The sequence below is a fragment of the Phoca vitulina genome, unplaced genomic scaffold, assembly GCF_004348235.1.
Source record: "Phoca vitulina isolate PV1807 unplaced genomic scaffold, GSC_HSeal_1.0 scaffold26, whole genome shotgun sequence".
NCBI classification, from domain to species: domain Eukaryota; kingdom Metazoa; phylum Chordata; class Mammalia; order Carnivora; family Phocidae; genus Phoca; species Phoca vitulina.
This window is the reverse complement of record NW_022589729.1, coordinates 25,916,625-26,173,472: the sequence shown is the minus strand read 5'-3', so window position 1 is coordinate 26,173,472 and position 256,848 is coordinate 25,916,625. Positions and strand designations below refer to the sequence as shown.

General features: G+C 37.6%; 1 protein-coding gene and 1 pseudogene across 1 annotated transcript; both read left to right on the top strand.

The window, feature by feature from the left end:
- The first annotated feature begins 22,475 nt into the window (after positions 1-22,475).
- Positions 22,476-25,148, top strand: LOC116643510 (annotated as a pseudogene).
- A 15,538-nt stretch (positions 25,149-40,686) lies between these two features.
- On the top strand, positions 40,687-255,428 carry CRB1 (crumbs cell polarity complex component 1). The gene is made up of 12 exons (XM_032422495.1): positions 40,687-40,891; positions 100,430-101,011; positions 120,461-120,656; positions 123,589-123,728; positions 129,453-129,635; positions 202,525-203,481; positions 209,017-209,564; positions 211,226-211,391; positions 215,910-216,816; positions 220,075-220,203; positions 223,644-223,770; positions 254,847-255,428. The coding sequence occupies exons 1-12, from the start codon at positions 40,822-40,824 to the stop codon at positions 255,060-255,062; spliced, it is 4,221 nt and encodes a 1,406-aa protein (XP_032278386.1). The 5' UTR covers positions 40,687-40,821; the 3' UTR covers positions 255,063-255,428.
- Positions 255,429-256,848: the final 1,420 nt, after the last annotated feature.

The window sequence follows — 256,848 nt, the reverse complement described above, 5'->3', positions numbered from 1 at the left end:
TCAACATAGGTGGCTTAAATCCATGGCCCAGTCTTAATCACTGTTTAATAACTATGTGAAATTAATTGGTGCCAACCACTGCTACTTCGATAGTAATGTCTTGATTTTTATTTTAGATACTTGCAGATAGGCACTTTCCATTGTGGGGTTACTATCTCAAAAATATCAATCAAATTTGTGTGTGGTTTTTTTTTTTACTTGGCCTACACCGTTAGAACTCCTGTTAATTATGATTTAGATAAATTATCTTGTGGTACAGACTCTTAATTGCCTACCTTGGCAGCCCATCTTCCCTGTCAGTAACAGAAGAGCAGGATTGTGTTGGCACATGTCACTCAGTAAAAGATGTGGCATTGCCAAATCTCATGCAGTCTCAGAGATGCATGGCTGCACAGCTAAGTGGGTAATGAAGTGTTATGTAAGTGTTGTGTAGGATATCTAGGGAGTCTCCTTAAAAAATGAGTTCTGTGTCTTATAATACGTAGTCCTCCTTACTCTTTCCTACTCCCTGCAACACTGGCATGAAGGCAACTGGAGCTTAAGCAGCCACTTTGAACCTTGGGGCAAGATGAATGACAGAACGACAGAGCAAGACGGAAGGAATTCTGTCGCCTCTAAGCCTCTATTTTGAACTTTTCTGTTATATGCAACTGTATTTAATTGTATTAACAGTTAATAGATTTTGATAGGTTTTAAGAGCCCGTTTTATCTTTTAATCTCGTCAACACCAGGCCCCTGACTTACTCAACAGATGTGACTCTACCATGAGGTCATCAATGATCTTTTCAGACTATATTAATTTTTAATATTTTATTAAGCTAGTAATATAGGTTTACTTATTTTTTATACCATAATTATCTTAAAGATCATTTCTACCTGTAGTTCAAAATTTATTGTACAAATTGTTCTACTCAGGTTAACAGTTTGTGACCTACTTTTAAGTTGTCAATTATTTAAAATGTTTTAATTCATGCCAGGTTATATTTCCCTTTTTTATAACCAGGAAGAATACTATGGCATACTTTTCTTGAGGTCAAATAAATTAAAAAGTATTTTGTGAGATTAGTATCATGGCTTGGCAGTAAAGAATAAGTATGACACAGTCATTTTCTATAAAGGAACTCATAAACTTTATTTTCTGGCATTTCCTCTCTGCTCAGACACAAGCCTAGCTTCTGCTGTCTTCTCTTTAAACTTGCTGCTTTCCTCTTACTTAAGGGAAAAGAATAATGAAGTTTGTCTCAAGGCCCTTTCCTTGTGGTTTAATCAAAGTTTGGGGGGAAAACCCCATAAAATTCACTCTAGATTGGATGACCAAAGGTCTATGGGAGTTATGAAGATCGTACAGGCTTTAAGATTTTGCCCTATGTAATAATAACAGTAGCAATATACTATGCTTGTTAATGATACCATATTACTTATGTCGTACTTATGTATTTGGCACAGTACTAAGTGATCTGTATGTAATGTCATTTAATCTTCACAATACCCTGAGAGGTACTATACTTTACAGCCGAGGGAACTGAATCACAATGATACTAAATAACTTGCTCAAGATCACTCAGCTATAGTGGAAATATCAAGACTTGAACCCATGCTTTTTGACTGCAATATTATTAAGAAGTATTAATACATTCCGGGGTGCCTGGGTGGGCTCAGTTGGTTAAGCATCTGACTCTTGATTTTAGCTCAGGTTATGATCTCAGGGTCATGGGGTCGAACCTTATATCAGGCTCCACCCTCAGCACGGAATCTGCTTCAGATTCTTTCCCCCCTCCCTCCCCAGCTGCCCGTCGCCCAGCTCATTCTCTCTCTCTCTCTCTCTCTCATAAATAAATAAATAAATAAAATCTTTTTTAAAAAAGTATTAATACATTCAGAGAATTGTTGTAATTATTGCATTAAATTAGCTGAATTAAATTAAAAATACAATTGGAGAAATATAAAAACTATTAAATACAGTTTTTGATCTATGCTTTTCAGATCCTCTTTCTTGGTATTGAAATGTAAATGTATGTACATCATCATTTGAATATTTATTGCATTAATAACTTAACATTTTTAACTTTTTTTTACTAAATTAAATAATTTCCAAAGGAAACAGTCATAGCATTCATTCAAATTCTTCATATTTTTTTTATTTTTCTATGACCTCACCATATATAGGTATTAGGATAAATGTTTTAACTCGGGTTTAGATTCAATCCTGGGGAAGAATCACCAGGCGGAAATTACTCAGTTTCATAAGGTGCTGATTATGTTTAGTTCTCTTTACTTATACTTGGCCCAGTAGGTAAATAAAATTATCCACCTCCACATCTACCAAGAATATACAAAACAAATGATATGTAGAGCTGGAAAGATCCTTTAAAATAAATTAAATATTCCCTATATTTTGTAGAGGGAAATAAGGTCCAGATTCATCAAAAAACTTGACCAAGATAATTTACTCAAGCAAAAGTTAACAGTAAAATATAAAGAGCATGTACTTCAGTGTCAGGAGATATAGGTCAAATCTTGGTTCTGCAATTCTTTAATCAAGAAAATTTGGCTATGTTGTTGAACCTCTGGGAGGGATCAAGTTTTTAACTAATGGAATTAGCTAATGATAATATCTTCTATAAAATTGTCATGAAGATCAAATGATAAGATACAAATGTTAGTGTTTTACAAACCAAGTGTGATATAAATGTTGGCTGTTATTAATTGGGTTTTGCGTTCTATTATAGAGAAGAGATACTATAAAATGTATACATCATCAGCAATTTAGAAATGATTCCCATACCAAGGCAAACACCTAGTAGCTTCTTTAAAAAATTTTTGTGAAGAGTTGTAGACATTAGGTTTCTGAAAGAGAAAAATCTGCAGCCAAGAATATTCTATCCAGCAAGATTACTATTCAGAATAGAAGGAGAGAAAAAGAGTTTCCCAGACAAACAAAAGTTAAAGGAATTCATGACCTCTAAATAAGCCCTACAGGAAATGTTAAAGGGGACTCTTTGAATGGAAAGGAAAGACCACACATAAGGACTAAGAAAGGTAGGAAGCACAAAAGCAGTAAAAATAAGGATATCTATCAAAATTTGTCAAGGGATTCACAAAATAAAACGATGTAAGTTACGACACCATGTTAAGTATGATACCTAAAGCATGGGGGGTGAGGAATAAGTCACTTCAAACTTAAGGGACCATCAACAACATAGACTGCTATATGCATAGGATATTATATACAAATATAATGGTTACCATAAGTCAAAACCCACTAATAAATATGCAAAAAATAAACAGCAAGAAATCCAGTATATCACTAAAAAAAGCCAGCAAACAGTGAGAGTAGAGAACAAAAGAAAGGAACAGAAAAGAACTAAAAAAACAAAACAAAACCATAACATAAGTAACAAAATGGAAATAAGTACATACCTATAAATAAATGAATGTAAATGGACTAAATGCTCCAATCAAAAGACATAAGGTGGGGCACTTGGGTGGCTCAGTTGTTGGGGCTTTGGCTCAGGTCATGATCCCAGGGGTCCTGGGATGGAACCCCACATTGGGCTCCCTGCTCAGCAGGAAGCCTGCTTCTCCCTCTCCCAGCACCCCCACCCCCACCTGCTTGTGTTCCCTCGCTCGCTGTGTCTCTCGCTGTCAAATAAATAAATAAAATCTTAAAAAAAAAAAGACATAAGGTGATGGAATGGATAAAAAAGCAAGACCAATTGACATACTACCTACAAGAGACTCATTTCAGACCTAAAAACAAATGCAGATTAAAAGTGAAATGGCAAAAAATGAAGGATGGAAAAGTATTTATCATGCAAATGGAAGGAAAAAGAAAGAAAAGGTAATATAATACTCATGTTGAACAAAATAGACTTTAAAACAAAAACTGTAACAAGAGACAAAAAGGACACCATATAACTATAAAGGGAACAATACAATAAGAAGATAAAACAATTGTAAATATTATGCACCCAACATGGGAACACCCAAATATATAAAGTAGCTAATACAAACATAAGAGAAGTAATTGATAGTAATACAGTAATAGGAGGGGACTTTAACACCCCACTTACATCAATGGAAAGATCATTCAAACAGAAAATTACAAGGTAGCAGTGGTTTTGAATGATACATTGGACCAGATGGATCTGATATATTCAGAACATTCCATCCCCAAAGAGCAGAATACACATTCTTTGTAAGAATATTCTCTGGCATTGATCACATATTAGACCACAAAACAAGTCTCCAAAAATTCAAAAGATCGAAGTCATACAATGCATCCTTCTGACCACAATGGTATAAAACTAGAAATCAACCACAGGAAAAAATCTGGAATGAACACAAATACATGCAGGTTAAAAAAATGCTACTAAATGCTAATGAAACTAGAAATCAACCAAGAAGTCAAAGAGGAAATAAAAAAATACATGGAGATGAATGAAATGAATACACAATGGTCCAAAATCTTTGAGATGCAGCAAAAGTTGTACTAAAAGGGAAGTTTATAGCAATACAGGCATACCTCAAAAAAACCCAAAAAACAAAAAACAAGAAAAATCTCAAACAACCTAACCTTATACCTAACGGAACTAGAAAAAGGAGGAACAAACCAGCCCCAAACCAGTAGAAGGAAGGAAATAATAAAGATTAGAGCAGAAATAAGTGAAACAGAAACTAAAAAAGCCACAATAAAACAGGTCAATGAAACCAGGAGAATGGTTCTTTGAAGAGATCACCAAAATTAAAACTTTAGCCAGACTTATTTAAAAAAAGGAGAAAGAAGACTCAAATAAATAAAATCATAAATGAAAGAAGAGAAATAACAACCAACACCACAGAAATACAAAGGACTATAAGAGAATATTATGAGTAATTATAAGCCAACAAATTGGACAACCTAGAAGAAATGGATAAATTCCTAGAAAAAAATAACCTTCCAAAACTGAATCAGAAGAAATAGAAAATTTGAATAGACCAATTACTAGCTTTGAAATTAAATCAGTAATCAAAGAAACTCCCAAACAACAAAAAGTCCAGGACCAGATAGCTTCATAGGTAAATTCTACCAAACAATTGAAGAAGACTTAATACCTATTCTTCTCAAACTACTCACAAAAATAGAAAAGGAAAGTAAGCTTCCAAATTCATTCTATGAGGCCAGCATTACCCTGATACCAAAAGCAGATAAAGTCACTACAAAAAAGAAAACTACAGACCAGTATCTCTGATGAACATAGATGCAAAGATCCTCAACAAAACATTAACCAACTGCATATAACAATATATTTAAAAAAAATCATTCACCATGATCAAGTGGGATTTATTCCTGGAATGCAAGCATGGTTCAATATTCAGAAATCAATCAATGTGCTACATCACATCAACAAGAGAAAGGATAAAAACCATATGATGATTTGAATAGATGCAGAAAAAGCATATGACAAAGTACAACACCCATTCATGATAGAAACCCTCAATAAAGCAGGCTTAGGGAGTATATCTCAACAGAATAAGGGGAATATATGAAAAACCCACAGCTAACATTATCCTCAAGGGTAAAAAAACTAACAGTTTTCCCCTAAGATCAAGAACAAGACAAGGAAGGACATCCACTCTCACACTTTCATTCAGCATAGTACTGGAAATCTGAGGCATGGCAATCAAATAAGAAAAAGAAATAAAAGGCATCTAAATTGCTAAGGACGAAGTAAAACTTTCACTATTTGTGGACGACATGATACTATATATAGAAAACCCTAAAGACTTCACCAAAAAACTACTAGAACTGGTAAATAAATTCAATAAAGTAGTAGGTTACAAAATTAATATACAGAAATTGATTGCATTTCTATACACTAATGATGAAGTAACAGAGAGAGAAGTTAAGAAAACAATCTCATTTACAATTGTGCCAAAAATAACAAGATACCTAGGAATAAACCTAACCAAAGAGGTGAAAGATCTGTACTCTGAAAACTATAAAACAATGATGAAAGTAATTGAAGATGACACAAACAAATGAAAAGATATTCCATGCTCATTGACTGGGAGAACAAATATTGTTAAAATGTCCATACTATCCAAAGCAATTTACAGATTTAATGCAATCCCTATCAAAATACCAACAGCATTTTTCACAGAACTAGACCAAATAACCCTAAAATTTGTATGGAACCACAACCACAAAAGACCTCAAATAGGCAAAACAATCTTGAAAAAGAAGATCAAAACTGGAGGATCACAATCCCAGACTTCAAGATATATTGAAAAACTGCAGTAATCAAAGGAACATGATACTGACACAAAAATGGACACATAAACCAATGAAATAGAAAAGAAAATTTAGAAATAAATCCACTCTTATATGATCAATTAATCTATGACAAAGAAGGCAAGAATATACAATGGGAAACTGGAAATGGTGCTTGGAAAACTGGATAGCTACATGAAGAAGAATGAAACTGGACCACTTTCTTACACCATACACAAAAATAAACTCAAAATGGATTAGAGACCTAAATGTGAGACCTGAAACCATAAAATTCCCAGAGCACAGACCATAATATCTCTGGCATTGGCCATAGCAACATTTTTCTAGATATGTCTCCTTTGGCAAAGGAAAGAGAAGCAAAATTAAACTATTGGGAGTACACCAATAAAAAGCTTTTGTGCAGTGAAGGAAACCATTAACAAAACAGAAAGACAACTTACTGAATGGAAGAAGATATTTGCAAATGACATATCTGATAAGGGGTTAGTATCAAAATACATAAAGAAGTTATATAACTCAACACCAAAAAAACAAATAATCTAATTAATAAATGGGCAGAAGACACAACTAAACATTTTTCCAAAGAAGACATTCAGATGGCCAACAGACACATGAAAAGATCCTTAACATCACTCATTGTCAGGGAAAAACAAACCACAATGAGCTATCACCTTACACCTGTCACAATGGCTAAATTAAAAACACAGGAAACAAGTGTTGGCAAGGATGCAGAGAAAAAGGAACTCTTGTGCACTGCTGGCAGGAGTTCAAGCTAGTGCAGCCACTGTGGAACACAGTATGGAGGTTCCTCAAAATTTTAAAAATAGAACTACCATATGATGAGTAATTCCACATCTGGGTATTTATCACACACAAAAAATACTAATTCAAAAAGATATATGCACCACATGTTTATTGCAGCCAAGATATGAAAGCGGCCCAAGTGCCCATTGACAGATGAATGGATAAAAAAGTGTCATATATATACAATGGAATAGTAGTTAGCTAAAAAAGGAATGCAATCTTGCCATTTGCAAAAACGTAGGTGGATCTAGAGGGTATAATGCTAAGTGAAATAAGTCAGTCAGAGAAAGACAAGTATGATTTCACTCATATGTGAAACTTAAGAGACAAGACAGATGACAAAGAAAAAAAGAGACAAACAAAAAACCCAGACTCTTTTTTTGAGTTTTTTTTTTTAAGATGTTATGTTAATCACCATACATTACATCATTAGTTTTTGATGTAGTGTTCCATGATTCATTGTTTGCGTATAACACCCAGTGCTCCATTCAATACGTGCCCTCTTTAATACCCACCACCAGGCTAACCCATCCCCCCACCGCCCTCCCCTCTAGAACCCTCAGTTTGTTTCTCAGAGTCCATAGTCTCTTAAACATAGAGAACAAACTGGTGGCTGCCAGAGTTGAGATGGGCAGGGGGTGGGGGGATTAGTAAAACAGATAAAGGGGATTAAGAGTACACTTGTGATGAGGAGCAAGATGGCAGAGGAGTAGGAGACCTGGATTTCGTCTCCTCTCAGGAATTCAGCTGGATAGGGATCAAACCATTCTGAACACCTACAAACTCAACAGGAGATCGAAGAAAAGAATAGCAACAACTCTCTGAACACAAAAGCGACCAGTCTCTGGAAGGTAGGATGTGTGGAGAAGTGAATCCGAGGCGATATTTGGGAGGATAGATGGCGGGGGAGGGGCCTCCGTTGGCTGCTTCTGGCAAGTGATAGAGCCCCGGAGCACAAAATCGGAACTTTTAGAAGTCGGCTCCGCTGAGGGACATCACTCCAGTGGCTAAGCGGGGGGTGGAACCCTCGTGGGACAGTGTGGTCTCAGGACCCTCGGGGTCACAGAAAGACCAGGGGTGCCTGAGTGCGGCAGAGCTCCCAGGTATTGGAGCGGGGAAGCCGGCTGCAGAGATGGAGCCGAGGAGCAGGCTCTCAGCTCGGGGTTGCCGTAAACTGTGATCTGAGGCACAGTCGAGCCACTGCTCCTCCAGCAGGGACCCAACAAGTGGCAGATCCGGGGAGACTCACCTGCTTCCCCCGGGAGGAGAGGTGCGGGAGTGCACCGCAGGGATCTGCTGGGTTTGGAGACTCCACCCGGGGTCGGGTGCCAGAGATAGAAACGTGCAGTCACAGGCCGGGTGAGCACGGAGTGCGGCCGAAGACCGGGGAGATGGGAGTGACTGACTGCTTTTCTCTGGGGGCTCACTGAGGAGCGGGGCCCCAAATTCTCGGCTCCTCCGGGGGCGGAGATTGGGAGGCCGCCATTTTCACTCTCCGCCTCCAAAGCTGTACGGAAAGCTTGCAGGGAACAAAAGCTCCCAAGAGCAAACCGGAGCAGATTACTTAGCCCCACCCGGCAAGGGCGGGGCAATTCCGCCTCCGGCAAAGACATTTGGAAACCACGGCAACAGGCCCCTCCCCCAGAAGATCAGCGAGAACAGCCAGCCAAGACGAAGATTACCGATCAATGAGAATGGCAGAACTCCAGCGCTAGGGGAATAATGCACATAGAATTCATGGCTTTTTTACCATGATTCTTTAGTCTTTCGAAGTTAATTTTTTTTTTTAACTGTCTTTTTTTTTTTTTTAATTTTTCTTTTTCCCTTTTTCATCCAACATCTTATCAATCCCTTTTTTAAAAAACATTTTTATTTTTCATTTTTAGAGTCATATTCTATCCCCTCATAGTAGTTACCCGTATTTTTGGCATATATATATAAGTTGTTCTCTCTTTAAAATTTTGAGATAGTTTCTTCTAACAGATCAAAATACACCCTAAATATCTAGTGTATGGTTTTTTTTCTACTCCCCTGCCTGATCACATTCTCTCCCTTTTTTTTCTTTTTTTTTTTAAATCCTCTTCTTTCTTTTTTCAAACAACTTCTTATCAATTCCTTTTATAAAATTTTCTATAATTTCCATCTTTACAGTCATATTCCATCCCTTCATCATATCAACCCTTATTTTTGTACATATATAAGTTTTTCTTTCTTTAAAATTTTGGGAGGCACTTTCTTCTAACAGACCAAAATACACCCAAAATCTAGTGTGTGGCACTGATCTATATACCACCCTGATCATATTTGATCACATTCTGGTTTTTTTGTCTTGTTCTGTTTTTGTTTGTCTTTATCTTTTTCTTTTTCTTTTTCTTTTTCTTTTTCTTTTTTCTCTCTTTCCCTTTCTTTTCCCACTGCTTCAGGTCTTTTCTGATTTGTTTAGAGTATATTTTCTGGGGACGTTGTTACCCTGTTAGCATTTTGTTCTCTCATTAATCTATTCTCCTCTGGACAAAATGACAAGACGAAAAAAATCACCTCAACAAAAAGAACAAGAGGTAGTACTGACTGCCAGGGACCTACTCAATATGGACATTAGTATGATGTCAGATCTAGAGATCAGAATCATCACTTTAAAGATACTAGCTGGGCTTGAAAAAACCATGGAAGTTATTAGAGAAATCCTTTCTGGAGAAGTAAAAGAGCTAAAATCTAACCAAGTAGAAATCAAAAAGGCTATTAATGAGGTGCAATCAAATATGGGGGCGCTAACTGCTAGGATAAATGAGGCAGAAGAGAGAATCAGTAATATAGAAGACCAAATGATGGAAAATAAAGAAGCTGAGAAAAAGAGAGATAAACAACTACTGGATCACGAGGGCAGAATTCGAGAGATTAGCAATACCGTAAGACGAAACAACATTAGAATAATTGGGATCCCAGAAGACGAAGAAAGAGAGAGAGGGACAGAAGGTATAATGGAGCAAATTATAGCGGAGAACTTCCCTAATTTGGGGAAGGAAACAGGCATCAAAATCCAGGAGGCACAGAGAACCCCTCTCAAAATCAATAAAAATAGGTCAACACCCCAACATCTAATAGCAAAACTTACGAGTCTCAGAGACAAAGAGAAAATCCTGAAAGCAGCTCGGGAGAAGAGATATGTAACCTACAATGGTAGAAACATTAGATTGGCAACAGACCTATCCACACAGACCTGGCAGGCCAGAAAGGACTGGCAGGATATATTCAGAGCACTAAATGAGAAAAATATGCAGCCAAGAATACTATATCCAGCTAGGCTGTCACTGAAAATAGAAGGAGAGATAAAAAGCTTCCAGGACAAACAAAAACTAAAGGAATTTGCAAACACGAAACCAGCCCTACAAGAAATCTTGAAAGGGGTCCTCTAAGCAAAGAGAGAGCCTAAAAGCAACATAGACCAGAAAGGAACACAGACAATATACAGTAACGGTCACCTTACAGGCAATACAATGGCACTAAATTCCTATCTTTCAATAGTTACCCTGAATGTAAATGGGCTAAATGCTCCAATCAAAAGACACAGGCTATCAGATTGGATTAAAAAACAAGACCCATCGATATGCTGTCTGCAAGAGACTCATTTTAGACCCAAAGACACCCCCAGATTGAAAGTGAGGGGGTGGAAAACCATTTACCATGCTAATGGACACCAAAAGAAAGCTGGGGTGGCAATCCTTCTATCAGACAAATTAGATTTTAAACCGAAGACTGTAATAAGAGATGAGGAAGGACACTATATCTTACTTAAAGGTTCTATCCAACAAGAAGATCTAACAATTGTAAATATCTATGCCCCTAACATGGGAGCAGCCAATTATATAAGGCAATTAATAACAAAAGCAAAGAAACACATCAACAACAATACAATAATAGTGGGGGACTTTAACACTCCCCTCACTGAAATGGACAGGTCGTCTAAGCAAAAGATCAACAAGGAAATAAAGACTTTAAATGACACATTGGACCAAATGGACTTCACAGATCTATTCAGAACATTCCATCCCAAAGCAACGGAATACACATTCTTCTCTAGTGCCCATGGAACATTCTCCAGAATCGATCACATCCTAGGTCATAAATCAGGTCTCAACCGGTACCAAATGATTGGGAACATTCCCTGCCTATTTTCAGACCACAATGCTTTGAAACTTGAACTCAATCACAAGAATAAAGTCAGAAAGAATTCAAATACATGGAGGCTAAAGAGCATCCTACTAAAGAATGAATGGGTCAACCAGGAAATAAAGAAGAATTTAAAAAATTCATGGAAACCAATGAAAATGAAAACACAACTATTCAAAATCTTTGGGATGCAGCAAAGGCAGTCCTAAGAGGAAAGTATATAGCAATACAAGCCTTTCTCAAGAAACAAGAAAGGTCTCAAGTACACAACCTAACCCTACACCTAAAGGAGCTGGAGAAAGAACAGCAAATAAAGCCTAAACCCAGCAGAAGAAGAGAAATAATAAAGATCGAGCAAAAATCAATGAAATAGAAACTAAAAGAAAGTAGAACAGGTCAACGAAACTAGGAGCTGGTTCTTTGAAAGAATTAACAAGATTGATAAACCCCTGGCCAGACTTATCAAAAAGAAAAGAGATATTATCCAAATCAACAAAATCATGAATGAAAGAGGAGAGATCACAACCAACACCAAAGAAATACAAACAATTATAAGAACATATTATGAGCAACTCTATGCCAGCAAATTAGATAACCTGGAAGAAATGGATGCATTCCTAGAGATGTATCAACTACCAAAACTGAACCAGGAAGAAATAGAAAACCTGAACAGACCTATAACCACTAAGGAAATTGAAGCAGTCATCAAAAATCTCCCAACAAACAAAAGCCCAGGGCCAGATGGCTTCCCAGGGGAATTCTACCAAACATTTCAAGAGGAATTAATACCTATTCTTCTGAAACTGTTCCAAAAAATAGAAATGGAAGGAAAACTTCCAAACTCATTTTATGAGGCCACCATTACCTTGATCCCAAAACCAGACAAAGACCCCATCAAAAAGGAGAATTACAGACCAATATCCCTGATGAACATGGATGCAAAAATTCTCACCAAAATACTAGCCAATAGGATCCAACAGTACATTAAAAGGATTCTTCACCACGACCAAGTGGGATTTATCCCTGGGCTGCAAGGTTGGTTCAACACCCGCAAATAAATCAATATGATACAATACATTAACAAAAGAAAGAACAAGAATCATATGATCCTCTCAATAGATGCAGAAAAAGCATTTGACAAAGTACAGCATCCTTTCTTGAACAAAACTCTTCCGAGTATAGGGATAGAGGGTACATACCTCAATATCATAAAAGCCATCTATGAAAAACCTACAGCAAATATCATTCTCAATGGGGAAAAACTGAGAGCTTTCCCCCTAAGGTCAGGAACGTGGCAGGGATGTCCACTATCACCACTGCTATTCAACATAGTATTAGAAGTCCTAACCACAGCAATCAGACAACAAAAAGAAATCAAAGGCATCCAAATCGGCAAAGAAGAAGCCAAACTCTCACTCTTTGCAGATGATATGATACTTTATGTGGAAAACCCCAAAGACTCCACCTCCAAACTGTTAGAACTCATACAGGAATTCAGTAAAGTGGCAGGATATAAAATCAATGCACAGAAGTCAGTGGCATTCCTATACACCAACAACAAGACAGAAGAAAAAGAAATTAAGGAGTCGATCCCATTTACAATTGCACCCAAAACCATAAGATACCTAGGAATAAATCTAACCAAAGAGGCAAAGGATCTGTACTCAGAAAACTATAAAATACTCATGAAAGAAATGGAGGAAGACACAAAGAAATGGAAAAACGTTCCATGCTCATGGATTGGAAGAACAAATATTGTGAATATGTCAATGCTACCTAGAGCAATCTACACATTCAATGCAATCCCCATCAAAATACCATCCACTTTTTTCAAAGAAATGGAACAAATAATCCTAAAATTTGTATGGAACCAGAAAAGACCCCGAATAGCCAGAGGAATGTTGAAAAAGAAAAGCAAAGCTGGCGGAATCACAATTCCGGACTTCCAGCTCTATTACAAAGCTGTCATCATCAAGACAGTATGGTACTGGCACAAAAACAGACACATAGATCAATGGAACAGAATAGAGAGCCCAGAAATGGAGCCTCAACTCTATGGTCAACTAATCTTTGACAAAGCAGGAAAGAATATCCAATGGAAAAAAGACAGTCTCTTCAACAAATGGTGTTGGGAAAATTGGACAACCACATGCAGAAGAATGAAACTGGACCATTTCCTTATACCACACACAAAAATAGACTCCAAATGGTTGAAAGACCTCAATGTGAGACAGGAGTCCATCAAAATCCTAAAGGAGAACACAGGCAGCAACCTCTTCGACCTCAGCCACAGCAACTTCTTCCTAGAAACATCGCCAAAGGCAAGGGAAGCAAGGGCAAAAATGAACTATTGGGACTTCATCAAGATAAAAAGCTTTTGCAAAGCAAAGGAAACAGTCAACAAAACCAAAAGACAACCGACAGAATGGGAGAAGATATTTGCAAATGACATATCAGATACAGGGCTAGTATCCAAAATCTATAAAGAACTTATCAAACTCAACACCCAAAGAACAAAGAATCCAATCAAGAATTGGGCAGAAGCCATGAACAGACATGTTTCCAAAGAAGACATCCAAATGGCCAACAGACACATGAAAAAGTGCTCAACATCGCTCGGCATCAGGGAAATCCAAATCAAAACCTCAATGAGATAGCACCTCACACCAGTCAGAATGGCTAAAATTAACAAGTCAGGAAATGACAGATGTTGGCGGGGATGCGGAGAAAGGGGAACCCTCCTACACTGTTGGTGGGAATGCAAGCTGGTGTAGCCACTCTGGAAAACAGTATGGAGGTTCCTCAAAAAGTTGAAAATAGAGCTACCATATGATCCAGCAATTGCACTACTGGGTATTTACCCCAAAGATACAAAAGTAGGGATCTGAAAGGGTACGTGTACCCCGATGTTTATAGCAGCAATGTCTACAATAGCCAAACTGTGGAAAGAGCCAAGATGTCCATCGACAGATGAATGGATAAAGAAGAGGTGGTATATATATATACAATGGAATATTACGCAGCCATCAAAAGGAATGAGATCTTGCCATTTGCAACGACGTGGATGGAACTGGAGGGTATTATGCTGAGTGAAATAAGTCAATCAGAGAAAGACATGTATCATATGACCTCACTGATATGAGGAATTCTTAATCTCAGGAAACAAACTGAGGGTTGCTGGAGTGGGGGGTGGGGTGGGAGGGATGGGGTGACTGGGTGATAGACACTGGGGAGGGTATGTGCTCGGGTAAGCGCTGTGAATTGTGCAAGACTGTTGAGTCTCAGATCTGTACCTCTGAAACAAATAATGCAATATATGTTAAGAAAAAAAAAAAAGAAGAAGATAGCAGGAGGGGAAGAATGAAGGGGGGGAAATCGGAGGGGTAGACGAACCATGAGAGACGATGGACTCTGAAAAACAAACTGAGGGTTCTAGAGGGGAGGGGGTTGGGAGGATGGGTTAGCCTGGTGATGGGTATTGAGGAGGGCACGTTCTGCATGGAGCACTGGGTGTTATGCACAAACAATGAATCATGGAACACTACATCTAAAATTAATGATGTAATGTATGGGGATTAACATAACAATAAAAAAATTTTAAAAAAAAGAGTACACTTGTGATGAGCACTGAGGCTGTATAGAATTGTTGAATCATTATATTGTATATCTGAAACTAATATAACGCTGTATGCTAATTATACACTGTATGTGGAATAAAAATGATAATAAAAAGAAAGTTTTAAAAAAGATTTGAAACAGGGAAAAAAAAGAAATTAGGTAGATTTATTGGGCAAATGCATTTTTTTCATCCTTCATAGAAAAGTGGATCAGAAACAGTTCATATTCATTTGGAATGGACAAAAGTATGCATTTACAATCTTGATTGAAGACTATATTAACTCTCGTACCATCTATCAACATATAATCCCAAAAGACCTGAACTGTGGGGATACACCGGTACACTAAATTGAGGACACTATGCTAATCATATTGGATGAGCAAGAAATGGTAAGTATCTTAGATACATCGATAAGGTACATTTACTTAAGAGGGAGATAAATGGGGGCGCCTGGGTGGCTCAATCTTTAAGTGTCTGCCTTCAGCTCAGGTCAAGATCCCAGGGTCCTGGGATCGAGCCCTGCATAGGGCTCCCTGCTTTGCAGGAAGCCTGCTTCTCCCTCTCCCACTCCCCCTGCTTGAGTTCCCTCTCTAGCTGTGCCTCTCTCTGTCAAATAAATAAATAAAATCTATTTTTTTTTAAAAAAGAGGGAGATAAATGTTATGAGATTTAAGGGACCTGCTACATCAGTAATATTTTAGAGGTCCAGTCATATGAGGCATGTCAAGTTCAAGATATCTTCTCCACAGTAAAGGACAAATTCCTGAATCTTGTATCTTCCATTATGAAGAATAAAATGCAATGCATGGGGCACCTCCCTGGGTTCTGAGGGCAGACTATTTGACACATGGGAATACTGCTCCAGCCCATATATTAAGTGACGTGAAAGGCTGACACTTTTGAGTGGGACCCAGAGCAGAAAAGAGTTCTGAAGCAAGCCCAGCAAATATGCAACTGACTCTGCAGCTTGGGTCAAAAACTCAGAGACCATGTTATTTTGGATGTATCTGTGGAATACACAATGGGAAAAAACGCAATATGGACTCTATGGTAAAGTCCACTCTAAGAATCACAGTACAAGCCTTTGGAATTCTGGAGCAAGTTTACGCCATCTGCAGTGGAGAATTACACACTCTTGGAAGATAAATCTTGATGGGCTACTCGGCTTGGTAGAGAGAGAGAGACAGAGAACCTAGCTATGAATCATTAGATGATCATGCTGCCAGGGCTGCTCATCATGAGCAAGATTTCACCAGAAACACCATGTCACAAGGTCTGGGGGTGAGCTGGGGTAGGCAGCAGTAACCCATTTTGAAATGGAAATGTTACCTTGTGGATTAGATATAAACAGGGCCAGAGGGCACAGATACTCTAAAAACCTCATGTCATTTGTAATTCATCTTTCATGAGACTTGGGATTATATCCTTGTCTTCACATAAATTCCAGGAGCAGTTTCTCCAGGATGCTAGAGGGCCTCTTCTGGAGGAATCTTTAAGGAGAACAGAAGTGCACTAACCACAGCACTTTCCATTGAAGCTAATCACAGGGATAGAGCTCATCGTCCTAATCTCTCTCCTCTACTATGAATTTTAGATGACCCTCATCCTCAGCACCTCTAGATGGATTAATGGTGGTATGACCCAGATCCTCATCTGTGAGGGCTCTGAGCCCTTGGTTCACCATGCCCTTCTTAAGACATAGCTGTTACACTTGCCCATTTACTATCGAGATAGGTTGTATCAGGAGCCACCCAGGTGGGAGTGAAACATATTCCTTTTGACGCTACTAGGATATGGTTAGCTGACAACTTATAGCTGTTTACTTATTCAATATCCGCCTCACCTTTTGAGCCAAGATGATGCTCTTCTCAGGGAAGCTAATGACTGAGTAAAATGGATCTAGTCATTTCTGCCCAGAGTAAGATCACTCTTACTTACTTTCTTATCGGTTTTTCTAATGAGTTATTTCCTCCAGAACTCCCCACTGAGTTGGCAATTTGTCAGTCCTGCATCATGATTTGGTCAATCCCCTGCCAAATTTTGTCTCTTCCTTTTCTCTTTCACAGATGTTATCTCCCCTCCCCCAACAATTTTTTTTTTCCTCTTAACTCCTTCTCTGTGTGTCTGTTTCCCAGAGAATCTCACTGACCTGCACAAAAAGGTAGTGCTGGTTAGAGACATGAGCACCTATGAAAGTGGGCACATGGTATAAAGACCTTTGTACTATAAAGACCTTTGTACCACTTGTGGTAGTGGTTTTAAATGTCCAAAAATTCTTTGATTCTTCTCTCTTCAAGAGGTAGAACCTTGTTTCCCTGTCCTTGAGTTTGGGCTGGACTTAATTCAAATGAATAGAATAAAGGAAAAGTAATGATGTGCAACTTTGGAGACTAGTTTATAAAAGGCACTATAGCTTTCTGCTTCTTCTCTCTTGGATCACTCTCTCTCCAGGAAGCCAGCTGCCATATCATGAGGACACAGGAAACAATGGAGAGTCCCATGTGGTGAGGAAAAAGGCTTTCTTCCAACAACAATGTGAATGCAGTACCCAAACTTCAACCATAGGCAATAAGTTTATTGCAATCTCTCCAGGGACCCTTAACCAGAACCAGCTGCTTTTGGATTTCTAAACATAAGCTGATACAAGGTAATAAATGTTTGTTGTTTTAAGCTGCCAAGTATTGGAAGACTTTGTTACATAACAGATTATCGATATACTTGTAAATCACCATCTAAAAGTATCCACTATTGAAGAAGCACTAAATAGACAAATGACAACTCACTTGTCATCAATCAGCCTCTGTCATCAGCCACTCCAGTGCTAGTAAAATGATTGCAGGAATAGAGAAGCCATGGGCACAGGATTGAAAGCTATTCACAGTCCCAACAACATGAGCTCCCATTCACTAAAGTTTATCTATCCAGTTACTGCTGCTCCTGGAACTCCAAACTGATAGCAATGGAGAACAACACTGAAACATTCTATGAGGAAACTAACCAGCCTGCTGGTAAGATAGCAACATTAGATGTTTTTCAGTGTCCAAGTTTAGAGAATTTCCTGTTATCCCTATGTTATTGATTTTTTGTTTGATTTTTTTTTTTTTGGTTTATGGTTAGAGAATAAGCTGTTTCAATTGTTTTCAATTTATTGAGGTTTGTTTTTAGTGTAGGTTATGGTCTATCTTGATATGTGTTCCATGTGAGCTTGTGAAGAATGTGTATTCTGCTGTTGTTGGGTAAAGTGTTCTATAAATGTAGATTAGATAACACTGGTTTATTGTATTTTTGAGTTCTCCTATTTCTTTGCTGATTTTCTGTCCATATTTTTGCCTCGATTTTTAATAAAGGGGTGATGAAGTCTCTAACTATAATTACAGACTTGTCTATTTGTCTTTTCAGTTTTACCAGCTTTTGCTTTACTTATTTTGCAGCTCTGATTTTTGGTATGTGCACATTTAAGATTGTATTTTTATTTCTGGTATGTATAATGTTTCTCTCTCAGGGAATTTTCTTTTCTTTGAAGTCAAATTAAAAGAATATTAATATAGCCACTTCTGCTTTCCTTTAAGTTTGCATTATATATCCTTTTACATCTTTTGCTTTCAATCTGCCTATATTGTTATATATAGAGAGAATATAATTAGCCCATGATTTTAGATTCACTTTGTGAATCTCAGTCTCTTAATTGGTGTATTTTGTCTATTCACATTTAATTATTGATACATTAGGGTGTAAGTCTGCCATTATAGTTTTTGTTTTCTGTTTGTTATTTCTCTATTTTTTTTGTCTTGGTGTGGGTCATAATTCCATTTTGATTTATCTATAGTGGTTTTTTTTGTTTAAGTTATTGTATTTTTAGTTCTAAAATTTCCATTTGGATCTTCTTACATTTTCTACTTCTTTACTGAGACCTTTTCTTTCTTTCCTGAGGATTTATGTTCTTTCATTTGCTTCAAGATGTTTGTAATTGCTCAATGAAGCATTTTTGTTATGGCTGCTTTGACTATTTGTCAGAGAATTCTAACATTTCTTTCATCTTGGTGTTCGCATTCATTGATTAGTATTATTATTTTGCTCATTCAGTTTGAGATCTTTCTGGTTCTTGCTATGAGAGTAATTTTTTTTTATGGAAACCCAGAAATTTGCATATTATGTTAAGAGATTCTGGGTCTTATTTAAGCCTTCTGTGTTAGTTGGCTTCCTCTGACACTTCTGCATGGGAATGGGACAGGTGTATTATAATTACTGTCAGGTGGGTAGAAATCTAGGTAACTCACTCAGTCTCTGTTGACACCCAAGAGTGGTGTGTCTTTTTTGGCGAGAGAGGAAGAAATGTGTTATTGCTCTCATGTGGCCTTCACTTACATGATAGCAGTGGAAGTGATCTCATTAATTCTGGGTAGTGGCAAACGTTCCAACTTTTCTATAAAGCTCCTATGATACCATCCCAGTGGGGAGGGATGCTTCATAACTGCTGAATGGGGTTGGAAACACAAGCAGTGTTTCCCCCCCTAGTCTCCATTGGCAATATGGGGTAGGGCCTGTTACGACTGCATGGGTATAAATCCTAGTTCTCTGCTTAGCCTTCTCTGACAATACCCCAGCAGGAGAGTTGGGGTGACTTGTTACAGCCTGATGGAATGAAAGTCTGGGGTCCTCACTTGACCTTTGCTGGAATCAGTAGAAATGGGACCACAGTTTTTTCCTATGGTATTTGACTAGAGTTGAGTGGTTGTTTAAAAGTTTTCTGTCTTGCTAGTTTGCCTCTTTCCTGGTCTTTTGGCTACAGAGGGCAGGTTTTTGCTGGAGCTCTGTTTTTCTGCATCCATTGGCATTTCTGAGCTGCCGGTTTTTTCCATTTCAAATCTGGGATATATAATGACAAACAAAACAAAACAAAACACCCAAGGAACTTAATCATTTTCATTTCTTGAGCCCTGAGTACACCAGCCAGTCTGCTTTCTTCTATCTCTCAGAGTCTCTTTCTGTTTGCTTTACATATAATGCCCAGGGTTTTAAGTTGTAATTAGCAGAAGGAATAGGGGAAAGTATGTGTACTCCATTTTCCCAGAAAGGTCCCAGGACTATTTTTATATTTTTAAGTGATTTAAAAAAAAAACACTAGAAGAATAAAATTCCATGATCCATGAGAATTATATGCAATTTCATTGTCTATAGCTGCTTTTGTGCTATCCTGGCTAAGTTTGAGGAGCTGCATTAGGGACTATGGTTCACAAACCGCAAAACATTTACTATCTGATCCTTTATAGAAATTTGCTGACCCTTGGATCACCTAATGGAATGAATTACTAGCATTTTATTAACAGAACTGAGTAGAGTACCACCTCAAACAAAAATAATAGAGAGGGATGTGTAAATTCAGATAGACTCTACTCAGTGTTATGCTCTGGTGAATACATCTTTGGTTGAAATGTTGGTCAGGAAAGATGATGCTATCAGAGAAGGTTTCCTGCACTCCTACTCCCTAGTATCCATATTTTTTATAACAATCCTTATTCCACCAATTCTGAGAAGTGCTTTTTCTCACAATTTGAACATCTCTGATGTGACTTACAAACCAGTATCTTGTCATAGTTTAATTGGCAGTATTTTTTCTTTCTTAGTCATGTATAAAATAATGATGCACCTTACAACTGATGATATCTTAGATTTATTGAAATATGCAAATGATCTGGAGCTATTACAAATAAATCCTTGTGTAGTTAAGAAAACATACCTTTTGAGTTTAAGCCAAAAGCTACTCAGGTTATACTGAATGAGTTTTCCTTACACATTGACCTCAAAGTCACTTTTTAAATTCTCCTTGGAGCAAAACATTTTTCACCTATAATTTTTTTCCAATTAGATGTTTTTCTAGCAAAGTCTGGTATAAATATTCCTATATTTTTTTTTTCTACTGTCAAAATGTTCTCCAAGAAGTTTGAATGTCTCCAGAAAACATTTTTTTCTATGATTGTACATGTTTTTGTGTGTTTGTAATTCTGTTTTCATGTTGTAATTGTATAACCAAGGCTGTCACTGTCATAATGTTGACCAATTCTTATCCTAGGAGTCATAAATAGTAAGTCCAAAACTAATTTGGAAAGGCATGATGTAAAGGAAAAAAAAAAACCCAATGGTACTCTTTCCCACTTATCTAACCTTTCAAGGGCACTTAGCAGTTAGAAGAACATTATAAGTACAGACAGATTTCATGATTAGAAGGTTCATTAGTAAGAAGGTACAGAATACTAATCACAAGACTTTCATTTGCACTGACAAGGTCTGACCTAGCTAGCATTCATCAGTGACAGTGGAATTGCTCCCTGGTGGTATCAACCACAGGCAAGGCGGGGAAAACATGTTCTTCATGGAGGAATTCATCAAAAGTAAGCAGAGCTGTATCACACACCATTGCTTTCAGGAACTCCCTAGAGAGTAGCCAGCATCTTATCTGAGTCAGTTTGTTTGGTCTATAAAATGCAAAGTGCTCAGAGGAAGTTCGCATGTGAAAGAAAAACAGTTTGAACTTTGGAACTCTGGACAAACAACCATCACATGAATCTGTATCTTAAATAATCTAATTGACCATGAGTAGGTGCTTTAGTCAATATTAAATCCATAAGCGTAGGAGTATACTCTGCGTTTAACCCTGTAGTAATTATAAATGTTATATACTCTTATAAATATTTCCCTTTTAAAGTACTGTGACACCAAAAAGACATTAATTACATTAATATCAATCAAAATTGCATATTTTAAGCTGGAAAGTATATTTTGATATTTTAATTATAAATGTATATTTAATGGCTCTTTTCCCAAATGTCACAACTTTCAACAAAATATGTCCTTATTATGTAAAAGCATTTTATGAATAATGATTAAGTTCTCACAGCTGTGCTTGGTGCTATGAAGGACAAAACTGACACTGTTAGTATTTCCATCTATAAAGAGCTTATTCCTAATTTGCTATAAAATTACCAAATGAAATAATTAGAAATTATACAAAACAAAATATAACTGAGTGGGAAGTATCCAGGCTCCAGTGCTTTGAATTTTTTTAATTACCTGACTCCCCTGGGCCTGTTTCCTTATCTACAAAATAAGACAATATTACCTAACATACAGGGTTGGGATAAGTGTTAGGTAAATGGTGATTACCGTAAACAACTCCAAATAATACAGTAAATATCTCAAATGCAGGCATACCTCATTTTATTGTACTTTGCTTTATTGTGCTTTACAGATACTGCATTTCTTTTTTAACAAACTGAAGGTTTGTGCCAACCCTGTGTTGAACAAGTCTATTAGCATCATTTTTCCAACAGCGTTTGTTCACTTCATGTCTCTGTGTCACACTTTGGTAATTCTCGCAAATATTTCAAACTTTTTCATTATTATCATATCTGTTATGGTGATCTGTGATTAGTGATCTTTGATGTTACTATTACAATTGTTTTGGGGTGCCACAAATCACATCCCGTTTAAAATGATGTGTATTCTCACTGCTCTACTGGCCATTACCCCATTTCTCCCCCTCTCCTCAGGCCTCCCTATTCCCTGAGACACAACAATATTGAGTTGAGGCCAATTAATAACCCTCCACTGGCCTCTAAGTGTTCAAGTGAAATGGAGAGTCACACATCTCTCACTTTAAATCAAAAGCTAGAAATAATTAAGTTTAGTGAGGAAGCCATGTCACAAGCTGAGATAGGCTGAAAGCTAGGTCTTTTGCAGAAAACAGTTAACTAAGTTGTAAATGCAAAGGAAAAGTTTTTGAAGGCAATTAAAAGTGCGGCCTCAGCAAACACACAAATGACAGAGTGAAAGAGCCTTATTGCTGCTGTGGAGAACGTTCTAGTGGTCTGGGTAGAGGATCAAAGCAGCTACACACTCTCTTCAGCCAAGTCTAATTCAGAACAACCCCTACCTCTACTTCAATTCTGTGATGGCTGAGAGAGGTCAAGAAGCTGCAGAAACAAAGTTCAAAGCTAGCAGAGGTTGGGTCATGAGGTTTAAGGAGAGAAGCCATCTCTGTAACACAAAGGTGCGAGGTGAAGCAGCAAATGCTGATGGAGAAGCTGCAGCAAGTTACCTAGAAGTTCTAGCTAAGAGACTTAATGAAGGTGGCTACCCTAAACAACAGATTTTCAGTGTAGAAGAAACAGTCTTATATTGGAAGAAGACACCATCTAGGACTTTCAGGGCTAGAGGAGAAATCAATGCCTGGCTTCAAAGCTTCCAAGGACAAGCTGACTCTCCTGTTAGGGGTAATGCACTGATGACTTTCTCTAAAAGCCAGTGCTCATTTACCATTCTGACAATCCTGGGGCCCTTAACAGTTATGCTTAATCTACTCTGTCTGTGCTCTATAAATGGAACCACAAAACCTAAATGATAGCATGTCTGTTTACAACATGGTTTACTGAATATTTTAAGCTCACTGTTGAGACCTGCTGCTCAGAAAAAAATTCCTTTTTAATTTAAGAGTACTGCTCCAATGTCCACAATAGCCAAACTATGGAAAGAGCCAAGATGTCCATCAACAGATGAATGGAGAAAGAAGATGTGGTATATATATACAATGGAATATTATGCAGCCATCAAAACCCCCCCAAAATCTTGCCATTTGCAACGACCTGGATGGAACTAGAGGGTATTATGCTGAGCAAAATAAGTCAATCAGAGAAAGACAAGTATCATATGATCTCACTGATATGAGGAATTCTTAATCTCAGGAAACAAACTGAGGGTTGCTGGAGTGGAGGGGGGTGGGAGGGATGGGGTGGCTGCGTGATGGACATTGGGGAGAGTATGTGCTATGGTGAGCACTGTTAATTGTGTAAGACTGATGAATCACAGACCTGTACCTCTGAGACAAATAATACATTATATGTCAAAAAAAAAAAAAAAAAAAAGAAGATAGTAGGAAGGGAAAAATGAAGGGGGGTAAATCGGAGGGGGAGACAAACCATGAGAGATTATGGACTCTGAGAAACAAACTGAGGGTTTTAGAGGAGAGGGGGGTGGGGGGATGGGTTAGTCCAGTGATGGGTATTAAGGAAGGCACGTATTGGATGGAGCACTGGGTGTTATATGCAAACAATGAATCATGGAACACTACATCAAAAACTAATGATATGGGGCGCCTGAGTGGCTCAGTCATTAAGCGTCTGCCTTTGGCTCAGGTCATGATCCCAGTGTCCTGGGATCCAGCTCCGCATCGGACTCCCTGCTCCGCGGGAAGCCTGCTTCTCCCTCTCCACTCCCCCTGCTTGTGTTCCCTCTCTCGCTATCTCTCTCTGTCAAATAAATAAATAAAATCTTAAAAAAAAATAAAATAAAATCTTAAAAAAAACTAATGATGTATGTTGACTAACATAACATAATAAAATAAAATTAAAAAAAAAAGAGTACTGCTCATTGACAATGTATTTGGTCACCCAAATCTGTGCTGGAGCTGTACAATGAAATTAATGTTGTTTTCACACATGCTAACGCAAATCCATGCTGCAGCACATGGATCAAGGAGTAATGTTGACTTTTAAGTCTTATTATTTAAGAAATACATTTCATAAGGCTATAGCTATTATAGATAGTGATGCTTCTAATGGATCTGGGCAAAGTAGTAAAGTGAAAATTTTCTGGAAAGGATTCACTATTCTAGATGCTATTAAGAACATTTGTGATTCATGGGAGGAGGTCCAAATGGCAACATTAACAGGAGTTTGGGAAAGGTTGATTCTGACCCTGATGGATGACTTTGAGGGGTTCAGGACTTCAGTGGAGGAAGTAACCACAGATGTGGTGGAAATAGCAAGAGAACTAGAATTAGAAGTGGAGCCCAAAGATGTGACTGAACTGGTGCATCCTTATGATAAAACTTAAACAGACAAGGAGTTGCTTTTTATGGATGAATGAAGAAAGTGGTTTCTTGAGATGGAATCTACTCCTGTTGAAGATGCTGTGAAGATTGTTGAAATGACAGAAAAACATTTTAAGTATCACCTACACATAGTTGATAAAGCAGCAGCAGGGTTTGAGAGGATTGACTCCAATTTGAAAGAAGTTCTTCTGTGGGTAAGATGCCATCAAACAGCATTGCATGCTCCAGAGAAATCACTCATGAAGGGAGTCAGTTGATGTGGCAAACTTCATTGTTGTCTCATTTTAAAAATTACCACAGCTGCCCCAGTCTTCAGCACCACCGACCTGATCTGTCAGCAGCCATCCACACTGAGGCAAGACCCTCCACCCGCAAAAAGATTATGACTCGCTGAAAGCTCAGATGATGATTAGCATTTTTTAGCAATAAAGCATTTTTAAAATAAAAGTATGTACATTGTTTTTTAAAGACATGTTCCTACTGTGCACTTGATAGGCTACAGCACTGTGGAAACGTAACTTTAATGTGCACTGAGAAGCCAAGAAATTCTTTTGACTCACTTTATCGTGATACTCACTTTATTGCAATGGTCTGAAATTAAACCCGCAATAGCTCTGAGGCATGCCTGTGCAGGAAGACACCAAAAGAGAAAAAAGAGATCCATGAGATGAGTGAAAGATGAGCCTACTGGTGTCAAGCTAGGGCTGAGCCTTAAAAAGTCTATTTCATATACTAATAAAATTATTATTTTCTTACATTGGAAGTTTTCTGAAATTGATGTTAAAACAAATGGTGAAAAAACTAGCTAAGAATTAAATTATGATATGATTAACATTGACTACATGTCTGTCGATTTATGAGATACCCACAGGTGGGTGATTTTAACTCTAATTTGGATCTTACTACCGACTGAAATGGCTTCACAACAATTAAACTCTGGTTCAGGATTAAAACAAAACGTTATTTTCTAAACAAAATATAATTAAATGCCACAGATTTGTCAGAATAAATCATGAAAAATTAAGAAAAAATTTTCTTAATTTTTAAAGAAGTGATATAGTTATAAATTTAAAAATGGGAAGTATAAAAAGGCATGTTATGAATAATATCCCACTCACTCTTGTCCGTCAGCCACCCAGGTGTTCTTTCCAAAGTGAAAGTTAGTAAAAGTAGTTGGTATATTTTGATCCTAGGCAACAAGCTATGAGATCTTTTCCCTGTGTATACACTGTTCTGAATTTGGGTGGCCCTGGGAATATTTACAGCTAAGATGTCATCAATATGTACAAGCACCTTGCATTTCCATCTCTCTAGAGGAACAAATATCTATCTCTGGTTTTTCTCCGTTTAGTACAGTTCTAGTGTGCTGGGTTTCCACGGCTTTGGGGCAAGGGTTTTCAGGTAGAGTTTCTGTGCTCTTAACAACCACAGTAAAAAAGGCAGTCCCAAAAGGAAAATGCAAGAAAATTAGGAATCTGGTGCAAGAGCAGCCAGGAAGTTTGGCCGTAATATTACTAATGTTTTAAGATTCCTTATTATGTGGCATATTAGTATAGTAAGCAGTTTACATAATTAATATTTAATTTTTATAATCCTCACAAATGAGTACTATTACCATTTAAAGATGAGGAGACATAGATTTAGTAACTTTCCCTAGGCTATACAAAAAGACAGAGCTAGTGTTAAAAGCAGAGTGGTCTGGCCCCAGAGCTCACACTTTTAAATCTAAGCAAAACCACCACTTGTGCACCTGAGTGTAGACAGGAGGCTGGAGCTCCATGTTTCAGCATCATTTCCTACACCAGAGATTGAATGTAGTAGCTATAAACTAGCTCTGGATCTCACTACGTAGTGGCGGTGGGGGCGAAGAGAGAGAGAACTTCCAATGTACAGATAAACTTAGCTTTCGTTGCTTACTGTTAATTAGAGACTAAGACTGCACTGAATGATGGCTGGAGGAGCCAGGAATGGAACTTTTTCAGGGGAAAAGGAAAAATTGGGGTAAAAAGTAAAATGGACTTGCTAGCATTGACTGTTCAGCAGTGCATCTCTCTCATCTATCTATCATCTATCTATCTATCTATCTATCTATCTATCTATCATCTATTTCTCTATTAAAGTGCACGGTCAATGAGGGTAAGGATGGTGTCTGCCTCATATACTACTGTATACTTGACGCCCAATCCAGGACTTTGCACAGAGAAACTATTTCTTGAGTGAACAAATCAATGTTGTTCCATTTGTTATTGAAGTAATTTCAACTTTGATTGTGCTTATAGTTTTATGGAGAAGACTGATATTAATAAGACAATAATACAAACAAATGTAAAAGTACATCTCTCATTCATGGTACAAAGGGAAGGAATATTTTTCCTGGTATTTAAAGAATGAATATAAAAAGGGGGCTTTGATTTATGTTGGTATTATGGGTTGAATTATGTTTCCCCAGATTCATATGTTGAAGTCCCAACCTCCAATACCTCAGAACTTGACCTTATTTGGAAATAGGATCATTGCAGATGTAATTAGTTAAGATGAGGACATACTGGAGTAGGATAGGCCCCTAATCCAATATGATTGGTATGGTTACAAAAAGGGGAGATTTGGAAAGAGACAGGCACACAGGGAGAAAGCAATGTAAAGAATAAGGTAGAGATTGGGGTGGCATGGCAGAAGCCAAGGAACATCAAAACTTGCCAGCAAACCACTAGAAGTTAGGAGAGAGGTATGGAACAGATTCCTCTCTCATGGCCCTCAGAAGGAACCAACACTGTCAACACGTTGATCCTGTTCTTGTAGCCTCCAGAACAATACATTACTCTTGTTAAGTTACTCAGTTGTGGAACTTTGTTATGGTAGGCCCACGAAACAAATATAGTAGGCCATGAAAGACTTCCTGAGGAAATAACACTTGGTAATGACACTGAGCACTGAAGGATGATAAACCAGAGCATTTACAGGCAGAGAGAACAGCATGTGCAAAGGCCCTGTAGTAGGAAGAAGCCTATGCGACTTACCACTATTTTTCTCATTTATCCATTTGTTTTTCAATTGTTTCAAATACAAAATGTTTCTTTATGGTGTTTGTTTTGGTATTAGTGATAGAAAGTTTTCCCCATTCCAAAACGATGTTATTGCATCTATATTGTTATGCATTATTTATTGTTTTACCTTTTTCATTTAAATCATTCTTCCATTATAAATTTATCTTGACGCATAGTGTTAAGCAGGGAAAAATATTTTGAAAACTATTTTCAATTCTCCTGTGGCATTTTCTTATTCTGTCTCCTTTATTCAGTCAATTTCTCTCATTGCTTAGTTCTTGTTTTTTATTTTTTTAAAAGATTTTATTTATTTGACAGAGAGAGACACAGCAAGAGAGGGAACACAAGCACGGGGAGTGGGAGAGGGAGAAGCAAGCTTCCCGCAGAGCAGGGAGCCCGATGTGGGGCTCGATCCCAGGACCCCGGGATCATGACCCGAGCTGAAGGCAGACGCTTAACGACTGAGCCACCCAGGCGCCCCACTTAGTTCTTGTTTAATAAAGTAAATGTTTTCTTTAATTTCTAAGACAGTACAAAGCTCCTTTTCTCCTCTTTATTCATTTTTGAATATGGAGACTAGTATTTTCCAAAAAACTCCACGGTTAGATTCTTTCCAGACTCCCTTACTGTCTACCTACATTCTGTTAATGGCCCCTTTCAGATTTTACTTTGAAGGGTTGCTTGATGTAAATTATACCAGTTCAGCAATGTAATATATATTATTATATGTAATATATGTAATAATGTAATATATATATTATATATATTAAACATTAAAATGATATCCACATTAAAATGACATTAAAATGATATCCACAAAATATAGTTATAGCCACCATTTACTGAACAACAAAGCATAAACTTCATGCTGCTCTGTATATTTTATTTTATTTGGAGCAATAGAAGAGTGCAGTAGTTAAGAGCAGGACTACACACAGACTGATTCCCACTCACAGCTCTGCGGTCACAAGCTGTGGACACTTGTGCAATTTCCTTAACTTCTCTGAACTTTGATTTCTTCATCTATGAAATGGTGTCATGAGGATTAAAAGGAATACTTACAGTAGTCCTCCCTTAGTCTATGGTTTTGCTTTCCCTGGTTTCGCTTTCCCTGGGGTCAGCCACAGCCTGGAAGAAAATGATCCTCTTTCTGATAAACCATCAGAAGGTCAACAGTAGCCCAACAGGATGGCACAGTGCTATGTCATTCCCCCCACTTCATCTCATCATGAAGGCATTTGATCATCTCGCTTCATCACATCACCGAGTACAGCACAGTAAGATATTTTAAGAGAGAGAGAGAGAGACCACATTTGCATAACTTTTATTACAGTGTATTGTTATAATAATTCTACTTATTATCATTGCTGTTAATCTCTTACTGTGCCTCATTTATAAATTAAACTTTAGTATAGGTATGTATGTATGGGAAAGAACTTCGTATATATAGAGTTAGGTACTCTGTGTGGTTTCAGGTATCCCCTGCAGATAAGGGGGGGACCACTGTATACAAAGTGCTTAGAAAAATGCTAAGCACACAGCCACTGTCCGACAGTGAGCTATCTGTTGTTCTTTTTGCAGAGTGGTGGTGGTGGTGATTTGACTTTTACACAGTATAAGGTACTGGTTTAAACAGGTTCAGAGATGTTAAGCTCGTAAAATATCACGTAATTGCCTAGCATATAGTTGGTACTCATTAAATACACATTTAATGAGTGAAGTTACAGAGATAAACTTATATTGTGAAGATAGAGCTGACATCAAACTTGTGCTTTTAATCACTATTCTTCGAAATATCTCTCCTACTTACTTCCCACCAATTAATATTACTTTTTCCCAAAGCAGTTGCATGATGACTCTCTCTGGCTTCTTTCAGTCTCATTTTCAAAATATTCTGTCAAAAATGCCTCGAAATTTGTCCCATAGAGCTAGCTTCCTCCCCAAGTTTTCAGTGCAATATGGGATTTTCCAATATTTTAATGTTGTTTTCTAAAAAATCATTCCAGTTGGTGGTGTGGTGTTAGAAAGAAAAAGGAGAGTTAGATTATCTGCTTATTACCAGTTTACTCAATATTCTACTGTAGTAATATTTTTTCTATTTAGGATTTTTATCAGTTACCAGAACTTGAACTGGGTTAATATTTAGAGAAATTAATATTTTTAGGTGATGCTGATACTTTACTAATGGTGGTAGAATCTTTCTGAATGTAACTCATATTGGACCCAGCCATCCAGCTTGTTTATATCCTAGATTAGCAGTCAGCAAACTTTTCTGGTAAAGGGCTGGGTAATAAATATTTTAGACTTTGTGGACTACATGGTCTCAGTCACAGATATTCAATTCTGTCATTGTAGTGTGAATACAGACATAGACTTTATGAATGCAAATGAACATGGCTGTGCTCTAATAAAATTTTACTTATGGACACAGATACTTGAATTTCATATAACTTTTGCATTTTACACGTCATGAAACATTCTATTCAATTTTTTTCAGCTATTTAAAAATGTAGAAACCCCTTCTTAGCTTGCATGTTACATAAAAATAGGCAACTGTTTAGAGTTGGTCTGCAAACCATAGTTTGTATTCGCCCTCCTCCTGCCCTAGATGACCACAATCCCTATTATCCAGAGGATCCCACTTTATCCATCATGCCAGCTGGAATTATCATTCTTAAGTTTAAACTACTACTCTGATTTTATCATTTCCTTCCTATGATACTTTGCTGATTATCCAAACTCCTTGGCATGTCATTCCAGGTCACAGAATCTGCTGTTAGTTTACTTCTTTTAGACTATCTTTCAATATTTTCTCTTAGCATCCCTTGGTCAAGCCAATCCCAGTTATTTGCCAATTCCACAAATATGTTAATATATTCTACTCTCTCCTGGGCCTTGAATACCTTTATCACCCTTTGCTACTTGGCATATTTTTACTTATTCTTTAAAAGTCTATTTAAAATAGCATCTCAAAAATAAAAAATAAAAATAAATAAATAAAATGGAATCTCTTCCATGAAGTTGTTTCTAAATATTCAGGCAGAATTACTGTTGCATTCATGCTTTCATAGCACTTTGAACGTGTTTTAAAACATTTATCTCATGATGTTATAATGCATTGTATTCATGATTATCTACAACAATTTTAGTATGAGCTCTTAATATAAGAGACTTTATTTTTATTTTCTCATAACATGGTATATATTTGCAACTTGATGAATGACTTTGAATGCTACTACAAAAGCATTAGATTTGAATGTCCATGTCTGCCATACTTCACACAAAATGTGTTTTATAATGAAGAAACAAAAAGATACGCAGAACATTTTGGAAGGAAGGTAGTGTATGGGTTTGTCATTTTGCAAAGCAAAGAATCACTTGGCAAATTAAAATTCACTCTAAAATTTGTTTTGAATTTTTTTTCTTAGTGGGTTTGAATTTTTAAGGCTATACTTTCAGTTGCTAAAACGATCTAGGCTTTAAAGAAATAACAGCTCTTTGTGCTGATAGTTTCTACTACCACTTACAGGGAGGCCCGGTGAGATGAAAATTCTAAATCTGAGGTTTGGGGTTTTTTTTTTTCAGTAATAAGTACTTGGGCACAGAAATATTCTCAGAGCTCATCCCAAATGTCCTAGGGCTGCTAATGATGAAAAAGCTTCAGGCGGCTATTGATCCAAACTCTGAGCCTCCTTTCTACTCTCTTCAGCTTCCAATTCATACATCCCCTCTTCTGCTCCACAGAAAGGCTAGATAAATTTATTTATAGATATAAGCATCATTCCAGGGAAGAAAGCCACAACACATGCATTTGATAAAAAGCTTCCTGGAGATTCTACAGGCCCAAGCACCTTGTGATTATTCACCTTGGATGGCAACTTAGGCTCCTCAAAGACCAGGGTCAGCACATGAATCCCTCTATGTCCCTTTGCCCTCCTTTGTCATGAGCAATGCACACAAAACTCTGTTTAATCATTATTCATATCAAGATCTAAGAAAAAATTACTATAGGGTGCTAAAGTTTTTAGTCCACTAAGGATTTTAGAAATTAATATTTATACCATTAATGACAACTACTCAGAATTGTTCATGTTCTTAATAATGTCACAATGATTTATGATGTGAACAGAATTTTTTTTTTCATATTGTCTCTCCTACCTGAATCCCAGGTTCTGTTGCTATTTCTACTTTTCTGTAGTGGTGATAACTGAATGAACAGAGAGAGCAAAAAAGGCCTCAGCTGTTTGAATTTCTGAGTAGATTTCTGACATAGATTAACTAGAACCAGGACTGCCTCCTGAACTCAGTAAATCAGCTTTTAAAAAGGTGTCTTTATATATCTTTAAATGAAATACAGTAATTTCTCAAGGCAGTTACAGGGTTTGAAAGAAGTAAGTTCATATATGCCAATAAATTAATCAAATAATTGCTTTATCTTATTATGTGACTTTTTACATTCATAATATTTGTGCTCTCCCTGTAATTCTAACAAATATCTCAATTAAACTTCCACAGAATTCAGTAACACAAATGAGGACATTTAAAAAATATCCAATACATTTGCAGTGAGACTTTTCTTCAACGGGGACTAATTTTTTTTTACATGTCATAGTGTACAATGATTTATTCATTGGATTTTGTTGTTGTTTAAATTTAAAAGCCTCTTAAGGATTCTCAAGCTTCCCAAACTTTGTAGGACTTAGCACTTTGCCATTTGCTGCAGTGTGGCAGTATTACGTGCACATCAACATGCACTGTCCTACCTTAGGTATGCTACTCTGACTCTCTCTCTGGACTTTGACAGATGGGAAAATGAAATTCATTTGAGTGATAGTAACCCTGATAAAATTATGTGATTTTTATTGCCTTTGAGTCTGCACTACCATGGTTCCATTCTATTCAAACCTGTTCTCCTGAGTTCATATCAATTCTATGAGGCATTAAATACTCTGCCAATAAATTCTTTGTTTCTTAAGGTAATCTGTTCCTTATAATCTAAGAACTCTTTCTCAGATATGAATATAGCCAGGGAAAATATTTATTGAGTCAATACCTTTCAATGGTTCACATCCTGGCTAAAAACGAGCATTAAGAATTGAAAGGAGGAGCCCACAACTGAATGTATCTCGATGACTGTCACACGTACCTGTTTTGGAGAAACAGACTCTCTTTCCTGTCCATCAGTTGCTTTATTCTAGCTTGCTCAGCTGTAGTCACAAGAGAACTTCCAACTCTAGGCTAAGCCTTATAGAGATGCTGACATTTTTGTCAAAGCAGTAGACACTGGGAACTGGAATTAGTCTGGTTGCCCTTAGAATATTCTCTCAATGATTATACTCAAGGCAGATTTACAATGGCTTAAAGGGCCTGCCAAGAACCAGTCCCTTCTTGCCTTCCTGACATCTTCAACCAGTCTTCTCCTTACTCAGTCTGCAAGCAAGTGGACTCCTTGCGGTTCCTCAAACCCATCAAGCATGCTCCTACCTCAGATGCCTTGATGATATCCCTACCTGGAAGTCTCCTCATAAAGGGTTAGGGTTAGGAATAGGGTTACTTCCCAAACCCACATGGCTTATTTCTCTACTTCTTTCAGGTTTCTGCTCATATCTCATCTATTGGCAGGTCTTCCCTGACTACTCTATATAAAATAGTAATCCTCCACCTGCCTGGCACATGCTGTTCCTCATATTCCAGTTAATTTCTTTCTATAGGGTTTACCACCTGAAATACATTTCATATTTATTTTTATTATCTTTTTCCTACTTCTATGAGAGCAGTAATTTTGTCTGTTTCATTTGCTGCTGTATTTCCAGCACCTATGACCATGTGAGCCAGGTAATCAATGTTCATTTTTTTTTTTTTTTTTAAGAAAATCTGTTGGATTAATGAAAAGGATCAGGCTAGTAACAAGGAGACTGTTCTGTATAAATCAAGTCTAGATCTAGTCAACTAAAACAATGACTTCATTATGAACTAAAAAGGAGATTGCAACTAGAATGAATTAGAGGCATTTACTTTTCTAAACTATTACATGAACAATTTGTCTTCCATATTTAATGTGTCATGATAACTAAAGTATTGATGCAGTGCATTCTTGAAGTTGATATTGGTCTTTTTAAAGCAAAGAAGTTGAATTGTTATCTACCATTTATGTATCTGTCTATCACCTATCTACCATATATCTATCATCTATCAACTATATTATTTAAGTATATAGTTATATATTCTAGAGAAAATATATTTTTTACAAACATTCTACAAAAATTTTTGAAATTTCAACTTTATCCACTATTTTGGATGTTACTGAGCACCTGAGTTAATCACACCTTTTTATTTTCTGTATTTCCAATGCTTTGACATCTAGGATTTTTCTGACCTTGGAGAGACTGAGGGACTGTTCTGCCCAGGAATAGCCAATTCCTAGAGACGTTAAGACTCCCCTGCAAGCATGTCTTTCATATGTAAACTAATTAATTCAGACCACACACACCCCCACTTGCTTTATCAGACTCTCATACTCCAGACCACCATTCTTTTGCCCAAATCGCCCCTGGGTCAGTTATCAGACAACTAGAGACAGCCTCTATACCCCAGAGCCTGCTAAAATTATTCAGATTAAACCTGCTTACACTGTCTCACCTGTTCCTTCCTGCAGAAATCACAATAATTGCCCACATTTTCCTCCCTCTCCCTCTGTGTCTTGACTGACCATGGTGCTTCCCTGTCTGTCCCTGCATAGCTTGGTGTTTCTCCTGCTCTTGGACACTGTGAATAACAAACTATCTTTTCAGTGGCAATCATCTACTAATCTATTGGCCTCACCATACATGAATAATAATAAAGCTTACATTTCAAAACAGTGTCTTTTTAACATGCTACATGTTTATGTGTCTTTGCTTGGATTTCCTACAATGATGCAAGGCTTAAGGGCTAATTTTTGTTTTAAGATTTTATTTATTTATTTGACAGAGAGAGACACAGCAAGAGAGGGAACACAAGCAGGGGGAGTGGGAGGGAAGAAACAGGCCTCCCGCCAAGCAGGGAGCCTGATACAGGGCTCATTCCCAGGACCCTGGGATCATGACCTGAGCCAAAGGCAGACGCTTAACGACTGAGCCACCCAGGTGCCCCATTAAGTGCTAATGTTTTATTGTAGGTTTAATTCCAGAGCAGAAGGAATAAGGAAAGAGGTAAATGAGAAAGAGAAAAGGATGGGAGAAAATATAAAGTTGTACTTTCCTTAATTGTCCCTTCATCAGTCACACACAAAAAAAGCATTATTTTATTCTACTGGGTTCAGATTTGGTAATTAGTATTTTTCTACAAAATTATGCACTGAATCTAGATTTCCATATTTATTTGCATAGAATTATAAAAAGTAATCTCTTAAAATTTAACAACATTCTTCTTTTCAATCATTGTATCTCTCTTATCATTTATAATTTTGTTATTTGTGCTTTTTGATCTTTTCCTTGATTGATATATATATATATTTGTATTTGTAGTATGTTGGGCTCTGTAAAATAGGAGACTTAGGATCCACCCTAAGGGATTATTAGATGAGGGTCAACTGATCTGGAGGAATAGAGAGGTGGTAATAGAGCTTGACTCTGGAGAAGTCAGTGACAGGAGACAAAAGAGTAAGTTGGACCTGGTTGAGGGTGGGAGAGGTGGGGGTAGATTAGAAATAGATGAGTCAGCTTGGGAAGACTATGGTTAATCACCAAAGAGACATGGGGATGTTGAACCAAAGCCTGAAATCATTCTTATCCATTCTTGTGAGCATATATTATCGTTTGTATGAAAGAAGTGGCCAGTTGTTCTCCTGGTTATTGCAGAAGACTTTTCTCTGACAACTTCCTATGGCCTGTGGATCATCCAACAGAAAATTCCCTTTCATTCCCAGTTGCTCTGGTCTACACTTGTCCTAAGTGTCCCATGTGTCCTCAACTCCTTGTTGTTAAAAGACCGGGTTTCTTGGACGGTTTCCCCAAAACAGAGGGTGGAGCCCTTTACTCCTTGTAGGGCTATGATATTGTAAAAGAGAAAGCCCTAGCACGGGTACTAGGTACTCCCGGTTCAGTATTTAATAGAATGTCTTGTTTTCCTTTATATTGTTTCTCTTATACTTGTAAGAAACATACCTACTCTTATGGACTATAGATAGACTATAGATAATGTTCATATCAAATTAATGCTAATTTTATTTAGTTGAAGATCGACTTGAACAAGCACTTAAAATCCATTCATGAAACCTAGCTTTCTTTTTTGTTTTTATAGTCTACAATTTTTTCAAATCTAAAACAAAGTTCAGAAACCAATGAAAAACTCTTTAAGTCAATACTATGGGAAAATGCCATTATAAACATTGGTAGTATATAATCAGAAAACAGTAAGATGAATGGAAAAGAATTAAGGTTAAAAGATTTCTCTGGATTAAAAAGTAGCTCTCCCATTTTGAATACATAGATTTTAAACTCTTGATACGAAATGTATTTTTGGATAATGTTTACATATAACCCTTACTTAGAAAAATAATTGATATTTGGGAAGAAGATTACTGAGATCTTCATGAACCTAATTATAACAGAGATCAGTTGCATAAACAAAAAGAATGAAAAATGGAAATATTAGATTATAGGAACCCAAAATAGAATCATAACCATACGGTTAAAATGAAGTGAGTACAAATATCTCTTGTAGGTATTTTATCAAAACTCAGTTTTAAGATTATCATTAAGCAAGGGCACCTGGGTGGCTCAGATGGTTAAGGGTCTGCCTTCGGCTCAGGTCATGATCCCAGGGTCCTTGGATCAAGCCCCAGGTCTGGTTCCTGTCTTGGCGGGGAGCCTGCTTCTCCCTCTCCCTCTGCCTCTTCCCCTGCTCATGCTCTCTCCCTCTCTGTGTCTCTCTGTCACAAACGAATAAATAAAATCTTAAAAAAAAATAAGATTATCATTAAGCTCTTTGTCTTTTTACAATTTATGACATTAAAATTATTCAGAGAATTAGACATTACATCTAAAATTGTCCTAGGCAATTTGGTATAGATATCAACCATCTGGAAGAAATATTGACCATTTAAATTTATGTTAGTTGAGACAATATTCAACCTTATTTTCAAATGACAAGATCTTACCAGATCTAGGAAAAGGGAATTCATATAAAGCAGAAATGTATGTGCCAGGAAATACCCACTGATTTCAAAATTTAAGAATTTTTATATTTTGTTAAGGATTTACAAATCAAATCTAGAAGCAAAAGGGCTCCAGTAGTGTAAAGCTACCTGAAAAGAGATTCTACCTCTTTTGAGGAAATTTTTAATATATATTTTTTTACATTCTCTAAGCAAGAGAAAACTACTTTTCTCACTTTCTCTATTCTACTTCTTCCTAGGTCACAGAATATGAAATTAAAAAGATTTGGGAGGCATATTAGAAGTCCTTGAGGAGAAAGCTCTACTTAGTTCCCCTCTCAAATGGTCATAAGCTTCTTAAATACCTGCATATCAAGGTAAACTTTATTAACCCATCATTTCCTTAGGCTAACCCCAAATCTACTTTCTTGTAATTTCCACCAATTGTTTTCAATATAACCTAGATCAGGTCTGATCAGCAATCTCTTTTGTATTTACAGACTTCAATATCCCACTGCCGGAATTCAACCTCAGTCCCACATCATCTGTTCCTCTATCAGATCAAGACCATCAATCCAATGGGACCTTGTTTCTTTTTTGTCCGTTAATCACTTTCCTCATTACACAGCTCAGCACCCATTGTTTCTTGCAACCACTTAGGAGTCCCTCCATCACTTACTTACTCTTCCATTCTGAAAACTCCTATCTCTGGAGGAATCCCCTGGTTTGCCAGCTATGCTTCCACATTGGCAGTCCTTTTGCTGCTGCAAGATCATGCCAGTGTGTTTATTAGCAGCATTACGAATGACTGAGACTGCGATTCAGTGGGACCCTTCCCTTCCTGCTGTTATTGTACCTGGCAGGTGACATGTTCAGTGATTCTTCAATTCTCACTACTGAAGTACTTAGTATCCTATTTCTTCGGTTTGAGGCTTACTCTCATTGGAATCCCATTTTCCCCATCACCTCAGGACGCTTGCTCCATTAAGTATCCCTTATCTTTTCCCTACCTTTAACTTTACTGGTTCCTTCTGTATTTCTCATGTATTTCAGTGTTAAAAAGAAAAACTTCTGCCATACATCTCCTTTTAACATTGCCTCTCCTACCCTATGTTTTCTTCACAACTAATTTTTGGGAAAGTGTAGTTTGCATTCACTGTTTCTACATTCTAACCTTCAAATCATTCATAAAAATAACTGAAGTTTGAATTCCATCCTAACACTCCATTGATACTCTTCTCACAAATCTCCTTACTGCTAAATCCGACTGACAATTTTTAGTCCTTATCAAACTTAACTTTCCTGTAACATTTTCATTGTCTATAACTCTCCTTCCTGATCCTTTTTCCTTTCTTTGCTTCCATGATACCACATTCTCCTCATTCTTCCTCTTCAACCTCTGACTTATTATCCTCTTATTAAGTACTGGAGTACTGGTGTTCTCTAGAATGTGGCTATTGTCTTTTCCCCCTTCTTAGTCTCTTCCCTTCCAAAGTGACACCCTCCAGTCTGTGACACCTGAGACAAATTACTGAATGTGTGTGTTTTTATCATCTTCATAATGGAAAAAATTAGAACCTACCTCATGGTGTTATGGTGATTAAATGAGAGAATGCATACAAAGACCTTAGAAAGTGTCTGACATGTAAGTGACTCAATATGTATACTATTCAGATATGGGAAGATTCAACATCGAAAATACATGAAATTATCCCCAAATTAAGTTATATAATGACTCTTCTGTAGAGTCTTTCTTCAATAAGACAAAAAGCAAAGGTCATAAAATAAGTAAATGTGTGTAAGATAGTAAATTTTTAAATAAAAACTTAAAACTTTATAAAGAAAAACTACAGGAAATTTAAAGGACAATGAATCTATTGGGAGCAAACAAATATTTTCCATACTTACATCTGACTAAGAATCAAGATCTAACATTTATAAAGAAATGCTATGACTATATTATATAAGTAAAATGAGAAAAAGAGCTAACAGAAAAGTAAACAGGATATGAGTTGCAAATCACTGAAGAGAAAATACAAATGTCAAAAAGATGCTCAATCTTTCTAAATATGAAAAATATGCAAATTAAAAATCTTAAGTTTTATTATTAATTTTAAAAATCCATACAAAAGCAGAATAAATAGTATGATGAACCTCTGCATGCCCAATAGCCAGCTTCAAAAATTATCAACAAATGGCCAATCTTGTTTCATATATTCATTCCCCTCTCCACTGAAATTTAGATATACCTTTTACCCTTTGATATTACTGAATGTTGAGGAAAGTATAGAGAAATAGTTTCCTACACACATAGCTGAGAAGAGTTGAAATTTTGTGAAGTATCTATTAAACTAAAAAATGAACACAATGTAAAACCCCAAATTTCTGCTTTTTTGGCATTTGCCATAGAGAAATTCTTGTTTAAAAGATTTATTTATTTAGGGGCGCCTGGGTGGCTCAGTTGTTAAGTGTCTGCCTTCGGCTCAGGTCATGATCCCAGAGTCCTGGGATCCAGCCCCGCATCAGGCTCCCCGCTCAGCAGGAAACCTGCTTCTCCCTCTCCCACTCCCCCTGCTTGTGTTCCCTCTCTCGCTGTCTCTCTCTCTCTGTCAAATAAATAAATAAAATCTTTAAAAAAAAGATTTTATTTATTTATTAGAGAGTGAGTGCTTTCAAGAGAGTGAGACGTGGATGGGACCCCAGGATCATGATCTGAGCCGAAGGCAGATGCTTAAGCAACTGAGCCACCCAGGCGTCCCTAGAGAAACTCTTTTAAAAAACTCTTCTGCATTTGTACAAACAAGTGTGTAAAATAACTCTTATTGAATTATTATTTGCATAAAGAAAGTTGGAAACAACATTGGTGCCCAGAAAAAGGATAAATAAGCTATGGTATAACATATGTTAAAACAAATAAACTATGGTATGGTACATCCATACTATAGGATGCCACGTGGCATTAAAAAGTGTGAGCTATCAAAGAAAAAAAAAGAATGAAATCTTGCCATTTGCAATGACGTGGATGGAACTAGAGGATATTATGCTAAGCAAAATAAGTCAATCAGAGAAAGAGAAGTATCATATGATCTCACTGATATGAGGAATTTGAGAAACAAGACAGAGGATCATAGGGGAACAGAGGGAAAAATGAAACAAGATGAAACCAGAGAGGGAGACAAACCATAAAAGACTCTTAATCTCAGGAAACAAACTGAAGGTTGCTGGAGTGGAGGGGGGTGGGAGGGATGGGGTGGCTGGGTGATGGACATTGGGGAGGGTATGGGCTATGGTGAGCACTGTGAACTATGTAAGACTGTTGAATCACAGACCTGTACCCCTGAAACAAATAGTACATTATATGTTAATAAAAAAATTTTTAAAAAAAGTGTGAGCTAGATAGATTTTATAATGTGTCAAAATATCTGAGAAACATTGTTGAGTGAGAAAAGCAAGCTGCATGATAACACACATAGTATGATATCATTATTTAAAAAAAAACATGAGAAGAAAAATGATTTTTACATCTATCAACTATCATCTGTATATCTATCAAACTATGTTTGAGAATGGTATAAAGCAATCTTCACAAACAATAACAATGGAAGAAAACTATTAGAAAAGACCCAAGAGGGGTCGATGAATCCAGTCCAGCCTGAAAAAAATCTGTACCAGGTTTGAAAAATCACTCCATTCTCCCGTGTAAGATGCTTAGAAGCTTTTTGAATCTAAGTCCCTGTGTTTTCCAGTGAAGCAGCTGTAAGAGGCGCAGAGGCAGGGATGGCATCCGGAGACTCTGGGGCATCCGCTCATTTCTGAGTCAGACAGGGGTCACGAGCGGACTTGGACCAGAACCACCAGCAACACATCAGAGTATGTCCTCTGAATAAGACCATGGCGCTTATGAAAATTAACTACTTTCTCATCTTCTACCTCAGTTTCTCACTGCTCACCTACATAAAAAGTAAGCTTTTTCCATTTATTGAACTTTTGGCACCTTTCCTGACTTAAATATTTCTAGCAAATAGCTGATAATGTTGCATGTTCTACAGAACACAACACTTAAAAAAGATGTACAAAGAATTTGATATAAGCAAGTGTCCTGTGTTAAGTCAGTGGTACCAGCCAGTGTGAATAATATTGATTCTATGGTTTCCAATAACTAGACATAGAAAATGTTCTTTTTTAACCCTTACAGTGGCAGTGAGCAGGGGGTTGAAATGGCCACATAGAAAAGAAGGTATTTTATTGTGTTTACACTTTTACAAAATAGATTTGGCACTTGATAATTGGTATCCTTTAAAAGGAAGTTCATCATAAGCTATATTGCATTTTATTCCCAATACGACGTATTTATCTTCACTTTTAAAGAACTTTGTATTGCCACCTTTGCTCTCATAATCAAGCGGATAATCTCAATTTTCCCCAAAGGATAATGGTTCAAAGCACCAGAGAGAAATGGGCTTCTTTTCTATTGTGTTTGCTTCTGTTTTATAAATGAAGATACTATATTCCACAAACTTCCCCAAATAAAAAGAGAAGTAATGTTTCTAGGGTATCTTGTCAGATGTATCACAGTGTGGAAAATCAAAGGAGACTGAATGGCCTCAACTGTGTGTTTATGAAGGACAGTAGCTACTGAATACATTTAAAATGAAGACAGGCAGAGTGTGTGCTTGTCAAAGGGGCTATGTGATTTGTGTCTGTTGAATTTGAATATCAATAAGGCAAAGCATAGAGCAGCAGCCATTGAACAAGACAACTTGGCATTAATGCACAGTGTTGTATAATCTGGGTCACCTTCTGTAGCCAGTGCGATTGTTACTTGTACAGTTTACATCTGAGCATGTATCAGAGGTTGGGCAAAGATAGGAGTAGATTCTATAGGTAGGTAGCGCAAGGCAATTACAGAAAATCCAGGTCAACTTTAAATAAATGAACAGTAAAATTTTACCTGATTGCAATACACACACACACACGGGATTTTGTTTTTTTGGTGATGTATTTGTTGAAAAGCGTTGTTATTTAAAGATTTTTTATTTCTTTCTTTTACTTATTTGACAGAGAGAGACACAGTGAGAGAGGGAACACAAGCAGGGGGAGTGGGAGAGGGAGAAGCAGGCTTCCCGCTGAGCAGGGAGCCCGATGCGGGGCTCGATCCCAGGACCCCGGGACCATGACCTGAGCCGAAGGCAGACGCTTAACTACTGAGTCACCCAGGTGCCCAAAAAGGGCTGTTATTTAAATAGCTATTCATCCTCCTTGAAACTTCAAGTGGGCCCCGTGCAATGGGAAGTGAGGAAGGGAAGTGTTATGTTGAGATATACAGGTGGGGAAGAAAGGAAGCAAAAGAAAGGACACATGAAATGCAAGGTGAAGTGAGTTTACAGTACATTTTATAACAAAGAACTTGTAATGTTAATGCAATATGTATTAAAATTCCTAGCATTTGATGCAGTTAGCTTTTACGGAGATGAATATATAACCTCTAAAGCAAGCATCTCTTTTTTTAAGGGTCTTATAATTATGAACCTATAATTATATACAAATAATTCTGAGTGGGTGATTTTATTGCTACACTCTAAGTACTTTGTAATTATTTGATTTATTCTCTAGCACACTATTTCTAGAGTTTAAAAAAATCTGAAGCTTCGCTTGAATTTTTAAGCAGGCCAACTTTTACCTGTGTTAATATATTTGCTGGCAAGACATGATGATATTGCCTTCCGTGTTAAAACACTTACTTTAGATTTTTTTTTTGTACCTGACTTTAAAACTTTTACAACCTGGCCTTAGCCCTCTTTTCTACCCTTATCTTTTAGTACTCTTGAAAACGTTCCAGTCAAATGAATAAAATAATAGCTAGTTGTATAAGTTTTTAATGTGTTAACAATATATATATGCTATATTCCATTTAATTCTTATAACAACTCTATAAATAGATACTATTATAATCAATGGCATTTTATAGAATGAGACCAAGACTCAGATCGCTATATCAGTATATCTCAGCCTTTGGTGCACCTCAGAGAGCTGAAATGTTCACTGGAGATTCGGTCTCTCAAGTACAGCCCCAGATACTTAGTATGCCTGGGTAGATCCTAGGAGCCTATAATTGATCAAGCTCTCCATTTCAAATGCAGGTGATCACAAGTTCTGCATGACCCAATAAATTTTTCTTGAGAACTTTATTGAGAACATGATGGTGCTAGGAATCATTAAAATAGTAAAATATAAACATATCTCTCTCCTCAAAGGGATTATTTAAGAGAGAAGGTTGCAAGCATTATTCCCATTTAATATACTTAACCTACATATCAAGTAGAATTTGTGATTAATTCTGTTTTATAGCTAAAGAACCTGAGGCATGTACAAGTTCATTTACTTGCTCAAGGCCATACTGCTAGTGAATGGAGGAACTGGGACTAGAATCCAGTGGTCAGCTCTGCATTCTGTGCTCTTAATTCATGTGTAGCGATTCCCTTGAAGTGATAATGTGGAAGACCCTTAATACGCTGCTCAGAATATAATAAACACACAGAAAATTTTAGCTATTAAGATCATATTAGTTGAATGAATCAATGATTTTTTCCTCTTGAATTTTGAAATATATTCCCTTAAATTTGAGAGAAAAGAGTCACCTTTGGCTACAAACTATATATATATATATATATTTTATAAAAGTGGTACCTTGCTCTCCTACCAGTGGCGTGCCATTTATATTGTTTGTCCAATGTCCTACACTCTTTATTTCCTTCTGGATGAGCACATGGGACATGAAGAATATTAGAGCAGGGTTCAGGAAGTGATGTTCACTTCCGCTTCCTGAGCTTGTAGATATTCCCCTTTACCTGGAGTGGCAATGAATTTGCTATTACTCTCCCAGTTGTTTTCTTCTATGTTCCACAATTTGCAAAACTGGTTCTCATATATGGAGTCAACTGAATTTTAACAATTCAGGAAGATCTATTATTTTTTGCTTTTGCTGTATGAAGAGAGAATTTTATTGGCGTAAGACTTTCCTTTAGTCCATTACTGGGGGCTGCTTTAAATAATAATAGCACCTTGTAATAACTCTCTATGCAACCTTAACATATGAACCTGTTGAGAAGGGGTTTAAAGAAACTATCACAATAAAGCAACCATGAAAAGTCATTTATGGCTATATTTCACTAGTCTTTTATACATTTGGAGGTAAATTGAATATTTTCTATGTAAATGCCACATTTAGACTAATTTAAAAGTCATTGTTTTAATCCACCTTCAAAGCATGGTCTTAGTATATAAATAAAACATGGTTTGATGGAACTATTATTAAAGTTATTTAAATAACTTCAGTGACTTTGGGGTACTATCTAGTCTTCTAGAACCCTTCAGCAATTATTAAGTAACTGAATTCGAACAGAGTTATTTTAAAGAATATTTTCTTTTCAATCTGTCTCAAGTATAAAGAATAGAATCTATAAAGAGATGGTCTGATTTATCCAATCTTAATGCCATTATCAAGAAAGACGAGTTTGCTCAATGAGTTACAGAAGGTTGATGTTATTCATTAGGGAGTAATCACCCACTCTCCTTTAAAATTCTACAAGTATGGAGACATTTAAAAGTTTGGTATTCACTGTGCTAGTTAATATCCTTGCAACAGCAGGTTGTAAATTGCCTACATAATTATTAGAGAAAAAGATATATTTGCTTCTTCATAAAATAATTATCTCATCAGCTTATAATAAAATAGTTTCTACTTCATGAAGGTTACTCACTATTCCCTAAATAATATAGCAGAATTAATTTTAGCTTCTTTTTTTTTTTAAGATTTTTTAAAATTTTTTGTTTGACAGAGAGAGAGAAAGAGAGCACAAGCGGGGGGGCAGCAGGCAGAGGGAGAGGGAGACAGAGAAGCAGGCTCCCTGCTGAGCAGGGAGCCTGATGCGGGGCTCGATCCCAGGACCCCAGGATCATGACCTGAGCCGAAGGAAGACGCCTAACCATCTGAGCCACCCAGGTGCCCCAGAATTAATTTTAGCTTCTATTTTTGGATACTTATCTAAGGTGAATCAGATTTTTCTGAAGAATTGCATTTTTTCATTTTTTTTTTTTTAAGAAAGGATGGAGGGGCTGAGGGAGAGGGAGACTCTTATGCAGGCTCCATGCCCAGGGTGGAGCCCCACACAGGGCTCAATCTCACAGCCCTGAGATCACGGCCTGAGCCGAAATCAAGAGTCAGATGCTTAACCGACTAAGCCACCCAGGTGCTCTGCATTCTTTTTTTCATTTTTGGTGATTTTAAAAATTATCATTAATGGTATTAAAATATCGTATTTTGAAATTCAAGTGGACAAGAAAAATCAGTTTTTAGTTACCTTTTAAATGTTACCGCTGATTTCAAATAAATAAAATCTTTAAAAAAAAAAAAAAAAAGGCGGCGCCTGGGTGGCTTAGTCAGTTAAGCGTCTGCCTTCAGCTCAAGTCATGATCCGAATGTCCTGGGATGGAGCCCCGCATCAGGCTCCCTGCTCTGTGGGGAGCTTGCTTCTCCCTCTGCCTGCCGCTCCCCCTGCTTGTGCTCTTTCTCTGTCAAATAAATAAATAAAATCTTTAAAAAAATGTTACTACTGATTTATCAGGAAATCTGAGATGTCCAATTTTCTCCATTTAGAAAATGAAAATTAAAGTATATCTCTTTCCCATTCACACCATCTCTGTTCATTCTAGGTTCAGCTTTGTGATCTATACTTACATTGCACGCTGTATTTATCTTCCATGGTATCAAAATTTGGAATTATTATTTTTGTGTTGATTCATTTCTTTTTTACCTATGAGATTATACTACATGACTCTAAGGAACATGGGTGTTTTGCTAACTTATGTATCCTAAACCAGTGGGAGGCAACTGTGTAACTCAGGGTAGTCACTCATGGAACAGTTACTAAATAAATAAATGAGGGAATTTTTATAATATTTGCTATAAGAATTGAATATCTTCCCTTTTCATGACACTTTTGCATGATTTTTAAAATTCTTACATTAACTTTTTTATAATAGACTTAATTATTTTAGAATAATTTTAAGTTCACAGAAATACTGAGAGGATGGTACAGAGGGGTCCCCTCTATCTCACACCCAGTTTCCCCTATTCTTAACATCTTACATCTGTATGGTTGATTTGTAGCAATTAATGAACCAATATTGATACATTATTAACTAAAGTCCACGGTTTATTCAGATTTCCTTAGATTTTACCAAATATCTTTTTTCTATTCCAGTGTCCCATCCAGGATACCATGTTACATTTAGTTGTCCTGTATCCTTAGGTTCCTCCTGGCAGTGACACTTCAGGACTTTCTTGTTTTTGATGACCTTGACAATTGGGAGTACTGATTAGGTATTTTATAGGATCCTCCAGTATTGGAATTTATTTGATGTTCTTTTCATGGTAAGACTGGAGTTATCGGTCATTGAGAGGAAGACCACAGAGGTAAAATATCATTCCCATTACATCATATCAAGGATACATACGATCAACATGATTTGACTATTGATGTTGACCTCAGTCACCTGGGAGGTGGTATTTGTCTGTACGCTACTCTTAAAAAGGAAGTCACTATGCCATCCCACACCTAATGAGTGGGGATTTATGTCCCCCCACTCTTGGAGGGCAGAATATCTACATAAATTATTTGGGATTCTTCTGCATGAGAGATTTGATTCTTCTTGTCCATTTATTAATTTATTCAAGTATTTATTGATATCAGCATGGACTCATGGTTATTTATTTTATACTCTGGGCTATAATCTAATACTACTTTATTTTGTTACTCAAATTGTTCCAGCTTTGGCCACTCAGAGTTCTTTCAGTTGGCTCCTGTCCTCTTTTAACTTACCCCCTGTCAATGTGAGGTGCTTTTTTTTTTTTCCTTTGAAAACTACCTTACTTTCTGGCTCTACAAGATGTTCCAGACTTATCTTGTGTATTTCCTGCCCCAGCCCTAGCCTAAGCCCTCATTCCAACAGGCCCTGGTTCCCTTGTACTAGAGAATGGCAAACTAAACCAAGATCTAAATGTAAGGTATGCTTGTTGCCACTGGGGTGTCATTTGTTTTAGGCCACCTTAGTTGACAGAGCATAGAAATAAATGTGTGTATGTTAATATGTGTATATATATATATGTACATCAGTACATATTAAGCTAGATATGAGTTAATACTAATACCTCTAACTTTATTATCACATGGGTTGGATTGTCCTAGCTTCCTCCCCTGCTTATCTGTAAATTCCCACTCTAACAGTAAGAAATTTGGTTTCTACCATCTGCCATCCATTTATTTATTTAAATTCAGTAAATATAGTTTTAAAAGTACATAAAATATATAACAGCATCAAATTCTTCACCCATAATTCTGAAGAAATAACTATGAGTTTGAGTATAGCACGTATGTGTATTTCCTTTTGTCTTTAATCTTAACACTCTGTCTGTTTCTAATGCTACTTAAGTCAGTGCCTTTTCCCTCACCCCCTTCTGTGTGATTGTCTCATGCATTTATAATACAGTTAGATTGTTGTGTCACAGTCAACATTCCTTCCTGGAATCCCTTGACTTTCGAAATGATTTTTAAAATTTGCATACAATAAGGTTCTCCCATTGTGCCCTAAAGTTCTGTAGGTTTTGACAATATGATACATTGCAGTATTATACAGAATAGTTTTCCTACATTAAAATTACCTGTGCTTTACTTTTTTTTGACCTTCCTTTCCTTCCCAACCCCCAGGCAATCCCTGATCATTTTATTGCCTGTAGAATTTTGTCTTTTACAGGATGTCATATGATTGGAATCATAAAATCAGACTAGCTTCTTCCAAGTTGCAATATTCGTTTTTAGGTCCTCCATGTCTTTTTGTGACTTGACTCATTTCTTTTTATCACTGAATAATATCCTGTTGTATAGATGTACCAGTTTGTTTATTCATTTACCTATTGAAAGTTATCTTGGTTTCCTCTAGTTTTTGGCTATGGTATCAATTTCCTTAGGCAACTGTGACAAAGTACCATAAACTGGGTGGCTTAAACAACAGACCTTTATTCTCCCATAGTTCTGGAGGCTAGAAGTCTGAAATCCAGGTGTCAGCAGGGCCATGCTCCCTCTAAGACTCTTGTATAAAATATTTGCCTCCTCCTAGCGTTTGGTGGTGGTCTTCAGTCCTTTGCATTCCTTGGCTTGCAGATGCATCACTTCAATCTTTAATTACCTGGTGTTCTCCTACTGTCTGTCTTTTCTTCTTCTTACAAAGACATCAGTCATAAAAAAAAAAAAAGATATCAGTCCTATCGGATTAGGACCCATCCTACAAACATCACCTTAACTTGATTGCAGCTACAAAGACCTTGTTTACAAAAAAGTTATAACCACAAGTTCTAGGAGTTAGGATTTCAACATATCTTCTTGCAAGGGGGCACCTGGGTGGCTCAGTTGGTTAAGCATTTGCCTTCAGCTCAGGTCATGATCCCAGGGTCCTGGAATTGAGTCCCCCATTGGGCTCCCTGCTCAGCAGAGTCTGCTTCTCCCTCTCCCTCTCCCCCTTCCCCCTGCTTATGAACACACACACACACACACACACACACACACACATACACTCTTTCTCTCTCTAAAATAAATAAAATCTTTTTAAAAAATATATCTTCTTGGGAGATACAATTCAGCCTATAATATCTACTCAATATAACTCTGATATATGATGAAACTGCTTGATTAATACCTCTTTTATTGGGCAAAATTAACTTCATATGCAAACTGAATTATAAAAAGATTTTTAAAACATGTAAGTGGTCAATACAGTGTGCTCATATTTTGCTCCTATTTTTCATCTTTCTTTACACTATTCCCACCTTTTACATGTTCAACCCTCTGGCTTGAATTGAGTGCTCAGAAATCTTCTCCTTTATAGATTTGCCCTATGAAATTAAGTTAGCATCTGATTAATATTGAGAGTTGGCACTAGAATTGGGCATAAATGTGTTTCCATATTTTCTTGGGACAAATAGCTTAGCTCTTTACCTAAATAAATGTTCATTACTTTAAGCTGCTTTTCTTTCAGAAATTGTATTTGTTACTTGGGGCACCAAAAGATTACTGTGTCTTTCATTATCAATCTAAAACACTGATTATAAATTACTATGCATGCATTATTTGTTGTGTTTATTAATATGACTTTCTTTATTTTCCTCTTATGTTTTTGTCATAACAGTGAAATTAGAGAAGGAAAGTAACTCAGTCATCTAGCACTAGATCCTATTTGTTGATATTGTTAATATTTTTTAATCAATCTTCTAGAGTTTCTTTCCCAATTTAATAAAAAGCAGCGATTTTTCCAAAGTTTTACAGCAATATGTTAGGTAGATTGTCTTATATTCGCTAGCTTTTCCTTTGTTCTCAGCAAAGTTCTGTTAAATGGAAAATTCAAGCCAAAAACAACACTAAGGGACACAGAATGAGAGAAGACACTGTGGTAGGAATGGGAAGGACTATTTAGAGCTGAATGGTTTTGGCTGCAACTGAAAGTTTCTTGGTTCTAGAGGGAAATCAAGATAAGATTAGTTGTCCCTAGCCTCAAGACAGGATAATTAATCAATGTTCAAAGTTTTTTATTCAATCACTTTATTTATTCCACAAATATCTACTAAGTCCATATGGCTGATACTGTTCAAGGCTCTGAGGATGCAGTAGTCAAAAAAGAGACCATAATCCTTGCTATTGTAAAGCTTATACTTTAATGGGGTGAGAGAGACAAAAACCAAGTAAATAAGCACAATATGTAATTGTGAGCTGGCAACAGTGCTTTGGAGAAAAGCAAAGGATGAGAGAAAGAAAGCAGGTGAGATGTGAGGATATCTGGGTGAATAATATTTTGGCAAAGAAAATAGCAAGTACAAAGGTCTTGAGGCAGGAATGTGCCCATAGTGTTTGAGATATTGCAAGGTGTTCAACATAGCTGGAGGAGATTAAGCAAAATAAAGCAAAGTCATAGGAGAGGTGTCAGTTATATGTATCTATTCTTACAGTGATCCTACACAGCAGCTATTATGAAGCCAATTAAGACACCTAAGGCCAAGATAGCTTATGTAAAATATTTAAAACACAGTTCAAATATTAAATATATTTTAGGTGATAAAATAAACATTTAAACTCAGGTCTGTCAGGTTCTAAGCCTCATACTAGCTCACAAAAGCCAAAAGGTAAACATTCAGGAATTTTGCATGTCTGTTATTAAACTACTCTAGTTTGCAGGGGTGAAAGTAATTGCATCACAGAAATTTTGGCAAACACAACAAATCAGAAGGCTTTTTTAAAAATTATTATTCCTAGATCACTAAGTATCTATTTCACCTTTAAAACTTTTCCAAATTAAAAATGTTTACAGTTTCAACTGCTATCCCACTCTTGTGACTAATTTCTGCAGAGGCAGGAATTGCTCATCTGTAACCTAGATTACTCTCACTGTAGTCTTTTTGGTTCTTTACATAATTGTCCTGATAATTCCTAATGAATAGTTCTTTTCTCTAAATTCAAAATTCTTTGACCCTTTAAAATAAGCCTACTTTAGGCAAATTAGTGAGAGCAGGCGGCTAATGAGGTTGCGTTTATGGTTCAATCTCAGGACATTTCAGTCTGCTTCACGCAGAGACCAAGTCTATTCAACAAGTAATGGTCTGTCCAGTCAGTGTCAGATTTGTAGTTCTGAGCACAAGGACAGAGAATGAAAAGAACTCTTAGAAAACTGAGTTTTCAACTACTGGAAAAATCAACTGCAAGTTAGCAGCAATAGGTAGATGAATTATTGTGATTTCTTATCTTTCTATAATTTTAGTTATCTTTCCTTCTAAATGTAGTTGAAGAACAATTACTTATATTTTTAAATATGTAGCACCAACTTTTAAATACATAGAGTCAGGACATTCAGATTCAGGCCCTGGTCCATCATTATTTAGTTGCCTGTCCATAAATGCATCATTTAAGCTCACAGGTCTCTAATTTTCCTCACTTGTAAAATGAGGGGGTTAGATTATATAATTACCAAGTTTCCTTTGAGATCTACATTTTATGATTCCATGATTATTTTAAATAATTGAATCATAGAGTTTCATAAGTAAAGGGTATTTTTAGTAATCTCACCCTGTATGAACTACCTTTCACTAGGTTATGTTGCAGCAACAAACAAAGTCAATATTTGAATGGTTTAAAACAACAAAGGTTTATATTGTGTTTCCATAGTACAGTTTGACTACAACTCTACTTTGTGTCTTTTTCATTTAGGGACATAAGTGGAAGGGACGGTCCCTTCCCAGAAAATGGTGTTTTTATGGCAGAGGGAAAAGAGCAATGGTAGAACCATGTAAAGGCTCTTAAATCTTTAGCTCATATGTGACTTACATCACTTTGGCTCACATTTCATAGTCCAAAGCAGGTCAGGTAGCTAAGCCTGATGTCACTGCACAAGGGATGTATTAAGACAGAAAATATTTAAAACAAATAATATAGTCTGCTCCATTTTTTCTGTTGTTTCCAACTTCCAGGAAGATATTTCTAAACAAATTTATTTAAGTAACCATGAATATCCAAAATGAATGAATAATAAAAATTTAAATGACACTGACAAACATTTCAACAAATACTTATTAAGCAGTTAATATGAATATGGTATTGACTATAAAAAAGACCATTATCCTCTGGGCATATCCATACTATAGTGGAGTGAACAGATGTATAAAGGCTGTTCACACATTGCCAAAGAGAATAATCACACTCTGAGATATTGCCAGATGTCTGTGCACTGATCTGGGCATTCTTTCCAGATGTAGAGATAGAAAATTTAGTCCAAAAAAGGTCAAACTAGTCTTGTGATATGAAGAAATATTTTCTTTTTTTTTAAAAAAAATTTTTATTTATTTGACAGAGAGAGAGACAGCAGGAGAGGGAATACAAGCAGGGGGAGTGGGAGAGGAAGAAGCAGGCTTCCCGCAGAGCAGGGAGCCCAATGTGGGACTCGATCCCAGGACCCTGGGACCATGACCTGAGCCAAAGGCAGACGCTTAACAACTGAGCCACCCAGGCGCCCCCGAAGAAATGTTTTCTGAAAGGAAATGTAACCAAACTTGCCTTGAAATCACTGGCCCTAATAAAATTATACTTTGATTTTAATTTCAACTCAAATTTAGGGAATAGCTTATCTAGTTTGTATGTTATAAATTCCTATTTCTCTTTATCTTCATTTCTTTTTTTTTAAGATTTTATTTATTTATTTGAGAGAGAGCTCAAGCGGGGGTGGGGAGGAGCAGAGGGAGAGGGAGGAGGAAGCTCCCCACTGAGCAGGGAGCCCCACGACACTGACAGCGGGCTCAATCCCAGGACTCTGGGATTATGACCTGAGCCGAAGGCCGATGCTTAACTGACTGAGCCACCCAGGCATCCCTTCATCTTCATTTCATTTATCATTTGAACCTTGAAAGGAAAAACAGTTTCTCCCTCTACTCACTACCTTACTCATATCCAACACTTCAACACTTCTAGCCACCAAATGTGTGGGTTTTCCCAATTCTCTGTGGATACCAACTCGGTGTCCTATAATTTAGTTCAATTCTGACACTATTTACCTGGGGTCAGTGCAAACCCCACAGGTTAAGGGCTCTGTCCCACCAGACCACCCACCCCCACCTTTCCCACTTCATTTACCAATTGCAAGTCCAGGTTGTCACTCATGCTTCTGACAGACTGACTATAAACCAGAGGTTCCCACAACCACTTTCTCAGGCTTGATAAGTTGCTAGAGTGGTTCACAGAACTCAGAAAAAAACAGTTTACTTACCAGATTATGGACGTATTGTAAAAGGATACAGCTCTGGAACAGTTAAAGGGAAGAGATGCATAGGGCAAGGCATGGAAAATGGAAAAGGGTGCAGAGTTTTTGTACCCTTTCCAGACACCTCCACGTGTTCACCAACCCGGAAGCTCTCCAAACCCCTTCAGTTAGGATTTTTTTTTAATCAAGGCTTCATTACATTGTCATGATTGATTAAGTCATTGACCATTGGTGACTAACTCAACCTCCAGCTCTTTTCCCCTCCCCAGAGATCAGGTGATGGGGCTAAAAGTTCCAACCATCTAATTACAGGGTTGGTTCCCCAGGCAACTAGCCCCCACCCTGTGGCTATCTAGGGGCTTTCCAAAAATCACCTAATTAACAAATACTGGTGTGCTTAGAGGGCTCACTATGATTAACAAGACACTCCTTTCACCTTTATCACTCTGGAACTATTTCAGGAACTAAGGACAAAAGACCAAATATTATAAAAATGATGCTCCAATGGCTCTTAGGAAATTAGAAGAGTTTTAGTTGCTGTGTGCCAGGAACTATGGATGAAGACTTACATCACAATATCACACACCTCTACCAGAGGTTGGGTTTAAAAAAAAAAAAAAAGAAAGAAAAAGAAAAAGCAAAGCTTTACATTTTAGGTGTCATCGCCTAAAAATTACATCAAACGCACTATTATAAGAAGCTATAGTTAAGAGATAAACTGAGGCAAATTACACATATTAAGTTTATTTGAACAAAAAATCTATTCGAATCAGGCCGTGCCAAATGGGAAATGGAGCATTTCCCTGACAAGAGCTAGGGGAAGGACTGTTACAGAGAGAAGGCGGAAGCAAAGTAAGGCAATTATTTGGCCAATGCTTAAGCTGTTGCTTTTATTTAGGAAAGCCTACTTGGCTGTTTGTGATTGGTTGTCCTTAGGTTTTGATTCCTTAACCTTGAGGCTTTCCAGGTATAGGTCTTGGTTTGTTTACGAAGGCTTGCTAAGGCATTAGGGGCACCTCAGTGTAGTCGCCTCCATGTTTAATTAATACTTTCTGGACTAAAAGCCTTAAGAAAAGTCTCTTCAATATGCCTGTTATATTACTGACTGTATCTCTACATTTTCTCCTAAGCTAATCATAAAATAATTAAAGAATTATTTTCTCTATTTATAAACTTAAATAATTATAGAAATAAACAGAAATCTCCTAACTAACCTCATTATATCTAATTTATTTTGCCTCCTGGCTTCCTTTATGCAACCCTCTATGGATGGAGCACTGAAAACAGGGTATGTATGTGCATTTAATTTTCTGCTCAGCTGCAGCAGCTGGCTGACTAGCTGTTGAACTGTTTGAGGTTCTGAACAAACCCTAGAACTAAGGCAAAGTTTGTATAAACTTGCGGCTTTCTCTAGGCTTAGAAGAGCAAGAAGAGATGAGATGTGTCCATATCGAGGGACTCAGTGTCAAAAGTAGAAGCAACCCAATAAGCCCTACTCTTACCTAAAAAATTTTTTTGTTTAATGTACTTTTCAATATAGGCATATCACACATTCAGAATTTGGAAATATTGATTCCAGTATTCACGAGACCTCTTAAACATTGCACAATTTAAAACTTTTGGTCCCTCAGAATTATATAGCCCTTATAAAGATATACTAAGAGAGTTCTGCCTCCAGACTTTTGGCTTTATGAAGGAAAACATTAATATAAAATAACTGGCAATCATAAATCAGAAAACATAATCAAGGGAGGGAGATGCAAGGGGAAGATCATCAATTAAGCCTGTAAATAGTTTCCACCTGTGAGTAATGAGCTACTGCTTAAGTTATGAGAAAGAAAGGGATTAAATAAAAATTATTTATTGTGTATTCATTGATGTGAGATGGTGGGATCTGGGAGTGAATAATCAAGAAAGAATTCTTGAGCCATCTTTGGTGGTTTTATTAAAGCACGAGGACAGGACCTATGGGCAGAAAGAGTTGCACTGGGATTGTGAGGAATGGTTGATTATATACTTTCAAACTGGGAGGGGGTTAGGGATAGTGTAAGTCTCTAAGGAATTTGGAAGCAAGGTTTCCAGGACCTAAAGGGGCTAGCTGTTGTTAGGAAAAAGTCAATTACTACAGTCTAGTAAAACCTGAGTCATGAGACCCTTCAGATGTAGATCAGTGGGTCATATGCTTGGAGGATGATTGCTAACATCTATCTAAGGTTGCCTTTTGCCCTTAGCAAAGTATTAACATTGTAGCAGTTGAGTTCCTGGAGGAAGGTCACTCTGCCTGTCTGAAGTACTTATCAATGGGCTGTTAAGTTGTAAGGAAATTTAATTTTTTTCTACATTTCTTTTGCCTTTGTTATCCACGTCATTCATTACCAGTGAATGTGCTACAAGGATAATTCCAAATATCAACATACTGTATATCCTCAAAGGGAAATTTGTTGTGAGACAGATGATAGACTTTCAAAGAACCATGAACTTGGGGAATAAACTGGCTTTTAAAAAATCCAAATATCATACTGACCATGTTTTCTACCAGGCACATTTCTCTAAGGCATTTTTATTTACTCTAATAGGTAATCATTTTTTCACTTTAATATTGGAACTGCTTAGAGTATAGATTATCATAGAGATATAGCTTATTAATTCTTAGGGTCAATTATAGCCCTACCATCAATATAACCATTTATTTTTTAAATGAAGGGTAGTTTTCATGTTCTTTTTCTTGCAAACATTTCACTGAATTTTCTTACTTAACTCTTATTTGTTTTTGTTGTTTTATGGCATATCTTAACCATGATTTGTAAACTATATCAGTCAGTGAGGTTTTGTGTATAGTAATGTTTTACACAATTTAATGTGTAAAATAAACACATGGGAGGTGATTTAAGTGGTGGATTTTTATGGGTTCCAAGTCCAAATGTTATGATTCAGTTATTCCTGGGTGGGACCCAGGAATCAGTTGTTTGTTTGTTTTTTTTTTTTAAACAAGCCTCATGTGATTCTGATGCATGTTATTCACAGACCAGACGTGTAAGAGACACTGATACATAGTTTAACAAAACAGGACCTGGGAGATTATTAATTCTCAAAGTGTGGCAAAGGCTGGTGTGAGGGAAGAAGTGGGGAGAGTAGGGGAGTAACGGGTAAGAAAAAGGCAAGAAGCAACCAAGGGTGTGGTGCGTTTGGGACCTATTAACAGAAAAATGCACCAGTGGGGCAGTGATGTGAGATAAGGGGGTGTGGGTGGGGTCCAGGTAGAAACAGGCTTTAAAGGCTATAATGAAGAGTTATCTTCTTGTCAGAGTTGCTCAAGTGTTTTCACATCAAGGCCCACAGAGAAAGGGTAATACATGCTTATCACACTTGCCCACACTGTCAAGACTGTTGACAGCCAAGGATGACCACCTGGGGCCTCCTATAGCTCTGGCATTCCTGTAACCTCTCTTTGCACACATACTGGGGAGAGCCACTAAAGAAGATGGGAAGACACTGAAGGGCTTTAAACAGGAGTGTTGAATGCTCAGCCTTGGCCTCAGTGAGGATGTACTAAGGAGGGGAAAGGCTGTAGGTAGAGAGGCTTAGCATAAAGTGATGGGGACCTGAAACAGTGTGGTCATAGCAAAGAGGAGGAAACGGGGAGGACTTAGAATACTTAGGGGGAAATCAGCTTAGCATTTGGTGAGAAATGAGTGAGAGGGAAAGGGAGTATAGTGAATGATGACTTCCAGGCTTCTAAATCTTAAATGGTATGACATCATCTCAAATAGTAAATGCAAGGAAGAGTGCAGGCTAAATACCTACAATTGAAATTTTTATTTTGAAATATAATGGGGACATTCAGGTGAAGATGTCCCTTAGGCAGTTGGAGATGCCCTTCCAAAGTTCAAGGGAGAAAGCCAATTAGGAGATGAAGATTTGAGTCCTCACTTGCTAATAACTATCACTGAGCCCATACTGTAGACGATTTACCATGATAGGAACAGAAAAAGTCTAGAGAGAAAATCTATAAAATTTTTTTACATTATGGATCAAAGCCTTAAATATGAATGTTCATACCTAATGACCCAGTAACTCTTCTAGGAAAATAATAATTGAAAATGAGGTCAAAGATTAACATGCCAAGGTAGCTGTAACATTTGTATATACTGAGAAATTAGAAATAGCCCTAATGAAATCAAACACATTCGTACTAAGAAAATATTTGAAACATAAATTGTGTTGCTTTATGTTCTAGTATCTAGAGTTGCTTTCAAAAGATAGAAACACAATCCAGTAACCAAAATTAAATTAAAGCAATTTAAATATTTTGTGGCATCTCTCAAACACATGGAAATACAGAATATAATGCACAGAAAAAAACTTCAAAAGAAATACTCTTTCTCCATTTTTATGTTTTCAACATCTCTCACTACTTCCCCAGGTCCAATCTCTCAGCCTTCCCAGAGATCCTTCCTCTTGAAGGCCTTATAGGTTCCCCCTTCTTTTTCCCTCTTTGAAACAAATCTCAACCCTTTCTTATATAAGTCCCCTGTCTTGGATTCTCAAATCCGTTTCTCTCTTTCCTCATTATATTAATTTTGCATCAGAAAAACTCACGGATAAAGCTGGCAAGGATAAAATGATTCATAGAGGTTGGAAGAGGGGTAGGGAAGATGAGCAAATAAAACCAAATTTACTCTAGAGGGCAAGGAAAGGGGGAAAGAATGTCAACACTTATGCAAAAGTTAACTTTTGTCTCCCCAAAAATATAAGTGAAAAAAAAAAAAAACCACGCAGAATGTCAAATTGTGTGTCATGCACAACATATATGTGATGTAAAAAAATAGGTAGGCAAAAAATCTTTAATAATCATAAAATAGAATATAATTTATACTATCTTTTATTTAAAAATAATATAGATATTCTAACAATAAACTTTAAGCCACAGAACTCCTGCTAAGAGGAGCTATTTATAGACAAAAATATTAAGTAAATATTTCCTATTTTTAAGATGCTGAAAATATATGCTTATTAGAGAGAAATCAGTTTTGAAAATGTGTAAGAAATGAGAAATACTTTATTTCAATCATAAGCTGTATGACCTTGACCTGTTTTACTTAAAATCTATATTTTCTCAGCAGCAAAATGGAAATGGTGATTATTTCTAACTGCATTGGAGTACTGTGAGGATTAAATAAAATAATGTATGTGTGACACCTTCTGCTTTACCAGGAATTGTGGTCTTAACTTCAGATTGAGAAGCTCAAGATTCACAGTAGGCTTCAAGCACTAAGGTTGGTTATCTTTAAGACAGTTTACAGGCACCTGGGTGGCTCAGTCATTAAGCGTCTGCCTTCGGCTCAGGTCATGATCCCAGGGTCCTGGGATCGAGCCCCGCATCGGGCTCCCTGCTCGGCGGGAAGCCTGCTTCTCCCTCTCCCACTCCCCCTGCTTGTGTTCCCTCTCTCGCTGTCTCTCTCTGTCAAAATAAATACATACAATCTTTAAAAAAAAAAAGAAAGAAAGTTTACAGGACAAGCATTGTGGCACATACAACATAGCAGTGGTCTCATGATTCCTAGGTACAGCTTTGGATGTCCCAAACATCCTGCACACTGGGTGTGTGTAGTCACAAGAAACAAAGTTGATGGGATACAACTTCAAGCTCTGCGAAGCCATCAGCTCTGAGGGCCCTTCAGCTTTTATATTGAGCCATATGCATATAACTGTCTCGTCTAATCTCCTCAGGTTACGCGAATAGCTCCCACACTGCAGGGCAGCTCCATTTCATTAGTTCCCAATCACTCATTAAACAGACTGGACAATGAGTTTCAAGTGCTTGGTCCAGCACACAGCACTTTCGTTTATCTTATATGCAACATAGGTAATTTATAACCATTCCTGAGTTGCTGCTGCAAGACTAAAGGTCAAACCTTCAGGCATGCCTGACTCTAGGGAAAAGGCCAAAGAAACAGCTGTTAACCCTTCTTTTCCAGTATGTAAAGTGCTGAGACACAGTAAGCAAATAAAAACCTTAGTCATTGCATTTATCTTTTAAAAGCTGATAGATCAAATGTTCATTATAATACTATAATTGTTTTAGAAGGAGAACAAGGGAATCCACTGCTTAGTTGGAATCATTTCCTCTTTGATAGTTTTTTGAAATGATCATTGCTAAAATCATTGCTAAAACCTATGCCTCTGTCACAATCCTTTCACTTTTAATAAAATTTAAACTTATTCTGTCCTTCAAATCGCATTGTGTTGCAGGTTAATGATAATCATAGAAGACTTTAAAAATTCAGTGTCAAGAGATTGAGGGATGATGACAAGCTGTGGTCTTGAGAGCTGGTTGCTGAAACAGGATGGGGATGAAGGCTACTGAAGTGTGAGGTAGTCATTAAACTGGGAAGGATTGTTCCTACCCGCACTGAAGTCCCTCTGGAGTGGGAAGTTACTATATGGTAGTTGGGATAATTGTTTGGAGGGAGTGAAAAGGTGAAGCTCCATCTCCCCTAAGGGCACGGCTTCTAAGAAGATCATGCAAGAAAATGATAGTTAAACCACCTTTAATAATAAATGGTCATGAATGTGGGGGTCAGAGAGTAAAAAAAGAGACTGTGGAGAAAATGAAGAATGAGGGAAGAGACTGGTCAACTTGGCAGAAAGTTGATACCTCCAGAGAAAAACAGCCAGTGAAATATTCCTCTCTGAGGGATGTACAAGGGACTAGGGACAAAAATGTCAAATTCCAATTTTAACTCATCTGTATTACTGCATTTTAAAGCCACTCTGTGTCTCCAAAACTTCTGTGAGATTTTATGACTTTTATGGCCTTGGGGAGTGGAATGGTGAATAATGGTGAAATTGAGCTATAAACAAACAGGTATAGTGTGACTCAGGTTTGCCTCTCTGCCAAGGCCAGTGTGATGGGAACAAGAGTTTTTTGAGAGATCACAGTCCAGAAGTTTGAGGTGGTGACTGACAGCAAAGTGAGGAGTAGCCCATGGTGGTAAAACATTCTATGCACAGGTAGAGCGCAGATGCATTACTCAGGAGACAAGGCTTTTCCCATTTTCACTACAGGAAGGTCATGCCAGGGGAAAGACACATGCTGATTAAATAATGAGGAGAATCATCTAGATAGAATTGAAACTTTCTCAGTAAATTATAATTTTTAATAATTACAAATTTAATTTTGCTTATTCTCTGAATTAGAGGAGAATATTTTTTATATATATAAAGTTTTCTTGGGTCTTTGTGTACTTCTAGGACTTCTTAGCCAGCACTGTAAAGTCATAGTGTTTTGTTAGAATTAATTTTCTAACTCTGAAAATTATAATAATATAATATATTATATTATATATAATATAATAAATATAATAACCTAACTTCATAGGTTATTAGTGCCTGAAGACCACTGCATACCTTGGATGACCTCTTAATGCACCATATGGCCTTATAAAGAAATCACTGATACAGCTCTCATTTTTTTGCATTATAATTTGATAAATATTTTGTTTATATCTGTAATTTAAAGAAAAGCCATATGGTCATCAAAAATAATTAAAATTTGATTCGATTATTTAAGCATGTGAATCATTTTCTCTGGTTCAAGGGTAAAAGGAAAACTACTTTGAATTCTATTAATTTTCTTCTTAGAGTATTAGACATTTATGAATAAAAGTTCATAAATATCAGAAAATTCTCAAAGTAAACTTAGGTTGATAGATTAGTTCATTGTGTAGTATTTGTATGCTTCTGGAATTCCAAAAATTCAAATTGTATCACGTTGTATTAACATTCATAGGTCACAGGACAAGTAAAATGAATTTCTGGAATATAGCCTGAATAAGTAGGAGTTAATTAAGAAATAAAATAATATATTATGTTATATATTATATTTTAGAATCAGAAAGGCAGAACTTGATAATAAAGAGGCTGAATTTGATAAACCCCAAATTGGGAAGGTATCACATAGGTGGTTCTAGCCCTTGGAACTACAGAATATCTTCATTCTACTGTAACTAGCCTAATATATCCAAATAGTCTGCTGCAATACCTGAAATTTTCTCCTCAGAGTTTATTGCTTTTGTTAGTTAAGACTCCACAGAAGGCTCATTTATTAAAAGGCAATTCTATATTAATCCATCAATTCATCAACATAGATTTACTTTCAGTTTATTAACTTAGAGACTTGAAGCAAGAAGACCTAAATAGATCACCTGTGGAAGAGTTTGGAAAAGTTTTCAAGCACATGAAATTGGTTATAGTGGCCCCCATAATGGGGATCCCGATTGATCCCAGTGCAGAATGTGTACGCTGACCTCTTACTGTGAGGAACAGAGGTGCTAAAGAAAGATGTTAGAGGCAGTAACAAGGCAACATTCACTCATGCTCACTTTACCTATGGCTTGCCTGGAAAAAGGAATCACTCTGCTCATGAAGGAGGAAGAAATACAACTAATCAATTTATCTACCTGGAATTGCCTTCCTTCTTAGCTATACAAACTTAGGTAAAAATGAGCAAGAAATCCATTGCCTTTAAAGGTCATAGTCTGAAGGGCACTTCTTCTTCTGAGCAAATGGAGTAACAGGGACTGGAATTACCCTCCTGCCTGAAGCAATAAAAAAACTGACAAAATATATGAAACAATGGTTTTCAAGACATGGGCTATTAGGTAATGGACAATCCTCCCCAAGTACTGGGAAACAAAGAAAGTGAGCCCTACCCGTTGCTTGAGCTTACTATGTTGACAGAGTTTCCAGGCAACAGCATAGGAAGGGGCACCTGGGCTGAACCCAGTAAATCACTGAACTGAAGGGGAAGTTGAATGTTTGAGGACACTCAGACAGAAAGAATTCACAGTACAGAATACTAGAGAAGATTTCTGCACAGAGACAGAATACCAGAGATCTGCAGAAGCTTCCCCTTGAGTATTCAGCTGAGTTCTGATCAGCTCATACATGTGATGAAACTACCCAAGACCTGGGAAAGGATAGGACCTGAAATGATTAGAGGTTATAGTGGCCAGCACTTACAGAGTGCTGATAGCAGCAACTGTCCTCACTGGCCAGATCAGATAACCTCATGATTTATAGGACATTGGATAGAGTAAACAGGGTCTTGCTCAATATTGGTGAATAATTAGCTCTAGACTCGGCCTACTCTTGTCATGCTTAACAAATCTTAAAAATAAATAGGAAACAGATCAAACTATTTCCAAATAACTGCATCCCAGAACACACTTCAAGAATATTTATAGGAATATAAAAATAACCAGCACCTAACAATGTAAAATTCACAATCAAGTAAAAAAGGCATGCAAAGAAATAGGAAAATAAGAACCAAATGAGGATAAAAATCAATCAAAAGTAATCATAAACTGACACAGAAGTTAGGATTATCAGATAAAGACATTAAAGCAGGTATTACAACTGTATTACAGATGTTTAAAAAAGCTAAGTAGAAACATGGTAGATATAAAAAAAGATTCAAATCAAACTTAGATGAAAACAACAGTATGTGAGATGGAAAGTACGTTGGATGGGATTAATGACAAATTAGACATTGAAGGAAAGATTAGTGAAATGAAGACAGCAATAGAGACTATCCAAAATTAAACACACAGAGAAATTATGATTAAAACCAAAACAAAGTAAAACAAACAAATAAGCAAAAAAACCCACCATAAAACAGAGCAAGTGAGCTGTGGAACAACTTTAAGAGGTCTAATATATGTGTAATAGGAGTCCTTGAGCAAGGGAATAAGGAGAAAAAATATCTGAAGAAATGATGGGCAAACTTCTGCAGGGGACAAATCACAAATCAAACAAAACAAAAGAAAAGAAAAAACAAAAACAAAAAACCCTCAAAGAACTCAACATCCCCTTCCCCCACAAAAACAAAACCCCCAAAACACATCCCAAGGATAAAGAAAACTACAGAAAAATACATCATAATCAAATTGCTCCAAATAAATGGCACAGAGACAATCTTAAAGGCAGCCAGAGGAAAAAAAGATATATGACATACAGAGGAACAAAGACAAGAATGAGAGCATTTCCCCCAGTTCAATATATAACTGGTGAGGCATCTCCTGGCAGATTGATTATAGCACATTTAATGTGGAGGGGAAGTGACTAATTCCAACTGAAATGGACAATTATTCTACATTTGGATTTGTTTCTCCTACCCACCATAGTTATCAAAGCAACACAATCCATAGACTCCTAAACGCTATAGTCACATCATGCTATTCCACACAAAATCATTTCTGTCTTTTCCTATTGCTATTGTATCTTATATTGGGAATATTGTTGATGTTTAATATTATAGTTTAGTTCATAGGTTATAAAATGTCAGGATAAAATTTTGACTAGATGTGGAAAGAAATGTAGTAGGCATCCCTAAGATGGCCCACAATGATCTTCCCTACCCCACCATGGTATTCATGCCCTTGTGAAACTCCTCCTCCTTGAGTAGAGACTGAACCTAGTTCTTAAGGAACAAATAATACAAAAGTAATAGGAGGTCTCTTTCAATATTAGATTATAAAAAACTGTAGCTTCCACCTGGGGTGCTTACTCTTGTTCTCTTGTTTGCTTGCCCTGAGGGAAGCTAGCTGTTGTACTCTGATCTTCCCTATGGAGGGGATCACATGGCAAAGAATTGCCCAAGGTAACAGCCAGTGAGGAACTCAGGCCCTCAATCCAAAGATGTAAGGAACTAAACTCTGCCAAAAACTACACTGGTGACTTTGGAAGCAGATTGTCCCCTTAAGCCTCCAGATGAGACTGCAGGGCAGCCCCAGCCAACAGGATAACTGTCACCACATGAAGGACCTTGAGTCGGGGGTTTCCAGCTAAGCTGCCTAGATTTCAGACACACAGAAACTACACATTAATAGATGTTTGATGTTCTAAGCCACTAAGTTTTGAAAGTGATCTGTTATACAACAATAGATAACTACTACACTCAGAGATCCTAGAATTGGAGAATGTTGTGTCAAAAATGCAGAAATAGGAAAATTAAAACCACCAAAATCAATAAATAGTATTTAGTAAGAGTTCATGGTACATATAAGAACAGTTCATGGACTGGGAGCTTTTAAATTTAAAGACTGATATGAATCTCAAAGGTATGATTTTACAAGAAGGCTTATAAAGTGAAAATGAGGATGTTGTTTAACCTTTACAATGATTGATTATTACAATGGGGGTTTCCAGATTGCAGGGGATTGGTTAAAAATGGTAAAAATGGTAATCTTATACCATTTTTAGGAAGATGACTTAGTTTTCTTGTATGATTATCAGAGACATTTACAAGAAATATCCTGAGTTTCATTTGTTTTGCAGAATGAGTTAAATTAAGTTTCACTTACGTGGTTTTCTTGCTCAGGGAATTTCCAAGTCTGGTCTCCATTCTGTATTTAACATCTATGAATGATGAGCATATGAGGGGAGAGGGTTCTAGTGCTTTCTTTTTTTAGAGGAAGGATTTTATTATATTAGGGTGGAGTCTACTATTTTATTTTATTTTTGAAGTTTACATATGGAGCAATGGTGCATGTTGATGACCAGTAGGCATGCATAGAATTACATGATTTTTGTTATCTCACAATTTTTTAAAAACCATTTTTGTATTTAGGCAATTTCCCACTTTGTTTTATCTTCTCAAGATAAAAGCCAGACTTCTTGATAACTAGAACACAGGCATGAAATCTAGATTCTGCCAATCAGATAGACATGCATGAAACTTGGATTTGGAAGTAGGCAGATGAGGTGGCAGATCTGCCCAGTGGAACTGGTATAATAATATTCTGGCAAGCATGATGATAGAACTGTTTGTTTTTCTTCAAAGCCAAGTTGGTGGAATTCTGGCATCTGGTACTGAATGTTACTGAGGCCAAGCTGCAGTAGCAGTGGAGTTTCCTTTAGAGAAGTCCCTGTGGTAGGACTGCCATTTTTCTTGGCTGCACACTTCAGAGCCAGGATGTCTGACTTTCAAGTGAGGCTCTGGGCTATACAATACTCTTCTATAAAATTCTTTTCTGTTTAAAATACTCAGACAGGGGGGCGCCTGGGTGGCTCAGTCGTTAAGTGTCATGATCCTGGGGTCCTGGGATCGAGCCCCGCATCAGGCTCCCTACTCAGCAGGAAGCCTGCTTCTCCCTCTCCCACTCCCCCAGCTTGTGTTCCCTCTCTTGCTGTGTCTCTCTCTGTCAAATAAATAAAGAAAATCTTTAAAAATAAAATAAAATACTCAGAGAGGACTCTGTGGTTGGCAACTAAAATCATTTTTCCCATAGATTATAACTTACTGAATGGCCCATTATTTTCCCGGCAACTTGTCATTATACTTCTACGTATGTATATATGGTTCTAAATGAAGGCTCTTCGTGGTTCCACTCTTCTTTTATCTACCCCTGTACCAGTACCACATCATATTATTAGAAATTTTTAAAATGCTTTGCCTATCAATTTTTAAGATTACTGAACTAAAACTTTTTTTCATGGTTGGCAAAGGATATGGAAAATTATCTTTGTAATTTCATTGACTTCTGGTCTTTCTAAGCTTTTTTTATGTGCATACAGTATGTTCATGATTATTGTATCTTTCCAGTGAGTTGTCTCACTTGTAATTATTCCTTTTTATTCCTGATAATATATTTTCTATAAAGTGTTTGGTATTAATTTAGGTATAACAATTTTATTTGGGTTTATAATTTTTCTGGAGTGACCTCTTTATTCTTTCATTTCAACCTTTCTGTATCATCACATTTTAGGGTAATTTCTTGCACATGAACTATAGCTAAATTTTGTTTTTATATCTCATTTGAAATTTTTCATCATTTAAGTGGTGATTTTTTTAGTTCATTTATATGTATCATGATTATTAAAGATTTGAATTTGCTTGTATCATCTTATTTTGTGCTTTCTGTTTACCATGCTTTTTCATATTCTGATTTCCTTCTTACTCCTTTCATGTTGGGGTTGATGCAATTTTCTTTATTCCTTCCCCACCTCCATCTCCTGATTTGATATTATTTGTTTCTCTTCTTTTAGTGTTATTCTTATAAATTTAACAGGCACAATCTGATTTTTAAAAGTCTAAAGATAGGGGTGCCTGGGTGGCTCAGTCAGTTCATTAACCGACTCTTGATTTCAGCTCCGGTCATGATCCCAGGGTTGTGGGATCGCCCGTGTCAGGCTCCGCACTCAGTGGGGAGTCTGCTTCTCTCTCTCTCTCTCCCTCTGCCCCTCCCCCCACTCATGTGCTCTCTCTCTCTCTCTCAAATAAATATTTTTTAAAAAGTCTAAAGATAAAAAATAGCCCTGCACTCCTGTTGAATGAGTGTCTTATTTGCTTTACTTTTGACCATGCTGTTCATATATTTGTTGTGTTACTGTATATTTTCTTTGCATCTCCTGTTTTATACTCATAAGTTTATTTATGTATTAATGATTTCTTTGCCTGTAAGTTTTAACATATTATCTTTTCCATCCAATTTCAGTTTTTCTCTTTCTTAAGTATATGTCTTAGTCTTCCATACTACTGTCAATAAGTGGGAAATGTCCTCCTGATAAATCATTATTTTCTCCTTAACTCTTGAATGGTATCTTTGAAGGTATTATGTCTTTGTCTTTAAGCCAATATTGTTTCTGTGGAGAATTGTGATCTCACCCTAATTTTGGTTCCATTGGTGTCTCTGTTTTCTCTCTGGTTGCTTACTAAAATCTTTTCATCTTCTGTATACTGTGATGTGCCTTGGTTGGGAATTTATTTATTTTTATTAATTTTATTTTATTTTATTTATCATGTTCAAAACTTTTTGAGCTTTTTTTTTTTTTTTCTGAAACTTCACAACTCTCATGGGTTTTGAGGAATCTGAGCCTTTTATCACCTGAGTACTATCGCTTTCCCATTCTTTCTGTTCTCTCTGTATACCCCTTTCAGATGACTATGGAGCTTTCTCTTCTATCCTTGTTATCTGTTAACCTTGCTAACATATTTCCTCTTTTTCTCTTCAGCTGTGTTTAATTTATTGAGTTTTAAATGGCTACATATATATTTATTTTTATCCAGTTATATAAAAGTTGCATTTGTCAGCCTATTATCTCAAGGATTGGGGTTCAGTCTCCTGTTTATTGCTTCTGTTAACTCGTTGCTTTTGTTTCTTTTATGACTTGTGATTTTTTTTTATTGTGATCTTTTCTTTGAGAGCTTTCTTTAAAATTTTTAATTTATTCTGTGAGAACATTTTGTGATCAGAATTATGGGAGCTTCCCTCTGAATACTTTTTTATTTGCTTTTGCCAAGAAGCCAAGTGTACCATTGATGCAGGAGCAATTTTTATGTTTCCTTTCTTTGTGTGTGTGTGTGTGTGTGTGTGTGTGCAGGGGAGGGGGACCTCAGGTCATATGCACACTATAAATGGGACCGATACAGTCTCACAGTTTTGATTCCTTGGAGATCTGAGGTGCAAAGGCTAGGAAGTCATTAGCTTCATGGTTGCTCCCCCATACACTTGATAGTGGGAAGATTGTTAGTCCTTCTTTTCACTGAACGCCTTAATTCCAAATCCCCCAGCCCCTTTCCGTGGGCATAAAAAACAAGCTCCTGATATGCAAGATCCATATTCCGCTCTTCATTTCTCCCCCCTGTTGATGAACACCCACACAATGTTGATATACATAATTATCCTGCCGATTTGCCGCTCCTTCTTTGTGTCACCTGGTGATCTCTCTTTCCTTCACTTACACATTTGTTTTATTTGATTTAGTATTCCTGAGTATTTGTAATGGGGGAATTTTAGGTTTATATACATTGCAATCTTGCTAAAAAATGTTAATTATCCATTCATTGAAGTAAAAATATCTGTTGAAATGGCAGGCTGTTACTGTTTCTTGTGCCTGTCCCCTGGTAGTAAATGTAAATACATTTTTAATTGTAATGGACTCTTATCAAGACAGAAGCCTTCTTTAAAATAAATACCTTTCAAAATAAAAGATGAAACTAAATACACCATGAACATTAACCATCTCTATTTTTACATATGCCAATCTCAAAATTGGCTACTTCTGTAAGTTTGCATTTAGTAGGTTCTAAGTAAAGGTAATAATTTCAAGAACCAGAATCACTTAACATCTTAAACATTAATACTTAATACTTCAATATCTGTACAAGATTAACTCATTTCTTAAACAATATACTCTTTAAAAACTCCATTTGAATGGTGCTATTAATAACAAAAAAATTAAAATATGTAAGAGGGTGGATATGTATGTCTTTTTCTTCCATTCTAATGAACTGAGTTTTACTTTTTTTTTTAAAGATTTTATTTATTTGAGAGAGAGAGTACAACCAGGGCAGGGAGGAGCCGAGGGAGAGGGAGAAGCAGACTCCCCGCTGAGCAGGGAGCCCAACAAAGGTGATCCCAGGACCCTGGGATCATGACCTGAGCCTAAGGCAGACGTTTAACAAGCTGAGCCACCCAGGTGCCCCTGAGTTTTACTTTTCTATCACCGTGGGCTAGCAATCATAAGACACTTTCCAATTAGTTTATTGTAGCTTTTCATTACATGAGATAATTTAATATTAATATTAATATTGTTATAATTGATATTAGTCATCCTAATATTAATAAATAAAATTATTTTTCCAATATTATCCGATTTTATGGGATTTTTTAAAGTTAATGTTCTTGGTTATTGCAAATATTCCACACTCAAAATAACCTCAAATTACATGGTAAAATCCCATTTGATTGACTTTTATATCAATTCAATCATTAAAAATATATAAAATTGTCAGATATTAGTTCATGCTATTATATTTCTATAGTAAAATCAGAATTAGCCAGAGATTTTATATCTATTTCAAGAGGCCTCAATTATTGGTCTTTTCTGTTCCCAGACTCTTTAGTGCTAAATTCCCAGACAGCTGGTCTTTATCCATTTAAATTTTAAATTACACATATTACATTATTTAGATATTATATTTAATAATATATGTATGCATACGTAATAGTGCAAGTTTCATTATGTACCACTCTTTTCTTTCCAATCTATATTCTCCTGGGAGGTGTGTGTTAGATCAAGACCTCAGATTATTTTACTTGAGTATTTGGGTGGGGAGTAATTTTTTCATATTTGATATGAGTGATATCCTAATTCTTATAAAACTACAAACATTTGTCAACCTACTGGCAGGGTATAGGATTCTTGATTTTAATCTTTTTCAGTGGTCTGTAAATGCGGTTCTGTTGCCCTCTGGCTACTAGTCAGTCCAAGGTTTGCATGAATGTCACACTGGATGGTGTCGTCTGAATATCTGAGTATCTGAGGACCAGAGCTGGAAGTCAAAGTAATGTGTTAAATCCAAAGAGGCAGGTAAGAGCATGGATCAGATGTAGAAGTAGGGACAACTGAGAGGAGCTTGGGATGTCCAGGTTAGAGCAGCTAAACCTGGAGAAGTCACTTGGGGCTGAAGGAAGTGTTTTGTTATAGGACAGAGATGTCTCAGGATACAGAATTTTTGAGCCAAAGCCTGGGACCGACCACTCAAGGACTCTACGATCTCACTGGGTTTGTGTCTCATCATGGTACATTTTGTAGGTTGTATTTCACTGATAATGGAATGGCCCCATCCCAAGCCTTCATATCTGTGGCACTGCAACATTTCCTACCTGCTCTATATTTCAGTAGCTTTAATTTAGTCACTCTCCCTTCTTCCAGCCACATGATTAAGATTTGTTAATGGAGATATTTGTCGGACAGAACAAGATTGTGAATTAGATTTTCTTTTAAGTGTGACACATGGCTGAGGAACTAATCTCATTTCTGAGACCCAGTGTACCTAGGATGACCCTAATAATGTATTGTGTCTTCATAAAGACAAAAGCCAGGCATATTGTAAAGTGTGGCATCACATAGCTGGAAGGGAGCTCCTTTTGTTTCTGCCTGCTGGCTCTAAGAAAGATGGCAGCTGAAATCTTTTGAGATTTTTGGTTTTCTCTTCAGACAAGACAAAATATATTCCTTCATGAATGCATTTTATGGGAATAATGGGGCTTTGAGATTATGAACACCAGACTGGGAGATCTGAGTTCTAGAACTGACTAAACTATAAAATACAAACTGCTTGATCTTCTGGGATTGTTTTTTCCGTATGCAAAACAGAGGTATAAGTAATGTCCAAAGCTGTAGTAAAAGAAAACATTTTTTCATAGAAGAGTAGAGTCTTTAGACCAGACTGTGGGGGTTGAGTCCTGCCTCCACCACTTATTAGATGTTTGGCTGGAGAAAATTATCTTACCAAGCCTCAGTTTTTTTCCATCTGTAAAATAGGAATAATAATTATATTTACACAAAGCAGTTTTTATAAAGCTTAATTGATATCATAAGAGTAAATGATTTAAGACCGTGCTGAACAGTGCCTGGCACATAGTAATCAAAGTGATTTACTATTGAGACCCCGCTTAGCTGACACTGGAACCCCAGGCTTTCAGGAACCGGTTTCTCCTGGTAACCAAGTCTCTCACCATTGATTGATTTACATTCTTTGTTCTTCATTCCCAACAGGTGAGTTTGGTTCCATTAACTTGGTCTCGCCAGCACCTGGATTTTCTCATTTTAATATGTAGTTTCTCTATGATTGGATGGCTGAATCCTGTAGTGAGATTCTCTACCGTGAGCACTTGGGCCATCTGAAACATCTCCAGTTACTTACCATGATCTCAACTATGTTCTTTATTTGGACCTTGCCCAGCAGTCTTGCTATTCAAACTGTGCTTTTTCTCTTTTAAATGATTTTCTTAATGATTATCATCTGATCCTGTGTCCCTTTCTAGACTAAGAGAATACTGGTTGTGCTATTCATAGGTATGAGATGTCTTTGAGGTTACAGTCTACAAGATTTGATGATTAATTGAATGTGTTGGTAAAAGGGAGGAAAGAGTCAAAAATGACACTCCAGATTCTGGCTTGGTCAATCATGTGGCCAGTGCTTCCATAAACTTCTAGGTGAGATTTGGAATATGGCAGGAGGAGAACTGTTGGGTGGAAGTGCAGGGATAAGTGATGGTCAGGAATGTTTGCTTGTCTGTAAACTGAATTAGGATGGAGGTGTCGAATAGGATGTTAGATCCACAAGCCTCAAGCTAAAGAAGGAGAGGTGCCCTGGAGATTCAGATTTGGGAGACATCAACTTATACTTAACAAGTGAAGACAGGATGGTTGAGGATTGCATAGGCAGAGAGAGGGTACCGGGGGGAGGAGAAGAGGGCCGTCCAGAAATATTCATTTTAAACGATAGATTGAGAGAAGAAAAGAATTCACGAAAGAGCCTTCAGGGCTTATAGGGGTTCAGACAGAAGTCAGATAAGTGCGGAATTATGAAATACTCGAGGGGGGAGCTTTCAAGAAGGAGAGACCAGAGAATTCAAATGTCAGGAATTCAAGTAAGAAAATGACTCCAACTGCATTACCCATGACTCTGGCTTTGGTAGGTTCACGGAGGGGTAAGGACAGTAGTTAGATAGCAGTTGACTGGGTACTGAGTAAAAGCTGAGTAAGAATCACTGGTGGGCACAGACAACTGTTTTGAGAGGTTGGCTGTGAAGAGGGAAAGACATACTATAGTAGCTATGGGGAAATGAAGGATAGATAAAGAGGGTTATAATACATATTTTACTTCTTTGTAAAATATAAAACTAATTTTCTGGAAAGCAGTTTGACATTAGTTTATAAATCTGACCATGGTATCATCTAGTAATTCCTAGGAATACATGCCAAAGGAAAAATCCTCAAAGTGTATGTGCAGTGGGAAATGTGTATAAAAATGTTCATACAGTATTGTTCCTAACAACAAAATATCTTGAAAAAAATGTGGACCAGAAAAGGAATAAATAAACTATATTTATATAACAGAGAATATTGAAATGAGTGAACTACTGTTATATGCAACTACATGCACGAATCTCAAAAATCTAACACTGAATAAAAGAAGCATGACTCCATAGACTATATGATATAGTCATGAAGCTCAAAATTAACCAAAAACTAAGTAAAATAAAGGCCTAAAAAGGGCCCGAAGCACACAAGATGAGGGCAAAAGTGGCTGCTATTGAGTTAAAATATTGAGAGTCAAGTCTGAGTCAGCTGCTCTGTCTCAGACTGACTAACAGACAGAATAAAAAATCCAGGAGAAGCTGGAGAGAGAAGTGAACACGTCACAGGCCATAGTAAGAAAGTCTAAGATAAAATCTCATGGCAGAAAGCGGAGGATATGAACTAGGGGCGTGGGCGCCTCTTTCGGTCAGCTGGAACTAAAATCTGTCAGTGTTAGAAACCGCATCAAATTAAAATCAGCAGAACTGAACAGGTTACTGAAATTAAATACCCCTCTAAGCAACAGAAGCAAAGTAGGAAGCTATGTCAAGTTCTTAATGGTTAAAGATACATTCTCAAGGCATACCTAAAATCACACGCATTTTCTAAATTTCTCATCTTTAATGAGGCTGCACTAAATACAAGCATTTTGGGTGTTATTAACTTGGTCTCCAGCATCCTACTTGCTCATTATCAGTCATTTGCTAAAATGAATCCCAAATCCAGACAGCTAGGCCAATTATGCCTAATGAAGAGAAAACCTCGTTCATTTTTTTCTGTTTTTACTCTGAAGTAAAAGACTTATGACTCCTAACATTAAATAGAATATAAAATAACAAGAGTGCCAACTTATATTTTTATATAGCTCTGGATATTGTTTAAAAGTATCTATTATCTAGCTTTATTCTCTCAACACCTCCATTAAGTGGCAAGTCAGGTGTTATCATCCCAAGGTTAAACATGAAGAAATTCAGACACTGGGAAAATAAGTCACTTATCCTGGGGAGGTTAATGATAGGACCCAAACTAAAATTTTAGATCTTTAGTTTCATGTCCTCCTTGGATAAAGTCTAAATAGGTCACTTTAGGGGCGCCTGGGTGGCTCAGTCGTTAAGCGTCTGCCTTCGGCTCAGGTCATGATCCCAGGGTCCTGAGATCAAGCCCCACTTTGGGCTCCCTGCTTGGCGGAAAGCTGGTTTCTCCCTCTCCCACTCCCCCTGCTTGTGTTCCCTCTCTCCCTGTGTCTCTCTCCACCAAACAAATAAATAAAATCTTTTTTTTTTTTTAAGATTTTATTTATTTGCGAGAGAGAGAATGAGAGACAGAGAGCATGAGAGGGAGGAGGGTCAGAGGGAGAAGCAGACTCCCTGCCAAGCAGGGAGCCCGATGTGGGACTCGATCCCGGGACTCCAGGATAATGACCTGAGCCGAAGGCAGTTGCTTAACCAACTGAGCCACCCAGGTGCCCTAAATAAATAAAATCTTAAAAAAAACATTAAGACACTTTAGATTTCCCATGTCTATTCACCTTCATATAGTAGGTAAGTTTATTTTTATTGTAACATTAAAAAAGAATATCATATACTTGGGAAAAATACTGTTTGAGAATATTTAAAATTAGACATTATGTTTTAGAAAAATAATAAAGTCATACTCTAGAGATCTTTCAACAAATCTTCAGCATGCCTTTAAAAATAGAAGTTATGTGTTGACATGTGGTTATGCTATTGGTGGATCAGGAAATACCAGGAACTCTGGTTCCTATTATATAGAAGCACCAAGTAAGATAATCCTGTCCCAAAATACTCGAAGCACAGCTCTCAAAAATGGAATATAATATACTCCTTAATAATATTATCTAATTTTTAAAATTCAAGTTCAATTTGGTATTTGCTTTTCTAATGGCCACATTAAAAAATATATTGATATGAATTTCAAATGACATTAAATGTTTAAGCAGGGCAAATGGAATTAGCCATTACAGCTCAGTAGAATGTTCTGTGTTCTAGCCACATCGTGTTGTCAGTTACGCTTCTTTGCATCACATTAATAAAAGAAATTTGATTTGTAGAGTCTGACAGTTTTCTCCCTATAACTGTGAAATGTCAAAATGAAGGACTTCTTAGCTTTATTTTATTTGGTTCAAGTTTCTTTTGAATCCACGTGGTAGCTGGAGGCCAGAAAAATAATAGCTAGCATTTATTAAGCACATTTTATTTGCCTTGGACTTTACATACAATATTTAATGCAATAGTCTTCATGGAACTCAGTAAGTGCTCCTAGAGCTGAGGAGTAGTGAAGGGTTTAGACCCATGGTCAGAATTATGGGTTCAAGTTTCAGACCTATCTCTAAGTGGCAGAAACCTCGAGCAAATTACTTCCCCAGTAACCAATCTTCACAGTTATAAATGAGGATTATGAAAACTGTTTTACAAAATTGACAGGATAAAAGGGTTTTATATGTGCATATAGGTTTTTTAAATATATGTTTATATTAACACAATACAGTGTGCTAAACAGCATGCAAGTCCCTGGGAATACAAAGGAAAATAAGCTGTGGTTTCTGTCATTGAGATCTTGAGTCTGAAGGAGACAAATACACCTAAGTAACCTTAGAGAAAACAGCAGGAACTACGAGGGAAGAGAGGAGAAGCTTGCATGACGGTGGCTAAATAATATCCCTACCTAGACCACAGCTGGTGCTCAATAAATGCTGATTTTTTGTTGTTTGTTTAAAATGTTTTAAAATTTAAAAACAATGGGGGTGCCTGGGTGGCTCAGTCAGTTAAGTGTCTGACCCCTGGTTTTGGCTCAGGTCATGATCTTGCAGTTGTGGGATTGAGCTCCACATTGGGCTCTGCTCAGTGAGGAGTCTGCTTCAGATTCTCTCTCCCTCTCCCTCACTTTCTCCCTCTCTCTCAAATAAATAAATAAAATTTAAAAAATTAAAAACAATGAACAGAAATGTCCAAAAATGATCACTGATGGGTAAGCTGATTTACAGTAAGGGATGATGGGTTACTCAGTCTAATAGTATTAGAAGCTTTATGGTGCAGTGGGCGAGAGCCCCCAGCTTTATGTCAGGCTCTGGGCCATCTTACCTTAACTACCTGACCTCGGGAATATTTCTTATCCTCTCTACCTGGTTCTTCCATTTACCAGCTACACAATCTTGAGCAAGTTACTTAAACTCTCCGGTCTGCTATTTCTTATCTAAAAATGGGGGATAACAACAGATGTTACATCATAAGATTTTTGTGAAGTTTAAATGAGCTAATCTATATAATAAACTGCTTAGAAAAATACCGGCAAACAGTTTAGATTCAATAAAAGTTATCTAGTATTGCTAATGTTATTTTCAATATGATGATGGTGATGATACTTTGGCGTATTTGTTTGTAAAATAGGGAGAATAGTAAGATTTACCTCTTATTTGTGTTATAAAGATTAAATTTTAAAATGCCTGATATGGGGGCGCCTGGGTGGCTCAGTCAGTCACACGTCTGCCTTTGGCTCAGGTCATGATCCTGGGGTTCTGGGATTGAGCCCCACTTTGGGCTCCCTGCTCAGTGGGGAGCCTGCTTCTCCCTCTCCTTTTGCTGCTCCCCCTGCTTGGGCATTCTCTCTCTCTCTCTCCTGCTCTCTGTCAAATAAATGGATAAAATCTTTAAAAATAATGCCTGATATGATAGGTCCTCAATAAATGTGAGCTATCATGATAGTGATTTTTAAGAAAAGTAATTCCCTACCTGTGTTTAACACTTCGTATTACACCAAATGCTTTTATAGAAATATATAAATCTAAAAAATGTACAAATATATATAAATAAATATAGATGTTATAATATACAGATGTATATTCAGTGATGTTCGTAATAACACAAAGAGATAAACAGGACAGATTGTTCTGTTCCCATTATTACTCACATTTCGTTGTTCATTTGTTAGAATAGTTTGGACTTCCATGAAGATCTTTGAATGTCATAGTGTGCCTTTGCTGAAACAGACATAAAAGTGATAGTTGGTATCTGCACTGACATGAGCTCTTCTATGCAAAGGTATTCTGCATTCTTTTCTCCTTCTGCTTCTTCCATTGCTTCCCTACCTCCAAAAGAATAACACCTCAATCCTTATATTTAAAGAATTTTACTTCTTGACTCTAGTGGTTCAAAGTGGGACTACAGGGAGCTTTCGAAGCAGAGCATGATATTTATAAGCACACTTGCATCAGTGTAGGATCCTGAATGTAGTTTTCAACACTCTTCTAGCCCAATGTACACGTGCTGGTCTAACATTATATTTAAAAAGAAGAAAATGAAAGAAATCCACACTTGTCACATTGGTTGATAAAACGAAAACAGGTTAAACTAGTGATTTTAGCACATAGCTTTCTTTTAACTTTTTCATTTGGCCTGAGAAACATGTGTGCAATGGCATGGTGTTTATATGGTTTTGAACGATGTATTTCCCTGCCCACAGAGGTGACCCCACAGTGTGGGGTTACAAGAAGTCACTGCCCTATTGAAAGCAAAATAATTAAATTTTCCAAGTCAAACTTCAAGTAAGACCCTACTCTTGAGAAACTCCTTCTCTCCTCAAGGAATGAGAGGAGCCCAACTGGTTTGGCAATTTTCAGAGTAGGAAAATATAAAGGAAAAATTGAGAATTTGGGAGCTAAGGAGAACACATTCTCTTCCTATTGTCTTTCCCATTACAAAATCTTAGGAGAATGTTGTAGTATCTCAGTTGTTTTCCCTTTATGAAGTTGGAGACTGGGAGTTGTCTCCCGTCTGGAAGTTGTCAGACCCCTGCCATCTGTAAACTGCTGTTTTTGCTGCTGATTAGACCTCAGGCAACAGGGAAAGGGAATTCCCAAGATAGTGGTGAAAGGAAGCCCCAGGGTAACAGCTATATAATTAGCTTGTTGAGTAGACAGTCTAAGAGGAGAATGGATTCATAAATTTTTAAAATATGTTTTTACTATATATTGAGACGTGCTTTAGAATTCTACCAAAAAACCTCTAGATCAATGAATTAATAGATATACAGAAAACCCAGTGAATGAAAAAGAAGTTATATATATATTTACTGTGGTTCACCTGAGAACAATATTTGCATAATTTTGATAATTACATAGTGACTTTTAACAAAAAATAATAATATAAATGTTTAGGGTGACTGGAGGTGGTAGGAAACATTATGTGCTTCTATTTGCATTATGTCTGTTAATATTCCCTTGGCCAAAGCAAGTAACATAGCCAAACATGTCATGTATAGAGTAGGGAAATATATTCTACCCATGGAGGGAGGAGAAAAGTGAATATTTTGCTAAATAATAATCTTTATCTACAACACCTATCCTACATCTGGCACAGAAATAAGTTTCAGATGAATTAAAGATCCAAACATGAAATATAAAATATTCTTTCATTTTAATTTTAAAATTTTGACATAATTTCAGACTTCTAAAGTAGTTGCAATAATAGTAAAAACCATAAAATATCTGAATAAAATATTAGAGAATATTTTTTATAATCTTGGAAAGAAAATGATTTTCCTAAGCAAGACAAAAAACCCTGAATTCATAAAAGGAAAATACTATCAGAATATTGGTCAAGATACTTTTGCCTGCAAGTTTCCAAAATGTGACTCAAATTTGGAAATTATGAATTGGCTGCTGGCAATAAGACCTTGGGCAAGCTACTTAATTAAGTAACTTAAACTTTTAGTTTTCTCATCTGCAAATGAGAAGGCTCAGAGGTCATATGTCTGGACCATGTGCAGAGATAAGGGTTCAAATGCAGATCTTTCTTAACTCCCTAGAGTACATCCTTCCATGTAATCCAGTTTGATTATTGGCTGTTCAACTTAGCAAACATCTCTGAAATAACTCATATGATATCCAGTGTACTGCCTTGGCTAATTTCAGATAAGGAACAAATATGTCTTTCCTCCTTCAAAACAATTATGAAACAAATATCCTTAAAGTAATTTTTGGTTCTCCTTAAGTAAGGAGCCTTAGTTGTATTATCTAGGATGTACGGTTAGCTGTAAGTAAGCTGTCAACCCCTGTTAACACTAACTGGATTACCAAAGCATCTTTAATCTCTCATGCCAGTTTCAGTAATAGACTGCAATATTGTGTAAAAATAAGTACAGTTATTTAGAAAACGAGCAGATTTTTAAATACTTGGGGTTATTTTAGATGACGTTGCTTTAATGACTAGAAGCTTTAAAGATATTTTGTTGTTGTTGACTCTGTCAGATAGTAAAGTTTCTTTCCCACTGAAATTTAAAAAAAATAAGTTTAAAATTATTTATGTAGTGATGTTCAGTGCAAGTTTGCGTAAAACCTAAGGATTTTCTCATACTGTCTGCTGTTCTTTTCTGTAAATTACAGTTAAATGATCATATCCTAGATTTCCCATAAACAATATATTTAGGCACGTTGCTCCAGATTTGGCAAGATAAAAAAAATTTTAATTTCTCTGAAAAAAAAATACAAAACTATAAAAATAAACTTTAGGATGTAAGGATACTGTTTATTAGTTGCTATTCAATAAAACACACACACAAAAAAAACCCACCACAGAAACCAAAGTATGCAAATTTTGTCATTCAGAACACACTATTCGGGTAGGGAAAACACAGTACACCTACAAAATAGGGGTCATTATCCATTCAAATATAAGAAATGAAAGTGCTTTTATACCGTACTTCTTCAAAAATTACATATAGCAACATTTAATAGTATTCTTGTATTTTTCATTCTCTTCAGTATATCAATTAATGGAATTAAGGGAATTGCCCCATGTACAGTCGTACACGTGGTAAGTCCGTGGGAGGAGGGGTGTTCAGGAGATTTCTATGTCACCATCTTGGCCCAAAATTCTTATTTCTTAAATTGGGCATAGGGACACAATTTTTTTTAAGCATCATGTTTACATATTCTATAAGTATATTATTATTTATATATATATGAAATATACCGAAAACCCCACTAAATTTTATATTCATTTTTATCTTAAATACTATAAAAATGTTTGTATAAAAAGTAAAAGAATCATATGGCATGAAAAGGGTCCTGAAATAGAGATCTAATTTGACTCTAAAACACTACACGGTTTTAATAAAATGCCCACTAATATTGATACCACTTTTTTATAGACTTTAGAAGCTACTTGTCAACTCTGGCTTAAACTGAGAACATGAAATCATTTAGAGAAGAAAATGTTGTATTTCAACTTAATATTGAGTGTCAAACAGAAATAGAGTAAATCAATAGCATTTAAAAAAATTACTTATGTATTCCTTGGTCAATATTTAGATGTATTAAAATCTTCTTATTCTTTTAACAAGGTAAAATTTACTTACAGTGAAATACACAAATTTTAAGTGTATAATTTTTTTTTAAAGATTTTATTTATTTGACAGAGACAGCACAAGCAGAGGGAGAGAGAGGGAGAAGCAGGTTCCCTGCTGAGCAAGGAGCCCGATGTGGGACTCAATCCCAGGACCCTGGGATCATGACCTGGGCCGAAGGTATCTGCTTAACCGACTGAGCCACCCAGTCGTCCCTTAAGTGTATAATTTGATGAATCTTTACAACTATATACCTTTAGATAAGCAACACCACAATAAAGATAATAGATGTTTCCATCACTCCAAAAATATCCCACACACTACCTTCCAGTCAGTCCCTACATCCAAAGGTGATCATTGTTCTGATTAGTTTTGTCTGGTTGTAAACTTTCAGTGCAAATAATGCAGGGCAAAAGGAAATTAACATGTTATTTATATTACGAAAATAACTTTTACTTCACAAATTCCCTAAAAAAAGGTTTCCAGACCCCAGAGGTCCATGTACCACACTTTGAAAATTGCTGCTCTTATAATAACAGCATGTATCATTAACTTATCACTCTCAACTTAGATTTAATATTGTTCCACATAAAATGTGATAACAACAGTAAAATTCTATTTACCTTCTCTGTCCTTTGTGTTATTTCTGACACGCATTTTACATTTGTGTATGTGTATACCCCACAACACAATGATTAATTTTGGTTTAAACAGTAAGTTTTCTTTCAATAAAATCAAGAGCAAAGCATATGAAGCCTTTTGTATTTACCGAAATATATTCTAATTCCAGTGCTCCTCATTCCTTCCTATAGATGTAGGTTTTCTTCTTTTTTAAAAAAGATTTTATTCATTTATTTTTGAGAGAGAGCAAGAGAAAGGGAGCGCATGAGCTGGGGGAAGGGGCAGAGGGAGAGCAGACTCCCCGCTGAGCAAGGAGCCCGATACGGGACTTGATCCCAGGACCCTGGAATCATGACCTCAGCTGAAGGCAGATAACCGACTGGGCCACCCAGGCACCTGATGCAAGTTTTCTTCTGATGTCATTTCCCTTCAGCCTGAGGAATGAAATATGCTGCTGACTGATGAATTCTTTCAGCTTTTGCTTATCTGAAAATGTTTTTATTTCATCCTCATTTTTAAAGGATGTTTTCACTGGTAGAGAACTCTAGCTTGACAGTTCTTTTCCAACTTCAAAGATTCCATTCTATCGTCTGCTGACCTCCATATATTTCTAATGAGAAATTAGTCATCAATCCGTTCATCTGTATGCAATGTGGTTCTTCTCCTCTCCCCAATCCTTAAGGATCTTGTAAGATTTTTTAATTTATATTTTTTGTAAGTAGTTTTATTATAATGTGCTTAGGTATAATTTTCCTTGTATTAACTTTGATTAGGATTTGCTAAAATTCTTAGATCTCTAAGTTGTTGCTTCCTACCAAATTTGGGGAAATTTTGGTCATTATTAATTCAAATATTTTTTTCCTTGTTCTTTTTTCTGTCCTTCTAGAACTTCAACTACACAAATGAGAGCCTTTTGGAATTATCCTATGGTTCACTGCAACTCTGTTCATTTTTTAAAATATTTTTTCTATTTCCCAGATTGTGTAACTTCTGTTAATTGTGTTCAGATTCATGGATCCTTCCTTCTCTGGCCCCAATATGCTGTTAAGACCATCAAGAGTATTCATCATTTCAGATAATATACTTTTTAGGTTTAGAAATTCCGTTTGGCCTTCTTCATAGTTTTCATTTCTCTTTTGAGATTTCTTATTTGTTTACTCATGTTCATTCTTTTCTTTAAGTCCTTGAAAATATTGTCTACTAATTTCAACATTTGAGTCATCTCAGTATCTATTTCTAATATTTTTTCATGATTATCGGTCACATTTTTCTGCTTTTCACATGTCTACTAATTTTTTATCAGATGCTGGATATTCAAATGATAAGTATAGGGCTTCTTGATTTATATGAATTTCCTCGGAAAGATTTGGATTTTTGTCTGGCAGGCAGTTAAAAAAGGTTTTTCCTTTAAATCTTGCATTCTATTTTGGTTTTGAACAGCTTCCTTCTCCTATGACATCTTCCTTCCCCTATGGTGTGGTCCTTACTCCTAAAGCAAGGGCTTTCTGGCTTCTAAATGCTTGAGATGTTCAGTTAAGTGTCTCTACTCTAGCTGGATTAGAACCCCAACTGTCCAATTTTTGGTGTTTTAATTTATCTCAGTCTCTCAGCAGATGATCTCTGGTAAGATTCCCAAAAACTGTGATGAATAATGGATCTTTTGGCTCATCCTTTTGTTCTTTGGTGCTCTGACCTGCAAACTCTAATTGTTTCTGCAGCCTATGACTCTGATCTCATCCTCTGGAGCTCGAAAACATTGCTACTTCTCTGATTATACTTCTATCACAACATTGAAGTCATTCTATATATAAATCCCAGGAGACCATAGGTGTCTTTATTTCATTTCTAACAAAAATTATAGTTTTACACTGTGCTCAATGCCTGAAAATAGTTAGCTCATATATTTCTCCCTTTTTTTAATTGTTTACAGAAAGAGGATAGGTCCTATGCTAGCTACTCTGTCTTGGGCAGAAGTGGACGTTGGTGAAAGGCACTTGTCCCTTAAAATTATTAGACACTCAGTAGCAGCTTAATAAACAACGACAACAAACCAAATTGGTTTAATGATGTGTTCAGGTGTAAGAAGAATGCAATTCAAGACTAGATAAGAAAGATATATGCACTGGCACCTGGGTGGCTCCATTGGTTAAGGGTCTGTCTTCGGCTCAGGTCATGATCTCAGGGGCCTGGGACTGAGCACTGCATTGGGCTCCCCACTCACCGGGGACTCTGCTTTTCCTTCCCCCTCTGTCCCTTACCCCTACTTATGCTCTCTCTCTAATAAATAAATAAAATCTTTTAAAAAGAAAGATATATGCACTATGATCACAGTGAGTATGATCTCTTAAGTCAGTTTGAATAATCACAGAAAAGCATTTGGTACCTGACTCTATTGAAATGGCCAAAGTGGCCTTTGATCACACACAAAGTTGTATTAAATATTTCCTGTGTGTCTGTGTGTTACCTACTTTTCGACACCTACACACTGTTGATTATCGTATTGTAACTACTTTGGAAAAAGCCTGGAGTTGACTATAAATACCATTTCAACACAATTCAGCCAGACACAGTTTTAGAGAATTCCCTTCTTTCAGCTCCAAAGCTATGCCTGAACAAAGTTAAAATAAACAGAATGGAAGCACAAAGTGCCGAGGGTTACAAAAATTCACAAGTGTGAAGAAAAGTATCATAAACAACATTTATTTTTCCATTCGTATAGACTGAGTTGAATTATACTTCATGAATATAAATACCCAAAGACAACCAGATGAATCAGTAACATATTTGAATCAACGCCCATATATTTGCTTAGACTTTTCTAAAAAATGTATTTAATTAAAAATCACCTTCAAGTGCAATGAGTTAGGTTGGTTGGTTTGTACAAAGTATCTTGCTCTTATCCGAGAAATAATTAGATGCATTTTTGTGTTTGTTTTGGGTATACTCTGATATACTGAAAATGGCCAACACTCCTTTGAATGCTTGAAATTATTCCTTTTCAAATAACATGTTTAGAAAATGATAGCAATTGTTCCTTGTACTAGACATTCTAAAAGGATAATCTTAGAGGTGAACTGAGGTTCCTAGCAGTACATTGAGTTGAATAGTGTACAATATTTATCTTGACTTCATGTACTTGAATATTAGCCTTTGATTTGGCAACAATCTTTTCCTACTGAATACATCATTGCTTCAGGTCTTGATCTAAGATGGAATCCTAATTTCTAAGACATTAACTGGGGTGACAGGTTTTAAACATTATCGCCATCATCAATTTGTCACTTTCTCAGCACAGGAGTTTTGTTCCAAAAAACTCTGACTGCAAACTATTTCAAAGTCAGTTTTATGTATGTGTCTGCTAGAATTTTAAAACTTAAAACCCATAAAATCCAACTAAGATTTCATACTTATTAACAGACAAGGCAATTCAATATGGTAAGATGAAGTCTGAGGCAAGAAGGTAAAGAAATCTTTCAGTTGGTTTTATTTATTTAGAGCAGTTTTTCACAAAACACTGCCAACATTTAGTATCACATTGGAATTTTAAAATTCATTTCATGCTTATGGAGAAAGAAGCAAATTAAATTATGGTTATCAAAATATGACTTTTTAAATATTATATACCGTATTAGAACCTAATAATATAAGAAACTTAAAATAAATTTATATTATGTATTTAATTTGATTTAAACTAGGACAAAAAACACTAGGCAAAGGCATATATTCAATTGGGAAATTCTCTGAAATGTTCAATGATGGCTTTAAAATATGAGAACAGCAATATTTTACATCTAATTTTCATTACTTTGAGTCTGAAAAGATGGAAATAAAGAAATTTGATTTCCAATTTAAAATCTGATTTGGGGGCACCTAGGTGGCTCAGTCGGTTAAGCATCCGACTGTTGATTTTGGATCAAGTCATGATCTCATGGGTCATGGGATTGAGCCCCACGTCAGGCTCTGTGCTCAGCACAGAGGCTGCTTGGGATTCTCTGCCTCTCCCTCTCCCTCTGCCCCTCCCCCAGCTTGTGTTCTCTCTCTCTCTGAAATAAATAAATGATCTTTAAAAGCTGATTTGGTTGTCTAATTAATAATTTCTTTTCTCTATAAAGTATAAATGAAATAAACTGAATCTCTATTGCTTGTAGTGTTGCCCTCATTTCTCTCTCCCTCCCTCCCTCTCTCTTTCCCTTCCTCCCTCTTTCTCTCTCTCTCCCTCCCTCATTCCCTCCCTCTCTTTCCCTCCCTCATTCCCTCCCTCTCTCTCTCTCTTCCCCACTAAATTTATTTACTCTTTTTTTCTGTTTCATTTCCAGCAACAGAGGAACATCTAAAAGCAAAACTATTTGGGGAGGGGAGATGATAGCAATGAATGAAAAACTAGCTTCTTGTCTTCTGGTGGTTACTATAGCAATAATCATGATGGGAGATTTTCAGCCTCAAGTGGTTTCTATAACAACATGATAGGGTGCTTTAGAAATAGTCCTGAGGTAAATAGATTCTTTAAGGGTCTCTTAATCCTTTTTATTCCATAGATTAGCATCCTCTTGAAGGATAAATATTAGTTGGCTTATTTGATGGAAGCCTTAAAAATATTGTTTTTATTTTGTAAAGATTAAACATTTAATATTATTTATTTTTTAAGATTTTATTTATTTATTTGACAGAGAGACACAGCGAGAGAGGGAACACAAGCAGGGGGAGTGGGAGAGGGAGAAGCAGGCTTCCCGCTGAGTAGGGAGCCCGATGCGGGGCTCGATCCCAGGACCCTGGGATCATGACCTGAGCCGATGGCAGACACCTAATGACTGGGGAGCCACCCAGGCACCCCAATATTTAATTTTTTTTAAAGTTCTGGCTTTAGCTGATAGGATCTTAGGCTCCTTCATTTCAGAAAATAACTGATAGCACCCTTATTCTATGTCTACATGATGACATCTAGTCTTAAAGCTATTCCTTTCATTGTATTACCCTAAAATGTGGAAAGCAGTAAACATTTCTCATTATAACATATATTAATTCTCTCATGGATTACCTGAAGGCTCTTGCTTTAGTGAAACCTTGTCCACACTATTACTACACCTGTTAGGTTCCCTGACAGGTGGTGATCTTTCTGCTCTAACAAATGGAGCCTGCTTACTCATCCAAAGTAAAGATACTTTGTGTTAGTAAACAAAACATTAATTGACTTTTAAAATTCACCAGTTTGAAATTAATGAATTATTTGCTTGCATTCATCTTCCCTTTTTCGCCACTTAACCCCCAAATATTTTAAATGTAAAGGCATATCCATACCTTCCTAAAAGAAATGATTATTGGCATATTTGAGCAAGGGTGATTTCATCTAAGGGACAATACTTTATGTCTTCACATCAAGTTTCACTTCCATGCATTTTCGCAACAGAGCTATATCCTTATACTTATCTACTATTTTCTGTTTAGTGAAGCTGCCAGTTCCAAATATGACATATTCTACTTCAACTCTCAGAAAGATGTCAGCAACCATGCAACTCCCTCTGAGTTTTCAAACAATGCTGCAGTATTCTCATTTCCCTGGTGTTCTGTGCTCAGTAATGAAGCCTCAGAATTCGTTACGTATGTACTTGCCATAGCCTTCTGGGATAGAGTTTGCCAAATAGGTCCCTGGGAGATCAAGACCCATTCTCCATGTGTGTCATGGGGCTGTGCAGATGAGCTGAGGCATATCTTATACATCAAGGCCCTGCTCAGAACAGCATGTTCCAGAACACACCGGGCAGGGAGCCATTCATAAACTCTTCAAATCCAGACCAAAGGCACAATGGCATTGTACTTGCAGCGCTCAGGACCATGGAGCTTTTAGCTGAATAAAAAGCGAATGAAATATATTCACAATGTCTTCCAAGTTATCCAGTAACCACAGTAACCTGGGTTTTCCCCAAATAGAGTCCACAACGTAGAGTGACCTGGCAGAAACAAATCATTCTCTCCCTGTTCAAGTGTAGTGAGCCATAAACTGAGCAGAATAAATTTCCTTGGGGTAAAACCAATTAATCAGCAAACAATCAGTACGTATTTATTGCACCACTCAGGAGCTGGTATTCAGACCCAGTACACAAAGCGTATATGCAGACATACTAAAGAAGCATGTATTGTAGTTCCTGAACTTAAAGAGTTCATTTGCTAATTGTAAAGACAAGTGTCCATACATGAAATGGAGAACAATTAAGGAAATACATAGATAAGTGTAAAGTTGTGTCTTAACAATGATAAGCTGCTCAGGCTAAGAGATCAACAAGAAGGCAAAGATCTGGAAAAAATTCATGAAAAAATTACTTCTAAGGATATGCACAATTTGGATATACATCATAATTAATAAACCCCTAAAAAGTACTTTGAAATGTCTTTATTTGTGGTTATTACTATAATCATGTCATAAAAGAAGATAATTTAAATTCTCAAGGACTAATGTCTTACTCATAGTTGTACCACACATTATTTTTGTACAGGGAAATATGTGCAAAATATGTACAAAAATATGAAAAAACTGTTCAGATCTACATTGTCCAATATAGTAGCCATTAGTTGTGTGTGGCTCTGAGCACTTAAAATGTGAATAGTTGGAACTGCGATATGCTGTAAGTGTAAAAGACACACAGGATTTCAAAGACTTGTATGAAAAAAGTAACTGTCTCATTAATTTTTTTTTAAAGATTTTATTTATTTATTTGACAGAGACAGACACAGCGAGAGAGGGAACACAAGCAGAGGGAGTGGGAGAGGGAGAAGCAGGTTCCCCGTGGAGCAGGAGCCCGATGTGGCACTCGATCCCGGAACCCTGGGATCATGACCTGAGCCGAAGGCAGATGCTTAATGACTGAGCCACCCAGGCGCCCCTGTCTCATTAATTTTTAACACTGATTACATAATGAAATGATACTGTTTTAGTTATATTTGGTTAAAAATGTATTATTTGAGTTAATTTTACCTGTTTATCTTTGCTTTTTAATTTAATTTTTAATTACACATTTTACTAGAAGACTTAACATTGTGTGTGTTAATACATAACATTACATACACATTACATTTCTGTTAAACACTTGCTATTCAAAATGTAGTCTATGAACCAGCAGCATCAGCATCAGCATCCTCTGGGAGCTTATTGGAAATACCTAATCCCAGGCCCACCACAGACCTGCTGAATCAGAATTGGCAATTTCATGAGATCCTCAGTGGTTCATATGAATGATAAAGTTGGGAAGTGCTGATCTAGATACTTGCAAGGTGTTTCTTTTTCATGATTCTATTGTCTTCCTTTTTGTTTTGATTTTTTTTCAAATAGATGTTTTGAGGTCTTCTTGGCCCCCTAATCTACCACATATTAACTGCATAACCCAGGGGAAGTTATTTAACAGTCCTGAACCTCAGTTCTTATAAAATGGATATAATACCTCCAACCCTGTAAGTTTTCTATAGGCATTAAATGAGACACTAAGGGTTATGCACTTATCCCCAGGAACCAGTAGATTGGAGACATTTGTATAATATCAATAATAAAATTGAAAAATTATTCAATTTTGTTTCATTCTCTTATTGTCTATACTATTTTGGTACACAGTGCAATGGGCTAAAGTTTGAAGGGCAGTTTTCAGTTATTTTACCAATTTTGTGTATTTTTTTTCTTTAACCTTAATTGTCTATAATATACTTACTTAACATTCTGGTACAAATCTAATGGAAAATATTGGAACTTTCAGGCCCCTTTTTAGAATTAAAATGCCATGTGGCTAAATTATTCTGCACAATGGGGGCACCTGGGTGGCTCAGTCGGTTAAGCATTTGCCTTCGGCTCAGGTCATGATCCCAGGGTCCTGGGATGAGTCCGGCATCGGGCTCCTTGTTCAGCAGGGAGTCTGCTTCTCCCTCTGCCTGCCCCTCCCCCTGCCTGTTTGTGCTCTCTCTCATTCTCTCTCTGACAAATAAATAAATAAAATCTTTCTAAAAAATTATTCTACAAAATGGTTTTAGAGTTAATGTTGAAATTATATTTGTTAATCATTGATCACTTAAAAAAGTGATGGCTTCATAGAGTGGGAAAAAACTTTTTTCTTTTTATTTAGAACATTTTTAGCTCTGCAGTGAGATCTTCAATTTGCTAGAGGCAAAGGAGCTAGTAAAATGTAAGTCTATTCCATAAGTAAAATAGGTCACTGAAAAGTCTGTCATTATTAAGGTATACATGGGTTATAATAAGGTCAGAGAGTCTAGGCCTGATTAGCTTTAAATGAATTTAATGTCAAAGGAACAAAATTAGACCCTTATTAACATTTTCAATGATTGACATTTAGTAAAAATGACCTTCACAATTTGCATTATTTAGTTATGTTGTAAGGATGACAAAGGGCAGGGCATCTTCTCTAAGTGTGTGTGGTTGCAGTGTGCATTTGGTTCATCATTCTAGCCCTGAGGACAGACACCAAATCCAATCTTGACCCTGTGCTTAGGTGTGTGGGCTATGTAGATGAGGACCCAGAAGGTTTGATTCTCATGAAAAAGCTTTGAAGGCAAAAGAAATCTTTAGAGAAGCAGGCCCCTGATTTCATCAGTGATAATGCTGATGATCAAAAGTTTTATGTAAAAGCACCTAGCAAAATGGTGGTCTTGTACAGCAGATTTAAAATATCTTCATGGAAAAGTTTCTCAGTGAGTCCATGGACTCTATAGAGGAGATAATAGAAGAAGTATGTTGAAATACAGGTGACACCAATGAAATCTGGCCACAGTCTTCTCAACTGGAGCAGGAAGTTTCAGAGTTTGCATGTGAGTTAACTGTTGGCAATATTGGGCTCCTGCCTAGATTAGGAGACAAGATTATCAGAGAATGTGTGCTGACAATAGTATTGTACATCCTGGAACTACAAAACTAAACACTCTCTTTACAATATTGTATAGTCTCACTTTCCTTGGATTTATTCCTTTATTAAACATGCATTTACAAAGCATCAAGTGTGTGCATGGTACTTTGCTAGACAATAGAAGGGTCCCAAGCTTTGGATCCTGCATTGAAAGGAAATAATACTGATTAAATAATTATTTTATTCCATACTTTTACAGGGAACTTTATGTATGGTATTTTTTTACCCCTCATGATAATAATAATAATAATAATAATAATAATAATAATAATGGCTCCTAATATTCACTCTGTGCCAAGCATTATTAGGCATTTTATGTACATTAACTCATTTAATCTCCACAATAAACCTATGGGGTATCATTTTTACAGAAATGGAAACTGAGGCACAGAAATGTTAAGTATTTTAATAAAACCCATACAGTTAGAAAGTGGCAGAGCCAAGATTTAAACCCCAGCTCCAAAGTCCATGCTCTTAAGCACTATGCATCTCCTTCCCAAATGAGGAAACTGAGGCTCAGTGACAGTGGTTTGGCAAGGAGCAGAACTAAAATTTAAACCTCTGTCTGTGTGACCATAAAATTATACTCTTGACATTACATGAAATTGGCCTCAGGTTAGTAATTAGACCACTATATGATAATGATTGCCTCATTTTCCAGAGGCCATAGGAAAGCAAAAGAAAGGAATGGTCTTATAGAGCTCATCTACTTATTTTAACTGTTTCATGTGGATCCTATCACACCATACATCAAAGTCAGTGATTTACCCGATGATTTCCTTGATTTTATCAAAAGAGGTGAAAGTAAGAACTTTACAGCAAGGCTTAAATGAGAATTCAGGTTTTTTTGCTCACTCATTCATTATTCAACAAATTTCTATTGACTACATACCACATGTAAGCCATTTTGGCTACGTCCTGAATAAAGATGTGTGTCTCCTGCACTCACTTCTTCTGCTACCTGGCCCCAACCCTGGGATGAAATTTTGTTCTCTGCAGAATGTCTGGCTAAGGAAAATTCAACAAGCTACTTTCCCCTTATAAATTGAAATTCTTAGATCTGGAAATTTCTATTCTATCTCCAATAGTATTATTTATCCCTTCTATTTTAGCAACTCATTATGGATGTGATTTAAAACCTGACACACACCAAATATTTGCTGTTTCAAGTCCAAACTATGATTGAAAGTGTTCGGTGGTTCACCAAAATGTCAAGGGCCATCCAATCTGTCAAATTTCTGAATGTAATTGAGGAGACAGTAAATCTTGAATAAAGAATAATTTTTTCTTTGACAGCTCAGTTAAGTCCTTTCTATTAAGTCGATGGTGTGTCAGTGTATAGAAATCAATTGTGGCTTTCGAAAGGTAGTTTAATAAAATATAGAGAAGTGCATTCTAAAAATATCAAGGATATAAACAAGAACCTATGTAAAGACATGAGTTTGTTGTTTTAATAAAAGCAAATCAAAAGTGAAAATAAAATAAAATAAAAGCAACTCATTAGCAAATGTTTACTTATTAATTCATCTATAGGAGAAAATCTTTTATACGGAAGAACATCAGAAACCATTCAATAGATGCTGCTGGAAATATCAAATTTTATGTTCACAATTCCTCTCTTCCCTTTCCCATTTTTATTTAAATGAAATTAGATTAAATGTATATTAAAAATAGAATTAAAATAGAAAAAAACCTGTGCCTTTGCATGTTTAAAACATCACTCCATACCACAGCTAACATATCCTTTTCCCATCCCAGTCACCTGCTTCCCCAAGTCCCTACCCATCTCTCAATAGTTTAAGGGAAAAACACAGTAAAATATGTGCCCAGAGCAGTGAGAGCAAACAGCTTTATTTGTACTGTTGGGAGTACATTGGCGAGTGTTTACTCTAACTCATATGAGGCATATTAAAAATTGCCATTTTAATTTGGTATGAGCATTAACAACTGTTCCTTCCAACACTTCTGCTGATGGAGGATAGATCTGACTTTTAAGGTTAGTATCAATAAAAATGAGAACTAGAGACAGAGGTGGTTAGAGAGTCATATGGGGATAATTATGTTAGTAAATCCTAAGAAAACACTAAGGATAGTTGTGATAAGAAGGTATTTAAATGAAAAAAAATAAAAAAATAAAAACAACCCAACGGTCAATAGTTACTCGTGTGCGTGTGTGTGTGTGTGTACATATGCATATGCAAAGTTTATACAGCAGGGGAAATCTTTAAGGTAAGGATTGTGGCTTTGACAATTAATACCCCAGAAATACTCATTGAGCATTTGTTGCAGATAAACAGGCACTGAGGAGGGCACAAATATAGAGCAGATCTTCTGACAGTGAAAGCCTTTCACAATTTTCACTTTGTGCAATATTTCTTTTAGCCAAAATTTTACGTGGTACTCAAAATACAGAGTCAGATGTTAAATATTTTCTTGTGAAAACCAAACCCTGGAGAACAGATCTTTTCTATGATGTTTATCTTCATTTGATCCTAAGCAAGTCTGGATACTTTATGGGAAAAATGTCTGGCATGTTGAATTAGCTCATCAACAGGTTCCCTACGTAAGGATATACTTGGGCTTGTTTGTTTTCCATAATAAATTTCCTGCAGTGAAAATGGGGGGGTTATTATTGTTATTGCTATATTTTGTACTAATCTAGTAAATTTTCTATTAAGAAAGCAGAACTATCTCTAAACATCTTAAAACAATAAGAACTAACATTTATCGAGCACTTACGATATGTCCACCAACCATTTAAATCTAGTGACATCATCCTCACAAAAACCCTAAGGAGTAGGTTTTACTATCCTTTCCCTTTTTTTGCAGCTGAGGAAACTGGGTGTGAGTGGCAGAGCTAGACCGGTTACTGCAGGGACTTTGCTCCTCACCACTACACTGTCCTTTTTCCCACTGGGGCAAATCTCCCATGGTCGGCAAATACAAAAGTTACCAAAAATAGTGATAACAACAACAACAAAACACTTGACAAAAATTTCAGATTCTTGACTGATGATTTTTAAATCAGAGAATTACGCACTTGTTTCATAGGTAAGTGCATGAAAACCATCAAGGACAAAGGAACAAATATTATTTATAATAATCTCTGGGAAACTAAAATGCTCTTCCCTGAGATCACCTTGTAGTGTTTCTTTGCTCTGAATAAATATATTCCACCCTATAACTGAGCTAGATTACCAATATGGCTGTTTTCCAAGTACATTGAATTATTAGAAAATACACACACACACACACACACACACACACAATAAATACGTTTAATGCTTGGGCATTTATCTTCTTTGAAACTGGTCAAGTTAGTTTTTTACTTCTCTGAAAAATATTTATATGTATATATAAATATATACATATAAATAATTACATAGTGCATATATACATGTATGTGCATATATACACGTATGTACATATATATGCCCAAACAATACCAAAAGAGCAAATACAATAAGCATTATAAAAACCATAGAAAATATTGTGTTTTCTCCTGAACAGAGATTTTTAAATTGCTATTCTCAGCCCCTGGGCTCCTTGGAGGTATCTCCTTAAAGAGCAGGAGGCCACGTGACTGGGCTGCAGGGTCTCCTTCCCTTCTTCAACCTGAGCTGGTTCACATTCTGATTTTGTATACTGGGATTATTCATGATATTTTCCTTGAAGGAGAACTGCTGTACTTACAGAAAGAAAAGAAAAAGTCTGAAACCCACAATTCTAGAACTTCTTATAATATCCAGTAGGTGGCAAACTTTACTGCAAGGAAACAGTTTGACAGACTATAAATTGGTCTGAAAATATCAATTACACTTCACATCCAGGAAAGTTTCTTGCTCTGGATCTAAGTCTCAAATGCAAGCTGGGAACAAAATTCTCAATGGTCATTTCCCTTGGAATTAAATTCCTCCAATTATAGTTTTAATTAGTCCTATAAGGTTTTGTGTGTGTGTTCATGTAAGTTTTGTTCTCAAGGTACTATTACTACGAAAATTATTTTACTGTTGACGGTTTGCCCAATATACTAGGTACAATATAATAGCATAGATGACAGATTTTTTCAATTAGGTGCACAAAACTGGAATAATTACAATCCTTACTTCAAGACATCATTGGTCTGTGCGTAGTTTGCTTTTATTTCCTTAGTGGCTGTTTAGTTATTTTTTATTAAAGATTTATTTATTTATTTGAGAGAGCTAGCGAACAAGCACAAGCCAGGGGAGGGGCAGAGGAAGAGGGAGAGAGAGAATCTCAAGCAGACTCTGGCCTAGCGGGGAGCCCCGTGAGGCCAATCCCAGGTCCCCAAGATCATGACCTAAGCCTAAATCAAGAGTCCGACACCTAACCAACTGAGCCACTCAAGTGCCCCTGGTTGTTTTTAATACAGCGATAAATTGCAATTCATTTATATGTTTGAAAAATATAATTTTCTTTTTGAGAGGCAGTTGTCTTTGCTCATTTACTACAGTCAGCTGAAGTGTCAGTTAATAATGCCTAGGTCCATGGGCTGCATTTCTAAGATGGCCAGTTAGCATCTTGCCCATGGACACACCATAAACCCAGGAAGTAAACGTGCAAATGGTGCAAATGTCACCATTCACCCCGGAGGAGATCCAGTAAAAGAATGTGCTTCATAGATGGTTTTGTCCAGAACCAGTACTGAAAACATAATTCAAAGTGTATGTGTAAACAAAGTGAAGGGGGGCAGTGTGTGTGACCAGATTATAAATTTACCTGTTTTGTTTTAAAAATATTTTTATCAAATGTGTTCAGTAATACTTTAAAAGTCTCTAAGGGTTATAAAGGAAACAATAGTCCACTTTTTACCATCCCCATTCCTCCTTCTTACTCCTACTGTGCACTCCCCAGAAGCAACTATTTAAAACTCTCAGTCATTTCTTACAGTTTTTATTTGTAAACTTGTAAATAATAAGCTGAGTTTTTCCCTCGTTTTATTTCATTGATTTATCTATCTATTTATTTATTTAGAGCATGGGTGGGGGTGGGCAGAGGGAAAGGGAGAGACTCTTAAGCAGGCTCCATACCCAGGGTACAGCGGGAGGCAGGGCTCGATTTCACAACCCTGAGTTCATAACCTGAACCCAGATCAAGAGTCAGAAGCTTAACCGACTGAGCCACCCAGGCTCCCCTCCCTTGTTTTAGATACTAGCATAATCTATTGGAATCCTGCTACAGTAAAAGTAGATTTAATTTTCCTGTAGTTCTCAACCACACACACCCACGGCCCCCAGCACACATGCAACTCCACTGCTTTAGTTAAATCATAATTATCATTATTGTTATTTATAAAGAACAATGCAACCACATAGTATATTACGATTCGTTTCCCTTTTTGCACAGGCTTTTCCCTAGAATTAATACTAGTAAGAGTTTAAAAACCTTGTTCTATTTCATTTTCCTTTACCTCTCTATATGGTACTCTGCATTTTTCTTCTCTGAGCTCCACCTTCTTTTTTTGCCTTCAGCACTAGTGAATCTCTATGCTGACAGCATATCTGTAGTCCAGCGAGTGATTTTTGGTAAAATGTTTCTCTTCTTTCCTTTATTAGATCCCTTGTATGCTAGATTCCATGTCTCTCATTTTCTTGGTTATACTCTCACTTTCATAGAGCTTATCTTTTAGAATCTTCCTGAAAAGTGAGCATGAAAGCTGAAAATTTAAATTTCTGAATTTCTGCAAATATTTGTCTTCCCCTGCCAACGTTTGATTGATAGTTTAGCTGGGCATAGAATTCTAATTTAGGAATTATTTTCTTTCAGGATTTTTAAGGCATTTTTCTAATATCCCCTAGCTTTCAATATTTCTGTGGAGAAATCAAATGTTACTCTGATTTCTGATGCTTTGTAAATGAGTGGTTCCCTGTCCTGCTTCAGGGAAATGATGTGCTTTGCTGTGGATCTATTTTTTAATTCTTTGTGTAGGGCACTTAGTAGAAGCTTTAAATCTATAAACTTGTTTGTTTTGGGGGGCGCCTGGGTGGTTCAGCCGGTTAAGTGGCTGCCTTCGGCTCAGGTCATGATCCCAGGGTCCTGGGATCGAGCCCCGCATCGGGCTCCCTGCTCAGCGGGGAGCCTGCTTCTCCCTCTGCCTGTCTCTCTGCCTACTTGTTCTCTCTCTCTCTGTCAGATAAATAAATAAAATCTTTAAAAAAAAAACTTGTTTGTTTTTAATTATAGGAACAATTTTTATATTTTTGTCATAATTTTAAGTTCCTTCTCCCTCCTCTCCTTGCCTACTTCACCCCCACCCCATTTCCTTTCTTCTCTTACTTTGAAACGCCTCCTTGACTGATCCTCTAGTCCCCTATTGTTTCTACCTCTCATTTCCAATCTCTTAGTATTTTTTTCTAGTGTCTGGTCGATTTTCCTTAACATTATTTTTCAATCACTTAACTGGATTTTTTATTTCTACCACTGTATTTTTCATTTTCTTTGTGTGTGTGTGTGTGTAGTTTTTTTTTATTATGTTCAATTAGCCAGCATATAGTACATCATTAGTTTTTGTTGTAGTGTTCAACGATTCATTAGTTGCATATAACATCCAGTGCTCATCACCACACGTGCCCTCCTTAATACCCACCACCTGGTTACCCCATCCCCCCACCCCCCTCCCTTCTGTAACCCTTGGTTTGTTTCCCAGAGTCCATAGTCTCTCATGGTTTGTCTCCCTCTCTGATTTCTTCCTATTCAGTTTTCCCTCACTTCCGCTATGATCCTCTGTGCTATTCCTTATGTTCCACATATGAGTGAAACCATATAATTGTCTTTCTCTGCTTGACAAATAAGTCAAGCAGAGAAAGACGATTATTGTTAAGCAGAGAAAGACATCTACCACTGTATTTTTAATTTTAAAGCCTCTTTTGTTCTCTAGAAGTTTATTTTAATAAACACCTATACTTACTTCATTGCTGCACTATCCTTTCTTAACTCTGAATCTATTAATGCTCAAATTTTCATAAATTGTTGTCCACTCCTTAAATTGTCTTTGTCTCTTCCAAGTTACTTAAAAAAATTTTTTTTGTGCATTTGGTGTTAGTGTTTTATCTTAGAGGTTTTCCTCCATGTGGTAATCTGATACAATCTGTTCATATTTAATAAAGAGGTACTATTGTTTCTTAAGCTTATTAATGGGTACAAGGATGTTTATTTATCATTATTCTTTAGAGTATAATTGTAATATAATTCAAAGTATAATTAAAGGACAGTAATGCCATATATATATATATATATATATATATATATATATATATATGCCTGTGTTTGTTTAAAAGAGCTATTTGAAAGCACTTTTATTTCATGTTACAGAGCTTTCTAGCTTATTAAGATTTATTCTGCAGTGATTGGGCTGGCTCATTTCAATGGGTGACACCCAATATCAGCATCTGTAAATATTTTCTCTCGGGCTGGTTAAGAGAAGTAATTGTTTCCTGCTTGGGGAGTAAATCTGGCTGCTGGCATTTTTAGAACTGAATTGAAAATGAGGTTGGGGAGTGTCTCACAATTCTTTATGTAGACATTCACTTCATCCCCCTGTTATCAAATCAGACCCGGTCACTCCCACTAGTTGTGCTTGTGCCTTTGAATCCCCTTCATGCGAGAAGGGCCATCACATAGTTTCCTGGGGTAAAAATGGGATATGAGAATCTAACTGTGCTTTTGGTAAGTTTTCCAAACAACCTCTCCATTTTCAGCACCACTTGAGTACATGGAGCCTCTAATTCCTGAAATTTTGAGGGTTCTACTGCTTCAACTGTCTTGCTTTTAGGTTTCTCTCAGCTGGGGTTTTGCTTATTCTGGTAAGTTAAGTCTATTACAACTCACCCATCTGCAGCCTAGCTTCCCTCTATGTATGAGTGTATGTATATGGGTATTTATTGCTGTCCCCTCAACCTCTCTTCTGGCTCTTGTGAATATGATAATTTCATCCCTTTTTGTCCTTTTTTTCTAGGGCTTTTTTTTTTTTTTTGTCTGATTTATTGAGGTATAATTTACATACAATAACATTAACCCAATTTCATTGGCAAACGCTTATGGTCAGTAACTATTACCACAATCATGACACAGAATATTTCCATAAAAACTCCTTCATCCCCTTTACAGTTAATTCCCTTCACCCACCTCCATTTCCTGGTGACAACTGAGCTGCTTTCCATCATTATAACTTTGCCTTCTCTAGAATGTCATAAAATTGAATCATACAGCCAACAGTCTTTGTGTCTGGTTTCTCTTACTTAACATAATACTTTAAAGATTCCTCCATGTTGTTCACTGGGTCAGTAATTTGCCCATTTTATTCCTGAGTAGTAGCCCAGTGTGTGATATATTAAAATTTATTTCCCAGCTGATGAATATTTGGATTTTTTTCCAGTGTTGGGCATTATGAATAAAGCCACTATGAATTTTGAAAGCAAGTTTTTGTGTGGACATTATGTTTTCATTTTCTTGGGGGAAATATCTAGGTGTGGAGTTGCTGAATAAGTGTATGTTTAAATTAATAAGACACTTGGAAACTGTTTTCCAAGGTGGGTGTGCCATTTTGCATTCCCACCAGCCATGTATGAGATATATGACTGATACATGACTGATATAGCAGTACAACAACAGGAAAAGTAGTCTTTTAAGGTATGAGGCATTACTAAAGATAAAAAGGATATTGTATGAATATATGAGGGTCAAACCAGCAGGACAATATAACCATTTTAAATTTCTATGAACATAAGAACACAGCTTCAGAATATAGAAGTGAAAATTGTCAGAACTAAAAGAAGAAATAGGAAATTCATATTCACTATAGGAGATTTCAGTGCATCAATCTCAATGAAGAGAAATAGTAGGAAAAAACCCCAATGCTATAGAAGTTCTGAATAACACAGTTAACAATAATGTAATTGATTTTTATAGATTTTTTCCATAGGTCAAAGAAGAAATCACCATGAAAATTAGAAAATATTTTTATTTGAATGATACCGAAAATAAATTTATAAGAAATGCAATAAAGCTGTGCTTACACAGAAATTTTTAGTCCTAAATTAATAAATTAGGAATACCTGAAAGAATAAATAACAATTAAACCCAAAGCAAGTAGAATTAAGAAAATAAAAAGGCAAAACCAGAAATCTAGGATAGAAAACAAAGGTATTATAGGTAAACTATATAAAGTCAAAGGCCAATATTTGAAAACACTAATACAACTGGTAGCGTATAGGCAAGAATGATTAGTTAGAGAGAGAGAGAGAGAGGGCACGAAGGAGACTTCCATTTCTCCACTTCCTGTCAAACCCGGTATTGCCAATTTTGTCATTTGGCCATTCTAGTGGCCATTCTAGATATTGTTTCTAATTTCTGTTTCCCTAATAGTAAATGATGTTGAGCATTTTTCAATATGCTTACTTGCTATCCTTTATGTCTTTCACAGAATTTTGGAAAGGAAGAGAATTAAACATTTAATGTGAATATCATCAGGTTTACATAAGAAACTACCCAATAAGTACCCTAACTTCTAAAAGAATGCAGTAAAAAGAAATGGACAAACCAGAGGTTCAAATCCTACCTCTCTTTGACACTATGCAAATGACTTAGTCCTTATAAAACTTAGCTTTCTATCTGGTAAAATGCTTTACACAAATATTATAAGAAATCCATTTTAAAAGTTGCATTGGAGGGGCCTTGGGTATAAATGCTAATTTCCTTTGCTGTCTGTCTTTCCACACAAATGCTTCATTTCATAGCTTAAATGATAATGCTTGATTATTAAAGGAAGGAAAAAACCATCACCATCATCACTAACAAAACAAAAATAAATGGAAAGCCTAAATTCATAAATACCCTTACTGGTGAAGAGGGCAACTATAGTATTTAATTGAATTTTCTCAGTTTGGACACGAACTTTAAACGCTGAAAAGTTTGAACTTATTAAATATTTCTTCCTATTCCTCCCCATTTGCTGCCCCACACCCTCTCATGCTTTTCTTATTTTTGACAGAGAATGCCAAAACTCTCATGCTTTAGTTCTTTCTTTTGCAAATACTATCCTTCCTTCACTTGCATTCACTGAAAAACACATCTCAAGGCCTTTTCTTCATTGAGACTCTTCCTGGTAACACTTTTCCTGGCCCCCGTGATTGCACAGCACCCTTCCATGTTTCTGTTGTGACATTTCCCCTCTTCCTTCCGATGATAAGTATGTATTGAGCACCTGCAATGGGACAGGTGATGTTGTAGACCCAGGACATATGGAGACACAGGTCTCTTTTCCTCCATGATAACATTCTAATGAAGAAAACAGAAAACAAACAAACATATACACAAAGAAATAACAGCATATATAAGATAGCAAATAAAACTTAGAAAAGGAGTTCAGAGAAAGCTCTCAGGAAGTGACACGAAGACATCACATCTGAAGATGTGATAGGAAAGCCAGCATCTGAGAAAAAAAAAAAAAAGCTAAAGTATAAGGATGATTAGTTGAATTTTCTCATAGGGAGAAGAAAATGTTTGGTCTCTGATCAACCCTCCTGATAATATAGAAGCATATGTTAACTTTCTATGCGTAGGCACTAGAGGAAAATTGTTGGCTGCCAGGAAGACTCCACAGAAGATAATTATGAAAATCTTCTCACTCTTGTATGATGCACCAATTAGTCATTTATTTTCAGTATCTTCCCATTACCCTGTTGGTGGCCACACCGAGTTATGAGAACCACCTCTTTTTTTTACAGGAAGAGGGAAAGATTTACCGTTACATATTTCTCAAAGTTTATACACTGTTTTCTTCTGACAATAGTTGATTTATGTCTCATGTCCTAAGAGCAAACTCTCCATTTTGTACCTTTTTTTTTTATTACAAGCCTGTACTGTTGCCCGCTACTATGTTTGTGAGCAATATTGTGAGAAAGGAAATAAAAATAAGAGAATGATACAGTAGATGAATCCACACGCAAGACAGTGTTTTGTGGGATAATACAATTGAGCTGACAAATCATAAAGCTTCTCCGTATACATGACTAAGAAAATAACAATGCTGCGATCATAATGTATATATATTTGGGGAAAACTTCCATACATACAAATATCCAAAGAGTTTGGCAAAAAATTAAAGAATTATTGTTTTTCTGTTGGTTATTATTCCAATTAGAATTTCAAAAATGTATCCGCTAGAACAGAGATGCTTTTAGAAAAACAAATTCCATAAACTTTACTACATCTATTTCCTTGCAGAGGGATTTAATTTGTCATCTGTAAGATGTACATAATAACACTGTGTTGCTGTGAGGATTAGAAATAATATATGTGCAATACCTGGCAAGCTTGGTACAAAGAGTAGAGCTTCAACAAATAGTTGGTATTTTATTTTGTTTTAATATTTTCATTTTTCTATGCTTTTTTTTAAAGAACATAAATGGTAATTGTGATAAAGCAGTTATAAACCAAGTTATAACATTCACTTAAATATTAGTTTCAGTTAGACTATATTCAGAGACAATTTTGTTATCTCATTTCCCAGTATACTCCAAAATCCTCCACGAGAGAATGTGAATTTCAAAAATGTATGTGTACAGGACAATTTAACAGTTGCTTCAATTCACCCCATTGCTCAGTGGCACTTGGCCCTGAGAAAGGGAAGTGGAGAAGCAAAGAATCTCAAATCAGCTATTTTTGTTTCTTATTAGCAACTACATGAAAAGATTTGACAAATCATCATTAATGAAAAACCTCATCATTAGACATCATTTGATAAAGCTCATCAAAAGAATGCAGCCAACTGTATTTCATTAATGAGTTTGAGATGGCATAGGAGCAGAAGGATCTTTAATTTTATCCTTAGCCATTTATTTGTAAACTTCATCTTGATATTTTTTATTTCCTTGTAGGTTCCTTTTGCAATAAAAATGACACCACGTGCCTCTCAAATTCTTGCCAAAACAATTCTACATGCAATGATTATTCAAAAGACAACAACTGCCATTGTTCAGACGTGGCCATTAATTTGGACAAAGACTGTGACAACATGAGAGATCCATGCTTCTCCAATCCCTGTCAAAGAAATGCCACTTGCGTGAACACCCCTGGAGGAAGGAGCTTTCTCTGCAAATGTCCTCCTGGTTTTAGTGGGACAACCTGTGAAACCGCTATTGTTTTCTGCGGCACAAACGCCTGCCAACACGGAGGTATCTGCCATCAGGACCCTGTTCACCCTGTCTGCATCTGCCCTGATGGATATGCTGGAAGGTTCTGTGAAAAGGATCTTGATGAGTGTGCTTCGAGCCCTTGCCACAATGGGGCCATGTGCCAGGATGGAATCAATGGCTATTTCTGCTTCTGTGTCCCAGGATATCAAGGCAGGCACTGTGACCTGGAAGTGGATGAGTGTGTCTCAGATCCCTGTAAGAATGAAGCTACATGCCTCAATGAGATAGGAAGATACACTTGTATTTGTCCCCACGATTATTCTGGTAAGTGTTATCACATATGAAGACCAGAGGATGTATTTAGCTTTCCCTTTTTTTAATAGGACAGAAGCAGAGGTGACTCTTTAGGTCTCATCCAATTGCTTATGAAAATGGTCTTGGCAGGAATTAATCACTAGATAGAAAGCTTCCTAAACCACTAAATCCACAGAGCCTAAATGTTTGCCAACTGTCACTGTTGTTGTTTTAAATGGAGCCCTTATATTATTTAAATCTTAGATTCCGTCTAGAATTAGTGGGCTCTATGGGGCCTCATTTTCCAGGTCAGGGCCCTTCAAGTTTCCTCATGAGAAGACGCCTTTTGTCTTAGCTAAAGTGTACCTGCGAACACCCAATGCCTGCCACTGCAGCCTCCTGGGAAGGACAGACATGGAATGGACAGACCTTAGTGGGTTCCAAAGTGCAAGCAACAGACTAATGATAGCAAGGCTGATGGAGCATGGTAAATAAGATAAACCACAATTTTATTAATAAAGAAGTCACTTTTTAAAATAAAGAAGTCACTTTAATTTCTTGGAAATAGCAAATAGTAGTACCTCCTATCTATTCACCAAGTTTTTATTGACATGGTATTTTAGTACAGAGTAACAAGTTGACCATTCATTCACTAAAAGGGTACATGCTATTTATTATCCTCGTGCTCAGTGTCTATGCTCCCCATCCTCCTGAACCGGTTCCCCAGTTAGATCATTTCTTCATGGGGCCCACCTTTCTTGCACTGTTTTACTCTTCGGATTCTCTACGATGAGGGGGCAACTCATGTATTCTATGCTTCCTCACATTCATTCATTCATTCTAACCTGCTCACCACTTTCCTGTGCTTCCTGACTCACATCTGTGACATTATTCACATTTTAATGCCACTTTTCCCTGATCTCTTGCCACTTTTATAACCTCTTGTGGTATCTGGCTTTCAACTTACCTTCTGCTCTCAACCCTTTCACACTTACTTCTTTGTCTTGTCATTCTTTTCCCGAGTATGTTAAGCAACATAATTATTTGGAAAGTACCTCTCTTCAAAATTTATACCAGAACCCTCCAATATCATCTTGCTAATATTACACATTCTGGAAATACCTCTTTTATAAAATAGCTATATCCCTAGTTGTTCTGACATGAAATTTGCTCCCTTTCCCTCAATCCTCACCAACAACCAATCACCAACAACCAATCTTCAAAATCTATTTGGACAAGCAAGATGTCTTCCAAATTCAGCTCCTCCACTCTCTTACCAGTGCCTTGGCTCATGTCCTCATCATCTTGTGCATACTTACGATACAACCTCCTAAACCCCCAGCCTCTACCTTCTTCAAGTTGTTCCGAACAGTGCCTCTGAAATAATCCCTCTAAAATAGATCTGACTGTGCCATTCCTTCTGAAGAATCTTGAGAGCTTCCTACCACACAGAAAAATTTTAACTTCTCATTGAAAACCCCCTTACATATTAGTCGTATCTCCACAACCCCTTCCACCAAAGTATTTCCTTTCCCTGAACTGTCTTCATTTTTTATTCAAGTGATTTGCCTCCCTCTGGGATGTCCTTCCTCAATTCAATTCTACTCTGTGAAGTTCTGTACTTTCAGTACTTTGTTCACCTCTCGCCTAACTCAAGAAGCATTTCGGATTTACTATCTGCTGAAATAATACTTCTAAGCTGCTATAGTAATTATTTATTACTTCCCTAGTGGTTTGCCCCTCCATTAAAGAACTCTGTCCTATTCTTCAGATATCTGTGTTTTTGTCTCCTCCCACTGAAGTATTAGTTCCTAAAGGACAGAAGTCATGTCTTATATTTATTCTTTAATTCATCAATATTTTGGGGGTATTTATTATATGTCATTCATTGTATTATGAGGAGGCACTATTCCCAAGGTGCCCAGCATAGTGAATAATGGGTGCTTAATAAACTGTTTCTGAATTGTTCTAATTGCCTAAATTCTTCCATATATTTCTGGGCACCCTTTGTGGTAATGAACCTGAGGTAAACAGATATTAGAGTTTACCTTCTCTATGTATACATTATGATGGTAGAATGATGTGTTAGGATGAAAATTATTTTATTGGTTGCCTTTAATTACCAATACTAAGCTAAAAGTTATAAGGAACAGTGAAGGGGTTTATGAAAGAGTACTTATACATGAAAATCTCCTTATTTATATGCCAAATCATCATGTCCATTGTTTAAAATCATCATGTCCATTGCTCTCAACAGCAATTCAATTTCAGTTTTTAAAATTTTTGAGTAAAAATAAGAAATAAATTTTTGTGGGGCTGGTGTGGGATTGCTTTTGTTTATAATGGACACATTATTTATTTATTTATTTATTTATTTATTTATTTATTTATTTATATTTTATTTTATTTTTTTGTTTTTTTTATTATGTTAATCACCATACATTACATCATTAGTTTTTGATGTAGTGTTCCATGATTCATTGTTTGCGTATAACACCGGGTGCTCCATTCAATACGTGCCCTCTTTAATACCCATCACCAGGCTAACCCATCCTCCTACCCCCCTCCCCTCTAGAACCCTCAGTTTGTTTTTCAGAGTCCATAGTCTCTGATGGTTCGTCTCCCCCTCTGATTTCCCCCCCTTCATTTCTCCCTTCCTACTATCTTTTTTTTTTTAACATATAATGTATTATTTGTTTCAGAGGTACAGGTCTTTGATTCATCAGTCTTACACAATTCACAGCGCTCACCATAGCACATACCCTCCCCCATGTCTATCACCCAGCCACCCCATCCCTCCAACCCCCCACCATAATGGACACATTTAACAACCACTATGGTTTATTAAGATAGTATCTTCTATTTCCTGCTGCTAGTACAATATTGTGAATGGTGACTAAAAGAAACAGACATGACATCAGAGAAATGTTTCAGCCATTTTTGCTAGTGTTCTGAAATAGTCTTCTAATTGCAAAACACAGCTTGAAAAATGATGTTTTACAATGCATGTGTTTTTATTTTTTTACATTTCAATGAACTGGATTATAATGAATCCTTTCAGTGGTATAAATTTAGGCAAAAAAGATGTCAAGGGTATATTCCAAATGTAGTAAAGTACCTCCATAATAAGGTACTTTACTCTACAATGAATTAATTGATACTGTGGATATATCGTATCCCTGCTGGGCCCAATGAAAATCAATGTCTTTTTCTCACTATAACGTTAGCTCAAAGCCCACAGTGAGGACACTTCCCTTGCTCAAACCCTGGTATAATAGAGTTGTTCCCTATTTGACTATGTTCTTCTCTTGTTTTCTAAGAAATCAGCTAAATTTTATTTTTTAGCTCTGCTGACATAAATATAACTTGTTTACAGAAAGAGTTTAAATGACACTCATCAGGCGGTAAGAATCATGTCTGTTATTAGCTAGTTAGGCTTATTTGGACACAAAGGTGCAATTTTAGGCTTGATCACCAATCTCCACAAGTAAAATAGCCCACATTCTGGGAGCTCATCCGTGGTTCCCAGCCCTGACTAGACATTAGTCATTACCCAGAGAGATCTGAAACAGAGATGCTCAAACTCCACCTTCAGAGAGTCAAATTTAATTGACAATTCTAATGTGTAGCTAGGGCTGGGAGGCAGAAATTGGGTTTATGTGAACTTAATTTAGAAACTTTTCTTGCAATATCCCATCATCTGGACCCACAAGGAGGCTTGCTTACCTCGGTGCCATCCCCTGGCTACCGTATTTGTGGCAATTAAAGAGAAACCCAAAGAAAGTCTATAGGACCAAGGCCAATTAATGAGAAATCCAAAGAAGGTCTATAGGACCAAGGGAAAAGCTGGAGCTGGGAAGGGAAGAAAAAGACTATTAGTAATCAGCATGGATGCTTAGATACTCTGGCTCAACCTAGACCTCCCAATGAATCCTGGAAGCTATTACAATAACCTAGCTGCTGTGTGCTACATCCAAATTTAGAGGCTCATAAAGAACCTAGCTTACAGGAAAAAGCCTGTGCTCCTCAGAGCAGCAAAGTAAGAAAATGTAATAAATTTTAAAAGACAGAGAGGTAGGAGAGGAAAAAGAGCGGTAGCACATGGAGAGAGGGTTCACACTGCGGGAATCCTGCTCTGTGCACTCCGCTGGGCTTCCTAAGTGGTGATTCATGAACTACAGAAATAGGCTCAGAGAGAGCCACTGAAGATGCTGGTAAGAATATGCCAGGCATAAGCAAAAACTCCAATTTAAGCTGAAAATAAACAGCTGCAAACTTTTTTAATGAAAAGAATATTAGCCTTGAGCATGTGACTGCTTTGAGTTCAAGTTTATGCAATGCATCATTCTTTCACTGAGGTCTTTCTTAAAATTAGCAGATTGATGAATGAACGTTTTTCACATTAAGATGCCTGAAGTATGAGAAAAATGGGGCCACAAGAGGGCAGGAAAAGGGCAATCAGATGCATGATGAAGCAAAACACTATTGGAAAAGATCTTATTTCCGCCATTATAAAATAGGTCTTTGGTATAAAAACAATCTTGTGGAAAATAAGAAAAAAAACCCATTTCATCAAATTTACTTATTGACTGTAAGATGCATCTTCATTTCAGAAATGAAAACATATGAAAAAAATTCATTTTATAGTCAAGAAAATGTGTTAGCGTATGGATACTAGTTAGACTAGTTAGTGACTAGTTAGTTAGAAAGCCACTACAATACCAGGGGTAAGACATTAGGACCTGGCCTGGAAGACTGATTGTAGGGATGAAGGGGAAGGTAGGTGTAGGGCTCACTAAGAAGAAGACTCACTTGTCATTTATTAAAGCCAGAATATTCCCAAACTTAACTGTACCCAAGAAAAACTTGCAATCTCTAATATGCAAAATAAGAATGCATTAAAAGTTCAATTTCCATTTCCAACTTAATAAACTTATCTCTATCAGTGGTTCTCAAAGTTTAGCATGCATCAGACTCACCCAGAGAGCTTATTAAAATACAATTTCTGATTTAGTAGATTTCTGGTGGGGTCTGTGCATTGATAACAAGTTCCCATATGATACTGATGCTGATGCTGCTAGTGTGGGGACCACACTTCGAGAAACCACTGCTGTAGACAATTATGTGGATTTTCATGTGACAACACAAAGTAGTGTGTGTGTGTATGCGTGTGTGTGTGTAGTATTTATTGATAGTAACAGTTCTGGATAAATGATATGAATAAAAATAAGTATCTGTTGAATTCATTCAGTTGTTACTTTTGTCAAAACACAAACACACTCATGTATGCATATATACTGAGCTAGGCATTATTATAGGTTTTGTAACTATAAGAATAAAGAAAAGTGATGAAAAAGTCCTCTTACAATCTAGTGGGAAGAGACAGACATTATAAAATAAGTAATAAATAAAATATATAGTAGCTTAAATGGTGATAAATACAGTGGAGAAAAGCAAAAGCAAAACAAAAAGGGGGAATTAGGAATTTAAGTTGAATGAACAGGGAAGGGCGTACTTAGAAGGTGACACATGAATAAAATTCTACAGAGGTAAGGAAGGGAATGAGGCAAATGTCTTGTGGAAAGCATTCCAGGCAGAGGAACAGCAGATGCAAAGGCCCTGAGGTCAACGGTACTAGAATGTTTGAGAAGCAGCAATGAAGATGATGTGACTGGAGTGGAGTGAACAAGGAGAAAGAGACATAATAGGACTATTGGGACTTGTGCACCATTAAGGACTTTGCCTTTTGCTCTTAATAAGATGGGAAGTTGTTGGATAGTTTTGAGCAGAGGACTGAAATGATTTGACTTACATTTTAAGAAAATCACTCTCCTTGTTACGTTGACGATATACTGAAGTGGGTGGTTAAGGTAGAACTAGGTGCCCAGTAACACAATAATCCAAGTCAATGGACTATTATTAAATGGAAAAAAGCAAAAGAAAAGTACCAAGTTTTAACAACAACATCTTTTTTCCTCCTTTAAAATTTAAGGTAAGAATTAACACAGAAGGATCATGGATCATGCAAACGAAATGTGAGCATACCTTTCCTGACCTGCTGTCTATTGCCCTCTGGTGGGAGGTCTAGATTATGCAGGACAGGTCTATCCTTAAAATAGTTCAGGAAGTGTGGTTTTCCTTACTAGTTTATATCAACCCCGTTGTCATATGGTCTTTCACATGCACACCTGAAATTTATTCTACCTCTCTGCATTACATGGTTACTCATTTATAATTTCCTATCAGACCTTCTTCCTTTAAAATTTTTTATGTTGGGGCGCCTGGGTGGCTCAGTCGTTAAGCGTCTGCCTTTGGCTCAGGTCATGATCCCAGGGTCCTGGGATCAAGCCCAACATCAGGCTCCCTGCTCAGCGGGGAGCCTGCTTCTCCCTCTCCCTCTGCCCCTCCCCCTGCTTGTGCTCTCTTGCTCTCAAATAAATAAATAAATATTTTAAAAAAACAAAATGGGAGGCTAAAAATTCATCTCTCATCATCAGTTCTAAACCTCACTCAGGGGGTGCCCGGGTGGCTCAGTCGTTAAGCGTCTGCCTTCGGCTCAGGTCATGATCCCAGGATCCTGGGATCGAGCCCCGCATCGGGCTCCCTGCTCGACGGGAGACCTGCTTCTCCCTCTCCCACTCCCCCTGCTTGTGTTCCCTCTCTCCCTGTGTCTCTCTCTATCAAATAAATAAAAATCTTTAAAAAAAATTTTTTTTTATGTTCCTTTCTGTGCCTTCTCCAATAGTCCTCATCCATTCTGATGAATAAGACTAACAGGTATGATGTCACTAACTCTGATGCTGCCATTACAGTGGCATTTATCAATAGCATAATTTGAATTTCAGTCAATGTGGAGATTTGAATCTAGGCTTAATGCTCCATCTTTTCTAAATATATTTTTGATCAACTACATCACTTTTCTAATATCATTTTTCTATGACAGATCATACAGATAATTTAATGGTCATGAACATAATTTGGGGATATAAAAGTATTATATATTATAAAATCTAAGCTTATTTCATGAGAAAAATTGTTATTATCATTATGATTACCATCATTATGAAAGTTTTTTACTGATTACTGATTTACTGATTACTGATTTATTGATTAAAGTTTTTCCATAAACTTAATACATAAGTTAATACAAAGTTAATACATAAACCATTTAATAAACTTAAATAAATTTATTGGGAATAATTATTAATAGTCCATATTTATATAAAGATATACAATATGTAAAACATGAGTTTAAAGAACATTTAAATATTGTTTCTATGAGCATCAACCAAAATACCTCACATTTCACTCACCACCTAATATATATGCCCATAGCAAATATCTTTCACACCCAAAAGGCAAGTAATGTATGCCAGCCAAAAAAGAATATTTGAATTTCACAGGTTGTATCTTCATGTTCAAAGGAAAATGACTGTTTTTCTGTATGCTCTTAACTATGAAATTGATCATTTTTTTGTAGTGTCATATAAAAAAACTAAACCTTGTTCAGGCTTTTGCTCAGAACGGGAGTCCTGTGAAATACTTTTATGAAGAAATGAAGTTGCTGGCTTTGGCAAATGTTTGCTGAATGAGTAAACAAAATAACACATGTTATTCACTCAGCAATTATTTATGATATACTTGCATGGCACCGGACATTGTGCCAGACCGTGGAGACGTAAGGATGACTACGACAAAATTTATGCCTGACAAATACTCACAGTTTATTCTGGGAGGAGGTGTGCAAACAAAACTCACAGTCTCTCTCTGAACAGAATGCTGAGGAAGCACAAAGAAAGGAGCCGATGACACTGCTTAGGGTCAGGAAGATCTTCATAGATCAAGTGGCCTATGAGCAGAGCAAAAACGCATTTCTTTCAGGATGTTGAACTGAAACTTATGTCCTCTGACTACATTTGTTAGTATTATTATTGTATGAGTAATAATGAGCTGAATAGCAAGGGGGGAAGGACTGTAGAGGTTTTAGAAAGGGGTGAATGTCAGGGCGCCTGGGTGGCTCAGTCAGCTAAGCATCTGCCTTCAGCTCAGGTCATGATCTCAGGGTCCTGGGATCGAGTCCCGCATCGGGCTCCCTGCTCAGCAGGGAGTCTGCTTCTCCCTCTCCCTCTGCCTGCTGTTCCCCCTGCTTGTGCTTGCTCTCTGTCAAATAAAATCTTAAAAAAAAAAAAAAGGGGGTGGATATCTCTTCTGTCATCTTTGCTTTGACACCTGGTTTGTGGTTTAGCTAGCAGATGTGAATGGCATGCTCCATTTTAAACTCTGAGTACTTCTCCTAGTGACTTCCTAGCTATCAGCAGGGTGTGTATGCAGGTCTGAGTGAGGAGGGGATGAGCTAAAAAATATGCAGTAATATGAAGCATGGGTGGAATGGGAAGACTGCGGAATTTGAAAGCAGAAGACAGGGCTTCCAGTCCCACCTTTGATGTGTTCTAGTGGTTTCTAGTGGTTTGACATTGATAAATAGTTCTAAGCTTCTGTGTCCTCATTCTAACATACATACATAACTCTCAGGGTCATGGCGACAATGAAATGACTTGCTGAAAGTTTTTCTGTGAACTATAAGAAGCCACAAAAATGCTGGTTGTCACTAATTTAATATCTTCAAATATTGCTGCTAGCATTTAACAATATTTACCTATACTTTTTACAGGTATCCTTTTCTTATACTGAATTGCTTTCTTTTTTGAATATATTAGAACCATACTCAGGGATAAATTAACTGAGGTCATAATCTCTGCACTCTATTTATAAGTTTAAACTGGAAAATTATGATATGTGAAGGCAAGAATTTATTGTCTGAAGCTGCCATATCATAAAACAAAGGATTTAGGAATGTTATTAGTATTGTAACATTTCAAATATTCAGGAATAACAATTCTCCTAATGAACAAAAACACAAGAAAGATATTTGTTATGATTAAAACATTATAATTACGTGTGAAATGTATAACATTGGCATAAAATGCAAATATTACAATTTTCCTATTATCTTCCCAAGAAACTCACAAAATTAAGCAAGATAGAAACCATTTATAAAAGTAGAGTGTTTTACAAACATAGCATCTTGGAGACTTGGAAATGGGTTACTCCGAATTAAACTTCATATATATTTTACCAACTTTATATATTAAAAATATACATACACATACATATTAAATATAGGCAGTAGATTGAGGAAGTCATGCATGTTAATTAGGAATATAATATTTTAAAATCAAATAACGCCTTCATAAATGTTACGATATTTATGATAGGAGTAAAGTGGGAGGAAGAGCATACAGACTTTGAGAAGAAGGAAGGAAGGGTGAGTTTGTTAGCGCTGGGAGAAGCAGTAGGGCGTGGGGGACTAGAATATTTAATATTTCCACAGACAACCGTACCCCTGAAAGTATCATTAGATTCAAGAAAGCACAAGAATCCCCTCCCTTTTCTCTGCTCTTAGGGCTGACCAACAGGAGCCAGTCTTCCTATCCCTAGAACTAGTTCTAGCCTCCATGATTCTTCTAGAAAGATGAGAATACTGCAGTAGCGTCAAGAACATTCTTCAACCCGCACCGACGGTAGGAGGAGAAGACGGGAGGACAAATAATGAGGATTAAGAAAACCAGCAAAAATCAAATTTTTTAAGATTGAAAGCTGAGGTTATTCCAGTTATGTCTCTCTGTGAAAGCAAATCCTGTAGAAACGAAAAAGATTTCCATATCTATAATGACAAATAATAAAATCAGTTCATAAAGAAAACAGTACATACTGCGCACGAGCGTGTCTTGCCATTAACAGTACCCAGAGACTGGGGAGAGTTCGAGGGTCGTGGAGACACAAGGCAACCCCCCAACTGCAGACCCCACCATACCCAATGGCGCCTATTTCCCCAAAGGCAGGCGTGCGGGGACCTGACTGCCTGGCCGGGCGGGGCGCGCGGGCCTGGGGAGCCCTGGAGGCCGGCGTGGTGGCTGCGGTCTCCGGGCCCGGAGAGCTAACTGCGCATGCGGGACCCGCTCCGCGCTCGGGAGCAAGCGGGAATCCAGCCCATCCCAGTTCCTGTTCTGGGCCAGGACCGGTTCAGGGGAGGCCCGTCCCTATTCTGGGCTTAGGGGGAAGGGCAGGCATCTGGCCACGTTCAGGCCTGCACCTACAGAAAGGACCCTGACATCCAGGAGCCAGTTCTGTGAGGAACTCTGAAGCCTTGCTTCGTGGCACCTGGATGCCCTGGAATAAAAGACATCTGGGATCCGTTGTTCTTGGAGAGGCCTGGGTCCGTATCAGGCAGCACATTCAGATGGGGACTGTCGCCAATTTGCGGCCACCGCCTCAGAGTGATTCACAGGGTTGGGGCACCCCTGCACCCAAGAGGATATGCAGGTGGTTGGCGCCAGACCCTAGCTCCACAGTCCTGGAGGAGTACTAGCTGCTCAAGACTTGCTGAAGGGGTATGTACTGGGCTTGCCCAGGGTGAGGTTCAGGGAAGTCCGGGATCTGGAAGCCGCCCCGGGTCTGCAGAGGCCAGGTCACTGGAGGGGGCTCTTACAGGAAATAAGCATCTGCCTAATTCCAAGTCACAAACAACCTAATGTTGACTATTCCCCTTGAAGGCAGATCTGGGGGATTTGACCGTCTTGCCAGGGCCAGGTGGGGCAGGCTTGCCTGGGGATCTTCCAGCTGGAGACACCAGGGAGTCCTAGTACCTGGAGAGGACTGGCTGCTGGGATCTTGGTGCCGGAGAGCTCACTGGACATATTGGTCTGGCACAGTTCTCAGGAGTAAGCAGGAATCTGGTCCAGCTCCGGTCCCTAAACCAGGCGAGGACTGGTTCAGGAGAGGCTGGGTCCCTATGGTGTTCTATGTGGGAAACCAGGCGTCTGCACACGTCTAAGGCGCATCTTCACAAAGGGACCCTATCACCCCGAACCAGATATCTTGGGAATTCTGAAGCCTTGCTGGGAGGGACCAGGGCGCCATGGAATGAGAGACATCTGGGATCTCTGGTTCCTGGAGAGGCCTGGGTCCCCATCAGGCAGCACGTCCAAATGGGCAGTGACTGTTGCCATCTTTGTAGCCATAGTATCAAATTGTATTGTGGGGGAGGGGCGCCCTCCACCCACGAGGCTCTCCAGAATGTGAGGCTGGGCCGTAGACCTCAGGCCTGAAGGGCTCCAGATGCCGGAGGCCTGGAGAGAAGACCATACTGCACATGCTGTGCAGTGCCGTTCCGGGTAGCCAGAGATTGCAGTAGGACCCCAGTCGAGAGATGCCAGTTCCCTGGAGTGAGAGTTTAGGGAACAAACATGGAATTCCATCCCTAACCTAGCTATAGGCACCTGTTCCCTGAAGGCAATCTAATGAGAATATGACTGCCTTCCTTGGCTAGGTGGGTAGGCTGACGTGGGGATCATCCAATGAGAGGCCAGGGAGCCCTGGTCCATGGGTAGAGAGAGGCCAGGTCACTGGAGTGGACTCTTGCGATAATAATAAAATATTAATAATACTAATAAAAATAATAATAAAATAAATACAGTAAGCAAATGCTATAAAATAATATAAAATATGAACCAATTTTCATATTTCATCAGAATTAATCACTGATAGTTACCTTGATTTCATCTACATCAAGAGAGGAAAAATTTACAACTAATATATAACACAACACCAAGACACTATTGATTATGAAGTGCATCATAATTCCTAGATTTAAACCTATGACAGAGAAAAAAGCAGTCTTTAAATTGATAAAATTCAGTCATCTTTCAGAGATGAATCCTAGGCTTATAAAGTCTACTTTAAGTGACTATTTTGTAAAAGATATTTGTTACTTTTTGGTGTCCTTAGAAAAGGTATATCTAAATGCACAAGCTAGAAATCTTACTGGGTAAAAACTCAAAGATGGTCCCACTGAAAATAAAAAATCTGCCTTTAATCTTTCATAGTATCTTGCTAATCAATATTATGCTTGTTTTACACTATTAATCAGAGCACGAAGTCATCAGCCTCTTTGCTCTAGGATGTTAAAAATATTATAGCTATGATATAGAGGAGGAAAAGGTAGTATAAATTTATAGCTGTAATGGTAAGTGGTGCTAGAGTACCTCTTTGCAGTGATACTTGGTTCAGACTTGCACTGATAAGTGTTGTAATAGAAACACCATGCATCATTCTTTAAAGAACCCAGGAATAGTGTATATAATTCTTATTCGAAAGGAAATATTATGCATAGAGGTCTGTTAGATATTAAATATATTGAGCGGACTCTGAAACTTAGGATGATAACTAAAAGCTAGAGTATAATTATTTCCAAAGCATGGGCTCTGCAGATAATGAGAAAGGTGTTTAGAGTGGTCTGTCAATGACATTGTGCATTCTCTCCCCACTGTAATGAGTGATGAGCACAACATCAGTGACAAGACCTGCTCCAGGCTGATAACACACGATGTGCGCTATCTTGTGGCACAGAATGTTAACATTGATCTGTAATTGCTGAAAGATGCATATTGAGGTGGAAAATCTAAATTCTGGTCAGAAGTTTAAGGCACAATCATTTGGAAACAATGTTTCATTTTAAACACTTGCCAAAGCCATAAATTTACCTTTATGGCTTTTGATTTAGAGTGGGCCCAGGCTCGCAGAAGCATGAGGACCTCCGTCCTGGCAGACCAGATTGCCTTCTGAGACAGATGATGGATTAATCCATAGCTATGACTGGATCATTCATTCAAAGTTCATTGAGCATTTTCCTTTTTTTTTTTTTTTGAGCATTTTTTATATTCAAGAATATGTGCTAAATGCTGTAGATCTCAGTGTTAAAAGACAAAAAATTCACATTGATGGTTTTGTAGATAAAATGAACAGATAAGTATTTGTGGTAAAATGTAATACATACTTTTATATTACAGGGGATTATAAGAGAACTGTGGAGTGGAACCTAAGGCAGATATAAGTAGTTAAGTATAGTGTCCCGCATCATGTGATACTCAAACTCAGTTTTTCAGAACGAATTAGAACTAGCTGGGGGGAAGTGGGAATGAGGAGTGGGACATGGCAAGCAAGGGAAAGCCCTATGTGCAGCCCAAAGACATGAGGCGGTACCAATCGAGTCCACAGCTTTTTGAATCTTCTACCACATTCGAAGGCTTTATCCTGGAGAGAAGAGGAGCTATTTATAAATTTTGCACAGACAATGATACAATCAGATTTGTATTTTATAATGATCACTCTCAGAAATGTAGAGAATGACTTGAAAGAGAGATGTCAGTAGCAGTAAGACAAGAAGAGAGATGGTGAGCCTCTGAATAAGGTTGGAGCAATGGGGATGGCCCTTTAGATCCATTTCCGTGGGGGAAATGGCAGGATTTGGTGACTAATTGGAATGTGGGAAATAAAAACAAGATGATGATAACTCCTAGAAATCTGGCTTGGGTGATTTAGAGATAATCCCATTCACTGAGACGTTTGGAAGGGGTAGGGGTGTAGGGGATCAGTGAGGGTGGATTGAGGAGAGTTTATATTTGGAATTGTAGAATGATGTCTGTTGGAATAGTTGGAGAAGACATCCTATGATAGTTGGAATCAGAAGAGTAATGTGGCCTAGAGTACAGACTGCTAATGTATAGCTTATGTGAAGAAAGCACAGGAAAAACTTCCTGATACTCATTAGAATGGTCACCTGCTTCTAGATCCATAGTCTTTTCTTAAACACAAGTTAAGTAAACACAACACTTTAATCTTTTCCGAAGTGCCTTTAATTCCTTCGCCTTTGCTGGAATTTGGCATTTATCTGATGAAACCACTTTCTATGCAACCCTCCTTAAAGATTTTTTTTTTTTCTCGATTCTCAAGGCCAGGAGAGAAGGTTAGCTTTCTCTAACTAACCCCCCTACTCCTGAAAGACCACTGGTTCATCATTCACTTACCGCTTACACTACTCTTTTCTTTTCTTCACAAGCCATTATTTCCTAACCTCCAGGATACTCCCAGTATTCTCAATAACTTCTGCTCTTTCCCAGTCAACTTCTTCACATTTGGTTCAATTCAGCAAAATGTGCTAAACACCTGTCACGGGGCAGGTGTTTGCTAGACACTGAGGATATAGATCCTTGAAGAACATAAAGCACTGGGCTGTGATGTAGCCTCATGGCTAATATTCAGACTGCCTGTAATCTAATCCCGGCTCTAGCACTTTCTAGCCTTTTGGTCTCATCAGGTTTCTTAACTTTTCTGTGCTTCAGTTTCATAACACCTCATGGATAATTTTTTGAAGATCAAATAAAATCAAATAATGTACACAAAATGCTTAGCACAATACCCGATGTGAAATAAGCTCTTGATGAGTCTCAGCTATTACTATTGATAATAAGGAAGGATCCTTGTCCTTAAAGCAGTTACTAGAGATAAGGAAGTAACAAATAATAAAACATAATGCTGTAAATGCTATGAAAACACAAGAGGGTGGAACCAGTAAGGAAACCAGGGAATATACTTCATTGAGGATGCGGCATTTAACATAAGTCTTAAAGGATGACTTCATCAGATGGACAAGTAAGAAAAAAACCTTCGAGAGAGAGAATCAGTGTGTCCAAACTCTTGGAGGTAGGGGTATATGGTGGGTTTGAGACAAAGAAAATGATCTGATACGACTGGCATGTAGAATGATGATAGCATTGTGATATGAAACCAGAGGTATTACCAAGGTGTTTAGATGTCAAAATGAGAAGTTTTCACTTTATCCAAATCCAGTTAGGAGCTATTGCAGAATTTTATGGACCATACTTTTCGCATTTCTTGAGCTTCCTATTTTCAGTGACCTGCATCTCTATTCTACTACAGCCATACACTGATGCAGTTTCAAGTTGGACTCTCTCATCGTTCCAAACTGCTTTCCAGCCAAAGTCCTCACCACAACCAGAGCTTCCAGTGTCCTTGCTTCTGTTGAATTCTTACCTCATCTTTAGCAGAGTATCAACCACCTGGCTTCTCTATACTCATACTGTCCGAAGCTTCTTCTCTATCTTGATATCTCCTTATGAGCCTGGACTTTGTAGAGAGTAGAGCTATTCTACTGATGTGCCTGTATTGTTCTCTGAACCTTCTTGTTCTTGACCTGCAATTATTTCCTTGCAGATTTCCAGTTCTGGAGAGCCCCTCGTTGTCTACTCTTTTCTCGTAATTTAAAGTCGATTAATCTACCTCAGATATTTACTACCTAATTTGGGCTATATATTTACTATTGCTCACTAGCTACTTATATGTCCATTGTAGCCCTTTTTTAAAAATCATATTTAGTATAGTGGCTGCTCCAAATTTGTCCAGTCTCTAGCTCTTATACTCATAGTATGCCATCTATATTTGTTTCAGTGGAATTGGAAGCTATTCCAAATTCCCTTCCAGGAATATGTTTGCTTCCAAAGACTTTTCAAAAAAAATTTTTTTTTATCCTATCTACCCTGAGGAATTGAAGAAGGAATAGGAAAGAACAAATAGATTGTAGGTAATACCTACCATTCACTGAGCATTTACTATAATCCAACCTCGGTGTTAGCAATGGCAGAGCAGAGCTAATCCTGAGTCATCTGTCTACAAAATTCATGTTCTCTCTACTCTTCCATGATGAATGGCAAAGGAAAAGGGGAAGAAGGAAAATAATAATAGCAGGTACAGTTTTTATAATTTCCTAACTCAGCATGATACAAAAATACTTGTTGGACTCATTTGAGAAAGCATTTGTTTGCCTTGCATGCTTCAATAAGCATTCTCTATAAAACCATCTAATTTCCATCTACCCAGGTCCTACACAGTTTTCTCTGCTCTATCATTATGTACTATGGTGGCTCGGAAATTATGTGTGTCCTGATGTCTTTCCAAAGTTCTTTAAAGGAAGTGGAAACAACTTCTCTCCTGGGATCCCAACACTTATCTGGGGTGGTATCAAATTCCCAACTCACTGAGGGTGAGGCTGAAGAGTCTGGGACTTCTGCTCCTCCTTCATTTTTGGTACATCTTTCACTTTCTGCTTGTCTCTCACCTGAGGTAGACCAAAAACTGAGCAGTTCTGCTTATTTGAATATTCTACTCAAATCTTTCCTATCTCGGGTCTGTGTATCAATCAGGTTTTGATCAGGAAAAAAAGAACTCATTCTATGTATATCAGTTATAAAAAGCTCAAATGGGAATTAAGGGCTTATACACGGAAAGGCTCCATAATTTGTGGGTTCTGCTGCAAAATAAAAAATGTGGGGCCCCTTGTTCAAAAATTATTAAGAATTTCAAGATGGTGACAGAAAAACAAACCAAGCAGGAGTCTGTTAGGATTTAATTTTGACCTCTCCCAACACACAAATTCCTCTGTTGAAGTTCTAGACCCTATGTCGAAGTACCTCAGACTGTGACCTTATTTGAAAACAGGTTGTTGCAGATACTAGTTAAATATTTGGCTGTGAGAAACTTTCTGAACTTCTTTTGACAGTTAATGCAAATTGAGTAGTTAGAGTGAAACTATCCCTTACTGTCAGGAATTAATGATCTGACACCTTAGGTCATCTATATTTATGTAGGGATGCCTTTGTGGATATTGACACAGTATTCGTTATAGTGAGTTACCAAAGCTAATGATGTCAGATTTTTTTTTTTTCCTGTCCTATACTTTCTTCTTTTGGTGCAGAGTTCTCCTTGTCCTGTATTTTTTTTTTTTAATATACCCTTTCTATTTTCTTGTTTCATACTATTAGCTATTAATGAATTCCAACAGATTGGTTTGGTTCCTGGGTGGATTTTTGTGAAAGAACTCTACAATTATGAATTTTCTATTTCTTAGACAATGAACCACAGAAATACTACTCACTGTGACTCTATTCAATTTCTGTTACCACATATAGTTATAATAACATGGTGCTGTACTTACTAACACTAGGCATAAAATGAGTGTTTCCAGATAGAATGGACCACACAGTTCAGGTATATTTTTGAAGGTTGATTACCTGTATATTTAATGGATGTAAGCATGTGACTGACAGTAAGTATCCAAATGAAAAATGCAAATCATAGTTAGTTATCCAGATGTTTTATCTATGAAGCCAGCATCTGGGAATACAAAGACATCTGGATGACTGACTATACTTACCACATTTCATCTGGCTATTTTGGCATCAAGCAGACATTGATCCAGTCATTTTTGTCTATATCAGCAGCAGTGATAAGCTGCAATAAAAATCATATAGTTAAGTAATATCAAGGTAGTACAAATAAATTACCCCAAAGTAACTAGCTGAATTGAAATTGTATCTAAACTATGAAACACATCAGGATCACTTTAAAGCTAAAGTAGTTGAGCTAAAACATATAAGTGGAGCTTCAGAATTTAAAATAATGGTTTATAATGTATTTCTTAAGCACTAGGAAGTAATCTGGGTGTATATCAGATGAATATATGAATTTTGAGTTAAAAAATAAAATTTAGAAAAGCTTTAACAAGTTCTAAACCACTGATTTGGCTTGATATGTTAATATTTTCCAGCAAATATAGATGACTAAAATACCAAAGGACATAGTCTAATATCACATGGGCAAAGGCACTATGGACAACTGGATTGACAAGAACGGGAATATGTAGTGATAGGAATTGCACAAAGGCAGTCATTGACGAGCATGGGACACAGGCAAGAATGCATGTGAAATCACCATGCCCTGACTCTGCATATGGCAGGTGTTGAGTAAGTGCCAGTTGCCCTCTGCTCAGAGAGCACTATGGGAACCTATAATGACTAAACATTCCTAGGTGGACACAGTTCACTCTGCTTAAAGTTGTGATTGATCATTGTCACTTCAGGGGAGGTAATTTTGTACCTTGTAATTACCGAAAACTGACCCATTACCATTTGAGTTGCTATATATGTTACAAAATAATTATAAGAAAAAATATTTTAAAGAACTTATGGTTTTTGCCTTACACACAATCTTGGAAAATAGAGATCTCTATTATCATATTATTTTGCATGGCAGAAATAGAGATACTAAAATATTACTGAAAAGCCATTTCAGAGGGAGAATGAGAACCGCAGGTCTTCTGCTAGCCAGTTCAGCGTTTTTTCCCTTCACCTTACTAATGCCAACTAAAACAGATATGATTGATCTCATTCCCAGACTGGGTAAGAAATAGCCAGGCCTCAAATAGTGCAACCCATTTACCATGCAACAAATACTGTTCCACAGCTTTCTATTTTTATTGACGTAAAACTTAATTTTTAAGTTTATTTCTTATCAAAAAACAATCAAATTTAATATGCTGGCCTCCCTTTTCAACTTAGGTATTTATGGAATCTAGTCACAGTTGTAAATGGTCAGCAGTGTTAGAATATTCTACTGCTTTTTCTGTCAGGAAAGGCGGCACATAAACTACTAACAACTTCTGAGTCCTTTGAAAATCCTTCAATATCATTTTAATACATAATTTATTATCCTGGCTTATAGGCATAGAAATAAAGATATGTAAATATAGATATTCCCCCTCTTGTGTCTTTTAAAACGTATGCAAATTTGATTATTGTATATCAGATATTATTTTGATAGATTAGGTAGGGTAATTTGTCTCCATGTGACTACTTTTGTTAACCTTAAACTTCTTTTGCTTACTCAATAATCTTCACTTACTATTTTGAGGGGAATAAATACAGATTTTTTTTATGTAACATTACCTTAAAATGAAGTAGCTCCTAATAATGCCACTAATTATATTAAGTTTAAATCACAAACTGATTTCCTAATTAAAAGTAGTATTTTACAACACTAAGAAAATTTAAATTAAAAAAAAAGTCTATGCAGAAAGAGCACTTAAGGAAATAATTGCACGTTGTATTTGAACAATAAATGTAAAAGGAACAAGTATTGTTTTTTTTTCTCCTCTAGCAACATTTAATATGTTCCACCTACTATCATAAGCACATTGTAATTTTAATAATAATCCTGTGAGGTAATTACAAGTATTGGTCCCATTTTTCAAGTGCAGAAACTGAGATATGGAAAGGTTAAGGAATTGCCCGAGGTCACACAGCTAAGTGGCTGTGCCAAGATCCCAACCCAGCTCATTTGGCTTTGGAGTTTGAGCTGTTACCCACTTCTCTATATGATGCCGAACTAACTGTTTAAAAATAATTTAAAAACATTGACCAGTCCCTTTTAAGCTTCCAACAAAAGTGCAGTTAACAATAACTTTGTTCTAAAAATGACTTGTTTCAACAGACTAAAAAGCCACAAGCTGTTGTACGCAACAGTTCTTTGTAAGGAACAGCTGCTCTGCATTGTGCAGCTTCCCACAAGCATGCCAGAAAGTTAGTATCAATTACAGTTAAGGAGGAAAATTATTTTGGGTAACATAACATCTGACAAGAGCTTTGGTAAATAAAGCACTGGCAAAGAGCTAAAATACGAATGCTGTGCTAAAACTTTTCCTTTTTTCTGTGCTGACTCTCTTAAAAGGTGTGAACTGTGAAATGGAAGTTGATGAATGTGGGTCCCAGCCCTGCCGAAATGGTGCAACTTGTCGGGATGCTCTGGGGGCTTATTTCTGTGACTGTCCCCCTGGATTCGTAGGTGATCACTGTGAACTCAACAGTGATGAATGCGCCAGCCAGCCGTGCCTCCATGGAGGGCTGTGTGTAGATGAGCACAGCAGGTACGTTTTCTCCTATGTTTGGGTGGTTAGCTTGGAGAGAACTCACAGACCAACAGCTATTGTACCACTCTGGGGAATTTGGAGAGCTCATGTCCTTAGCTTAAAATGTTCATGTTGCTTTACACTTTAAGTGACAACAAGAGTAACATTCAGATATTACTTAGAAATGCATCCTTCGGAGGTCACTTGTCCCAAGAGTGAAGATTTTCTGAGTCACTCTTGTAATCGTTTAGAACTTTATGTTACAGAAAAGTACCAGCTTTTCAATTCCATGAAATAAACCTGTTGTAGATAGGGGCAGTGCAAAAACAAAGCTAGAGATAATTCTATACGTAAATATTAGGTTGTATTTACATAATAACAAGCATATGAATCAAGTGGTGAAAAATACATCCTTTAGGAATTTTATATAAACAGTGTTGGAAAGGCAGTGATATTAAATTCATTATATCTTGAATTTTCAGGTTTTCGGGGAACTGGGTGAATACTTTTGAAAGAGTAGAATGGCGAGAAGTAGCCATGTGGTTCTGCTCCAAAGTAGATTCTACCATTGGCTTTTCAGTAAAACAATAAACAAACAGACAAATAAATAAATAACACCTTAATATGATATATATAATAAATGTAGGTTATGGTAGCTGAATTCATATAAAATATTTTATAGACCTTTCTGATACCTATTTTTTTTAAATAGGCTCCACATCCAGCATGGAGCCCAACATGGTGCTTGAACTCATGACCCTGAGATCATGACCTGAGCTGAGATCAAGAGTCAGAGGCTTAACCAACTGAGCCACCCAGATGCCCCTGATACCTATTTTAACCACAAATATTGAGTTATTAAGTGCATAACGATTTGAACAGCATTACTACTTAATGTCTTATTGGGTCCTTCAACAGCTCAGTGGAAGGCAAGGTGAGCATTAATATTCTCCCATTACATTAAGGTGTCTAAAGTTCAGGGAAGTTAGGTGACTCCCACAAGTTCACACAGTTAATTCTTGGGAAAGGAAGGACTAGAATCCAATTCTCCTTTATTTAATAAGTAAGATAGAATTTATCCCAAATCTGAGTTTCAAAGAGAATCGGACTCAAAAGGGGAACAGTAAAAGGCACATGTACTACAACTATCAGCAAAATGATATAATTCTAAATAGAACAATGTGGGGTGCCTGGGTGGCATGGTTAGTTAAGTGACCGACTCTTGGTTTTGGCTCAGGTCATGATTTCAGGGTCATGGGATTGAGCCCCAAGTTGGGCTCTGCACTAAGTGTGGGGTCTGCTTAAGATTTTCTCTCTCCTTCTGCCCCTCCCCTTCTCTCAAATAAATAAATAGAACAATGTAGTCATGTATTTCTTTTGTAAAGTATAAAGCCTAACTTCTGATCACATTCCACATCTTGCCTCTGACTTTCAGTTTTACCCAAATCATTCTCCAGGGGCAAGAATCTACATTCCTGAAGGCAGTTACTGACCGACATGCAGACACACCAGAATGCAAGTTTCCATACATGCACTCCAGAGGAAGAGCAGGAGGTCTTCCCATCCAGGCTTTGCTGTCTGCAGAAAGCATTAGACAGAAAATACACAAAGCTTTTGCTTCCTATGGAAATGCAAGCAGAACAAGGCTGACTCCTGCCACCTTTCATTTCTCCAACTCACGTGCCATGAATAATTTTTCTTTTACCCTTATTTCTCTTACTACCTAAATTTTGAGAAGATAATCACAAGGTCAATAACTACAACTTGATTTTAATTTCCCACAACAAAAAATTAACACATTTGCTATGAGGTTTATGGGAGTTAGAAACTACATACACGCACACACACACACACACATACACACACACATACACACACACACACAAAATAGGTTCTTGCAGACCAAAGGAATCTGTACATAGAGTCTCTAATTCTAGGAATTGAGATCCACTAGCCAGCCTCAAGTACATGGTTCTTGTCTCTAACGTCTCATATATAGTAGATTTTTAGTAAATGTTTTTAATTAGTAAGAAGATTTCTCACTAGCAATACATATAAAAATTATAGTAACTTAGTACATTTGTTAATATTTCAGTTTCCTTAGTGAAATCTTAATATCTGTGTTTGGTGGTAAATATACAGACAAGCCATCGTGAACAGGATTCCAACTCTTTATAAATTCATAGGTGTTCTTTCCGCCAGACTTTCATTTTATCTAAATTGAGTGTGCAAGCCCCTCTTTTTACAATACTAACTCCTTGAGGAGATCCCATCTAAATTAAAAGACTCCTCTTAATAAAGTCAACAAGTTTTTCCATCAGATTTGCGTTTTGAATCTGTCAGATAATCTCACTCAACCAATGAATGGTTAGGAATAGCAAGACTCAAATATTTCTGTAATCTAAAAAGAGAACATAAGTCACAATTCATATAATGAGAGCTTTTCCTGTTTTTTAAATGATTTATTGTTTCGTTTTCCATAAGGGACCTTATTAATGGGCTGTATATGTAAAAGAGTGACACAGTGGTATAAATCATTCTGTACTGCCTTCACAAATATTAACAACTTTATTTAGTACTACTTAGTAGTAATTCAATATTTTCTGATGCTTCAGATACTGTGTCTATTCTTTATATGCACATTTATCACAATAACCCTTGACGTAGGTATTATTATCTTCAATTATGAATGAGAAAACTGAAGGACATAATCGTGGTTTCCCAATAATTTTGTATGAAGCCATACTATAAATTTAAAAAGATAATCAGATATTAGTATGGAAATACATAATGTTTTCAGACTTATAGGGATAATTCCCCAGAGTTTCTGAGATAAGTATTAAAACCATGCCCTGGGTCTCAGATTGATGGACAGGGGAAGAGACAGAATAAAGATATTTGATCTCAATATGACCAAGAGTTGATGTGAAAATTTCATTTTACTCTCCAGCTATAGCTGTAACTGCACGGGTAGTGGATTCACAGGGACACATTGTGAGACCTTGATGCCTCTATGTTGGTCAAAACCCTGTCATAATAACGCTGCATGTGAGGACAGTGCTGACAATTACACTTGTCACTGCTGGCCTGGTAAGTGACAAAGATCTTCCACAGTTTTTTTTTTTTTTTTTTTTGCTTAGAATAGAAAAAAATCACAGCAAACACAGACTAAAAATTCTTATTGTTAAAAGTTTAAAACCAGCTCCTTCTTCTACTTATCATTGTTTAATTTAATTGTATTCTTCATTGCTCACACATACCTACTGCTACACTATGCATTGTCTAAAGTAGGTTACCAAGCTGCCCAATTATCAGAACTTTCTTGAAGAAACAGAGAGGAAAAAATGAATAGAAAAATTAATTCCAGCATGGTCTTCATGCAGAAAAATTCACTTGAAGATGCCTCTTTTTCTTCCAAGAAGTTTTCTATAATACGTAGAATATATTGAGAGTCATGAAACAATATTAAAATCCTAGGAGATTGTATTATAACTCATGGAGTCAGTCAACATAATTCCGATGGTCCCCATAGAGGATATAGAATGGTATTCCAGAAATGGGTGTATTCTCCTAGGCATTTATAATATAAATGAGATTACGAGTTTAATATACATAAACCGTAACTAAAAATTACACATGAAGGGTAATTAGACAGGAGTGTAAAGGTGATACCAGAATGAGTAGAAAACATTATATACCACTTGAAGTCAACAAGTCATCTGTAAATATTGATGTTAATTTTGGCAAAAAATCTGCTTGACATATCTTTAACCTAATTCTCACTAGGATTTCATTGATAGAAATAAAAGAGCATGTCTCCTCTTTCTTGATCCACTGGTAAAAAATGATAAGCTTATGATTATTTAAAATCTAGTTGTTAAAAGCTTACTGATCATCTCTCCCTTTTTTCCTTTCATTTTACTGTCTAAAGAAAAAATAATCCTGTGGTTGGGGAGGAAATATGGAGACTGGGGTCAATCCAATTTTTAGTAGCTTCCCGTTGAAAGACATCTCATTGTCTAAGGGACATTTAGCATGCTTTGGTTACATATATTTTGTAGGTAAAAAACAAACAATGTGAAAGTGTAAAAGGAAGCTCTGAATTCTGTGGCTCAGAAATCTTTGTGAGTCATATGTCTACCCACTTCCAGATAACGAATAGGGCATGTTAGTTATCCTTTGGTCATTAGCTTGACTTAAATACTGAACATATTCCAAAATGTGTGTTTTCACATTCTTGTCATCAATCAGCACTCAACATTCAATCAACACTCTGTACAGGATCTCTATCTGGAAACAGGGGTATGGTAGACAGTTTGGGAGTAGAACAATTCCATCACTTATTAACTGAGTGAACTAGGATGGTTACCTCTTATTCCTAAGTTCCTCATCTGCAAATGAGGGGTGAAAAAAATGACTTGTATTATTATGAAGAATAAAATTATAAAAATAGGGCCTGGAACATATTAGGTACTCAAAAAAGCAACTGTTGTTATATACCAGGTTCTACAACAGGAGGTAGGAATTACATATGAGAATGGTTTCTGTTCTCTAAAGGGTTTGTAATGAAGTTAGGCAGTTAAGAAGACCTACCTTAAAAAAGACAAATCAATATGTATTCCATTCATTCATGGATTCAATCATTTAAGCCACATGGATTTCAGTGCCAATTATATATAGATCAGGGGTCTGGGAATCAAAAAGACATGGTCCCTTCTTCCAAGGAATTTAAATTCTAGTAGAGAGACAGTGTGAAAAGAAAATGTGCATAGTACAATTTTTGGTACAGTAAAAAGGTATAATAGATTCTATAACAGGGAATAAGGGGAGAAGAAGTACAGAGATTGCCTGATCCAGTAGGCACCATTTTAGAAGATTTGAAAGATCACTAAGCATATCCCAGGAATGTACTCACTAGCTGTGTGACTTTGGACAAGTTACTTTACTGCTCTGAGCCTCAGTTTCCTCATCTATAAAGCAAAGATGATAATAATATCCACCTCGTAGAATTACTTTAGAGAGAGATCCAGTAATATATATAAAGTTCCTAGCTCAGCCTAGACCATAGTAAGCACTCAGTAAATGTTAACTAGGTACCAAAATTAGGAGACTGACCATTCTAGACCCTCTGGCTAGCACATAGCAGCTCATAATTTATTCAAGGAAAGAAGAGAGGAAGGAAAAGGAGGATAGAAGGAAGAAAGGGCTATAGGCACACATGGAAAAGAGCATATCCAGTTGTAGAAATTTGATTGTTCCAAAATGCTGGACTACACAGGGCTGGTGGTGGAGAGTTGAGGCTGGGGAACAAGACAAGACTCAAGCCAGATCACAACACTGTTTGTCTGCCCTGAACACTATGGAGCAGAGAGGTAGCATAATCTGACCTGTTGATTTACTAAGAACAGTTTAGCACTTTAGTGGAAGATGATTGAGAGAAATAAAACAAAAGGCAGAGATTCTAATAAAAAAAAAAAAAGTTCTGCAATAGTTTAAACAAGAGATAAGGCTATTTGCCAGAACTATGACTACAGTGTTAAGGGTGGGGATGGGGAAATGGACAACCATGAGACTCATTTAGGAGGCAGATATGATGTGGGCATTAAGAAAGGGGCACAGACTAAGGACAGTTCTGCTTGAGTTTCTTTCTTGGGTTACTGGATGATGGTAATTTTGCCTAGATAGAAAATTTCAGAACGTCTGTGTATCCTATTCTTACTGTTATACATAAAGAGAAGATTTAATGCTACAAACTACCCTGTATCTAAGAAAAAGAGACCATTCCTTTGGATTACAAGACCACCATGACTGAAGGTAATGGCAAGAATCCACCACCATAATTGCCTGGGGTCCTCATTTCAAAAATAATTAATTACAAGAAGTGTCAGTCATCTTAAATGCTTATCTTAAAAGTTTTCTTGTTACCCAGGTAAGATTGGATTTGTTTAAAAAAAGAAAAACGTAAGAACCCTAGGGACTTGACTCAATATCATATTGTTTCTTTATACAAAGTTTTGTATAAAAACTTGTTAAAACTATTGAATATAGCCTTGACTGAAGGAGTCTATTAATATACATGGTTAAAGGGAGCAGCAAACAAAATTCCCACAAGGCCCCAGTGGTGGGGACAGGACTGGGAAGTCCATAAATCAGAACCTTCCTAATGTTCACTATAGGAATAGGATAATGCATGAGTCAGAAAGCAAAAAAAGGATTTATGAAAGTTTTAAATTACTTCCTAGCCTGGCCTGTGTATGAGTCTTGAGACTTAAACTGAGAAGAAAATTGAAAATAGTTGGAGCTTTCTTCAATAAGTTCAGTGTAGCACAATGAATACCACTTTATAAAAACTTGGGAAAAGTAGATATTTGGGTTTAAGAGACCTTGGGTTCTTGGCTGGGGGAGGGTTACCACAAAAGATTGTGGGATTTGATCTGACATGTGCTTTTAGTTTCCTGTTCCTCTCTAAGTTTCTTCTTCAGTTGGTTGAGAAAGACCTCAAGGGTCATATGTGACAAATGTATTATACTGTTGAGCAACAGAATTTATGTTGTGGTTATGATTTGACATATGACCCCATTCAGGTTTTTATTTAAATTACAAAATGAGTAATCATATCATATTCTCATTATTTGCTTATTAATAGTCAATTCTCCAATTTACTTGCTAAACTAGAATTGTAAACTAAATTATTGATTATTACTCTTTGAATCTCATTCAGTCATTGATTGAAAGCCTACTATTTATGCATTGTTCAGAATTGGAGCGGTGAATAAAATAAAAAACAGTCCCTGCTTTTGTGGAGCTTATAGTCTATTGAGGGAAGCAACTATACATAAAAATAATAAAAATTATTTTAAGAGCGATGAAAGAAATAACTGGGTGATATGAGAGAAAACAAAGGGATCTTATTTAGATCTATTCATGAGAAAAAGCCACTCCAAGAGAGTCATACAAGATTAAATCTCAAAGCTAAGATTTAGCCAAGCACAGCCTTGGAGGAGCATATTCTAGGAGAGGGAACCCTGTCATGAAGGCCCCGGGGGAGAAAACATTCCAGGGAAGGAATGTAGAGATGGGAATGGGGCCAGATAATAAAGGGCATTTTAGGTTAAGGATTTTGAATTTTATTTTGTATGAAAGCAGAAGCCATTCAATGATTTTAAAGTAAAGAAGTACCATGATCAGATTTATAAGTTTTATAATTTTGGATTGTAAATTTCATTTTAAGAACATATTTCTCAGCAGAGTTACGTGACATTGCAAAGATCTTTAGTTGACTGTGAAGTCACTTGTATTATAAGTCAAATTATGTTCTTTAAGAACTTCATATTTCAGCTTATGTATATATTGTGCTATATAAATCATAAATTAATCAGAAAGACAGTCTAATGGGAAAAACAGGAAAAAGATAGGAAATGATTTTTTAAAAATCCAAAAACATGTTAAATTCAATAGTAACTGGGGAAAATGTAAACCCAAACAACAATGAAGTACTATTTTTTTTTTAATCTAACCAACTGGTAAAACATTTTATTTGGTATAGCAATTGTTGACAAGGGTTTGGAGCTATATGCACATTCATCCAGTGCTAGTAAGTATATAGATGGTACAACTACTCCCAGAGGTGTTTATCAGTATCTATTAAAATAAAAAATGGGGGCACCTGGGTGGCTCAGTCGGTTAAGCGTCTGCCATCGGCTCAGGTCATGGTCCCAGGGTCCTGGGATCGAGCCCCACATCGGGCTCCCTGCTCAGTGGGAAGCCTGCTTCTCCCTCTCCCACTCTCCCTGCTTGTGTTCCCTCTCTCGCTGTGTCTCTCTCTGTCAAATAAATAAATAAAAATCTTAAAAAAATAAAATAAAATAAAATATGTACATAATCTATAACCCAGAAATTCCGCTCTAGGCATAGACCCCGGTGTTATACCCAGACATTTACATAAACATGCATATATACATAATGCTATTCACTGCAACATTGTTTGTAATAGTAAAATGTATATCAATTCATTAAGAGATAGGTTAACCTATGGTACTTCCATGTTACAGAATACTTGGCAGTAGTTAAAAATTATGAGTTAGATCTATATTACTAACATGGATAGATTGTGCAAGGGACTGAAAAAAGCAAGTTATAGAAGGATGCATATAGTGCAATTTCAGTTATGTTAATATACACACAATAAGACTCTACAAGTGCACTTGTATGTAAAGCCAAAGAAATAGTTCTGGCAAGGACGGTCTTCTATATTTAATATTCAAATTTTTTTATAAAGTACTAAATCATTCATGTTTTATTGTCCTTAATAAAATGACCCAATTAAATCCATTTAAATACAAAATAATTTTTTATTCTGTCTTATTCAGTGTGAAGAAGTAATCATTTACCTTTGCTTTGAGTTCTGAGAAAAGAATTTAGGGCTGGCTGTGTAGTTTCTGCTGACTTTTTGGCTATTTTCTTTTTGGCTATTTTCTTAAAAAATATTTTTTTCTTGCTAAAAATTCAATTGGAGTATCTGAGGAGATGGAGTCTTTAAAATAATCAGGAAATCAAAGTTATCCTGAAGTCCCAATTTATTTCAAGCCTTCTTAATCAAATATTTTTTAAAATATTGGTCAATATTGTACAAGTGTTTCCTTTGCTACTGCTGTTTTCAAGGAAACTTCTCTTATCAGCTTTTCCTTGCTAGCTCCTTGAGGACAGCACATCGTCTTGTTAATTGGTGCCAGCACAGTGGTCAGCCTCCTTTCAGGCATAAACTCTGGTTGAGGAGTTTTGACTCAGCTGCTTCTCTGAACTTTTATCCTGCAGGATACACTGGTGCCCAATGTGAGACCCACATCAACGAATGCAACATGAACCCCTGCCAGTCTGGTGGGACATGTGTAGAGCTGTCCCCAGAAAAACAATATGGACGCCTTGCTCAGCTGCCTTCCTCATTCAGCCACCCTGAAGCCTCAGGTTATGTTTGTATCTGTCCGCCTGGACTCACAGGTGAGGGCAAAGAGGAGAGATGACTTGACTTTCTAGCACCTTATGGCAGATCATGCACTCAATCAAATGGTGTATTAGCAATAAGATCTGTGCAGTATAAACTCCGTTGCTATGGTGCAAAGGGTCCCCCTTGTGGGCATGAAAAATACCATGTTTCATATATCATAATTCTTCAAATCGTGAGGAAAATGTTAAAAATAAAGATAAAAGAGCTGTAGGAAGGGGAAATATTTTTATACATTATGCTGGGAATTGGAACTCAACTCCAATTCTTTATTTTATAAACAGAAAATGTTAGAATTTTTATTTTATAGTGATATCAAACTTTTATGTTATTCAAATTTGCTCTAAAAAAAGTTAATGCACTTACTTATATTTATACTGAGAACAATTATATAGTCTCAAGTAATCTTCCTCAACTACTTTATAGCTAAAGTTGTTCTGTATGTCAAATTTAAGTGACTCTTGTCTTTTTCTACAGCATTCTTACTCTGAAACCCAGAGGAAATTTGCATGTATATTTTCCAATGAGCAGTTGTGTTTGTCTGCTTCCATGTTCTGAAAATTTTCAGAAGTTTGGAGATAAAAAAATAAATAAATTTGGAGACAGTCCCCATATTTGGTAATGAGTAGTAACTGACCTACAACTGCATAGATACCACTGAGAAAACGAATTACAATCTACCTTTCCACCTTATTTCTTTCTCCATAGATTAATTGATACCTGAGGAAAATATTTCAGTTGTTATTGAAGATTTCTGAGAAAAGTAAATGAGGAATAAGAAAAAAAGGGGAGGGTGGGTGTCTCTCTCCATTTACTATTCCTTTTCTTTTAGTGTTTCAGTTGTGAAATTTAATGATCTTTGATTCATGGCAGGGTTTGCTAGAGAAGATATTTTCTTATTCACTGTCCTCTCTATCAGAACACATAGGAGAAAAATCTCCCCATTGTCAATGTCAGGATAAGTAGTATTTTTCCTGAACAACTTCTATCTTGCATGCTTTTTCCTTTAATAAAAGGCATGCAAATAAATCTTGATAAATGATACAAAGCATGAAATAAATTCATGGAATACATCATATTTCCCAATTATGTAGGTGGCTAGAAATCTTACTGGTTAATGTGGGTTCTATAGCATTAGCTTTTTTCTGGAACATATTTATGTATTTATCTTACCTGAGATTATTTAAATTTCCTGTTTCTGTTTCTTATGGTTGCCCTTTTTTCCTCTGATTTTTTTCTAAATTATTTGATCTTGGTATAGTGTATGTATTTTTGTCAGCTACTCTAAATTCTCCTTGAAACAAGGCAGGAGAGTTATAAATGTTTTTAAATGTCAGATTTTAGGTTATAAAGAGGAAATTATATCAAACCCAGAGGCCATTGCAGATATTGCCTCATTGGACAAAAGGACATAGTTGACCAATGAATCTGCAGGTCCAAACAGGAGAGGCAGTCGAATATTCTGGAAAAGTGTGTTGGCCTCAATATCTGAGGAGCTGCCAAGAATGACTGTATGAGTTCAGAAGTCCTAGCTGCCCCACATCACTATGGCTTAATGAAATAATCACTTATTTTTCACTGATGTCAATTCCAAAAATAGGTTCTTATGATCAGTTGTCCTCTGAATAGTGATTCAGGGTCACAAGCTCTTCTCTCTCTCTCTTTTTCTTTTTTCCATCTTCAAAAGCGGTTTCCAAGTTTATCATGCTCTTCTGCAGCAAGCCACTGGAGGAGGAAAGAGAATGGAGCATGGCATCTAGAAGGTTTTTATGGGCCAATACCAAAAGTAGTGGCTATCTCTTCTATTCACATTCCATTGGTCAAATTTAGTCATATGGCCACATTTAACTACAGCAAAGACTGAGAAATCTAGTTTTGTTGTGTCCCTAAAATAAAGAGAAAAGAGTTTTTATGAATAATTATCCCCTTTGTCTTCTCATTCTCTTGACATTGTCTTTTATAAAGCAAAAGTTTTAAATTTTAATGAGATTCAGTTTGTCACTATTTCTTTCATGGATCATGCCTTCAGTGTTATATCTAAAAAGTCATCAGCTTACCCAAAGTTATCTAGGTTTGCTCCCATGTTAGCTTCTAGACATTTTATAGTTTTGCATTTTACATTTAGGTCTGCAATCAGTCCATTTTGAGTTAATTTTCATGAAGGATGTAAGGTTTGTATGAAGATTCATTTTTCTGCATGTAGATATCCAGTTTTTCCACTGCCAGGTATTGGAAAGACTCTCTTTGTTCCACCATGTACTGAAAAGACATTGTTTTGCTCCTTTGTCCATGATCAGTTAATTATATTTACATAAGTCTGTTTCCAGGCCATTTATTCTGTTCTAATTATCTATTTGTGTATGTTTTGCCAATACCACACATGATTACTGTCTGGAAGTCTTGAAGTTGGGTCGTGTCAGTTCTCCGACTTTGTTCTCTTTCAATATCATGTTGCTATTCTGGGTCCTTTGCCTGTCCATATAAACTTTAGAATCAGTTTGTTGATATCTATGAAATTATTTGGTGGGATTTTGATTGGGATTGCATTGAATCTATAGATCAGATTGGAGAGAACTAATATCTTGACAATATTGAATCTTCCTATCCATGAACATGGGATATTTCTCCACTTATTTAATTCTTTCATATCTTTCATCAGAGATTTGTAGTTTTCCTCATATACATCTGGTATATATATTGTTAGATTTATACCTAAGTATTTCATTTTTGGAGTTCTAATATAAATGTGTTGTTAATTTCTAATTCCATTTGTTCATTGCTGTTATATAGGAAAGCAATTGACTTTTGTATATCAACTTTATCCCTTGCAACATTGGTATAATCTTTTATTAGTTCCAGGAAAGTTTTTATGAATTCTTTCAGATTTTCTACGTAGACAGTCATGCTAAAAAAATTAGTTTGCATGGTATATCTTTTTCCATCCTTACACTTTCAACCTACTTGTCATTGAATTTGAAGTGAGTTTCTTGTAAACAGCATATTAAACAACATATTATTGGGTCATGCTTTTTAAAAAAATTATCCTGTTAATTTCTGCCTTTTAATTAGTGTGTTTAGACCATTAACATTTAAGTAATTATTGATATTTTCAGGTTGAACTCTGTCATTTTATTTTTTGTTTTCTGTTGGATTCCTTTGTTTTTCTTTTCTTACCTTCTTATTGGTTACTTGACCATTTTTCAGGATTTCATCTTGATTTATTTATAGCACTTTGGATATTTTGTGTAGTTTTCATAGTGGTTGTTCTGGGTATTACAGTATACACATGTGATCTATTAAGCCTATTGGTATTAACATTTTACCACTCTGAGTGAAGTAGAGGGACCTTACTTCCATTTAGCTCCCTTTATCTTCTCCATCATTGTCTTGAAGATCAGATGGTATTGTAATTCTTATGTTAATCACTACATATAATTTAGAAAACTCATGAAGAGAAATGACAATTCTTTCAGCATTTGAAAACCTATACACACTTTTTTTTTTTTTTTTTTTTTTTTTAGAGATAGAGCAGCAGGGGAGGGGCAGAGAGAGAGAGAGAATCCCAAGCAGGCTCCATGCCCAGCACAGAGCCCAATGAGGGGCTCAATCCACAATCCTGAGATCATGACCTGAGCCAAAATCAAGAGTTGGATGCCCGACCAGCTGAGCCACCTAGGTGCTCCTCTATTTTTAACTTTTTGAGGAACCTCCATACTCTTTTCCGGAGTGGCTGCACCAGTTTGCATTCCCACCAACAGTATAAGAAAGTTCCCCTTTCCCCTCATCCTCACCAACATCTGTTGTTTACTTGTTAATTTTAGCCATTCTGACAGGTGTGAGGTGATATCTCATTTTTGTTTTGATTTGTTTTTCCCTGATGATGAGTGATGTTGAGCATCTTTTCATGTATCTGTTAGTCATCTGTATGTCTTCTTTGGAAAAAATGTCTATTCATATCTTCAGCTCATTTCTACACTGAATTATTTGTTTTTTGGGTGTTGAGTTTGATAAGTTCTTTATAGATTTTGGATACTAACCCTTAATCAGATATGTCATTTGCAAATATCTTCTCCCATTCTGTAGGCTGCCTTTTAGTTTTTGAAGTCCCAATAGTTCATTTTTGCTTTTGTTTCCCTTGCCTCAGGAGATGTATCTAGTAAGAAGTTGCTATGGCCACAGTCAAAGTTACTGCCTGTGTTCTTCTCTAGGATTTTGATGGTTTCCTGTCTCACATTTAGATCTTTCATCCATTTTGAATTTGTTTTCATGTATGGTGTAAGAAGGTGGTCTCTTGCATGTCGTTGTCCAGTTTTCCCAACCATTTGTTGAAGAGACTGTTTTTTTTCCATTGGATATTCTTTCCTGCTCTGTCAAAGATTAGTTGACCATATAGTTGTGGGTCCATTTCTGGGTTTTCTATTCTGTTCCATTGATCCATGAATCTGTTTCTGTGCCAGTACCATACAGTCTTGATGACTACAACTTTGTAATATAGCTTGAAGTCCGGAATTGTGATGCCTCTAGTTTTGCTTTTCTTTCTCAAGATTGCTTTGGCTATTTGGGGTCTTTTGTGGTTCCATACAAATATTAGGATGGTTTCTTCTAGCTCTGTGAAAAATACTGGTGGTATTCTGATAGGGATTGCCTTATATATGTAGATTGCTTTGGGTAGTATAGACATTTTCATAATATTTGTTCTTCCAATCCATGAGCATGGAATGTATTCCCATTTCTTTGTGTCATCTTCAATTTCTTTCATAAGTGTTCTATAGTTTTCAGAGTACAGATATTTTACCTCTTTGGTTAGGTTTATTCCTAAGTATCTTACAGTTTTCAGTGCAATTGTAAATGGGATCAATTCATTGATTTCCCTTTCTGCTGCTTCATTATTGGTGTATAGAAATGCAACAGATTTCTGTATGTTGATATTGTAACCTGTGACTTTACTGAATTCATGTATCAGTTCTAGAAAATTTTTTGGTGGAGTCTTTCTGGTTTTCTACATAGAGTATCATGTCATCTGTGAATGGTGAATGTTTGACTTCTTCTTGCTGATTTGGATGCCTTTATTTCTTTTTGTTGTCTGATTGTTGAGGCTAGGACTTCCACTACTATGTTAAACAGCAGCAGTGAGAGTGGACATCCCTGTCTTGTTCCTGACTGTAGGGGAAAAGCTCTCAGTTTTTTCCCATTGAAGATTATATTAGCTGTAGGTCTTTTGTATATGGCCTTTATGATGTTGAGGTATGTTTCCTCTATCCCTGCTTTGTTGAGAGTTTTTATCAAAAATGGATATTGGTTGTACTTTGTCAAATGCTTTTTCTGCATCTATTGAGAGGATCATATGGTTCTTTATCCTTTCTTATATTAATGTGGTGTATCACATTGATTGATTTGCATATATTGAGCCACCCTTGCAACCCAGGAATAAATCCCACTTGATCATGGTGAATGATTCTTTTAATGTACTATTGGATTAGATTTGCTAGTATTTTGTTGAGAATTTTTGCATCCATGTTCATCAGGGATATTGGCCTATAATTCTCTTGTTTAATGGGGTCTTTGTCTGGTTTTGGAACCAAGGTAATGCTGGCTTCATAGAATGAGTTTGGAAGTTTTCCTTCCATTTCTATTTTTTTTGGAACAGTTTGAAAAGAATAGGTATTAACTCTTTTTTAAATGTTTGGTAGAATTCCTCTGAGAAGGCATCTGGCCCTGGACTTCTGTCTATTGGGAGATTTTTGATTACTGGTTCCATTTCTTTGCTGGTTTTAGGTCTGTTCAAATTTTCTATTTTCTTCCTTTTTCAGTTTTGCTAGTTTATATGCTTCTAGGAATTTATCCATTTCTTCCAGATTGTCCAATTTGTTGGCATATAATTTTTCATACTATTCTCTTATAATTGTTTGTATTTCTGTGGTGTTGGTTGTGATCTCTCCTCTCTCATTTATGATTTTACTTTTGGGGGTCTTTTTTCTTTTCTTTGGTGTAAGTCTGACTAGGGGTTTATCAGTTTCCTTAATTTTTTCAAAGAACCAACTCCTGGTTTCATTGATTTGCCCTACTGCTCTTTGTTTTTTGTTTTTAAAGATTTTATTTATTTATTTGACAGAGAGACACAGCGAAAGAGGGAACACAAGCAGGAGGGGTGGGAGAGGGAGAAGCAGGCTTCCCGCTGAGCAGGGAGCCCGATGCGGGGCTCGATTCCAGGACCCTGGGATAATGACCTGAGCTGAAGGCAGACGCTTAACCAACTGAGCCACCCAGGTGCCCCTCCCTACTGTTTTTTGTTTGTTTGTTTCTATATCATTTATTTCTGTTCTAATGTTTATTATTTCCCTTCTTCTGCTGGCTTTAGGCTTCATTTGTTGTTCTTTTCCTAGCTTCTTTAGGTGTAGGTTAGGTTGCATATTTGAGATTTTTCTTGCTTCTTGAGGTAGGCCTGCATTGCTATCTACTTCCCTCTTTTGACTGCTTTCGCTGCTTCCCAAAGGTTTTGGACCATCATGTTCATTTGTTTCCATGTATTTGTTTATTTCTTCTTTAATTTCCTGGTTGACCCTTTCATTCTTTAGCAGGATATTATTTAACCTCCATGTATTTGTGGTCTTTCCAAATTTTTTTTTGTGGTTGACTTCAAATTTCATAGCATTATGGTCAGAAAATATGCATGGTATGATCTCATTCTTTTTGTATATGTTGAGGCTTGGTTTGTGACCTAGTATGTGATCTATTCTGGAAAATGTCCCATGTGCACTCAAAAAGAATGTGTATTCTGCTGCTTTAGGATAAAATGTTCTGAATAGATTTGTTAAATCCATCTGGTCCAATGTGTCATTCAAAGCTATTGTTTCCTTGCTGATGTTCTGCTTAGATGATCTGTCCATTTTTGTGAGTGGGGTGTTCAGGTCCTCTACTATTTTTGTATTATTATCAATGAGTTTCTTTATGTTTGTTATTAATTGTTTTATATATTTGGGTGCTCCCAACTAAGGGGCATAAATATTTACAATTGTTAAATCGTCTTGCAGGATAGAGCACTTATTATGATATAGTGCCCTTCTTCATCTCTTGTTACGGTTTGGTTTAAAATCTAGTTTGTCTGATATAAGTATGGCTGCTCCAGCTTTCTTTTGACATCCATTAGCATGATAAATGGTTCTTCATTCCCTCACTTTCAATCTGCAGGTGTCTTTAGGTCTAAAATGAGTCTCTTGTAGACAGCATATAGATGGGTCTTATTTTTTTATTCATTCTGATACCTTATGTCTTTTGATTGGACCATTTAGTCCATTTGTATTCAGAGTAATTATTGATAGATATGAATTTAATGCCATGTTATTACTAGTTTTGTCATTGTTTCTGGAGATTTTCTCTGTTCCTTTCTAGTCTTTGTCCCTTTTGGTCTTTGTTTTCCAAAAAGTTCCCTTTAATATTTCTTGCAGGGCTGGCTTAGGGGTCACAAATTCCTTTAGTTTTTGTTTGTCTGGGAAGCTCTTTATCTCTTCTTCTATTCTGAATGACAGCCTTGCTGGATAGAATATTCTTGGCTGAGTATTTTTCCCATTCAGCACGTTGAATACATCATGCCACTCACTTCTGGCCTGCTAAGTTTCTATGGAAAGGTCTGCTGCTAACCTTGTAGGTTAGGGACTTCTTTTCTCTTCCTGCTTTTAGGATTTTTTCCTTATCTCTATATTTTGCTAATTTTACTATGGTATGTGTTGGTGCTGGCCTGCTTTTGTTGATTTTGATGGGAGTCTCTATGCCTCCTGGATTTGGATGTCTGTCTCCTTCCCCTGATTAGGGAAGCCCAGCTAGTATCCTTATTATTCTTGCTTTAAATTTGGATTAGGCATATTATTTATATCTGTTTCAATTAGATCCCTAGCCATGACCTTTTCTTCTTCTTTCTTTTGGGATGAATTCTTCCATCTTGGCATTTTGTCTAGGTTTCTGTCTTCTTCTCTGTGTTAGGAAAGTCTATTATGCTTCCTGATCCTGAGAGTAATGGCTTTATTAAGAAGAGGTTATATACTGTTGAGGGCCTGGTGCTTCAGGAAGTGTCTCTGGTGCGTGCTGTGTGCACTCTGCTGTTGTGTTTTGGCTGCTCTTTCCCTCAGGTCAGTTCTCTGCAGTTTCTCCTTGCCTGCAATGGGGAGTATTTGTACCTTGGCCAGAGTGTGGTGAGTTTTAACTAGGTGTGCTCTGGTCTGCTTGTTAAAAGAGACCCGATGCTATTTCCACTAGAGCTGAAGCTTTGCAGAACTCTGTGGTCAATAGATATGGGGTGTGTGTGTGGAGGGGGGAGGTTGTTCTGGTCTTCTGGGGGAGGGGCCTGCTGCTTTGGGTTTTAGGTACACTTGCCCAAAAAAGCAGCACCAGCAGCACACGGGGCGGGGGGGGGGGGGGGGGGGGGGGGGGGCTTAGTGGTTTAGACTGCCAGTGTTGGTTCTGTGCTATTTACTGAAGTTAGTTTATGCTGAGGGGCCAGGGAGGCAAATGGTGCCAGCCCCCTCCCTTGACCCTAGAGAGGGGAGTTTGCGCCTACACCTGTCCAGGATGCCCTCCCAGAAGAGCAAACAATCTCTCCTTGTGTTTCCCAAGTGTCCTCCAGATCACCACCTTCACCCTGACTGTGTCCAGGCTGTCTGCCCACCTGGCAGTGCAATACACCTGTGTTCTATCCCAGGCAGGCCTGCTGAGTTTTAAAACTCCAAACTTTAGGGACCTGGCCTGGCAGGGACCCATACTGGTCCTCTAGGAGAGGGTCTTACCATGCTGGGACTGATGCAAGTTTGTCCCAGAAGGGCAGTTGCACCAAAGCATGGGGGTGTAAAGTTTGGAGTAAAACACTGCAAAGAACCAGTGTCTAGGTTAGCTGCCCTCAACAGATGTCTCTGTGCCCATGCTGAAGGGTGGGGAGTGAAGTGGTGCCAGCTAGCTCTTTTGTTCCTGGAGAAGCAATGCCACCTCTCCCAGATGTGCTCCAAAAAGGGGGAACCATCTCTCCCAGTGTCCCAGGGGATCCTCAGATTACATCCTCTGCCCCCAAGCTATATGCCATCCTTCTCCACAGGAGCACTGTGGAGCCCACTGGGTTCTACACCATCCATATCTGGGACCTCTCTAGTCTTTGAGGGGCACCTGGGTGGCTTAGTCGGTTAAGTGTCCAACTCTTGATTTCAGCTCAGGTCATGGTCTCAGGATCATGAGATCGAGCCATGTGTGGGGCTCTGTCCTGGGCATGGAACCTGCTTAAGATTCTCTTTCTGCCCTCCCCCACCCCACCCTGTGTGTGCACATGTGTGTGTGCGCTCTCTCTCTATAAGAAAAAATTTTAAAAAAACAAACTCTAGTCTTTGAGATCTGCTGGTTGTAAAAATTCACAAAAATCAGCCCCTCTTGTTTTCCCAGTCAGTGGCTTTGGGGAAGTGTTTTCCTTGTGCCATTCCCTGTGCACTCCCTTTCTCTCTCTCTCTCCTCTCTCCGTGAGCAGGGCTCCCTCCCTTCCATAGCACCCCCAATCAGTTTCACTCCCAAACCACGTCTCCTCACCTCCTACCTTCCATGATGTGGCTTCTTCTCTCCCTCTAGTTGTGCAGTTTGTTCTGTCAGTCCTCAGATTGATTTCTTGGGTATTCAGTATGATTTGATATTTATCTAGCTGTGTTCAAGGGACGAGGCAAGCCTAGGGTCCTCCTACTGCTCTGCCACTTTAGCTCCTCCTCCCTATACCACTTCTTTCTTTTTTTTTTAAATTTTTTATTGTTATGTTAATCCCCATACATTACATCATTAGTTTTAGATGTAGTGTTCCATGATTCATTGTTTGTGCATAACACCCAGTGCTCCATGCAGAATGTGCCCTCTTTAATACCCATCACCAGGCTAACCCATCCTCCCCCCCCCAGAACCCTCAGTTTGTTTTTCAGAGTCCATCGTCTCTCATGGTTCGTCTACCCCTCCAATTTCCCCCCCTTCATTCTTCCCCTTCTGCTATCTTCTTCTTTTTTTTTTTTCTTAACATATATTGCATTATTTGTTTCAGAGGTACAGATCTGAGATTCAACAGTCTTGCACAATTCACAGCGCTTACCAGAGCACATACCTCCCCAGTGTCTATCACCCAGTCACCCCATCCCTCCCACCCCACCCCCCACTCCAGCAACCCTCAGTTTGTTTCCTGAGATTAAGAATTCCTCATATCAGTGAGGTCATATGATACATGTCTTTCTCTGTTTGACTTATTTCGCTCAGCATAATACTCTCCAGTTCCATCCACGTCGTTGCAAATGGCAAGATCTCATTCCTTTTGATGGCTGCATAATATTCCATTGTATATATATATCACCTCTTCTTTATCCATTCATCTGTCGATGGACATCTGGGCTCTTTCCACAGTTTGGCTATTGTAGACATTGCTGCTATAAACATCAGGGTGCACCTACCCTTTCGGATCCCTACTTTTGTATCTTTGGGGTAAATACCCAGTAGTGCAATTGCTGGATCGTATGGTAGCTCTATTTTCAACTTTTTGAGGAACCTCCATACTGTTTTCCAGAGTGGCTGCACCAGCTTGCATTCCCACCAACAGTGTAGGAGGGTTCCCCTTTCTCCGCATCCCCGCCAACATCTGTCGTTTCCTGACTTGTTAATTTTAGCCATTCTGACTGGTGTGAGGTGGTATCTCATTGAGGTTTTGATTTGGATTTCCCTGATGCCGAGCGATGTTGAGCACTTTTTCATGTGTCTGTTGGCCATTTGGATGTCTTCTTTGGAAAAATGTCTGTTCATGTCTTCTGCCCATTTCTTGATTGGATTCTTTGTTCTTTGGGTGTTGAGTTTGATAAGTTCTTTATAGATTTTGGATACTAGCCCTTTATCTGATATGTCATTTGCAAATATCTTCTCCCATTCTGTCGGTTGTCTTTTGGTTTTGTTGACTGTTTCCTTTGCTTTGCAAAAGCTTTTTATCTTGATGAAGTCCCAATAGTTCATTTTTGCTCTTGCTTCCCTTGCCTTTGGCGATGTTTCTAGGAAGAAGTTGCTGCGACTGAGGTCGAAGAGGTTGCTGCCTGTGTTCTCCTTTAGGATTTTGATGGACTCCTGTCTCACATTGAGGTCTTTCAACCATTTGGAGTCTATTTTTGTGTGTGGTGTAAGGAATTGGTCCAGTTTCATTCTTCTGCACGTGGCTGTCCAATTTTCGCAACACCATTTGTTGAAGAGACTGTCTTTTTTCCATTGGACATTCTTTCCTGCTTTGTCAAAGATGAGTTAACCATAGAGTTGAGGGTCCATTTCTGGGCTCTCTATTCTGTTCCATTGATCTATGTGTCTGTTTTTGTGCCAGTACCATACTGTCTTGATGATCACAGCTTTGTAATAGAGCTGGAAGTCAGGAATTGTGATGCCGCCAGTTTTGCTTTTCTTTTTCAACCTTCCTCTGGCTATTCGGGGTCTTTTCTGGTTCCATACAAATTTTAGGATTATTTGCTCCATTTCTTTGAAAAAAGTGGATGGTATTTTGATGGGGATTGCATTGAATGTGTAGATTGCTCTAGGTAGCATTGACATCTTCACAATATTTGTTCTTCCAATCCATGAGCATGGAACGTTTTTCCATTTCTTTGTGTCTTCCGCCATTTCTTTCATGGGTATTTTATAGTTTTCTGAGTACAGATCCTTTGCCTCTTTGGTTAGATTTATTCTTGGTATCTTATGGTTTTGGGTGCAATTGTAAATAGGATCGACTCCTTCATTTCTCTTTCTTCTGTCTTGTTGTTGGAGTATAGGAATGCCACTGATTTCTGTGCATTGATTTTATATCCTGCCACTTTACTGAATTCCTGTATGAGTTCTAGCAGTTTTGGGGTGGAGTCTTTGGGGTTTTCCACATAAAGTATCATATCATCTGCAAAGAGTGAGAGTTTGACTTCTTCTTTGCTGATTTGGATGCCTTTGATTTCTTTTTGTTGTCTGATTGCTGTGGCTAGGATTTCTAATACTATGTTGAATAGCAGTGGTGATAGTGGACATCCCTGCCGCGTTCCTGACCTTAGGGGGAAAGCTCTCAGTTTTTCCCCATTGAGAATGATATTCGCTGTAGGTTTTTCATAGATGGCTTTTATGATATTGAGGTATGTACCCTCTATGCCTATACTCTGAAGAGTTTTGATCAAGAAAGGATGCTGTACTTTGTCAAATGCTTTTTCTGCATCTATTGAGAGGGTCATATGATTCTTGTTCTTTCTTTTGTTAATGTATTGTATCACGTTGATTGATTTGCAGATGTTGAAGCAACCTTGCAGCCCAGGGATAAATCCCACTTGGTCGTGGTGAAGAATCCTTTTAATGTACTGTTGGATCTTATTGGCTAGTATTTTGGTGAGAATTTTTGCATCCATGTTCATCAGGGATATTGGTCTGTAATTCTCCTTTTTGATGGGGTCTTTGTCTGGTTTTGGGATCAAGGTAATGGTGGCCTCATAAAATGAGTTTGGAAGTTTTCCTTCCATTTCTATTTTTTGGAACACCTTCAGAAGAATAGATATTAATTCTTCTTGAAATGTTTGGTAGAATTCCCCTGGGAAGCCATCTGGCCCTGGGCTTTTGTTTGTTGGGAGATTTTTGATGACTGCTTCAATTTCCTTAGTGGTTATAGGTCTGTTCAGGTTTTCTATTTCTTCCTGGTTCAGTTTTGGTAGTTGATACATCTCTAGGAATGCATCCATTTCTTCCAGGTTATCTAATTTTCTGGCAGAGAGTTGCTCATAATATGTTCTTATAATTGTTTGTATTTCTTTGGTGTTGGTTGTGATCTCTCCTCTTTCATTCATGATTTTATTTATTTGGGTCATTTCTCTTTTCTTTTTGATAAGTCTGGCCAGGGGTTTATCAATCTTGTTAATTCTTTCAAAGAACCAGCTCCTAGCTTCGTTGATCTGTTCTACTGTTCTTTTAGTTTCTATTTCATTGATTTCTGCTCTGATCTTTATTATTTCTCTTCTCCTGCTGGGTTTAGGCTTTATTTGCTGTTCTTTCTCCAGCTCCTTTAGATGTAGGGTTAGGTTGTGTACTTGAGACCTTTCTTGTTTCTTGAGAAAGGCTTGTATTGCTATATACTTTCCTCTTAGGACTGCCTTTGCTGCATCCCAAAGATTTTGAATAGTTGTGTTTTCATTTTCATTGGTTTCTATGAATTTTTTTATTCTTCTTTAATTTCCTGGTTGACCCATTCATTCTTTAGTAGGATGCTCTTTAGCCTCCATGTATTTGAGTTCTTTCTGACTTTCCTCTTGTGATTGAGTTCTAGTTTCAAAGCATTGTGGTCTGAAAATAGGCAGGGAATGATCCCAATCTTTTGGTACTGGTTGAGACCTGATTTATGACCTATGATGTGATCTATTCTGGAGAATGTTCCATGGGCACTAGAGAAGAATGTGTATTCCGTTGCTTTGGGATGGAATGTTCTGAATATGTCTGTGAAGTCCATTTGGTCCAGTGTGTCATTTAAAGTCTTTATTTCCTTGTTGATCTTTTGCTTAGATGATCTGTCCATTTCAGTGAGGGGGGTGTTAAAGTCCCCCACTATTATTGTATTGTTGTCGATGTGTTTCTTTGCTTTTGTTATTAATTGCCTTATATAATTGGCTGCTCCCATGTTAGGGGCATAGATATTTACAATTGTTAGATCTTCTTGTTGGATAGACCCTTTAAGTAGGATATAGTGTCCTTCCTCATCTCTTATTACAGTCTTCGGTTTAAAATCCTATTTGTCTGATAGAAGGATTGCCACCCCATCTTTCTTTTGGTGTCCATTAGCATGGTAAATGGTTTTCCACCCCCTCACTTTCAATCTGGGGGTGTCTTTGGGTCTAAAAGGAGTCTCTTGCAGACAGCATATTGATGGGTCTTGTTTTTTAATCCAATCTGATAGCCTGTGTCTTTTGATTGGGGCATTTAGCCCATTTACATTCAGGGTAACTATTGAAAGATAGGAATTTAGTGCCATTGTATTGCCTGTAAGGTGACTGTTACTGTATATTGTCTGTGTTCCTTTCTGGTCTATGTCGCTTTTAGGCTCTCTCTTTGCTTAGAGGACCCCTTTCAAGATTTCTTGTAGGGCTGGTTTCATGTTTGCAAATTCCTTTATTTTTTGTTTGTCCTGGAAGCTTTTTATCTCTCCTTCTATTTTCAGTGACAGCCTAGCTGGATATAGTATTCTTGGCTGCATATTTTTCTCATTTAGTGCTCTGAATATATCGTGCCAGTCCGTTCTGGCCTGCCAGGTCTCTGTGGATAGGTCTGTTGCCAATCTAATGTTTCTACCATTGTAGGTTACATATCTCTTCTCCCGAGCTGCTTTCAGGATTTTCTCTTTGTCTCTGAGACTCGTAAGTTTTACTATTAGATGTTGGGGTGTTGACCTATTTTTATTGATTTTGAGAGGGGTTCTCTGTGCTTCCTGGATTTTGATGCCTGTTTCCTTTCCCAAATTAGGGAAGTTCTCTGCCATAATTTGCTCCATTATACCTTCTGCCCCTCTCTCTCTTTCTTCTTCTTCTGGGATCCCAATTATTCTAATGTTGTTTCGTCTTATGGTATCGCTTATCTCTCGAATTCTGCCCTCGTGATCCAGTAGTTGTTTATCTCTCTTTTTCTCAGCTTCTTTATTTTCCATCATTTGGTCTTCTATATTACTGATTCTCTCTTCTGCCTCATTTATCGTAGCAGTTAGTGCCCCATTTTTGATTGCACCTCATTAATAGTTGTTTTGATATCAACTTGGTTAGATTTTAGTTCTTTTATTTCTCCAGAAAGGGTTTCTCTAATAACTTCCATGCTTTTTTCAAGCCCAGCTTGTATCTTTAAAGTGATGATTCTGAACTCTAGATCCAACATCGTACTAATGTCCGTATTGAGTAGGTCCCTGGCAGTCGGTACTACCTCTTGTTCTTTTTGTTGAGGTGATTTTTTCCGTCTTGTCATTTTGTCCAGAGGAGAATAGATTAATGAGAGAACAAAATGCTAACAGGGTAACAACGTCCCCAGGAAATATACTCTAAACAAATCAGAAAAGACCTCAAGCAGTATACCACTTCTTTCTACACTCCATGGTTTAAAATCAGAAATCTGGTGTCATTGAAATTGGTGTTGCCATAGAAGTAATGCATCATTTCTCTGGCTGCTTGAAAAGAAAACACATGGTAGTGATAATACATTCGACTTTGTATTTAGTTTTCAAAATTTTATTTATGACGTGTCTTGGTGTAAATTTACTTGGTTTTGTTCTATTTGGGTTTCATTCAGCTTTTCAAATCTGGATTTATGTCTTTTGCCAAATTTAGGAAGTCTTTTTCTCAAGAGAATTTGTAATCGCTTATTGAATTATTTTATGATGGTTTCTTTAAAATCCTTGTCAGGTAATTCCAACATCTGATGTAACTCAGTGTTGATTTTAGTTTATTTTCTTTTCTCACTCAAATCGTGGTTTTCTAGTTCTTGGTATGATGAGTCATTTTCAATTGAACCCTGGACATTTGGGATGTTACTTTAGGAGACTCCAAGTCCTACCAGAATGTTTTTAAATTTTAGCAGTCGGTTAAGTGTCCAACTCACCTGCTTAGTTTTGATAAATAGGTCCTGGCCTATTTTGATGGGCTATGGTCCAATGACCAGTCAAATTGCTGAGTTGTTGCAGTGTTGTTTTGGTCTGCTCAGTTCATCTGGTGCCACTGGGGCTCCCACTGTTCTCTGCTAATGATATAAATGCCACACAGTTTATTTTTTACAAGCCATGCATTTTTGAAATTCTATCCCTTGTTAGATTAAATAAAATTTCCATCATGATAAAAAATGTAAGTGTTTTAATACATTTAATGAGAGAATTCCATTCAAAGAAACCACTAGAGCTGTTAAATATAGCTACAAACTATTCTTTTTTATTATAATTAAGGATGTATTTATTACTCCTCACTACAATTAGAATTACCTTCTATATTGAAAATGGTTGTGGTTGCATATGCAATATAATTTTCTAACTTTTTATAATTAAAAGTGAACTATACTAGAGTAGAAAGTAACTCAGAGTCCTGGAAGACATACTGAGAGAGATAGAAATAAAGAAAGCTTGAGGTTACAGAAAGTGAGAAATAGTGAAAACAAGGAGGCAGAGTATTCTGGTGAGAAGATCCAAGCCCCTCTGAAGAAGGACTAGCTTTTATTCAGGGTTTCTTCTGGGAATTACAACAAGTAAAGCAAGTTATCATGGCCCAGAGAAACCAAAAGTCTCATTCAATGAGATAATTGAGAAAAATATGAAGATCCATTTAGGTATTTTAATGACTTGGAAGCTCATGGGTCTAGTTGCAGTAATGGTTGCTATTCTCTAATTCCCCAAAATCATTAAATAAAATTTCTTTGGCAAAATATCTTCACATACTGTCATAACTGTTTTGTGCCCATAGCTGCAGTGCTCAAACTGACATAATAATGGTGCATAAACACTTGATTTAAAGGTCGATACATTTATTTAAACCCACATATTCACATAATTTTAATGGAAAGTTAAATAAATGTATAATTAAAGAAGGCCTGTAGTTGAATAATACTGTTCAGTCCATTCCAAAATCAGTAAATTAGCTTTATTTTGTATGACCATCCTTGACCGTTACTGGAAGGAATGTTGGCTGCTTCTTCCTATTATGTTTTAGCTTTCCAGTTTGGGGCAATGGACTCAGTTCTATGGATATAGTGATGAAAATACATGATGTCTTCCTGAAGGAAACTGAAAAACCATGAGGAAGAAGATGCACAAAAATACAAGATACAATATAATAACTGCCACAGTGAAGCCATAAAAAAGCAGTCAGTCAAATCAGAAGAGGACCTATTCATGCTATTTATGCCAGATGGAATTTATTGGAAATTATAAGAATCCAAACGACTTGATAAGTTAGCCTTTTTTAATACGAAGGACCATGTTACTTCTAAAAATTAAGACAGGATCTCATGACCCGTGTGCTTACCCTCGAAGCATCCTGTTCTAACCAACCAAGCTTAATTGTCTCTGTTTATCAAAATATGGTAGTGATAATACCTTTCACAAGTTTCCCAACTGTCTCATAAACCAAGTCCAATTTTCAATTCTAGCTTTCACTCCCAACTCCAATTAGCATTTACTCCAACTAAAAGCAACACCATCACTGGTCTCTGGAATGCTACATTGTTGCCTCTGAGGCTGGGATTTATTCGCCTTCACCCATCTGCTCTCTGCATGGAAAGAATTGAGTGCAGCAGGGGATCTTGTGAAGTCCTGGCTTCAAACCTCAGGCAGAAATAGCGGGGTTTTTAACAATAAACACCCCGATGAGAGCCACCTGGCAAAGTGACTGTACTCAGGAGCTCTCAATTCTCAGGTTCATCTGCTTCCAGTACAATGTTACTAAAAATGAAGCATTCACTTTTTCTTAAAAATGAAATCCTCTCCCTTTACCTAAATCCGACTGAAACAGCCATATAGGGCCAAACATATAATGTTGAAAGTGTCATCTATTCATGAAGCATTGAGGGATATGGGACAGTCAACATCTCCTGCCTAAAGAGAGATGTTCAATAGAACTTGTTCATTTGCTGGCTTTATGTTTTAGGCTTATTGTTGTTCTTAGAGATGTACTGTTTTTCTTACTTACAATTTCATGTTTGAGAGTATAGATCCTAAATAACTTGAACAGATATTAGATATACATATAAAACTATTGCTCTGAAAGATCAAATGTTGCTTCAATCTTTATATACTTAATAAAACATGCATTAGTATTTCCAATAGATGCATCTAATTCGCTTCCTTTGCCTTTGTTATGCATATTCTATACACAAAACTATTCGTAGTGTGTATGAGCACATTTCTGCTTGTACTACTTTTGGTTTTGCCATGGTCGCTACAACAATTAGGAAAAGTGTGCCACCTACTTGTACATAGGTTAATTCTGAAAATCATGTTTATTGTGCTTACTATCTGCTATCTACGAAGATATTATAGCCAGTAGGAAAATATAATGGTCATGATTTGGTAGACTAAATATAGAACAAATACAAAGAATGGGCATGTCTGTGATACCCTAATGACAATAATAGATAACCATGACATCAAGGGTCTTGGCTATTTATCAGGTTAGTGTCGTTTTGTTGACTTGAAATCAAAAGACCTAAGGAAAAGCTCTCAAATGAATAATCAGCAGAGAGATGCCAGCTCTCCAAATCAAATATTTCGGCCAACATGCATTAGAAAAAGACTAGTTTTCTGAAACAAAAGAATAACACAATTATAAATTCTTCACTAGGAAATTAATAATTAAATTCTCAGTAATCCACATTGCCATTCCATAGGTGCTGTCCTTGCAACTTCGAGGACCTGAATAGCACATTTTCATATCAAGATCCTATTTTCATGTGAGAGATGTGGGCCACCACCATTTGAAAGAGCTGTAAGAGCAGTAGCAGTTTCTAATAATATGCAGGTGTTTATTAGTGCAAGAAATTGAACAAAACATTCAGAGAAGAGGTTGAAGATATGAGGAATTATGTTTGCAGTAAACAATACTGCAAACCTTCATATGACCTGGTCACCTGCATACGTATATTTACTGCTTGTGAGGATGGCCATTTTGACACCATTTCTAGCTGCCCAAGATCCCCAAAAGTTTCCCTACACATGCTAATCATTAAGAAGAACAGTATCAGTGACCTTCACCTGACCTAATCAATGGTTACAGCTTTTATGCCCAAGTTCGCTGCTGTGGTTGTTGAGAGGGTCTATCTTCTGACATTAACACAGAAGACACTTCAGAAATACCTTTGTTCCCCATATCCTCCTCCCAACCACCTCCACGTCACATTCGCTTGGAGTTTTACTTAAGTCCTGATCAGCTGAGGTCCCAGTTCTAGGGAAGATATTCAAAGCCTTAGATTAACTAAATCTCTTATAGAAGAGTTGGATCTCTTTTGCCATGACCTACAGGTGGGCTTACCTCAGTCATCCCTAGATGCCCAGGCATCTCAGGTCCTTTCATGCCAGGTCCATTGAGCCTCGGTCTCTTGTCTCTTATGCCAAAATGCTCTGTGTATGGCTTAATTTTATCCAATTTCCCACCCTTTTCTGGACTGCCCACTATGTGCTAAAGATCTCAAGCTTTACTCTAAGCTCGATTACTAATATCCTTAACCTCTTATCAAAACGTTTCTTTCACCTAAGCTCAATAAGCAATATCCTTAACCTCTTACCCAAACATTTCTTTCACCTACTTGGTTTAGCTGAAATCTGGCTATTTTCTCAGGATCCTATTTCTTCTGCAACCCTTTCAAATGGGGGCAGTTTTCTATTCTTCCAAATCCCGTGTTCTGAAAATAAACTAACTGTCCTTCTCATTTCATTGCTACTTCTAGGCAGTTACTCCTCTTTCTTCACTCGAAATCTCAATTTATTTTATTTTATTTTTCCTTCCCTCCCCTTATGTTCATCTGTTTAAAATAAGATGAAAATTGAGAGGGACGCTATATGTTACTGAAAATGAAGCATTCGCTTTTCCTTCATAAGAGGTGCTGAACTCTAGGAAACAAACTGAGGGTTGCTGGAGGAGAGGTGGGTGGGGGGAAGGATAACTGGGTGATGGGCATTAAGGAGGACACTTGGTGTAATGAGCACTGGGTGTTATATGCAACTGATGAATCACTAAATTCTACTTCTAAAACTAATTTTAAAAATCTCAATTTATTTTAAAGCATGTGTCTTTAGACGATGCCACCCACTATCTCTCCTTGCTGCAACCTTCTTTCTACCTCCTGGTACCTTCCCCTCTGTCACTGAAGATCTTAAAATCATACTCCTTTCATCATTCTTGGAAGCTTCAACACCCATGCAGAAAGTCCATGCACCCATTATCTCCCACTGGCCTACTTATTTCTAATGACTATGACTGCCACCCCACAGCTTCTACCCACTCTGGTCACAGCTTTATTATCACCAATAACCTCACTAACATAACGCACGTTCAATCATTCTATTGTCTAACCATAACCTCTATTTTTCCAGTTCTCTTAACTCCAAGATTTTTTTAATTGTTCCTAGTCAATTGTTTTAACCATTTTTTTTTCTTACTAATTGCCTCATCCTTTATCTCAGCTTGAATTTCATGGTCTAATACTATATTCCCTTGCATCTACTGTCAGCAACCCTGATCCTGTCTCTCTCTATTGTACTTACCTGGCAAAAGTACACTTATGGTTAAACCTAACACTCTACCTTCTCCACACCTACAAGCAATTTGAATGGGGCTAGAGAAAAACTGACAAGTCACCCACTGTACTGATGAGTATCACTTTAAGTTTATGACCCCCATCTCAAAGAAGCTCTTAGCACTAGACAACAATCCTTTTGGAGTTCTACTTCCCAAGATGACCATTTGTACTTTCTCTTTCTTCAAACCTCCAATACTCCTCCCTCTTTGTTACTGGATTTTCAAGTTTCTGATTTCACTTGAGAAGAACTACCTCATCTCCCCTCTACTAAACCTATTGTTGGATTTGATTTTACCCTAATTACAAGCTCATAACTTAGTGTGGTAATGCTTCATGGATGTTGGTAGACGACATAAGATTTTTGAGTCATGAAAAAGGCCCACACAGCAAGCAGCATAAGCATAAGATTGACCTCGATTGCTCTTGCACCCAAGCCCCACAGAGTTGACATTATACATATGGGCCAGATGAGTACTACACAGATACAACCAAAGAATACTGAGTTGGGGAATTCACTGTTTTTATAGCAAGCAGTATGAAACTTACTCTTTGTCTGAGAGGGAGACATTAATTACTTCATCCCTCAAATTTGCTTGCTACCAAACCAACCCCAAGAAATGGCCTGGGCATGGAGCAGTCAGGGCCTTGCATTCTTGGCATTCTTAGCAAGAGCCTGCAAGGACGCACAAAGCCCAAAATTGATTGTTTCTTCCAGCAAACCATCCCGTTGCTGTACACGTTCCTGGCTAAACTTGAATTTTCATATGAAATATGCCACTCCATTAGCCACCCTGATTAATCTGACTGTCAGAGATTGGGACCAAATCTGTTTTATTTGCCTCATACAGCATTTAATTAAGGATACTGTCAACAAGACTCTAAGAAATAGGATGAGGTCAGCATGTAATATTGACTTCAACTCTACTCCCCAAGGTCCTGGACTCAGCAACTGAATAAATCCCAGGGGTACCAGCGGGTCTTATTTCAGATAGCCATGATGTAGTCTAAAGCCAGTCTGTGACCTATGCAAGGGCATTGAGACCCACCTGCTGATTCTTTGATGTCATTACTAATAATTACAGGGACAAAAGATGAGTAAACCTCACCCTCAAAAGAAGGACATTCTTTCACATACAAATATATAATACAAAGGAACACACTTCACTCCGGTTTGGAATTTGTTGTTGAACTTGATTTAGATGATGGTTATGTTGGTTTGGTTAATGTGGTACATTGGGCAGTGTCACTGAATAGTTGCAGCCTTGATTTCTATGTGTGGCAACCCAAAGCTACTTGGGCATCAGGAGAAGCATATAAATTTGTATCATTAGGATTGACACAAGATTATAGAGGCCCATCCATTGTACGCATACAAGATTGAAAAGAGGACAGGTTCAGAAACTGCCACTGATGGTGTCAGGATGGCAGAGCAGTTTAGGATCTGCTGTGTCCTCAGAGTTTTTATAGCATGTAGACAAATCCAGTAGTGAGTTAAATTGTCAGCTGCAGATGCTGCTAGATTCAGTTAGACCATATGACGGTTTGCCAGTCTGCAATGCTGAGTCTAGGGGACAAGGAGAATATGAATTGCTCCCTTCCCCTGAACCATCTTGGGGTATAAAGTGTCCTGTCCTCAGGCACTAAGATTGTTGTTCTCCTTCCGTGGCCTTGAAACTGGTGTGTCCCAACCCAGGAGCTGTAACTTTACCTTTTCCCCAGTCATCTGTTTGAACCAATACCTGTCAGTGAGAGGAGTCAGATATAAGTAGGAAAAAGCGATTTTAAAAATTTACAGCAATCCCCATTATATTTTCCAACTTGGTCCACCTGAGTCATTGTAAGTAGAATTGGTGGGCAATATTTTCAACCAAGTGGTCATTGTCTTAATGATCTAGGACCATGTTAATTCAATAAAAGAATCCACGTAACCTAATCAGAGTTAAGTCTAAATCCCTTAGTCTCTCCTTTAGGTGGGCTGCCACTCAGAGCGTATACAAACCAAGCTGGCCTGGTATTGTCATTAGGGGAAAGAAAGAAACTTCAGGCTCGTTAATGGTAAGGGCAGAATTATGAATTTTCAGAATAATCTGTATGAGCCTTCTCTCCTTTCATCCTGATCATTACCCAGGAGGCGGCCTACACAAGATATTTATCTGGTGATGGCTATGTTTTGTGCCCTAACTACCTCAATAAGGGGTGTGGACCAGAAAGAGGTGAAGGAGATAGAGTCAAAAATCTTTTGGGATTGGGGCACCTGGGTGGCTCAGTGGGTTGGGCGTCAGACTCTTGATGTTGGCTCAGGTCATGATCTTGGGGTCGTGAGACCGAGACCCCTTCAGGCTCTGTGTTCAGCGTGGAGTCTGCTTGTTCTTCTCCCTCTGCTCCTTCTCTCTTTCTCTCTCTCAAATAAATAAATAAAATCTTTTAAAAAATATTTGGGGGTTGATTTTTCAAAAGTCTGCCCTGCATCCCTCAAAGTTGCTTGCTATAAAAAACCACCCTGAATATTGGCCCAGGTAAAGAATGTTTAGGGTCTTGCATTCTTGGCACACCCAGCAAGAATTTGCAGGGATGCTGAGTGCTCAGGGCAGTTTGACTCTCTGAGACATGCCCATTTACCTGTTTTTCATTACTCACCACCTCTGCCCACGTTTGGACTACCTTCCCATACTACACTCTCACCCAAGGCCCTCTAGTTATGCATTGGATCCTCAGTGACTCAAGGACTCCCCTTTACCAGTTATTTCTTCTAAATTTTACATCATTGATTTCTACTCTATTCTAAATCACTCTCATCAACTTGCTTATCTCCCATCCGAAAAAAAAAAAAAAAGGTCTCTAGAATGCATCTCCAGTACCATCCTACTTCTCTATGCCAACCTCCTCCAGAGAGATGTCTATACTTACTCTACTTTCTCACTCTCTTAACCCTTTCTGGTCAGGCTGTCCCCATAGCTTCAGTGAAAACTTTGTCAACAATTCCCATTTTGCCAATTCAAAGTTTAATTTTTGGTTCTCATCTTACTTGACCTCTCAGTACCATTTTACAGTTGCTCTCCCCCATCTTCTGGATACAATTTATTTAACATCTCTTTCCTTTAGCTTTTCCCCTTAGAAAATGAAAATGATTTTTAAACATAATGTACTCCAAATGAAACCTTTTTTATTTTCTTCCTCCATGCATTCCAAAACAAGAAAATCAAACTAAAGCAAACAAGCAACAACAAAACTAACAACCACAACATTGATAATAATAGCAAAAATACTTTTTCTTCCCCATTTTGATAATGTTAACAACATTCACCCAGTTTGGCCAAAAATCTAAGAAGTCATATTTGATTTCTCTCTTTCTTTAACTTCACATTCAATTCATCTTCAAGTTTTATAGGCTTCTCCTTCAAGATGTATCCCAAGCATGACCATGCTTTCCCACCTCTCCCATTTCTACTTGAGAACAAGCCCCTGTCATCTCTTACCTTGACTAATGCAATAGCTATCTAGCTTTTTTGGATGTTTCTATTCTTAACTTCCTAAATTCGTTTTCTATGCAGCCGTTGAAGTAACTTTTAATGTACAATAGATCATATAAGTCTTTCATTCAAACAATCCAATGGCTCCCATTACACTGAGTAAAACCCATATTCCTTAACATGTTCTACAAGCCCCTGTATGATCTCACCTTGGCCTTCCTCTCCAAACTCACTTCCTGACTTCTCACTCTATTTTCTCAAACTAGACTGGATTCTCTGAGTTACTTGATTAGGCCAAACTTAGTCCTGAATGGCAGCTTTACATTTACTTTTCTCTCTTTTTGGAAGATTCCAAGTCACCATGATGGTGTTTCATTTACAATTTTAGATCTTTGTTCAAATGCCACTTCTCCAGAGAGGTCTTTCTGGACTTCACTAAATAAGATGACCCCACTCTACACCCCAACATATACATACACATACTCTATTTCCTTACCTGCATTACTTTCTTCATATTATTTATTACTACATGATCAATGCACACGTGCTTGCGTGAATGCACACACACATGCACACACACACGCGTGCGCGCACGCACACACACACACTTCTATTTATATTTTAGCTCCCTCCTCCCAGCCCTGACTAGAATTGTCCACCATGAAAGAGGCTTTGAATGTCTTGCTGATTATATAGCTCCAGGCCCGAGCACAGTGCCTGGCCATAATAGGAGGCCCAACAAATATTTGTTGGATATAAGAGCTGAAACCATTCAGTGGAAGCTTCAATCAAATCTCAGGACTCTCAGGGCAAGTATTGATCATCAGTCCACATATCAGGTAAAATTTTGCTCTCAGCAGCTGAAAACAGTAATGAATCCTCGGAAGATTCTTTCATTCTCCTAAACCAAATATAATTCATTGAGGTTCAGAATTCTTGCCCCAATTATGGTCTATGCCAATTTTGATAAATTAAGTTTTCCATGCCAGTTGACATATCATAATTTGAAAAATGTGTTCTGTATATTTCTGATTGATCTTCAATAAAACATCTTTAAGTTTCTCAGTTCCAACTTTCTTCTTGTCAAGAATGTAAATATTTGCAAAGAAAAACTCAAATGCGTTATAAGAGCTTGTATTTTTGTGAGAAATCCTTTTATTAAAAATGAAATCTTTTGGGGCGCCTGGGTGGCTCAGTCATTAAGCGTCTGCCTTCGGCTCAGATCATGATCCCAGGGTCCTGGGATCGAGCCCCGCATCGGGCTCGCTGCTCAGTGGGAAGCCTGCTTCTCCCATTCCCACTCCCCCTGCTTGTTTTCCCTCTCTCCCTGTGTCTTTCTCTGTCAAATAAATAAAATCTTTAAAAAAAAATTAAATCTTTTAAAATTTGATTGAACTCTTTTTTATAATTTCATGATCTCTTTTTTTAATGGATCATGCCAACTCTGTACAAGTTATTGGGAATGTGACTACAAGCACTTCATAGCTTAAAATAAGGTGGCCCTGTCTCTGTGCCTAGTGTTTCCCTCTGGCATTATCTTTGAGTCAAATGAGTATTTTTAGTTCATTGGTTTGCGACAAAAGTAACTTTACCAGTTAGATGTTGTCATATAGCTATCCTTGTTGAGTTGGCTTCTCAAGGCAGGGCACAAGGTTTTGTTGACATATAACAATGTTTTTGAATTGTTTTTTCCATTTTGACTTCCCCGGTTTATCTCCCATAATATGTGAGGAGGGAAAAAAAGGATAGGATAAGGCTGAGTGTGGGTAGGCCCTTTTTGGCACATATGAAAACTTCAGGACTTTCCAAGTATCACACAATGATGAAGATACTAGGCAATCGCTTAAGATTTTTAAAGTCCAACCAAGCAAAATAATCTGCTCTCTACAAAGAAGTCTATTTTTATTTAAGTTGGACTCACAGTTTAGATCAAGATCTCTTTATTATTTTTTAATTTTTCCAGGTAGTTATTAGATCGCTGCTCTATAGGTAGAGATTAACCTAATTTACTCTCATCTTTCTTTATGCTTAATCTCTCTTTCCCTCTCTCTTCATTCTTGCTCACATCTCACTCTCAGTTACAATGATTTTTATATGAAGGATTCCTCAATCCAAAACTCTGTCAAAACTTCTTGACAAAAGTGGATGCATCTTTTGATGCATCTGAGAGGCATCTTTGTAAATTTCAGGCTTGTTGTTAACTTCTCTGATGTTCATCTGACCCCAAAAAGGAAGGTCTGAATGAAACATTTCATAAGTGTCACAGATATTCAACTGGTTAAAAGCTATCTGTGTTTTTTTGCTTTCCTCAATGGGTTTTATTTAAAAACATCTCTCTCAAAGCTGCGATTTACCTCCTACGGAAAAACTGCAGTAATTCAGATATAGTGATTTCACTTCTTTTTTTTTTTTTTGCTTTTGTCTCCTGTAAGCAATTTATTGAAGTATAACACACAAGCAGAAAAGTGTACACTTCATACATTTGTAGCTCAGTAAATTTGTTAGCTACTTTCCTCTGAAGGAGACAACTAGAACCTGTGTGGGTAGTAACAGAGGCAAAATTCAGCTCAATAAAAGGAATGACTTTCAAATAACTAAAGCCATATACAAATGGGACAAGCACCATTGTGAGGAAACAAGGTTCTGCATGATTGGAATTATTTTTCATAGGTAGGAAAGAAGAGGTCCTGCACTGAGTGGTAAGTTGGACTAGATGACCTCTTTGATTCTTTCCAATTCTAAGAATATATGTAAAAACAAATTGAAAAACAATGTCCTAGAGGTAGCATCAAAACAATTATAAATGTGCATAATGAAATTCTATTTTCTAATTATCAGTGAAGATGATATTTAGAAGATCCTTAAAAATAACTTAAGTCCATTCAGTAAGTACATTGAAAGAAAAGTGGGATGGGTTTTTTGTTTTCCACATTCATAGAATATTTTATTTTAAGTTAAGAATATTATCACTGAGGTCTGGGGTTAAAGGTTAGAGTAAGTTTCATAAGATGAAAGATATATATCTAATCCTGTTATTTGGGTGAATTTTGACCAATAGTGAAATTTGTAGGTCTCCTCTTATTAAAGCTAACATAATTTTATTTTAACACAAAAATGTTACCTATATGATGACTATAAAACTTTTTCATAGCCATGCATCCCAAATTCAACAAGAGAATTAAGATTTCATTTTTGTGTACTTTTCCATGATGAGGACATTTGTTTCTTTAATATTCTTCCATACGCTGACCCTTTCATTTTGTGATTTAAATGTTTTAATATGCTATTTTGTTTCAGTGATTTAATAAATAAGAAAAGAGGAAATAAAGATAAAAATTATCTAACTTTCTCCTTAACACCTGGGTTCTACAGAGTCCAAGGTGATTAAATTGAAGGCAGCATTGCTTTGGAGTTACCTATTAAACAATATTCTGGAATATCATCAAAAGTTTTGGCAAAGAAGAATCATTTTTTGGATGGGAGGTTAAACAAAGGCCCAGGCCTCAAATTTATCTATGTCTTTGAGTGAGTTTTAACACCATTGACCTGGCCAAACTCCAATACCATTCATTATATCTTGGCTGTCTCAATCGACCTTGAAATTTTAATAAGGCCCTATATTTCTTGTCTTAACCCACTTTCATAATATTGCTTGGAGCAGCCATCCAGCTGTGGTTTTTCACTTAAGTAGCCAGATTTATCTAGCAGTTAAGGGCATCCCTGTATCTCTTATTCCCCCACAGAAGCAGGAAGAGGCTCAGTGAATTTGTTCCAGTGAAAAGATTTGAAGAGCTTAGACAAATAGGTAAGAAAATCCAAGTAAGATAATCCAATTTCTCATACTGCATTCATTAGGAAAAATGATAGAAGCAGACACCCAGCTGAGCACTTAACTTCAACCATAGTTAAATTCTGCAAAGCCCCAAAAGGTAAAATGTTACAAGAAATTAAAACACCGGGAAGCTTTACACCAAGATACATTCCAGATCATCTGAAGCCTTTTGCCTTTGAATTCTCACAGTTGGCTCTTGGGCGCTTTGATCCATCCTGTCTGAACACATCACCATGCCAAGTTACACAAAGCAGCCCAGCAGGACTGACAAGGCCCAGGAGCCAGCACAAGTGTTATCTGGCGCATCTCTCCTAGTTGAACTGTCCTCATTGGTGAGGATTTTTAGCATGCAAATCATGCACCTAAAAGCAGGAAAATGGAAGAGATTCCTCGGCTCCTCCCTGTGTCTAGGGAAGGATATATTTCCTTTCATGACCGCACTATCTCATCTGACAGCCATTCCCATTTGAATTACTACTCTTAGATCCTGAAAGATCATTCATTAATATCAGCTTTATGAGTCTTCATCTAAGCAATACCTCACTAGGACCTTTAATCAATTTCCATTAAATGGGTTCCTCATTCTGGTTTTCTCTCATTCTCCCCCTTTTCATATTTTAGCCTATTCAAGCAATATATATTAGAGAAATTAGAGGATTTTTCAGCAATTTTAAGGAATATATTGTAGTAGAGAAATAAGAGGAACTTAGAGTGTGACTATACTTGAGTCACTCAGCTTGCCTGCGTAATCCCCATTTACTCCATATTTCATAGGCAAGTATAGATCGCAAAAAGCATGCTGAGAAAATAAATACAGTATTCTTTCAGTTGCACAGAATAAGTGCAGTTAACCCTTCAACAGGTCAACCCCACGTGCAGTCGAAAAACCTACATATAACTTTTGACTCCCCCCACCCACAAAACTTAACTATTAAATAGCCTACGGTTGACTAGAAGTCTTACCTATAACATAAATAGTTGATTAACACATATTTTCTATGTTATATTTATTACACACTGTCTTCTTACAATAAAGTAAGCTAGAGAAAAGAAAATGTTATTAAGGAAATCACAAGGAAGAAAAAAGACATTCACAGTGCTGTGCTGTATTTATCGAAAAACATCCTCATGTAAATGGACCTGCACAGTTCAAACCCATGTTGTTCAAGGGTCAAATGTAATGATTGTCTTTAGGGCCTTACAGTGATGTCTTACAAAGGTTTTCTATATGGAGAATTTAGGCATAAATTTAATTTGTATATGTGCAACTAAAAGGGTCTCCCCAATGAATCTAATTCCGTTTTGTCCTTTGTAGTAAATTCTCTAGCTGTAATGTATAAAATTGATTTGGTCAAACCCAGAACCCCTAAAAAATGATTAAAAAACAAGAGGTGATACATACAGCCTTTGATTTGTCAGATGACAGTACAACTCATTGCAATAGTAATAATGAGCATTGTTCCTGTCTTAATATAAAAACTTTCCACAGCCACTTAATGCACATGAAAAATTTTAGATATTTACACACTGATTGGCAAAGTCAAGTACATACTGACCAGTGAGATAGTTGGACTGCTTAAAAATGTTTTGCACTCTTTAATGTGAGGGAGCCAAATAATTTATGGGCTTTGAGGAGTAAACTCTTCTCTGCAGATGTGCTTGATGCTTTCCAAACAACCTCTCCTCCTTTAGGCCATAAGAGATTTGACTCAATATGTCATGTTCAAATACATACAGTGTGCCTAGCACTGCGCTCGGCATTCCTTATTGAGCAAAATGAACTGAAACTGTGATGTGATGGTGGTTGGAAGCAGGGGCTGTGGAGCCAGACTTCCTTTGTGGGAAGGCAAATTATGCTCTGTGTCCTTCTATTTCCTCACTTACAAAATATAGATAATAATAGTAACCTAATTTACAGAGTGGTTGTAAGGAATAAATGATGATAATATGTACAAAAAGCGAAGAACAGCTTCTGGTGCACAGAAAGCCCTATATAAGTATTTTCCATCATGGCATATCCCCCTTGAGCCCAGGGATTTGTGGGCTCACAGTTTTCTCTCCAATACTTTGCACCATGCCTGGTGCAGACTGAATAACCACTAAAGTATGTGATAGATGAATGATGAATGAACAGATGAATGAATTGAAAAAGTCTTACTTCTTTTAATGATAGATAGACATTTCAAATTTGTTAATTCATTCAATATTTTATGCATTTGTTAGTATAAGAAAGTAAATCTCAGATCATTGATACTATAATGATCGTTCTAAGATGATAAAACATTTTCTAAAGAGCCATCTGTGTATAAAGCAGCTTATTTTCAGTATCCAATGAACCTGTTTCTCAGTTGTATTCGGCCAAAGCTACAAAGTAGAAAATATGCCAAAACAAAAATTGTCATTAAAAAAAAAATCATATGTGGGGGCGCCTGGGTGGCTCAGTCTGTTAAAAGTCTGCCTTTGGCTCAGGTCATGGTCCCAGGTCCTGGGATGGAGTCCCCCTTTCCACCACCCCCCACCCCCCGCCGTGTCGTAGGGCTCCTTGCTCAGCAGGGAGCCTGCTTCTGTCTCTCCCTATGCCTTTCCCCCTGCTTGTGCTCTCTGTCTCTTTTTGTCAAATAAATAAATAAAATCATTTAAAAAATAAATAAAAAATCATATGTGTATGTATCTGAATGTACAATAACAAACAATTCTGATCATGCACTCAACAAATATTTATTAAGAGCAGACTTTGTGCCAGACACTGTTGCATGCCCTGAAAATACTAAACAGACAATAATCTCTGCGATCATGTAGCTTATATTCTAGGGGAGGAGAAAGACAATAAAGGTACACTTACTAGAACTCATTTTCAGGGTGTATTTTGTTGCTCTTTTAAACCTCGCTGACCTGTCAAGATGCAGGCCTGTTCCAAATCAACCATTCTACAGGAGTTAGATTAAAGTTCTTCTGTAATAGAAGTAGAAAATTGGTAACTGCCCTCAAAAAATCTCCTAGGATAAGGTTATCTGTGCTGTTTTTGCTGCAGAATTCTGGAGCTCTGTTCCAGAATCTTTCAAGGACTTGAATGGGCTCACAGTTACAGTTTGAGAATTCTTCGCCTCCTATGCATTCTCCACTCCTACTTGCTTACCCCTCTATCCCCCAATCCACACACATCCTTGCCTTGTGGGGTAAACGGATCTTTTTTTAGTCAAAACATATCTATATTGCTTTAGCATTTCCATATGGACCCATACTAAAATTGTTGATACTTGGGAAAGCTGAAAAATGGGGATTATACTAACAATTCTTACCTCAAAATTTTCTAAGCTTCATCTCTGTGTGGTCCAGATATATCTGGACAGGTTTACCCTCTCTTTCTGCCTCTTGCAAATATCGCTACATGGCTAGGAATAAGCATGCTCAGAGGGCTGAATTAAGGAGCTGCTACATATGGAAATTCTCTACTTTTTCAACACAACTGCTACTTAAGTCCCTCTTTGTTAAATTGTCCAATGCTCCTTTTACAAAGACCCATTTTAGAAATTTTAGAGTTCAAAGTTGAAAGAAGTCTCTTTTGACAATGTGATATGCTACCTCCTTTTATTAAAGGACAATGTGGTCCCTACCATTTCTGACACTTCCCTTTTTGTGTTGGCTGCCATGAAGCTCAGGGGTCATTTTCTCTTCAGTGTCAACAAGTTTTCCAAGCTTTAGTTTTCTGGGACACTTACTCTCCTCTTTATACATTTTCATGCTATTAAAATAACCTGTGCATTCTTTGTTTTACTGACTACCAGTTTAGTTGAAAAGATGGCTTTTAGTGTCAGCTAGCAAAAGTCTAAGTCCTTTTGCAAATGGAAAGAGAATATACAAGCAAATAAATAATTCCGAACAATGGCTATTAAACCTTAAAACCAGCAGAAATTCATAAGAGCTTTTTCAGCAGGCTCAAATAAGCTAAGTGCAGAAGTCACAGACTGAGGGCCTTGGGCCAGATTTTCACTTTGGATGTGGTTTATTTATAGCAGACCCAATAATTTTAAAAGAAAAACAAGTTATTAGCATTTAAAAGTTAGGAAATTCCAAATACAAAACTGGATTTCTGACTTCTTTTAAATGGTAATAATGGCTCATAGTAATCACGTTCTCTCTGTGCCAGATGCTGTTCTAATATTTAATCTTCCAAAAAGTCCTCTGAAGTGCTACCCATATTACTGTCTACATTTCACAAATGAGGAAATTAAGGCATAGAGAGATTCAGTAACTTATTTTCCAGGATTGCACAGCTCACAACCAGCACAGCTGGGACCTGAACGGGCTGCCCCCCACCCCCCCACCCTGGGCTCCATACACTCCCAGATAGATCATGCTGTTACCTGAAAAGAGAAATCCAAAGGCCCAGACCCACATCCCCACTTGACAACCTGGTATCAGTAGCCAGAACTGAAAACAGCCTTGTCTCTTCAGATGATCCCCTGGTGTTTGTAGGCATTTCAGTTTATGACCCTTGCCTTAATTCTAACTAAGTTTAGAGCCTATAGGCTTGGGAAGGGAGCTGCATTTTGAATGCGTTTTCTGCATTCGTAGGTATAGTCTTTGCTTGAGGTTAATTAACATTCATGAGTCCCACAGGCCTTGAGAGTTCCTGTGAAGTCCTCAACACTGACACTAAAATGGGTAAATGAGAACCAAAATACATCTCACTGTGGCCCAGCACATAAAAGCCATTTTACCTCAATTATTCCCCGAAGCATTTCACGCTTAATTGTTTCACATTTACGGATAATAAGGACATGAATGACATTTGCATATTTATGTTGCTCATTTGCCCTGTATGCAGTAGTCACTGCTTTAGAAGGATTTGTATACCACCTGTTCTCTGTCAGTTATCTTTTCTCTGTGGTAAAGATTCGTGGATAGAAAAAAAGTGAAAGTAAAACTAATCTCCTTCATTAAAGGTGGAGAGACTTTTAATAAAATGGGACTTGCTCTGCACTTCAGAGGATAAGCAGAAACCTTTGAAGGATTTTCTGTCTGAGGAGTTTCCAGGGAGGAAAGGATATGATTTAGTCAGCGAGTCAACTAAGCTCATTAATTCAGGTAACTTGTTTCTAAAAAGGGAATTTTCCTCTGAAATGCTGCTATTGCAGACCTTTTTTTCCCTCTATATCACAACTTCTAGCCCCTGAGACAAACCACTATTGTTAATTAGCTGAATTAGTTGTACAATTGTACATTATCATTTGTTAAAATTGTGTTCCTGATTCCCAAATTGTAATTTAAATAAAAAAGCAATCGAAAATTGCTTTTCCCAAAATAATGGTTTTTTAAAAAATGCAAATAGATAAAGGAGGCATTTCTTGAAACTGCTCTTTGTTATTCTCTTTGATATTCTATCAGGAAAGGATATTTCTATAATATAGGACATAAAATTGTGAAATAGGAAGTAAGTTTTCAGATTTCTCTCCTTTCTTTAGTTTTTTTCCTCTTATCACCCCAACTCTTCATGGTGCTAAGTTCAACAGGTTATTTCTAACAGTAGTAATAGCAATAATATATGAGAATGTATTATACTATAATAATATGTATTCTATACATAAAATATTAGTATTAATAGAATATGTAAATATTAACATATGGTATTATTATACTAATTGTTATATTAATTCTAATATATATAGTATTAATTATCAATTATATGCTACCATAAATATACCATTGTTATCATTAGTTTTATTATTCTATTATAATTTTAGGCAACTTTTAATTCTCTTGTATTGACTGAAGGTGATCAAAGGGCACAAACTTTCAGTTATAAGATGGATAAGTTCTGAGCATCATACGTAGAGCATGGTGACTGCAGTTAACAACAGGGTATTGAATACTTGACGGTTGCTAAGAAAATAGATATTAAAAGTTCTAAAAAAAAATTCTTACACAAAAGTAAATATGCAAGGTGCTGGATATGTTAACTAACCTTCTTGTGGTCATCATTTCACAATACATTCGTGTATCAAATCATCACGTTGTACACCTTAAACTTATACCAAGTTATATGTCCTTTATATCTCAGTAAAGCTGGAAAAAAAGAAAGAAAATAAGCTAATTAAAATATTTAAACCTCCTTTTTTTTCTCACGAAAAAGACAACCCAGGGGATTCTCTCCTTGATTCTCAGTGATCAAGTGTCTTTCTAGACAGACATTTCCTGTTAAAACTATCCTTTTCTAGCCTGAGGCCTTTAAGAATATTTTGTGATAGGATTTAATAATAAGGTTATGCAAACATAGTCACTTATCCATTGCAGATTCATATATTTTAGAGCAAAATTAAAAAAAAAAAAGTCTTAGGAATTATTGAAATACTTTCCCAAGAAACTATTTCCCCAGGCAAGAGTTGAAGGCAGAAACAGTTCTGTGGTAGACAGCACAAGGGATTACATGCCAATTGCAATTAAAAGAAGCAAGAGAATTCACCTAGAGACCAGAAACACAATTCCTTTTATGGCATATTAGAAACATCCCAGTCTCTCTCAATAGTAGTATTCATCAAACAACTAACATTCTGAAATTCCCTTAAGAGGTTGTTGGAGTGAAAACAAATTTGTTTTTAGTGTGGTATCCTCAGGAAAGAAGCCTTATAAAATCATTTGCCTTGTTGGCCTGTCCACCTCCTATAATAACTATTGATCCCATAGGCTAACTTCACCCAACTTTGAAGAGGGGCAGAGGGTCTACAGCTGGACAGAGTCTCATAAATTTCTTGTAGTTTCTTTTGATCCCTTCAGAAGAGTTGTTTAATGATATCATTTCGAAGAGAATAAAAAAGCAAACCAAGTTTCTGCTGTGAAGTTGTCACTGTAATGGAAGATGATTACATCAGAAGAAGTTCAAATGGAAAAGAATGTTTGTAGTTGCCTTGTAGTTTCCTGTTAACAAGCAAAGTGAGCATGATATGTAACTCCACAGACTAGCAGGCATCTTTGCTTCTGATCGTTGCATCCTGAAACTTTATAATAAATTCCACTCTTGGGTTTTGCCCATCTGAGTGGCTGACTTCTTGTTTATTACAGTTGAACTTAACCAGTGCCCAGAAGTGTATTGCCATAATGGAAGGGCTTTCTAAGAGATGCTCGTGAGTCACACTGTGGATGGCACAAACAAGAATTAAGAAAAGTGTCAGGAAGGAAGCAGTACACTTTCCTACAATAATATATACCAACATGACAAGTCAAGTTCAAGTCTTGGGTAGAGCAGTATCTGAGAGGACCCAGGTCTGAGTATGCTGGGGATCTGCTTATAGAGTTTGCTGCTGAAATTTGGGGCTCCCAAAGGCACAATTTATTATGAGGAATGTATTCACGAAGTTAGGGATGAGCCAGGGGAGGTCTTCCAAGGCTGGTACAGGATACAGCATCATGCGGTGCTCAAACCCCATGGAGTAAGGAACTCAAGAATCCTGCTAGCACCTCATCACATTCAATTAGAGCTACCAAGATGGTGTGGCTAACACCTGAGGGCCTTCCCCTACTCTTACTCTACACCTGTGGTTCTAATTTTTCTCTCTGATGACAACCAAAAATACATGCATACAATTTTATGTATATAAATTTTAATATAAAATTTAATATAAAATCTATTTTGGGGTTTTATACTTCAATTTATATATGATATGTACATAATTTTACCACTTGCAAGTGAGGAAAATCGCACCTAATATCTTGCTCTAGCTGAGACCTCAGAGATTGTATAACTGGATGAGAAGTCCTACAGGTTAACAGGATCCTAATTACAGACAGCTGGAATAAGGCTTGGGCTGGATAGGAAATGAAGTTATGAAGGTGGTTCAAATAATTTGCTTTCATAATTTCCATATTTCAACCCTTTCTACTTGAACTTTACACTCTAAGTGGTAAAGAAATAGGTTATATAGAAAATACACAGAATTATTTGCTAAAGCACAATGTAAAAAGTAATACCAACTTGGGAGTTGGCCAGATTGGAAAGTGTATATTTAAATTTTGTTGAAAATAGTCCAAATGGCAACAAATACCCTTCACACTGATATTTTGAAGGTTAGCTTCTCTTAGGTATAATAATGATTTCTCCTGGTACCATTACTAGATACTCATTTTCCGAACTCTGTGAGCAATATTGTCGAATGCCAAGAAAAGACCCAAGGAAGTACAAGGGAAGAAGGAAATGGGATGAATTGTTTCCATGAAACTACTGCTTCAGAAAATGTGGAAGAGCAGAGCTCTAAATCCTCACTTAAATGAATCATTATGACTACATAGAGCTTGTAATAAAACACAACTTTAAGAAATGCTGTGGAACAGATATAAGATGGGCAACTGGATAGAAATTCGACAGGCCCTCAGTGGACCAGGGAAGTTGCCCTCACAAGGATATTAAGTCCTATTGGAAATGAGAAAGTGTAACTGCATATGTGGAAATTTCATTTTCTGGAGCTGCCACCACAGTAGCCAAGTAGGGAGTCAAGTTACAAAGTCTTTAAACTTGGCACTTGATGACATAAGGCCCAAGGAGAAGATGCATCCTGGCTCTCAGAGAATATATATGTGTGTGTATATACACACACACACACACATATATATATATGCATAAATGCTGTGTAAATAAAGCAGGTGATTAAGTTGAGTGTCTCTATTACAACATAAATACAATTAGGACTGTAAATCAAGTTACAGTTTTCTCATGGCATTAAAAATACAATTAAAAAATAGATTAAAATTTAAAAGTGCATGCAAAAGAAGCACAAGAATGAACATAAGACCAAAAAGATAGGATTGCTCTCTCAATGTTTTATTATCCTTTCTAGAAGTCGTCATGGGAACTAACATAAACCACTGTTTCTTAAAAGCAAGGCTTGCTGATGCTAAATTAACAGGATCCCAACCTCTGCAGTGTGCTAAGTGGAGAATCCTCAGTAAAGAGCAGGGAGCCTAGCAACAGCATAGCAAGAGAAGGGGTGGCTAGAGTTGCTCAGTAGCTAATATTTGCAGTTAAATTGCTGGGCTGTTTTCAATTTTCCTTTGCAAATCTAGATGACTGTACCAGGTACCCGCAGCACTACTAATTGCTTAAAAAGTGTTCATTTTTTTCAAAGGGTAAAAATTCATTATTTAAGAGGTGAAACCGGTGGGGAAAAAATACTATTATTTTACTTAAAAAAAGGTCTAAGGATTTAGGGATTTTAGTAATCAAACTCTTACAAGAAAATATTGCCCAAATAGTCCAAACTAGTACCACAGATCATGTTTCACCCAATGGAATTTAAAATGTTTGGGTTATGACATATTATTCTAATCATAGTCCTTTATAAACTCTACTTCCATTAGCAAGAATGGAATTTTTATGAAGATTAGGTCATATTGGTGTGTTTTTTCACTTTATTTTTTTCCAAACTACTTACCTTGACAAAATGCTTTGGAAAACAGAATAAAGGGAGGTGAGTATATAGTAATAAAAGATGCTTCTGTTAAAATATTTTTCTTTCAAAATTACAATAAAGGTCTCAAGACCAATTTTAAAATCTCACTATATATAAATAGTGTTCATGCATCCTTTAAAAAATTTCCTACAAAACTTATGAAGTTTTGAGTGGTATTATATATATCTAATATCTACATATTATAGATAATATAAAAGTGCTTATTTTGTACCAATTAAAACAAATTATAACTGCATACATTAATTTATATACTTATAGATTATAATTTCTTTTATCCAAAAATCCTAATAGTCTTAATCTTCAATTTGCTTTTTGGTATTTCCTTTCAAGGAATCTTTCTCTCTTTTGTTTTTTTTTTTTTTAAGATTTTATTTATTTATTTGACAGAGAGAGAGACAGCGAGAGCAGGAACACAAGCAGGGGGAGTGAGAGAGGGCGAAGCAGGCTTCCCGCTGAGCAGGGAGCCCGATGCGGGTCTTGATCCCAGGATCCTGGGACCATGACCTGAGCCGAAGGCAGACGCTTAACGACTGAGCCACCCAGGTGCCCCTCAAGGAATCTTTCATATTTCACTTTTATTAAAGTCACTTTTAATTCAGGGTCATCATTCTGGTCAATGATAGGATTAGCTGTCACTCTATTTCTGTAGATTTGGTGATAACATCTTAATTCAGCGAGTTATCTAAACCATTCACAGGATCTCTATTTTATACCAGAGCACCTATATTAGGTTGTGCTCAAATGAGACAGAGTATCTCCAAGTTATATCTCTGTGTTTTATGCCTTCATTAGTTCCTAAGGCAACAAGAGAAATAAATAAGTCTGACTTACTCTAAAATCAAAGAGCATTGTTTACACCATTTTGTTTTCATATCAGCCCTGACCTGTACTTGTTATTACCAGCCTTGTAGAGAGAAGAAAGGTTGGGCCTCAGTGGTTAAGTGACTTTCCTGAAGTTAGAGTTTCCACAGAAAGTTAGAATTTGAAGAGCTACTAATGGATGTCTCCAGAGCATATACAGCAGGAAAACTATTTGAAAGAAATAACTATTTCTACTCCATAAATGAAAATTATCTATTTGTTATATTCCAACATTATTCAGAGTGATAGTTGAATGAAATAACTTTCTAAAAAGGTTTCTTCTGACTGTAAGTTAGGTACGTTATGGCTGAAGCTATTTGAAACTCTGAAATTTTCTACAAATGGAAACAAGAAACACATTAATTATAAGCCAGAAATATTTTCCCACCTTAGGTGCCTGCCTTTGGTGAGTTGCTTAGGAGATTGCATAATATTCACTAGGGAACTGTAAAAATAGAGATGACTACCTCAAATAAAGTTGGAGCATGAGAGAAATGCTGTATAAAAATAAGTTAGGTTGTGTTTCTATATACCCCCTGCCTTTTTTCAACCTTAAGAATCCCCAGATCTTCCCTGTGTTCTGATCCTCCTTTATTACCCCATCTACTTAACACCCCCTCTCTGCCGGCATCAACTCTCCAGGCTAAACACACACACACACACACAGCTTGTGTGAATTTTCTCTTCTTTAATAGATGTCAAATAACTGCCTTGAGTAAATCAGGATATTGCTGATGGTCCAAAGACTAGGTAAAGTGATCCTGTGTGCCTGCTTCCTCCTAGCTGGGATATACAGAACTGAACAGGTGAGGAAACAGTATGGATGTTGCTTGCCTTTGTGTTCTAGTGCAGGGACCTGAAGGAGATGTTAGTAGTTTTTGAAAGGTAGTCAACAACCCAAAGGGAACTAGGCATATAAGGAAATTCTGGAAAGAAAACAAATCAGACAAAAATTGAGAGACAACAAAAAGATTATTTCCAACAAATGGGGAAGGGCAAGTTCTAAAGCTTAGAATGATAAACTATGAAGTTATACACAGGTAGATGGGTGATAAAATAGGTAAAATAGGACCAGGGGTGTGTGTCAGGAACATCTGTTTCTCCTGCCCCCCTTAGCCTATAAGCAGAATTTCTCAATGTTCAGTCAGTTCAACATCAAGGGGTTACAGATGTCTTTTTTCTTTTTCTTTTTTTTTTTTTTTTTTAAGATTTTATTTATTTATTTGAGAGAGAGAATGAGAGAGAGAGCATGAGAGGGGGGAGGGTCAGAGGGAGAAGCAGACACCCTGCCGAGCAGGGAGCCCGATGCGGGACTCGATCCAGGGACTCCAGGATCATGACCTGAGCCGAAGGCAGTCGCTTAACCAACTGAGCCACCCAGGCGCCCTTTCTTTTTTTTTAATTTCAATTTTTTATTTAAGTTCTAGTTAGTTAACATATATGGTAAAATTGGTTTCAGGTATAGAATTTAGTGATTCATTACTTACATATAACACCCAGTGCTCATCACAATAAGTGCCCTCATTAATAGCCATCACCCATTTAACCCACCTCCCTCCATCAACCCTGAGTTTGTTCTCTATAGTTAAGAGTCTCTTATGGTTTGCTTCCCTCTCTTTTTTCCCCCTTCCCCTATGTTCATCTGTTTGTTTCTTAAATTCCGCATCTGAATGAAATCATACAGTATTTGTCTTTCTTTGACAGACTTATTTCACTTAGCATAATACACTCTTGATACATCTAAACAGATTTTTGGGGGCGCCTGGGTGACTCAGTTGTTAAGCTTCTGCCTTTGGCTCAGGTCATGATCCCAGGGTCCTACAATCAAGCCCCACATGGAGCTCCCTGCTCAGTCTGTTTCTCCCTCTCCCTCTGCTGCTCCCCCCGCTCATGTGCTCTCACTCTCAAATAAATAAACAAAATCTTTTTTAAAAGTATTAAACAGGTTTTTCCAAGCATGAAGTTAAGAACTTAACCAGATCTTAGAAATTCTGTGGCCTAAGAGCCAGCTGGGTCTTGAGAAAAATTTAGAGACAACTGTGTGTTTTCTGGGCTCAACCATATCTATCAGAGTCCCTGATAGAGTTTGGTCAGAGAATTTCAAGAGATCAGTGCCATGATATACCTAGACAAACTGAACAAATGGTTAATACCCCTGGAGAGAAAAATTAATTGCCCTTTGCCAATTAAAAATGTACTTTATAATTATACTATGCTAAGTACTAAAGAGTATCTAAATAATAATGGGACTTTTCTTCTCCTCTCATAAAGCCTTTATTCCAATTAAAAAGGTAAGGCTCATGTAAACATAATGCTAACCATCAGTGAGGGTCATGTGATATGCCACAAGAGAAAAGTTCTAGGGAGTGAAAGGTTAACTTATGCTGGGGTAATCAGGGAAGACTTGTGATAAAGGAAAGAAATAATAATCTGTGTTAGGCACTCGTTCATAGACCAGCATTTGAAAAATCTGCCTTTCTTAAGAACTCTCACTTAAACAAGGGCTTTGGTTATATCTATAGTTTCTTCTCCTAAAGTTGCATTATCATTCAGTTCCTCTCTTTTTCCCATCTCCCATGCTGTAAAGCAACAGCAATAACAACAAAACTTTATCAGGTATACAGTTCTTCTGGCTACTCTCCCTTTTTCTCTCTTTTCCAGTTTCCCACATTTTGGATCTCTAGTGACAATACAGCAGAGACCTAGCCTCACATTCAAGAAAGCTTTAAATTTAAATTTTTAAATTTACCACCAAGAGTCTGCTGTTTGTATGGGTTGGTCCTGAACTATTAATTTAATTAATATAAACATTTAATTCATAATCCAGTTCTTGAACTCTGTTTTTGTTGTTCTTCATTTTAATAATATAATGGCAATTTCAGAAGTTAAAAGTAGCTCTGGTTTTGTCTAGAATGCAGAATTCTGGAAAGAACATCACTTCTACCCTAACTATAAGACAAACACAAATAAAATACAAAATCATAACTCTTCTTGGACTCATAAAAGAATTTAGATAAAAGACAACCAAATAGATTGAATTCAAAGGAGGGACAGGTTGAGGAGAGTCACACATATTGATTCAACTATGGCATAACATGGGAGAAAGAGACACCAATCATCATGCAAAAGAGTAAAAAGAAATCAGTTTTGTTAAATTGCTAAAGGCCAAATGTAGGCTACTATGACAACATAGAAGTGACACAATGGGAATTTGCACTCAGTTGTAGTCCCTTTCCACAGACTTTCAGTGGGAACTCCCTAGAAAGATTGCCGGAAATAAGGCTACAGACCAGAGAAAACTGCCCTCTTGTGCAGGAAATGATCAGCAACCACTGCAGAAAAGGAAAAAAACTCACCCCTCTACTCAGATCCTTCTCTCATATGGAGCAAAAATCTTAAGCCACTGGGGAAGGGACAGTAAACCTTGTCATTGTCAGAGCACAGGAAAGACCCATTGCTGCTGGGAGAAGAGTAGAAGAAAAACCTCTTATCTTTTGGGAGAGATGGAAAAGAATCCTGTATTCAGTTTCCTATACTTACAACATTGGAAGCCTTCCACCACTGGAAGAGAGATCAGAAATTCTCTCTTGTACACGATTAGCTGCAGACACAAGACAGAATCACTCCATGAGAAGGAGGGACAGGAGTGCTGAAAAGCCCCAACCTCAAGACCTAAGCACATGAAGCCTACCTAACACTGAGGCTCTGCTAGCACAACAGAGCATACACCTGCCCTAGCAAGCATTTGACAAACAACAGTTTACCACCAGAGGAGACAAGAATAGACAGAGAAATGACTTCTGTGCTGCAGGCATATGGGAACAACTAAAAGCTAAGGCCCAAAAATGGCCCAGATGTTGGCGCTAGCAGATAGGATCTTTAAAATAACTATGATCAATATGTTAAAATACCTAGAGAAAAAAAGATGAAATATACATACACAGATTGTTAATTTCAGCAATGAGGTCAAAATTCCTCTAAGTGTCAAATATAACTGGAATAAATTGCTTAAAAATACAGTATCAGAAATGAAGTATTATTTTTACAACTTCAACTAAGGAAAGAATCAGTGAACTTGAAGATAAGTAAATAGAAGTTATCCAAACTGAATATGAAGAGAAAAAAAGTGAAAATTAAAAAAAAATAAATAAAAGACAGTACATCCAAGAGCTGTGGGACATCAAACAGTTTAACATATCTGTAATTGAAGTACCAGCTAGAGAGGAGATGAAACAAACAAAATATTCAAAGAGAAAGTAGCTTAGAATTCTCTAAAAGTAATCATAACAAAAGACATCAAATCCCAAACTAAAGAATCTGAGAGAACCCTAAGAAGAAATACACACACACACACACTCCTGAATACATCATTTGAAACTGCAGAAAACCAAAGATAAAGAGAAAATCTTGTAGTTAGCCAAAGAAAAGAGATATATTACATACAGAGGAGCAAAGATAGGAATTTTAGCAGACATCAGGTACTGTGTCTGATATGACATCTTTTTTTAAAAATTTTTTTATTGATATGTTAATCACCATACATTACATCATTAGTTTTTGATGTAGTGTTCCATGATTCATTGTTTGTGCATAACACCCAGTGCTCCATGCAGAACGTGCCCTCTTTAATACCCATCACCAGGCTAACCCATCCTCCCACCCCCCTTCCCTCTAGAACCCTCAGTTTGTTTTTCAGAGTCCATTGTCTCTAATGGTTCATCTCCCCCTCCGATTTCCACCCCCTTCATTCTTCCCCTCCTGCTATCTTCTTCTTCTTCTTCTTTTTTTTTAACATATATTGCATTATTTGTTTCAGAGGTACAGATCTGTGATTCGACAGTCTTGCACAATTCACAGCGCTCACCATAGCACACACCCTCCCCAGTGTCTATCACCCAGCCACCCCATCCCTCCCACCCCACCCCCCACTCCAGCAACCCTCAGTTTGTTTCCTGAGATTAAGAATTCCTCATATCAGTGAGGTCATATGATACATGTCTTTCTCTGATTGACTTATTTCGCTCAGCATAACACCCTCCAGTTCCATCCACGTCGTTGCAAATGGCAAGCTCTCATTCCTTTTGATGGCTGCATAATATTCCATTGTATATATATACCACCTCTTCTTTATCCATTCATCTGTCGATGGACATCTTGGCTCTTTCCACAGTTTGGCTATTGTGGACATTGCTGCTATAAATGATGTGACATCTTTAAAATATTTTTTAAAAAGTCATCCCAGAGACTTTATGCCCAGTGAAAATATCTTTCAAAAATGAAGGCAAAACAGAGACTGTTTTTAGACAAACAAAAGCTAAGAGAATGCATTACTGGCAGTCTAGTGCTACTATAACTATTATGTGAAGTCTTTCAAGCAGAAGGAATAGAATACCAGAGAGAAATTCAGATCTATCCAAGGAAATGAAGATCTTGAGAAATTGCATGAAAAAAAGTAGACTCAAGCAAGGTAAGTATAAAAGACACTTGGTCTTGCATCATGCAAGCTTGTGTTAACTTATCTATTGAATGGGAACAATAATATTTATTACCAGGGGTTGTTGTGGACATGAAGTGAGATAATGTCTGTATGGATGGATTTATTTATGTCTGTACCAAAAAGTAAAATGGACACTTGCTGGGAAAAAAAAAAAAGACACTTGGAAGACTGAATATTTTCTCTCTAAGACCAAGAATAACGCAAAGGTGCCCACTATCAACCATTTCTATTCTATATTGTATTGCTGGCCCTGGCCAGTGCAGTATGATAAAACAAAGAAAAAACCCAGTTATACTGATTGGAAAAAATAATTAAAATCCTCTCTATTAATAGATAATGTGATTATTTAAGTAGAAAATCTCAAATAATTTGCCAAAAAGCAGCTAGAACTAATGAGTTTAATATGGTTGCAGGATGCAAAGTAAATATACAAAAATAATTGTGTTTCTATATACCAGTATTGTATATGAATTTGAAATAGAAATATTTTTCAAGTATCATTTACAATAGCACAAAAATCATGAAATACGAAATAGGTATTAATGTAACACAATAGTTGTACGATTAGCATGTTGAAAACTATAAAACACAGATGCAAGAAATCACAGAAGCCCAAATAAATGAGATATGTACATGAGATATGTTCACTGATTGGAAAACTCAATGCTGTTAAAATATCTAGTCTCCCAAATTTGATCTATGCCTGTAATGTAATACAAATCAAAATACCAGGAGGATTTTTTTTTAGTACAAATTGACAAAGAGATTCTAAAATTTATATGGAAAGCCAAAAGATATAGAATACCCAAAACAAATTTGGAAAAGAACAAAGTTGAAGAACCATACTACCTGACTTCAAGATCTACTATAGAGGTACAACAATCAAGATATTGTGCTATTGGCAAAGGATAGACATAGGGAAATGGAACACAATAGAGTCCAGAAATAGAACCACACATATATGATTAATTTATTTTAGACAAATATAAAAACAAAAAATATAAAAACAAATAAGTGGAGAGAAGGTAGCTAAAAATAGGTCTGCATTTTAGGAAGGGAGTCAAGTCATTACATATATATGTGTAATATATGTAGTATATACATATATTACTATAAAATATAGATATATATTTCCTATAAAATATAGATATGTATATATGTATATATATACAATAAAAACATGTTTCTACTTTTTTCAGGAGTCAGGAAATATTCCATTTTCTATGTATTTCCATGTGCTTTTTTTCCATTTGCAATTTTATTTTTAATTCACCCTCCATGACTATCAGTCAGTTCAGGTGTCATCTTGAAGAGCCCTTCCTTGATTTACCTCCTGCATTCAGATGCACCTTCATCCCTATTCTCATGCTGTTAGATGTACATCTTTTGTGCATTATAATTTTACATTTAAACACTCTAATGAATGTAACATTTAGGATACCCTAATGCAACTGTTGATTACTTTAGTTGTCATTTTTCCACAATAAGATTGTGAGCTTCTTAAATGTCTTTCCTCTCTGCATCCCAGTTCCTTATACAGTGCCTGGCTTGTGGGAAATATTTAAACAGAATGGTAGCATTATAGAGTTGGTAGGTACATGGTTTAGTAAATCAAACAGATCTGATTTTGAATTCTACCTCTTGTATCTACTAGTATGCATGCTTGGTTAAATTACTTAATCTCTTTTGAGATTTAGGTTTCTATAAGACAGGGATTATAATGCTACTTCCCTCAGAGAGTTATTGTGATGTATTAGTTATCTACTACTGCTTAACAAGTCATTCCCAAAATTCTGCAGCTTAAAATAACACCCATTTATTACCTCAAAGTTTATGTGTGCTATCGTTAGCTGGGCCCTCTACTTCAGAGTCTCTCTTATGTTTGCAGTGAAGGTGTGAGCCAAGGCTGGGGTCCCAGCTGAAGGCTCAGTTGAGAAGGAATCCACTTCCAAGCTCACTCATGTGGTTGTTGGTGGGATTCAATTCCTTGAGGGTAGTTGGGCAGAGGGCCTCAGTTCCTTAACAGTGATGGGCCCTCTATCAATGGTAATTTGATAAAAGTCATCAAAAAAGAAAGCTATCTGGCAATATGGAAGTCATAGTCTATTTAACATGATCACGGAAGTGACACCCCATCACCTTTGTCGTATTCTATTTTTTTAGAATCAAGTTCCTAGATTCCAGTCCAAAACCAATTGGAGGGGATTACACAAGAGTGTAGATACCAGGAGATGGGGATCATGAGGGCCATATTAGAAGTCTGCCTACCATTTGTGAGGACTGAATCAATAAAACCAAAAGGTTCAGCAAAATGTCTAAATACACAGCAAGTACACAAGCAGCTATTTTTATCTCATGGATAAATGAACTAATGAATGAATGAATGAATGGTTCTGCAGTTAGCCTGAGTTACCACTAGATGGTGGTACAACCTTCGTAGCATTCTGTCATTAAAGTGGGGTCAGAGATTTTGAGTACTGAGGCCACCAGCAGAGCCAAGAGTAAAAGGACATTTACAAAAGATGAAATCAACAAGGATACATTTTAAAACAGAAATGTTAAGCAACTAATGAAAACTCTTGAATCTCTATTGCTCTTACAAAACCTATCCTGACTTTTTTTTCTAGAGTAAACCATAAGCTATGCAAACAAAATAAACAAAAACCCCATTTCAGCTTCATTTTGATGAGATTCTCATTCAGATAGTACTCATCCAGTCCTGCTTTAAGTTTTCATTGTTTACTTGGGCTTTCAGAGACTTGGACGCTTTTTTGTGTCTGTTTTCAAATATGATGTCTATTACATTTTTCTAAATCAAAGTAAAGTAAAATATGCTTGTTGTAGAAAACTTGGAAAATCCAGAAAAGAATGAGGAAACTGAAAAACAATTCTATCCCACCTAGAAATATTTTTGTGTGTTTCTTCCGCCTTCCTGTCTCTCTACTCCAAAATATTTTCTAAAAACATAATTTTGGTGGACTATGTAGCTCTGCAGATAAATCTCTGGTTTTGTAAATCAGAGCTAAAATTTAAATGAAACAGCATGAGGAATGAAAGGAAAGTGGCCTTTAGGATTCAGTGGACAGAGATTCAAGTAAGAAATCAGCCATTTACTAGTTGTGTAAACTTAACCTTTCTAAGGCTCCATTTCCTAATATGGAAATATGTCTATTTTCTAGAGTTATTAAAAGGATAAAATGAGCTAATGTTCAGGATCTAGTACAGTGACTCAATTTTAAATGTTGCATAAACGTATTACATTTTGTTTGCAAATAACTTCTTTCCAATAGCTACAATTTTTGTTTCATCTCTTACTAGGATGACCAGATTTGATGACAGACTTCAAAAGGTATATTTAAATGTAATTATGTGTTAAGATTAATTAATATGTAATTGATTATAATTAAGTATAATTAAATCTCTACTCATTAGGTTCCTTTTTTTTTTAGGTTCCTGATTTTACCTTACTCAGTGACTATTATATGTGTGATTGGTAAAAGATAGATGCACTTTATCATGTTGATCTTGCATGCTTCTATTTCACAATTCTAGCAGAATGTTATTTTCTAGATATGGGGTTGAATTTTATTGACTTTTAGTACCTATTCAAAGTATCGTGTTTTTGTTAGTATACAGATTAATGTATGCTGTTGACAAATTCTCCAGTTTTAGACCATATCTGTATTTTTGGAATTATCATGGTTTTGAATTGCTTCCTTGGATGTGTTTTTTAAAAAGATTTTCTTATTTTTTACATTTTGCGTTGTGATAAAATACACACCAAAATTTTTCTTCTTAAACATTTTCAAATATGCATGTTCAATAGTGTTAAATACAGGGGCGCCTGGGTGGCTCAGTCAGTTGTTTGTGGCCAACTCTTGATTTCCGCTCAGGTCATGATCTCAGGGTCGTGACATTGAGTCCTACATAGAGTTCTGCGTCTGGCTCTGCTCTCAGAGCCAGATGGGAGTCGGCTTGAGATTCTCTCCCTCCCTCTCCTCCCCCACCCCCGCTCCCTCTCTCTCTCAATAATTTTTTAAAAATCTTTTTAAAAATAGTGTTAAGTACACTCATATTATTGCACCATCTTCAGAACTCTTCTCATCTTGCAAAACTGAAACTCTGTAGCCATGAAACATTTCCCTCCTCTCCCCAGCCCCTGGCAACCAGCATTCTACAGTCTGTCTCTATGGTTTTGACCATTCTTGGTACCTCACATAAGTGGAATCACACAGTATTGCTGCATGGATGCATCACATTTTGTTTATCCAGTCACCCAAAGACAGACACTTGGCTTGTTTCCAACACTTTGGCTATTATAAATAATTCTGCTATGTATATGGATGCACAAATATCTCTTTGAGACCCTGCATTCAATTCTTTTGGGTACATACCCAAAGTAGGATTGCTGGATCCTATGGTAATCTTATTTTTCAGTTTTTGAGGACCAGCTGACTGTTTTTCCTAGTGGTGGTCCCACTGTATATTCTCACCCAGAGTGACAAGGGTTCCAATTCCCTCACATCTTCATCAACGCTTGCTATTTTACGTTGTTTTGAGAATAGCCATCTTAATGGGTGGTATGCCACATGGTTTTGATTTACATTTCCCTTAATGCATTAGGAATACATTTTTAATTTTGGAACAGTGTTACATTTTCAGTATTATTTCGAAGAAAACACAGAGTTCCCTTACATTCTACACCCAGTTTCCCCTATTACCTCTTTCACAATTCATGACCCAATATTGACACATTATTATTATGATTAACTAAAGTCTATACTTTACTCAGATTTCCTTAGTTTTCCCCTGTTGTATTTTTTTCTGCTAACTCCATCCAAGATACCACATTACATTTAGCTGGCATGCCTCCTTAGGCTCTTCTTGGCTGTGACAGTTTCTCAGACTTGCCTTGTTTCTGATGACCTTGGTAGTTTTGCAGAGTATTGCTCAGGTCTTTTGTAGAATGACTCTCAATTGGGATTTGGCTGATGCTATTCTCTTAATTAAAGTGCTTTTGAAGGAAGACCACAGAGGTAAAGTGCCATTTTCATCACATCATATCAAGGGAACACTCTCAGTATGTCTTATCATGTTGACGTTAACCTTGATCACATGTCTTAAAGGTAATGTTTGCCAGAATTTTTAAAAATGTATTTCTAATTTAGTTTGTTAATATCTTACTTAGTACTTTTGCACCAATATACATAAATATGATTGGCTTATCATCTTTTTTGGGTAATATTAGGTTTAGATGCTGACTGTATGCTAGCTTTATATAGTGCACTGAATACCTATCTTTTTCTCAAAGAGACTATCTAGCATGGGCATTAGTATTAATTTATAAAAATTGTTTAGTACCTGAACCTTTTGTTGGTAGACACCTCTCGCAATAGTTCTCCTAGCTGTTATAACATTCATATGTTCTATTTCTTATTTAGTCAGTTTTGTTTATTTTTATTTCCCAGAAAATTATACATTGTTTTCAGATTTTAAATATCTTATGATAAATTATAAATTGCATTTCTATGTGTATTTTAATTTTCTTCCTATCTGGTTTATGGTAAATTTTTCTTTGTTCTTGATTTTAAATTTTTTTCTTGAGAAAATTTATGTTATTTATTTGTATATTTATCTGTTGTATATTTTTGTATATATCTTTTTCCCTCCATTGAATTAAAAACCTATAGCTCTTGAATCTCTCAATTCCACTGCTTGTTATGATTTCTCCTTCATTAATCTCTGCCCTTATAGGGTTTATCATTTACGCTGATCTTTTTATTATTTTCTGCTTCCAAAATTTAAAATTAGAACAGTACTTATTTTTATTATGTCTTTAAGACTTGCTTTTGAAAACAGGTTTAATTATTTTAAATGTTTTCACGTATTTTACTATTCACATTCTGTTTTTATTTTAAGAACATTTAACATAAGATCTACCCTGTTAGCAAATTTTTAAGTACATTATAGTGTTATTGACAATGAGCACAGTGCTCTATAGTAGATCTCTAGGACTTACTCAGTTTTCATAATTGAAATTCTGTAATCTTTGACTACTACCTTCCTGTTTCTCCCTCACCCCTGCCCCTGGCAACCACCATTCTTCTCTCTGCTTCTATGAGTTTGACTATTTTAGATTCCACATATCAGTGAGATCATACAGTATTTGTCTTTTTCCCTCTCTCTGGCTTATTTCACTTAGCACTTAGCATCATGTCCTCCAGGTTCATCCATGTTGTTGCATATGGCAGGATTTCCTTCTTTCTTAAGGCTGTGGTATTGATTGTTAATGCCTTCTCTTTCATTTCTGATTGTATTTATTTGAATCTTCTCTCTTTTTTCCTTGCCTGATCTAGCTAAGAGTTTGTCTATTTTAATTTCAAAAAACCAGTTCTGGGCGCCTGGGTGGCTCAGTTGGTTAGGCGACTGCCTTCCGCTCAGGTCATGATCCTGGAGTCCCTGGATCGAGTCCCGCATCAGGCTCCCTGCTCGGCAGGGAGTCTGCTTCTCCCTCTGACCCTCCCCCCTCTCATGTGCTTGCTCTCTCATTCTCTCTCTCTCAAATAAATAAATAAATAAATCTTTAAAAAAAAAAAAAAAAAACCAGTTCTTAGTTTCATCAATTTTTTCTATCATTTTTATTCTCCATTTTACGTATTTCTACTCTAATCTTTATAATTTCCTTCCCTCTGTTGACTTGGGGCTTAGTTTGTTTTCTAGTTTCTTAGGTGTAAAGTTAGGTTATTTATTTGAAATCTTCTAACTTTTTGATATAGGCATTTGTCACTGTAAATTACCCTCTTAATCTTGCTTTTGCTGGTCCCATGAGTTCTCGAATATTGTATTTGCACTTTTGTTTATTATAAAGGGTACAACTCAGGAACAGCAAAATGGATGTGTGGTCCAGCAAGGTATGCCAGGTGGTGGGGTGTGGAGCTTCCATCGCCTCTCTGAACATGCCCGCCTCCCTGCACTTTGATGTATTCACCAATCTGAAAGTTCTCTGCACCCCATAGTTTGGGAATTTTTATGGAAGCTTTATCACATAGATAGGATTGGTTGCTAATAATCTCCAGCCCCTCTCCTCGTCCTGAAGGATGTGGGGTAAGGATGAAATTTCCAAACTACTAATATTGGCTTGGTCTTGCCGGTGATCAGCCCTGTTCTGGAAGCTATCCAAGAGCCCACCAAAGTTGCCTCAGAACAAAAGACCCTCTTATCACCCAGGAAATTCCAAGGGATTTAGGAGCTCTGTGTAAGAAGCTACTATCACCAGTTTCACTCAGGAAATTACAAGTTTTAGTAGTCCTATGTAGAAACTGGGGTTAGAGAGCAAATATATATTTTTTATTATGTCACACATGGCAACCAGTTTTCATGCATATTATCACAAAAATAGTGTAATCTCCTAAAATTTTCTTCATATCCCTTTATAAATAAAAATTTAAAAAAATAAATTATTTGACTACTTAGAGTAATGTTTTCTTTCTTTTGTGGAGCACTAGGGATGTGTGATGGATATATGTTATATTGTCAACCACGATGTATTCCTTTTTTCCTTACTCCGTCCTAAAAGAGCATTAATTTATTTAATATAAATCCCCTTTTCCTAGCAGCCAGTTATCATGGGGAAGCTGACTCTACTCTCAGTTCCAAAGGGTAATCTTATTCCTTCTCCCTATCTGCCATTGATTCCTTTAGGAATGGATATAAGTAAAGATTTACTGATGGTTGCTAGGAGAGCTCTTATTTGTTCTTAAGGAAGACCTAAGGGAAGAATATGAATGAGGACGCATGTAGATAGAGGGCCACTTGGCAGCCATCCCATAACTATGAGAATAGCTCTGGGATGAAGTTGAGCCTTCACCCAGCAGAATGGAGAGCTGGTAGATACCTGATTTCTTCACCTTGTTGAGCCTTGAGGTCAAACAACCGTGACACTGTCTTTTCTTGGACTTCCTCTTTAATGAGCCAATAACCATTATTTAAGCAAGTTTCATGTAGGTTTTATACCGCTTGATGCCAGATCATCTTAACTTATACATGACCTCAATCCTGTCTCCTTAGCAAGGACACAGCGAGACCCGGTGTTTGCCGACAGAGTAAATTTGTGAGCTACATTGTACATGTTCACTGACTACCGTAGGTAACAGTCAAATCGCCACCTCAGATCAGCAGTAGGAAAGTAGTTACTGCTTAATTTTAGGTGGCTGGTACTCATCTGCTGCAATGCTGCTGAAGTGGGATCTTACCTACCCGGCAGATACTTCAGACCAGTGGAATACAAGCAAAGCTCCAATTCCAGCCAGGGTTTTCCCTCTCAGACAGGCATTTCAATGGCACTTGTGGGATGCATTACACAAAGTATACTTATCTGCCTTTACCTTTGCCTCATTTTCTCTGCAAGTTGTCATTTCTGAAGGCACATGCCTTCAGAATATAAAGATGGAAGAGGGAAATCGTACTCTGCCTCTAAAAGGCAGCTGAATGGCATTGCCTGTTTTTCTCATTTTTCTCATTAATACAGACCATGTCTTCAGACTCTCCCTTTGGGGGATGGGGTTTATGAGATAAGTTCAGTTATCAGTTCCGTTGCTACTTTTTGTTTTGTCTTAGATTTATGTATTACATTGGCTTTGTTTAATTCCACTCCTTTGATTTTATAGTTAGGCATTTTCCCCAGTTTAGACAGTAAGTTATCTTTTAATTTTATTTTTTGATTATTTTGTTAGCCTTCATCTTTTTCATGTCTTGACATATGTATTTTGTGGCACATGGACAGGAGCTACTAGATAGATGACAGACAGATGTGCCCCTGCTAAAAAGCCATTACTATTATTGTTGACGGCTGTCACTGTTGTTTATACTTTTCAAACTTATTTCTTGTGACCACTATATAGCCACACATATGACAGATAAATAGTAAGTATAAAGAAAACTTTGATAAAATAACATAATCTTTAATTAGACAGTCTTTGGACACTGCCAGATGTGAATATAAATTCTGGTTCTGTCCCTTGCTAATTCAGTGATCTTGGGCAAATTTATAAACTCAGTTTCAATTTGTTCAGCTTCATAGTACTTATCTCACTGTGAAGTTACAAGAAATAAACTGTAGGAGTGCCTGGGTGGTTCAGTCGGGTAAGTGTCCGACTCTTGATTTCAGCTCAGGTTGTGATCTCAGAGTCGTGAGATCGAGCCCCATGTCAGGCTCTGCACTGGGCATGGAGCCTGCTGAAGATTCTCTCTCTTCCTTTTCCACTGCCCCGCCCCCCTCTAAAAACAAGAAAGTATAAACAGTGTTTATTTTTTATAAACAAATAATATTTAAATACTTAGCACAGTGATCTGAACACAGTACAGTAGGCATTGCTAATAGTGTGTTCAATATTCTGCATATTTTAATTAAATAGCTTAGAATTTATATTTACAAAACAGACATATTTCTAACATAAAATTAACATTTCAAATAGTTCTCTTGTTACTTAATTTTTAAAATAATGATATTTTTACTGTTTTTAACCAAACAACAAATTTAAAACATTTAGAGAAATATATAACCCTACAGTTGTATGGTACTTTATATTTTCCAAAATATTTGCATACTACTTGCCTATTCGATTCTCACAACAGCATGTGGGGGCAAGCAGGACAATGTGTTCACTTCCCTTTTGCTATTGACAAAGCTAAGACTCAGAGGAACTAAATGATCTCTTGTAGGAGCACACATTAAATGGAACCATTACTAGAAATGTTTGACCCCCAAACACCTCCTTCCTCTACTATATTTATTGAATAGTCTAGTCATTAACATATGAAAAACAGTTAAGAAATTATGTCTGTACAAATAGCTACATTATGCCAATTTTTTAAAAAATCTTAAGAATGTCCTAAGGGGGGGGCGTGGAGCAAGATGGCAGAGGAGTAGGAGACCTGGGTTTCGTCTGGTCTCAGGAATTCAGCTGGATGGGGATTAAATCATTCTGAACACCTACAAACTCAACAGGAGATCGAAGAAAAGAATAGCAACAACTCTCTGAACAGAAAAGCGACCACTTTCTGGAAGGTAGGACGTGCGGAGAAGTGAATCTGAGGCAATATTCGGGAGGATAGACGGCGGGGGAGGGGGCCTCTGTCGGCCCGTCTGGCAAGTGATAGAGCCCCGGAGCACAAAATTGGAACTTTTAGAAGTCGGCTCCGCTGAGAGACGTTGCTCCAGTGGCTGAGCGGGGGGTGGAATCTTCGTGGGACAGTGTGGTCTCAGGACCCTCGGGGTCACAGAAAGACCAGGGGTGCCTGAGTGCAGCAGAGCTCCCAGGTATCGGAGGGGGAAGCCGGCTGCAGAGATGGAGCCGAGGCGCAGGCTCTCACCTTGGGGTTGCCATAAACCGTGATCCGCGGCACAGTCAGGCCACTGCTCCTCGAGCAGGGACCCGACAAGTGGCAGATCCGGGGAGACTCACCTTCTTCCCCGGGGAGGAGCGGTGTGGGAGCGCACCGCAGGGATCTGCTGGGTTTGGAGACTCCACCCGGGGTCGGGTGCCAGAGATAGAAACGCTCGGTCACAGGCCGGGTGAGCACGGAATGCGGCCGGAGACTGGGGAGATGGGAGTGACTGACTGCTTTTCTCTGGGGGCGCACTGAGGAGTGGGGCCCTGAGATCTGGGCTCCTCTGGGGCCGAGATTGGGAGGCCACCATTTTCACTCTCATCCTCCAAAGCTGTACGGAAAGCTTGCAAGAACAAAAGCTCCTGAGAGCAAACCTGAGCAGATTACTTAGCCCAGACCGGGCAAGCGTGGGGCAATTCCGCCTCCGGCAAAGACATTTGGGAACCACGGCAACAGGCCCCTCCCCCAGAAGATCAGCGAGAACGGCCAGCCAAGACCAAGTTTACCGATCAATGAGAACGGCAGAACTCCAGCTCTAGGGGAATAATGCACATAGAATCTATGGGTTTTTTTACCATGATTCTTTAGTCTTTCAAAGTTAATGTTTTTTTTTAACTGTCTTTTTTTTTTTGAATTTTTCTTTTTCCCTTTTTCAACCAACATCTTATCAATCCCTTTTTTAAAAAACATTTTTATTTTTCATTTTTAGAGTCATATTCTATCCCTTCATAGTAGTTACCCTTATTTTTGGCATATATATATAAGTTGTTCTCTCTTTAAAATTTTGAGATAGTTTCTTCTAACAGATCAAAATATACCCTAAATCTCTAGTGTATGGTTTTGTTCTACTCTCCTGCCTGATCACATTCTCTCCCTTTTTTTGTTTTTTCTTTTTTTTTTTTAAATCCTCTTCTTTCTTTTTTCAAACCACTTCTTATCAATTCCTTTTATATAATTTTTTTATAATTTTCATCTTTACAGTCATATTCCATCCCTTCATCATATCAACACTTATTTTTCTACATATATAAGTTTTTCTTTCTTTAAAATTTTGGGAGGCACTTTCATCTAACAGACCAAAATACACCCAAAATCAGGTCTTTTCTAATTTGCTTAGAGTATATTTTCTGGGGACGTTGTAACCCTCTTAGCATTTTGTTCTCTCATAAATCTATTCTCCTCTGGACAAAATGACAAGACAGAAAAAATCACCTCAACAAAAAGAACAAGAGGTAGTACTGACTGCCAGGGACCTACTCAATACGGACATTAGTACAATGTCGGATCTAGAGTTCAGAATCATCACTTTAAAGATACTAGCTGGGCTTGAAAAAAGCATGGAAGTTATTAGAGAAACGCTTTCTGGAGAAATAAAAGAACTAAAATCTAACCAAGTCGATATCAAAACAACTATTAATGAGGTGCAATCAAAAATGGGGCACTAACTGCTAGGATAAATGAAGCAGAAGAAAGAATCAGTGATATAGAAGACCAAATGATGGAAAATAAAGAAGCTGAGAAAAAGAGAGATAAACAACTACTGGATCATGAGGGCAGAATTCAAGAGATAAGCGACACCATAAGATGAAACAACATTAGAATAATTGGGATCCCAGAAGAAGAAGAAAGAGAGAGAGGGGCAGAAGGTATAATGGAGCAAATTATAGCAGAGAACTTCCCTAATTTGGGGAAGGAAACAGGCATCAAAATCCAGGAAGCACAGATAACCCCTCTCAAAATCAATAAAAACAGGTCAACACCCCAACATCTAATAGTAAAACTTATGAGTCTCAGAGACAAAGAGAAAATCCTGAAAGCAGCTCGGGAGAAGAGATATGTAACCTACAATGGTAGAAACATTAGATTGGCAACAGACCTATCCATAGAGACCTGGCAGGCCGGAAAGGACTGGCATGATATATTCAGAGCACTAAATGAGAAAAATATGCAGCCAAGAATACTATATCCAGCTAGGCTGTCACTGAAAATAGAAGGAGAGATAAAAAGCTTCCAGGACAAACAAAAACTAAAGGAATTTGCAAACACGAAACCAGCCCTACAAGAAATCTTGAAAGGGGTCCTCTAAGCAAAGAGAGAGCCTAAAAGCGACATAGACCAGAAAGGAACACAGACAATATACAGTAACAGTCACCTTACAGGCAATACAATGGCACTAAATTCCTATCTTTCAATAGTTACCCTGAATGTAAATGGGCTAAATGCCCCAGTCAAAAGACACAGGCTATCAGATTGGATTAAAAAACAAGACCCATCGATATGCTGTCTGCAAGAGACTCATCTGAGACCTAAAGACACCTCCAGATTGAAAGTGAGGGGGCAGAAAACCATTTACCATGCTAATGGACACCAAAAGAAAGCTGGGGTGGCAATCCTTCTATCAGACAAATTAGATTTTAAACCGAAGACTGTAATAAGAGATGAGGAAGGACACTATATCCTACTTAAAGGGTCTATCCAACAAGAAGATCTAACAATTGTAAATATCTATGCCCCTAACATGGGAGCAGCCAATTATATAAGGCAATTAATAACAAAAGCAAAGAAACACATCAACAACAATACAATAATAGTGGGGGACTTTAACACCCCCCTTACTGAAATGGACAGATCGTCTAAGCAAAAGATCAACAAGGAAATAAAGACTTTAAATGACACACTGGACCAAATGGACTTCACAGACATATTCAGAACATTCCATCCCAAAGCAACGGAATACACATTCTTCTCTAGTGTCCATGGAACATTCTCCAGAATCGATCACATCCTAGGTCATAAATCAGGTCTCAACTGGTACCAAAAGATTGGGATCATTCCCTGCCTATTTTCAGACCACAAGGCTTTGAAACTAGAATTCCATCACAAGAGGAAAGTTGGAAAGAACTCAAATACATGGAAGCTAAAGAGCATCCTACTAAAGAATGAATGGGTCAACCAGGAAATTAAAGAAGAATAAAAAAATTCATGGAAACCAATGAAAATGAAAACACAACTGTTCAAAATCTTTGGGATGCAGCAAAGGCAGTCCTAAGAGGAAAGTATATAGCAATACAAGCCTTTCTCAAGAAACAAGAAAGGTCTCAAATACACAACCTAACCCTACACCTAAAGGAGCTGGAGAAAGAACAGCAAATAAAGCCTAAACCCAGCAGGAGAAGAGAAATAATAAAGATCAGAGCAGAAATCAATGAAATAGAAACTAAAAGAACAGTAGAACAGATCAACGAAGCTAGGAGCTGGTTCTTGAAAGAATTAACAAGATTGATAAACCCCTGGCCAGACTTATCAAAAAGAAAAGAGAAATGACCCAAATCAACAAAATCAGGAATGAAAGAGGAGAGATCACAACCAACACCCAGAAATACACACAATTATAAGAACATATTATGAGCAACTCTATGCCAGCAAATTAGATAACCTGGCAGAAATGGATGCATTCCTAGAGATGTATCAACTACCAAAACTGAACCAGGAAGAAATAGAAAACCTGAACAGACCTATAACCACTAAGGAAATTGAAGCAGTCATCAAAAATCTCCCAACAAACAAAAGCCCAGGGCCAGATGGCTTCCCAGGGGAATTCTACCAAACATTTCAAGAAGAATTAATATCTATTCTTCTGAAACTGTTCCAAAAAATAGAAATGGAAGGAAAACTTCCAAACTCATTTTATGAGGCCACCATTACCTTGATCCCAAAACCAGACAAAGACCCCATCAAAAAGGAGAATTACAGACCAATATCCCTGATGAACATGGATGCAAAAATTCTCACCAAAATACTAGCCAATAGGATCCAACAGTACATTAAAAGGATTCTTCACCACAACCAAGTGGGATTTATCCCTGGGCTGCAAGTTTGGTTCAACATCCGCAAATCAATCACCATGATACAATACATTAACAAAAGAAAGAACAAGAATCATATGATCCTCTCAATAGATGCAGAAAAAGCATTTGACAAAGTACAGCATCCTTTCTTGAACAAAACTCTTCAGAGTATGGGGATAGAGGGTACATACCTCAATATCATAAAAGCCATCTATGAAAAACCTACAGCGAATATCATTCTCAATGGGGAAAAACTGAGAGCTTTCCCCCCAAGCTCAGGAACGCAGCAGGGATGTCCACTATCACCACTGCTATTCAACATAGTGTTAGAAGTCCTAGCCACAGCAATCAGACAACAAAAAGAAATCAAAGGCATCCAAATCGGCAAAGAAGAAGTCAAACTCTCACTCTTTGCAGATGATATGATACTTTATGTGGAAAACCCCAAAGACTCCACCCCAAAACTGCTAGAACTCATACAGGAATTCAGTAAAGTGGCAGGATATAAAATCAATGCACCGAAATCAGTGGCATTCCTATACACCAACAACAAGACAGAAGAAAGAGAAATGAAGGAGTCGATCCCACTTACAATTGCACCCAAAACCATAAGATACCAAGAATAAATCTAACCAAAGAGGCAAAGGATCTGTACTCAGAAAACTATAAAATACTCATGAAAGAAATGGAGGAAGACCCAAAGAAATGGAAAAACGTTCCATGCTCATGGATTGGAAGAACAAATATTGTGAAGATGTCAATGCTACCTAGAGCAATCTACACATTCAATGCAATCCCCATCAAAATACCATCCACTTTTTTCAAAGAAATGGAACAAATAATCCTAAAATTTGTATGGAACCAGAAAAGACCCCAAATAGCCAGAGGAATGTTGAAAAAGAAAAGCAAAGCTGGCGGCATCACAATTCCAGACTTCAAGCTCTATTACAAAGCTGTCATCAAGACAGTATGGTACTGGCACAAAAACAGACACATAGATCGATGGAACAGACTAGAGAGCCCAGAAATGGACCCTCAACTCTATGGTCAACTAATCTTCAACAAAGCAGGAAAGAATGTTCAATGGAAAAAAGACAGTCTCTTCAACAAATGGTGTTGGGAAAATTGGACAGCCACATGCAGAAGAATGAAACTGGACCATTTCCTTACACCACACACAAAAATAGACTCCAAATGGTTGAAAGACCTCAATGTGAGACAGGAGTCCATCAAAATCCTAAAGGAGAACACAGGCAGCAACCTCTTTGACCTCAGCCACAGTAACTTCTTCCTAGAAACATCACCAAAGGGAAGGGAAGGAAGGGCAAAAATGAACTACTGGGACTTCATCAAGATAAAAAGCTTCTGCACAGCAAAAGAAACAGTCAACAAAACCAAAAGACAACTGACAGAATGGGAGAAGATATTTGCAAATGACCTATCAGATAAAGGGCTAGTATCCAAAATCTATAAAGAACTTCTTAAACTCAACACCCAAAGAACAAATGATCCCATCAAGAAATGGGCAGAAGACATGAACAGACATTTTTCCAAAGAAGACATCCAAATGGCCAACAGACACATGAAAAAGTGCTCAACATCGCTCGGCATCAGGGAAATCCAAATCAAAACCTCAATGAGATAGCACCTCACACCAGTCAGAATGGCTAAAATTAACAAGTCAGGAAACGACAGATGTTGGCGGGGATGCGGAGAAAGGGGAACCCTCCTACACTGTTGGTGGGAATGCAAGCTGGTGCAGCCACTCTGGAAAACAGTATGGAGGTTCCTCAAAAAGTTGAAAATAGAGCTACCATATGATCCAGCAATTGCACTACTGGGTATTTACCCCAAAGATACAAAAGTAGGGATCCGAAAGGGTACGTGCACCCCGATGTTTATAGCAGCAATGTCCACAATAGCCAAACTGTGGAAAGAGCCAAGATGTCCATCGACAGATGAATGGATAAAGAAGAGGTGGTATATATATATACAATGGAATATTATGCAGCCATCAAAAGGAATGAGATCTTGCCATTTGCAACGATGTGGATGGAACTGGAGAGTATTATGCTGAGCGAAATAAGTCAAACCGAGAAAGACATGTATCATATGACCTCACTGATATGAGGAATTCTTAATCTCAGGAAACAAACTGAGGGTTGCTGGAGTGGGGGGTGGGGTGGGAGGGATGGGGTGACTGGGTGATAGACACTGGGGAGGGTATGTGCTCTGGTAAGCGCTGTGAATTGTGCAAGACTGTTGAATCTCAGATCTGTACCTCTGAAACAAATAATGCAATATATGTTAAGAAAAAAAAAAAAAGAAGAAGATAGCAGGAGGGGAAGAATGAAGGGGGGGAAATCGGAGGGGTAGACGAACCATGAGAGACGATGGACTCTGAAAAACAAACTGAGGGTTCTGGGGGGGGGAGGATGGGTTAGCCTGGTGATGGGTATTGAGGAGGGCACGTTCTGCATGGAGCACTGGGTGTTATGCACAAACAATGAATCATGGAACACTACATCAAAAACTAATGATGTAATGTATGGTGATTAACATAACAATAAAAAATTAAAAACTAAAACTTCCAAAAAAACCGAAAAGAATGTACTAAGGGTGAATGGAAAAATGATTAGAGGAAAAAGACAAAATGCGGAGGGAAAAGCCCTGGTGCATATTTAATATGTTCTGTTTATCTCATGAAGGACATAATGAGATTTAATTAGTTAATAGGAGGCATATGGTATGATCCACAGTATGTTAGAGACTTCACGTTTTGGCTAAATAGTAATTTTAAAGAAATATTTTGGTAAAGTAGCTCCAGACTTTAACAAGAAACCTCTATCAACTTATTTGTTTGTTCTGAAAGCCACGGTCATGGTTAGGGATGGTTTAAAATGTCAACTCAAAAAATAAAAATAAAAAATAAAATGTCACCTCAGAGCCAGATTCCCCAAATTGATACCTTTTAATGGGTAAATATAATTTGTATCTATACAAGAGTTTTCTTTCCCCAAACAGAGTTGTTTGGGCTTTTCTGGGATAAAATATCCCTTTGAAATCTTGTTGAAATTTTAGACCATGTCTGAGGAGCACCATTATCAGAATTACCTGGGATGCTTGGAAAAATGCAGCTATCTGGGCCTCATCCAGATTTATAGAATCAGAGTTTCTAGAGATGTATCTTAGGAATCTGCATTTTGGAACGTATACCTCCACTAAGCATTTCTAACACTATTAGAGAGTCGCTCCTCTAAATTCTCTACCCAGAAAAAGGCACAAAATACGATAACAACAAATCACAAAATATTTCATATATTTTTCAAGGGATCAATAGACCTGTAAGGTCCATTCGTGGATGATTTAGACATCTATGACTGTCAGGTCCAAAAAGCTTATATAAAAGCTAGAGTTGTCTTCCGACGCATTAGACTCTGCTTCTGTGCAGGAGGAGACTGGATGCATATTTGCTTGAATTTTGGAAACTTATGACAGTATTACCCACCCTTCATCAAACACACACATATTATACTGCACTATCATACAGTACAGTTTACAGTATAGAGTCTTGTATTAAATGATAAGTATTCTAGAAAGTAAAGCTAGAAAGAGGCATTCACACTTACAGTTAGAGAAAAGCACATCGCAAATACTAAACAGTAAATCACAATACAATGTAACCTACACTGAGTTCCAGATAGACAAGCCTCAGATGTTTGAGGACAATGTCTGAGTTAGGAGGGAAGACATTCCACAGGGTAAGTGCCCACCAAGCTGAACCGTGAAACAAAGTTGGGTTTTGAATAAGTCAAGAGACGGAGAGAGCTTTGAAAGTACTTTAATTTTTACTCTCCTAAAAATGTTTTAATACAGACCCTTTATGTAGTGAACAGTGGGGAAAGTAATGCTGGTGGGGGGAGGGGGGCGCGGAAGGGGGATAAATAAAAGCCAGATTGTCCAGAGCCTTGAACGCCAGGCCTTACCAGGTCAGCAATTTACTTGGCCTTTGACATTATTTTTGGGGCTGTGCAGAGCAAAAATATTAATAAATTTGTGAGAAATGACAGTCAGCACTACTAAAGAAGGTAAAGCCAATTCTTACCATGGCAGAGAGAAAGCAAACATTACATGGACTCGCAACACATCCAACCCAATACAAAGCAGGTTTTTGTAATTCACCGTAACTCCAGTGTTTAATCATTCACTTTTGACAAGAAGAGGGAAAAAAGGACCAAGCAAGAGCAGAGCCATTTCTGATGATTTACTGATCAAAGCCAATTAGAATAGCTCTGGTTGAACCGGATTGAGTTTCAATGAAATTACTTTTCAAAGTAAAGACAACAAGAGTGAGCCTGTGCCATGCTGTATTTTCTACTTGTTAGTCCGTAAAAAAAAAAAAAAAAAAAAGAAAGAAAAAGGAAAGAAAAAGAAAAAAAACCCAGAAAAACTAAAAATCACTTACCTATATCCACTGAGCTTCAAAGTGTGACTTCTGAAGTGCAAAATCAAGTAAAACGTAGAACTGAAATGCAAAGCTTTGTGGTAGCTATTTTGTCTTTCGTTTGAAGATCTCAGAATACTTTCCACACAATAGACTGAATCAAATCTTCCTCTGGGCTCAGAGTTTTTTGTTTTTTTTTTTTTTTATCTAAGCTACCGTATGGTTCTGAACAAATGTCAGGTCTAGAGTGTGTGTGTGTGAGTCTCTTGAATCATAACTTTAAAGCAGCGTAATAACAAAATAGAACACAGGAATGGATACTGAAGAAACAATCCTTTGCTTTGTGTATGTTGCACACACACACAATCTTAATAAACAAAATAAATCACCAACTGTACCACATTTTCCTGGTATCATTCACCTTGGGAGTGACCCACATAAAAGAGCTTTTGCATAACACATTTTTATAATTTTCATGGGAAAATTTGTTTTCTTTTCATCATTTTGTTTTAAAGTACTTCAGAACTATGTTGCCAATTTTCTTGCATTTCTGAATTAAAAAAAGTATTGCATGCAATTTGTATTTAATTGATGACTTACTTTATTAACTCCTGTCATCGCCTTATGCTGTTTTGCAATGAGGCCTTGAGATAGGTATCAATTTCCTCCTATTTTCAACATCTCCAAACTGCTGTACTTTTTAATATTATTTTATGCCAGCTCATGATATAGTTTTCCTTGGAGGCAGCATATTGTAGGGGAAAAAAAACTGGTGGCTCATCTCAGGAGTTAAAGAGACCGGGGCACCACTCACAACTTGGCTCAGTTTCATCATCTGTGAAATGAAGGTGGCAACATAGTTTTCATCATTTATGGAAGTGTTTACATGGCCACACAGATGAAGCCCTTAACACAGTGCCTGGCACAGTTCCATCCGCCCACATTCACCATCCAGCTCTCAACTCTCATTTCCTGTTGCTGAAAATACACCTGGTGGCTCCCCCATCCCTTTCTTTTGCTGATTCTATTTCACTGCAAGCTCTGATACTTGATAATCAAGCTTATTTTAGTTGTGTCTAAAATAACAATAAATGATGAATGAGGGCCTTAGGAAGTAGTGGATAAACTTCGCAATCTCTATTTTTAAACATAGAAGATTTTAAGATAAATCCTAAATTGATCTTGATTCTTAATTATGTTCTGGATACTTGAGATCACTTAGACCTCTGGAAAAATGAAATTTAACTATAATCCACACAGAGAAACTTTAGGGTTGTCATGAAGCCTAACTGTCCTCTTCAGCAATTAAAAATAGAGGTAGGGAGGGGCACCTGGGGGGCTCAGTCAGTTAAGCGTCTGCCTTCAGCTCAGGTCGTGATCCTGGGGTCCTAGGATCGAGTCCCGCATTGGGCTCTTTGCTCAGCGGGGAGCCTGCTTCTCCTCTGCCTGCCGCTCCCCCTGCTTGTGCTCTCTCTCTCTCTCTGACAAATGGGTAAATAAAATCTTTATTAAAAAACGGAGGTAGGGAATTATGGCAAGATAAGATGTGTTCCATAAGCACCGACAGTGACCGAGAAGGACATGCTTTGAATGGTTGTCTCATTTAAGCCTTATAGCAGTCCTCTGAGGAAATTATTGCTTTCCCCTTTTTATAGATTTCTAAAACTGTGACAAAGTTATGAAGATGGTAGAGCTCACTATATTCAGCCTATTCTCCACCTAGAAATTCTCTACTTACATTATCTACTTAGAAATGATGCATGTAGCATATTCTTTACTTAGAAGTGAGGATTGAATCTCAGGACTAGAAGAATCATTAGAGGCCATTGAACTCTACACCCCCACCAGTTCTTAAATTTCGTTGAAAACACCCTTTCTGATTTTGTACATCTTCAATGTCAGGAAACTTCCTGTCTCCTAAGACAGCTGATTCTATGCTTGATCAACATCAACTACTAGAAGATTCTGTAAAGTGAGCATAAATGTAAAATTCTATGGCATCTTACCAACTGGTGACCATTTTCCCTGGTGGAAGCAAATAAAACATAAAATGTCATGGGATGGGCTTTCAGCTACATGAAGACCCCTCTGATGTGCCCTGGTATTTGCTTTTCTCCAAGTGAAACATCTTCGTCTTCTTCAAGAATTTCTCTAATGACATGATTTCAAGTAAATTTACTATTCTATTAGCTTTCTTTATTGGAGTGTGCATCTTGTCCTCTTGAAGGACTCAAAACTTAATATGAATATTTTGAGATAACTAGAGAAAACTAGAATTCCAGAGGGATTACCATTTACTTTACCCTAGATATTGTCATTCACTGTGACAGCCCCAGAGCCACATAAAATTTTGGAAGCTATATCACCATGGATCCATACTTCAAAGATAAATTGGGATAATATATATGAAAGTAAACCATAAACTACATTTCATAATGTTAATACTAATTATCATTGATTGTTATTAAATTTATTATCAATTGAAACTGCTCCGCCTTCAACTGATAAACTATGTCTCCTCCATCTAATTTTGTAGTTGTTTAATCTCAAATGAAAAGAGTTAAGCCTTCTCAGTTTACAGAAAACTGTCCTATTTAGTTCACATGAGAATCTTGGCTTAACTGTTTTATTTCCATCCTATTCTTTTCTATTCTATTCTATTCATTTCCTTCATCCCCCATTCATTTTTTCTCTTCTCCTTTTGGAAATCTCAGTAATATATTGTATATATAAGCTTCATTCTGCATGTATTCATATAAATTCTTGTTTTGTTAATACATATATATTGTGTTAAAGGTCCCGTTTTCTTTCTTCCTTTTTTTCATTTGGCATCATGTTATTTAGCTCTATCCATGGTGCTGGGTATACATCTGTTTCTAACTGTAGTGTACATTTCCAGGATGTACATCCTACCATTTTTTTCTAATTCATGCCCTCATGCCCTACCCAGTTTTTATGCACTCTCTCTAAGTTTTAATAAAATTTAAGGACAAAATGTACAAATTTACATTTTTTTCTTTGATAAAGTTCCTTTTAGAGTGCATCATTTAGGCCTATAAAGACCTTTCTTGATCCTGATAATTGTAACATCATTAGTTAGGATGCTTTGGGTCACAAAGAAATCTGACTTAACAAGGATCCCATTCTCAGTATCTTACATGATTTTTAGACTTAACCCCCTAGGGCTGTAGCATGGCTAATGCAGTTCCAGGAACACATCTATGTAAGACAATATCAGGCTAAAGGTGCATATCTTTTTTATATTAGGAATGAAAGCCTTTCTCAGATTCCCCCTAGCAGAACTCCTCTCAGGTCCTATTGACCAGGATTAGATCACTTGCCTGTGACCCCACTTGTGGAGGAGGGTGTGAAAAACTGTATTTGTCACTTGCGTCCTTTTGGGCAGGAGGTATGTTCTGCCCATAAGGAAGGTGGGGAAGATGTGTTGGGGAAAATACTGCTGGGTAGGTAAGCATTATTTTTGGTTCGAGTCTTCATGATCTTTAGCAAGTTCATGTTGCCTACAAATTTGGTAAGTATGCCTTTTATATTTTTATCCAAGTAATTTGTATTCACATTCACTCCCCCAAAAAACAAAAAACAAAAAAAACCTGTTGAAATGATTTTGAATGACTACTATCCTCGAAGAATTTATAATTCTCATTTTGCATACACAAAAATAACTGTTTAATATGCTTTACTATGTCCACTTCATAGATGAAGAAACTTCAGCTTAAAGAAATTAGCTATTTGCTCAAGGTCTCATAGCCTCATAAGTATTAAAGCTGGGATTTAAAACACATTTTTGTTTGATCTTTAGTCAATGTTTATTCTACTTCATTCTGGATCCCTGAGGACTGCTAGAAACTCTCTCCAAGATGATCCATTAATAAGAACTCTGAATATGTTGCCTGTCCTCCCCACCCCACCCTCACCAGCTAGCCCCAGTGGATTAACATCTTCCTTCAGTTTCCAAGGTCCCTGCCTGCCGAACATTCCCTACTGTTGTATACTTGGCTAAACTGTATGCCCCATGAAGCAGGACTATGTCTGGTTTCACTCATCATCATATCTCTAGCTCCAGCACCTGTTAAAAGGGTGAATGAGTAATAAATGAATGAAAAAAATACACTGTTACAATGTCTTTTGCTTTACATCTTTTCTGTCTTATCACCTGGTTTCCTTCACAACTTATCTGATGTCAGTTCCATGGCAGATTTTGAAGCTCAGATACTAGTCCATGATAAAGCACCAATGACTGCCTCATGATACAGTTACCACCCCTCTCAGGTAATACTTTCATCTTTACCAAGGCTCCCAAGAGTTAAGATCTCAGCCTAAAGAAATTGTTCTAACAGAATTTCAGGCACCATGGTAGTCTGTGGGACTCAGTGACCTCCCAGCCTATATCGCCCAGGTGAAACCTCTCTCTGTAGGTCTTCAGGTCCCCCTCTCAGAAAATGTAAAAAAAAAAAAAAAAAAGGTCAACCACCCATTACCCTAAGTATGTCCCAAACACCTTACCTAGTCAAAGTATCCTGCTCTATAAAATGAAATACAATTATATTTAAGACTAATAGAAAATAGTTATTCTTTCATAGAGAGTGGCGCTTAAGTCTGAGAGCACCACACAATTAACTCTTGGCACTATCTCAGGGAAGTCCAATGAAGTCTAATGAAGATTAGACTCAGTGAAGTCTCCTGCTGTTTTCTTAATTTCTCGTTTTCATTCCCTGCATAGATATTCAATAGATTTGAAGTTTCCATGAATTTCTTAACTACTCATTCAAAAGCAAAATAGAAAAAAAAATTAAAACAAAACCAAAAAACCCACCAGCATTCCCACTGGTGTGAAGAAAAATAAAATCAGGCTCTAATTTTCCATAACAGAAGTTACCAGAAACACCAATCTCTAGATTCCCCAAAACTCATTTTTCCGTGATAATAGTGTCGATGTTCAGTGTAGGACCATATTAACATTCACTAGTTTGACTTGAAAAGGGGAGGTACCATGTGTTAAGTAGAAAGAGTATCTAAAAATATAATAAGTCTGCTTGGTAAGCAGCACAAATGGGTCTTACGCTAAGCCCCACTGACCCAGCCTGGGAGGGGAATGAGGCAAGACTAAGTCCTCACACTCTTTACCTGAGAGAAAGAAGGTGACATTGAAAAAGAAGCCCCCACTTTTGAAAATGGTATGAAATCATCAGAAACTGGCTCTGTCAACCCATTAGGTGTTTGGATGGATCTCTTTTTCTACAGAAAAATGTTTGGATCCAAGACACAAGGTTTTCACATTTTAATGGCAATGCTCATAGGTAACTCTCTTTTTTATTACTTATATAAGCTAACTGATACCATTGTTAGAGTTTTTAAGATGTTTATTTAACAATTTATGTTAATGATATAATAAATATTACTATCAAGTGAAGATTTGAACTTTTGAGTGAAATAAAGTCACCCAAAGCAATGAGTAAAGGAAATATTTATGTATTGAGCCCTTGGTCTTTATATTTAATTTTTTTGGATTTCTATTTATTAAAATAAAAAATATTTAATCAATTAAAATAGAGAATGATGAAACTCATTTGTATACAAGTTTTTGTAGAAATAATTTTATTAGATATTAAAAATAATAATTTTATTAACTATGACTTTCAAAAAAGTGAAAATGGAAGCAAAAGTCATTTTAATAGCCAATGATAATTTGTATTAAACAAACTCTATATCTTTTTGATCCATTAATATTATATATTCTGATGAAAATATGGGATATACCAGATAGTAAAAATTTTCCCTATCATGGTTATTTTTGAAATACAGTCTTATCATAGAACCAGGCACTAAACTAAAAGAACTTTAGAAAAATAAAATAAAGTGGCAGTTTTTATTTAATTAAATAAACTGCCTTCACATAAACAAAATAAGAGTAAGCTTCAAGCAATCCACTTCATACTATAAGTACATGGACATAAATAGCCAATTCATTGTCAACTAAAACCCAATTAAGAAGACTGAATGACACAGGTAATCCTTAATCCCTTTATCTTGATTGACAGCAGATCTTATCTTTGCCAGCCAGTAGAATAGCCAATAAAAGAAGTTACAATCTTGTTTCCCACTTTTAGTTTGCTGGGTTCATCAAATGAATATGTCTGACCTTATTTTACACTGGAGATGTTAATAGAACTGGTTTTAAACAAAGCAAAACTACAAATAACTGCATTATTCTACTTTTAATATCTAATTCTGTTTATTTTCTTTAGACAATTGACCTTCATACAGGCTTTCTCTTCTCTCTCTCTCTTTTTTTTTTGTTTCAGTTTTTTCCATGATGGTAAAATCTAAAACTACCTTCTCTGCTTATACTTAAAGGGAAAACATAATCAAGTTATTGGTAGTTATTTTGTGAAAGATCAAATGTGTAAACATTAAGAATCATAAGAAAAAATACAATAAGCAACAGAAAAGAAAGGACTACCATTTGCCCCTACTTGCTGACCAAGGATAAGTGGAAGATTAATACCGTAAAATGTAAGAAATTAAATGTCTTGTAGCAGACGCTAATAATCTTAGGTATAGACAATTTTAGTAGCTGTCTCTGTGTCTTATTGTGTCTGGTTTCTTCTCATTTTACTGTGACAAGTCCCTGTGTCACTGATTGTTATGAGAAACCATGTTAGTCTTCCATTCAACAATTACCCATTTTTCTCCACTGCATTCAGAAAATAAATAAACAAACACATAAATAAATAAAGCAAAACAATAAAAACTGGTTATCCCCAGGCCTTCTCCAATCTGGCTGTATTTAGTCTTTCTGACTTGATTTTTCCTTCATAAATCCTCCATGCTAACAAGATTGACAAATTCACCATCACTTCTAAGTGTCTTATGCTTTTCCATTGATGTGTTTTTGTTTATTCAGTTATTTCCATATACTTTTTTGTCAAACTGATCCACACTTAAAAACCTGTATTAAATCCTTTCTCCTTCAAGGCTTCCTCAACCAGGCCATCCTGAAGAGATATCTCTGTCTGGAGACTCATCATTATTGAGTTATTGCTTATACAATTTACTTGGAATTCATCATACACCGTTTAGTGATATCTCTTCAGTGTTGTCTTGACTCACACTATCATTTAATTTTTTACAAGTTTTTCTCCAGTAAACTCACTGAGGACAGAGACCAGTCCACGTTATCCACAGTACTTGATATGTGGTAGTTATGTAATCAATACGTTTATTGATTTAATTTACAATATTGAGTTTTCATAGGTACAGATTTATGATTATCTCTCATTCAATGCCTTTCCCCTAAAACTTTGTAAATCTTCTCTAAAGTTCCCTGAGTTTGAGCCTTACATATTAACCATACATTCATTGAGAACCTGCTCTTTACACTGTATATTCATAAGTATGTGCTATGTTATCCTAATGTAATTCTAATGTAATATTATCATGGTAAGCATATTGAAGACAGGTCTGTCTCTTCTGCTTTGCAATCCTCTGTGAGGGTAGGGCACAGAGAAGATATCTTGTAAATCTGAAAAACCAATACACTGAAGTTTCAACTAAGAGGTTAAGATAGGGTCACTGTGAGGTACCAAAGCGAAAAAAGACTATAATGCAGAATGTCAAAATAAATACTAGGCTTCAGGCTTTGAAATGTTTATGCATTTTAAGTATATATGAAAGTTCCTAAGAGGCAATTTGAAGCAATGTGTCTGTAAAGAGAGTTTTTTGGAGAGTTTTGCTGCTGTGCTCTGAGTTGTACCCCACCACACAGTTTTAGGGTTGGAAGCTGGATTCTGACCCCAAGCAGAGCGAGTTGCTTTAAGGAGAATCCAGTCTCATCTAAATTTGAGGAAGGGGAGGGTGGCATAGGCAACTTAGACTGGATTCTCTAGCTACCTAAGGAATCTACAATCTAACCTAAGGCAGCAGGAAAGAGCGAGAGAGAGAGAAGTGCTGCCATTGTTGTGCTGGGAAGTAAATGTGCCCCCCTCCAACCACAGGTCAAAGGCACATGAATCCCCAGGCCCACATAGGGAACTCAGGGTAAGAATATCAGTCAGTGGTCAGTGTGAAAGAGATCCTGCCCAACAGGCTTCTGTCAGGAGGTGAGAGAGCCCCAACAGAGAGAGTTGGTGAAGGCTTGAACCTCAGTAAACCAAGAATGAAGGGGTTGGGGAGGGGCAGTGTGAGAGCAACTGGTCAAAGGAGAAGCAATGCCTGCCTCACGGGTCTCTGGCGACTCAGATGGAGGAACAGAGTGGGGGAAGGAAAAGTCTTCCCTCAGTGAAATGTATTTAAAGGCACAGTGGGAGGGAAAAAAAAGTATTTTGCTTTGATTATAACCCATGAGTTGTTCAATATTCCTCCTAATTAATGATTACGGATTACTTTTTTTGTTCTCAAAATCCTGTGAAAATCAAATTTAAGTAAAATATCTTCCAATACAGGGGCACCTGGGTCGCTCAGTTGGTTAAGCAGCTGACTCTTGATTTCGGCTCAGGTCATGATCTCAGGGTCCTGGGATAGAGCCCCACCATATCTGGGCTCCACGCTCGGCGGAAAGTCTGCTCCAGGATTCTCTCTCTCCCTCTGCCTCTGCCCCTCCCTCCACTTGCACACTCTCATTCTCTCTCTCTCTCTCTCTCAAATAAATACATAAATCTTAAAAGAAAAAAATCTTCCAATACAAAAATTTGGACTTTTCATTAATTCAGTTAAATTAAATTTGCATTAGAACACTCCTTTAGAATATAGCCTGTAATTCCTGTGTCAGTTTTCTTTATTTATAAGGATGATTACATAACAAATAAATCAGTTCAATTTGGTTTTATTTTTCCTGCTCAATGAGCTTTTCATAATGCATATATGCTCAGCACTGTAGAGGTGCTGTGGGAGGTTCTAACTAAGAGAATAAATATTCAGTCTTTTCACAGAGCTTGAAATATTTTTGGATCAAGAAAGATTGTGTGAAAACAATCCAAGTAGTGTAAAAATATAAGTATAACAGGATCCTATCAAGAGTCTAAATGGCATACATAATGGCAATGGGCAAAGATTAACATTGGATACATTTATCTGAAAATATGCATAAGAAGAGCACTTCAGGTTTGGGATTGGATCAGATTAAACGCATTATAAATATTTTAATCATATTACAAAGGTCATCATTAATCAATTCAAAAATTACCAAGCGTTAAATGTGAGCCAGACACTATGTTATGGTTTAAACATATTTTGGTGAATAAAACAGACAATTTCTCTTCCCTCATGAAGAGTAATGAGATTCTAGCCTAATATGCTCATTATGTAAAGTTATGCCATTTGTGGGTCACTCCATATGCCCACACCTTCCAAACAGTCTCTCTCAATGACTGTTTTTTGAATTTTGTCATTAGAGGGTATTTCCTTTGGTTATCACTTTTTAATAACAGCCAACACTTACTGAGAATTTATTACAAATCAAGCAATGTTATAATTGTCTTATGATCATGTTATATGATCATCATATAAGACGTGAGATTAATTCTAACTTTTAAAAGTCCTGTGATGTAAGGACTATTATTAACACCATCTTATAGATGAGAAAACGAAGACACAAAAAGTGAATGTAACCTGCTCACAGCTTTGCTGGGATTCAGATCCAACCCTTCAATATAGGAGCCTTTGATTAAATTTCTATAATTTAAATTTAATACTTAATATTTTATATTTTTTATGTTTTATGTACTTTTAATATATATGTTTGGGCATGGAATAAAATGGGAAAATAAGAACACATATGAGTAATGACAACAAATGAAAATGCACTAAATTGTCAATTAAAGAACGGATAGTGTCAGATTGGATTTTAAAAACCTAGAAAACCGATTGTGGGAGTGCGTTGGAGTTTAGACTTCAGTCTTTCTAGGTCTCAGTATCTTCTGAGAAAGAGAGATAAGAAAATCTGCACTGAAAACCTCAGAAGACTGTGGTAGGCACAGATACATTATGTGGATGAAGGTGTTGGGGAAACCATATAGTGCTCTACACATGTCCATTGTTGTCATCCTATTTGTTCATTTGAACTAGAAAAGCAATAACCATCACTCTTGAAAGGTGTTGTATTTCTTCTTGTTACTTTGATTGCATGAATTTTAATAATTCTCTAATTAGAGACTTGGAATCAGGAAAAAGAGTAAAAGAAAATGAAGTTAAAACTGTAAGAGCATGTTATGGGATATATTTCATGGTTTATACTAGAATTATGGAAAGGAGGAAACAGGGCCTTCCATTCATCTTAGAAGCTGTCCATGGTGAGGGTTGTCTAGACTATCTATGTATCTGACAAACTTTGGTTTTAGGGATTATTGGGGAGGTAAAAATAAGGTAAGAGGCAAAATCACCAATTTCAAGTAGAATAGAGTAAAAGCAGCCTGGGACAGGATATACACTATCAGAGAATGGAGTCCCCAAATAATTTGTATCAAGCATCACTTTTTCTCTTTTATCATTTTTACGATATTGAGTTCCAGATGCTTGTCTGACAATAGTAGTTTGAGTCAACCCCTATACTTGGCAAATAGTTTATTTCTAGAGGAAGAATTCAGGGTCTTCCGTGACTGCATTAATCGATTTTAACTTCCTCAATAACTATTCACATTTTATTCCATTATGGTCCTAAACCTGAGCTAGCTCTTCACTTCCACTGATTATACATGGAAATTATGTGAAACTTCCATTTCTGATCTGAATATATGCAATTTCAACCTATTCTTTATTATTTAACAGGAATCCACTGTGAAGAAGACTTTGATGAATGCTCTTCAAACCCTTGCCAAAATGGTGGTACTTGTGAGAACTTGCCTGGTCGTTATACTTGCCACTGCCCATTTGATAACCACTCGGGAACATTTTATGGAGGAAGGAACTGTTCTGATATTCTCCTGGGCTGTACCCATCACCAGTGTCTGAATAATGGAATATGCATCCCTCACTTCCGAAACGGCCAGCATGGATTCAGCTGCCTATGTTCCTCTGGCTATACTGGGTCATTGTGTGAACTTGTCACCACACTTTCTTTTGAGGGCCATGGCTTCCTGTGGATCACAAGTGACCCAGTTACAGGCAAGGGCTTAGTCTGTAACGTAGCCCTCGGGTTCCAGACTGTTCAGCCAATGGCCCTTCTATTTTTCCGAGGCAACAGGGACATGTTTATAATGCTGGAGTTGCTAAGCGGCTACATTCACTTATCAATCCAAGTCAATCATCAGTCAAAGGTGCTCCTCTACATTTCCCACAATGCCAGCGATGGGGAATGGCATTCAGTGGAGGTGATGTTTGCAGAGGCTGTGACCCTAACTTTACTGGACAACTCTTGTAAGGAGAAATGCATCACGAAAGCTCCTTCTCCATTTGAAAGTGATCAATCAATATGTGCTTTTCAAAACTCCTTTCTGGGTGGTTTGCCAGGAGGAATGACCAGCAATGGCATTGCTCTGCTTAACGTCTATAATATACCATCCACACCTTCATTTGTAGGCTGTCTCCGAGACGTTAAAATTGATTCGAATCACATTACTCCGGAGGATATTTTATCTGGCTCCTCTTTAAATGTCAAGGCAGGCTGTGTGAGAAAGGATTGGTGTGAAAGACAACCTTGTCAAAACAGAGGACGCTGCAGCAACTTGTGGCTTAATTACCAATGTGATTGCTACAGGCCCTACAAAGGCCCCAACTGCCTGAGAGGTGAGAGAAGGCGGAGCACCCAGGAGTGCTGTGTCTCATAGCATCACGGTAACGAAAACAGCCAGTCTGCCTTTCCTGTTGTGAAACTAATGACCCCTCAGGACTTCTGCTTCTGGTTGCCAACTGACGAGAAAAAAAGAGGCTAGTAATGTGCATTAATTAATTTTGAGTGTATTCATTAGACACCAGGGTGTCATTCATGCAGAGAAGTAAAAAAAAAAAAAAGCGGATAGCTCCTACCTAAATGAGTTTTCATCTTGATGTGTTTACAAAGTGCTATTACAATTTGTGGTGTGTCAGAAATGTACTGTAAATCATATTTAAAAGAGAGATAATCTTTTGGAAAAAAGGACCATTAGACACAAAATTAGTCAATGCCAAGTATTGGCACAATCTCTTGTGCATAGTAGACTCTTAGGAAATATTTACTTCCTTGCTCTCTGTTCTATGCAATTCACACTTGCTCCAAAATCATGTTTATGTTTAGCACTTTTATAAACCACTGATTCTAGTCAGAGGTATATTTTCCAGAGCTGCTTTGAAGGAAATGGATATTCTACCTAGGTGTCCTAAGGAAAAAAAAAGAAAGAAAACATGGATAGTAACAACAGTGAAATTTTATAGATACCATAAACTAATTGATCTGATTTTTCTAGCAAATCACAGTTTGAAATGTATTTTAAAATCCTAAACTTCCAACATCGTTCCAAAGACTGCTGTTGATAGTGATCAATACATACCTGTTTCTTTTTATTATTATCATGCCTTGAAAATGTCTAAGAGGTAATTGCAACAGACTGCTTTGAAGTTCAGCTGTAATTTACCCTAAGATTTTAGAGGAACTTGAAGTAGGACAACATCTGGTAAATAGTCTTCTCTGCTTTATATGCAGTAAAATTAAAACCAGTCTTAGCCTATACCCTATTCCATGTATGAATGGCTAAGAGTTATTAGAAACTATTCATGGGTCTCCCCCTGCCAACCACAATATTCATTACAAATCATGGACCTGTTTGACAATGAGGTATGGCATCTACTAGCTCAATGTAATATTTTAAATAGAATGGCAGGTTGTTTTGTGATTTTTTTGAAGGAGAAAAGGGGAAATTATGCTGAGGCACTGTTCACTTTTTGAAGAAAAATTTAATTGACCCATGGCAATATTTTTACTACATATACAAAATAACAAACAGATGCTGACTCGTTTTGACTGGTTTCCAAATGCAGCGACCCATAAGGTTAATACTGACCATGGTGATGCTACCTGTCCTGGTAAATAGTTTCAAGGGATGCCAATCCAGTGGGTTCTGGTTTTCTTTAGTTTATTTATTCCAACTTGAAAAATTATGATGTTTTTAAACCAAGTTCCTGAATTGGTTACGTGCCCTACCTCCCGCAGTTTCCTTATCCCCCTCCCCCTCGCCCACCCCCGCACTATCTGAAACTGTTCAATCCTCGTGGAAATGCTTGGCTTCAAAAGTGACCTGTATAGGGAGGGAGTTCTGTAAAATCTTCTCTTTCCCCAAACTTCTTAATGTAAGTTTAAGAAAGATTATATTTTTCATATCGCCTCAGTCATAAAACTAAAATATTCTGTATTGGTGTTATTTATTATGTTTGCTGGGGAGTTTATTCTCATTACAAAAGAGGCTTACAAGCTGCAGAGAGAAGAGGGAGCCTTTCTATCATTGCACACATACACGCAGGAGGGAGGAGAGGTACTAACATTTACCAAGGCAAACTTCCTTCAGTTCTTGATCTTGGCTCAGTATTTCCCAACCCATTGCAATGAACAAGCAGGATGGATGGAGGATTTAGTTGGCTGACTAAACATGAATGACATGGAGATTTCCAATATTTTTACATTGATCTTTTAAAAATAATCAAATGTCTCAATAAGGGGAGTTCTGGAAAGTGTTTCTCAAAGCTCAGTTCCCAGAACTGTCTCAATGTATCTTCTTGTGTTGGCTGTGTATAAGACCATGGAGCTGCCAAGATACCGTTCAGAATGAAGACCTCTTGCCTTCTAGAGAATATTTTTTATTTGCAGAGGCAATTTACATATGTTTTCTCTTCAGTCATACATCTAGACTTTGAGACTCTTACCCAGTTAGAATTGCAATTTCTTAGATATAGAAGGGGCTTCACCAATTACTGTATTTTTTAAACTATCATGCCTGCCGAGGGTAGTGACCAAACTTCTGCTTACACACTTTTAGGAATGAAGAATTCATTTATTCTATCTTGCCAGAAACTGCCCCAAGGTTGTTTCTTATACTGAAATAAAATATGATTACTTATAGCTTTCATTCATTGGCAGCATTATAACTCTTGAAATCATACTAATATAAATCTTACAGGGATCTTCTTGAGAAGACTTCAATATTCGAAGTATCTTATACCATCCAAGCCATCACTTCTATCATGCTAAACATATCCAGTTTCTTTTAATGTTTTCCATATGACATAACTTTCAGACACTTCATCAGCTGCTTGCTTGTCGCTTACTTTGGAATAAATTTGCTTATCTGGTTCCTAGATGTGCCTGATGATGCAGAGTGACACAGGACTATAACCTCTCTCATTCTAGACAATGTTCTTCTGTTTGCAGCCTAATATTACATTGACTTTTTGGCAACCACGTTCTATGCTTGGCTCACTTTGAGTCATTCTTACTCATGGTGCCATAGAATTCTGCTTCTTCCACCCTAAATGAGGTACATTTAGAAGCAAGAAGCTTTTATTTATTCTTAGTAAATTTCACCTTGTTGTATTCTACCAATCATTAGAACTTGAAGCATATTTTTCATCTGCATTTGCCATCCCTCTTCATGACATACCAACAACACCGTTGAGAACCATTCCTCCCATGTTCACAAGTCATACATGGCTTCAGGTGTTTCTAAAAATCATGTAGTAAATCACCTCCTCTGACTACTTGCTTGTGATTTCTGAAGAACAATGGGATTGCTGGAGACTCAAGCTTCTGAGAAAACAAAACAAAACAAAACAAAAAAACACAAAAAAAAAAGCCCTAAAAGAGCTCTGTGTTCTGTCTTTTAATTTGGATCCACGGAGTGATCTGCAGGCATCCTAGGATGACCAGCAGAGTCCCCATCACCCAGGAGGTTGAATGATTTTGTGCATATTCTCAAACCTCAGGAGCTTCAAGAGCCACATTTTCCTATTAAACATTTTATCTCATATGAAAGTGCTGCAGTGTATTCAGAGATGTTAACCTCTTCCAATGGGTTATTTTATTTAACAGTACACTTTGAAAGCTACTTGTAGTTGCCTGGAGCTGGTCTCCAAATGCAGATTCAAAAATGCAATATTCCTGTAGAAAATCAAGTCAGAATTCTGAAAATGTAGCCTTTTATGCAGGAGGTCTTCAAACACAGATGGTTGCCTAAGCAAGTTTTAACTGTAGTTCAGCTACACTAAAATATGTCTTACCTTTGCCCAAACTTCAACTGGACCATGACGATATTTAAACACAATGAAATATGGTAAAATCTGTCTTGTTTCTGGTTAGCATTGGGATGTAAAAACTTGAAGATAGCCATCTCTTCAAGACCCCTCTCATCACATTCATCAGTGATTTCTAGATTACAGAGTTCAATGGTCCATTTTTAGTCCTTATCTTACTGCACCTCTCTTGATGTGATACCCATTGCAGCAACAGTAAACACAGTTAACCACTCCCTCTTCCTGACAAACTCTTTCCTCGCTAGGCTTATGGGACATCACTCTCCCTTGGTTCTCCTCCTATCTTACTTAAGCTGCTCTTTTGTCATCTCCTTTACCTCCAGATCCAAATGTTTGGTGCTTAAGGACTCAGTTCTTGGACCTGTTCTTTTCTCTGTGTATACTCACTGTCTTGATGATCTCATCCAGTCTTGTGGCTTTAAATAGCATTAATTACACTGACAAATCCAAAATAATTATAGCTACCCCAGAATGTCTCCTCTGCACCTCTATAGCTGTTTACTAGACAGTTCCACCTTGATGGGTGCATCTCAAATCTAGACAGTTCCATCCAAATTTAATGTGGACTCTCACTTTCCCACCAGATCTGTTCCTCTTGTTTTCTTTTCAGTCTCTGCAAATGGAAATACTTGCCCTAGAAAATCATGTAGGTTCTTCATGGTATTTCCTTCAAAATATTTCCAAAATCTGACTATTTCTCATCACCTCCTCCGTTACCACGGATCCAAGCCACCATCCCTTCTCTCTTAAATTTCTGCAACAATATCTCTACCTTCTTTCAGTTCTCATTCAAATGTTATCTTCTCAGAGAGTACTTCTCTCACTACTTTATTAAAAAATCGCAACTCTACTTCTACCCCCAGCCCTCCCTATTCCCTTTCCCTACCTGATTTATTCTATACCTAAAGACTTATCACCACCTGACATGCTATATAGTTTGTTTCTTTATCTGTGTCTGGTCTGCATCCACCAACTAGAATATAAGCTTTAAGAAGACAGGAACTTTAGGGGCACCTGGGTGGCTCAGTTGGTTAAGCATCCGACTCTTGATTTCAGTTCAGGTCATGATCTTGTGGTCCTGATCTTGGGGTTGTGAGATCAAGCCCCGTGTCAGGCTCTGCACTGGGCGTGGAGCCTGCATCAGTAAGATTCTCTCTCTCTCCCTCTCCCTCTGCCCACCCTACCCCCAGTCACTCTCTCTCTCAAAAAAAAAAAAAAGACAGGAACTTTAGTTCCTACAATATCATCAATATTTTGGAAGGTAAGGGTTCATTTTTATACATCTCGAGAGTTTTCTTGAGTTGATGTACCCTGATAGTATTGCCAGATTAGTGCATTACTAGCTTCTTTAAACAGGAAATTCTGGGTGAGTTCAATGCTCATCTTTGCCTCCCTCCTTCTATTTGTCTATCTCCCATGCCTCTCCCAACCAGGACCACAGAAGGAAGATTCTTCTTTCTTTGTTCAACTCCCTTGCCTTTTATTATTATTATTTGGAGTATCATCCCCAAAGAGGATTTGTGAATCTAATTCTTGATTTCTGTCCTTTAGAAAGAATGATTAGATGTAATGACATTTGCTTCAGCGTGTCCTCAAATAGCAAAGATGACAGATGCCTGAACAGTCTGCTTTGAGATGTTACAGTAAGAGATCTTATTCCTCAAATGTCTTCCACTAAGTTGGAGGACAGTAGTGTCTGATATTCCACCATTAAACCCCAGCGTTTTAGGGCAGTGAAGGAGAGGTAAATCTTAAGTTTATCAGCACAGAGATCTTTTCTCTTTCCGTTTTGTGATCAATGGGCCTCAACTATAAACTATAAACCAAAATGTAGTTATTTTCAGAAAAGTCAGTAAACTGAGTAAATTTCAGTAAACTCAGAAGTTTTGAGAAATGAGGCCAAATTGTCATTCTATTGAATAAGCCTGTTCTAAACTTTAAAAAAATATATATGGGTGTGTGTGTGTGTTCATCTTCTGGCCCTTCTTACTTGTGAGTCTTAAAATGTTTCTTCTTTGTTTCTTCTGCTCTATTTTGACACTGAAGAATATGTGGCAGGCAGATTTGGCCAGGATGACTCCACTGGATATGCTGCTTTTTATCTTGACAAGAGTTATGGAGAGAACTTTACCATCTCTATGTTTGTTCGAACACATCGACCATCAGGCTTACTCCTAGCTTTGGAAAACAGCACTTATCAATACATCCGTGTTTGGCTAGAGTACGGCAGACTAACAATGCTGCATCCAGGTTCTTCCAAGTTAGCAGTACAGTTCATTCTCAGTGATGGAAATGTCCACTTAATATCTTTGAAATTCAAGCCAAATAAAATTGAACTGTATCAGTCTTCACAAAACCTAGGATTTATTTCTGTCCCTACATGGAAAATCCAAAAAGGAGATGTCATCTACATCGGTGGCCTTCCTGACAGACCAGAGACGGAAGCTAATGGTGGCTTCTTTAAAGGCTGTATCCAAGATATAAGATTAAACAACCAAAATCTGGAATTCTTCCCAAATTCAACAAACAATGCATCCCACAATCCAGTTCTTGTCAACGTGACCCACGGCTGTCCTGGAGACAACATGTGCAAGGTAGGATTATTCACACCAACTATGTCTATATTGTATGCTAAACTGTTGTTTCATTAAATAATTTGTTATAGCCATTCTTTGTATGTGAAGATAATGTTACTGACCCACCAGCCATAGAATAACACTTCATCAATATTTTTCCAGCAAGACTGGGGGATTTATATGGAGCCATAAAAAAATGGCCTTGATCTTGGTGGCATCATGGTCTATTTAATCATCCAAGATAACTCCAGCCACATGCTTCTACTGCCACAACAAACAAATTGCTCAAGAATAATAGTATTTTAATCCCCAAACTCTTAATGGCATCCCAGAGGTTTAACTGAATTAATTCATTTTGGAAGAGATCATCATATCATTTATATTAAATGCCCAACTACCGTTGTTTTTGACTATGAAGTCAACAACAACAAAAAACCCTGAGTGGTAACTTTCTTCTGGTAGTTGGATTTAAAATTCTCTGAAATATATTTTCCCTGAGGCTACGTTTTACTTTCTGTATTTTGTATGCTCTTCCAAAAACTATTTAAATATGTGAATTTGTCAGCTCTGCATGACCTTTGAAAGGAAACACATTTATATCTGTTGAACATTTATTGAACTCTGACTATTGACATGCACTGGGCTTGCTTCTAAATGTACAAAAATGAATCATGTTGACATCACTTGAGGAGGACTGCCAATGTGGCAGACACTACTTTACATAGATGAATCCATTTAATTCTGTTGAAGGACTGCTATGTACAACAGGCATTGTTATTACCCATTTATGTCATTTACAGATAAGGAAATTGAAGTTTAGGAAGGTTATGTAACTCACCTAAATCACATCTTAACAGTGGGACTGAGATCAATACCATCTCAGCTCTCAGAAATTCCCTTTTAAATACTTTCATTTTGGATATTTTGAGAGAAACCTTTTAAGAACTCAGATAATAATAGTATGTCTCTGACTGAGAGGCAGGGCAACTGAAGAGGTCACTGTATCTGGACCCAGAGGATGTAGGTACCAAGCTTCAACGTTTGCCTTTTTATTAGGATCTTGGGTAACAGGAAGGCCCTCTGCCCTCATTAGTGCAAACAGGAGTAATAACCTCTACCTCAAATGGTAATTGGTGTGATTGAAAGTGCCTGGTAACTTGGAAATTCCAGAGAATGTTTTTTTTTTTTTTTTAAGATTTTATTTATTTATTTGACAGAGAGAGGGACAGCATGAGAGGGAACACAAGCAGGGGGAGCGGGAGAAGCAGGCTTCCTGCCAAGCAGGGAGCCCGATGTGGGGCTTGATCCCAGGACCCTGGGATCATGACCTAAGCTGAAGGCAGATGCTTAACCGACTGAGCCACCCAGGCGCCCCTCCAGAGAATGTTATTACACCTTTTAAAATCCTCCTTGTGTTGTAGAAAATTGGCTTTATCTATTTTCTCTTTCTTATTTCACCTCTTTCTTTTTGTTTCTTTCTCCCCATTTCTCTTTTAGAGAAGAGTTGGCAACGGTAGCAGTAAGTTTTTTTCCATTTGTTAACCAATGGATATAAAAAGTTCAAAGTGTAAATATGTAGAAAATTAGCATTTAAAAATAGCAGTTATGGGGTCTTGCCTTTACTATTTCCGCAGTTAGTTGCCAGTGCTTTTTATGCCTTTGCTTTCTTTTCTGCTCAGTCCAACCCCTGTCACAACGGAGGTGTGTGCTATTCCCTGTGGGATGACTTCTCATGTTCCTGCCCTGCGAACACAGCTGGGAAAGCATGCGAGCAAGTCCGGTGGTGTGAGCTCAGCCCGTGTCCTCCCAGAGCCCAGTGCCAGGAGGTGCCTCGAGGATATGAATGTAGGTGGAGTTTAAGGTTGTCACCCATCCAATTAAGTTGGGTATTGCAGTTCCACAAGGCAGCCCAGAAAAAGAATTCAGACAAAACCTGCTTCCCAAAGGAACCTGTGGCTCTTTGCCCCGACTTGAGTAGTACAATAAACCTAATATAATAATAATATCCAGATTGGCTTCATGCCTCATCCTGCCCCTGGGTTTCCGTGGGGGTGGAGGTGTGGTGGGGAATGGAGGTCAGAACAACACCAGACCTAGATCTTTGATTATTTAAAGCTAATTTCTGAAGAAATTAACCAAGTAATATTTGGCTTTCCTTTCCTCATTATTGGAATACAGAGTCAAGTGCTAGTGTGAGCTCACGGACTTATGTTAACTGTGAAGGCTCGGGCAGTTCACATGATCTCTGTAATCTAAAGCTTTCTCTCTAAATAGGGATAAAACATCTACTTGATAGGTAGATAAAAAAATTTTGTGTGTATGTGATGATTTTATAACCTTAAGTACAAAAAGGCAAACACATTGGGCATTCTGTTGTTTTCCGAGTATTTTCCTCAATCTGAAATGTTTCCTTGCCCATCTTCAGTACTAAAGACCACAGTTTTCCAAAAGTTAGTAAATTTGAATACTATTTGACAGTCTTGACATGTCTACATACTAACCACACTATTATTTACATTTTCTCTTCTCTCCTACTTCAAATAATGCAGTCTAATCGTAATAACAAATCTTCATGTTTGCACTGAATTCTAATCTCCCCCCTTTATTTGAAGATTTTGCTTCTAAAATTTTTCTCTCTTCAGCATCATTACCTTTTCCATCAGTGTATAAACACACTGCCACATTTCCTCATTACAAAAAATTTCCTTTGACCACCCCTTATCCCCACCAGCTACCATCCCATTTTTCGCTTCCTTTCATAGTGTGATAAATCCTGTAAAGTGTTGTCCTCAATTTGCCTCTGATGTCTTACTCCATACATTCTTCTACCTTATTCCGTCAGGGCCCTCACACCCCACCTCTGTCTTGAATTTGCTTAACTCAGAGCTTGCGCATGTTGCCTTCATCACTTCACTCAGTTTCCAACCCAAGTATCGTCTTACCTAGCTTTATTTTTCTTCATATCTCTTATGATTCCTTCATGTTTTGTTGTATATGTATTTGTTTACTTGTTCATTATCCCTTTCCTCACTAGAATATAGATTTCAAAAGGGAAGGAAATTTCCTATTTGGTTTCTCACATTACTCTTTGCACTTAGAATCGTGCCAAACATATAGGAGGTTGTCAATAAGTGTTTGTTAAATGAACAAAATAACATTATTTTTCTTCAAATTAACTCAATATTTTCACTTAACTGCTCCAGACTTTAAGTGATACATATATCACCTTGGAAAACATCGCACTAAAATAATGGAATGGAACCAGAGAATAGAAAGACCTCAGATTTATTGCAACAGCATTCTGTTTCAACTGAGCTGCAGTGACTGAAGAAGAGAGAATATATTTCCTTTTCTGTTTCTATATTTTCAAAACATATATGAAAAGGATGGATATATGAAATGTGTTGTCCTATATATATACTTGGGAAAATTTTCCAGAATACATATACTTTTATGTTTCATGTTTTAAATGCATATACTATATTACAGTAGAGTATTATGGTATATATGTAGTATATAAAGCATGATGAGTTGGCATAAAGAATGCAATTTGGTTTCTAACATGGCACCAAATTTTAAATACAACCTTTCCATTGTTCTACCTCCAAACTGCTTGTTTAAAATAATGTATTATTAGTTTTATTGTCAGTCTTTTGATAGAAATCTTAAAGTTCTAAAGTTCTTAGTCCCAGTTATGTTCTACAAAAGGGTTTTACATCATTTGGAATATTTTCACAGGGGGGAAAAAAGAATAGGATTTCTAAAAACAATGGCAGACCAAGAACCATACCCCTGGTGTGTATTGGTCTTCAGTCTATACATAAAGCAGTTTAGGATTTGGACATACCGCGTCAGAAAGAAGTTAAGTGAAACTTCACTGCTACTGCATTCCCACTACAGAAAGAGTAGAAAGTTTGCCTCTGATCTCCCAAAAAGTCTCAATAACATTTTTTTTTAAGTACGACTTATCTCAATGAAGGAAGAAAATGTAAATCAATAGGAGGGGTGAATTTTTACTAATTGACAGGTATGAACCCTAGAACACACTTTTGCTACTTTGTGTAATTTTAATTTTATGTGATCTTATGACCCTATTGTATTTTCTTTCAAGTAAGATATACTGAGATTAGGTCTAAAAGAATAACATATAGCTCATGCATCAGCCTGGGTTTGCCTCTGATGTCTTACTCCATACATTCTTCTACCTCATTCCGTCAGGGCCCTCACACCCCACCTCTGTCTTGAATTTGCTTAACTCAGAGCTTGCGCATGTTGCCTTCATCACTTCACTCAGTTTCCAACCCATCACTTCACTCAGTTTCCAACCCAAGGGCATCCTATCAGAAAACCAAGACTTCAAAATTTACAACCCACCTTATACACACCTTAAATACAGGTGTGTTTATTACAATACAGTTCCCCAAAGAAAAGGTGAAATACAAATACTGTTATGTGTATACTATTATGTGAACATATTCTTCCTTTCGGAGTTGGAGAGAGCTGATGAGTTTGTTATTTTAACATTTATTTAAAAACAAGGACTAAGACGTTGTTGCTCCTTTCCTCCCTAATTCCAGCCCCAAACTTGGTGGGAAAATCACTACAGTCAAAAGTAATAAAAGTAATAAAATCAAATGAAACTTTAATCCAAATAATACATTTGAATTGAACACTTGAATGATACACTTGAATTTTCTCCTGCAATGGTTTCTAATCATTATCTCCCTTTCCAGAACTGAGGACACAGGAGTTATTTTTACAGATTATATATTTAGTAATGTTTACCTACTATATGTCTGGCAATGTTCTAGGCATTGAGATTTAGTAATAATCTAAACAGAGAAAGTCCCTGATCTCAGAAAGCACATGTTCTAGTGCAGAAACACAGTCAAAGAACAAGTAGGCAAATGAACAACATAATTTCAAATAGTTATAAATACTAGGAAGAAAATAAAACAGAGTAATGGAACAGAGAGTGGCTACAGGGAAGAAGCTATTTTAACTTGGATAGTCAGGGAAAGCTTCTCAGAGGAGGTGACATTTGAGCACATAAGCTGTGGGAAGATCTGGGGTAGGAATACTCTAAGTATAAATAACAGCAAGTTAAAAGGCCTGATTTGGGAACAAGTTTGATGTCTTCGAAGAATGGCAAGAAGTTTTTGTGGCTGTAGCATGCGAATAAGGAAGAGGGTGATAGCAAATAGAATTGAATAGTTAATCAAGGGTCAGATCACAGAGACTTTTGCAGGCCATGGTTTAGGATTTAGGATTTCTTTCTAGATGCGACGGTAACCGATGGAGGTCTTGAGCTAAGGAGTGGTTGTTATATTGATCTGCAGAGTGACAGAAGAAGGGACACTGAGAAATAATTAGAATAGTCTATATGAAAAGAGTTGTTTGGGTGTGGTGCCCCACAATTGAGGCAAAGACAGCATTTTTAAGGTCAATTTTTACTGAAAAGTGCAAGAAAATGAGAATAGAGAATTGACTTCTACACTGAGTAACAGAGATCATTATGACACAGCAAGCTTGGCTTAGGTGAAGTGATTGGCACAAAAGGCCGAGCAGCGTGTATTAAAAAGAAAATGAGAGATGAGAAAGTGGAGACAATGAGAATATAAAACTATCTGGAGAAGTTGCGCCCGGAAAGCGAATAGAGAATTCAGGAAGCAGCGGGGTGAGGGGGAGCTGAATTGTGCTTTTGGGTCTTGCTCTAAGACTGGAGCAGTTACAGTATATTTGTATGCTAATGGGAAACAATGAAAGGATAAGGAAAATGATGATGCGCAGAATTGCTCGGTGGGGGAAAGCCCTACACATCTGGTGTCACAGGTCCTGTGAATGCAGAAGTCGCACGAGAGGAAAGGAGACCCACCCAGGAGGTGGAGAACTGGATTTTCTCTACTCAAGTGAACAATTGTAGGTTTTTCCAATACCAAGCTCCACGTCTAGTCATGCATTGAATCCCATTCATTTTCACCTTTTTTAGACGTTGTTTCTACATGTAACCTTTTTTCAATGGAAAAGAAATGTATAGTCTGGGTTTTGGTATCAGACCATCCAGGTTTGGTATTCTGGTCTTACTATTTATTAGTCACCTGACTATGAAAAAAATCACTTAACTTCTCTGAGTCTCAATTTCTTCTTCTTTGAAATGGGGATAATAATAGTAATAATAATAAAAATGTGCTCCAGAATTCTGTATTAGAAATAATATAAAAAGAACTAGCACAGTGCCTAACATATATCAAACAATTGATACATGATGATATTAACCTGATGATCATTTTTAGTAATAAAGGTAATAAAGCCAACATTACAGATTTAATAAAGTTGCTCATTGGTGTTGCCTTCTCTCTTTAGGTATTGCAAATGCTGTTTTTAATGCACAAAGCAGTGAAATATTATTCAGGAGCAATGGGAACATTACCAGAGAACTCACCAATATCACATTTGGTTTCAGAACAAGGAATGCAAATGTGATCATATTGCATGCAGAGAAGGAGCCTGAATTTCTTAATATTAGCATTCAAGATTCCAGATTATTATTTCAATTGCAAAGCGGCAACAGTTTTTATATGCTGAGTCTGACAAGTTCGCAGTCTGTGAATGATGGCATATGGCACCAAGTGACTCTTTCCATGACGGACCCACTGGCCCAGGCCTCCAGGTGGCAAATGGAAGTGGACAACCAAGCACCTTTTGTGACCAGTGCAGTTGCCACTGGGAGCCTCAACTTTCTGAAGGATAATACAGACATTTATGTGGGTGACCGAGCTGTTGACAATACGCAGGGCCTGAAAGGGTGTCTAAGTACAATAGAAATCAGTGGCATTTATCTCTCTTACTTTGAAAATGTTCCTGGTTTCACTAATAAACCGCAGGAAGAGCAGTTTCTCAAAATCTCTATAAATTCAGTGGCTACTGGCTGTTTGCAGTTGAATGCCTGCAACTCCAACCCCTGCTTGCATGGAGGAAATTGTGAAGACATCTATAGCTCTTATCACTGCTCATGTCCCTTGGGATGGTCAGGGACACGCTGTGAACTCAACATTGATGAATGCTTTTCAAACCCCTGTATCCATGGCAACTGCTCCGACGGAGTTGCAGCCTATCACTGCAGGTGTGAGGCTGGATACACCGGTGTGAACTGTGAAATGGATATAGACAATTGCCAGAGTCACCAGTGTGCAAACGGGGCCACCTGCATCAGCAACCCCAATGGCTATTCTTGCCGCTGTTTTGGAAATTTCACAGGAAAATTTTGCAGGTGAGCATGAAGTTCATGTAAAGCTCGGCCTTTGGAGCTATGCTCTCCATTTTCCTCGTCAAACTGGAAAGCTCTCTCAGCTACGCATCTGTAGGCTGTGCTGAACAGGAGTGACAGGAGCCCCTTCCATCATGGTTTGGTCATGTAGATGGGATCTCACATGGTGGGATGTTCTATAAGGAAGAATGGTAGTGTTTTGACCAGACTTTAAGCAAAACGTTTTCTCCGACATCTTTGTTAGAATATGTCTCATGAACTGTAGCCCCAGAGTTTGATAGCTTTAAGGCCTCAAGAAACAAATATTTTTTACAATAAATGCAAAATCTCGGTTTTCTTTCTTTTTTTTTTAGATTCATTTATTTATTTTGAGAGAAAGACAGAGAGCAAGTGGGGAGAGGAACAGAGGCAGAGGGAGAGAGAATCCCAAGCAGACTCCCTGCTGAGCACAGAGCCCAACGCAGGGCTTGATCTCATGACTCTGAGATCATGACCTGAGCCAAAATCAAGAGTCAGACTCTTAACCGACTGAGCCACCCAGGTGCCCCCAAAAGCTTGGTTTTCATATTGTTCGAGGAAGCATGACTTCTACCCCTAAAACAATGCCCTTGACTATTTCAGGCAGGTAAATCTCATAAAATCTTGAAAAGTCTATGCTAAATTATAATTTCGAGAAAGTGAAATTATGACTCTCATATAAATGAACATGTTTTGATGTTTTCATTTAAGTCATTAATTAATGAGGAAATGAGTAAGATATAAAAAAGTGTCAAAGGACAACCTAATTATTTATATATGTACATATATAATAATTGCATATATTTTTATTATCCACATAAACACAAATATATATAAATAGAGATGAGGGAATGAAGTTACTAATGAATGCAAAACTATTTAATTTTTTATAGAGCAACACAATTAATATTTGAAACTATCTTTTCTACCCTGTGACAATTTTATCACTACGGACAAATTCATTTGCATTTCAGTGAGCAGGATCCATTTATATTAATGTCATTTTTCTACAACTTATAGAGTCGTAAAATAGCTTAGTGAAGAAAATCTAAGGCGTACATACTACAAAATCAAACAATCCTAGAGTGTCCTTTACATAACACCCAACATTCCATTGAAAGAATACTCAGGGGGGGCCTGGGTGGCTCAGTCGTTAAGCATCTGCCTTCAGCTCAGGTCACGATCCCGGGGTCCTGGAATCGAGCCCTGCATCGGGCTCCCTGCTCCGTGGGGAGCCTGCTTCTCCCTCTCCCACTCCCCCTGCTTGTGTTCCCTCTCTTGCTGTATCTCTCTCTGTCAAATAAATAAAAAATCTTAAAAAAAAAAAAAAAGAAAGAATACTCAGGAATATCTTTTGCCCATTTCGACATATTTCACAATTTTTTCTAAAACTACTAAAGCAGTGTTTTAATTCTAGTAATGACCTCCATCTCATGTTACATAAACAGAAATAAGAAACAATATTTTCCTGCTAAGTCACATGGCTTCAGTGTTTCCATGTAAGTAGAATTCATTATTTTATAACTTATACTGCTTTTAAATCCACTAAACAATTGAGTCATTATGGGGAGGTGAGAGGATTATTAGTAACAAGTAATATATTCCCAGACTTTGGCAGGAGCACCTGGAGTGGGTTGGCAGCCTGTAGACATAACACTAACTGAGAGGTGGTACCCTAATGGGATGAATCTCCCAGCAGACAGAACAGGTAGCCATACCTGTAAGAAAATGTATTTAGGGGCGCCTGGGTGGCTCAGTCAGTTAAGCCGCTGCCTTTGGCTCGGGTCCTGACCTCAGGGTCTTGGGATCGAGCCCCACGTCTGGCTCCCTGCTCAGTGGGGAGTCTGCTTCTTCCTCTCCCTCTGCCCATTCCCCCTGCTCACTCTCTCTTTCAAATAAATAAAAAATCTTAAAAAAAAAATAGAAAATGTATTTATCTCCATAACATTCGTTCAGAACCTATGAAGGCACAGTATTAGGTGCTAAGTGCTGACATTTCAGTTATATGTCACTTTCCATGAGTTGAAACGGGCTCATTTGCCAATAGACAAAGTGCCTGTTTAAAAGCAAGAGACATTCAGGATCAAAATTAATAGTATTGCCGCGGTGACTTTGGATAAGTAAAGTAAACATACATGCCCCAGTAACTAGTTCTCCAGTATTTTTTCCTGCCTAATTCATCAAAGTCAAGTTCTCAAAGATTAAAGTTCTCAAAAGTACCTTCTAATGAGATTCAAAAATTGTTTATTAAACGTAAGATGTATACAAAGCTTCACATTTGCATTGCTAATTGACCCCTTTCAAAGCTGGTTGACATTTTTCATTCTTTTGAAAAGTCCTTATGATATTTTCTTTTTAAAGCCGAATTGATTAGTTCTTGTGGGAAGAGACACACTTACCGACAGATAGGCTAGTTTCTCCATATTAGCGGCAGCGCGCACAACAGGACAAAATTAAATTCATCTTATATTTCCTGAACATTAATTATGTATCAGATACCATGCACAGTGGGTCAAAGGACCTGAACAACACCCTTAAAATCTCTTCTAATCCAGTCCTTCACACCTCTGGATCTTGCCTTGTAGTCAAGCTCTGCTTAGCTTCTAACAATTTGTTCTGCCTTGTATAAGGATTCCTTAATACGTGCAGCTTCGTTGTTATACAAAAGAGCCACCCTCCTGAATTCACATACAGTTGCCACTGAGTGCTATCTACAGTCCTCCTGGACAGCATTCGGCTTGCATTCGGCTAAGCTATGAATCATTGGATAGAGACCAGCAAGTGTTGGTGGGGTAACAGGAGTTCAGCTCTGAAAGCCTACAGAGAAATCACATGAGTGCTTGGGTACCAGAGTGCTGTCCTTGCTTTCTTGGCCTTTATAGAGATGCAATTTTCCGTGGCCTGTGTTGATTTATTATAAGCAAGGCAGCAGCAAACCAAGCTATAGCAAGTTTCTTCCCAGCCCTAAATTTATTGCCACCCCACGGCACAGATCTTATCTCACCAATGAAAACTGTAGAAATGGAAGATATATAGCCATGCTTGTTATAGCACCCTCCAGCAGGAGCCGTTTACCCGGAGAAAGTGACTGTGTATAATGCAGCACAATCAAGCATCTGTAGCTCAGCCAGCCTGAGTAGTTAATTAGTTTGGCATTGACTACATACATGAACTTTTCCAAAAAGTTTTCTTGAATGAAATGAACAAGATGAACAGCTGTGGCTGCTACTTTTATGTCTCTAGGCACACCAGATTACCCTCAACAGTCTGTGGGAATGAGAAGACAAATCTCACTTGCTACAACGGAGGCAACTGCTCGGAGTTCCAGGGTGAATTAAAATGTCTGTGCCGGCCAGGTTTTACTGGGGAATGGTGAGTCACATTAGAACTTTATAGAAGAAAATTCTGGGCTGAAAAACAGTGGGATTATACAAGGTTGATTTCTCCTCTAGTTTTTCATCTCAGTTCCCATAGGAAAATCCATGCTGAAATGTAGGTCCAACCAGAGTCAAACAATAAAAAAGAAGAAAAATCACAGTTTAGGTCAAAGTAAAGAACACTTTATTAGCCAAGACTTCAAATAGGAAAATATGTCTTTTGAAAAAATGTAGAATGTGCTAGTTTTCTTTCTGATAAGTACTTCTGGATTCATGTTTCTTTCCTGCTGACTCTAATAAGTAATGCAAATATAGTTGCTGTTGAAGTAAAATAAAATATACCTAAAAGATTGCCTCATAGAATGATCTAGAACCCCGAAAGTATATGCACCTTATCCATATGAGTCTATCTTTCCCAGAGAAACCCTTCAACAGTTCTTCACTTAATACGGGGATTGTTGATATGGAATTGGCCAGTGGCTTCAGACAATGGCTGAAAATGCAGCCAAATTTGGATATGCATTTGACTAGCTGAAGGTGAGGTCAAAGATTAAAAAAAAAAAAAAAAAAGAATATACTCCACAGCTTTTATCAGCTTCTCAAAAGGATCAATGTCCTGATTATATACCAGGGCTCTCTATAACCTCTTATATATCTCTATATGAGCAGATAATAAATAATCATTTGTTGAGCACTAAGTCATGCATCTTATAAATATCATCTCTAGTTGTTATTAATCCACTTTGCATTTGCAAAAACTGGGGCTGAGGGGTTAAGTTACAGGTCAGGTACCAATCCAGATGTGTGCTGCAGTGAGGTCAAGCTGCCCTCAAAGCCTGTGCTCTTCTTTTGGATGTGCTGACAGAAATGAATAAACCTTTGCTTGCAAAAATTAAAAGAAAATGGGAAAAGTACTCCTTCATCTCATATGCCGTCCAGCACAAGGAAGTGATCTCTGATCACACTTCCCGCATTGAACAAATTAGATAAATGAAAATACAAAGCATTTGAGAGAGAGAGTTTGAGTGAATGAATTTTTCTCAAAAGGGAAGTTAATAAAATTATGGGTATAATTTGTGCTCCATGACAATTGCAATTGGATTCATTTGAATTTTCTCTTTTCCAGCTGGCTCTTTTGGCACGACAAGATTCAGCTATTTTGCCGCTTTTATAAAATAGCAGGCAATCTCGGATATACCTGCCTTTTACCCATTCAGCATTCAGTGACAAATCTAGTTCTCGCCTTCACAGCCTGCTTTCAGTGCTTGGCTCCAAGCCGTACAGGTAGACGAAGCATATATGTGCACGGAAGGACATAGCCTTGGAGCATAGTCTACTTTCTATTGAGCCACTTTTTACCATGCAACGTATTGTTAACCCAGAGACCATTCAGCTGGCCTCCAATTCCATATCCCTCCGAAACAGTGCAAATATTTCCTTGACCAACTCTTTCACTATATGTAAGCGCTGGTTATTTCCTGCCTCCGTGTCACAGGTGAATGCTTCATGTCACATTAATGTTCAATGGCACAATGCATAGACGCATCCAAAGCCTTGGACTATTTTCTCTGCTACTCACGCATTATCCCTATTTACAATAAACGTGTCCCTTTCTTCCAACATTTGTTTAAAAGAATAATCTTGCATTTAAATGCAAATCCTTTCTTTGAAATGCGGTAAGAAAAGGAAGCTTCAAGTTCTCCTTTCTCTCACGGGGACTCTCCTCTGGATCAACTTCTCTGCTGCAAATGGATTTCTAAAATAGTGAACACATGTTCAATAGATGCTGTACTTTCAAAGTCCTTAAGCATGATCAGTTAATTCACTGGATGTTAATAGATTTATTTATTTTGATTGCCGATCTATTAATTAACCTCTAATGAAAGCTCTGTAATGTTTATAATGAATTTGTATGCGTGGTACACTGTTTGGTTCAAAAGAGAAATGGATAAGAAATGGGGAAAGAAGAGCCAGAGGAAGACTGGAAAATACTAGACAGTCTCCCAAGGCCTAGGGGAATGGGACTTCCATAACGTCCAAAGATATTGAAAAGCTGTCTTCCTGCAAATTGCCTCCTCTTCTGTCTGGCTAAACCCCCAACTTTATAGTGTCATCCTGGCAGGTCGTAAATGATGGATGGTGTGAACACTCTGGCCCACCCAGGACAAAGAGTGCTTGGCAGGCTCTCACAAGTTGTCAGGTTGTGCTCAGATCTAATCGGAGAAGCTTCCTTCCAGTCCAGAAACCCGAGCCAAAAAAAGAAAACAAAATGTCTCAGCTATGCTTGTTATCCAGCAGGATAAGGAGCTGTTTTTCTGGGAAGAAATCTTTTTTTCCTTTATACCTTGGGTTGGCCCTCCCCACCCACCCCGTTACCCCCCTTCATTTTGAGCCTAGTGATTAGTCGATGACCCAGGCATGCAAGTTTTACCTTTTGGGAGGCGAGGAATGAAAAATTGTTTACATTACACTTCGACGTTTTAAGTTGCTCTTTAGGGATTCTTGGAGCTAACATTTTATATGAATTTCCCAAAGTAAAAGAGATGGCTTTAGTTACTGCTCTATGCTGAGACCTAACAGTGTTTGGCACATGATAAGTGCTAAATACATACCAGACTGAACAACTGAATGAAAGTGACTGGTGAATTAATCGGTGAATATATGGAAAAACAAGTTGTTGGTGGAAGGTCGGGTGAAAGATGACAGGGTCCCAGGGAAGAGGAAGATTTCAATATACCTTAGAATTGATATCATTTGTTTGAGAAAATTTAGCTCTTGAAAGTCATTCTACCTGAATATTTTAAAATTACACTTAGCTATGAAACATATTTATTAGCAACTGAAATATTCTAATTATCTACTTTTACTTTTTGTTGAAAAACAGGATTCCAAAAAGAAAAAAGAAAAATAAGATTCCAAAGGAAAATAATCCAAAATCTTCAAGAATAAACCGATTTTTTCCCCCTATTTTTGGTGGGCTTTCTTTCCCCGCATAGCCTAAGGGCATGGATGCATTAGAATCCTGACAGCAGGAGCATAGGTCGGCTCTGTAGACTCCAGGTTGGCAAAATATAGCCTCATGGTTCCCATGCGCCCCCAGTAAACCGAACCGAAGATGGCAAAGATGCTAAATGCTCTTCAGAGACAAACAACCTTTCTTCAGGTTTTTTCTTGGTTTCTAGGTACTTGCACCTGGTTTCTCATTCTAATTAACTGTGCGTGTGTACAAATTATTTCCCTTAAAAACAAAATTTGTTACAGGAATTTTGAGGAATATGTCCCACATCAGTAAGTATATGTAAGTTGTATGGGAGTTGGTAAGTCAGACCGTACTGTTCCAAGTAGATAAGGCGACAACTTTTATTCTTTACCCCATTTCCCAGCCAGTTTATTCAACAGAGACCAAGTTTGCTGCTATTTCTGTTTCTGTTCAAGGTGTGAAAGAGACGTTGACGAGTGTGCCTCGGATCCGTGCTTCAATGGCGGTCTGTGCCAGGACCTGGTCAACAAGTTCCAGTGTGTCTGTGATGTGGCCTTCGGGGGCGAACGCTGCGAAGTGGATGTAAGCGGGCTCTCCTTTTATGTGTCTCTCTTACTCTGGCAGAATCTCTTTCAGCTTCTTTCTTACCTCGTTCTGCGCATGAACGATGAGGCAGTTGTTGAGTGGGGTGAACAGGACGATGACTAACACTCATTGAGACATTCCTAAACTTAAAAGCCATCAAAGTTCAAGAAATGCCTTGACTCATTTTAGACTCGAAAAAAGAAAAAGAAAAACTACCTTGAAAATTAAAATAAATTCAAGGACTATTTTAAGCGAGAGTGAGAATATTAAGTATTTGGTATTTAGTATTAAGTATTTACCTATTTCAGCTATATATGTAAAAAATATTGTTCTTAACATAACTGGAAACTTCTTATCATTGAGTATACTTCGTACAAGTACATTGTCTTTCTTGGTGCTTCCATATTGGAGTGACCGCTGCAATGAGAACTGATTTTCTCCCACACTCCATTTCTGTGTGTGCTTTTGTGATGGAAGTTGCCCCGTGCACCCGGATCCTAAGGCATTTACGTTCTTTCATTCCCATCTATTATTCGTGACATGACAGTTTGAAGATTACTGATTAAACCTTTTTCACATCAGTCTATGTTTTCATACATAGCTGTTCAAATGAAGTGTTGCCAACTCTCTGGGAAGTTAAAAATATATATAAAGAGAAAACAGGGAATCACATGAGATCCCTAAAATGGAGAAAGAAAATTTTCTGATATAATTGGTATCAAAACTCAAATTATGCCTCACCAGTATACTTTCTGATTCCACAAAACCTCTCCTTCAATAGGACAGAGAAGCCCTACTTTCATTTCTTTTTCCTGCAATACTTTCTATTCAAATAGAGTACTTTTTGGTTAATTGCTTATAAATTTATGAGCTTGCTGACATTTCTATCAAATGGACTGATTTGAATTGCTTTTTGATGCATATTAAAGGAAAAATAAGTATTGTTGTATATCTATACACCAAAAAATATATATTATAAAACTTGATTTCTTGGAGGCATATTTTTTAAAATTTGCAAGTAAACGTATCATCTTTAATTATCTTTCTGAAAAAACCATAGAAGCATAATACCTTTCATTATCAAAATATATTTGGCATTATGTTTTTTTAAGATATATACATGAAATGATGGCTCTACCAAGTAAATTAATAAGATATGCAAAAAAATTATATACATTTCTTTTAATAGACTAAATATAATAGTAATTTAAAAAAAACTGTATTTGAAAATATTTTTAATTCCTTCCACTGGCATGTTAGAATTTCTGCTAAATATCTCTGTACCGATGTACCCTTCCAAAGAAGACATTTGCTCATTTAAAGGGAAAAGTGGTTTGATCCTATGAATTAATTTAGAAAACAACTACAATAACAATGACCTGACAAATGTAATTTTGTAAATGTGTCTGTGTCTTTAGGAGCTGCCCTGGTTTGACAACACGAGGGCGATTTATCCATTGGGTGATATCTAATCCTCATTTACTCCCAATTGTTTAAAGAAAGTTGTTTTTCTGTGGAAATGACCAAGGAAGACCTAAATATGCCAATCAAAACAAAAGGACAAAATGGTATAGTATAAAAGCAAAGGAAATGGATTCAATTCTATTTTTCAATAGTCATAGAAAATTTTATGCAGCAAATTCAAATCCTCCAGGAAACTGGCAGTCATTTCAAATGGGAAGCAACTGATTTTGAAGTGTTTCTTTATCCTCCTTCTTCTCGCTCCCATCCAGGCAGCATGTGCCATACTGCTGTCTCAGATGGATCCGTTCCAAACTTAGACTTTGTGACAAGAGACTTGGGGAAAACCCCCATCAATGTTTGAAGTAAGCATAAAATCGATTATAGCTACATACATATGGCTTTCATATTGACTCCCTTTTTGGACATATCTGTACTTATATACTTACAGACCACTTCAGTGTTAATTTGTTATCTTCCAAATATATGAGTCATTCACGAATGCTTTCTCTGTGAAATTCTGATGTCTCTGTTGTCATTGTCACTGTCAATCACTTTTCTATTTTCCAAACGTCCTGTCATGAGATACCTGACTTAAAACAAAAATACTTTCCTTTCTCTCTTTATTTTTCTCTATTTTTAATTGCATTGTGTGTGATTATGCCTTTTACATATTTACACAGAAAAATAAAACTTGTGTTTCTGTATCTCTACTTCTCATCCTCTGACAGCTGTCTTCATTTGCCTTGACTGTGTCTTGCATGGTTAAGATGTCCACAAGCCAGGCAGGCGTGTGCGCGTGTGCGCGCACACACACACACACACTCACATCACATAATGAACACACAGCAATAGTGCTCATCTTCCTGAATGGAGGTCTGCTTCCCCAGATGTGTCCCCGCAAAGGAAATACCGGTGGCCCTCAAAATCAGGGCCCCATGTGCTTTCCCTCCTTGGCAAGTATTCCTCTGGCTGGCATTCTAGAATTGATTATATCCCTAATTGTTCTCTCTGTTGGTTTACAGTGTCCCTGCCCATAGTAGGCATAGTTCAACCTGGCTCCATGGAGGGGCCATCTCACCTAAAGGACAGAAATTCACACACACTCCTCTAGAACAAGCTGCTGAAACAAAACCTGTATTTAGTTGAATAAAAGATCATTTCTTTTTGCTTATTTTTAAGATTTAACATTTGGACTAAATGAGGCCACGTCTCTGTGTTTGGCCACGCCTCTTCCTTCTTTGTGTGTGTGTGTACATGAAGAATGGTTTTTATTGCTCTCCTTTTTAGGGAGAAGGAAAGTAGAGAAAATAGGAATATCTGCAGAAATTAGTGTTCTGGAAGCATGAGGAAACAATTTTAAAATTCAAGTAGCACTATTGAGAACCTACTCTGTGCCAGGTACTGTGATAAGCTGTTTTTAAATATATATTTTTTCAATATAAGAGCAAACAAAGTCTCTCACCTCCCCAAATCTCCACTAAATTGTGTTCAAATATCCTTTTGCCATTTCTGAAGTTATTCAGCTTAATTTTGTAAAATTAAAATGGAATTCTTTCTGGAAATGGTGATACATAAAATTTGAGTTTATTGATTTAGGTAGGAAACCAATGAAAAGAAATCTGTATTGTCCAACTACCAAAAGTATTACTAATATGGACTATTTCCCTTCTTTCCTTTTTTAATTTATGCAACAACTTAATGAATACCTACTATGTGCCATGCTCTGGATTAGGTAATGGGAATACAACTATAAATTAGACACAACACTTGCTCACAAGTTGAAGGTCTGGTAGGGGATGTAGGTAAACAAACAGTAAAGGACAGAGTCTGGGTCAGTGTTAGGATAAAACTAAGTACCAGCAAATATATTTCCATGATGATTGATGATTATTTCAAATTATTTCAAAAAAAAAAAAAAAGTACCAGCTATAAAGGAGCACTTGGGAGGGGCATTTTGCCCAGTCTTAAAGGTGGATGGGGAAGGTCTCAAAGCCAAAGCTGGGATTCGAAGGTAAACAGGTGTCAGGTTGTGACAGGAGGGATGGCACAGTAGAGAGTGTTGCTGGCAGAAGGGACTGCAGGGCTTGTGCAGGAGGGCTGGAGCCTGAAGGGCAGTGGGAACACAGTAAGACTGAGGCTGCAGAAGGAGCAGAAATGAGTCCTTGTAGATCAAATCAATGACCTTGGCTTTTTCTTCTAAGAGTTATGGGGAGTCTTTAAAGGAGTTCAATCAGAAAAGTAACAAGATCACACTTGCACTTCAGAAATATCAGCTGGGCTTCTATGTAGAGGCTGGATTAAAAGAAATGCAAGAGTGGACCCCAAAAGACACATGTAGGGGGCTATTGCAGTAATACAGATAAAAGGAAAGGACATTTGGCACTAGCTTATATAGTCAAAGGGGATCATGGAGGGGTAAATGAACAAAGTTTGAAGCTATAAGACCTACCTCATGATTGTTTGGAGAAGGTGTAGTTCTGAGGAGATACTCCAGTTAAATTTGGTGAATATTTAAAAATATTTGTCGATTAAATAAACGAATAAATATAAGGTTCTGTGGGATATCCAAGTACCACTATTACAGTTGAATATTCCAGTCTGGAATTCAAGAAATAGCTGAGCTGGGTGTCTAAATTTGGGTGTCATGTTATAGATCTATTGATCTTTTATATTTCATTCTCCATATCTATAATCCACTTGTATTTTTTCTTAGTATCTATTCGAGTTTTATTGAGATATAAATGACAAAAAGAACATGTGTAAGTTTAAGGTGTACAACTAGTTGATTTTATACACTTAGATGTTGCAAAATGGCTGCCACCATGGCCTTAACTAACACCACCATCTCATTACATAAATACCATTTCTTTTCTTGTGGTGAGAACATCTTCTACCACCTATTTTCTTAGCAACTTTTAAGTGTGCAGTACAGTAGTATTTTGAACTGTTAGTCATCATGCTGAATATTAGATTCCTAGAACTTACTCATCTTATAACTGAAAGCTTGTACCCTTTGACCAGCATCTCTCCATTCCCTCACCCTCCGCTCCTGGCTACCACTATGCTACTCTCTGTTTCTATGTTTTGTGCAGTGTTTCTAGATTTTATATATGATTGGGATCATACAGTACTTTCTATTTTCTGTCTGAATTATTTCACTTAGTATTATGCCCTCAAGATCCAAATGGCAGGATTTCATTCCTTCTCATGTGGAATAATATTCTCTTGCATATACGTTCCAGATCTTCTTTATTTGGTTATCTGTTGTTAAATATGTACGTTGTTTTCATACCTTGGCTGTTGTGAATAATGCTGCAATTAACATGGGAGTACAGATAGCTCTTTGAGACAATGATTTCATTTCCTTTGGATATATATACCCAGAAATGGAATAGCTGGATTATACAGTAGTTCTATTTTTAACTTTTTAAAGAATGTCCATACTGTTTTCCATAATGGCTACACCAGTTTACATTCCCATCAACCATGCATAAGGGTTACCTTTTCTCCACATCCTCGCCAACACTTATTATGTCTTGTCTTTTTGATGATAACCATTCTGACAGGTGTGAGGTGATATCTCATTGTGGTTTTGATTTATATTTCCATGACGATTGATGATGTTGAACACCTTTTCTTGTGGCTGTTGGCCATTGATATGTCTTCTTTGGAAAAATGTCCATTCAGTTTCTCTGCCCATTTTTTAATCAGATTGGGGCTTTTTGGCTATTGAGTTGTATGAGTTCTTCATACATTTTAGATATTAACCCCTTATCAGATATAGGATTCGCATATATTTTCTTGCATTCCCTAGGTTGCCTTCTCATTTCATTGATGGTTTCTTTTGCTCAAAAGCTTTCTAGTTTGATGTAATCCCACTTGTGTACTTTTGCTTTTATTGCCTTTGCTTTTGGTATCAAATCCAAAAAATCATTGCCAAGACTGGTATCAGGGAACTTACACCACATGTTTTTGCCTAGGTATTTTACAGAGTCAGGTTTTACATTCAAGTCTTGAATCCATTTTGAGTTGATTTTTGTATATGGTATGAGAAAGGAATTCAGTTTTATTCTTTGATGTGTGGCTATTCAGTTTTCTCAACACCATTTATTGAAAAGATAATCCTTATTTTTGGCTCCTTTATCATAAATTAATTGGCCATATATGGGTGGATTTATTTCTGGGCTCTTGATTCTGTTCCATTTGTCTATGTGTCTGTTTTTATGCCAAACCCATACTGTTTGAAATCAGGAATTATGCTGCCTCTAGCTTTGTTCTCCCTTTTCAAGATTGCTTTGGCAATTCAGGGTCTTCTGTGGTTCTATATACATTTTAGGATTGCTTATTCTATTTCTATGAAAAATGCCATTGGAATTTTGGTAGGGATTGCATTGAATCTGTCAATTGCTCTAGGTATGGACATTTGAACAATATAAATTCTTCCAATTCATGAGCACAGAATATCTTTCCATTATTTGTGTCTTCTTCAATTTCTTTCATCCCCATCTTATAGTGTTTAGTGTACAGATCTTTTACCTCCCTGGTTAAACTTATTCCTGAGTATTTTATTCTTTTTGATGTTATTGTAAATGGGATTATTTATTTATTTCTCGTTCAGATAGTTTGTTGTTGGCCTGTAAAAACACGACTTCTTTTTGTATGTTGTAAAAACCCTTAGAAGGAAGCATAAGGAAAAAGCTTTATGACATCAGTCTTGGCAATGATTTCATGGGCATGGCACCAAAAGCACAGAGAACAAAAGCAAGAATAGAAAAATAGAACTACCTCAAACTTCAAAACTTCTTTTTTTAAATATTCTATTTATTTATTTGTCAGAGAGAATGAGAGAGTGAGAGAGGCAGGCAGAGGGAGAAGCAGGCTCCCCGCTGAGCAAGGAGCCCGATGCGGGGCTGGATCCCAGGACCCTGGGATCATGACCTGAGCCAAAGGCAGACACTTAACTGACTGAGCCACCCAGGCGTCCCAAACTTCAAAACTTCTGCACAGCAAAAGAAACAATCAATTGAGTGATTTTTGTCCTTCACTCTGCTAATGTGGTGTATTACACCGATTAATTTTTATATGTTGAACTGTTTTTGCATCCTAGGGATAAGTCTCACTTGGTCATGATACATAATCCTCTCAGTCTGCTTTTGAATTTGCTTTCCTAGTACTTTGTTGAGATTTTTGCATCTCTGTTCATCAAGGATATTGGCCTGTGGTTCTCTTTTCTTGTGGTATCTTCGTTTGGCTTTTATATCAGGATAATGTTGACCTTCTAAAATGAGTTTGGATATTTTCTCTCATCAGGTTTGTTTTTTTTTTTTTTAAGTGTTTGAAAAGGATTAGAGTAAATTCTTCTTTAAATGCTTGATAGAATGAAGACATCTGGTCCCAGGCTTTTCTTGGTGGGGAGGTTGAGTGATCAAATTTCTATAACCAAAAGAACTGTTGTGAAAAGGTAGAAAAGGAATAGATGATACTTTTGAAATTGTGAATAATGATTATGCACTAGCACTGTTTTCAATTTGAGAGGCTCTCATATTTGTAAGTCCAATTTTTCCCCCTCACAATATCTCTGAGAGGCATTATTATCTTTATCTTAAAGATAAATGGAGATTTTATTTTTTAAAAGATTTTATTTATTTACTTGAGAGAGAGAGAGCATGAGCATGGGGAGTGGGAGAGGGAGAAGCAGACTCCCCTCTGACCAGGGAGCCTGATGCGGGGCTCGATCCCAGGACTCTGGGATCATGACCTGAGCCGAAGGCAGACACCCAACTGACTGAGCCACCCAGGCGCCCCAAATGAATAAAGATTTTAAAAGGTTACCTGAATTTCTCCAGGTAAGTATCCAGGAAGAGTTTATCCACATCATTTACTTCCAAGTCTAATGCTAAAGAGAGTTTTGAGGTCTGTCAGGACCCAGGAAAGGGATCTTGGAGGAATTAGCAGGAGTTTCCTGTGATTGTCATCCAAACTGGTCAAGAAATATGTCAGGGATGGTTTGGAAAACCAAATGAGAACTCCTTTCCAACGCAACCCTAAATTTTTGGTGCCTGTAGCTAGCTGGTCACCACATCTCTCGAAGGAACTCACACAAGTAGAGATGATAGCAAAGATAACTAGAATAACCAAAGATGCAGGATTTGAGGAGTAAGCAGGCATGTCTGACTGTTAACGTGACTCTTTATTTTGGCTAAATGAAGAGTCTAAGCATACATGCAAATTAATGGATGACCTGATTGAGGGAACCTGTTCAGAAAGTTCCAGAGTTCCAGGATGGGAGGCATTCATTGAGACACAGTAAGTCTAGCAGGTGATAGGAAATTCTCCTTCACATTAAAACATTTATAGAACTCATTAAACTAAGAGAGTAAAGCAGAAAGTAAAAATAAACTCAGCAGGGATTTGGAGTCATTTGTGAATGACAGAGTCACAGATGGTTTCTGAGAGGGTTAGAACTGTGCTTGATCACAAAGGCTGATGTCAAGGATGATGCCAACTGGCCCACATCCTTGGGCTTCTGTGAAGAAAAGACCACTGGCCAGTGGCACAAGATGCTTCCTCTCTATGGCAGTCTCCTTGTGCTCTCAATTTAGCCTTCAGGAAGGAGGTACCCAGAATGACATTCTCTACAAATTACTATTTTAAAAAACACTGTCACTTATCACTGAGTTTCCACTAATTAGCATTCAGGAAGGAGTAAATATAGCACTAACATAAGAAACGGTTCTGAAATGTTATTTTGATGTATTTCAATCACTAGAATCAGGTCGAATTCAGTTCACTAATCTGTTTTCCTTTCATCTTTTCACACATTATTAAGACTTCTGCTTCACCAAGTATAATTAATGCTCTTCATTTCTTAATGTGGGGTCATCACCACCAGCTTTACAGAAATCACGTAATGTAGACTTTCACCTTCAGAACACATTTCTCCATGTGTCCAGAATAGAACAGAAACAGGCGATAGAGAGTGGGGCCCCTGGATTGCAAGTATAACTAAAGTGGTTGGTGTTAAGCCACAGACAACTGTGAGAAATAACCAGGTTGAAGTTTGCCACTGAATTGACTAGCTAACCAAAACAAGTGGCTTTTTAGGTACATGTCAAATTAATCTCATCATCTTTTAAATCTCCCTGATGGGATCATTGCGTTGCTACAATATTGGACTTTGTGGAAACTGGTTTTTAAAATATTTATTTATCCATTTGTCCACCATTTATCAAGAGTCTGCTGTAGGCAAAGCTCTGAGCTGAGCATGGTGAGCAACTAAAATATGCACAAAGGATGTATTCCTGCTCTCAAAGAGCTTAAGAAGGAGAACTGAGTGACTTCCGTGTATAGCTCCCCCCATAAGTTTTACAACTTTGTAAATCATGAAGATATTTGAAATGTGCCCATAATGATGTATGTTGGTTATGACAAGGGTGACCACATTATTTATTGTTCGACTGGAGTATTTTGAGAGTGAAAGCAAGAACTATTAATAATCATGCTGGGACAACAGTCTCCACTGATATTGTTCTGTGCAAACTGAGATATATCCGAGTTATTGCCCTAGAGGGAATGCATTATGTTTCACTGGATACACTTCCATTCTCTTCAAAATGTGGTTGAAGTCTATTATAGATCATTTCAGAAATGAGATGTACATGATACAAGCCAATTAGTTGGCCAAGTGACTCAAAGCAAACAATGAGGTCAGTTGCATCTTGTTAGTTACCATTTTCTTGAATTATCTTCCTTGTTTTATACTCAAGAAGAACTTTGGCATTGGTTCCATCTATGCAGAACAGAGTTGTGATCAACCAAACTGAAAACTGCTGGTATGCAATCAAATATCATGCTGTTGTCTGGTTTGACATGACGTGAATTTAATTTTTCCTAAATTTTAATTTTTACAAACGGAGAGTGTAGACTCTTATGTAATATGGCTTTTCTTCTTGAATGACTTATATTCCCTTTAGGAAATGAGGCTTTGGCTCATTGAATCCATAGCTGATCTTTTTTGTGAGAGCAAATGGAATGACATGTAGAAAAGTAGGTACACTCAAGAGAATTTAACATGTGAGCACATTTAAATATCAAGATAACTGACTTAGAATTAGTAATTATTTTAATATTATTTCTACTTAAAACTTTCTTGACTCATAATACATATTTGTGGATTGTATGCATATTATTTTCCTAACCTTTGTAAAAACAAAAAATTCTTTATTTCTTAAAGGGCATAAAGATCATGGCTATTATCTCTTACTCACAATTATAATTTCTGAATCACAGTGTGTTGCATGTAAACTGTAGAAATCTATTTGAAACTACTTGTATACAGAAAGGAAGCAACATATTAATACAGCTCATCCAAAAACAAATGGGCATTTGCAGCGAAATGTATTTGATCACTTGGAAAGCATATTCATGATTGTCTCGTTGTCTACCTGAGTTTAATTTAGTTCCACAGGTGGCTCTGAATATATATAACTTTTTTATATATATAATTACTATATATATTTCCCCTAGTATTTCTTTTTTTTTTTTTTACTTTTTTTTTTTTTCCCCCTAGTATTTCTTTGATAATCCTATGCAGATAGCAAGATTATGCTATAAAGGAAAACTAAGGTACCAGTATATTTGTTATTCAGAGTGGTAAAGTACATAGTAATGCCTGATAAATGACTGAAATCACTTGAGTTGATAACCTAAAACTCAGGGAAAAAAATACATTTTAAAAGTAAAATGTTCCTTTGAATTTTTAACAGCCAGCATCAAGTTATGTACATAATAGGTACTCGATAAATATTCACTAACTTCCTGATATGATGAGTGTTTCTGAAGTACGTTCAAAGTGGCAGTTTCTAGCTTGGAGAATCATGTGTGTATATGTATTCAACTTGCCCCACAGTTATTGAAATTAATGAAAGTGATAATACATATTAGAAAGTTGGCCCATTTTTTTCCTACCAATTTTGCAAAATGCAAAAGGCAAGTCTCGGTCATTAGTAACCACTCTGGTAATGAGATTGTCTTAAGGATAAGTGAGTCACACTCTCCATTAAGGGAACATTTCTATCCAAATACCAAATGCACAGAAACCCTATTATTTATGCTGAAGTGGAATTTGATATAAATTGGCTTTTTCCTGAGCCAATCCCAGAGGAAGCTCAGATCCATAAAGACATGGGCCCACACCTGTAACATAATCACGTGGACACCCAAAGAGACGCTCGGAGCAGCCCTCAGGGATACATTTAATTTGACTTTATGTTTGCTTTTAGAAAAGCACTCCATTTTATCAGATGGACAGAGCCCCTCAAAATCTTAGTGACTGGGGAGAGGAGCGTAACTTCTGCTCAAAGATAAATATGGTTGAATTATTAAAATCCATGTCCTCTTAACTCATCTTCTCTACAGCAAGACCCAACCACTGTTGCAACCTTGAAAAAGACATTCATTCCTCTTTGCCTAGTCAAATATGTATGTTCTCAAACCTTGCCCATGAAACCTTCCTTGCTCCTCTCCCCTACCCAATCAGTTACTGGGAGTGTCGTCACGTTTCCACACCATCCCAAGTACACCTCTATCCTCTATCATAACATTCCCTATTTGTGGAGTGCTTACTCTGAGCTAGACACTGTGTGCTAAGGTCATTACACACATTATCTTATTTATCATTCACAACAGTCCCAAGACTTAGGTAATGGTATTTTCCCATTCTACTGATGAGAACCCAAAGTCAGGGAGAGGTTAGGTACCTTTCCCAAGGATATCCAGCTCAGAAGTGGCAGTAAAGCATCCACATTATGGGGTGTGTTTACCTCTAACCAATGAGCAATACTGCAATAATTTATTTGTCGCCTTGTCCTCCATCCTGTGAGCTACAGGAAGGCACAAAAAATGTCTTGTTTACCTTTGTTACTCCAGTGCCTGGCCATGGTGCCTGATGAAGCCGGTGCTTCAGTATTTACTGAAGAAGTAAACGACTGGGGGAAGGAATGGTATGTGGTTTGCACAGAAGAGGAAACGAGGATGTTTCCAGAGGTGGGGAGAAAAGAAGTTTCACACACAAGATCTATGATCCAGGTCTTAAAGAATGAGCAGGAATTTTCCTAGTTAAACAAAAAGAGCGTTCCCCCCCTGCCCCCCACCCGGAAGTGTTTTTGTTTTTTTCGTTTGATTGTTTGTTACCGAAGTGTTAATTACACTGTTTTTCACTGAAGAAATTAAGCCACAAGTAAAGTTGTGTGCCTGTGAGCAAAGAGAGCTCGGAATGCCCAAGTCTTTATTCCTAGTAGAAAAGCCACAGGATGTGTATAATTATCTGCTGCCTTGACTCTTAGTTCTTCTTTCTATAACTGCATTTTGATATGTGTGACGGTTTGAGAAAGGAAAACCTGAGAAGCCGCCATCAGAGCCACAGACTTCCACAGGGATCACGGAGCAGGGCTTAGAGATAGGAGAGAAGGAAGGAAATTTATGGCGCTGGCCCCCAAACGATAATAAACATCACACAGATTGTCGGAAAGGCCCGAAGCCATGAGAGGGGAAAATATGCTTAGGAAAAATAGCTGGTGCCAGGAGAACAAGGAGGATCCAGGAAGGAGCCAGAGGAGTTCACGAGTGGAAAGAGCCCTCCGGCAGCCCCAGGAGGAGCTTGGGGACCTAGATGGAATCTTCTGTATTTGCCCCAAAAGCATCATCAGGGAGACCAGAGCTTACCGTTGTTTTTTACAAAACCGCTGGTCAGAAAATCCTCCCACAGACGTTTCCAAATGTTCTCCCTTTTCCGAATTCAGCGGAGCCTGAAGGATTTATGCTGTCCAGTCCCACCTCCCCCTTGCCAGCTCGTCTCCCCTCTAAGCCACCTGCCCTGTAATAACTGCTCCTGGCTGGACAGATGGACATTCTGGGCCTCTGGGCAGGAAATGCGGTGCCCGGTCTTCTCGTCAGTGGCCGCGGGCCTTCCGCCTCTCCCCAGCAACTGAGAGAAGGAGAGTCGCTTCCCAAAGTGACCCTTCCGTCCACACGTTTGTTTTGACAACGTGTCCGACATGGGTAGGACGGAGGGAGAGAGGGCCAGGGCAGGGGGTCAGGGAAATAGAGTATATAGCCCCGACTACCCTAACTTCAAGAAAACTACAACCTAGATTCAGAGGGAAAAAAATAAGACATGTTGAAAATAATTAAGCCCTAATTTTGTTCCTGAGTGAAAAGCACAGGATGAATTCATGTAATTTTGGTCACTATGAGCTGTTACAGGAGGGGAAGTTTCCATGGAGCATATGGGAATTAAGCTAGGCCATGAAATATGAGAAAGATTATTTGGAGGACAGAAAATGGGAGAGCATTCAAGAGAGAATAGAGGTCATAAGTAAAGATGTGATAGTGGGAAGAAGTTTGGGTGACATGAACTCGGGACAGTGGAGAGGCCTGCCTGGAACAGGCAAAGGATGCCGGCAAGTAACGGGATATAAAATTGGACGGATGAAGGGTAGGGCTAGATTGTAGATTAAATCGCCCAAGGTTCTATTAAAAGCCAGCCACAGAAGGAAGAGTTGCTCCATAATTCGGTGATTTAGGCCTGTGCTATGTTTTCCTCTGAGCTATTTCCTGTCAGAATCACCCGGGAGCCGCCACTCACTTTCTCACTAGAAGGGGCTTACCCCAAAAATGGTAGCAGCTTTCTTTAATGATGGTTTTATTTAATTAATGAAAGCTCCCCAATGACATTCTTCGACTTATTCTTTCCTATTGGAATCCAAACCAATACAAACTATTCCTTGTTCCAGAAATTCTTTTTTCTGTATAACGTTGTACCGACAGGGAGTTTTCGTTGAGCAGGTTTTGGGGGGTGGTGGGGGCGATTGGGTTTTTTTAACTAGTCTATAAAAGGCAGATATTCTTTTTTTAAGATTTTATTTATTTATTTGAGAGAGAGAGATAGAGCACGAGCAGGGGGAATGGGCAGAGGGAGAAGAAGCAGACTTCCTGCTGAGCAGGGAGCCCGACGGGGGGCTCGATCCCAGGACCCTGGGATTATGACCTGAGCCAAAGCCAGACGCTTAACCTACTGAGCCACCCAGGTGCCCCAAGGCAGGTATTCTTTAACCCAATTTTTTTATTTCTGCTAATTAAAAGTTTTCTGTGGGCATAGTTTTATTACTAAGTCTTGCTTTAAGCACTTTTTTTTAAAAAAAGAAACAAACTTCATTTGAATCTTTCTAAAGTTCTTATTCATTAATTGAGGATTTTCAGGCCTGTGATGTTTTGGTCTGAGGAGGTTGAAGTATAATCAGATTAAGTCTCCCTTCAGTAAAAATTGAGCAAATTCCCTAGATCACCACTAAAAAAGAGTCTTTGGGGCAATACACAAAATGTTACTTCTCATCATCCTAAAGTATATAAAATCAAGAAATATATTTATTCACTTAAAACAATGTCTCACTGGGGCGCCTGGATGGCTTAGTCGTTAAGCATCGGCCTTCAGCTCAGGTCATGATCCCGGGGTCCTGGGATTGAGTCCCACCTCGGGCTTCTTGCTCAGTGGGGAGCCTACTTCTCCCTCTGCCTGCCTCTCTCACTCTCTCATTCTCTCAGACAAATAAATAAATAAAATATTTTTTTAAAAAAAACAATGCCTCGGGGCGCCTGGGTGGCTCAGTCGTTAAGCGTCTGCCTTCGGCTCAGGTCATGATCCCAGGGTCCTGGGATCGAGTCCCACATCAGGCTCCCTGCTCGGCGGGAAGTCCGCTTCTCCCTCTCCCACTCCCCCTGCTTGTGTTCCCTCTCTCGCTGTGTCTCTCTCTGTCAAATAAATAAATAAAATCTTAAAAAAAAAAAACAAAAAACAATGCCTCATTGAGCAGATCAATATAAAATGTACCCTATATCTAGCAGTAGGTGGTTTGAACATTTTTGTGATTAGTGCAATCCATTTTCAAAGCTAAGGAAGCCAGGAGACTCTGAAAGTGAGCCATTAACTGTCGGCAGGGAGTTAACAGCTCAGTGCACGAGAAACCCCACTGTTGAGGCCTCAGGTGACAGGGATTTTCATGGTGCCTCTTCTGCCTGCAGCTGAGCCTTCTCCGATAGGAACTTATCCTCATGACCAAAAGCAGCCAGCACGCGATGCCTCATTTAATCCTAACCACGAGTAGAGGTGTAATTTCCAATCTACAGGTGCCAAAACTAAGGCCTGAACAAGTTAACGAATCATTAACCAAACAAGAGTCATGCACTTCATCGAAACTCAAATCCTTGTCCTTTTCTCTAATATACAGTCTTGGGTTTCGTTTCCGAATTTGTAAAGGGCAACACTTGGAGACTGTTTTTAAGCAGACCACCCTACCTGAAAATTTTAGAAATGTTAACATTTCTCAATTGTAAATGAGTGTTTAAAATAGGTACCATTACAAATGATTTATAAAAACACAAGTTTTTCATGAAACCAGCTGTACCCAGGGAGGTCGGTGGAATTTTTGGAAGAACAGTTTGGGGGAGCAAATGAGGAATGTAAATGGGAAAGAGACTGTAAATCCGCTCTATGTCCCTAATGGGATCCAATATGTATTTATTTTTGCCATTAAGTCCTGTGAATGCTAAAGATATTAACAGCTGGTAGTATGTAAATTATCCCAATTTGCTGCTTCTTGAGGTGAAAGGTTGTGTGTATTTGGGCTGATAGAACTCCATTGCCACCTAATTGCCATTATAAATGCTCTTGAATTATAGAAAATTATAGAAACCACTATAAGCACCTCAATTTAAATATTTATTTGCAGAACCTTAAGTAATAGCATTGAGCTTCACATTCACCTCGTGGGGCGAGCTGAAGAGGTACAGATTCTATATAACTGTATAATTTGTCTTCTGCCCTGAGACAGAATTCTTGTCATGACCGGGGAATACGGACCATTACTCCTTTGAGGAAGAAAATGCACACCTTTTTAAAGAGGCATTCTGTGACGTAAAGAGCCTGGGATGCATTATGAGAACCATGAAGGTGATGGGCAGGTACATAAGGGCAAAACATCTACGTGGCTACCTGTTAGAATAAAAGAGTAGGCTGTGTCTTGATTATTGACTCACAGAGCACTGTTAGCCAGAGTGGGATAAAGCAAGGACACCATCTTAGGTTCAATTCCTTTTTAAGGATTTGGTCACTGATTTATTCATTCCAGTGAACCCAGATTGCAATCAGCATCACAAACTCCTACTACATTCTTCGTTCAAAGTGAGGTCCAGATTGGGGTGCATGGATCTCTAGAGCTTTCCTCTCTAGCTGGCAAGTATCCCAATTATCACCTGGCTCTCTCGGGAGCTGCTCATCAATTATGGTGAGGCGTCTGTTTTTGCATTTGTTTAAATTATGCCATGTAAGTTATCAATTCAGTTCAAAAAATTTTGGGCACCTACGATATGTCTTGAACTCCGAAGTTGACAGAGGAGGAAAAGATGGTATATTCTGTTTGAATACAGCTTTGCAAATATAGAACAGTATGGATCTTGAAATCCTACATTAAGGCAGAAGTATAGATGCCTTGAATTGTAGGAATCCATGGCGGAGAATATGCCAATTAGAATTTTTGCTACATAAAATAAAAGTATGTTCTTATAAATAAACGTAGTTAGACTTTATAGCATTTTCTACATATGCAGTTTTGTCTTTCTTGATTTTCTAGTGGTGGTGTAGGATAACCGTCTTGCATCAGACTTTTTATATAGGTGGTCCTGTGCCATTGCAATGAGACAGCTTAAGTGCAATTCAGGGGCTCCTGTATCACTATCCTCATCAACTGGCATTTATTGAATTCAGGCACTATAAATAATACTTATATCCCTTATAGATAGTGAAATATGTGGGCATGTTTTCACATAAATAATGTTGAGGCCATTTTTTTCTATCTATAAGAGAATAGGAACTCCAATGGTTTTGAAACTTAGTGTCTCAAAAGGAGTATAAAAACAACTCTGCGGTTCTCCATGGTCATGGAAGCCTTCAATCCTCAGGCAATGGGTGAAATGGGAAAGGCTTCCTTAGTTTGCTACTAGATGTTCCCCAGGGTCCTAAACACATTATGGCCTCCTTTATTCCAGCCAGAGGCAAAGGTACCAGTGTGTTTTGGGAACCAGGTTTAAACGCCGTGGCATCCAAAAGGATTAGCTACTTGTACTTGGAGATTAGCAAATGGATGTACAATTTTTAATTATGCATAAATTTCAAACTTTCTATCAAAGTCAAATTGTGCTGATGTTAGTCAAACCTAATCTAGGCATTGATTCAAGAACCTGCTGATGGAGTCAAAAATACATGGAAACTTGTTAACAAGAAGTACAATTATCTACATCTCAGCAAATAAGGCCAGGGTGTCATGTAATATGCTGAGCTCAGGCAGCCCAGAGCCAATGAAGATCTCTTTCTTTTCTTCACCGTTAATATTTACAGTTGGAAGCAATACATGGCTGCAATCTAAGTGCTGCACCTAAAAAGGGAGTTGTTGGCTTGCTACCTTGTTTCCTGACCCTGTGAAGCCCTGAAACAGCTACCTTCTTAATCATTGCCTGATAACATTGTGTTAGCACGAGAGGGTAAGCACATGGCTGTTTTATACAAGCAACAACCCTGGGAGATTTTCTGCATTGTTTAGTTATTTTACTTCTTGATAGACATGCTGGGGTGTTAAAAGCATAGGACTCAAAGTTGTGAATTATGGGTCCTTTTCTTTGTTCTCCTGCTGATTTTTTTAAGGTCTATGCAGGCACTGTTTATAGAAGCAGCTTGCCTCCCAGACACCTACTGTGTGCTAGGCACCTTCCGAGAGCTCACAAAGCCCTGCCCATCCATCAGCCGGCTTTACTGAAGCGAATTCTTGCATGCAAAGTCCTAACCAAAAAGATTAAGCAAACATTGATAAGCAGGGATGCATGGCTCGTTAGATAAGCATTGTACATAGTAAGAGACCTGAAAGATAAAATCACCATTATTATTCTACTCTCTGTGTGTAAATATGTCAGCTAAAGGTAACAGAGTTGAAATTGAGGGTAGATTTGAGGTCACCGCCATATCGTACATTACCTAGGATGCGTCTGTGCATCACTGAACAAGCTCTGACAATTTGGATGCTAGGTCGGCTGCTTAAAAGCCATGTGACTTTGGACAAATTGCTTAAATCATCTTTTAAATAAGGGCAATCATCTCTGCATCATTAGGTTGTTGTGAAGATTAAGATGAGATGCATGTAAAATGCCATGAACCTATTAAATCCCCCGATTTTAATTACTTTTCCTTTTTCCCTGTGTATCACCTTCTAGTTCCAAAGTATTTTACAGGTAATCCCACTGTAGAAAATGAACTAGATATCAAGAAGATTGATTGCCCAAATAATCAAAACCGGGGTGTCATCTTCCCGGTAGAATTATGTATCTATTCTACATTCCCGAGACTAGGAAAAGAGCCCTCAAAAATCCTAGCAAACAAATGTCAGTAAAAGATACAATGAAACCACTTGATGGAGGACCAACTTCTATGACCCACTTAAGAATAAAGATGCCTTTTAATGTGGAGGTGGTGTATCCTCAGGCCTCCCGCACGAAGGGGAGTGCTTGGCTGAGTGGAGCTATGTTGTGACTCCTTTTCTCTTCCCAAACTTGTAGCTACTCCTTGTGTTGTTAAATCGCAGCAGATGGCTTCCTTTTACACCCAGTGCTGTCAGTGGAATGTAAATGCATCTCCTCACAACACTGAAAATACTGAGGCTGTGTGTTTAATCTGTGCTGTGCAGGCAGGATGACCCTGAAAAGAACATGAGTACTGAGCACGTTTGGAGGATTGGCATCCGTCCTTGTAAACAGAATTGGGGAGGGTCTTTCAAGCCTAGTGACTAATCACGGTTTTCTTCCTGAGGCTCTTAACACAGTCCTATCCCTGAGGACAAGTCATCTAAATGGTGATTGAATAGAAAAGTTACAGACCCAAGGGAAATATTTTTTTTAAAGCAGGGAGAGGAGTGCTATTCTGGGGTGTGGGAAAAAGAGGAAAGAGATGTACTGCATCACGACATTGAAGAAGCTTCATTTATAATTTGAATTCTCAGTTCCAAGTCTCTTGGGGAGTTTAGAAAACAAAAATTTCCTTTTGATTCAGATTATTTAAGTTAAAAAGAGGAATATTCTTCTGGCAGTCACTTCAGAATTCAGAAAAAAAATGTATATCATTCCAATGTCAATATGACACAGGATACGAAAAAATGCAATAATCAACAGAGATTATCCTGAAAAAAAATCTCCTTACATTTTGAGAATATTAATAGTAAATTATAGAAGTAAAATATAATCAAATACTTTAGCTGGGTTATTTCATTTCTTCTTAAATTGATCTACGAACTGGGTAGGAAACAGAGAATCTGACCTTCTATTTTACTAAAATACTAAAAAAAAATCACTAAAAATTAGTCCATGGCAGAAGGAGAAGAGGAGTCTTCATGTGATTTCTCCTTTGAGCCTTTTGTAGGAAAGGAACAGAATACTTGGCACGTCCAAGTCCTGTCTTTTCCGGCAAGGATCTCCTAAACTATTATTTCAAAAGATAATGCAGACATTTTTAATATTATAATTAATGTATATACTTAGACTTAGAGACCCAAAGGTACAAAATAACCATCTCAGCTACATTGTCTGATCTAATTTTATAATAATCTATTAAGTTCTGTGGTGAATTTATACCTAGAGTTAGGGTAATTTTAGTTTGGCTATATTTTTAAGCTAATAGGAAAATGCTGTTAGACTTTATTTTTGTCTCCCCAAAAAAGATTGCTTTACATTCCTCATTACTAATATAAACATATCCTTTTCTCCATTTGTGTTCTTGGGCATTTAGGTGGACTGTTAACAAAGTCAAACATAAGGTTTTCCTCTGTGTGTGTGTGTGTGTGTGTGTGTGTGTGTGTGTGTGTGTTTTAATCTTGCCAATTTAAAAACCTACAGATTTTTACCAAATGGCTTATTTGGAATTTGAAAGCCTGACTTCTGAAAGAATTCTTTATTTCTAAAACTAAATACTATTTTATTTTTTTATTATGTCTAAATACTCTTTTAATATAAATCTTCACAATGTGAAGTTTCCTATCTTTGATGGCTGTAAGATACCTTGGTGTTTTAAGTTGCTTACAAACTCATAAATTTTAGTAATGTTCACTTGGGATCTGACCAGTCTCAGTTTCACAGTATCCATCTCTCTTTAGACATACCATGTCTCCAACTATTTTGGACAGAGAAAGCTGTGCAGTTAAAGGACCCCCCATTAAAGCATGCTATGTGTCTTTCATCTTGCACTAGGCAGACTTTGAAACTGAAAGTCCAATAATTTGATGTAAACAGACAATGATGATCGAAATGGCTACTTAGGAGATTATTTAAGAGAAGGTGCAGGGTAGAGACATTCATCAATGAAACGCTGGAAGAAAGGGTTTTTATTTCTATGTTTGCTTTTTAAAATAAGAATAGAGTAAATGATACAATAGATTATATAAACAAGGACTTCAATGACAAGCTGCCCGAGTAAAAGTAATATATTTTACATGGGTGACTTGACGCCACACTTTATCACCTCCACGAGGGGAAGCCAATTTGAGTTTGGTCAATAAAATACAACCTCCAGAGTCGGGCCCCGGGCACAGCTGACCGTGTGGTGGAGCCTGGTGATTTGGCATCCCCTTCGGCTGGGACACAGCCAGAGGTGGCCCTGCTGCCCATCTGGGGGATGTCGGATGTTTCGGTTCTGTTTGACTCATAAACACTTCTACAGGTATGTCAGGAGGGATGGGGCCGGTGGCCCTTCATGCTCTGGTAATTCAACGCAGGTCTGAAGCATAAGCGGGACTGGTTATTCCAAAGCTGGATTTACTGCAGTCTCACAACTGTTGAAAATTGAACTCCGTGTGCTGCAAGGCAGGGGTGACGGGGGCATCTCATTATAGGAGGCGATTTTCTTCCAGAGGCTGGAATCTCTGAATTACTGAGGGATTTACTCAAATGTAGACTTGGACCAAATAATTGTCTGATAAGTTGGCCATAAATCCTCAGTAAAATAAGCTTGGTGTTCTCAGCATATCTATTGGCTTTTTGATCATTTTTATGGCTTTCCTTTTGCTGGTCAAATTATCCTTATATGCTCCTAAAGCTCCTCTGACATGGATTAAGTCAACACAAACCAATAGACCTTCATTACTTTGGCAACTGGTTTTGATTTGGGGGCAATAAATACAATGACACAGACTAGATTACCTTTGCCAAAAGGATATGTGATAAGCCCTAAGGATGTCAGGGATCCGGCAACTCTTTTTCCTGCATAATGTGAGAAGGAATTAATAGCAGCTTTTGGACCAACTGAAGAGAGTTGGAAAGAAGAAAGAAATCTGATAGAGGAAAGGGCCAAAGTGCAGCTTTTAGGTCAAGAATGAGGATGCCAGTGGATCATGGGCAGGTCTGTGCAGGCCGGCTGTGTGCCCGGCACTGTGCTAGGTGCTGGAAGACAGGGTTAGGACCAGATCGATGAGGAAGCTAACATATGATGTAAGCCATGAACATCTTAGTGTCTAGTAGGGGAGATAAGACCAGCAGTGGGAACAAGATTTACTGGGCAATAAACATATAGAGAAGAGAGAAATCAGCAAGATCCGGAACAGCAGAGGAAGATAGTGGAAAAGCAAGGTCTACAAATTTGGCACTTGGAGGAATTATTTGCATTATAAACATTACTTTAAAAATATTATTGTTCCAAGTTTTTTCTGAGGGGGGGAAGAAATGGAAACCTAAAGAAAATCAGAAAAAAATAGTATAATGAGCACATGTATACCCTTCCCCCAGCTTCGACAACTTTTTTAACATTTTGCTACTGTTGTTTACCTCTGTGGATATACACACACATTTTTTTGCTGCCTATTTAGAAAGTAGGTTGCAGACATTTTAACATTTTATCACTATTTCAGCAAGTATCTCCAAAGAAAAAGACCTCCTTCTAGAGCCATAATACTGGTATCACATTCAAGAAATTTGTCATCACCCCACAGTCAGATTTCTCCAATTGTCTCAATAAAGTCATTTATAGATTTTGCTGTCAATGCAGGATACAATCAATTGCATTCAGTTGCTGGTTATCATGTCTTTTTAGTATCTTTTAATCTCAAAGTCCCTCTGCCTTTGACTCATTTGCTAAATATTCTCTTGCTTTTGAAATTATGTATAAAAATCAATTGACATATGTATCAGTCACCTTCTAAAAACCATGCATGATGGCGGAGATGGGGTATAAAGAAATTGAAACCCTTTTCTGCCCTACAAGCCCCAGGTTGGTGAAGGTCTCTTGGCATATAAATAGAAAGAGAAGCAAACATTTGAAGTGGATACATTTGTAATAAGGGGCACAGGTCATACGCACTAGGGGAGACCCAGCAGAGAATATACATGAAATTGCTCCTGTGGTTCTTGCCCCCTCCACTTCACTGAGGGGGGAGAAACAAAAACCATCCTGGAATGGTATCGAGGTGGGTTCCATGCCCAGGCTTTGCTGACAAATGTGCTGCTATTCCTCATTCTACTTCTGCATTTGTGGCTCTCCATAAGCACACAGTCCTCCCTAAAACTTCTCAGGCCAGCAGGAAATGTGCCAGCACCCCAGCCATGCTTCTTGTTCTTCCTGCCACTGGATCCTGGTGCTGCCCTCTGCCTCCAACACCTTTCTTTGCCTCATTCTTCCAGTGACTTCCTTTGAGAAACTTAAAGGGCATCATGAAGTCCACCTTCCTTCTCCTTTTCTTTTCTTTGCACTCACCTGGAACATCACACCTCTCTCATGGAACTGCGGTTGTTTATATAGCTACCCCAACCCCCAGGCACTACCACCAAATAGTGAGTTTTTAAAAGACAGTGACGATGCCTTTGAATTCCATATGCCCAGGACCTAATATGCTGCCTGAAACTTGGAAGGCATTCAGTAAAAATTTATTGGGTGAGTGAATGAACGCATGAACAAATGAGCAAATGAATTTCACTACCAATCAACTTTCTGGCCTATTTTTTTAAAAAGATTTTGTTTATTTTTTTGAGAGAGAGAGAAGGGGAAAGCATGAGCAGAGGGAAGGGGAGAGGGAGAGGGAGAAGCCGACTCCGCGCTAAGCGGGGAGCCTGATACGGGACTCGATTCTCGGACCTTGAGATCATGACCTGAGCTGAAGGCAGACGCTTCACCAACTGAGTCACCCAGGCGCCCTTTCTGGGCTATTATACAGAACTCTTCTTATGACTGAAAAGAATTTAATAGTGCATGAAACAGAGCAATGAGCATTGCATGTGTGGGAGTCAGTAACAATTGATCAGCCCCTTTGTGCAAAACACTGAACTTTGTATTATTGAAAAGTTCCAGAGTAAATAGATACTCATTCCTTACTGTCCTAAGGGGAGGGCCAGAATTTGGCCAAACCCACAGTGAGCGACAGGAGCACACTCAGGTGCGCACTACAGGTGTGTAGGCCCGGGCACAGCTTGCCTCACGCGTATGGTGAGCCCTGGCTTTGCTGTGTAAGAGACTCTGTGAGTAGAGACACATAGGCTTCCCTGGGGAGGCTTTGCCGAGCACAGAGAAATTTCCAGTGGTGTTCTAAAAAGAGGCGAAGTAGGATTGAATAAATGGCACGTTTCAACATGGAGAGGTGGCATTGACAAGAGCAGATGATTCCTACCTGAGAAGGGGCAGGTAAAGAGAGTGGCTGTGCCCGGATGCAGGGTGCTAGTCGGGCTGTACGTGAAGATGTCCTTCACAAGGAAATGGGGGGACATGAATAAAGGAATGACTTAAAACTTAGCAATTTAGGTTTGGGATGGTTACATTTGATATAGTAAGCTCCCATGGTCTTCCATGCCAGGTAAGCAAGGTGATTTACTTATGTATTGTTTATTTGCTGTTTATTTTTTTATAGGGCTGGATGGATGGAGTAGATTCTAGGGGGAGACACAGTGGCTAGAGGACAGGTAAAAGAAAACCCGTGTATTACCCCGGCTGTGACTGGGAATGCAGAAGAGAGAAACAGCAGTGGTAGGGGACTCGGGTCTGAGCAGGTCTGATGGAGTGGTGAAGAGGGAAAGCGCATCAGGACTGACACACTATGATGTTAGCAGCTCACGATGCTGTGTCATTGACATGCGGAGTCTTTAGTTAACAGCCACTGTTCTCTGGAATGAAGAAAGAAACGGAAGAAAAAGGGAAAGGAAGTATGATTGTCCACCCACTTTTACTGCGACCAAAATGGGCCGAGATAATGTCCAGTGGTTCACCTAACAGAGACAAAAAGAATGTTTCGCACGTAGCAAAGGATAACGGGCAGCTGCTTGGTTTTTTTTTTTTAAATCATCTCTAGCGGCTCCTGCTTGTGCCACCAGATAATTTCATCCTGGCTATCAGGGGTGGGAAAAAGGTAAAAACAGACAGATTCTTTGTGGCTAATTGCACACAAAGGAATAATATCAACTGTCTGCATGGCCCTCTGGCTCCTGGGCTCTGTCGTTCCTCACCTGCCCCACCAGTGCTGACCGGCAGCCCCCCAGCGACGGTGCCCACCCTCCAGCAGGAGTCTGAGAACAGGTTACTTCAGTTCCTCTGCCAGACACGCACTGGGGTCTGCATTTGGTAAGAACCCCAAGAGGGAGAAGTCCTGTGTGGATGAAGTCTAGAGCTCACTGCATGCTGCTGGACAAGCCCTTTAGCTTTCTGTCATAGGGCGGTCATTGCAGTGTCTCTGTGGGACGGACTTTGTTCCAGGCACTGGGGAGACAGATGGGAACAAGGAAGACAAGCATCTGCACCTCGATGGAGCTTCCATTCCAGTGGGGGAGACGGGCACGAACCACATAGATGTCGCGGGGTGTTGTGTATTAGAGAGAAATAAAGCTGATTGCAAATAGAGGGTGATCAGGAGGGCCTCCTTGAGAAAGTGAGAGGAATGATCGTCCCTCCCTAGTTGGGTTGTTAAGAGAATTAAAATAGTTTCTGTGTGCACAACATCTGGCAAACCCCTGACCCTGGGCCGGCAGAAATGGTAGCTATTATCTTGGAACAATAAATTTACAAAAAAACATAATAAACTCTTGACTGTGGGCTGCTGGGATTTAGTTCTTGTATGAGACAGAGAGAGAGAAGTTTTATTCATAAGGCCTGTGTTCCTAGGAAAACGATTCTATCACTTACGCCACCCGCTTAAGGAGAGAAAAATGCAAAAGCAGTGTCTCCAAACTTTTAGCTTCCTCTGTGCTCCTGCCTAAAATCTGACATCTTAAGGAAGAAAGAGGTTGGAGACATCAGGACAAGAATTACAGACCCAGGGCCTCAACCAGCAGAGACAGAGTTTCGCTCCCCTCTGTATTTCTAGCTAGCATTCCATTGGTACAGAGTACGTGATCAATAATTATTTGTTGAATGTAGGAATAAGTGTGTCCTTTTGTGACCAATGTCACAATGCATTTCACATCTCAGAATAATCGAGCTCTTTCTCTTAAGGTCCACTGGAGGATGCACGCTGTTCTTGGACTAATGCATAAAAGAGGCTGATGGTTTCAACCAGAGCTAGAACACCACACATGTAGCCTTCTGCTAGATCCAGGTCTTGTTGCTCCTCTATCTCCCATGGATCCACACCAAATTTCCACAGTAGCTATTCCAGACTTTTCAACAGACCAGATACGGAAATCACTTGGGAAGTTTCCCTGGACAGCACCTTCCAGTGCTGGGGTTGGCCGAACTCTCAGCTCAGCCTGGTTTTTCCATCCCCAGACTGTCGTGACAACCCCCAGTCAGTACGGCCCACAGGGAGTGTGATTACATGGTGAGAAATAGTGAGAAAGACTTCATGTAGGAGTCCTTTTTCCAGGGAGGGACTTCAAACGCTAAGTGCAGTCTTCCACAGTCCTGGGAGGGAGCTGGAGCTCACTGTCGTCTGGTCCGCAGGAATCCCCAGGGGGAGCATGAGTGTTTCTAGGAGAAGCAGAGCAGGGGATGAGGAGGTGGAGCAATGCCAAGGAGAAAATGCTCCTCAGCTTGCAGTTTAGACACCCTGTCCCTCCTCTGTCCCCTGACGCTTGCCCCCTACTCCGAGGGAAAGGTGCAGGAACCCTGTGATGGCCACCCTTCGTTCACCTTACTAAGCCTTTTATTCAGGGAGAGGCACGTCTGGCTGAATCACCCGCTCGTTGTGCCAGGACACTTCCTAAGTCCTCTCTTTCGGCTTTCCCAGACTCTATTTTCCCCCCTTATAACTGTAAAGTGGACAGTGTATTTATGATTGGAAATTGGCTGCTGCAGCAAGTTTAATTTTAAAAACAGAGTTCTGGCAGGTATTCAGTATTACTATGGAAATGGCTGTTTCTAGCTATTCACTGATAAGCTATAGTTCAAGGACGTAAGTCTGTGTGGGAGGTTTTTAACATCCAGCAAACGGAAGACCTACTTGTTGAAATAGTAATTCACAAGCACTGCTCTCCTCGGTCTTAAATATGGAATGTTCTTCTGGGTTTTTTTTGTTGTTGTTAATTTGTGGGATAAGAGCTTAAGCCATGTCCTCATTTTGCATTGGATACATAGTTAGGAGTGACATATTATAACCAGCTTTTTAAAAACACATCTTTAAGGTAATTTTCCCATTCCTCACTAATTCTCATACTAGTACATAATGGCCTCACTTAGCTACTCATGTCACACAAAACAGCACAAACTAGTTTCAAAAACTCACATACTGAAGCTAGAATGTAACTGGTGGTCAACAGGCACATTCAAACATTTTAACTTCCCATCTTAAACTGCCTCTAAGGATTTTTACATAACATGTATAAGTGAATTCTAGGAAGGATTGTAAGTAGTTCACTCCACGTAGTGTTTTCCAGGAGCCAATTTTAAGCCGCAAGCATCACTACTGTTTAACCACAAACGTACTTTTCGCTGATGTTACAAAACCCAGGCTCGAGAGAAAGACGTTCTAACAGGTGGTAACCGTAACACCAGTCCTTGACTGTCCTCGCTGTAAGGCAAAGCTTCGGTATTTTCACTTGGAAATGTGAGATCAAGTTTCCCGAGAAACTCTAGAATGTTTTCTCTTTTTCCCAGGCTCCGGCCAATGTGTGTATTGTTTTCACATCCTTCTGAATGCTGTCACCGGCCCTAAATATTGTGACAGGCAGATCCTGATGCTGAGGACAGAAGTGGTCTCATTTCTTATTCTTTCCAGACAGGCCAGCTCATTTTGTGTTTTCAAAATTAGGTGAACTGTTCAGCAATCAATTAGTGAGGGGCCAGTGGATCCTGGGGCCAGGATGTGCAGGCCCCCTCCGTCCCCACGCTCGGCCCTGAATGCTGACATTTGCCAACAGCCAGTGTGTGGCTGGGAGCAGGACCAGGGACACCAGCCAGGGAGCGGTCCCTCCGGGTAATGATAAACTAGAGCCACGACGAGGATTGAGTCCACACCTCGTGAGCCGCTCTCTAAATACCCGAATGCTATAATACTCGGACCAGTTCTGAGACCTGGTGATTCCTATCCCCACTTTACAGGTGGGGAAACTTAGCCTATCTGTAAACTACACCAGTTGCAAAACTGCATTTAAACCCGTTTCTGTTTGTTTAGCAAGTGCATACTGTTTCCAGTCTCCCTTCAGAAGAAATACAGTATTAAATTCCCTTTAAAGAATTAAAAAAGGGGGGGGCATCTGGGTGGTGCAGTCCGTTAAGTGTCTGACTCTTGGTTTTGGCTCAGGTCGTGATTTCAGGGTCCTGGAATAGATCCCCCCATTGGGCTCTGCACTCAGCTCGAGTCTGCTTGAGATTCTCTTTCTCTCCTTCTGCCTCTCCACCTCATGCTCTCTCTCTTTCTCTCTAAAATAAATAAATTTAAAAAAAAGGGGGGGGAGTATGGTTCCAGCATATTCCAGCATATTCTCAAGTGAAAAGAATCAAAATAAGGCTTGACAGTTTCCCCTCAGAATTCCAGAGTGTACCCTTGCCTTGGGTCTTATGTAGGCTACAACCAGTCAGTCAGTGTTTCAGAATGAATCCTCTTTAGGGGGAAAAAAAAGGAACACCTATTTATTTTATTCTGCAAACACAGAATTCAAAGTAATTACAGTGTCAATTAATCACATGTAAAATATACATTTTAAAAAGATGTAAACATAATAACTGAATACAGATTGTAGCATGTCATTAAAAAATCATCTTACATGAAAGGTGTAATTAATTTGGGGTCTATCTTTTCAGAAGAAGGTTCCTCAGAAGTGCAGTGTGAGGGCACAAGCCAGCCGGGCAGGCGTGGCCTGACGTCCACGCTGGTTTTCAGGACAGTCCTGCACTTGGAGGCCTTCATCAGTCCCCAGCAGCTTCAATTATCAAAAGATCCATTCCGGGGCTGTGTATTTTAAGCACAGTTGAAGAATAGCAGAGCAAAAAAGGCCTTTCAACCATGGGAATTCAAAAGCAAAGGGCCCTCAAGAGGCGATTTCAAAACCCTACTCATTCAGCTTTATTCCAAAGCTTAATGACATGCTCTATGTGATAGAGTTAGGCGAACTGTTTCATCAAAACCTTTATCTGGAGCTCAGAATTGCAATATTAGGTTTTTAGGTTGGCTCCCTTGGCCATATACCGCAAGGTACTGAGGGAGTGCTAGTTTATCTTTTATAAGTAAATAGACTTAGGGAGGATGAGAAATGGCATAGAAACGGCCACTCATATTTTTATGTGTTGAGAACTTACCATAGGCCATGCTTTGTGTTATTTTGCATTCATTTTGTTTCCTTATTCCCAAGGAAGACGACACAATTTATTGGACAGATTTAGATGAAGCCAACATGGAATAAGAGTGTACATTATCTGAAGGTCCCTAGATAAAACCAAGGGTTTTTGCTGGTCGGATTCCATCTGTCCTTCTCAGACTTTTGACCTCTCAAGGTCAAGTCTATGGCTCTATTCATTTTTCCCAGCCCACAGCTATCTTTGCAGATATAAGATGTAATGACTCACAAAAGGACGGCCACACAGTATGGCAGGAGAACTCCCCCTGTAGTGGAGGTAAACCATTTTGCTCAAAAACTACAGACTCCTGTGATTCTAAATTCTCTATTTAACTCCTAAGCTCCTATAACTGAGGGATGAAAAGTGGTTACAACCCAGAGTTTTTTTACAGCAATGTGAAAAGTGGAGAGCGGAGAGGAATTATGTCTGTCTACTAGCACAACATACCTGAATGCTTTCTGAAACTAGCTTTTCCCAAACTGAACTTGTCTTCCTGCACAAACCTGTTCTCTCCTCCTAGGTCCCCTGTCCCAGGGGAGGCTGTCCCCAGCCACGCGGCCATCTAACGTGGAAGCATCAGCCATCTTGTCTCTCTTCTGCTGTTCCCCAGCCTCACACAATCTGAGAGGGAGCAACTCTACCTCAGAAATCCCCCTCATCCATTCTTTTCCTTCAATTCTCATTCCATTGGTAAAGTGAGACCTAGGTCATTGCTTGTCGTGACTAATAAAATAAACTCCTATTTTCTCCACCTCCAGTCTCTTCCCCACCTTCACTGTCACCATCTGTCACCCTGTGACCAGAGCCAAATTAATAAAACACAGATCAGATCATATGATGCTGCTGCTGCTTAAATTCCTTCAATGCCCCCCTCCGCCCCCCCCCCCCCCCCACTGACTATAGGACAAAAATCTGAATATCAGTGTGGTACTTAAATTTCTTGTAAATTTAATCTACTTTACAGTTCTATCTCTTGCCAACTTTTAAAATCCTTTCCCAATTCAAACACACATTCTTGGACAATATTTTCAGTCACATTGGATTTCTTACACTTGCCCCAAACTCTAAGGACTTTTATGTTCCCTTGCCTTTTTTTTTCAAGTTGTTCCATCCAAATAGAATTTCCTGCTTGACTGGGTGTTATGCACAAACAATGAATCATGGAACACTATATCTAAAACTAATGATGTAATGTATGGGGATTAACATAACAATAAAAAAATTAAAAAAAAAAAGAATTTCCTGCTTGAAATATTTGTATGTCCTCTCATCCTTCAATGAACAATCACATGCCTCATTCCAATATGACTCCACCTACACCCCAATAGAGTTCATTTATGACACTATCATAATCTATATTTGTAATGTATTATGATCATTTGTACATATGTGTGTGTGTGTGTCCCCTCCTCTTCTCTCATCACCAGAATCTGAGCTCCAGATTCCAAACTTTGTGTAGGTTTGTTTCTTAGGTTGTTTTTTGTTTTGTTTTGTTTTGTTTTTGCCTTTTTCTTTCTTTTCTTTTTCTCAGATTTTATTTAAAGTCTAGTTAGTTAACATACAATGCAATATTGGTTTCAGGAGCAGAATTCAATGGCTCATCACTTACATACAACAACTTTGATTTATCTTTGTATGTTTATTTCCCAGCTCAATGAAGTGTTCATAGCAGATAGTCAATAAATATTGTTGAATGAATGAATAAACGAATGAAGCACATTTGAGCAGTAGTGAGGACCCCCAGGACAACACTATGAAGAGATACAATATTATATTAGTTGCGTGATACTTTAAACCAAGGCACGTTGAACAACAACAACAACAACAACAAAGACTAAGGAGAGTGAAGATATTTAAAATTCCCCAGGATGTTCAAATAAAATTCCATAGATATCAGTAGCTTGGCTTGGTAATGCGGGGTTAGGTCACATAGAAAGCTAAATGGTTTAATCCCACTTTCACTGTGACAGAACTATTTCTTGGAAAAGCAGTTAAAAAATTCACATAGTGACTGCTTCCTACGTTTCATATTGCTCTGCAACTAAATCACGGACGCATGTTACCCAATGCTCGAAAGTCCTCGGCAAACCCAGCGGAAGGAACATTAAAGAAACCATTGTGTAGGAGCAATGCCCCTGAGATCGCAGGATCCAACTCCTCCTGACAGGGCTCTACGTGCAGTTTTCTGTTTCTAGATGTTTGGTGCGACATCGAGCTCCTGTGTTTTTACAACAATTCAATTGTCACATGGAATCCAAATCAAAGCGATGACTATGGAAACGGCCTGCAGGACCAGCACGTTGCCGTCCCTGCTCTGTCTTGGGATCTTTCCCAGCTAGTTTAATTTGCTTCTTCTCCCCCACCAAAAAAGGCTGTAAAACAACTATTCCTTCAATCCAAAACCAGAGCTTCTGGCAAGGGAGGGAAGATACTGTAAATAATGTGTTTGTACAGATGGAGATCTATTTTACAAATATACGTGCGAGGGTATCTTTTGCCCTTGATGTCATAAGAACGATCCCAGTCACAGAGATGAAGACTCAGAGTAAATCTAGCAGATATTTCACGTCACACTTTTTGCCCCTTGACCTTGGCTGTTACATCTATAGTCATTTTCACATGACCTGGGAATAAGAAAAAAGCTTCCCTTTCATACCTTGGTCTTTTTACAGTACTGAGCGGCATCGGCGTCCTGGTTGGTTTTCATTCCAGGGTAGTTCCCATGTCCTAAACATTTACCTTTTCTCTATAACTCACCTCCCCATTATTTCACTCCTTCCAGTTGGCAGATGATTTGATCTCAGACATTTTCACCGCCATTGGCTCAGTGACGTCCGCCTTGCTGTTGATCCTCTTTCTGGTGGTGGTTGCTTCTGTGGTTGCCACCCACAAAAGGGCAACTCAGGGAACCTACAGCCCCAGCCGTCAGGAAAAGGAAGGCTCTCGAGTGGAAATGTGGAGCATGATGTCACCCCCTGCTGTGGAGAGGCTGATTTAGGAGCACTCTGTCTCCCTGAGAAAGAGATCCGCACACTGTGAATGTGACGACCACAACTGAGCGTCTTTCTGACCTACCTGGACTTACCAATTTACAACTGGGGTTTCACTGAAACCGTGGGAAGGATTCCTTTGGCCACCTTAAAGACTTTCATGGTTCAACCTGACATCATCGTTTTACTGTATTAGCCATTCAATCACAGAATAATGTTTTTGTGCTGGTAATTTCAGACTCATAATTAGCAAAAATATCTCCCAGAGGACAGTGTCTTCTGGGAAAGCCTCCAGTGCCCATCACTTAGCCTTTTTACCCCTGGCGACTTGGGGACACCTTTCTTAGTTTGCCCATTAGCTGGCAACTGCATTTTTTTTTTTTACACAAAAACTACAAAATGCATTTCTCACTCTTTTTATCATGTGGTGAAAGGTTTTAGTTGTATAGCTATGATGAGATGCACACTTTTGCCCTTTAATCATGGACTCAAGAAAGCCATGGGGATGATCTATGTTTAAAAAGTGACCCAACGTCAACTAATAAAAATGGAAATGTGGTTATTCTCCTGACTATTTTTTGTATTTTGTGATATTACATGTGACAAAAGTAGCCTCTAGTTACATTTGAAGAACCTTCTTATGAATTAGCTCTTTTACTTATTTATTTATTTATTTTTTAAAGATTTTATTTATTTGACAGAGAGACACAGCAAGAGAGAGAAACAAGCAGGGGGAGTGGGAGAGGGAGAAGCAGGCTTCCCGCTGAGCAGGGAGCCTGATGCGGGGCTTGATCCCAGGACCCTGAGATCATGACCTGAGCCACCCAGGCGCCCCTGAATTAGATCTTTTAACTACATCATGTCAAACATTACATTTAAAGTCATTGCTTTCTTTTTTTTTAAGATTTTATTTATTTGAGAGAGAGAGAGAGAGAGCGAGCACGAGTGAGTGAGAGAGCAGGAGCAGGGGAGCAGAGGGAGAGGGAGAAGCAGGCTCCCCACTGAGCAGGGAGCCCGATGTGGGGCTTGATCCCAGGACCCTGGGACCATGACTGAGCCAAAGGCAGACGTTTGACCGACTGGGCCACTCAGGCGCCCCTAAATAAAAGTTTAAGATATATGTAGCAAAATAGTATATAAATAAAAGTTTAAAATATATATATGTATATATGTGCTTATATATATTTGGGATATATGCTTTAAAATTTAATGACATGAATTTTAAAATCTGCTATAGAGCAATCCATCTTCCTCAACTACTGAAGGACATCATTGCAGAAATTGTCCCTGTCTCTTCCACGTCATCAGTTTTCGCTCTGGTCTGGATCATCCCGATAGCACCAAACATGCTGTCATAGTTCCTATGATGTAAAATTCTCTCCTGTGGCCCACTTCAGTTACCATCCGTTTCCTCCCCAGCCCTTTCAGCAAAACATCCCCCAAAGAGTTTTTTTTATATTCTCTGCCTCTCCTTCCTTTTCCCTCCTTCTCTCTTGAACTCAAACTAATCTGACTTTTCTCTGCACCCCCTCCATGAAATAGCTCCTGTCAGGGCTGCTGATGACCTCCATGTTGCCAAACACAGTGGTCAGTCCTCAGTCCTCAGCTAACCTCTCAGCAGCCTTTGAAACAATTGTCACTCCTGTCTTCAAATACTTTCCACCCAATGAGACACCATTTCATCTTGATTTTCCCCATACTTACCTGTCTGGTTTCTCTCCGTCTCTCCATCGTCCCCCCTCATCTCCCTGACCTCTGCTCTACTTTTTTCCATACTGATTATCACAACTTGTC

Coding starts and splice junctions, on each gene's coding strand:
- CRB1 (XM_032422495.1), top strand. CDS start 40,822: ATGGCGCTTATGAAAATTAACTACTTTCTCATCTTCTACCTCAGTTTC. Junction 40,892..100,429: donor ACTGCTCACCTACATAAAAA/GTAAGCTTTTTC, acceptor ATTTCCTTGTAG/GTTCCTTTTGCAATAAAAAT. Junction 223,771..254,846: donor GCGAACGCTGCGAAGTGGAT/GTAAGCGGGCTC, acceptor CACTCCTTCCAG/TTGGCAGATGATTTGATCTC.